General features: G+C 42.1%; 4 protein-coding genes and 1 long non-coding RNA gene across 5 annotated transcripts; 2 read left to right on the top strand and 3 right to left on the bottom strand.

Moving 5' to 3' along the window:
- Window positions 1-17210: 17210 nt before the first annotated feature.
- SMAD5 (SMAD family member 5) lies at window positions 17211-42056 on the top strand (the record flags this gene model as incomplete). The annotated part of the gene is made up of 6 exons (XM_079703427.1): window positions 17211-17613; window positions 23361-23612; window positions 26989-27108; window positions 38196-38417; window positions 40202-40458; window positions 41913-42056. 6 exons carry the CDS (start codon window positions 17211-17213, stop codon window positions 42054-42056), a joined length of 1398 nt encoding a protein of 465 aa, XP_079559553.1.
- A 1729-nt stretch (window positions 42057-43785) lies between these two features.
- On the top strand, window positions 43786-51570 carry LOC307051873. Its single transcript, XR_013810842.1, has 4 exons — window positions 43786-43890; window positions 44221-44259; window positions 50059-50170; window positions 51318-51570. It is a non-coding gene; the product is annotated as an uncharacterized lncRNA (long non-coding RNA).
- Window positions 51571-55858: 4288 nt separating this feature from the next.
- Window positions 55859-56170, bottom strand: SMIM32 (small integral membrane protein 32; the record flags this gene model as incomplete). Its single annotated transcript, XM_079703302.1, has 1 exon — window positions 55859-56170. One exon carries the CDS (start codon window positions 56168-56170, stop codon window positions 55859-55861), a length of 312 nt encoding a protein of 103 aa, XP_079559428.1.
- A 20204-nt stretch (window positions 56171-76374) lies between these two features.
- On the bottom strand, window positions 76375-206414 carry TRPC7 (transient receptor potential cation channel subfamily C member 7; the record flags this gene model as incomplete). The annotated part of the gene is made up of 11 exons (XM_079701773.1): window positions 76375-76544; window positions 78523-78598; window positions 85582-85662; window positions 86303-86524; window positions 91914-92109; window positions 107959-108223; window positions 113497-113730; window positions 128533-128749; window positions 134055-134219; window positions 166976-167158; window positions 205662-206414. 11 exons carry the CDS (start codon window positions 206412-206414, stop codon window positions 76375-76377), a joined length of 2562 nt encoding a protein of 853 aa, XP_079557899.1.
- An 11173-nt stretch (window positions 206415-217587) lies between these two features.
- On the bottom strand, window positions 217588-218136 carry LOC307052557 (neuronal vesicle trafficking-associated protein 1-like; the record flags this gene model as incomplete). Its single annotated transcript, XM_079703523.1, has 1 exon — window positions 217588-218136. The coding sequence occupies exon 1, from the start codon at window positions 218062-218064 to the stop codon at window positions 217588-217590; it is 477 nt and encodes a 158-aa protein (XP_079559649.1). The 5' UTR covers window positions 218065-218136.
- Window positions 218137-288358: the final 70222 nt, after the last annotated feature.

Below are 288358 nucleotides of genomic sequence, written 5' to 3'. Positions count from 1 at the left end.
CCTTTTTGTTTATGACTTACCAGTGTTTATTATTAACCAGATGTATATGTTGATTCAGGCAGTGAGCCACACATTTGGGTGAATTTCATAGCTGACTTGAGTACTCTTTAGGATATAGCTGCCTTTATTCCCCTGGTTTATCAGTATTCCCTGTTCGCTTTACTTCTAGAGGGTCTATGTTCTTTGTCTCTCTTTTTTTGTGCTTCATACTAAGCACAAAAAAGAGACTGAAATAGTTTCTTTTCTTCAAATGTTACAGGTGCCGTATACCCTGTGGGTTTGCCAGTGTATTGATAAGGTCAAAGACATTGGAGAAGATTTCCTTTTGTTAGGGACAGTCTTATAAAAGGAAATCTTATAAACAGCCTGGGGGATGATTCTTATTTCTACCGGTCTGGATATTTTGGAGAAAAGAATATCTGGGAGGATAGGACCCAAGAAGACTGCACAGAGATAGTACGCATTCTCCACCAAAGATGATGATGAATGACCTCACAAAGTCTCTCCATGTTTTTTTTACACCTTGTTTTTCTACTTCCAAAGTTAATAGAATAAAAGTAATTGAAATTCTTAGTGCTGGATTATCCAGTTCATTGCCATTACCTAGACCTCTGAATCTGAGAGGTGCATTTACTACTTGGAAGGTTAAGATATAAAATTCTCTTTGAAGAATTGTTAAAAACTAGATTGTTGTTAGGACCAGCTAGTTTTTCAGTCTCATATTCTAACAGCTTTTATTGTTTCACAACTTTGAAAAGATGGCGTAAATACAGAGTTACTAGGTTTTTCATAAATAATCAGCTAGTTCTAGGCTTTGTAGTTTTGATACTTTTTTTGCCTTGGGCACCTAGGTGGGGAGATTTTTGTTCCTTTTCTAGTAGAGAGGTGGTTTTAGTGACTTTTCTTACTGTATCCCTAACTTGGTTATGATAGTATTTTAGAAGAAGAAATTCTTTATTAGATGGTTCTGTATGTGCAATACTATAATTGTAATTCACTATTGGAAGACGGTTGTTAAAGTACATTTTGTAAATAGGGTTTGCTCTTGAATTCTTTGGTACACCAGTCTCTGCTTATTTTATATATATATATATATATATATATATATATATATATATATATATATATAAAATTTACAGACTGGTATACTTTGGAAATTTGAAAATGGCCTTATCTGTTGTGAGATTTAACTGGATTTTTCTTTTTGGTTTCTGTGTATGTTGTTTTGTTATTACTGAAAATAATAGTAAGAAAAAAACTAGTGTCACCTTCCCACCTTTCTTTGAGCATAGCAGCTGGAGTCCTGTGAACAGTCTTACACTTTTCACATTTAATTATGATCTCAGAATATGGCTGGTACTTTCAAGGCAAGTTTTGTTCTGTTCACTTCTGTTTTCATGATGTGTTAGGATTTGCCTGGCATCCTATCTGGTAGGCTGTATAACTTGAGATCTAGTTATTCTGGTTTGTGTATTTCCAGGAAAAAGGGGGGTGCTGCAGAACTTTTTCAAAGCTAGTCTTTTGTTTTCTTTCCCCTTCTTCACATCATTCTGCCCACTTAGGTGAGTAGGTGACTTGACCTCTGGGGTACACATGAGGTATCTGGAAAACATCTTCATAAAGCATTGGAATATATGTTGTGTACCTGTTAGCTCTTTGTACTCCAGAGACACATTTTATAACGTAATGATTTGGTATCTGCCCTTGATGATTTTATAATTTAAAGGAAAGCACTATAAAGATTGACCAGCTCTGTGTCTATTCCTGTGCCTACAAGCCTCTGCAGGTATACTCAGACACATCTGGCAGCAATGTCAGAAATCTTGCAGGCTCTGGCGGTGAGTGATACGTCTAGATCAGGCTCTGCTTAATTAGAGGACTTAGAGGAGCAGGCGAGGTTTAAAGAGTGATTAAAAACTGCGAAACAAAAGTCTGGATGTAGGAGATAAAAAAGTAGAGACTTGTGTGGTCACAGAGAGAGACTAGGCGAGAGTATTATGGTGTGAGAAGTGTCAGGGATCATGAGTTCAGCTCCTGAATGGCTTTGAAATCCACTGTGAGAACTTTGGATGTCTTTGGAAATTGGGAAAAGTGCTGATTTAAGTGTTTCTCTAGGAAAATGATTTTGATTTTACGATTGTGATTGTATTTCCTCCTTTTTGTAGATGTTCCAATAAAGAACAGGATTTCTGAATCTAGGAGAGTTTTGGAGCCAACGTGCCCTTGGTTTCTTTCTGTTACTTGAGTGTAGTCATGGATGTGGCTTACGTGCTTTATAGTAATTGTATACCTAGATCTAGGATTGGTTTGACAGTGGTGGTGGGGTGTCTACTTTTGCTGATACTTGGTGACTAAGGATGTTAGAACCACAGGATGTTAGAACCACAGGGGTAAGACATTTTTAAAGCTTTACCCCCACCAACCACAAAATGTTATCTTTGAATGTATATAGGCAAGTGACTTTCTCCCATTGCAGATGGTCCTAAGGGCCTTGGTTCTCAAACCTACTGCAGAACCTGGGATGCTTATTAAAAATATGGGAGGTAGGGCCCTACTCTCAAACCTAATGAATCTGAATTTTGTGGAATGGTTATGAGGAATTTGTTTCTTTAAAACCCCCACCTGTAATTCTTCTGTGTAGGTTTGCCTGAGACGATGGTGGCTTGTGACCCATACGCACATTTATTTGCATGGATTGATGTGCTCAGGAGATTTGCCTTTTGGCTAACAGTGTTGGGTGAAATTTTTGGATTGGTTTGCTTGCCTTTTATTTTGGATTGAAGCAATTAGAGAGATGTCGGAGCAGAAAGTGAAGGAGCTGTTTCTATGAATTTACCTCTGAAGTCTGGGCATGAGCAGTGTGTGTGTCTATGTGTCTGCCTGTCTGTTTGGGGGAGACTGTTGAGGGAAGTTTGTGTGTGTGTTTATGGCAGGTCGGAGGTTCTACTCAGGTAGTTTGAAGTAAGAACAAGACTTTTGGTTTCTTGACATTAATAAAAATTCATTTGAATGGAAGCCTGGTAAAGTTTAACAACATTTTATTCATACACTTAATGTATGTAAAATGTAACTCCAGATCATCCTTTAGCTTCCCTATCAGCCTTTCCCAAATCATTTGATGACAAATCCTATTCTTTGGGTAGCCCAGGCTGACAGCTTGGCATCATTATTGACTCCTCTGTTCTCACATTCCCCGTTCTCTTCCATCAGGAAACCTTTTGTCTCCCAAAACATGTGAAATTGTCCATTTCTTACCACCCCACTGCTGTCACCCTGTTCTGAGCCATGATCATCTCTTACCTAAATTGCTTCAACTCTGAACTGATCTCCCTGCTTTTTATCCCTGCTGCCCACCCCCGCCTCCATTATTCTTAACATGTGGGCCAGAGTGATTCTTTAAAATAAAAAAAGTCTGAAAATATCATGTCTTCACTCAGAGTTCTCAAATGGGTCCACATTTCACTTACCATAAAAGCCAAAGCTCTTATCACATCCAGCATGGCTCTCTTACCTATTTGACCCCATTCCTTGTTTTCCCCTTCTTGTTTACTTATTCTCAGGCTTCATGGTCTTGCAGTTAACTTGAGTGTGCCACGCATGCTCCCTCCTTGGGATTTTCACATTGCCTCTTGCCTTTGCCTGTACTAGTTTTCCCCTAGATATCTGCCTGGCTTACTTATTTCCTTAAAGTATTGACTCAGTTGGTGCCTTCTCAGAGAGGCTCAGCCCAGCCACCTTAAAATTACACCTCTCCCACAGTGCTCCCCATCCACCTTCCTCTGCTTTATTTTTCTCCATACCATTTTTCACCTAACAAACTATACTGTATCACTTATTTATTGTCTTTTGTCTGTCTCCCTCCACTGGAATGTAAGCTACATGAGAACAAGGATTTTGGCCCCCTTTATTCACTTGTGTATTCCCAGCTCCTAGAATTCTACTTCAATAAATAGACTTTTGAATGAATAACTTGAATCAATTTGACAAGTTCTCTGAATATGCTTAGTACTGTTTTTTAGAAATTACATTCTACTGGGAGAGACAAAAATCAAGTAAACCAACGAATAATTACAAATTGGTAGTACAGTGAAGGAAATGAATATAGTATTGGATTAGAGATTAGGGAAAACCTACTTTATATAGAGTTAGATGATCAGGGAAGGTCTCTAGGACGATAGCTAAAGCTGAAGCCTCAGTGATGAGAGAGCTAGAAATCAGTGGTTGGAGCTTGAGGAAAGTGGTCCAGGCAGAGAATGGCATTTGTAAAATCTGTGAGGAATCTGTATGGTACAAATGCCATACAGATTCCAGTACAGGAAGATAAATGCTTTTGAAAAATGAATTCTTACTATTATTTATTGGAAGCAGAAAGTATTTGCCCCTAGTTTTTGATTGACTCTTCTTAAATTTCAGTCTCCAAATTTGTGTAACCCTAAATACACTGGAGAGAATTCTTTTGAAATAAGAATGACTCTTATAAATCCTCTCTTTAGTAAGAATTTTAGTATAGTTGAGGTACATCTGCACTTTGGTTTTAAAGTAGGTTTTTTCCCCCTAACTATACAAGAAATTCATGTTTATTTTAAGATGTACAGAATTGCATGAAGCAGAAAGTAAAAAGTACCCTGAACCCCACCCTACCCCCATGGCTAATATCTTTTCAAATGCTTTGTATTCACATTCTCTTTCATTCATTAGACAAATATTTATTGAGCATATGTATCACTAGGCTTACAGTGATGAGTGAAACAGATATGGCTCTTCTCATTTACATTTTTGCCAGGTTGTATAGGTAAATGTAAAAACAGATATGTTAAGTGCTACGAAATAGAGGTAGGTGAAGGAGTAAGTGTGTATAATAGGGGAATTTCACCTAGGCAAGGTAGTCTGGGAAGGCTTCCCTGAAGAAGGGATGCTTGAGCTGAAATAGAAGTAAAGTGTGTGTGTGTGTGTGTGTGTGAGTGTGAGTGTGTATGTTTTGTAATGTGATAGATTCTTTTGTAAAGCATGATATCTCTTAATTTTATAAGATTTTCATTTATGGTTGAGGTGCCACTCTTTTTCTTTGGATTTCCAAGGTACTGCTCTGTATTGTTATTGTCCAGTTGATAGTTGCAGTTTTTCAGAAGAATTTCAGGGAACCTAATACACACAGGGATTTCTGAAGCTCATAATTAAATCCCAGTTTTCTTTCTAGCTGTCTGAAATGACAAAACCCATTAGTGAAAGAGTCATCTAGTTAGGTCTTCGTAAACCAGAGGTGAACTATAAAAAGCCAAGGTATACTTCCCTGGTGGCGCAGTGGTTGAGAGTCCGCCTGCCGATGCAGGGAACACGGGTTTGTGCCCCGGTCCGGGAGGATCCCACATGCTGCGGAGCGGCTGGGCCCGTGAGCCATGGCCGCTGAGCCTGCGCGTCCAGAGCCTGTGCTCCACAACGGGAGAGGCCACAACAGTGAGAGGCCCGTGTACCGCAAAAAAAAAAAAAAGCCAAGGTAATAGCAGATAATTACCTTGTGTTCACAGTTTTCTTAAGTCCCTCCAAGTTCTGATGTACGAAGTAGCACACATTCCTATCTACTCAGTTACTGGCCTTCTGTGCTTGCTGTATATATTTTTTACTCTGTTTTAATACCCCATCTCTGTTGAGTATCATATGGAAATCTTTAGAAACGAAATGATGTGCTAAACAGCATATGAAGCTCTTCATAACATCTTCTCTTTTTCCCATTATTCTTTATGATCATTGAGATTACAGATAGTATCTTTTAAACCTCAGTTCCTAGCACAGAGTATTCCTGGCTTACTAGGCACCCAATAAATTTGAATAAATCAAATTCACCTCTTCTCTTTGTATCATTCTCCAAATTTTTATATTCATTCCTCCTGTCTTGAGCTTTAAATGTCATATCTGCTTGGACTTGGATCAGTACTTGCTTCCTTATACCCCTCCACCATCACCTTTTTGCTTCATCTTGGCAATAACTAGAATTCCCCTTTTTGGGTGAGCGGTGTCTAATTCTTTCAGCTTTTAAACCTTTACTTGCTTTTTTTTTTGGTTGTGTATGTGGAGTCTTAGTTCCCCCACCAGGGATCGAATCCGCACCCCCTACATTGGAAGCGCAAAGTCTTACCGCTGGACTGCCAGGAAAGTCCTCAACCTTTACCTTTCTTGACTGCCTCGTTTCTCTTCTTGGTGGTCAGCAAGTCCTATGGATTGTTTATCTGTACTGTCCCTCATAACTCTTCCTTTTCTGTCTCTACTACTGTCACTACCTCGTCTGCGTACCACCACCCTGGTGTGGCTTCCTCTCATAGTTGGATTACATGTTTTCCATTTACCCTCTCTGCCCCTTTTGGGTAAGTCTTTACTTGGCTATGTGCTATTGCCATTTTTGTCTTCTCAAAATGGCTCTTTGAACATGTCTTTCTGCTTAAATAGAACTCTGTACTGCATATAAGATTACTTCTAGCAGCCTGACTCCTTTGCCTTATATTCAGTCTTTCTTTGTTTGGCTCTCATTCTGTGGTGGTATCTTTCCCTTTAGCTTCACGATCTAGCTGATTGTCTCCTCCTAGTCTTTCTTGCCTCATTTGGCTTAATGATACTTGGTTTTCCTTATTCTTGTCCTTTATTACCAACTGGATTATGAATTATAGATTGTCATATTCCTTTTTGGATCTTATGATAGTCATTCCTAAAGTCTGTGCTAATATCATGAGCAGTTATCCACACCTAATCATTAAGGCTTTTATTCACTTAAGTGCTGTGTGTGTGTGTGTGTGTGTGTGTGTGTGTGTGTGTGTGTGTTTGGGTGGGGGGAACAGGGAGCCTGTCAGAGCTAGGTTATTGTACATTTGCTGAGCCCTCCACTTCTTGCTGTCACCAGCCATTTGAAGCACAGTTAATTCCTTCTTAAGCAATCGTATTCATAAGTGTGTAATCTTTTCACCTTTTCCTCCCCTGTTTTCCAGTTATATTGGCATAATTCCTCTTCCTTTCTGTTCTTTTTGTGGTTCCCCTAAATAGATAGAAGTTTGAAAGTGTTTGATCACTAGATATCATTATATTCACTCAAACTGCAATAATGATGAGAATTGACTTACTTTACACAGATTATCCTGTGTATTTCCTAATGGGATATTAGATTTTGGGGGATTCTCTGGGTTTTAAGCTAGAAATAGAAATTCCCTGAAAGATATCTTGGGCATTGTTCATTTCGTTTGTGAGATTTGTTTGTTTGTTTTATTGACTTCTTTATTAGCCTCCTATGCATTGTTTTAAGAAGACTTGGCTTTTAAGAAGGCTCAGTGAATATTTAGCATTCAGAAAGGTTGGGTTAGTATGACTCCAGAAGAGCAAAAAGAAAACAGAATTTGTCTTCTGTCCCCAATTATGCTATTGAAATATGGCTTTAACATTTATAAATAATAACTATTTTGAAAGAGCTTCTCATGGAGGTTTATTGCAAAAGAAAATAATTCCATGATTTAAGTTCCTTGAAGCCTACTGATATTTTGGTTTTTGTAGGAACTAAATAAGTCACCTTTAAAGAGTAATAACAAATATTTTATTCCCAATGGTGTACTTTAGGAAAGCTTCAATGTATTAGGTGACCTAGGATGAGGATGACAGAGGCACAAATAGAATTTGCTCAGAAGCCAGGTTTTCATGTAGGGTATTGTCTTACATATCTGGGCTGTCAAATGCATCTTCTCTTCTACTTAGAAGAAAACTCAGAGGTAAGCAAGCCCTGGAGCACTTGAAAGTACCAGAGGTACAAAATACTTACTCTGTGCTAAGTAGGTCCTTTTGGAGTTAGAAGAAAAGTTCATTTTCCTTAGGTAGTTTATACATCATTAGGTAGTAGCCAAGCTTCTCCAAAATCAACACTCAGGAATGTGGGAGAAGCTGTGAGGAATGGAGAAAGGGGAGGCAAGAAAGGAGAATGAGAACAAGAAAGAAGGGAGAGCAGTAGATACTGGTGGGAAGTGATGGGGAACATCAGAAAAGACTTTGGGACAGGAGGAAAGAAACAGCTGCCTTATTTCTTCTAAGATACGCATTTTTTCCACCTCATAACATCTCTGAAATTGGTATGTGTCTTATAGCCGATGGCATCTGAATATTAGTTTTGGCTAGGTGGCAGTTTTGATGTTGTCATTGCACGTGCATGATCTCTGCCTTTGCTGTTTTCATTGCTGTTGTTTCTTTCATTTACACCCTCTGGGAAGATAAAGGAAGCAGCAGTATCAAAACTTGCAGGATGGGTGTCAGTGGCTTGAACAACAATCCTAGAGTAATATTGGAACACTCTTCAGACCTACAGTCTTGATGGCAGAAGGATGATATTATGAAGAAAAAAATCTAAGCGATGAGAAAGCATGGTGTGATAGTTTAATTTGCAGCCTTTTCTTCCTTCAAGGTTCATAAAATAATGGAACCTCTTAAGTAGATGGCTTTGTATATTTGATGAAATAAAGTAGCCCAGCTGTGTATTTAAAATCCTGAGCCTGATGTCAAAAAATTTCATGACTGGGCTTCCCTGGTGGCGCAGTGGTTGAGAGTCCGCCTGCCGATGCAGGGGACGCGGGTTCGTGCCCCGGTCCGGGAAGATCCCACATGCCGCGGAGCAGCTGGGCCTGTGAGCCATGGCCGCTGAGCCTGCGCGTCCGGAGCCTGTGCTCCACAACGGAAGAGGCCACAGCAGTGAGAGGCCCGCGTAGCGCAAAAAAAAAAAAAAAAAATTTCATGATTATTGCAATAATAATGACTGCAGTTTCCCTTTGCTCAATATGTACTATGCCAGGCATTAAGTGTGTATCTCATTTAATTCTCAGAACTGATACTCATTATACAAAATAGGAAAAGTGGATATTTAGGTGTGTTAGATTCAGAATTTGAACCCTAGTTCATTAGACTTCAAATCTGGTGTTTTTGTGTGTTACAATACGTATATTAATATCCCTGTGTAGATTAGCCTTATTGTACATATCTAGTCAGTTTTCTTGTTCTACCACCTATGTTCCAGCAAACTGAACTGTAGTATTTCCCCATACTGGTAGATAAAAACTCTGATTTTATGTCTTTATCAGAATAGCATTTATGCCTAAGATATAGCTACTTCATGCTTTTTGTCTCCCTCCACTCCCTTCCCACAAGGGCCATCCCCTGAATTTCTTTTAGCATCCTATACACCCTAGGGGATCTGCCATTCTCCATGGTGTATTGCAGATAGGAATGGGCACATCTTAGTTGATTATTAATTTGTAATTCTTACGGTTAAGGTCTGGACCTATTTATCTTTTAACCCTTTAGCATCTAGTTTAGTGGCTTGCCCTTTTTATGTACACTCAGGAAGTATGTGTTGTATAAATAAGCGTATAAGTCTCCTATTGAGTTTAGCATGGGTGGTATATATTTGTGCCTCAGTAGACCCTGAAAGCATTGTAGAAAGGGAGTACAGAGGACCAAATTTAACTACCCAGCAATCTGTAACCTCTGAAGGCTGAAGTTAATGAATATAGCCTTTTTGGACTTTTCTCTATTACTGGGATAAGTTTAGAGATAATATAGAAGAGTATTGTTGTTGGTTGTGAACACAATCAGCTGTTTGAATTGAGGATGGGTGTTCTCAGTGTTTCTAAATTTATTTTATTTAGTGAAAGGCGAAGGGGGTGTGAAAAATTGAACCAACTTTTCAATAAGAGATTTTAAATTAAACCTTTTGGGTACTAGAAAACCTAATCATACTCTTATTTTCAAAGGTATTGCAGGTTCACTTGGGACTCATATTGCATATGCTAGTATTTGCAAATCAAAAAAATTATTATTTTACTCTATTTTTTGTATACGTAATGAAAAAATTCTATCGTAATGGAGGACTTTTGTGAGGGTAGTAAAATAAATCTATCGCGCTATCCCAAGCACTCTGATACTTTTATTTCAATTTGTGGACCAATGTCTGATTTTAAATATATATTTTACAGAAAAGATGACAGGAGAAAATTGATCTATCACATGGGTACCATAAAACAGTTTTACCGGGACTTCCCTGGTGGCACAATGGTTAAAAATCCGCCTGCCAATGCAGGGTACACGGGTTCGAGCCCTGGTCCGGGAAGATCCCACATGCCGCGGAGCAAGTAAGCCCGTGTGCCACAACTACTGAGCCTGCGCTCTAGAGCCTGTGAGCCACAACTACTGAGCCTGCGTGCCACAACTGCTGAAGTCCATGCACCTAGAGTCCGTGCTCCACAACAAGAGAAGCCACCACAGTGAGAAGCCCGCACATTGCAGCGAAGAGCAGCCCCCGCTTGCCACTAGAGAAAGCCCATGCGTAGCAACGAAGACCCAATGCAGCCATAAATAAACAAACAAACAAATAAATAAATAAAATTTAAAATTAAAAAAAAAAGAAAAGCTTATGCTATATTTAGGCCTTCATGAGCCAGTGATAATTGGTTCAGGAAAATACCCATTCAAAATGAAACCACTTAAAATGCAGACCAGTATTTCATACTGAATTGTGAATAAAAAGTCTGATTGGGACTTTATCTTAAAAACTTAAAATTTTGGAAAATCATTAGGTTATAATTGTAAACATGCATTAAGTTTTATAATGAACAAAGACTGAATTGAGTATGGATAGGCTTAATTTTTCTCACAAAACAATTTAGCATGATATGACATCCTTCATGTTTGGCATTTGTGGTACTAATATTAAGAGCATTTTTATTTTTGTGAGAATATTCATAAAAATATGTATGGATTTTCCCATGGACTTCTGTTAATCTGTTGACAGTGAAGTTATTATTGGTTACTGATAACTATAAAAGTGGTGAATTTCCCAAACTCACTGTTCATCATAAGTACAAACCACTGCAGGAGTACCATCTATCTGGGTCATATTGCATTATTCCTGTGGGTCTCAGAGGCAAAGGGAACCACACATCTGATGCTTACATTGCTTGATGGGCCATGATTAATAAAGTCCTTTGTCTCTGACTCAGGAGCCTCATGTTCTTTGACAGTATGCATGAAAGAACAATAGACTTATTTGTTTATAGGATAATAAGGTAGAATTAAATCCCAGACCTTGCATCTTTTGCTCTCATTTTAATAAACTTTATGAAATGTTACAATTTTTGCAGAATTTGCAGTTTCACTTGTGGTTTAGAAGCTGTTGTAGTAAGGGAGATGCTAGTGAACAAGAACTAATTATAAGTGAACAGTACACTAGTAAATTTTTAAAAGATTTTAAAAATTGAAGTATATCTTAAAGTGCACAAATCTTATGTGTATAGCTCAGTGAACTTTTATGTATGTGTACATCTATACCACCATCACCCAGATCAAGATATAGAAATTTTGTAGCTCCCCAGAAGGCTGTCTTGTCCCCTCTTAGTAATATTCTTGCCTCTGATGCCATAGGTTAGTTTTGCCTGTTTTTGAATGTCATGTAGTTGGAATGATAAAATGTGTAATCTTTTGTATCTGACTTCTTCAGTATATCAGTGAGATTCATGCATGTTTTACATGTGTGTGTTCTTTTTCATTGCTGTAAAGTATTCTGTTGTATGAATTTATTACTATGATTTATCTACCCACTCTACTGTTGATGAATATTTGGGTTATTTCCAATTTGGGACTATTACCAATAAAGTTGTTATGAACATGTACTTGCCTTTGGGTTGACATAGCACTTGTTTCTGTTGGATATATACCTAGGAATGGAATTGCTGGGTCATAGGACCTATGTTTAGCATTAGTAGATGTTGTCAAACAATTTTCCAAAGTGGTTGAGCTAGTTTATATTTTTGCTAGCAATATGTAAGAATTGTTCTGATTGTCATGAACACCTTCTCTCTCTCTCTTTTTTTTTTAAGTCTAGCTATTCTGGTAGATGTGGTGTGATATTTCACTGTCTTTGTTTGTTTTTTAAATTTCTTTGATAACTAATGCTGTTGAGTCCATTTTACCATCTAATGGCAATTTTGATATCTTTTGTGAAGTGCCTGACCAGGTCTTTTACTTATTCACTAGTGAATTTTTATAATCAATTTTGCTCCCTTTTTTACCTTTAGATAACAAGTACTTGGATTACTTGCACATACCAGTTATGCAGTTTGGAAAGTTATAAAACATTTTTAGAAAGAATTCAATTAACATGTTTAAAATTTTTAATCATTCCATATTTAAAGAGGTGAGTGCAAAGTTTGTCCCTTCCCCTTTCCCAGTGCTAGAAATTCATGTGTGAATAGCATGTTTGAGTTTATAAAACATCTATTACATGTATGTATATGTGCGGTTTCAGTACTTCAGGCACACATTATTTTATTACTTCATCATTTTAATGACTTAGGAACCATCATCCCTATTTTATAGAAAAATTAATAGGCTTAGAAAGAGTGATACCTGGTCATGGTCATATACCTAGTAAAGGACAGGATCTGATCCTCTTCTGTTTTCATTACATTGATAATACTTTAAAAAATTAAAAATAGTGCATTTTTGAGTTATAAAATATTTAAATGTAGAAAAGTAGAGAAAATAATATATGTGATGATTTGTCAGATTTTCTTCAAATCTAGTTTTAAAAGAAACACAGCTAGGGCTTCCCTGGTGGCGCAGTGGTTGAGAGTCCGCCTGCCAATGCAGGGGACACGGGTTCGTGCCCCGGTCTGGGAAGATCCCACATGCTGCGGAGCGGCTAGGCCCATGAGCCATGGCCGCTGGGCCTGCGCGTCCGGAGCCTGTGCTCCGCAATGGGAGAGGCCACAACAGTGAGAGGCCTGCATACTGAAAAGAAAAAAAAAAAAAAAAAAAAAAGAAACACAGCTAAAGCTTTTCCATTTGTTCTTCCACCTTCTTTCTTCTTTCACCAGAGGTAGTCAGTATTCAGTATCCTGAGGTTGGTATGTATCATTTCCATGCATACTTTTGTTCTCTTACTATATCTGTGCATGTCCATAAAGAACTCCTTTTTTTTTGTTTTAAATTTTATACAGTTGCTCTTATAAAGGTATGTATGTTTTTACAAATTGCTTTTTTTCAACTCTCTACTCACTTATTTAATAAATAAGCGCTATTCTAGGTCCAAGGGAATATGATGATGGATAAAGAAGACAAGGCTACCTGCCTTCTAACATTTCTGTGGGGAAGGCATGTAGTTAATAAATAAAATTGATATGATATCAGATTATTATAAATGTCATGAAAGAAAATTGAGCAGGACCAGGGGATAGAGAATGATGCAGGAGTGGGATGTATGCTATTTTAGATAAAGTGGTCAGGGAAGTCCTTTTTCAGAAGGTGACTTTTGAGCAGCTGAATTAATTGAGAGAGAAAGCCATGTTAAGATCTGGGAGAGGAGAATTCCATGGGAGGGAGCATCAAGTGCAAAGGCCTTGAGGTAGAAATGACTTTGGAGCATTTGAGAAATGGGAAGCCTTCAAGTGTAGTTACTAGCAGTTAGCTAGGAGAATGCTAAAAATGAGTTTGGAGGAGAAGCCAAAGGCTGGATCATGTAGGTCCTATAAAGTAATGTTAAAGAATTTTGTTAAAGAATTTGGATATTGAGTGTAATGGGAAACCGCTGGATGATTTTTGAGCAGAGAAATGACATAGTTTGATATACTTTTAAGATTACTTTTACACTGGAATTCTGTGTATTAGAAAAGAGTATGGAAGCTCTTTCTATATAGGTATGGAAAGATCTTGAAGATACATTGTTTATACATTTTTCTGTATTTCTTTTTTTCTTTTCAATATACCACTATTTGTGTAAAAAAAGGTTATGATTATTTATATATCTGTATTTGTGTAAAATTTCTCTGGAAAGACATAAAAGACAATACAAGAGGGATTGCCTGTGAGAAGGGGACCTGAAGATGGGCAAAAAATTGGAAGGAAGCTAACCACTCTGCACTTTACATAGCAGGATAATATTTTAAAATTGTTAACAGAAAGTGTATACATCTTCAGTATTCAGCCAGCCAAATTTTCACAAAGTGACTCTCTCATAAAATCACCCAGAGCAAGATGACATAAAATCATCCAGAGCAAGATGAACTTTACCAGGATGGCAGAAATCCTCAAGCTCCCTTCCAGTCAATACCCCCACCCTTCCCTTTAAAGGGTAACCACCATCCTGAGTTCTAGTAGCATGCATGAGTTTCACCTGTTTTTTTGTACTAGCACTCTTAACTCCATTCTGTTCTATAGTAGATAATAGATTATCTCCTATTTTATTTATTTATTTAATTTATTTGGCTGCATCGGGTCTTAGCTGTGGCACTTGGGATATTTGTTGCGGCACGTGGGATCTTTCCCTGCAGGGCACAGGCTCTCTAGTTGTGGCACGTGGGCTCCAGAGCACGCAGGCTCAGTAGTTGTGGCTCACGGGTTCTAGAGCGTGTGGTCTTAGTTGCCCCGCAGCATGTGGGATCTTAGTTCCCTGACCAGGGATCAAACCCGCGTCCCCTGCATTGGACGGCGGATTCTTAACCACTGGACCACCAGGGAAGTCCTTCTACTATTTTTATCTTAGCATTATGCCTTTGTTAAAAGGTTAAAAAAATACAGAAGCATATAGAACAAATCATGCAGGACCCCTTTCTGTTTTGTCTTCCATTCCATGCCTCTCCCCAGAGGTAACTGAAATGAATAATTTAGTATGTAGCCTTTTAGTCCTTGTTTTGGGTTTATATACACAAATAACTTTCCCCTTTTTTCTTGTTAGTACATAATATGGTTAGTATTTAATAGTAAGAGTGATACTAGATTAGTAGTTAACATTTATTAAGCACTTTCTGGTGGTTAACTACTAATCTAATATCTGGTCTTCAAGCTCCTCTGCTTTTGTCTCTCCATTCTTCAACATATCATTGCTCATAATGCTCTCTCTCATACACATGCACTACTCTGTTTAGCCTCTGTTATATTCTAGTATTACAGAATAAGGTCTCAGTCAGCCAGGCCTATCTGCTCTCTATCCTAGGAAATGCTCTCTTCATATCTGCCTATGGATTTTTTTGTTTGTGGCCCTTTTACTTTGAAATTTTCCTTCTCATCTCAGACAACCAAATCATGCCTTTACTTTCGGACCCAGATGGCTTAACCTATATCCTTAATGTTGCTACAACTGAAGTAAGCCTTTCTTACAGTTTGTTTAACTCATAACACTTTATACTCTGTGACCTGTTACTGAAAAACGTGCTTTCATCTTTTTGTTGTATTTCTTTGGTTTAATGTAGGCAGTTTTGCTTACCTGATGAAAATTATCCTGTGTAGCATTGGGAAAGATGTCCTGCATAGGGTTAGGCATATCCATCCATACATAAGGAGTATACCTTCACTTCCCTGCACCCTTCCTCCCATGGTTCCAGTATGGCAGTCTGGATAGCCACTACTGAGCATCTGAGCACATCTGTGACTTCCCAGTGGCAGCAGGTTGAGTGGAATTTGAGTTATATTGAGGTGTAAGTTGTTCTCTGCACTCTGTATAGTCTGGCCTTGCAAGTAGGGAGAAGTCAGTCTAATTGAAGATTGTGCAGTTCCTAGTGACAGGTGCCAAGAGGTTATGATACAGGTTTCTTGGGTGTGGTGTACAGTGTGAATAAATGCTTGCAGCTCTTAGCCCTTTTTTGATCAATTAAGCACTTTTTAAAGGAGGAACCATAATGTTCCATAGCTCTACATGTAACCCTTTTCTCCTAAAGAGGAGTCAGTCAGTGCTCCTGTATTTTTCCTTTTCTGAATCAGCTCCTAGAACAGTGCCTGGCACTTAGTAGGCTCTTACTAAGCACATATTGAAAGAATGAATCAGTTGGCTCTTAAGATGAAATTATTTGGTATATGACTTCTTTTTTTTTTTTTAAAGTACCATCATGGCTGTTCACAGTACATGGTGACAAGCAATCAATACTTATTTGTTGAATTTAACTCTATTTTATTTTACTTTATGTTTACCTGAGTTTTAACTGAGCACATGTATTCTTTTCTGGGAAGATGCACCCCAATCCAGAATAGGCTTGATGCTAGAATTTGCTAGTATTGTCAAAGACAGAAGAGCTTCAGCATTATTTGGCAATTTTAGGCATAAGAAAGGAAGCATCTTTTGTTACTGACATCCTTTTTCCAAACATTACTCCTGCTATTTCACTAGCTACTCATTGTCTGTGGTTGGCTGTGTAGTGACCACAGGGGATTGTACCACTCTTATCGGTGGAGTACCACTGCATATTGCTTCCTCTTGTCACCATCACCAAGGGCTTCTTCAGGGTGTAGAATGGTGGTCTGTCTGGAGCAGGTTCATTAACTTAACATGCTTAAAATATCAGAGAAGGCAATAGGAATTATGAAATGATAAACTATCTTTTTTTGGGATTAAACTTTGAATTTATTCTCTTTAAATCTAGCGTTCTTCATTTTAAAAGTAGATACCTCCCATTTTTCTGGCAGTTAAGTATGTTATAATTTATTTGAGGGTTTGGTACATCTTATGACAACTTCTAATAAAATTTGCATCTATAATAATAATGTGACTTGGGTACTACTGTGACTTTTGCCCAAATCTTACAAGTCTGTGAAACATTTTAAAGAGAATAATGACCCTAGGGAAGAGCTAGATTTCTCTTAAGACTTTTGTTCAAATCAGGATAATATCATGTTCAAAACTGACACAGCACATAACCTGGATTTCAATGAAGAAAAGTACATTAGAATCGAACCTTAGATTTGGGGGCTTCTGACCGAAAGAAATAAAGGTCTAGGGGCTGTTTTGGTTTTTTTTTGGTGGGGGGATAATACGTAGAAAGTAGAGCACCCCACTTTGCTTTTGGTTATCATTTGGCATCGCCAGTGAATTATTTGTTCATATTATGAAGAAAGAAGTGAGTGGTCACAGGACTAAGAAAATTTCTCTTTCTAGACGTAGGTTTTTGTTTTACTTTGTAATCTTTTTCTGCTGTTACTTAAAAGTAATATGCTTTTAAATTATATTGATTTAAATGTATGTTAATTGCATTCATTTAACTTTTCCCCCTTTCTCTTTCAGGACTTGAACCAATGAAAGAAGCTTATGGCACTTATGAAGATAAATGTCACTCCTCCCTTGTTAATTGGAACTTTTGTTTAGGACTTGTATATGACTTTTCACTTGTGATCTGACTTTGAGTTGCAGGAAGGTTTCTGAAGATTTAAATCAAATGACGTCAATGGCCAGCTTGTTTTCTTTTACTAGTCCAGCAGTAAAGCGATTGTTGGGCTGGAAGCAAGGTGATGAAGAGGAGAAATGGGCAGAAAAGGCAGTCGATGCTTTGGTGAAAAAGCTAAAAAAGAAAAAGGGTGCCATGGAGGAACTGGAGAAAGCCTTGAGCAGTCCAGGACAGCCAAGCAAATGTGTCACTATTCCCAGATCTTTAGATGGACGCCTGCAGGTTTCTCACAGAAAAGGCTTGCCCCATGTTATATATTGTCGTGTTTGGCGCTGGCCTGATTTGCAGAGTCATCATGAGCTAAAGCCATTGGATATTTGTGAATTTCCTTTTGGATCTAAGCAAAAGGAAGTTTGTATCAACCCATACCACTATAAGAGAGTGGAGAGTCCAGGTAGGTTTTAACTCCTCTGGGAAAAATTATAAAAACTTTTCTCTTTCTGATTTGCATTTGACTGAATTTAGTAATTAAAAAGGTTATTTTAGCTTTATGTTTCCTTCTTAAAGATTTTAATCTTGGGAGGAATACTGGATTTTGAATTAGCTTAATATATGGATGCTACAGCTCCCAAGTGTCTTGTTCTAATTCATTGTTCGCTGTAAGCAGCCAGTCGTATATGCACTCTGCCATTCCTCTATTTTATCTAAAGTCTAAGTTCCATGTGTGTACTACATCCCACTCCTTTTTGTTTATTTTTTATTTATTCCAGCATTGTATTTTCCCTCTCTGCTAGACTTTTTCTGAAAGCATACAAGCATGCCATGATACAGCCCAACTTCAAATAAAAGTTAAGAAAGAATTTCTGTCTTGACCTCAAGAATATGCCCCCACCTTCAGTCTACCTTTTATAGCAGTCTCCATGTTTATTATCTCCACATTACTTTCTTCCTGTTCTTTCTTGATACTTCTCTAGTTAGTCTTTCTTCCCTACCATTTGACTTGTCAAATTCACTAATGACTGCCTTCTTACAGATAGAGGGGTCATTCATTCTCAGTCCTCATCTTACTTGCCCTCTCAACATCATTTGATACAGTTGCTCTTTTTCCCTCCCACTCAAAACTTCTTTATGTTGGCTTCTGAAACACTACTGCTCTCCTAGTTCTCCTACCTCACTGGCTGTTTTTGCTTAGTCTCTTTGTTGGCTGTTTTCCTGTTTTCACAGGAGTCAGTCCCTGGACTTTTTCTCCATCTATATTTTTCCTCTGTGTACTCTTATGTTATCCCATGTCCTAAAACTATCTATAAGCTCATGCGCACATTTTAAACTCCAGTTTTGACTCTGTATCCAGCTGCCTACTTAACATCTCCACCCGAATGTCTAATAAACATCAGATTTAATATGTCTAGATAGGACTTTGGATTTGTTTTTCCCACCAAGTCTTTTATTTCCTCCAGTTTTCCCAGTTGAAGTACATGGCACTAGCATTCATGTAATTGCTTCCTAGAAGTCATCTTTTATTTCTCTCTTAGGTTCTGTGTTTGAGCTATGAGCAAATGCTGTTTGCTGTACCTTCAAAATATATCTTGATCATATCACCTCACCATCTCTAACACCACTACTCTAGTACAGACCATCATCATCTTTCACCTTAAGTAGTCTCCTAATTGGTCTCTCTGTCTTTTTTCTTTCCCCCAACCCATTCTGTTTTCTATTATAGCATCCAGAGTGATCTTTAGAAAATACATATCAAATCATGTCAGTCCCTGCCCAAAACACTTTAAAGGCTTTCTGTCACACTTAGAACAGATTTCTACAAGGGCCTACATGACCTATCCTCAAACTTCCTCTGTTCCTTGGACTTGCCATATTCCTGCATCCAGGCTTTTTTCCAATGCTGTTTCCTCTACTCAGAGTACTCTTACCCCAGGATCTTTTCATGTCACATTTTCTCATTTCATTTAGTCCTTGCTCAAATGCCCCCATCACTACTTGACTCTATTAGGTATTTTTTTTTTTTTTATTGACTGATGTGAGAAGGATCTTCCTCTGGCTCATTCTGTACTGCATTCCCAGTGCCTAGAATAGCATTATTAACTTGAACTTAGTAGGGAGTGCTCAGTAAATATTTTTTTGTATTGAATGAATTATATAAGCTGAGTTACTAGCTGGGTACATTAGTTATCTATTGCTGCATAACAAAGCACCACAAGGTAAGTGGCTTAATACACGTTAGTTATCTCACAGTTTCTGTCAGTCAGGAGTCCAGGCATGGCTTAACTGGGTCCTTTGCAAGGCTGTACTCTAGGTATTGGTCAGGGCTTGGGTCTTACCTGAGGCTCAACTGAGAAAGGATCTCCTTCCCAGCTCATGTGATTCTTATCAGGATTCAGTTCCTTGCAGGCTGTTGGATTCTGTCTGGTTGTTGACTGGAGGCTGCCTTCATTTGCTTGCCATGGGACCTTCTTTATAGGTAGCTCACATTCATGGCCACTTACTTCTTCAAAGCCAGTAAGAAAGGGTCTTCTTGCTAGAAGGAACATTGTATTCTTGTGGAATGTTATCGCCTACATCCTGTCACTTTTGGCATATGCTATTGGTTAGAAGCAAGTCACAGATAATATACTCAGAGGGAGGGGGATTACTCCAGGGGTAAATACCCAGAGGCAGGAATCATGGTAGCCACCTTAGTCTGTGGGCCTTGATGGATTTCACTGAAGATAATATAAGAGCCCAGTATGGTAAAAAAAGCTATAAAAATAACATTGATTGTGGAGACTAGCAAAAAAAAAAAAAAAATAGTAGTAATGGTACTGTCAGGGAAAGTTCATTTTAAGGGCTTTAGAGCTGCCAGGTGGTATTTGAGGTGATTCTCAATTTCTTGTTGAATCCAAGGAGAGCTGTAGCCTGAGGAATTGATGAGGAAAGGAAGATGTGAGGATTTAATAGAGAAGTGTAGTTTGAAAAATTCCCAGGCTTGATATTTGTTAGAAGTTGTTGGAAAGAAAGTCAAGGAATTTAGTGTATTCCCCCATAGCTAGGGTGTGTCCAATAATCAGTCGATAGAAATGTCTTATTTTTGTAATCTGTTTTTCTCAGCTGTGATTCAGTCTGTAGAAAAGACTGGGGCTTAGGCCTGGTATGCTTAAGCAAGTTAAGCAGCTGTGGCACAAGATGGATAACTATAGTACCAGTATTAATAAAGTCATAATAATAGTAATAGTAATAGTAATGAACATTTATTGAGCACTTAAGGACTAGACACTTCCCTAATTCTATGAGGTTATTCCTTCATAGGGTTAGAAAATGGTACTAACATTTTACAGCACTCTAAGTTTACCAGTAAGTTTACAGATAAGGAAACCAAAACTTAATAGGGAAGTACCTTATATAAGATCACATAGTTACTTATAGGGAAGTAACTTATATAAGATCACATATAGCGGAGCCAGAAAGTATTGCAGAATGGTAAAAAAAAAAAAGGATGGAAAATAGTTGGAAAGTGATAAAAGAAAAATAGAGGGCCAACCCAGGTGATCCAGTGTTTAATAGGCAGTATTGTCTACTGGTTAAGACTATGTTCTGGAACCAGACTTTCTGGATTTGAATCCTGACTTTACCAATGCTATCAGTGTGACCACAGGCAAATTAATTAACCTTTCTGTGACTTTGTTTCCTCATCTGTAAAATGGGAATAAGAATACGTACTTCAGGTTAGTTACGAGAATTAGATGAGTTAATGCATGAAAAGTGCTTAGATAAAACATTAACTGGCTCAGAATAAGTTTCAAATTACATATTCCAATAAAATAATACATTCTAGAAATCAAGCATTGGGGAAAATGGGAAGGAGAAAATTATCAAAGAAATCATACTAGAACAGTTCCCAGAACTGAAAATTGAAAGGGCCCAGTGACTGAGTAACCAGAACAAGGGGCAGAAAAAAGACTCACACATGAAATTTTAGCATATCATGGATAAAAAGAAGATTTTGAAAGTTCTCAGAGAGAAAAGTCAGGGCACATAGAAAAGACTGGGAATGAGAATACTGGATTTCTCAATGCAGTTTTAGATTCTAGAAGAAAATGAAGCAGTGCCCCCCAAATTCAGAGAGAAAAAGTTATCTATTCTGGAATCTGTCTGCAGATAAACATAAGATATTTTCATGTAGGCGAGGGCTCAAAATTTCTCTTCCTTACATCCTTCCATAGGAAGCTAATAGAGAATGAGGTCCAGGAAATGGGATCTAACAGGAGAGAAGAGAAAGGGAAGTCCAAGGACCTCAGATTTGTAGGAGACTTAAGTAGCAGCCAGTCTAGATTGTAGCAAAGGATGGAGGATCAGGGGAGAAAATGGAATCAATAGATTATTTGTTTATTTGTGGGATCTGGAAAATAATATTGATGGGAATTTGATAGATCTGTTGGACTTCTGGAAATTAGTGGTACAGACTTGAGATTAAGCAAATGAAGGACCAAGGCAATAATTAACTTTAATAAAAACATTGTTCAAGGAAAAATATAATCATAATGTATACTTGGCTCAGCAGTGAATTGTATTTATATAATTTGTATAACATATAAAATATAAACCCTGGATATTGATTTAACCAAAATTTTTTATGTGACTTTATTGTGGGGAAGGGGAAGGGGAGTGGGATAGAATGGTTTAAGAAAGCTACTTCATTTGCCATAAAAGCAAGTCTACAAATAATGTCTTGACCAACCAATAACAACAGTATAAGCATATTACTTAGTAGTGCACAAAGTGAATGTTAGAAGAAATGGCTAAGAGTTTAAATTTGTTGTCTCTGGAAGCAGTATGGGAGGAGGCTTAGAAATTATTCTTTTTGTTTATAATCTCTTGTAGCATCTATTTTTTAAAACTATCCATGTATTATTTTTGAATGAAAATAAAATAATTTCTAAAAAAAAATGATGTGTATAGATAATATACAAGTAAGAGAGAAATCAGTGATTTTAGTTCTGCCTCAAAAAAAAAAGTAAAGAAATCCTTACTGGATTGAACTCCTAAGTAGTTATTTCACTAAGTCTTTCAGATTACTAGCCAGCTACACATAGACATTCTTACTGTCTCATGCCCTACTGTCCAGTGGCATCTGTCCCATCATTTTGTAAGGGGAACAGCAGTTAAGTAATACACTGTAGAACAAAGCGATTGTAATCAGATGTTAACTACATAATCACAACACTAATTCAGTAAAATGAAAAGAGATTAAAAAACAGTACAAATTACAGAGCTTCTGATTCCTCAGGTTCATTCTTCCTTCAGGGAGGGGAAGTGTGACCCAGTTAACTTAAAAACAGATTGATTTTGTTGCTGCTGACTGATGTCAGAGTCAAAGTGAGATTTTCAGAAGTGAAATTACACTGACAAATACAGGAAAGTTGTCTTTTCCATGGTATTTTGTTTGATTCCTTGCTAGCTGGGAATACTCACCTCTGTTCAACTCTCAGTGCATTAAATTCTCTGTCTTATGGTTGTTTTTATCTGTTTTTTAATTTAAAAATTTTTTAAAGTTATATTAATCCATTATTTTATTTCAAATTAATATTAGCTTCTTATTTCATTAAAAACATACACAGTCTTGAATGGTAAAGAGCAAACATGCAAACCAGTAATGTCATGGAAATAGCTACCTTGGTTGCAAAACTAAGGGATGATACTTTTGTGCACATGGTTTAGGATGTGTTCCCTGTTGCACGTACATAAAGCAAGACCAACAGCAGTAACATCTAAGGAGATGATGACATATTTACTTTTTTTTTTTAGGTATAGTTGATGTACAGTATTATATAAGTTTCAGGTGTACAACATGGTGATTCACAATTTTTAAAGGTTATACTCCATTTATAGTTTTTATAAAATATTGGCTATATTCCCCATGTTGTAATTATGGTTGTTCTTAAATGTGCTTGATCTCTTATAGAATAGGAGTGATATCTTCTCTGCTTTGGATGTTCTGTCTTCTAGAGTATATTATATAGGCTGAGTGCTTAGAGAATTTTTGGTTTAGTTATTTTGTAAATATACGTTCAAGGTTCTACAAAGCAGCCCTTCCTAAAAATAAATTGTTTTAATAGGTTTACAGTCTTCCCTGAATACTTTCTTTCCCTTCATGTGTATGAGATATTTGTTTTAGTCGTTGCTGACAGATGACTTTTGATTTTTGTCTTTCAGTCTTACCTCCAGTATTAGTGCCTCGTCATAATGAATTCAACCCACAACACAGCCTTCTGGTTCAGTTTAGAAACTTAAGCCACAATGAACCTCACATGCCACAAAATGCAACGTTTCCAGATTCTTTCCATCAGCCCAACAGCACTCCTTTTCCCTTATCTCCAAATAGTCCCTACCCTCCTTCCCCTGCTAGCAGCACATATCCCAACTCCCCAGCAAGTTCTGGACCAGGAAGTCCATTTCAGCTCCCAGGTAAGAATTTATTTTATTGATACAAAAAAATAATTCCTAAGAGTTAGCAGTTGTTCTAATACTGCTGATCCTCTGGGTGAACTGTTAATATGCCAAGAGCCAACTATTTTTGACTATTCTTTGGTAATTGTTTGATTTCCAGAAGAGTTTGGGATTTTATTTTGCCAAGTACCATAAGTTTAAAAAAATGTAAGTAGACATATTTTTCACAAAATATAGAAACAATCCTGAAATTTGTATAGAACCATAAAAGACCCCGAATAGCCAAAGCAGTTTTCAGAAAGAAGGACAAAGCAGAAGGCATCACACTCCCTGATTTCAAACTGTATTGCAAAGCTGTAATAATCAAAATAATATAATATTGGCATAAAAACAGACACATAGATCATTGGAACAGAATAGAGAGTCCAGAAATAAACTCATGCAAAAATGGTCAATTATTGGGTGGGCCAAAAGGTTCGTTCATTTTTTTCTGTAAGATGGCTCTAGTAGCACTTAGTTGTCTTTAACTTCAGTTGGAACAGTTTTGTTAGATTGTATTTGACAGCCGTCATATCAGCGTGCATTTAAAAAAAGACTTATCAAAATTGGTCAATTTTTGTGCAGTCATTTTAATATTGAAGATGGATGGAAAAAAGCAACATTTTCAGCATATTATGCTTTATTATTTCGAGACAGGTAGAAATGCAACTGCAATGGGTTAGAAGTAACAAGTGTTGGTGAGGATCTGGAGATATGGGACCTCTTGTGCACTGTTGGTGGGAATGTAAATTAGTACAGCCACTTTTGAAAACACTATGGAGTTTCCTCAAAAAATAAAAAATAGAACTACCATGTGATTCTGCAGTTCTACTTCTGGATATTTATCCAAAGAAAACAAAAACACTGAGTCAGAAAGATATTTACCCCCCCACCATGTTCATTGCAGCATTATTTACAGTAGACATGATTTGGAAGCAGCCTAAGTGTTCGCTGATAGATGAATGGATAAAGAAGATATGATAACACACACACACATATACACACAGTGGAATATTATCCAGCCATAAAAAAAGAATGAAATCTTGCCATTTGTGACAACATGGATGAACCTTGACAGCATTATGCTAGATGAAATAAGACTGAGAAAGACAAATACTATATGGTCTCTCTCAAATAAGATATGTGGAATCTTAAAAAATAAATAAGAAACTAAGCTCACAGATACAGAGGACAGATTGGTGGTTGCCAGAGGTGGTGGGGGAAGTGGATGAACTGTTTTATTTTTTTTAGTTTAAATAAATTGAATTTTTTAAAAAAGCAAACACAATTTGGGGGAGATCAGAGATTACCCTTTAAGAATAATGACAGTAAAATAAGATAGAATTTAAAAATTGCAATCCCTCCTCCCAACCCCCCTTCCCTCTCTCATTGCTTGATCTTTCTCTATAGCATGTATTACAATCCAGTATAGTATATATTGTCTTTATTTACAGTCTGCCTTTCCCCAGCCTCCCCCGTCTTGACTATAAACTCCATGAAAACAGGGATTTTATAGCATCTTTTGTTTATTGCTACATACCCAGTACCTATATCAGAATCTAGTATGCAGTAGATCCTCAATAAATATTTGTTAAATGAATAGACAAAATTATAGCAACACATAAATACATTTACTGCTAACTGTAGATATACCCATATGTCAAGTGGTTGCCAGTGCAGCTTGAGAGATTGAAGCCAAATGGTGTTAATTTGAAAGGTTTCATAGAGAGGAGTCCTATATACAGTAAAGGCAGCGTGTAGTAAAAGCTTATCAAAAACATAAAGACAAAATGACTGTTTGATGAATGTGAAGTAAAGTAGCTAATCTGGAAACAAAATGTTAGATATCAATTGACCATTTATTGGACCAAATTACTAAATCCATATATACCATCAGGCATTAAAATTAAGTTCTACCAAAACAACAGCAGCAACAAAGGAAGTAGCTATATTTGACGTAAAGTTAAATATTTTCGTATAATTTATAATACCAAGTACCATTTATCAAGTGCCTTTTATGTAACTAATGCTGTGATGAAAGATACCACATTAAATTTAATCTTCAGAAGAACCAAGTGAGATAGATGTTTTTCTTGTTTTATGGATGGAAAACGAAACTGGTATTAACCCCAAGAGCTTAAATACCTTGCGTAAGGTCGTACAGCTAGTTAAGTGGGGGTTCAGGCCCAGGTTTCTCTGACTCTAAAGTGTGTGCTTTTTTAACTTTGCTACATTGCTTGTCAAATCATTTTGTACTTCGGTAGGTTAAAATGAGCCCCAGTTATCTTTAATTAGGTAATTGATGCACTGATTTGCCTGAAGAAGGATCATAAGTGGATTTTTAAAGTTGCTAAATTTTGTTAATGGCATGCCTGTTTTATGTGAGTAAATCGTGAGGTCACTGTGTCAAGAAATATTGGGATGCCTACTGTTGTAAGTAGGGTCATATGTAAATACATACTTTGTAGTTTCTTTACTGCAGTGAAGTAGCAATTGATGAAGTTGTATTTTGTTGTGTTGTGTTTCTTTGAAGAGGATTTCAGTTCCAACTGTTTAACTTGCTGTTAGGTGTTTGTTCAAAAACTAATTTTCATCCTTTGTCCTTGATTCAGTGCTGATTGTAGCTCTGTCTCAAAATACATCTTATACAAACTTTGAGGTGAAAGACAAGTTATATTCAGTATTTACAGTTATGAGACAAATAAGTATAGCTGTAGCTTTTATAAAGGTTTTCAACCACAAATGTTGGAACTCAAACGATATTCTAGTTAACTTTCAGTTTCCTAAGAGCCACTTAATAGGATTTAGCCATTAAATAGGACAGAGCAACCATTTTAAGACATTGCAGAAGAATTAGACAGCTGCTGTTAGTGTTGGCAAATTTTGAAAGAGCATAGTTTTATTTTCCAGTTTTAAATAACCATACAGTATGTGATGATCTTGATAATTCAGAAATGTCTCTGTAGATATCTATCTAAACAAGGATAATCTGTGGCCTTCAGATTGACCTGCAGTAGTTGCAGTTTCTCTGAGCATATGATTCTAAGCAAATGGAGGCAAAATTCTTGACCTTGAATTCTATTTTAGTGAGTTTTAGCACTGATCTTACTATCCTGGATTGGAACAAATTCATGTGGACCTGCAGTAGGTTTCTGGTAGCTAATGGGTGTGCTGTGTTTTCTCCTTTTCCCTTGCCCTAAGGTAGCATCCTACGTTTTTGTGTGTCTCTGATGTTCAGTAATGAATCCTGCTGGTAATCTTAAGAATTTTCAGATGCGTTTAGATTAACTTTGAGCAGGATGAAGATTTTAACTGTTCTTTTGGGACTTAACTTGTCTCATTTTCCTCCTCTTAGCTGATACTCCTCCTCCTGCATATATGCCACCAGATGATCAGATGGGTCAAGATAATTCCCAGCCCATGGATACAAGCAATAATTTGATTCCTCAGATTATGCCCAGTATATCCAGCAGAGGTAAGAGAAATATAATACTTACTTTGTTGTTGCTCTTTTTTTTTTTTAACTTCTTAGCCACTTTTAACAACCAGCTTTATTGAGGTACAGTAATTTATTTTTTTAATTTAATTTTATTTTTTATACAGCAGGTTCTTATAAGTTATCTGTTTTATACATATTAGTGTATACATGTCAATCCCAATCTCCCAGTTCATCCCACCACCCCCACCCCCCTGCTGCTTTCTCCACTTGGTGTCCATACGTTTGTTCTCTATATCTCTGTCTCAATTTCTACCCTGCAAACAGGTTCATCTGTACCATTTTTCTAGGTTCCACATACATACGATAATATACGATATTTGTTTTTCTCTTTCTGACTTACTTCACTCTGTATGACAGTCTCTAGATCCATCCACGTCTCTACAAATTACCCAATTTCGTTCCATTTTATGGCTGAGTAATATTCCATAGTGTATATGTACCACATCTTCTTTATCCATTCGTCTGTTGATGGGGATTTAGGTTGCTTCCATGACCTGGCTATTGTAAATAGTGCTGCATTGAACATTGGGGTTCATGTGTCTTTTTGAATTATGGTTTGCTCTGGGTATGTGCCCAGTAATGGGATTGCTGGGTCATATGGTAATTCTATTTTTAGTTTTTTAAGGAATCTCCATACTGTTCTCCATAGTGACTCTACCAATTTACATTCCCACCAACAGTGCAGAAGGGTTCCATTTTCTCCACACCCTCTCCAGCATTTGTTGTTTGTAGATTTTCTGATGATGCCCGTTCTAACTGGTGTGAGGTGATACCTCACTGTAGTTTTGATTTGCATTTCTCTAATAATTAGTGATGTTGAGCAGCTTTTCATGTGCTTCTTGGCCACCTGTATGTCTTCTTTTTTTTTCTTTTATTTAAAAAATTTTTAACATCCTTATTGCAGTATAATTGCTTTACAATGGTGTGTTAGTTTCTGCTTTATAACAAAGTGTATCAGCTATGCATATACATATATCCCCATATCCCCTCCTCTTGTGTCTCCCTGCCTCCCTCCCTCCCTATCCCACCCCTCTAGGTGGTCACAAAGCACCGAGCTGATCTCTCTGTGCTATGTGGCTGCTTCCCACTAGCTGTCTATTTTACATTTGGTAGTGTATATAAGTCCATGCCACTCTCTCACTCTGTCCCAGCTTACCCTTCCCCCTCCCCGTGTCCTCAGGTCCATTCTTTACGTCTGTGTCTTAATTCCTGTCCTGTCCCTAGGTTCTTCAGAACGATTTTTTTTTATATTCCATATATATGTGTTAGCATACTATATTTGTTTTTCTCTTTCTGACTTACTTCACTCTGTATGACAGACTCTAGGTCCATCCACCTCACTACAAATAATTCAATTTCGTTTCTTTTTATGGCTGAGTAATATTCCATTGTATATATGTGCCACATCTTCTTTATCCATTTATCTGTCGATAGACACTTCCATGTCCTGGCTGTTGTAAATAGAGCTGCAGTGAACGTTGTGGTACATGACTCTTTGAATTATGGTTTCCTCAGTGTATATGCCCAGTAGTGGGATTGCTGGGTCGTATGGTAGTTGTATTTTTAGTTTCTTAAGGAACCTCCATACTGTTCTCCATAGTGGCTGTATCAGTTTACATTCCCACCAACAGTGCAGGAGGGTTCCCTTTTCTCCACACCCTCCCCAGCATTTACTGTTTGTAGATTTTCTGATGATGGCCATTCTGACTGGTGTGAGGTGATACCTCATTGTAGTTTTGATTTGCATTTCTCTAATAATTAGTGATGTTGAACATTCTTTCATGTGTTTGTTGGCAGTCTGTGTATCTTCTTTGGAGAAATGTCTATTTAGGTCTTCTGCCCATTTTTCGATTGGGTTGTTTGTTTTTTTGATACTGAGCTGCATGAGCTGCTTGTAAATTTTGGAGATTAATCCTTTGTCAGTTGCTTCATTTGCAAATATTTTCTCCCATTCTGAGGGTTGTCTTTTCATCTTGTTTATGGTTTCCTTTGCTGTGCAAAACCTTTTAAGTTTCATTAGGTCCCATTGTTTATTTTTGTTTTTATTTCCATTTCTCCAGGAGGGGAGTCAAAAAGGATCTTGCTGTGATTTATGTCATAGAGTGTTCTGCCAATGTTTTCCTCTAAGAGTTTTAGTGTCTGGCCTTACATTTAGGTCTTTAATCCATTTTGAGTTTATTTTTGTGTATGGTGTTAGGGAATATTCTAATTTCATTCTTTTACATGTAGCTGTCCAGTTTTCCCAGCACCACTTATTAAAGAGGCTGTCTTTTCTCCATTGTATATTCTTGCCTCCTTTATCAGAAATAAGGTGACCATATGTATGTGGGTTTATCTCTGGGCTTTCTATCCTGTTCCATTGATCTATATTTCTGTTTTTGTGCCAGTACCATACTCTCTTGATTACTGTGGCTTTGTAGTATAGGTGGAAGTCAGGGAGCCTGATTCCTCTGGCTCCTTTTTTCTTTCTCAAGATTGCTTTGGCTATTTGGGGTCTTTTATGTTTCCATACAAATTTTGAAATTTTTTGTTCTAGTTCTGTGAAAAATGCCATTGGTATTTTGATAGGGATTGCATTGAATCTGTAGATTGCTTTGGGTGGTAGAGTCATTTTCACAATGTTGATTCTTCCAATCCAAGAACATGGTATATCTTTCCATCTGTTTATATCATCTTTAATATCTTTCATCAGTGTCTTATTGATTCCTTCTAGTGTATTTTTCATTTCAGTTATTGTATTGTTCATCTGTGTTTGTTTGTTCTTTAATTCTTCTAGATCTTTGTTAAACGTTTCTTGCATCTTCTCGATCTTTGCCTCCATTCTTTTTCCGAGGTCCTGGATCATCTTCACTATCATTATTCTGAATTCTTTCTCTGGAAGGTTGCCTATCTGCACTTCATTTAGTTGTTTTACTGGGGTTTTATCTTGTTCCTTCATCTGGTACAAAGTCTTTGCCTTTTCATTTTGTCTGTCTTTCTGTGAATGTGGTTTTCCTTCCACAGGCTGCAGAATTGTAGTTCTTCTTGCTTCTGCTGTCTGCCTTCTGGTGGATGAGGCTATCTAAGAGGCTTGTGGAAGCTTCCTGATGGGAGGGACTGGTGGTGGGTAGAGCTGAGTGTTGCTCTGGTGGGCAGAGCTCAGTAACACTTTAATCTGCTTGTCTACCGATGGGTGGGGCTGGGTTCCCTCCCTGTTGGTTTTTTGGCCTGAGGTGACCCAGCACTGGAGCCTATCTGGGTCTTTGGTGGGGCTAATGGCGGACTCTGGGAGGGCTCACGCCAACGAGTACTTCCCAGAACTTCTGCTGCCAGTGTCCTTGTCCCCACGGTGAACCACAGCCACCCCCCTGCCTCTGCAGGAGACCCTCCAACATTAGCAGGTAGGTCTGGTTCAGTCTCCTATGGGGTTGCTGCTCTTTCCCCTGCGTCCCGATGCGCACACTACTTTGTGTGTGCCCTCCAAGAGTGGAATCTCTGTTTCCCCCAGTCCGGTCGAAGTCCTGCAATCAAATCCCACTAGCCATCAAAGTCTGATTCTCTACGAATTCCTCCTCCCTTTGCCTGACCCCCAGGTTGGGAAGCCTGGCGTGGGGCTCAGAACCTTCACTCCAGTGGGTGGACTTCTGTGGTATGAGTGTTCTCCAGTTTGTGAGTCACCCACCCAGCAGTTATGGGATTTGATTTTATTGTGATTGCACCCCTCCTACCATCTCATTGTGGCTTCTCCTTTGTCTTTGGATGTGAGGTATCTTTTTTGGTGAGTTCCAGTGTCTTCCTGTCAATGATTGATCAGCAGTTAGTTGTGATTGCGGTGCTCTCGCAAGAGGGAGTGAGCACATGTCCTTCTACTCTGCCATCTTGAACCAGTAATAATTTATATACCATAAAATTTATCCATTTTAAGTGTATGATTCGATGATTTTTAGTAAATGTGTAAAGTTTTACACCGTCACCACAATCTAGTTTTGGAACATTTTCATAACCCTTTAAAAATATCTCTTGTGCCTATTTGCAATCTATCCCCTCCTATCCCCAGCTCCAGGAACCTTCTAATCTGTTTTCTGTACCTGTAGATTTGCCTTTTCCGAACTTTTCATATAAATAGAATCACAAAATGCGTTGTTTTCAGGATTCATCCATGTTGCACCATGTATCAATAATGTTCTTTTTTATTGCTGAACAGTATTTTATTGTATGGATATACCACATCTTGTTTACCCATTTATCTGTTGATGGACATTTGAATTGTTTCTGGTTTTTGGCTAGCATGAACAATGCTGTAATCAACACTTGCAGATAGGTCTTTGTTTTTATTTTTCTGCATCACAGGGTAAATTTAAGTATTTAAGAGAAACTGCCAAATTACTGTAAAGTGAGAGCACCATTTTACATTTTTACCAGTACCATATGAGGGTTCTGGTTTCTCCATATCCTCCTAACACTGTGGTACGCGGGCCTCTCACTGTTGTGGCCTCTCCCGTTGTGGAGCACAGGCTCCGGACGCACAGGCCCTCGGCCTTGGCTCACGGGCCTAGCCGCTCCGCGGCATGTGGGATCTTCCTGGACCGGGGCACGAACCCATGTCCCCTGCATCGGCAGGCAGACTCCCAACCACTGCACCACCAGGGAAGCCCCATTTATCTTTTTGATTATAGTTATTCTGATGGGTGTGAAGTGGTGTCTCATTTGTTTTAATTTGTATTTCCCTAATGAGTAATGATTTTGAACATTTTTAATGTACCTAGACATTCATGTATCTCCTTTGTCTTATTTAAATCTTTTGCCTTATTTTTTTAAGTGGGTTGTTTGTCTTATTGTTGAGTTATAAGAGTGCTGTATATATTTTGGATAGAGTCCTTTGTTTGTCTTATTATTGAGTTTTAAGCGCTCTGTATATATTTTGAATAGAAGTCCTTTATCAGATATGTGATTTGCAAATATTTTCTCTCAATCTGTGGATTATCTTTTCATTTTCTTAATGGTGTCTTTTGAAGCACAAAAGTTTTTAATTTTGATGAAGTTATCAATTTTTTTGTGGATTATGCTTTTGGTGTTACATCTAAAAAATCTATGTCTATCCCAAGGTCATAAAAATTATTCTCCTGTGTTTTCTCCTAGAAGTTCTTTAGGTCTATGATTCATTTTGAGTTAAGGTTTTTGTATGTTAACGGTCTAAATTCATCTTTGTGCAAGTAGATATCCAGTTGGTTCTAGCACTGTTTGTTGAAAAGAGTATCATTTCTCCACTGAATTGTCTTGGCATCTTTTTCAGAAATCAGTTGACTATAAATTTAAGAGTTTATTTCAGGACTCTCAATTTTGTTCATTGATCTGTATGTCTATACTCACCATCTTGATTACTAAAGTTTTATAGTAAGTGTTGAAAACAAGAAGTGTTAGTCCTCCAACTTTGTTCTTCTTTTTAAAAATTGTTTGGCAATTCTGCATTCTTTGCATATTTTCATATCATTTCAGTATCAGTTTGTCAATTTCTGTCCCCCACCAAAACTCTTCCTTGGACTTTGATAGAGTTCACATTGAATCTTTAAATCAACTTGGGGAGATTTGCTGTCCTCTTCTAGTACACAGACATGGAATGTCTCCCTTTTCTTTTCTTTTTAAATTTATTGCTAAGTGAGTGGAAGAGTTTTTAATTTCGAGTTTGGATTCTTCATTGGTAGATAGAAATAAAATTGATTGGATGAAGGCAGTCAAAAGGCACATACTTCCAGTTATAAGATAAATAAGTACTAGGGATATAACGTACAACATGATAAATGTAGTTAACACTGCTGTATGTTATATACGAAGCTGTTAAGAGAGTAAATCCTAAGAGTTCTCATCACAAGGAAAAAGTTTTTTTCTGTTTTTTTAATTTTGTGTCTATATGAGATGATGGGTGTTCACTAAATTTACTGTGATAATCGTTTCATGATGTATTTAAGACAGATCATTATGCTGTATACCTTAAACTTATATAGTGCCATATATCAATTGTATCTCAGTAAAACTGTATGAAAAAGACTTAAAAAAAGACTTGCGTCGCCTGCATCTTTAATTGCTTTGCCAGTTTGAGCTGTAATTTTAGACATAATTTTTGCTACAAAGATTTAAAATATAAGAGCATTTTAACCACTCTAAAATTTAGAAATAGGAACTTGAGACAAATTAGATTTTTCTAATAGAAATGTTCTGAGCCTAAAGCCCTAAAGGAGAGTAAGGAAACCAATTAACTTTAATTTAAATAATCATGTCTTAAGTAGTGAATGAACCAAGTTCTATTGTTAAAGAACAACTGTATTAAATCCCTGAAAGGTTAGTTTCAAAATGGCATTAATGCAGTGGTTTCAGGTCTAACTAATGAAATAAATTTCTATTGGTCACTATACAAAAATTATTTTTTAATTAAAAACATACAGTTGATTTTTGTATATTAATCTTGTAACCTGAAACCTTGCTGAATTCATTTATTAGTTCTAGTGGTAGGCTTTTTGTGTGTGCATATGTGGATTCCTTAAGGTCTTTTAAATATAGGAGCATGTCATCCATGAATAAAGAATAGTATTTTTTTTCCTATCCAATCTGAATGCGTTTAACTTCTCCTTCTCTCTTATTATTAAAGGGCATATATGAAAAACCTATAGCTATCATAATTAATGACAAAAAACTGAATTACTTTCCACCTATAATTGGGAGTAAGACAATGATGTCAGCATTTATTACTTCTGTTCAGTATTGTTCTAGAGAGTCTAGCCAGCAAACTGTTAGTTCTCTTCTATTCCTAGATTGAGAATTTTTATCATGAATGAATGTTGGATTTTGTCAAAAGCTTTTTCTGCATCTACTGAGATGATCATGTGAGTTTTTTGTTCTTTTTTTTCTAGTAATAAGATGTATTACATGAATTGATTTTCTGATGTTAAACAACCTCGTATTCCTAGGATAAAACCCATGTGGTCATGGTGTATAATCCTTTTTTATATATTGCTTGGTTAGGTTTACTAATATTTTGTTGAGTATTTTTGCTTGTATATTCATGAGGGATATTGGTCTGTAATTTTCTTGTGATGTCTTTGTTTGGTATTGCTGTCAGGTAATAATGGCCTCATGGAATGAGTTGGGAAGTGTTCCCTCCTATTTTTGGAAGAGTTTTTGAAATATTAGTATTATTTCTTCTTTAAATATGTGGTAGAATTTACCAGTGAAGCCATTTCGGCTTGGACTTCTATTTGTGGGAAGATTTTAAATAATCGATTCAGTTTCTTTAGTTATTATATTGGTCTATTCAGAGTTTGTTTTTTCTTGAGTCAATTTTGGTAATTTGTGTCTTTCTGGGAATTTGTCCATTTCATCTAAATTATCTAATTTGGCATAAAGTTTTTTGTAGTATCCTTTATAATCTCTAATTTCTGTAGGAGTTGGTAGTGATGTATTAATTCCTGATTTTGGTAGTTTGTGTCATGTTCTTTTTTTCTTGTTGGTTTAGTTAAGGGATTGTCAATTTTGTTTATCTTTTGAATGACAACTTTTCCCTCTTCCATTGAATTCCACTCTAATCTTTATTTCCTTCATTTTTTTTTTGCTTTGAAGAATGCAAGTTTACTTTTAGTTTACTTTTCTTTTTATAGTTTCTGAATATTACATTATTAATTTGAGTTGTTTCTTTTCTAATATGTGTGTTAAAAACTATTTCTTTCCCTCTAATCACACCTTTAATTGCATCCCATAAATTTTTATTTTTGTTTGTCTTTATTTTTATTCAGTTGAAAATATTTTAAAATTTCCGTTGTGGTTTCTTCTTTGACCCATGGATTATTTAGTAGCATGTTATCCAATTTCCAAATATTTCAAGATTTCCCAAATTTCTTTTTGTTGTTGATTCCTAATTTAATTCTGTTGTGTGCTTTGAACATATTTGGTATGATTTCAGTTCTTTAAATTTGTTGAGACTTGTTTTATGCTTGTTTTTGTATAGCCTGTGACCTAAGAATAGTTTCTAGATTATTAAAGAATTGTTAAGAAGAAGAAGAATACATGACAGATAGTATGTGGCCTGCAAAACCTAAGGTATTTGTATTCCACTTGGTCATGGTGTATAATCCTTTTCATATGTTGCTGGATTTGCCCATTTGGGTGGGCAGAAAAGGTTTGCCAACCCTTGGCAAAACATATAGTCTCTTTTAGACAATACTCCATGTGCCTTTGAAAAAATTGCATATTCTGATGTCGTAGGGTGTCATAGGATCTCTGGATTTCAGTTAGATGAAGCTGGTCAGTAGTGTTCAGATCTTCTGTATCCTTGCTTATTTTCTTTCTAATTGTTCTATCAGTTATTGAGAGTGGGAGATTGAAGTTCCCAACTACTACTGTTGAATTATGTATTTCCACTTCTAGTTCTGTTCGTTTTTGCTTCTTGTACTTTGGGGGCTCTGTTGTGTACAATTCAGTAGCATTGAGTACATCCACATTATTCAGCAAACCATCACTCCTATCCATTTTCAGAACTTTTTCATCATTTCAAATAGAACTCTGTACCTATTAAATAATGACTCCCCATTCTCCCTCACCTTACCCCCTTGGTAACTACCATTCTATAATTTACATTAGGATTCATTTTTTGTATTAACATTCTTTGGGTTGTAACAAATGAATAATGACATGTAGCCATAATTATAGTATCATATAGAATAGTTTCACTGCCCTAAAAATCCTCTGTGCTCTGACTGTTCATCCCTCCCTCTCTCCTAACCCCTGGCAACCACTGATCCTTTTATTGTCTCCATAGTTTTGCTTTTTCCAGATGTCTTGTAATTGGAATCTTACAGTATGTAGCCTTTTCAGATTGGCTTCTTCACTTAGTAATATACATTTAAGTCCCCCACCAACCATGTCTTTTCATGGCTTGATAGCTCATTTCTTTTTAGTGTTGAATTATTCCGTTGTCTGGTGTACCACAGTTTATTTATCCATTCACCTATTGAAGGATATCTTGGTTGCTTTCAAGTTTTAGCAGTTATGAATAAAGCTTCTATAAACATCTCTCTGCAGTTTTTGTGTGGACATAAGTTTTTGACTCCTTTAGGTAAATACCAAGGAACACATTTGCTGGACTGTATGGTAAAAGTTTGTTTAGTTTTGTAAGAGGTCAACAGACTGTCTTCCAAAGTGGCTGTACCATTTTACATTCTCACCAGCAGTGAATGAGAGTTTCTGTTGCTCCTCATCTTCACCAGCATTTGGTGTTGTCAGTGCTTTGGATTTTGGTCATTCTAATGGTTGTGTAGTAGTGCCTCTTTGCAATTTTAATTTGCATTTTCCTGATGACATGTAATGTGGAGCATCTTTTTATATGTTTATTTGCCATGTGTATATCTTCTTCAGTGAGGTGTCTGTTCATGTCTTTGACCAGTTTTTCTCATTACCTTGTTCATTTTCTTGTTGAGTTTTAAGAGTTCTTTGTATATTTTGTGTTAACAGTCCTTACCAAATGTGTCTTTTGCAAATATATTCTCCCATTCTGTGGCTTATCTTCTCATTCTTTTGATGGTGCCTTGGTGTTGTATCTAAAAAGCCATCACCATATTCAAGGTCATCTAGATATTCTCCTCTGCTATCTTCTAGAGTTTTATAGTTTTGTATCATAGTTCTGCAATCCATTTTTGAGGTAATTTTCATGAATAGTGTAAGATATTGTGTCTAGATTCATTTTTTTGCCTGTGAATGTCAGTTGTTCTTATACCATTTGTTGGAAATACTATCTTTTATCTATTATTGGAGAAGTAACCAAGATCCTTCATCAAAGATCAGTTAACTATATTTATGTGGATCTATTTCTGGGCTCTCTGTTCTGTTCCTTTGATCTCTGTTCTTTTGCCAGTACCACACTGTCTTGATTCCTATAGCTTTATAGTGAGTCTTTAAGTTGGATAGTGTTAGTCTTCCAGTTTTGTTTTTCAATATTGTGTTGGCTGTTCTGGGTCTTTTCCCTCCTCATGTAAACTTTAGGATCAGTTTATCAATATCCACAAGATGATGTGTTGGGATTTTTATTGGGATTTCATTGACTCTGTAGATCATGTTGGGAAGAACTGACATCTTGAGAATATAGAGGCTTCCTATACATGAACATGGACTGTATCTCTATTTAGTTTTTCTTTGAATTCTTTCTTTAGAGTTTCATAGTTTCGTCATATAGATTTTATATCTATTTTGTTTAGTTTTTACCTAAATATTCCATTTTTTGAGTGCTGATATAAATGGTAATGAATTTTTAATTTCAAATTCTACTTGTTCATTGCTGGTATAGGAAAGTGATTGACTTTAGTATATTAACCTTACATCTTGCAGCCTTGCTATAAGTGCTTATCAGTTCTGGGAGTGTTTCTGTCAGTCATTTCAGATTTTCTGCATAGACAATCTTGTCGTTTGTGAACAGACAGTTTTATGTCTTCCTTCTCAATCTGTATACCTTTTATTTCCTTTTCTTGTCTTAGTGCCTTAGCTAGGATTTCCAGTGTGTTGTTGTAAAGGAGTGGTGAGCACATCCTTGCCTTGTTACTGATCTTAGCAGAAAAGCTTCTAGTTTTTCACCATTAAGTATGATGTCAGCTGTAAGTTTTTTGTAAATGTTCTTTATCTCAAGTTGAAGAAGTTTCCCTCTATTCCTAGTTTGCTAAGAGCCTTACTTAGTTTTTTAGTTCAAATTTTTATTTAAAATAATTTTACAGATACTGGTATAGTTAAGTCTTTCAGTTTGCTGAAACAGAGGTTTGTCATCTCAAATTTAAACCTGGATTAGATTCTGCTAGAAAAATAACTTAAAATGTGATATTGCCTATCCGTGTATATGTATAATTTTGTAAATTGTTATGATCAAGGCATCTCTGATGTTTGTTTTTTGGAAACAAACATACAAACAGACTGAAAGTCAGGAAGGACAGTGAGACTTAAGTGAAATATCTGAAAATTTTCTTTTTCATATAGTGCTTGGGTTGGGTTAAAGGAAACACAGAGTGGAGTTTCTGATAATCATTAAACATTTTTTCTGTCTGGTTTGTTCACAGATGTTCAGCCTGTTGCCTATGAAGAGCCCAAACATTGGTGTTCAATTGTCTACTATGAATTAAACAATCGTGTTGGGGAAGCTTTTCATGCATCTTCTACTAGTGTGTTAGTAGATGGATTCACAGATCCTTCAAATAACAAAAGTAGATTCTGCTTGGGATTGTTGTCAAATGTTAATCGTAATTCAACAATTGAAAACACTAGGCGACATATTGGAAAAGGTAATTTTGTCATTTTCCTACATTCAGTTGAATTCAGTCATTTGTTGTGCTTGCTATGTAGTCTGCATTGTGTAAGGTTCTGGGGCATACAAAGAAGCTTAAGGCATGGTCCTGCCCTCAAGTTGGAGATGTTGAAGAATGTATCAAGTAAAGACAGACTTCTTTTCTTTATCCTACCTATTTTTTCTTCATAGTACTTAGGGTCTGAAATCATACTATTCTGTGTTTATTTTTTTAATTTTCAGTCTTTTTGACTGAAATACAAGCTATACAGAAATTTGCATTGTTCACAACAATATCTTCAGCAACTAGAACGCTGCCTGGCTCATAGTACATACACAAGAAATATTTGTAGAATATATGAATGCTAGTGAAGGATTAAAATTTTTAAATTATGATATTTATGGAATATTTTGGGTTGATGACTTGAAAGAATTTCCATTATGTTGGAGGAGCGAGCAGGGTTACTGGTAGGAAATCCAGTTTGAATGACGTAAGTCTTCAATGGCTTCACTGCCACTTCTCCCACCTTTTAAATTCAGGTAACAGAGTTTTATTTATAATTCATCCTACAAGATAGTTGCCACAGCAAACAAGGAACTTTTCACATTGCAGTGAAATGTCTCATGCATCAAGTGGTCAGAAAGGAAACCTATCCCAGGTAGAGCTGTTTGCCTCTCTTTTAAGAAGTTTTGTTTTTACCACTTGCTACTTTTTGCTTCTTTGACTTGAGAAAGTCTTGGTCCAAATTAGGAACAAAAGGTAAGGTAAATAACTTTAATTGTAATATGATTTCTTATAGAAGAGATTCAGAAAAGTACTATGTCCAAAAATAAGTTGGAAAGAAAGTTTCCATTCTTTTTTGACTGAACTGTCAATTTGCCATGATTTTTTTAGGTAAAATGCCTCACTTCTATGCATTGATTTTTCATTCTGCAGTAGAATAATTTAAGAGAAATCTACTTGGTGAATTCTTAAATTCTAGAATCGTTTTCCTCTTTTTTCCCAGTATACAGTTCTAGGATCCTTTCTCCCACAGCTCATTTTTATTTGCCCAGAAGCAAAACATAGTTTTTAATGTCATAGCCTGAAACCAGTCTGTTACTCACATGTGTGTACTACGATGGTCTTTTTAGTACTATTTGCAGTACAGAAAAGTTGGTAACAACTTCAGCTCTAGCTATATAATTTGAATTTTTAAATATTGAACATTCATATATTATTTATATATTTTTTAAATACCCAAAACATTTTTTTTAAAGGAAAGTAAGATACATCTGCCATTTAAAGGGTCTTCCTATGACCTGAAATTACATAAGTGACTTAGCTTTTTTTTTTTTTAAATGCTGCAGACCTTTCCATTAGCAAAAAGAGTGCAAAACTTTTTGCCAAACAACTATTCATGATAGTTGATAACACTAAGAATTCCTTTGAAAGGACTCATCATAAGGTGCTTTTTGGGGATTTTTTTTTTTTTTTGCCATTGCTTTCTTTCATAGAGATGATAAATGATTGTTGGAAAAGGAAAAAAAAAAAAACCCTGAGAACTGATAACCTAATATGCTGCCAACTTGAGGCTTAAGTCTTAGTTATTTGAGGATCATTTTAGATTTAGGCACATTAACCTCTTGATTATCTTTGGCAGCATAAGGCCATCTAGTGGTAGCTTCTGTCTGAAGACTTGCTATAGTGTAGTAGTTATTCTTGGTTGCACCTCATACAACTTCCTCGATTTCATTATACTGCTTTGTTAAGTTTACTCTTGTAATGCCTGTCTTTTTAAGGTGTTCATCTGTACTATGTTGGTGGAGAGGTGTATGCAGAGTGCCTCAGTGACAGCAGCATATTTGTACAGAGTAGGAACTGCAACTTTCATCATGGCTTTCATCCTACCACTGTCTGTAAGATTCCCAGCAGCTGCAGCCTCAAAATTTTTAACAATCAGGAGTTTGCCCAGCTTCTGGCTCAGTCTGTCAACCATGGATTTGAGGCAGTATATGAGCTCACCAAAATGTGTACCATTCGAATGAGTTTTGTCAAGGTGAGTGGGTTGTGACCTGTAGCTTAATTTGAGTCACTGTAAATATGTATATTATATGTCTGTAGGTTATAATTTTAAAAAGTCTTTGTTAAATGAAAGGTAGTAACTATTTTTTACCTGATTTAATAGGTTTTTAAATAAAATTCTTGAATTTATAACTTAAACCACATGATTGGTCTAAGATTTTATTTTATAATCCAGACATTATAAAGTGCTCAATATTGATATTGATATTGAATAGGGGCTGAGTTTATAAAAGAATTTCAGTTAAAGGCTAAATTGCTAGAAAGCACTTAATATTAAAATTGCTTTTTAAGTTCCTTAGCTTCAGTAGTTTCAATTATTATTAGATCCCATTAGGTTGATGTAAAGAATTCTTTACCATACTAATTATTTTCCTTGTTTTAAGCTTTGTTATTAAGCATTTGAAAAGTTGAAAGAACTTTTCAAATTTATCATTTGCTCTTGGCCTAATTTTATTGGTATTCCAAATGATGGTGCATAAGCAAAATTTAGAAAGAATTTTTGTGTTATAGTTCAGCAGCCTGTCCTGTACCTGCTTGTTCCTTAAGGATTTAGCCAAAGAAGAACAATTGTCAAATGCTCTGTGTAGGTTTTTTTTCTTTTTGGCCCACAGCCACACAGCCCAGTATTTTCTTGCTATAGGCTTTGTTATAGGCCTGTTTATGCAGCAGTTTATCAATAGCCCTGAAGGCATTTCCCTTGCCTTCTATAGAAACATGGCTTTTGCATATTCAATTTAGTCTCCCAATCCACCCTCATCACAGCTGCTTACTTTTCCTGGGCCAGGACTACTGTAAGCAGTAAAGCAGAGAACTAGTTAAATTCAGGCAAATAGAAGTGAAAAAATTCTGTTTTACTCTTTGGAGTTTTAGGCTAAAGTGGTCCAGCTCAGTTCAACCCAGTAATTTCTCATCTTAAAGGATAATGATATGTGACTGCCACTTTAATTACATTTGTATGCATTGATCAGATTTACAACGCCTTATCTGATGTTTAAAAAAAACCCCGAAAATCAGAAACATTTTATTTACAAAATCTGATGTGAACTTACATGAGGCTATATTTGAGTTTTATTTATCCCATTAAGAGAGAATATAGCTCACTGCAGAAATATTAATATTTTAATTATGAGGTATTGTACCATTATTAACTTCCTAAAAGTAAAAAAAAAAAAAAGAATTCTGAAACATATCTTCATATCTTGCTCCAAGGGTTTCTATTAAGGGGTTATATGTTATTATAATGATGCAGCTATTGTGTTGCTTTTAATTTCATGGTGAATGCTGAGATTGGTTTTGTGATAGTTTTTCCTTTAGGTATATCTGTATATCTCTACTGTTAAAGTTTATTTTTGTTAGTGTGTTGAAATCGGTTTCGACTGGTTGACAATTTAAAAAGTGGCTTGCCATGTTATCTGTTCATTTTCATAGGGCTGGGGAGCAGAATATCACCGGCAAGATGTTACCAGCACCCCATGTTGGATTGAGATTCATCTTCATGGGCCTCTTCAGTGGCTGGATAAAGTCCTCACTCAGATGGGCTCCCCTCTAAACCCCATTTCTTCTGTTTCATAGTGTAGAAGTATTCTTTTTCAGTTATATTATTAGTGGACTTGTTTTAATTTTAGGGAAAATTTCAGTACAGATACTGTGAGCTTACATGGAAAACACATATTACAGCTTATTTTTTTTCTACATAATTGTGACCAATACATTTGTTTTTGTGATGAATCAACATATGTTTGTATTCATGTTCATGTGATTAACTCTCAAAAGTGTTGTGAAAGATGCAGAGTGAGTATTGTGCCCCAGTTCAGAAGTTTGGCATTGATCTTAAACTGGAACATACTTTTGCCTTATTGTCCCAGCAATTTTTTTATTTGTTAAATTTTTTTGGAAAAGTAATACATCACATGATGAAAATTATAACAGTATAAGAAGGTGTTCAATGACAGTCTTCCGTTCTATTCTTGATTCTCCAGAAGCTGTATTTTTACCAGTTTCTTAGTCCTACCAACTTTAAAAAAGTGTAATTCATTGTTTTATAAAAGCATATGGTAGGGGCTTAAAAGAAACTATAAAAAAAAAAGTCTTTTATTTGAAGGAACACTGTGCACTGCTCTAACAGGTAGTGTTCAGTAAAAGCCAAGTGATAGTTTTCTAAGTGACATAAAATTTACATTCAATACAGCTAAATGTTTGTCAGTGTATTGTGACTTCACTCAATATTATCTTTTGTAAAATATTTCCTTTTTTAAAAAAAACTTACTGCAAACAATGGATCTCCAGTATATGTCATTTAGTCAGATCTGTCATAAGTACTACTTTATAGCTAGTGACAGTGCATGCACGGCCTTGTTCAGTTATGTTTGCTGCTTTTGGCCAATGTTGCAAGAACTCTACTTTTGACATGCATTAATCTTTTATTTTGCACTTTGATGGGTGACAGTTTTTAGAGTAACGTTTTGTGAAACACACTCAAGTGACTTGGACTTACATGTTCATCCTTGCTTCCTTGGTACCCCTTTTGTATTAAACACTGCAATTTATAGATTACAGTTATAGGAAGTTATGCTTTTTCTAGCTTTTGTTGTATTTTCAACCTAGATTATAAGACTGTTATTCTGCAGCTCCAATTGAAGGTGCCTTTTTAATTCCCTGCGGGATGATATTAATGTTGGAAAATCATGTACTTCATCCCATTGCTCTTACTTGCGTCTGTTTCCCCATGCAAGGACCTGTGTCCTGTAGCCATAGGAGCCTCTTCAGTCTGGCCCCAAGGATGAGGCCACCTGTCTGATGCTTAAATGAATTGAGCTAGCTGATTTGAAAACATTCACATATCAAAGAACACAGACTATTCTCTCAGTTACCATGGGTGCTCTTTTTCCATTTTTTTTTAGCACCTATGTGGATACCAGACTCCACAATCCTCAGAGAGGAAAGACATGAAAACTCTAAAATATTCATTTAATCAGTCATGCTTAAGGCCTTTGAGTAAAGGACTCTTAACCTCTTTTTCTAGGGAGCAGTCAGATGGACACTTAGTTATGGCATGAAGAACAAATACATTATTTTGGGAAAAAAAATCACCTAACTTACCTATTAGAAGAAGCTTATTTTCCAGTGCCTTTTAAAAATATGTGGAGCCATGTCAGTCTTCTGTTTAAAATGTTAGTTTCATTTGACTTTCTACTTTGCCCTTTCTGCTCTTATGAGGAAAAAAAATGCATTTTTTGAGGAAAGGAGAATGCAGTTCCTTTTGTTTTCCATAACATTATTTATTGCTTTTATAAAGTGCAGCCAATGGATGGTTTTAGTTCTCTCAGATGAAGTGCCATACGTGTTTCAGCTCACAGTCCTTTGCTAAGTAAAAGGAAACTTTCTGACAGTCACCTGAGCCTTAAACGTAAGTTTTACATGACATGCATTCTCAATCTTCCAGAATTGTGTCAGCCACACAAAAGAGGTTTATTTGCTTAGTGATAGAACTTAGCTATTTACATCATTCTTCTTAGCAGGCTCATGGCACAATCTTTGGAACAAATTTGTAGAATAACTACCTAGGTTGACTGGCAGATACATGTAATCAACTTCAGTGAGCTTGAACTGGTGGAAACTATTGAATTGTTTTATTGATGCTTACAGCTGAGTTAATTAAAAATTGTTTTTATTCATGTAACAGCCTTTAGAGTTAGCAAGATTTTATGTGATTGGCTTTTTCTGTGTTTTCTCTAAGGAGCTGTGTCTCGAATGACAGTACTGAAGCTATTAACTGGTAAGAGTTTCATGTAGAAGTATAATTAAGCCTGTTGTATTTCCTAAAGGTTGTTAACTCCACATCCCTGGGTTTTATATGAAAACTTCATTCAATCCAGCTGGTCCTATAATTCCTGAGGATGCTCAGTACAGGAATGGATGGGAAATAAAAATTAGCCAGTGAGATTAAAAAAACTAAGTAAAATTCTACCAATGAAAAAAGCACCTCTGAAAGAAACCATTTCATAAAATTACAGTTTTAAGCTTTTATTTAATCTCCAGAATGGTTTATAGTCAAATTTATGAAAAATCATCAAAACCAGAATAATCACATTTTATAGCATGTACAACATTTAAATAAATATATGCCAGCTGAAAAGACAGAGTCTGGGAATAATAAAATTACAACCAGTTTGGTAAATGCAAAAAGAGGAATAGAATCAAAATTAATCTCAGTAATGTATTAAAGCAACAAAAAGATACTGACTGGAAAAAAATAATTTAAGAGGTGCATTTGACTAATATCTCTACATAATTACCTGGCTTATGTTATGGAATATAAACTAGTAGGCATGTTACTGATCTACTGAAGTGAACGTTTTTTCTTTAGAGAAAATTTAAGGAAGACATCAATCTAAATGTCAAATATAAATATCAGACTATAAATCACTTTTTACATTTTCTTGTTATATAAGTAAACTATCAATATGATAATAGAATTGTCTGGGTTTCTGAGGTGAAATCCACAGTAAGATTACTGTCAATAGGTAGTTCAATAAGTTATACTTAATAGTATGGAAAGAGGGTGTAGCTATTTTATACTTTTCATAACATTTGAGAGTAAGACATTCTTTTAGGATGTAAAATGATCAGTAAGTATTCAGATCTGAAATCTATTGTTAAGATAAGGACTGGGGCTCACATTATATAACCTTCAGTATTATCTTAGAGTACCTGTGGGAAACAGTTCCCCTGTAATAGTGTTCTTTTAAAGGAGAAAGTTTATACAAAAATGAAATCATGCCAGTAGCAGAGAAACTCTAAATTCAAGTTTGATAGTACCTGTTTAAGTGTTGTATTTCTATTACAGAGAGCATCTAATATACCATTTTAGTTCCATTTCTTTATACTTTTTCTGGTTGCTTGCTTAATATTACTTTGGATCATTATCATTCTCCTACTTAAAATATATTAATATCTTTTATACTTTCTGAAGAAGGAAAAATCTTTTGGTAATTATTAAATTCAGCTTCCAATGATGATTTAAATTTTGGACCTATTAACTTTTAAGAGGCTCAGAGCTCTTCCTTGTCTTATTAGTTAAATCCTCACTTAATCTCTCTGGTAGGAATTATGAATGTGTGTCCTCATTATACCCATCAGCTAGATAAGCAAGAATCTTTTAAGATAGTAGATAGCCTGCTGGTTTTAGAAGTGTTTGGTGATTTTTATTGGCAGGAGTTTTCCTAAGTATTGGTTTATGGGCATCTCCTCAGATATTCAGTAGCGCAGCTTTCTGGATGGTAATCTCAGGTTGGATGCCTGTTTCAACCCCTGGAGAGTAGCATTTTCCTCATTAAAAGAGGTGGGACTGGGGAGGTTTACTTCTCACAGAAGATGTATGTATGGAGAGAGAATTTGAGGCATTTCTTCTATGTAAACAATTCTATTCAATACCTGCTAAACAGAAATTTAGCTAGTTCTTTGTAATTCACTGGATTGAAGTTTAGCATGTCCTAATTACAAGAGGTAAGAGTATTTGTCAAGCCTTTGTTATATTGGATTTTTCATAATAGAAACTTCTCTTCTAAAATGCAGTTATTATGATTGAGGTGTTACCCTAAAATTGGATGATTTACAAAAACCAATGAGAAGGATTTTGCATAGCAAATTTTTTTAAAAATAAGAGCTTATGCTGTAATATTTGCTGGTAGCAATTGCTGTAAAACACGTGGTGAGTTGTTTTGTTGAAAAGATCTAGTCTCAGAGCAGGATTCTTCTGTTATTTATGACAGAGTGAAAAAGGTCTGTGTGGTTCTCGTCCAAATAATTCAGTTCTTAAAATTCCTAAATTTGTCATAAACCATTGTCCTTTAAGGATTTATTTGAAGATAACTGTTTTTTAAAAGTTTGAAATTTTGTGTAGAGGTAGATTTTTTTTTTTTTACTGCATTGATAGGTAGTGCCTTCTTAATACTAGCTGGTGTTAGCTATAACAAAACTCCAGTGAGGCCAAACAATCCCAAGTAAAGAAGAAATCTTTTAGAGTCAGATTTTCCCTTCTAATACCATTGGAGATGATGTTGCTTTGATTTATTCATTAAGTATTTTAACTGTAGGGACTCTTGGAGATAATAGTTGGGCAAGTGCTTTTTTTTCAACGTGGTTGGTTAAAGTTGCATTTTGAAAATCACCTATGTTAAAATTGGGTAGGACTGTAATCATGAAAACTGGGTATTTGTATGTAATCCTGCCCATGTTCTCTTAAAAAGATATTTCATATGCAGATGATAAAGACCAAATCACTGGCTGCACTCTAGGTCTGCTTCTTACTTGTACTTGTTCTCCTTCTGTTTATGTTGTAGAAAATGAAATTCTAGCAACATGCTTCAATTCTGTTATCTTTTTGATACTTATAAAAATGTATTAGGTTTTACTATATTGTGCTTTTCAAAGCCATAACTCTTAAGAACTTTGTTTTTGGATATTGTTTGCTAATACTTTATTTTAATAAATCTCAAAATCTGGTTAATGTGTGTTTTTGTTTGTTTTGGGGGCTATTCTTTTTTGATTTAACATGTTCCGTTGAGTGAATTTATAAAAAAGGGTGAGATTATCAGTTGCTGTGACCGGCTGTGTTATCTGTTTGTGCACTAGCGATAGAAATTGAATATACTAGGCCTTTCCACCAGCATGAGGTTTACTCAGAAGGATCAGTATGTTTCTATTCTGTTTATAAGAGAGTTGATGTGTTTTTCTTTGTTAGTTTAGTTTTGTTTTGAAAAAGGATTTGAATCTAGAGTCTGGGATTTTTTAGTTTAACCACTAATTTCCCTTCCCTAGCTCTTTCTAAAATTAGAGGTCTTGACCAGATGATTGAGAGATAGAATAGTTGCTGGCAGAGCTGACTTTGGAGTCCGCTTGCCTGCATTTGAGTCCTGGACCTCAGAGCTTCCTTAACTCTGTGCCCTTAGGCTTAACCACTCTGTGCCTCAGTTTCCTGATCTGTAAAGTAAAAGTCTACTTGTAGGATTTGGGGGAAGATTAAATAAAGTAATACAAATATAGTACTTAGTGCCTGCCACATCAGAACTCTTTTGTTATTATTATTATCATAACCATCATCTCTTACATTTCTGCTACTTCTTTGAATCAGAGGAATTATTTCTGATGCTACTTGACCTTAGTAGATTAATCCTTGATTACCCACTTTGCGAATTAGCCTTGTTTTTCTTAATTTTCTCCTTTTAAAAGAAGTTCAAAATCACAGATTAGTTTTGTCATCCCCACCAAGTGCCTGCCTACTTTTACCACCTTCTGTGTTGTATATACAAGAAATACAAACTTATTCTAATTAGAAGGGGATGGTGAAAATCCATGTGTCCCCACTAGAAAAACCCAAACTAAATATTTTAACCTGAAAGAATAAATATAGAAGCTCTTATTATTCTCTTTAGAAAAAAGGCGTCATCAAAAGAATCCGTATCTGCAAATCAGTTTCTTCTTATGCTTTTTTTTTTTTTTTTATTTCAAGTGTAAGGCGTTTAGTAGCAACTTCACTGTTTTAGAAGCATACTTTAAAAACATTTGTTCTGGCAAAAGATATCAGTGAACAGTGAGAGGTGGTGTTGGCTTCTCTCAGATTTAAGATAATTAGTTTTCAAATTGCCATAGTCAAAACAGTTCAGGTGACAGGGATCAATTGTGACATCTGCTTCAATTTTCTTTTAGACATGAGAACTCAATGGCTAATGCTATTCCATATTACAGCAGTTTTGATGCAATTCATATTTTATAAATATTTATAAGAAGGCTATCAGTGGGCTGTAAGAAAGTATTTCCCCCCCATTTAACATTTTAAATATTACTGTGTTTTTTGTTGTTGAATTTGTAAGCCTATTTTAATAAACTGACTTTTGTAAAAAAAAAAAAAAAAAAGTCCTGTGTTCTTTTGGTCTAAATCACTTTTTGTGGTTGTATTTTAAAGGGGCTATAGGGAAAATATAAAGAAGAGTTTTTGGCACCTTGCTTAACTATCTCCATCTTAAAGTATGTTGCATGGGGGTGGAAGGAGGATTTAGGTTGGTGGTTAAGATTATTATCAATATTGTTTCAAGTGGATGTGTGTATAGTTGCTGTGAGGGGTGTTTCGTGAGGCAGTTTTTTGATGTTTGGGATGGATTTTGAAAGCCTTATACTTTTTCTTAATCTCTTACCCCTTTCCTGTCACCTTTTATTTCATTTTAAATAATAGTTTTATCTGAGATAAATGCTGAGAATTTTAATAGTACAGAAAAGTATGAACTAAAAATCCCAAACCAATAGTGAACCACTAAACATCTGTGCATGTATCCTTCTAAACTATTCAGGTAGTCATTCTACATCAGTCCTTTCCTTTCTTTGACAAGAATTTAGCTGATTATGGGTGAAACTATAGCTCCTTTTTTGAAAGGGTTCTAAGAGAAATTGGTTTGGTTCCAAAGTGTTTCTTGAATTCTGTATCCCCAAGAGAACATTGTCCTGTGAGCTGTCTCTTATTTTGTTGAATGGCAGACCTTTCCCAAACATATTACATCAAGCTTAGCTCTCCAGATATTTTAATGAGACTGCTGAAGTGACAGAAGAAGCCAATTGGGATTAATCTGGGAAGGCTTTCAGAAAGAAGGAAAGTAAGACTTTGGAAAAGAAGGAGAAAGAAAAAAAAGTTTTTCATTCTCCATAGCATTTATCACCATCCAACATCCTGCCTGTCTTATTTCTTTACCCTGTTTATAGACTGTGTCATCTCATGAGAATGTAAGCTCTGGCCAGATATGTGTTCCCACTGCCAAAACAGTTTTTGATATATTGTAAGCAGTCGAATATTTGTTGAATGAATGAGAGTACTAAAACCAGATATGATTTTTTATACTAGAATTTAGCTTTAAATTATTTAATAAGACAATACTTAATTGAATGGATTGGAGCTCAGTACTTTATTAGATCTCTTTATTACCCACTTCATAGGAGAAGAAAGGGGGAAACTCAACTAAGAACATTCATATTTATTCTTTCTCTTTGAGCTTTTGGACCTTTGCCCCAAAGTTATCAGGCTCCTGGATTGTTGCTTAGAGAACCTACAAAATTAACAGGCAACTTGGAGCTTTAACCTGTTGACATTTAATATTTTCCCAGAGAATCGAAAGGGCACAGTTTCCTTGATGTATTTGACAAGAGAAAATAACAACAACAAAAAAAAAAGTGTGCTTTTTAGTTCATAGCTTACAGGGTCAGGGGCGGCAGTGTTAAGAACCCTGTAGTTTGATTTTAGTGCCCTGGTTTAGATTCCATAATATCACCCCCAACTGTTGTGCCTGAGGGTCAGGCCTTTAATTGCATTCAGGTGGGGCACCCTACGCAGTGCCTTTGAGAAACAGAACAGTGACCTGTGTTTGTACTTCAGAATAAAAGCTTAATTTTGCTGAAGAGAGTGCGTGTGTGATTGTGGGGGGAGAAAAAGCAGAGGAGGGTTTGAAGGGCTATGCAGACATTAGTTAAGATTAATGGTAAACATCCCTTGGTTGTCTTTTCTTTACATAAAATTCTGTGAATTTTACAGAATTTGTTCAGGCCAAGTTAGTGATGGCAGTGAAGGTGAAGATGATGAATGCAAGCACAAACTCGTTACGTATGGACAGGGAGCCTGCAAAGATCTTCATATGAAAAGAAAGGTGCTGTCCTTTTACTGTCTGTTTAATAAACTGCTAGACGTTTACCATACCCATTTTCTCTCCTTAATCGTTGAACACCTCTGTCCAGCTGCATACCACATTTCCCAGCCTCCCTTTCAGCTGTGGCCGGTCATGCGACTAAGCTTTGACCATTGGCATAATAGCAGAAATGATACCTGTCATTTTGGCATAATGCTCCACAGAGGAACCCTCTTGCTTTTTTCCCCTTCCCTGTGGCTAGAATGCAGATAGGATGGCAGGAACTAGAGTAGCCACCTCAAAGTGGATACGGGAGCCAAGGGACGAGGGTGACAGAGTTGTGCTACTCTTGGAAGGTTATGTGGAAAAGGAACTTGGAGGTGGGGAGTGCTCTTTGTTGTAACAGTCAGGCTGTAACCTGGTGAGTCCTTACTTGCTTCTTCACTTACTCTCACCAGACCTTTCTTGCGTGCTTACTGCAAGTCAGGCTTCAGGCTCGGCAGCAGAGCTGTCGCAGGGGGTCATTCCTGTCCTCATGAAAAGCGAAGCTGTAACAGTTTAGTGGTTTCAGTCTCTATCTAGTTAGGGTTAGTTGATCAGTTTTGGAGGGTGGAGGAGGGGCAGAAATGGAGAATCAAGGAGACTTTAAAAAACAGGCTCTACTCCTGTTTTTCCGAATATCTGGATTTTTTTCTGGTCCTACGTGAGCAGTATCAGGTTGTTTGTTCATTTGTTTAACTAATATTTGAGGGCCTATTAGATGTCAGACTGAGGATAAACTTAATAAAACAAAAATACTTTCTCTCAAGCATCTCCATTCTGGTTGATGGAGACACAAAATAAGACAAAAATACATAGGGTAATGGTAAGTTCTAAGGAGAAAAAGTAGGAAAGGAAGATTTGAGATGTCAGGGATGGGAGGAGGGAGGTGGCTGAAGGTTTAGATCCAGAAACCAGAGATGGTCTCATTGAGAAGGAAATCTCTGATCAAAGTCCAAGAAGCGGTGAGGGAGTCAGTGTGTGAAGTAGTGATTTAGTTGATTCTTAGTCAAGGCAATTCAGAAAGCATATGAATGACATGGTAAAGAACTCAGCTTCCATGCAGGAAAAGGAGTAATTCAAGCAGAAATAGCTAAAGGTACAGACTTTTAAATTGCACGTTCTTTAGTCTCTGCAGGATACAACAATAACTGAAGTGTTACATAGGTGGAGACAAGAAATGTCAGTTGCTAACAACTTTGTGGATTACCACCTCCTGGAAACAGGCCAGTTGGAGGCCCGATCAATGAGGAGCGTTCAACTCAATATTTCATCTGATGCAAGTTTAGTTTAAGGCAGCAAATCAAAGGTGAAGTGTTCGGATGAAGAACCCACAGGCAAGAGTTTACCTTAACCTCTGGCTGTCTTTCCATTATATTCTAGTCAACAAATACTTATTCAGTGTCTGTTTTGTGCTTAACGCTATGCTGGGCCTTAGGAAAGTAGCAGTGAGCAGAGCAGGCACATGCTGTCCCTGACCTCATACAGCTTACACGGTAGTAGAGGGGAGACATTAAGCCACGAACTACAACGCAGTTACTTGATGGCTGCGGTAAGGGACCTGATCGGGGGCTGTGAGTGAATGTAACTGACCTCCTCTGAGAACTCAGGCAGATCCATTTTGAGGAAGAGATATTGAGACCTGAGGGATGAGGAGGCATTAGCTGGATGAAGGAGGGGAGGCAAGCAGCTTAGGCAGAGAGGCTTTAGGGATCAACAGGCTACTGTGTCTCGAGCCTGGAGTGCAAGAGAGTGTGAGGGGATGAGGCTGGAGAGGTTGGTGGGGGCCAGAGGATGCCGCATCTTGTAGGCCAAGGTTAGAGTTTTGTTTTAAATCCTGAGAACAAGGAGAAGCCACTGGAATGTAAGCTGGGGCTGGAGGCAGATACTGGGATCGGACGCGTGCTTTGGAGAGAGGCAGAAGTGAATGCTGGGCTTTGAATTCAGGTCACGTTGGTGGAGATGGAGGGGAGTAGATGGAGCAGAGTGGTGTCTAGGATGGACTGCACATGGGAAGATGAAGAAGAGTTCGGGGTCAGGATGACCACCATGTGCTTTTTACTTTGGGCAACCAGATGATGGCTCAGTTTACTGAGATGGAGAAGACTGGAGGAAGGTCTGATTTGTATGGAAAGGTGATGAATTTTAGTCACTGAGGGAAAGCAGTTGCTATTTTTGCTGCTGCAAACACTTCTGAAATGGTCATCCTGATGGTGAATAATAATGATAGCTCACATTCGAGCACTTACCACATGTCAAACATGAGCTGAACGCTTTACCTCCAATGTCTCCCACAATGTTGAAAATCCCATGAGCCAGGTACTGTTATTGTCTCCATTTTACAGATGAGGAAGCAGGTTTTCGGAAATCCAGAAGCATGAGCATGGCATGGAGTGGATGGCCAAGGTCAGGTTACCGGGCTCCAGGACTCTGGCTCTTGGTCTCTACATTATGCTGCTTCTCCTGGTTCCTGGCATCTTTAACCACTTCCCTAATTTCTACCCTACCCACCCTCTTACCCCCCATCAGAAACGTGTTCTCAACCCTCTCGCCTGCCCCAGTGACCCATTATGGAAGAGCAGCCCAAACACCTATGTCATGGGTCCTATTCCTCAATTTAGCTTGCAGGCCCAGCCCTTCCAAGGTAATTCCAAGACATCATGGGCTTGATGGAAGAACAAAGGGCAGGAGGATGTGTGTGCATAGATCGACCTTCCTGATATCCATCTAAATGTCCAGTTAGCACATTATAGTCCACTTACCCTGCATATCAGCAGAAGACAGACATGAACTCAGCCACATCCTTTCCAGGGGAGAATCTGGGTCTAGGTCCCAAATGACAAAGGACCCATTACTGCTCAACTAATCTAACACTAGCTGAGAGATGAGAATGAAATTATTTAGGGTCACAGTCCTGGCAAAAAGCAGGAATCTAGTCCAGTTCCTCATAGTGACCCTGCTTGGTTTCTAGATTCCAGATCTACATGGCGCAATTACTTAGGAATTTCTTCCAGAAGTATCTGTTCATTTGAAGTGGCCAAACCTTTGGCTTAGGTGGCTAAGACCACTGAAACCCTGTAGAGACATCAGAAAGATGGTTTCCAAGTTATCTCCATCTTAGCATTTTTTAGCTTTAACCTCTTGATGCCTTGGGACAGTATTGTATTAAGGGATCCCAAGAGCCTCCTGGATCACTCTGGCTTCAACTGGTTCTGGTCCAGGAACTTCAGGTGACCTCTAAGCCAGAAGTCCACTGATAATCACCCCCCCTCGCATTTTTTTGTGGTTACAATAGAGCTGTGGTGAGAGCACATCCTGTTTGTGGGTCAGCTTCTCCTTTCGGCAGTGCTGCCTCAAGCCTAAGGCTCAGTTACAATAGCAGCTAATGTTTGAGCGCTAGCATGTTACACTGATTATGTCATTTGACATTCAACCCTGTAGAGCTAGGTGATATAATAATACTCATTTCACAGATAAGGAAATAGCCTGGGATAGATTAAGTAATTTGCACAGGGTCACACAACCAGTGAGCAGTGGAGCTGGGGTTTAAAGCCAGACAGACTCCAGAGCTTGTGCTTCTGACCACTCTGCATCCTGCCTTGAGATCTATCCATGGGGAGATGTGGAGGAGGAATACGCTGTCTCTACATTAGTCTCTTACCCCTCACAGACCCCAGGCTAAAGCTGGAGGGTCCCACATATCAGCAGTGTGTGATTTCATTATGCCAGCCAGGGCTCTCATACCTCCTTAAAATTTATTCCATTTCGTCTTCTCTGCAACCAAGGGTCACATGGATTAGCTGAGTTACCATTACTATAGGCTAGAAATGTTTGGCTACATTTCCAAAAACCAAAGTGTTCTGTGAGGTTATCATAGAATTAGCTCCATTAGGGCTTGGTTGGTGTTAGCTCTCCAAGACATGGGTAATCAAGCCCAAGATGAACTGTCAGCTGCTCATCTCTGCTGCTTCATGGGATAGGAGCAGGAGGGGGTCTTGGGCACTGGCTGAGAAGTGGTGGTGAGGAGCCCTAGCCTGAGACTGGAGCCGTAGCAAGTCTTTTCCCAGCCTCAGCTGGGGTCCTTAGATGGGTTTCAGTGTCAACCCTCACAAAAAGTTTGTAGAATTGTGTGCCTGTATGCATTTTGCCAGACAGGCGTCCTTAGTATTCTTCAGATTCTCAAAATCTGCGTGACCCCTCAATGGTTTAAAACTACTCGATTAGATAATCTACCAAATCTCCTTTTAGTCAAACATTCTCTAAGCTCCGGTGTCCTAATGAGCCAGGTGACTCCTGAAACTTTTAAACCACCATAAAGAATTCTCCCTAGAATTAGATTAACTTTGAAAATGGTCAAGGTTATCACAATTCTTTCTATTCCCTCTCAGGTTCTTTGAAATCTGCTCCTCCAAGCTGGGCTTATTCATCCATTGCTTTCCCGCTGTGTTTTCCAGAGCTGGCCTCCCTGTCTACCTTGGGCAGAAGTGCAGAGCAGCTGCCCCCATCGCCTGACCCTCAGGCCCTTCCTTCACCAGGTGGTTCTGGTCTAGAAAAGGGTTCTGGAAGGGCTCAGGCCCAGAGAGGCTCTGAGAGCGACGGAGTGGATGCCAGGTCGGAGGAACCACCCCACAGGGAAGGTCTCCATGGATCCCTATTAGAGGGATTTTTTTTTCCAGCAGATGAGGCAGCAATTCCTCTTTGAGACCCACTCGGAAGACACTTGCCAGAGCAAGTAACTGACTGACCCTGGGGAAAGGTGGAGCTGGAGAGGAGCAAGCATCATTAAAACTGACCTGGGCCACAGCGAGGTGGGAGGCGCGGTGCACTTGGGTCTCAGCCTGCTCAGGATCGCCCTGCCCTTTATCCCCCTTTCCCAAGTGGCGCAACCAATGATCAGAGCGTCGTCAGCACTGGGTCTAATTCGGTGAGGTTTTATTGTAGAAATGCGGCCCCTGGAGATGGAGGACACTATTTCCTGACCACAGGGTGCTGCAGGTGGGACCCTGCGCCTCTAGACCGGCTTCTCCTTTGCGCGTGCGGGCAGAGAAACTGGGTCCTCAGACCCGGGCGGCACCCATTGAAACTCGAGTCCCCTCCTTCCCCAGGGGACGAAGCTTCCGAGAGCCATCATTCCCAAGTCCAGCTGAGTTCACACTCAGATCCTAGTGGGACCCTCGGTGCCAAAGAGTGGGAGAGGTGGTAACAGCCGCAGGAAGACGGCTGCAGGGCCGGGGACTCCGGACAGGCAGCTCCCGGCTGGCTGCGCGCTCGGGTAGTTGCGCGCTCACAGCGCCTGCCCCTTGGGTGTGAAAAGTAGGGAAGTCAGCGGACGGCGAGAAAGGCTCCCTTGTCCGGGTGGGAGCGCCGTCTTGCAGGAAGGCCCCCCCCCCGCCCCCCCGAGCTGGGCCCGCTGTCCAGGGAAGAGAGTCCTCCAGGGAAGCAGAACCTTAGTTCCCTGCGGCCACGAGGATCGGGACCTTCTACAGCCTCCTAACGCCTCCTCCTACTCCCTTGATGCCCAGGGTGCTGCTCGAGGGCGGGAAGGGTGTTGGGGTCGGGGCGCAGTGTTCCCAGGGGCGTCAGGTGCACCCTGCCTGGCTCACACCGACTGCTGGTGGCGAGACCGGCGAGACCGGCACCGGGCGCCTGCCGGCGTGGCTGGCTCCGCCGCTACACCGGCCGCATCTTCCAGGGCGCGCGGGCGTCCCGCAGCGAGCGGTCGTGGGGCAGCGCGGCGAAGGCCGAGTGGCGCAGCTGGCAGCCGATGAAGAGGACGACGAGCGCCACGGAGAGCAGCAGCAGGAAGAAGAGCAGCAGGTAGGTAGGCAGGTCGGGCTTGGCGGCCGCGCCGTCCCGCATCCCGCGCGCGGTAGCTAGCTCCAGCGGCAAAGCGCCCTCCGCCTTGACCGTGGTTGCCAGGGCCAGCGCGCCGCCTACCGCCGCTTCGGGGCCGCCCGTGGCGTTGAACACGTCGCCGTACATGGCCCGCGGGGCCGCCGACCCCGGCCCGGCCGCCTCACTTCGCTTTGCGCCGCCCGGCGCCGCCCCGCGCCTCCATGGCGTGCCCTGCTCTTCCCGCTACGGGTGACTGACCGCGAGCCAGATGCCTGCGGGGTCGCCGGAACCGCGGAGCCCCGGGGCCGCCGCCGCTCCGTAGCCAGCCGCGCTCAGCTGCCCTCCCCGCGGGGTGGTGAACCCCACGGCTCGGAGCTGGACGGCTCGGCGCCCGCGACCCCCGGACTTTTCGGGTTTCTCTCCGTCGCTACCCGCGGTCCCGAATCAGCGACCCGGGTTTACGGCCGCCCTCTCAGCTCGGACCCCAGCTCCGGTGAGCTCCGGGCTCCGGGGCGCCCCTGGGCTACGGCGGCGGCGAAAGCTGAGTGGTGAGTGTGGCCGCAGCTCGGGATCCCTGCTGGGCGCCGCCAGAAGCCGAATGCACGGAGGGCGCAGGCAGAGTCCTCCGCGTCCTCCCGCGCTGCCGCCGCTGAGTCTCGGAGCAATTCTGCAGCCTCGAGTCCCTGTTGAGATGCCGGGTGTGCGGAGAACCTGTCCCCGCTGGCTTCGGCTGCTGCGCTCCTGTCTCGAGCTGGAGACGGAGCTCTGAGGCGCCCCGCGCGCTCAGGTCCAGGGCGGGGTGGGGGTGGGGGGGTGGGGGTTGGAGGGGGGCGGGACTGGAGGCGGCTGTCCCCGGGGGCTGCGAACCAATGAGAGCGAGAGAGGACAGGTATGCACCCCCCCCACCCCCCCGCCTGGCCTCACATCACTCTGGACAGAAGGACACACAGAGAGGGAGGGAGGAAAAACACAGGGTCATGGAAAGACAGACGGACAAAGAGACGATTACAGACCTGTGAACAGAGACACACGCAAAATAGAGACAATATGGACAGCCAACCGGTTCAGAGACCAGGCTCAGACAGGCATGGATACCTGTTTTTGTTCTCGTGGACATTCTCCCTCTAGGCACAGCCTGGTTGGCTCCGAGTCCCAAGACTGGGTAGTTTGGAGAGGGCAGGGAGGCCCTGGGCAAGGGCAGAGGGCTCCCAGACAAGCTGGGGCTGGTTCCGTGGGCCCAGGCTCCTCTCTAGCTGAGGGCACACGTGCTTCCCCACCATGAGCTCACTTTCTCAGCGCCCTTGGACTTTTCTGCTCAGGCACAGAGGGCAAGAGGAAGACGTGATGCTGGCAATGGCCCACCTGCCCTTGGCAGCCCTGGCAAAGGCTTGGTGGCCAGGACAGGGGTGAGCAGTCAGCAGAACCAAGGGGTGTCTCCTTTCCAGGAGTCCACACTCTTCACTTCCTTTGCGAAGTTTTCCAAGCCCCCCAGATTAGAATGGGAACCAGTGGCCTGGCCACCGCAGCCCCTGCACTCTTCAAGAAGCACTGACTGCCCTGGACTGTCATGGTCTGGCACGAAGCTAAAGGAGGCAATTGCCCTCAAGGTTCTTCAAGTGTAGGGTCAGGAGGGAGTGTGCCTCCTTCCATTTTGCACCCTGGACACCTCAGTCCTCACCCTAGTCCCAGCTCTGAGACACCTACAGGGTCAGCCAAGGTCATAGCCTTGTCTCCCTCCCCCACACCTCCTTCCCCCATCAAGGGGTACAGGATGTGGGAGAGCTTGGTGAGCACCGGCCGCAGGAACCTGTGGGAAGATGAGTTCGTTATTCACCTCTTCCCCACCGCACCTCGCACCTGCCCACAGGCTTAACAAGAGCAAGCAAGGTGTGCAAGGCCATCCTTGGCCAGAGCGCATTCCCACAAAGCCCAGCTCAGCCCAGGAGAAACACCTCTGCAAGCTTTTTGTATAACACTGAATTGTGGGCCTGTCCTGACCCTACAGAGAGTTTGACTGCTTGCTAAGTGAGGTGCAGAAATGCTCCAGAGACCCTCCTCAGTGTTTTCCTGCAGTTCCATGGACAGGCCTGTGGGGAGCCCCCCTGAGCATGGGGGTAGGTGTGGGTGTGAGGTGGAGAGCGGGACCTGGCAGGCCTTAGCACGACCCCATCTGCCCACCTTGGTCCTGGGGCACTGCCCAGTGTGCTCCAAGGGCATAGGGCCCTGAGCCCCTGTGCCCGGCTGCTGCTTAGGCCAACTCCTCATTTTCCAGATGGGAAAGCTGGCTCCGAGAGGGGCAAGGCTTATCCATGTTAGCACAGGACAGCCTCCACGTAACAGTGATGCAGCAGCCGTGGATGTGGGCTGCTCAGGCAAGGAGCAGAGTCCCTTCCTCAGAAGGCCTGAGCTATTTGGGATAGCATTTTACTCAGCCAGCAGGATCCCAGGGACATTATGTGAAACCGGAAGAAGCTTCCTCAGGGACACTGTCAGCCAAGGGGAGAGGCAGCATGTGGACTGGATGGAGGGGATTTTATCCAGGTGAAGCCCCTGCTGTCAGTAACTCTCTGGGTCTTGGGTCTTTTGTTTGTTTTTTAAGGTACAACAAAATTAAATTTTTCTTTTTCATTAGATTGTGCCCATCTGCAATATATACAATGAAGAAAAACATCAAAATGTTTTTGGTTTGTAGCTTAGTTTGTGGTTTGGCCTGGAACTTCCTCCATATGTTTGTGTGGGGAGTCATGGTGGCCCTGCCGACTCCTGCTTCCTCTCCACCCTGCTCATGAGGTCAGGTAAGACACCAGGCAGTGGCAGGAAGGCTAGGTGCCTCAGTTGAGAGGTCCTAAGTGGAATCTGGGCCAGGCCTCAGCCTTTTGGGCTATAAAGTAAGGGTTTATGGTAAGTGATTTTGGGTTCCAAAATTGTACTGTGATCATCCAGGAAGTGGGCAAAGAGTAGGGAGTGTCTGCAGAGGGCTTGGTGTGGATGGAGGGTCACTGCAGCTCCATTGCTCCTGATGGGGCAGGGAAATCTCTGCACCTGGGGTCCCTGGCAATGCGCATTCCTTCCTCAGAGCTGCTGCTTTTCATCAGCATTTTGCATTTTGCAGGCCTTGCAGCCTGTGAATGGAGGAACTGGGACTTGAACCTGGTCATTGGGTTCCAGAGTCCACACTGAACCACTACCGTGGGCCACCTCCAATTTAGAGCAGTTCTAGTAGCCACGGTTCACACCTCTTTCCATGGGCCAAGCACTTGCTGCTCACAAAAACCTGTGAGACAGACACGCTAGCACCTCCATTTTCCCAAGGAGGAAGCTGCAATCCCGAGAAGTGGTGTCACCTGCTAAGGTCACATGGCTGGGTCAGGGTGCCAGGGAGCCTCAGACTTGGCAGTCTGTTCTCATCTACTCAGTCTTAAGCTGCTTTTTCTAGTGAGAAACTTAATGGAGAGTGTGGTCAAACTGCCTTTCCTTTTGGTAAAGTTGGAGAAGGTATGTTGCCCTTTTTAGGGGGTCCTTTGGTCCCAAAGTGGGAGGGCACTGTTTCTTTTCCAAAAGATGTTCAGAGAGGATGGTCACGTTCCCTGAACATCCCCAGGCAGGAAATTAAACAAGGTTGGTGCTGAGTAAATGCAGAGATGAGGTTTACACAGCTTTTTACACAAGCCAGAGCGACCTTCCATTAGGAAGCTTTGTGTACCCATACATTTAAGTCTCGGGAAAGATTATAAAGGGGCTTGGAGGTTGGCTTTGACAGACAGAGGTCACAGGGCTGGGATCCCTGTGGGACCTCTTCCCCATTACGTGGTCACTGAGTGACACACGCTCCCTCCCTGCTGGCCTGTCTGCGGAGAGACCAAGAGAGGCGAGACAAGGGTGCCTTTCCTGCTGCGATGGGGCCATTTGTTAGCTGTTAAATGGAAACTTGGGAGACTGCAGGCATTACAGCCCCAGGATTTCATAAACTGCTGCACCGGCCTTTGGTGCCTGGTAAAGCTATTTTTCTTCTGCTCACTAGGGGAATTATTAAAGCACTCAGCATCACCAAGAGGCTGGGGTGAAGATCAAGGGTGAAGTGTTGCTGTCTGAGGTTGGAGTTCACTGCTGCTGGTGTGGGTTTCCCTGTGTACTGTGAGTATTCGACCACTGTGGAGTGGTCTCCGCATCCTCTGTGAATGCTGGTGATGCCCTTGCTTGCAGACTTTTATTTTAACCATCACCCTTGGCAATGTTTTTGTTTTGTTTTGTTTGGGTCTGTGTGTGTTTTTTGTTTTGTGTTGTTTGTTTTTGTTTTTGTTTGGTACAGATGGCTTTGGCAACCATAGTGATTTCTGACTGAAGTTTGCATTTTAGAATGTCCATTTTAAGAACTGAATAGCAAGTAGGCCAAGCCCAGGCTCTGAAATGAAGTGATTTTCCAAATGGAAGCAGACAGCAGTGGGTTTGGAGAATGGTCATGCCAGGGCTTTCGAGGGGTTGCAGTCTGGTTTGTGAAGCAGGAAAACTGGAGAAAGGATAGGGTATGAGGGAGAGACGGTTCTGGAAGGAAAGAGCTCACAAAAGGTCTCCAATCCCAGAAAGGGCGTCTCCACCTCTGTCCTCTGATCCCACGGGCCTGTGGGTCTCTTAAGGTCAGGGGGTGAGATGGAGAGTCAGTGACATGATTCACGGGCTGCCTGGGACCTGGATGTGCAGGCTGTGGCTGCTGGCTCTGACTCTGGTGATGGGGTGACTCTGGACATTTTTTGGACAAAGTCTCACTGGTTAGTGCCTCAACATCCTTCTCTTTGGTTTCAGTGACATGTGACCTCGCCTGCCTTTCTGAGTCCCTCTAGCTGTGTGGCCTCCAGCCAAGTGGGTTCCAGTGACACAAGGCTTGCAGGCTGCTGAGACATATTGCCACCCCCGGGCGCCATCACCTAGCCTCCTGTGGGAAGGACAGGGGTTTGCATGAAGGTGAACCTACACTCCTGCTGCTGCCTGGGCCTGACCGGGTGTTGGGTGGAGTCACGAGTAGGGTCATTGCACACTAAGCCACAGGCCACTGCTCTGGCCAAGAGTGGGAAGTAGGCTGAAGCTGGGATGGAGCCAGCATATGCCAAAAGGAACAGGACTGTTGTTTGAGATTAGTAGCCAGGCTCAGGGGTACCTGGCCTTCTGGCTGGTGCCCTCTGGTCCCTGTATCAAGGCAGGGGGTACCTGGCCTGTGAGGTTACACTTGGAGGGACACTGAGAGCCAGAGGGGATGCCTGGGGCCCAGAAGTGGTGACCGGCAGCAAGGCAGGGTGGGGGTATGTTCAGTCAATTAAGAGGCCCCCCAACCCACCCCATCTGTGGCATGTTGGAGAACTACTTCATGCAAAGGTCTGGGACTTGGTGGTGAGGCCAGGGCAAAGGAACTCACTCAGGAAGAGCTGGCTCTTTTTGGATTGAATTGCCTAAGGTTTGGTATGCATACATCAAGTGGGATGCAAGATTATTTTAGATGGCATGTGGGTACGGCGTTAAACATCATCGAATTACACAATGAGAAAGTTAATGTCTTCTAATCAGCTTTAATTATTCTGATGATGGCAAGAGGAAAAATCCAGTGTGGTCCTGTGTCAGTTTGGATCCTCTGAGAAGCACATGCAAGAGATTTACTGGTAGAAATGCCTGTTGAGGGTAAAAGGTGTGGGAGCTGGAGTACGCTGGGAGAGCCTCCAGGTAACAGTGCGGGTCTGACACCTCTAAGAGGAGAGGGGTAGGAAGGACTTGGTAGGAAGCACCACAAGCTAAAAATGTCTCGTGCAGACCAGTGGGTGGCCTGTCAGAAGAGCCCTGTCAGGCAGGATGTATGCAGCTGTGCGGAGTTGGGCTCAGAGGGTGGTCAAGAGTAGCACCATCTGTCCCCTGCTGGGGCTGGTGACCTTTCACAAGGGGCTCTTGAGGCCTGAAGGAAGGGACAGCTGCCAGGGGTTGAAATCCTAGCCAGACTCACCCCTCCTCAGAAGCCCCCCTCCTCGCCCCCAGCCCCTGGTAACCTTTCCTCTCTGGCCTCGCCGCCCCCCCCGCCACAGTCTCCAGCTATTTACTGATGGCTTTGACTGGGTGCCTCAGATTCAGAGTCTTCCAAGGGTGAGAGTTGCACCCTTGGGTTCTGAGTATGGGCTAAGGTCAGAGCCCTGGGTCTCAGCCAGACCCCCTCAAAGCCAGTGCTTTGTTTTTGTGGTCAGTGGTATAAAGTTCACGTGTGTCCTCTCATCGCCGTCGGCATTGCCGCGGGGGCTGCTACAGCCCAGGTGCTGAGCCCCTTGACCTGCCCTGTGCTCTGTGGTCCATCCTTAGGGGCAGATGCAGGTTTTGTGGAGCCTGCAGGTTTTGTGGCGCCTGCAGCTCCTGCATCTCAGGGGCCCTCTCTGAGAACAACAGCACAAAATTAGGTTTTAAAGTAAATAATTATTTAGAATGAGAAAGAATCAAAATAAATGACAAATTTTAAAAAGCTGACCAAGATCCAAAGTACAGGAAAACAATCCAGACTGGCTTCTGGGGCCATACGATTCAAACCATAGTTCCCTTCCATCATCACATTCCTTGGTACCCGGTGTTTGGTGACAACTCCATATCTGGTCCCCACTCTGACCCTGCACCTTCGTTTCCTGACACCTGTGAGCTGAAGTGGTGGGAGTTCTCCTGGGATCCCCAGTGGAGGGCTGGCGGTACCTTACCTCTAAAGTAACTGGAAACCACTTAGTTACATGCACTAACACTTGGAGAAAATGTATCTCCAACTTGGCCTCCTCTCAGCTGGATTGCCCGAGTTTCCACGGTCCCTTCAGTGCCACCCAACCTGAGGAAAAGTGTGATGGGGGAATTTGTAGTGGAAAAAAATAGTCTTAGCTGTTGCTTTTGCAAATTTTATAAACACATGACAGGTCAATGTGAGCTGGGGGGGCCTGAAGCTTAAGCTTCATTGCCTCACCGTAAACCCAGCTGGATCCATCCTGAACACGTTCCTCTGCCAGAGGGAACCTGTTATCCTTAGGTCACTGTCCGAGTCAGTGACCTACAGTGGCTCCCACTGACCTTTCTAAAATGAAACTCATTCCCCTTGATTTTTATTCTGGTTGTAAAAGTAGTACTTCGTCATTACTAAGAAAATATAAACAAGGGTAAAGGAGACAATGAACGTCATCCTGGAGCAAACCCTGCAGGCAAGCAGTGACAATTTAGTTTCAGTCTTCTTCCATCCTCTGCTAAGGGTTTGACAGGACATTGAGACAGACAGGTTGGAATGTCCAGACGTCAGCACGTGGGCTCGCGTTGTGCTCCCCCTTTCAGTCTGGCTGGTTATTCTAGAACATTCCTGATTGCCAGCCTCCATTATTGTTCCCACCCAAAGCCCTTTAAGGCTCAAATGAGGGCCTGACCAGAAGATGTGACACAACTGTGGGTCTTGATAAGCGAGATACCTGTTTTGGCTCCAGCCTGTTTGAGATGGTGGGAAAAGGTCTTTCCTTGTCTGCTGACCCAGATCTGGGAGCTGAGGGTTCCCAAGGACAGACAAGCCGAGGGCTGGTCCTGCTTCCAACTCTGTCTGGGATGCTTGATATGGGGGGTGGGGAACAGTAAGGGCAGGGGACCTGCCACAAAGGAAGGACTGGGCTCAGCCTTCTTAGGGTTCAGGTATGGCTGAACCTTTACCTGGGAGGTATAATGGATGGCTCAGGCAACCTGTAACCTACCCCCATGGCCGGAGGACAGCACCAGCTAGAAAGACTTGGTCTGAATCAGCAGGAAACTCTAGGATTGGGGACCTGCATGGAGGCGTGTCACCAGCTCTTGTCGTCAATACATCCTTCTGCTGGCCACCCCCAGAGGGTGCCCCTGGGCAGCCTGTGGGGAGGCTGGACCAGGATGGGGAGCTGCAGCTCTGCTTCCAGATTCTGCTCCAGAGCTGGGGTCCTGGGTGGGCATTTAGAGGCCTGACTCCCCTCTCAGGGGTTGAGTCCAGGCTCTGCATGGGCAGGCGGCATGCCTCCCTACTCGCCTCCCATCCTCAGGACCAGGCCAAGCCTGCAAACCTGGTCCTCTGGAGAAGACTCTTCCTTTGTGATGGGCCCCCTGGCAGCTGGTCTGGGCTTTCTGCAGACCCTGTCTTCATGGGCACAAGTCCCAAAGTCACTTCCCAAGTTAACAGGAGGTGGGAGAGGAGAGACATCCTCTGACAACACCCTTCCTATCCCACCCCCCTGCCCACGTATACTTACCATGTAGGGGAGGATTTCCATCCTTGAAAGAGGAGGAAAATCCAAGTTTACATAATTTTGGAGCATATTCTTTCAGGAATAATTAGAAAATTATTCCTAAAAGATTATTCCTAATTTCCATAAAGGAAAATTATGTTTTCTTTTTCTTCCAAAGTTTAAACAGAACAAAACAAAAAACAACTTGGTTTCTCTCTCATAAAACTCTGAGGGATCCCATTATCCTAATTTTGGATAAGTCCCTCCCTGCAGCCAGTCAGCCCTGCTCCACACCTCCTCGGGCAGGATCTGGGTGTCACGGGGGACAGCTCTCATTTCTTCCCTGTTCTTCCTGTGCCTCTGCCTCTGGATGGTGTCATCTTCTCCCATGAGGAGTGACAGGGTCCGGATCCTGGTCAGAGGCTACGAGCAGAAGGGACCATGGATGTGGGGACAGGGCAGAGAAAGGCCCCCTGACTGAAGAAGCAGCACATTGGTGCTAAAGAACGTTCTGATTCACATAAAGAAACCTGAGAGAATGTCCTTTTTGCTCTGTCAGTTCTTCACAGGGAGGGAGGGACAAATATGCCCATGGCCTGATTCATGAGGAAATGTGATTATTTAAAAAAAAATTTTAAGTGAGAGAACTGAATCTGTCCTTTAAGTGGCATTTTAAAACCTAAATTAGAAACTACATTAGCATTGCCATTTGATGCTGAGGCACAAGAAATTTGACCCGTTCCTCCCCTGGGGCTCAGGCTCCCAGGTCAGAAGTTAGGGGGTCTCCATCTGAGAAGGTTTCTTCTGGAGAGTCATGCGTGGTCCCTGCACCTCAGTACTGCTGGGGAAGGGGCTTTCCCCACCACTCCCTACGGAGGCAGCCTGCAGGCTCTCTCTGCTGGATGGAAGAAGTGGGCTGGATGACTGGGAATCATCTGTCCCTTCTTTGAGAAAGCCTTTAAAATGACACTCCCCCAGATACAGCATTGAGTGGATTTTCTCAACATCGCAACTACAACCAAAGAGGGAAAACAGGAAGATGCATGGGGGTGTTAAGGGCATTTGAGAAATGACAGTCCCCCATCCAGCCCGGTGGAGTCCTGAGTTCACCGGCCCGGGCAAGTAAGGGAGTGTCCTGCACTGCCCCACAAGGGTTGCTGAGCCGTGGGGTAGTGTTCTCCAGGGACTGGGTCTGTTTCCCCTTATGCTACCCATTCTCCCCAAACCCCTTCACAATCACCTGGGAGCTTTTAAAATGCAGGTTCTGTCTCAACCCCAAAGATTTGAATCTAGCATTTGGAGCTGGGAGTGCACGTGCGTGTTTGAAACAAGACATGATGAGTAAGGGCAGGGACGTGGCTGGCACATACGGCACCTGTGGGTGAATTGTGAGAAGGTGCCTTTCTGCTTGCCAGGGCAAGGGCAGATTTTAGCCTCTGGTTGTGCCCTACCCGACAGCAGGCCACATTTGTGCAGTGCACACACTGCTCAACCTTATGTGGTAGCCCTTAGAAGAGATCTCCCTGATTTGGGGGCAGGGTCAGGAGGGAGGTGAGGAGAGGAGAGCTGGTGGGAAGACGAGGTGACCTTAGTTGCTGGTGGGTCCCTGAGAGGGAGCACAGGGGCTCTCTGCCTTGGAACAGAGAATAGAAACACAGAGGGTTTGGGGGAACAGGGTGCAGAGGGAGATAATAAATAGCTTTCTTGGGTAGAGCCCTAGGGAGGCAGAAGCCCCCAGAGTGTGGATGGCTCCCCCAGCCCCACCGGGTGCGAGGCGGTAGAATAACTCCTGCAAGCTCACCTTAGCATATGTGGAAGTGCCGGGGGAGGGGGCACAGCTAGCTTCCTCCGGCTCTACAGTGGTTGGGAGACAGAGGAGGGCTTCTGTGCCAGTGCTCCAAGGAGGCCATGAGAGTGGCAGGACGTGCCTGAGGACGTCTGTTGGATGGGAATGAGGGTCTGTGTAGCAGGGACCTGCAGGGCTGACCTTTCAGAAGCAGAGCGAACAGCGGTGGTGGACGCCGGCGCAGGGAGGACCACCCACCTGCAGTCCGCAGAATTTAGCTCAGGGCCAGGAGAGTAGGTGTGGGGACTCGGAACTGAGATTTCTACCACTTCAGAGGCAGGATCCTCGCAGAAATCGACTCATGGAAAAGCAACGGGACATTTCTTGCCCACTTGAGGTTGTGGATTAAGACTGATACAATATGCAAAGAAACCCAAAAGTAAATACCTCCTAATAATGATCTCTGCATGGTAGGATTAAGGGCAATTTTCTTTTTCTTCTTTTTGAGTGCTGAGGTTTTTGAAATTTTTTCCAGTGACCATGTTTGCTTATTTAAATGAGAATAATAATATTTTAAAAACTGTAATTTGCTTTTTTATCTCTCTCCCCTCTCTGGGGTCCTCGTTCCTTAAGTACGTCATCCATCACGCTTCCTTCAGCCCCTCAGAGCCCCCTCCCTGCCCCGACCTGGCAGGCACTGGCTGAAGGTGGGGCTGGAGCCCAGGAAGGTAGCGGCCCTAGTCAGGAGTCCTGGAGTCACGATGACACCGTCACCAAGGACACCTTCCCGTCCTCTCTGCACCCACTTGAGAGGACAGCCAGGATGGAAGGGATACTCTCATCATTTTTGGCGTTGGGGAGATTATCTCTCCTCCCCCCAGGTAGGATGGTCTAGGCTGGGCTCTGCTGAGCCAGAGGGTGAGTGGGCTGGGCCTTTCCACTGTCCAAACTGCCAAATGACACCCTTTCTGCTCCTCGGGCCCCTCAGAGCCCTTGCTCGAAAAGGCCCATGTGGGCCAGTCAGGCCATTTGGAGAGAAAGGGAGAAGATGACAAGCCAGTGGGCCCCTTTAAGGCATCCCCGCCTGGGAGTGGGGCAGGGATGAAAATAGAGGATGGCAGGAGCGGGGCTTAGTGAGCTGGAGGGAGAAACATGCTGATTATTAAAGAGCGAATTACCTGAGTCTAATTACAAACACACTTAAGCAGCACATTTCTTCCTGATACACAACGGAAGTGGCTCAGATTCTATCACAAAGAGTCGGAAAGGGTGATAAAAGTAAAAGATGGATCTCAGCCATGTATCTTTCCCTTCTCCCCCCGCCAATTAGTTGTGGTGGGAAGAGAAGTGGACCTCCCCCCGACCCCCAACCAACTTGGTCAGCCTGGTGGGAGCTTGGAGCATTCTCCCTGCCATTTCTGTTGGCAGAACCCGCCTGCATGGGGATGGAGGAGATGGAGGGATGAGGGGTCCCTCCCAGGTGATCCAACGCCAGGACACCCAGAAAGCTTGCTGTCCTCACTGGGGCAGGTTGTCTGCTCAGGGCTCTGCTCTCTGACTCCAGGTGAGCCCTAAGATCCCAGGACAGAGGGATCTCTCTGCCTGTGCCCCCACGCAGGCATGACATTTCCTCACCTCCAAGAAACAGGACACCAAATCCAAACAAGGCCATCCCTGGAGAATGTTATTACCCCAGCCCCTGTTAGTGTTTCCGGTCCCTTTACTGTGTTTTCACTTCATAATGATGCTGTTTGATAATGGTTATGCAACACAGGGTAGAGTGGGGTTGAACTGCCCCACTTTTTCTTAGTGCCTCCAATTCTTTATGCCCCATCTTTTCTACGTGTCCAAATGTTACACATCCTTCCCAAACTTCACCTTGGTGAAGACGAGAGCTAGCAAGAGCACTAGACCACGAGTGCCCATCAGTCAAGCAACCTGATAACTATACTGCTTGGCAAGGGGGCTTCTGTAGCAATGGCGTCCAAATACAGTCGACCCTCAGGAGCATCTTAAAATATAGATTCCTAGGCTCACTCCCTGTCTGGCAATCTACAGTATCAGCAAGTGTCCCCAGGGATTCTGAGGCAGGGAGTCCTAGGACTGCACTGAGAAGTGCCCTGAAAGGCTTGTCCCTCCTTCCCCAGGCTGCCTCCCAGGACAGGGCTTCTACACATGTTGTCCAGCCGGAGGGCACCCCTTCCATTCACCTGTGTTCATGGGCACCCACCCTGCACCCAGTCCCGTTCACCAGGCTCAGGGGCCTCCGGGGGTTGAACTTCCACTCAATGGGACCCTTGCATTGCATAAGCTCTTTCTATGCAAAGAGGATAACAAATCCTGCCCTGCCCACCTGGCTGGGTTGTTGTTTTAATTAAGTGAGATAAGGGATGTGAAAGTGTTCTGAGAGCTGTAAGGCTGGGAATCGAAGGGAGGGTTATCTGTGCCTGCTAGGCAATGATTCACTGACTGTCTTGTGACATCACCTCTGTACTGTCCACCAGGCTTATTAAAACATCTCACAAATCTACTTAACCACTCCCAGCTGAGGGCTTGGCTTCGTTGACTGGCTGCACTCAGCTTGTTCAGCAAAGCCTGCCTCCTTCCACAAGATGGTCAGAGCGGTTTTGTTGGTTTCTGTTGGTGGACAGAAACAGGATTTCTTCCCAGGTGGAGCAAAGCTGACCTGGGTAGATGGGAACCCACACTGTGGCTTCATTAACACTTGCTGACTTGCGTTCTTGGGCTGTTGATTGAGGCCTCAGGAGTAAGTCATTCTCTTGGGGTGAACGGGTAAGATTCCTCTCCTCTGGTGGGAGGACCATGCTTCGGTTCCTTTGTTTGAGTTACCTACCGCTTGGGTGAGACGCCACCTCCAAACTTAAAGTCTTAAAACAACACTCTATTGTTTCCTGTGATTCTGTGGTTGACAGGCTTCAGCTGGGCGGTTTTGCTCCCCGTGGCTGATCCTCGTACGAGCCTGCTCTCAGTTGGGAGCTTGGCTCCACTGGAAAGGACCGGAGGCTTCTCACCCTCCCAGGTTTCTCTCCACACGGCGTCTGCACAGTGAGTTGTGCAGCCGAGCTTCTCCACGACGTAGCAGCCGCCTACCACGAGGACGAGCCCATGCTTACGGAGCCACTGCTGGTGCTCAGCTGGACCCACCAAGTCACGGGACCAAGCCTAGCGTCCACGTGGGAGGGGAAGAAGCAAAGGCAGGCGACCCCAGAGGCATGCGTCCTGGGGGCCCTTGATGTGCTAATTCCCCACAACCTCGCTTTCTTTCTTGGGAAGTCACCTCCGTACATCATAGAAGAGGGCAGCAGCCAGGCTTGTGTTTACCTGCTCTCTCTCCACTGGCACCAGTGTTGCTGGGCTTGGAGGCCTGGGGTGTGACTTGGGGAAGTTCCAGAGACCCCCGCTCCTATGCTCTGTGCCAACGGTGGCTTCTGTCCCTGGGTGACCACAGCCTGTACGGAGGAGACTCAGAGGCCTGGCAGGTAAGCAGTTTCTCTGTTACTTTCTGCAGTAGCACAGCTGCACACGCATGCTGCCTCTTGCACGTCAGTTCTGGCCTTCTCTTTCTGGGGGTGGCCTCCGGAGAGGCCTGTGGGAGCCCCTGCACAGGCTCCCAGGCTGCATGAAGATGGCGCCACAGACCCTGTCACTCTTCACATTTGCTTGGGTTGCCTCAGGTCTCTGCCGCCAGGGGACCCTTGTGACAGTGTGTGGGGGGCCCTGCCTCCTCTGGCTGGAGAGTGCTGGGAGCCAGATCCCATTCTCACCTCCAAACCCCTCTCCTCATGTCTCTGACCAAGTGGTGGGCACCGGGGGTGACCAGCGGGGTCTTGGCGTGCCTTGGGTCTCTTCAGAGTTGCGGGCACCTGGCCCAGGACCCTGTGGGTAGATGTGCACCTGGGCTGTGTGGGGAGTGACAGTTCCCTTGGTTTCCTCACACATCTGGGCTTTTGTCTCAAACCTTCAGCTCTGTTTTCTGGAAGAGGTCCCTTCTGTTTCACCTCAGGCTGAATCTTTCATGTCATATGTATGTATGCAGGGAGAGGACAGACTGGAGGGTCTTTAAGAATCAGCAAAATGGTATTTCTACCCTTTGGGAGAAAAATTGAGGATGTGTCCAGAGTGACTAGAATACGGATGTGTACCAGCCTCTCGCTACAGCCTCAGCACAATGGGAATCGCTCACCTCTGAGTCGCTGCCGTTCACTTGCAGGCTCGGAAGTCCCAGGGCGCAGGAACACGTCTGTGTGTCTTTGGAGGGGGACATTGTGAGACACTCTGGCCCCCCCAGCCCCGTGGCCTTTGCTGAGGCTCAGAATACACATTCTGTTCATGCTGCTTATGACAGACAGTGATGATGCTGTGAGCATCTTTACGTGAAGACGTGTCTGAAAAAGCAGCTAGGCTCTCAGATCATTCACCTTCAGCTGGGCTCCGCAGGCCTTGGGGGCTTCTAATTTAGTTCTTCAGGCTGGGGAGCCACCAGAGGCTGTGGTTTGCTGGGGTGTCTGTCTTGTGATTGATTAGAGCTGAGAGTGAAACCCTGGGGCTCTGTTCTGTTGTATCCTTGAAGTGATCAGGGGTTACTTCCTCCCTCGAGGAGACTGACCCAGCTCCGGTCTGGGGTGGTCACTGCTCCCCCAGCACCACCAGTCTGAAAACCCTATGAGTCACTGGTACAGCTGCTGGGATTCATGCTACTCTCAACGACCTGAGCTCACCGAAAGCAGCACAAGTCCCCCAAATCCAATATTGAGTTGTATTGTTATTTATGTAACTTGAATAGTCCACTTCACCAGCCTGCATCTACAAGTAAGGCTACATTTCCTATTTAGAGCAGGAACCTCATCAGCCAGAAATTGGTTATCCTCAAACTCTTTGCTGGTTATTTTGGGGGGTTTTTGAGTGGTTAGCCCCCAAACAAGGGGAATAACTGTAGTCACTGTGCCCGCTGCCTTGTCCCGCTTTCTGCTTTGGCCCCCCTTGGTCTCCCCACTACTAACTGCTGGCAGGGCTGTTGAGAGGTGCCTCACTGGGGCCACTGTCCATCACAGAAGTGCCCAGGGTGCCAATTCTGGGTCCTTTCAGAACTGGAGCCTGGGCGGATCAGGGAGAAGAGTCCTCTCCCGGTCCTGAGCTGCACCCATCACCTGGGCCCCAGAGCAGCCAGTATGTCCAGCGTCTTGTGGATTCACTCTTGAACAGTTTAACCAGCTTGATACCATCACCCACCGTGTCTTCTTTAGAGTCTCAAGAAGAATAACCCTGACAGTTTCTGGCCCTTGCTCCTCTAACTACAGAAATGTAAAACAACTCCAGGGGGAGGATGGGGCAAATAAGTCCTGGAGTCATTTCTGTGTTCATCAGGATTCTGAGGATGTAAATGACATCCAGAAACCCAGTGGAAACTAGCATCAACAAACATGAGACTTTATTTGGCAGCAAAGCTGAGAAGGCTTCTGGAACAGTTCCTCAGGTGTAGGAAGAGCTTCAGGAAGAAGGGCATCAGGGGTGAGAACGTGGCACAGCTCCCCTCTCCACCTTTCCTCTCTTCCCTCTCCCTCTTTTTTTCTCCTCTCCCCACTCCCCTCCGACCTTTACTTCTTCCCTCTCCTTAATTTCTCATCTGTGACCTCATTTGCAGCCAGCCTGTCTGTGTGGCAGGGAGGGGTCTACTGGTGTCCCAGATTCACATTCCCCTGTGCAGCAACCCTACTGGAAAAAAAGATCTCTCTTTCTCAGTGTGCACATAGATATCAATCTCAGGGCAGGCATGGGATCGCCCGGCTTGGGGCTGTGTTGGTTTCAGGGGCACGGGGTACTCTGGTAGGTTGTGCTGCGGTTCGGGTGAGATCTGTTTCCAGCCAAAGAGGGGTCACAGCCAGTACAAAGCCTGCACGCCCATGCCCTCCCCCGCCCCACTCCCGCCTGCCCTGCCTTCCTCTGCTTTATCCACAAGCACACAGGGCCCTGGAGGTGGTTGGGTGGAAGCGGTACAGTTAGCAGTGCTATCTACCCTGTGAGTGTTGAGTCTGCACTCAGACACCTGAACGAGTCCTGGCACGCTTTTATTTGCATACACGAGGCCTTCTCTGGCCTTCTGCTTCCCCAGCGCACTGCTGGGACTGCAGGCCGCTGGGAGCGTGTGGGGTCAGTGCCACGGGACCCGCGACCTCGTCTGTCAGTGGGCACAGCTGATGGGCTCGTTGGACCCAGTTATTCCTGATGCAGACACTCCGGGGACGTGGAATCCGCCCTTTTTAATCGTACTGTAATGAAAGTGCCCTCCACGCCTGTCCCGCTTGCTCCAGGGAGCCCCATCCTTCCCCCTCCTCCTCCTGCCTCCCTGGATGCCTACAGAGGGCGGCTGGGTGAGGACCTGGCCTTCCAGCTGTGGTCTTATCTCTATGGCCCTGAGCACTTTTCCTCCACAGGCAGGACCAGGCTGCCTTGGCCTCTCAGCTCTCAGGCCCTCCGCTCCATCCCTCTCCCGCCCCCTCTGAGGGAAGCAGGGCTGGGTAGGGAAGAGCCGTAGCTCCTCAAACACCGCTTCTCTCAAACGTTTTGATTCTTTCCTCAATCCTCTCTCTTCTTTAAAGACTCAGGTCTTTGGGAACCCAAGACCTAGACACCTTTCTTTTTTCCCTGCGTCTCTGTCATTTTTTCCCTGAAGTAAAGGGCTTGGGACATCCCTGTGGCTTGACCGTGGTGGGAAAGCAGAGGGAGAAACCCAGCTGATTTACCTAGGAAGAGCCAGCCAGGCGGCCTCTGCTCCGAGGCTGGGGAACCTCGGAAGCTTGCTGTGTCTGCAGAGAGGGCGGAAGGGGGTTTGCTGCCTGGTTAACCAGCCTGGGTTGATTGACGTCCGCATGCTCGCTAGTAGATCACCCCTCAAGGGATAAGAGGAAGGGATGGGATAAACATAGAATGGGGCGTGGCCTGCCTGCCACAGCAGGATCAAAACTCCTAATTCCTGTCAGCCCCCCAGAGCCTCAGGCTCTACCCTTTACAGAAGCATTAATGAGTGCTTTCAGGAGTGACAGGCCGTGAGGCCGCTTATTTTTAACCAGACAACGGAGGCTGAGCTCCTGAGTGGGACAAGGTGTCTCAGCCTCCCTGAAGCAAGCAGACCTGGAGGTGCCTGTCTGGGCTTCCCAGGCCTGCGGCCGCTGGGAGGAACATTTGCAGAGTTGCACCCAGGTTAGGGAATCTGCTTTGGCCAGTGTTTTGTCTCCTGGGCCTCCTTGGGATGGAAGGAGGTGCTCTGTGATGGGCAGAGGAGGCCGGCTGTGCTTCTCAAGTGTGTGAGCTCTCCTCCTTCAGAGATAGCTTTGGGTACTAATTGGAGGTTTTTGCCCAGGAAGTGTTACTAGGATCTGTCAGGTCCTACTAGGAGCCATTGGAAGGTGACAAGTCGCTGGAGACCTTGATGCTTAACCACTGGTTACCCAGAAACCTGGACAGGGCCGCCTCTCTGGAGCTCCACAGCACTGGGAGACAGGTTACAAGCATACACTAAAGTTACAGACTAAATAATGACTGTTGTGTAGAGGGCTGTGAGGGGACGGATTGGATGCTTTGGGAAGTGTGAGTCTGGGGGAGCCTGGGCCCTTTCTCCTCCCCCTCTCTGTACTTGTGCCTTTCCCAGACTCCATTCCTCTGTCTCCTGTTTCGTCTCTCCAAGAACTGCTTCTCCTGCCTGGCTAATTCCACAGGAGCCAAGGAAATGGGGGAAAGTGAGGGAGGTTGTCAGTGCCTGGAAAACCACTAAGCGCCTGCCCCCGGCTCCAGGCTGACAGCTCTGCCAGCCCTCAGTCCCAAGGCCTCTCCAACAGCTTTCTATGAAAGAGACGTACCTCCCCGCCTCCACATCCCTCTGGCAGCCATGAATCCATTCCTGGACTACCGTCACCCCCCTAGATGTGGCAGCCAGAGCCTAATGGGTGCTGCTAGTTTTCATTCCCAGTTTTTAGTTACTTAGTGAGACTTGTTTTCCTTTATCTCCTTAAGGGGCAAATTGGAGACTTGGGTTTGATAGGAAAAGGGCACCCCAGGATTTGAAAAATAGGGCTGCCAGCTGCCTCTGGTAGAAGGCAGATAGGGAAATTGAATAATGCATCTTAGAAATGTTTATTAGCATTCTGATGATGGTAAGTGAGGGATCTGAAAGGAAATCTTCCACAAGTGTTGGTCATTTGTCCCCTGGTTAGGGAGGCTGATGTGCTTTGTGGGAAGAGTAGTTGATTTATCCCCCACTGGACACATATGTGTCTCATCCCTGATACTTAGCAAGGGACTCGGGAAATTCTGCTGAAGGGATTCAGTCATCATCTGCAGGCTTTTGAGGGGGGTGGGTGTGGAGCATGGATGAGCATTTGAGAAAAGCTGCAGGTATTCTCTCCATAACAACGCAACCTCACAAAGACAAGCTCACAATTTGATGGGCACTTAAGGATTTGCAGCTTCTTTGAAATCCATCCATGGACCCTCACATAGACCCCAGAGTTTACATCTGTAAGGCCCCCTGCGCATACACGTGCCCCCGATTCCTGCCAGACGCCTCTGCTTCCTTCTTGCTGAGCACTGGGTGCTGGTGCCAGGAAGGCCTGGGTTGGAGTCACATTTCAGGGCAACTTCTGTCACCCATCTTGGCTGCCAAGGCCCAACAAATGTGGGCTTTTTTCCCCCTAGAAATGGGGAAGATTTGGCAAAACTGGGCCTGCATTCCTTATGGCAACAATTAGCTGGGCTTGGTGTCTATGCCCGCTTTAGGTAGGGCGTGGCTGTCTGGGTTGTCATGGCCTCTTCCCGCCACCTCAGTGCTGGGACCAATTCAGTTCTGTTTATCACCCCAGTTGATCTGCACTTTTCTTAGAGCAGAGTTAAGTAAACAATTTTATCTCTGAAGATATACTGCATATCACAAAACACAAGTCTCCTCATACATATGCATATAGAAAACACTCATATACGCACATGTACATGCACATACCTGTTTGGCCCATCCAGGTTGTCTGCAAGGCATCTGAATTTGTGACCTGATCCTCTTCCTCCTCATAGGGTTGCTGTGAAGGTTCAGTGGACTGATGCATGCAGAGCCCTCAGCACAGTGCCTGGTACACAGCCAAGTGCTCACTCAGCACATCCAGCTGGTGTTACTAGTAAGTGATCCTTGGGGCCCAGTGGCATCTCCTCTAGTCCGCTCAGGATGGGCGTTGCTCGGGACTGGGGCGCCCTCTGGTGGCTACTCTTCCTACTCACACCTAGGCCCCACCGGAAAGATTTTAGGCTCCTTTCATCAGGCTCCCCTTCCCCCGCCACTCAGGGGGAGAGCCGGAGAGGTGGGATGGGAGAAAATGTTCCGCTTCCCTCACCATTTCCTTTGCCTCCTTCCTGACCTTGGGGAGGTTGGGGTCACTAGGTCTGGGGACAGGAGGAGACGCTTGGAGGTGGGGGTCCTGGCTGCGTGACTCCCATGGGTGGTACCTGCCCCCTCCCACTTGCTCATTCTCCTCCCAGAGCAGCAGATGCCCAAGGCCACCTCCAGAGAGGACGCAGGACAACAGGAGGGCAGCGCATCCACAGAGGCTCCCCAGGCTATTATGAGGTAATTTTATTTCTTTCCATTTCAGGTAAAAATAGTAAATACAAGATAATTTTAATAAAGGTAAAAATACATCATTTGGATTTTGTCGTTGTTCTCTGAACAGTGCTACCTACAGTACAATTTTTGATTTAGGATTTTTAAACCTTTTTTTTATATAAACAAATAGAGCGATTTTGCTATTAGGCTATCTGTGTTCTCATCTGGCACTTAAGAATAGATCACAGGTCACCTCCCAGTTCCTTTGGATGTATGTGGGTGGTGGGGAGGGAGTGAGCAGGGCTGCATGGGATGAGGCATGATGGCCTCATGGGCCATGAGCCATCCAGGATGGCTTCCTGGATGCAGACAGCGCTGCAGTCCGTGTGCAGTGGGAGGGCACGAGTGTGCATCCGAGATGGCCTTTTCCTGCGCTGGTCACAGGGACATATGTCACTGTGACTGGACTGAAGGTGTTACATGCATCGGGGGGGCACTTCCTCCCCTCCTCCTGTGGTCTAGTTTCTCACCCAACAGCCTAGATTCACAACAGTTCTGGGTCCAGGCAGGCCACTGGGCTGCAGATGTCAGCAAAGCTGGTCAGGACAGAGCCAGTTGGTCCCCTTAGAGTCCTAGAGGAGTGGTCCAGGCCCCTCCCGACCAGGGCTGGTGGCCAGGGCATTCCACCTGGCCTTGGAATGCTGGTAGAAGTCACAGGTGCTGATGCAGGCTGTTAAATGTCTTTGCCCTTGTTCACCCTCAGGTGGTCTTTGTTTAAGTTCTTTCCAAACTTCTCACTGAGCTGTTGGATGAGGTCCGCCAGCTCGCCGGTAGCTTGAGATTTCTCTTCAAGAAGCTCATAGCGCAGGCTGGAGATATCTTGCTTGATTTCCTTCAGTTCGCCTGCAAGGACAGATGAGATTTTGGTGAGATGAGCCCGCTGAAGGGGCTCATCCCAAGGGGCTCATCCCATAGGCATCTGGGGCGTGCATCCTTCCCACAGAATGTCAGGCTACTGGTCCAGCCCACCAAGGGTGGATGTGAGGGGACGGGAGTTCCGTTTTGACCTAAATCCCACTCAGCTTCTACCGACGAAGGACCATTCATCTGCTTAAGACCCCTCTCCCATTCCTGGTCATGCTCTCCATTAGGGGTTTGAGGTAGATGGAAGGATCAAGATCAGGGTTGTGAACTGCTAACACCTATTTTATCGTGGTTGTTAGAATGCTGGTTTTGGAGCCATTAGAAGCAGATTTCAAGACTCTAAGCAACACCCTTGTTAACTGAAACATTTTTTTCTCATTGTGCTCCATGTTTTGTTCCGTCGTCTCAGGGAGGAGAAACTCCCAAGTGTCTGAGGGGATCAGCTCAGCACAGTGGCTGCGGCTGTGGAGCCAGGCCTCCTCGCAGGGGCAGGGTCTGTCCACACCACGCAGGCAGCATCCCTCACCGGTGCACCACGGCAGGCCTGCCTTCTCCTCTTTCTTTAGCAAGGGACCACAGGCAGGGTCTTCCACTTCTTTCCACAGCAAACCATGTGGTTAGAAATCCACATGGGCCTGGGCTGTGGGAATCTTCTTATTAACCACAAAGGGGAATCGAAAGGTTCTCTCCTGGTTTGAGAGATACTGGACTTGGCTCAAGTGGGAGTCCACTGCCTGGGGTCACATTAGCCATACCTGTTTTTTAAGTATGCCTTATACACAGAAGATGCAGAGGTCTTAAAGGTACAGTTTGGCCAGTTTTGACAAAGGCATACATCCCCTATTTTCTTTCCATGGGGGCTTCGCCGGGCCCCAGTCTCATGGTGTGATTCTAGTGGCGTGAACCTGGGCAGCCCCTCCTATAATCAGGTACATTCCTGTCAATCACGTTACACGCTGTGGGGAGCTGGCTGCCATGACACCTGGCAGTTTTGTATTTGAGACTCAACGGTAGGGGTGGGTAGGTGGGCTGCCGCTCGGCTCCTAGACAGTGTCAGCCCCGGGACCATTCGGTCATTGCTGACCTGGAGGCCACACTGTGGATGTCCCAGGATGAAGCAGAGGGTCACTAAATGACTAGGCTCCTTCGGGAGGCCCCTGGGGCCCTGGCAAGGGAGAGACTTCATACCTTCACTCTTGGAGGAGGCTCTTTCTAGGTAGCAAATACTTGCCCCAGGTGTCTCGTGAAGATTAATTACCTGGTGTATGGTAATTTGCTTTTCATTTAAGAGTAACTGCTTAAAATAGACTGGAAAATAACCCACGCAGGGAAAATAATGTAGTTTGCAAACTTCAGTGTGCATCAGGATGACCTGGCACCCTTATCACGATGTAGACCCCCATGCCATGCTGATTCATTAGGTCTCGGTGGGCTCTAGATCCGCATTTTTATCAAGTGCTTCTGAGGTGGGGGATTCTTTGAGAAACTGCTGGCTGGTAGCTTCTGAGAGCCAGGAAGTTAGACAGGACAGAGCTAGCTAGAACCAGGACCGCCGCAGAATCTGAAAGAGGTGTACAGTGTGCTCAGGGGATGAAGAATTCGGGGCCATCCTGAGCTCCAGGGACATGAGGCCGACTCACGGCAGCCGTGACTGCACAAGGCAGAACAACTGTGTGAGCGGGGCTCCACGCCCTGTTGCTGGTGCTGAGATGGAGGCGCTACACACAAAGACTGGGGGGAGGCTTTAAGTCAGAGCTAAGGGCAGCCCCAGCTGATGGTCAGCCAGGGGACAGAGACCCCAGTCCTACAACTCCGTGGGCCTGAATTCTGCCAACAGCCCAATGAGCCTCCCCAGGGCCTCCAGACAGGGACGTAGCCCCACCGCCAACACCTTGACTTTAGCCTGGTGAGACCACCTCTGGCTTCCACCCTACAGCAAATGGATCCAATCGCTTACCTTCATTGACTTCGTCATTTTCTCTATCCACCTGGGCCTTCAGGACATATCTTTTTATGAGCCGTTTCATGATTTTCTGAAATGTGAACATAAGGAAGGGATCAAACCAGCCCAGCTCGTGTGCTGTAGGTGCGAGTGCCTTCCCTCCTGCAGAGCACCTGTCAGCACTGGGCATCCTCCCTTGTCTGAAGCCTCACTTTCGAGGGGTGCCCTGCCTAGTGGGGAAGGTTCCAGTATCTCTGGATTCAATACCACCTGAGCCCGGGATGTGAAAACAGGGTACTCTCAGTGGCAGAAGGCCCAGCCACGGAGAGAGACAGAATCACCTGAGATCCACGGGCACTGCTTGAGGGCCCTAGGCCTGCCTCTACCCTGGCCTTTGTGACCTTAGCCCATCATGCCCTCTTCTCGGGGCCTGAGCTCTGAAACACTTTCTTGTATTTCAACAACTGGTGCAATCACGGGGCAGTAAGGAAATCTTAGCAGGCCAGCCCTGTTGGAGCTGCCTCCGTCAAGCTGCTGGGCAGGAGAGAAGGTTCGCTTAGCCCACAGTCAGGACCAGGCACAGAGGACCAGTCCACTGTACTTTGGAAAATTCCTACCAGAGGTAGAGACAGATACAGCCTTGGGAGGGTTGGCCAAGATACCGCTTCCCTGACGTCTCACCACACGCCCCACAGTGTCACACTGTCAGTCACGCTGGAGGTCCCACTTATTATGCAGATTCTATAAGCCAAGGAGGCAGGAACAAACAGTTAAGAGCCACCAAGAATAGAGCCAAGTGTAAGAAAGACCGCAGGCGGTGAACTTTGGATTTTGCCGGCTAGTCATTCCAGGGTTACTGTGATATCGCAGGATTTAAAAATGTTCTGGTGGCCGAGCCTTCTGAATCTGTAGGAGCCAAGCAGCACCGTGAAGGGGGGGCTTCCCTGCTCCTCAGCATCCCTTCTGGTGACCGACTTGCCTGCTCACTCTGAGGACCGAGGGGACAGAGGTGGCATTTGCTAGGTTGAAGGGCCCCGAATTCTGTCCCCAGCTTTGCTGTGTGAGGTCAAGCAGGTGGCTAAGTTCTCTCTGACTCCCTGGGCTCAGGAAAAGCTTCTTGCAAGTAGAAGAGAAGTGAGCTGCCGGGATGCAGAGAGCTGGAGGATTGATCTCATTATTACCACCAACTGGTGGTCCCCTCAGGGCCTTTAATGGTGACAGCCTTGCCAAGGAGGCGTCTCCAGCCCTGTGATTCCATGACTCAGTGTCCCGGGACACTGAGCTCTGAGCCGGCTCATGTGGGCCACTTCTGCCTCTCCTCAGCCCCTGCTGGTGGTCCGCTTGGCTCTGTGGTTTGTGTCATGCTCAAATTTCAGGCTGAACGGTTCATTAGCGAGTTGCCTTCATGCTGCTCCTTCTCTGAGAGGCTTGGGTCTTGTCCTGTTGGTGGTTAAACTGCAATGCTAGATTTCTCACCAATGTTCTCGTAGTCAATAAGGCAGGTTACCTAAGTTTTAAGAATCTGTGCCTTTTGTGGGACTCAGTGATGTTCTTTTCACTTTGAATTGGAAAAACAAAACAAAATAAACTTTGTCCTGAACCAGTTCTCATGGGGGAAAACCCCCAACAAACCAGATACCCAAGTATCTGACATTCTTACTGAATAAGAAATTTGGAAGTATTCTACTGCAAACTTTCAGGCCAACATAAGACAAAGGGATCTAGTTAAAAGTTTGTTGCCTTTTTAAAGGAAAATGTCAAGAATTAGAGGTCCTTCCATTTCTGGATCCATCATTTAAACAGACTGTATATTTACGACGTAAAATTATAAGCCAGAGAATGGAAGTGGAGTGCTCCCTTTTCTGTGATGGAGCTGAGCAGAATCCTTTCATAGCTACGGCAGAAGCTGTCATCCTCCTGGCTTCATGTGCACATTGTGTTTTAGTGCAACATGATTAAACTGATGACTTTAAAAGATTTCATAGTATGTGGTTATTATTAAGACACATTTGTTGAGTACTTCCTGCAGCCCAGGAGTTGTGTTATCCTCCTTGACAAAATGACCTCATGGAATCCTCCCAGAAACCAAGTGAGATGGGGGTTGTCGTCTCCATTTACAGATGAGGTCACTGAGGATCAGAGAGCGAGGTGACTTCTCCAGGATCACACAGCCAGAAAGTGGCAGATCTGGGATTTAACCAAAATGGAAACCAAAGCTGGCACTTCGTCCAAGCTTCAGAAAAAGGTTAAGTGCACGATGGTCTTGGAGATGAGATGCAAGAAACTGGCTCCTGTTGGTCACAGGGGCCTTGGACCGCTTCTGGGTACCAATCTGTCCTTTACAAAGCACAAAGTCTTTTATGCAAGAAGAAGCCTCAGCTAGATTTCAGAGGATGGATTGTTAGCCTGCAGAAGAGGGTCACTGGTATGTCATTGTCCTAAATGCCCGAGGCTTGCTCTTGAACCCTGGCATGCTTGATCTGAGCTGTGGTTTCTGCAGACCTGCAGCTCCAAGGGGGGGAGCAGCAAGGGTTTGCTTTTAAGCATCTCGCCACAGATTAGGATTTTAGAGGTTTAATAGGGAAGCAGAATCACGTGAGCACGGCAGACATGCAGGGACCCTCTAACCTTCCTCCGTACCCCAGGAGTGACATGTACCTTAAGCGAGAACAGTGTGACCACCTGTTGGTTGCTTAGAGACTTGATGCTCTGATGAGGACCTAGCCTCCCCTCTGGCCTATGCATGTTAGACCACTTGGGATCTGGGGGAGCAAGATACCAGTCTCGCCCCCAGCAATTCTGAAATGGTTAGAAAATGACCAGAGTTCTCTTAACGTGGATGCTACAGAGGATCTCTGTTTGCAGAAAAGATGGACGTCAAAAGCCTCCCCTACTTCACTATGTGGAGGAAAAGCATGGTCCTTTGTGATGAGTTTGCGACCCTTCCTGGCCATCTTCCATAGAGTTTTCACTTCATGGAGATACTAAACTTTCCCCAAATTAACATGCCCTTGTCAGTGCCAACTTGGCCCACTTTGCCCTGAGGCATTTAGCAAGTACTGGAGATGAGTATATTCAGTGATCTTACTCAGGAAAAATAACTAATACTGAGGTGCCCGATGGGTAAGAATGGTTGTGACACCGAGACCCACATCCAGGGAGGGAGGCACACAGTTCCCCTGCCCAGACTCCAAGAGCCAGGTGGCCTCTGGCTGCTGCTGGTGAGGAGGGAATGGAAGGGACCGCTCTGTGCAGCCAGGGCAGCTGAGACAAGGAAGAGAATACACGTGTTGAACATGGCAAACCAAGTAGCATCCAGAGGAAAGCAATGCTGCCACCTAGGAGCAGAGAAATTGAGGAACATTTGGAAAAGAATGGACAAAATGGATCACAGGACAAGTCATTTGTTAAACTGGGGTTTATCAGACCCCAGAATGGAAGAAATGATTGTTGGCAAGCTGTCTATCCTGTTGGCTTTAATTTCTACAGAAAAGGCAAAAAAGAGGACTCCCCACTGGGCTTTGGGGAAGGGATTGCATCATAAAAGTTGGGGCTTTTTTCAGTGATGGACTGTGCCTACATTCTACGATTCGTTTGTGATGCAGCTTGTCTGCTTTGCCCATGAATGAAATGTATCCTTAGAGACTGAGTATATGAAGTCTGTACACATCCCAACAGGTGGACATGCCAGATCTTGGAACAGGTCAAGGGTAGCTTTAATAGGAAGCACACTTTGGCCATTTTGCTGGTATCATGGTTTTGTTCCATTGTTTGGTCTCATGTCCACAGAGCCCAGATTGGAAAAAAAAATTTACAAAAGCAAGGAAGAAATTTTGTGAAAAATGACAATTCAGACCCCTAGAAGCCTAAGAAAAGCAAAGCACAGAGAGCCTCTGAAGTTTGGAGGAACTGCCTTCCCTTATAACAGAGAGCCCTAAAAAGTTGAAGGAATGACAAGCTTAAAATAAACATCCAACGTGCTAAGTTTGAGCAATCAAGCAGATCCACTAGAGACGCAAAGGAAACAAGCTTAACAACTACACACCTATCAGTGTCGGGGCTTTTATCTTATCGGGATCGCTCTAGAATGTCTCAGAACCTCGACAGTGAGAGGCTGACAGCATACATGCTCCGAGAGATTAAGGCTGTGGGTGCAGCCTGGATGGTAAGAAAGAGGGCGTGAACTGGGTTCCTCACATTCTTGGCACTTTGGGAAGTTGCTTTGAGAGGAAAGCAATACAGCGTGGAAGGCCACCAGTGGGCCCAAGAAATTGGCTGAGCCATTTTTAGATCCCTGCCCAAATCCTTCGTTCTGTACTGGTTGCTGCCCCGTGATAGCAAAAGCACCTTCCGTTCCTAGCTTCCCCACAGGCTCAGATAGAGCTCTTCCCAGTAGCTGTCAGACACAGACAGGGCAGGTTCCGACGCTGTGAAAAGGAGTAAGGGGCCAGTGCCCTGGCAGCATGATGGGGTGCAAGAGGGGTGCCCTTCTGAGTCAGACAGATCTCACTTCAACCATCCGTGTGACCTTTGCCACGAAGCCTGAATTCCCTCAGCTGTTCAGTGGGGATTACAGATCCTGCCTCTCTCACATGCCCTAGTGTCTAGTCTGCTCCAGCTGCCTGTCTGTGTCAACTCAATGTTTACTCCTATTTGACCAGATGATAGCTCAGGAAGATGCCCAGACTTGACCTTGAAGGACTGAGCAAGGTGCGAATGTACAAATGCAAGATGCTTTCTGCTCCATCCACTGTCCTCTCAGCCTCCTCCCTCTGACGCCCACTGGCCCAGTTTTTCTGTCTTCTTGTGGCAACGATTTGAATAAGTTGCCCCAGGCTTTTCTTGCTGGATTCACAAAATACAGGGTGAGACTGCTTTCCCAGGCCATCAGTAGCCTGAAGCTGCAAACCGGCTAATCTGTGTAATCATAGCAGGAAGCTCTCTGGGAGACTGAGGGCTGCAGGGACTCAGCCAGTAATGATGAAAGACAGAAATGGGATTGCTCAAGACTGCTCTGGAACATGCCCTTGTTCATAAAGGATTCATCCTGGGTATAGACATTCACCACATCAGCTGCCTTCCTTGATGTCAGCTGCTGATTCTGCTCAAAACCCAGGAGAGATCTGGCCCTAATCTATTAGGGTTTTCTTTTCTTTTTTAATAATTTATTTCATTTTATTTTTGGCTACATTGGGTCTTCATTGCTGCACGTGGGCTTTCTCTAGTTGCGGCGTGCAGTCTTCTCATTGCGGTGGCTTCTCTTGTTGGGGAGCACAGGCTCTAGGTGCGTGGGCTTCCATAGTTGTGGCACATGGGCTCAGTAGTTGTGGCACATGGGCTCAGTAGTTGTGGCTCGTGGGCTCTAGAGCACAGGTTCAGTAGTTGTGGCACAAGGGCTTAGTTGCTCCGCGGCATGTGGGATCTTCCCGGGCCAGGGCTCAAACCTGTGTCCCCTGCATTGGCAGGCAGATTCTTAACCACTGCACCACAAGGGAAGCCCCTGTTAGGGTTTTCTATCTTTTCTGTGGCACAGATAATCTCTACTTCTCTCTGAGAAGCTAAGAAATAAAAATCCTTCCCCTGACCAAAGGATTTGTCCTGTAAAATAAATCAAAGCAGATCAAACTGGTCAGGTCCAATTTTGTGCACAATTAAAGACAAGACTTGCCCTTTGCCAATTTTTAGCCCATGTCATCTGATAAAACTATAAGTACTACAAGGGGTGAGCTGTTTCTTAATTGTACACTTAACTCCTCCTAACTGCACAGCTAGCTTCTGAAATGTGGATGGAGATTCTATTAGAGACCTGTGTCTGGAAGATGCTAAGTCTGTAATGGCTCTCTTGGGGATGGTGGCACCAGGGTCATATCACCTTGGCCTGAAGGAACACTCAGGACAGCTTCAGATTTACATCTGATAGGAAATGGTCAGCATGGGTAAAGCTGATGGTCATTGGGAGTGGGAAAGCAAGAAAAGTATGGCCTGCACTTTTATAATCAGTAACCTGTAATAACCATTTATCACTGGCTGATGCAAACGGATACAGAGATTTTTGTATTAATTTCCAAAAGCAAAGCAAGATCTGTAAGCATATAAGTTCTCCTAATTTTTATAACAACAGACTTTGCCTGCTGGCAGTCTAAGTTCAGGTGCTTACCGAAGACATCAATATCCACCTGGTTGCTTAAGACAGATCCCTGGGAGCCATCCTGCGTGCCTGCTTCTCCCTACCCTGCGCCCGCTGGTTTGCATCACGTCCCTTTGGCAATGCATCCCAAACGTATATTGAGTCAGTTTTTCTCCCTCACCCTTCTCACACTCCAAGTCGCCATTCCTTGTACCTGGATGACTGTCACATCCTCCTCACTGGTCTCCCTGCTTCCACTCTTGTCCTCACCGGTCTCTTCTCATTATAGCAGTTAGGTAGTCTTCTTAAAGCATAAATAAAATTTTATCATCTTCTCCCTCCCCCAAGTTAAACTCCTCCCACTGCCTTTCTAGGTCCATCAGAGTAAAATCCACCTCCCGACCTTGCTCCAGTCCCTTGATGTCGACTCTGACCTCATCGCCCTCCCCTCTCCCCTACTCAGAGCTCTAGCTGCTCTGGACCCACCAAGCTTCTCCCCTCTGGCTTTTGCTGATGCCCTTCCTCTGCCTGAAAGGCCCCACGTGGCTGCCTCCTTCTCATCTCTGAGGTTTTAGCTAACTGTCCTCTCCTTGAAGATACATCCACTGACAGCCATATCTAAGCAGGGGCTCCCTATTTTTCTCCATTTTAACATCTGATTGTTTTCTTCTTGGCACTTTTATCAATTTGAAGTTACATATTTATTTGTGTGTTTACTTGCTCATTGTGTCTCCCCCTCTATGGACTGGAAGTACCAGTAAGATAGGAACCACGTCTGTATCCCCAGGAAGCAGCATGGTGCCTGGCATACAGTAGGCACTCAATAAATATTTGTCGAATGAAGGAAGGAATGAAGCTGTGTTCTGGGGGGAGTGACAGAGCCATGTGACTAAATCGGTGTCTTAACGGAGTCCACTTCTGCCCATACCTGGGAAAGGGGTGGTTACCTGATATCTGGTGGGCTTGCTGTAAGTGTTATTTGCTGTCAGGTTTTCAGAATTCCTCATGCCAGCCTGGTAGCGAGTCTTCTGGGAAAAAATAGAAAATACATAATATATAATATATAATACATGATACATGATTGTACATACATACATGCTAGGACTTGAACAGGACCTGCATACGGGGCTGTCTCTAAAATGAGGACCCTCAGGAGGTCACTATACCCACTGCTGCTTGGCTTTCTAGAACATGTTCCTGGGGCCTCTAGTTCTGTAGGATGTCAGTGGGTTACAAATGACTGATTGGTCAGCTTTGTTTGGAAAGCACTCAGTTAAAGTGATGTGGGTGTCCTTCCTCCAAGACTCCCCAGAGATTTTAATATGCTAATAATTGAGAATCTCCAGGAGGGGGAGATAATGGGCAGGGAACCTTTCTTCCCAGAATCATAATCCAGATACTTTCTGGGAAGAGCTAATCTGCTTCCGAGTCCACTAAGGAGTCCCTCAGTGGGGTCCCGGCTCAGCCCGCAGGAGGAGGGGCACTACGGCCGGCCGGCCGCCCATGCTGGTGCTGCAGCTTTGCTGATGTGCTGGCTGATTCTGGAAAGCACGGGGTCCCTCCGGGCTCCTGACTTCCCTTGTATCAGGGGCACCATCTGAATCAAACACACAGCTCCCCCTCCCCCTCCTGCTGCCTCTCTAGCCCCATAAGTCCCACGCTACCTACCCTGAATTTAGAATTCAGCATGCCCATTTCAAGGTCATTTTCACAGCTTTTGGCCTTAGATTTGCAGAGTTTTATGAGGCACATCTTGATTCTCATTATGAGATAATAAAATGATTTAGGACTTGGCACTAGATTAAAAGGAGCAGGTAGAGTTCTTCCTTCATCAAAATAAGACAGCCAGAGCTTTGCTCGGGCAAACTTCCACTCCACATCTGCATCCTCCTGTGAGGCAAGGAAAATAACAGCACACCATCAGAGGCAGTGCTATCCAACAGACACATAACGTCAGCCACGAAGGAGAACCACACAAGGGCATTTACATTTTCTAAGAGCCACATTATAAAAAGTAAAATGAAACAAGTGAAATTAATATCAGTGATGTTTTTTATTTAATCTGATAGATCCAAAATGTTATCATTTCAACATGTAATCATTATAAAAATTATTTATGAGATAGCTCAGATTTTCTTGGCATACCGAGTCCTCGAAATTGGCATGTATTCTATACTCAGCACATCTCAATTTGGACTGGCCACATTTTGAGTGCTCAGTACATGTGGTTCATGGCTACTATATCAGACACCATCATGTGTTTCCTATTAGAAAGTGCATTTCTCATTGGTCAGAATGCTGTCAAATGATGTTAAGAGGTCTAGTGTATGTAATTCAAGGGGAACAACCCTGATGAGCTGGCAGGAGGTAGTCTGGCCATGCCCTCTTCCCTAGTGGTGGTGGTGGTAGATTTAAAGCCCAGATCTGTTACCTCTGGGTTGGTGGCAATGCCAGAAACACTGAGTGGGCCCCCCTGAGAGGTAGCAGGTGTGTGTTTTCTGTAGGGAGGCTCCTTGGGCCCCTGTCCTAGGAGGGCAGTCTGAAGCCAGGAAAGAGGTGTGGGGTTTGGAATCAGCTAGACCCTTACTAGCTGTGTGATGTAGGCAGTGGTCTTGGGCTTGCTCCTCTGCTCATGGTGATAGCTTGCTTCCCGTAGCCCTGAGGTCAGCACTGAATATGTGCTCTGTGAGCAGTGGGCTTTTCTCCCCACAGGCCCGAGCTACACTTCAAGGGGCTGTGAGCCCAGCAGGGGCCCACATGAGGCTGCTGGGATGTGCCAGGAGAGTATAAAGTCATTACCAGCAGGCTTGCTTTTACTGAGACCCCATCAGCACCTGGCCTGCTCTATGCGGACATGCTATACAGGTCGTTTAGACTGGAAGCTTTGTGAGGGCAGGGGTCGTTCCTGGTCTCAGCTGTACAGCAGAGAGGTGTGGGAGGGACTGCCAACCTGAGAGGAAGGGTGATGCAGTGGAGAGAGCACAGGCTCTGAAGCCTGGCTGGGTTCAAACCCTGCCTCTGTTCCTTACTAGCTGTGTAACCATGGCAGGTGACTTAGCTGCTCTGGGCCTCAGTTTCCTCATCTGTAAAATGAGGTCAATAATACCTACCTCATAGGCTCTTGTGGGAGTTAAAGAAGTTAATGCAGGAAAAACAATGTCAGATACTTAGTAAACCCTCAGTAAGTATTATTTGTATCTCCATAGCCTAATACATTGCCTGATGTTCAACCTTCAGTCACTCAGCAAACCTCCTACTATGTGCCCACCTAGCGCTCACCTACTGTGTGCCTGGCCTGTGCTAGGTAGGTACTGGGGATGGCAATCCTGCTCTCTTGGGACTCGCAGCCTGGCCAATGACACGAGTATGTTAACTCATCAGCTCTTTGTATCTAGAGCTGGGCTAAAAGCTGGGGGAGGCACTGGGTGCTGGGGGTCCTGCCCCTGGGGGTCAGGGAAGGCTGCCCCGAGGGCTAGCATTTGAGCTGAGATCCAAGGGGTGAGTAGTTCTCAACCAGGTCAAGTGTGGGTGGGCTGGGGTGGAGAAGAGTAGCAGTAAATTAGTGGAGAGGCAGTGAGAAGTGTAAACAACTCTTCTTAGGCAGTAAAGAGCAGGAGACAAAGAGGTTCAGAGCTGGAAAGTGAAATGGAGGGAGGATTGTTTGTAGTTACTTTTTTTTTTTTTCTTTTTTTTGTGGTACGCGGGCCTCTCACTGTTGTGGCCTCTCCCATTGCGGAGCACAGGCTCCAGACGTGCAAGCTCAGCAGCCATGGCTCACGGGCCCAGCTGCTCCGCGGCATGTGGGATCTTCCTGGTCCGAGGCATGAACCTGTGTCCCCTGCATTGGCAGGCGGACTCTCAACCACTGCGTCACCAAGGAAGCCCTTTTTTTTTTTAAAGATCAAGAGATGGGACTTCCCTGGTGGCACAGTGGTCAAGAATCCACCTGCCAACGCAGGGGACTCTGGTTTGAGCCCTGGCCCGGGAAGACCCCACATGCCGCGGAGCAACTGAGCCCGTGCGCCACAACTACTGAGCCTGTGCTCTAGGGCCCGTGAGCCACAACTACTGAGCCCCCGTGCCATAACTACTGAAGCCCCCGCACCTAGAGCCCGTGCTCCACAACAAGAGAAGCCATTGCAATGAGAAGCCTGAGCACTGCAACAGAGTAGTCCCTGCTCGCCTCAACTAGAGAAAGCCCATGCACAGCAACGAAGACCCAATGCAGCCAAAAATAAATAAATAAATTTATTTAAAAAAAAGATCAAGAGATGCATTTAAATGCTGAGAGGCAGGATTAGCTAGAGAGGGGGAGAGGGTGAGGATGTAGGTGGGGAGGGCTAATGTGCAGTGGCTGGTCCCGAGGAGGGGGGAGGGCAAGGGGGCCAGGGCGCATGGCTGGGGCTGCTCAGGGGCAGAAGGCCTGTCTGCCCACAGGAGGGCAATGGCAGGGCGGGGGGCGGGGGCGGGGGCGGGGCGGGGCAGGCACAGAGGCAGGCAGGTCCATGGATTCGGACGTAGGTGCTCAAGATCTGTTGAATAAATAAGTGTTTTCCTGTAAGAACTTACAAATACGTACTTCATTAAGGTTCATTGTGGCCGTGAACACTAGGCACGTCCCGGCAGCCGATCTCAGGGTCCTTGTACACGAATCACCAGTAAGACAGTGGGGACATTTTCTCTCACCAGACAAGGAGAAGCCCAGCGCCCAGTGGGCTGCAGTGGGCTCTCTCTGTCTCCTGGCACCGCCCTGTGGTGGATAACTTGACGTCATAAGCCGTGGGCTTGCTCACTCCTGCCCCAAACTAGTGGGCATCACTCATGCTAATCATGTGACTTCCCACGTTACGTTCATTTGGACCAACGCACAATGTGCTCGATAGGATGGGGCAGAACACCTGGGGCGAGTGCTCCAGAGACCCATGTATTCCAGGGACCATCTGCTTTCTCTTACATGTGGGGAAGCTGAGGCCCAGGAGGGCAGGGAGGGTGAGTTAGCAACAGCTCATTATCCACATAGGTGACCAAGTCTGTAAAACACTTAAATATATATATATGTATATATATATATATATATATGTTGTTTGTCTGCTGACACAGTGCTGTGTTTTCCTGTAGGTGGCGGGGTGGCAGGGTGTTGAGGCTGGGGGCTAAGACTAAGGCTTCACACTGGCTCACCTCTTCCTCTCTCCTCTTACCTCTTTTTCTTGCTCAGTCTACACTCTTGCAGTGCAGTGCTGAGTATACCACATTGTTGTATCCCTCCCTGCCTTGGCACATGCTGTTCCTACAGTTTAGAATACTCTTTTTTGGAGGGATTTTATGGACCAAAGCTTTCCCCTAAAATTCATATGTTGAAGCCCTGACCACAAGTATCTTAGAGTGTGATTATATTTGGAGAGAGGGCCTTTAAAGAAGTAATTAAGGTTAAATGAGGCTGTAAGGGTGGGGCCCTAATCCAATATGACTGGTGTCATCATAAGGACAGGAAGAGATACACAGAGGAAAGGCCCTGTGAGGACACAGCAAGAAGGCAGTCATAGGCAAGCCAAGGAGAGAGGCCTCAGAAGAAACCAGTCCTGCCAGTACCTTGATCTTGGACTTCTACCCTCCAGAACTGTGAGAAAATAACTTTTTGTTATTTAAGCCACCCAGTCTGTGATATTTTGTTGTGGGAGCCCCAGCAAACAAATACATGGAAGTCTTAATTTTTTCCTATACACAGGTAATTGCTTCTTATAAAAGACTTAAGTACAGAGGTATACCAAGCAAACGCGAAAGTCCTTTCAAATCTCCTTTCTTGTTTCACTCCCTTCCCCAGAGGATACCCTTTTTCTACCTTTGCTTTCTGTATCTGCACATTTGTATTATTATGTACATGAGATTTGCCTATGGATATTTTTCTACAGCTTGCATTTTTTCACTTAACAATATCATAGAGATTTGCTCTGTCAGCACAAAAAGGTCTTTCTCATTGTTTATAAACAGTATTTTAAAGTCTGTGCTATATCAGTTTATTTAAATATTCCTATATTGATGGGCTATTTCCAAGTTTTTCTTTTAATGAACATCTATGTAAAATCATATTTCTGCACAGATTTGCTGAGTCAAAGGGCCAGTGCATTTTATTTTGTTTTAATGTTGCATTTATTTATTTGACTTTTAATAGGTAGAACAATGGCATGATTTCTAAGCATAAGAGCATATAAAGAGAAAGCCTGTACACCCACCGTGACCTCTAACCCCTACCTCTCAACAGGCGCCCCTTGCTGTGCTCTTCTTGTGCACCCTTTCAGGTTATTTTTCTTTTTCAAATGATTATATGATCAAAAAGGAATATGTGTTCCTTTTTCTTCCTCTCTACATAGAGTACAATATATACATTGTTCTGCAACTTGCCTTTTTTCTACTTACCATTATAATTGGAGGTCTTTCCACATCAGAATATAGAGAAAGTCATCATCCTTTTTAAAAGCTGCACAGTTTCCCACTGTTCAGATCCATCATAATCTATTTAACTAGATTCCTAGTAATGCTCATTTAGTTTGTTTTTCATTTCTTGCTGTTCCAAACAAGGCTGCAATCAATAGTTCACGGTTTGTGCATTTTAGATTTTGATAAATTGCCTCCTGATATACTGTCTTGACTCCTTTGTCTGTCTAGCAAAATCAGTCTTTGAACGGCCTTCAAGTATCACCTCTGCAAGCCTCGGCGCCCCCATCGTCATGCACTCTCTCTATTCTGCACCTCCTACACCTTCTAGGACTTCTCTGGGTGCGCTGGCCCCATTGCACCGTAATTTGTTGATTGATGTATCTGTTTTCTCTCACTGAACTGAGTGAGAATCTCTTCAAGGGCAGAAATCGTGTCTTGGTCATCTCTGTTTCGCCAGTGCCTAGCACGGGCTTGGCATACAGTAGGTACTAAATAAATAACTCGGGAGAGGCAGAAGTGAATGTAGGGTGGAAGAAACAGTCATTCCCATTTGCCATGGGTCACCTGCATGCTGTCCTGAGGGGACACATGTAAAAGAGGAAAGATTCGTGACCCTGTTTCTTTCTGCCCTCATTGGGCCATTGCATGCATGGTGCCTGCCGTGTGTCATGGCGGGTTGACTGGAAGTGCTTCTTGGAGCGATCCAAGGAAAATGTCTGTTGTTTGCTGTTCTGCCTTCACATTTAATAACACATGAGCTTCTGACGTCATTACCCTCATTGCTGAAAACAGCAACGCAAATTAAACCCAGGAAGAGAGAGCATTTTCAATTAACTGGTCTTACCTCAATTTCCTGATACGAGTTGTTGATCATGGCTATTAGCATGTTGAGCAGCACGACCACCATGGTGACATTATAAACACCGTAGAGAACATAGCCAATGTTCTCGATGAATTTGTGGTCATATTTCAGCACCACCGAGATCACTTCAGACAAGCCAAAGATGGACCAAAATAAGGTTTTGAAGCTTTCTTCAACCCTACAAGGAAACGGACAGTCCTCTCAGGTGGTTTGCATCTGCTGACACTTCTCACAGGAGAGATGCCACTACCCAGACATCAGTGGTTACCCTGGAGTAGGGCTGGGGCTGCTAGCTGGTATCTGTACTCTGAAGTCATGAGATATTCAGGTTTCTAAGAAGACTTTGAAAGAACATGGTAAAGGGTAGACTCTTTCTTTTCCATTCAACCCTTTTATTGGGACTCTTGGCTGCAGCATCAGTTTTTATCTTGTTGCAATTACTTAAACATTTAAAATTAACCACCAGGGCAAATGTTTGCCCTTGTAGGTTATTAGCTTCAGAAAGCACACTCTTCCTTCAATAGTCTGTTGAGTGTCTCTTCTCAGACTACCCAGCCCCACAGGAGAGGGAAGAGGATGGTGTTCGCTAATGGAGCCAGCATCATTGGCGACTGGGGCTTGCTGGGCATTTGACACAGGGCAGCGCACTTAAGCCCCATGACCACCTCTGTGGTAGGCTGGCTTATTCCCTCCATTTGACAGATGGAAGTACTGATGCTCAGAGCCTTCCACGCCTTTCCCAGGAGCACTCAGCTGGCAAGTGGGTGCAAATCCAGGCATGTCAGAGGTTTTCAAAAGTAGGTCCTTCTAACCACTATGCTTTACCACCATCCTGGCTCTGGGTAGTGAGGCCAGCCACATATATTGGGTGCTCTAAACTGGGGATGAATTTTCAGGAATCAGAGTGATGAGTCTGATGTGTCCATGTTGATCCAATTCACCATGTAACTGCCCAAACCTCACCCTGCAGCTCACTCAAGGTAGACACTGCATGTACTGTAAGGGCTGCCCAGGGAAGAGCTGGCTTTTAGGACACTGCTTTTTGACACTTGAGATTATCAACTTACCAAATACACTGGTTTTAAGAGTAAGGTCCAAGCACGTTTCACAGTCTATACTTTGTGGCTCTGACCCTATATCAGGTTTGTGACACAGAATTCAATTAGAAAGCTGGATTTTGGTTGGGTGGTTTAGAACATGCCTGTGTGTGATAATATCTGAATGGTTAAGTGCAGGTCTTTTAGTTTGCATCCAGAGTCTGGGTCCTATTATGAGAAAGCACTTTCTTTTTTCTCTTTAACATTTCAGATTTTTAGCACTTACCACAAATGGCCAGGATTAGCTAGATCTCGGGAAAAAAAAATCAGCGTTTTTTAAGGATTGGCATTTATTTGACAAGATGTACAAAAATACTAGTACTTGTCACTTTGGCTAAAAGTCCAACACTGACTTGCATGAATTTTCAGCTCTCCTGTGTGAGAGAGTACGTGTGTGTGTGTGTGTGTGTATGTGTGTCTAGCCAGCTGTTTGCTCATTCCCTGTGCATCTCAGAGTCTGAAAACTGAACATTGAACTGAGTTTTTGTTGTCATTATTTGTTTTTGTTTTCTTTTAATCTGTGAGTTGGGAATATTTAATTTATCTTAGTTTTAGTAAGAAGGAATTTAGTTAGGGGTTTAGAAATAAAGACTGGGTATCAAGCTATTATTTTAGAGCTCTAGCTCCTGATGCTATTCTGAGAAAGGAGGAAACTTGTTTCCTCACTTGAGAAGCAGCATCCATTTTGTGTGAAAAAGATGCCGCTCAATGTGTGGGCATGATTCACTGCAGGTATTACCTTCCATTAAGAAGCAATCTTTTGTTTATCACCCTAGTGGAAGGGAACAGTGGCAGAGAGGATCTAAAACCACTGAATGAGCCCCAAATCAAAACTGAAAGGAGATGGCAGGACATGATTTCTCTGACACTTGGTCCCTTCCTAGCAGGGTCAGGTGAAAACCAGAGGACACGCTGTCCAAGGGAGGGGCTGGGCAGACAGGTACTGGTCCAGGATAATGTACCTACCAGGAACAACTTAAGAAGTGGATAATACATCCAACTGAGGGACATTTAACAGAAATTCATTTTCCCTTTCTTAACTTGGAAAACCCCCCAAACCTTTGGCTGACATAAATGAAGCAAGCAGTTCTAAGCAATTCTAGAACACATCTAGGGAATACCTTCTGCATTTTGATGAGGGAAAATGGCCTAGATTCAGCATACGTTTTGTTCTCATTTGATTCTTGCTATGAATTTTGTTACTAAGCTGTGATTTATCCCTGGTGCCTTCCCTTAGGCATTCTGTGTTAATAATCTGGAGGGGACAGAGCCAGCCCACTAAGCAGTATGTGTTCCAGTAAAAGAAGAATATTTACAGATCCCTAAACCTATGCCTTTGCCCCTCCTCTAACACCCCACCTCCACCCCCAAGGCTTGGAATGCTGATCTGTTCAGTTTGTTGTCTGGGTGTCAGACAATCTTCACACCTGTTTCATTTCTATTCTATAGCTTCAGGATTCACCTCTGGACTTGAATTTGGTCATGACCTCTGGGAGAATCTAATTACAAGTGGCCCAGACTCACTGGGATTGCCTGAGTGGAAGTAACCCCCCTCCAAAGCAATAATCCTCTGCATCAGGCTGGGCAGGAAGGGATCTTAGCCAAACTATGCCTTTTTAACAAACTCTTCTAAGTTCTTTAGGGAGTGTCTATAGCCCTTGCTTCCTCTTATCATGGGGTGAAATGAGTTGCAGTAACAAAGACTTCCTTTAAGGAAAAGCTAGGTTCATTGTCTTGGATCATCCATAATGGCTAGATTCACTATTGGGGTCTCTGGGGACTTTCATTTGTACTCATGCCCCGTGACATGAACTTTCAGTGGACTAACTGAATAGACTACTTTTGCTGTTGTTGTTGTTTCTCAGAGGGGACATTATGGGCTGAGTTTATGTCCAGTTAGCTGGGCTAAATGGTAAGCAACACACTATTTTATCCATAGCTCAAACCATCTAACTAAATAAATTCTAAATGGAATTGAAGCATTTAATGCTTAAAAATTATATAGTCAAAGCCAGAATAAAATATTAGTAGTTATATAATCTTGGCCTGGGAGATGTTTCAAAACTACAGAGGGAAAGTTTGAAAGATATGCTCACGTAAAACTTTACTTGTAGATATTGAAAACATATTAAGTAAAAATATAAGGCAAAAAACTGAGGAAAGGATTTGTATTTGCAACACATATGACAATGGATGATGTCTTTCTTATATAAAGAGCTCTTATAAATCAATATGAAATGACAGACATCCTTGTTGAAAAATAAAAGGAGGACAAAATCTTTCAGGAAAACGATGCTTTTTGTGGTGACAAGAGCTCCACAAGTAACTTGATAGGTCAGGTTAGTGGTGTCTTCTGGTTTAATATGTAGTGGGAAATAAGTGAAACGTGTCCTCACTGCGTTGTGTTACATTGACCTTGGAAACCTATAATAATATATGCTTAGAGAGAACGCTGGCCTTGGAGAGGAGTGAGTAGTACATTCCTCCTCCCAAGAGCTTGGGCACTGGAGCAAGCCCCAATGTCTTGTGAGGTAATGATGCTCTCTGAGTCATGTACCAGTCATCGCCCATAATTTTCAGGAGCTATGGGATACAGGGCATGGTGCAGAAGACCAGTCACTGCAGGGGTCTGGGACTGTCTTTCAAGAAGAAAGTATCTTGCAGTTGACGTAGATGATATTCACCATGAAGCCACTTGTCTCACAAAAAGTCCCCGTTGTCAGATAGCTGGTCTCTAGGCTAAATTTGAGATTCTTTACTGATAGGGATGGTGGCTGCTGGTTCCATATCCTCCTCCCACCCACTCTGGCTCTCTACCAAGTTTGCCACAGATTCCTCCAATTGTGTCAGTCACAGGAACCTTCACAGAGATAGCCGGAGGAGTAAGAAAGCAAAGGTGCATACCTGGTTCAAATCCCAGCCCCATCATGTACCGGCTGTGTGAGCTTGGGCATGTTACAAAACCTGCTTGAGCCTCAGTTTGCTTATCTATGAAAGGTATAATAGTACCTTATTATTAAGTTGCTGTGAAGATTAAATGGAGCAACCCATTTAAAGTGTATAGTAAGAGTCCAATAAATGGTACCTATTATTTTTATTCATGTGTTTATTTGCCAAACATTCACGGAACTCCAACTATGTGCCAGGCACCATACAGAGCAGGACGCAGGGGCCATAGAACTTGTTTGTCTCTGTGGAGGTCCCAGTCTAAAGCAAGCCCACTGGTGTGAGCCAGTGCTATAAGGCTGTGGGCAAGGATGCTCCGGTCGCTTTGCCCTACCCAGGAACACATACAACCCCATCAACCTTCAGGTGCCTCCACACAGGGCTGAATGGAATTAACAATTCAGCTGCGTACTGACTTTTCTGAACAAGGCCCGTTTTCCTTCCTATCTGCAAGGATCATCACCAACCCTTGATTTCATGCAAATCCTCTTTCTGATTTCTCCAGCCTGTGCTGTCTTTGATTGTTTGACTTCTGGCTTGCAGTGGAAGGGGCTACGGTTTCATCAATAGGCCACCCTAGCATAAGAACTACTCCTAATGAAGTCAAAGGGGAAAAGTGCCTGAGAGTGATGTTGAATAGACCGTGATTCACCCTCCTCTTACCGGGCGGGGGTGTGTGTGTGTGGGAAGGTTGGGGCTGACATATCATGCAGAAGGCAGGAACGAGGTAATCCGTTCCGTTCTCTACCAGGTCTGTCTCGCCTGGATAACAGGACTTTAATAACAGGTTGTCTGAAGAGGCAGTTGTGTATGGGCCTCAGAGAACAAACGGATTAACAGGGCGAGGGTTTGGGGAAATTGTTATGGAAATTGCTGCTGCTTCAGGATGCCATGAGGCCCTCCCCTCAGCGTTATGGAACTCTGCCCCCCACCCCAAACAGTTCAGTTCAGGGTTACCTACCCAAATCTGCAAGTAGCAGCCTCAAATTAAGCAGGAGGAATCAGCTCCTGAAAGGCTGTTTTCTCAAGTTCGAAGACAGTAGCTGGCCTTGAGCTAGAGTTCTGCTGAAGCAGAAACAATGCTCACTTGCCATCCCAGTGGGGACTGCTAGAAGGTGCTTGGAATCTAGAAAGACCCCTGCACCAGGGCTGTGCTTCTCTAATGCCCAGACGTGGAGACTGAGAGCAGTTGGGCCAGCCTTGAGGGCAGTCAGGGCAAGAGCATCCAATGCCTGAGGAAGTCTGGACCTCACCCCCGCCATGGTCCTCTGAATCACCTCTTGGTTTATCCTGGGCCCTAAATGAGGCGTGATTTAGACGGTCCAGAAGTAGAAGAGTCTGGCCCCAGAATCAGGGCCAAGGAACTGGGATGCACAAAGCCCGGATTTATTCGTACTGAGGGTCCAACTCTCCCACTGATAGCCCAGTTGCTCCTTTAGGGGAGAGCTATATTTTCTTCCCCCTTGAAACCCCAAACCTAGTGCAGAGCCTGGCACACTGAAGGTGCTAAATAAATTCACTGTCCTTTGAATGAATGAGTCCCCATTGCATATTTTGACTCCCTGTTCCTGATCCCAGTGTTGAGGTGAGGCTGTTGTAAAGCAGAGTACAGTTTCTGGGTTTAACTGTGAGCTTTTTGCTAAATAACTTTGTCTCACTGTGCCTCTTTTTTTCTAGCTGCAGAATGGGAAAACAATAATCTCTACTTCACAGGGTTGTTGTAAATAAGTTAATAGAATGTTTGTGAGGGGTGCATAAAACACTGCCTGGCACAGTGCCTGAAAGACTCTTATACCCTACAATCAATTCTCAGAATAATCCTTTAAAAATATGAATCAGATCCTGCCTCTCTCCTTTAGCAGCTTTCCATAGGCTAACAGTCAAACCTAGTCACCCAGCCAAGGCTCCCCTGACCTCACTCAGGCTCGCCCCTCACTCGGGGTGCTGTGCCCCTGACTTTAAACTTAATTGTCACGTGGTCAGGTCAACCTTCTCTGACCACGTCTGAAGGAGGTCCGTTTCTAATTATTCTTTTGCATGACACTTTTATTTCCTTCCTAGCTGTCAGCACTTAAACGAAGATGTTCTTATTTGTCTATTTGTTTATCATCATCATCATCATTATTATTATTTTGTCTCTTTTCCCTCTTTTCCCATTCACAGACCATTGTGACCTCCACAAGGTCATGACTTGCTCATGGCTCCGCCATCAGTGCCCAGAACAATGTGTGGCCCACAGTGGGGGCTCAGGAAACATCTTTTGTCAATGAATGGTTGAAACTGGGAAACTGAGGCACGGGGTGATGTGGTCTTAGCTTGCCTCAGACCCACTTAACAGCTGTTTTTCTGTTAATATTCTAGAGCGAACCCTGGACAGTCCAGTTTCCTGTCACTGTCACTTTGAAGAATGACAGTTTAAACCTTATTCCCATCCTAGAATTGAATTTTAGTGAATAAAAGGTCAGAATTTCCCCGTTTAAGATGCTACACTCAGTCTGAGAATAAGATAGAGGACTTGAGTCCCTTAAGGATAAGATAGAGGGGAGTGCCTGCAAATACGCTGTGAAGGCCTCATCCAAAAGAGCACATTTTCTATGTACCATCAGGTCTTTTTCCTCAAAACTTTGTGGGCTTTCAGCCTGTTTCAGAAGCGCAAAGGTACCAGGCTTTTAAAATTCATGTCATGAATAAACAAGAGGAGAGGGTATAAATAAACATTATATGATAGTAGAATGTCTGCTATAATAGGTATAATCATTCTAAAGTAGCTCAGGGAAAGATCTATATTTTTATCACTTATTGGAGAATTATGTGAAGATAAGAATTTACATTAGACCCAAACTATCTTTTTGACACATAAAGGTCATTTCCAGATGCCCAGCCTGTATGAGCCTGACCTGGGCCACAGCATTGACCACTGCCATCTCCTCCACATCAAGTCTTAGACCTCTCTGTGCTAGTTTCTCCACATGAAAATGTGCATGAAGAGTTCTCTCATTCCCCCCAAACCCTTATGCCTAACTTGAATTCATAAGATGAAAGGTGAGATTATAACTTTCAAATATGCTAAAGTATGATGATAATGCTTCTGTGTCAAGGATGCCCATATTTCAACACGGACCCAGGATCCTGGGAAAATCTCTCCTCATTAAAGCCCAGGAGGCTGACTCCATTCCACATTCGCACCTGCAAACACAGTCAGCATGCTCAGCACAGAGCACATGGCAGAGGCCACGGTCCCATGATGCTGTGCTGATTTCTCTTAACTGGCCATTGGTTATAGTGAGTTTTATGAGGGCAGACAGTATAATCCAGCCTTGGCTGCCCTAGTGGAACCTCCTCTGCAGGTGAATCCTTGTTGGGGCTGTGGCCCTTTGCTGTCAGAAGGCCCCTCTGGCTCATCACTCCCTTCTGGATGTTTCTGGGCCTGTATGGCTCACCTGACCATCTCCCTTTTCTCCCTTCCTTGGGCCAGGGAAGTTTCAGGCTCTTCTGTTTGTAAAACACAACATGGCATTTTTAGCTTAAGGGCCCCATTCACCCCTTCAGCAAGTCTCTGCTTGTCCCTTGGTGCTGAGGATGGGCCCTCTTTAGGGCCCCACTGCTCCTGCAGTCCTTTAGGATATGGACCACTTCACCCATGCTTCTGGGAGGTAGATCTGAGTGTTTGACTTCAGCTCTGCTGGGTATGGGTCCTGGGGAAGGTCAAAGCCCCTATATCTTTCCTGAATCACTGGGACATTGCCCTCTTCCCCATCATGCTCTCCTTGATTCCCTCCCCACAGCCTTTTAGGGCCTTACCGATGTCAAAGCCTGGAGACCATCCTCCTTCTCCCCACCTCTCCACCCCCCCCACGACGTGCAGACAGTCACCGTGGTTCATCCACTCTAACCTCAGCCTCCTTCTCCATCCCCTGTCCACAGCCTCTTCATGGATCTATCAGCTCCCTTTGGAGCTGCATTTCCTTCACAACATTTGCTCAGTTGTAAATGAGCCCTCATTCCTGTGACTCTTTGATTAATATCTGTCTTCCCAACCAGTCTGCAAGTTCCATGAGGGGAGGAATCCCGACTGCTTCTGCTCATCATAAAACACCCAGCACCAAGCTCGGGCATCCCCTCCCATCCTCTCCCATCCCTTCCAACCCATCCTTTGCACTGTTGCCACAGTGCTCTTGCTGAGGGCAGATCTGACCATGCTTCCTCTTTTTAAAAAGGCCTCATTGGAGACTCTAGCACCCTATTGGGACTTACTTAAAAGACCTTCACAATTTGGCTCCTGCTGGATTATCTGATTGAATTTTCTGCCATTTCCCTAAACTCTCACCTAGTTGCCTTTTTTTTTCTTCTTTTTACAAAAGTTTATTCTTTTTTATTTTTTATTTTTATTTTTATTTTTTTTTTGCGTTATGTGGGCCTCTCACTGTTGTGGCCTCTCCCGTTGTGGAGCACAGGCTCCGGACGCACAGGCCCAGCGGCCATGGCTCACGGGCCCAGCCGCTCCGTGGCATGTGGGATCCTCCCAGACCGGGGCACGAACCCGTGTCCCCTGCATCGGCAGGCGGACTCTCAACCACTGCGCCACCAGGGAAGCCCTATTCTTTTTTTAAATTAATTAATTTATTAATTTATTTATCTTTGGCTGTGTTGGGTCTTCCTTGCTGCACACGGGCTTTCTCTAATTGCAGTGAGTGGGGGCTACTCCTTGTTGCGGTGCGTGGGCTTCTCATTGCGGTGGCTTCTCTTGCTGCGGAGCACAGGCTCTAGGCACGCAGGCTCAGTAGTTGTGGCACATGGGCTTAAGTTGCTCCGCGGCATGTGGGATCTTCCCGGACCGGGGCTCGAACCCGTGTCCCCTGCGTCGGCAGGCGGACTCTCAACCTCTGTGCCACCAGGGAAGTCCCCAAAAGTTTATTCTTAAATGTACCATAAGCTCTAAGACAACACTTCATTCCAGCTGTGGGTGGCAACAGATGTTATGGCAGGGAATCCAGATGTTTAAACAGGAAAGGAATAAGGATCACCATTGCCTCAGGCACACGGAAGAGCTTACTTCTGGGCAGATTTCTTACTCGCACCTTGACCGTGGGGCTTTCCCATCAGCCTTTGCTTTTAGCTCCTAGAGTTTCTTCTGCTCCTCTTTCGGTTTCTGCATGAATATCTTATCCCATCCATCTTCTTGGTCTGTTTCTTGGGCTGCTTTAGGGGCTTCTTCTTGCCACCTTTGTGGCCAGACATGGTGTTTGTTGGCCCTTCCCCAGACCCTGCCACTGGAAGCGGCTTAATTTTCATATATTAGTCATTGAAACATCTGAACAAATCCATATCTGGGCAGTGAGGGAGCTGCTTTCTCCTTCACTTAAAAATGCCCTGCTCCTTTACCTTAAACAGGCTGGAATGCCCTCCTCATCCTCCTCCAAGACCCTCCATTTAGGGTCACCCCCTCCATGAAGCCTTCCCTGACCCTGCCAGGCAGAGTTCAGTGCTTCCTCCTCACCGTGCTGCCCAAGTACCCTTTGATGATGATCACATGGTGTAAAATAACTGATGTACCGCCCCCCCCCCCTTTTTCTGGAATTCCCTACTTGTCTATGCATTCCTCAGGGATGGGAAGATTGTTTTATTAGTCTCTGTGACTCCAGGGCCAAAACAGAACTTGGCATGGAGTAGCTGCTTCATAACGTTTGTCAAATGAATGAGCGCACTTTGGAAAAGAAGCCTGCTTTACCCAGGGGACAATCACAGGCTGATGATTGAGAGTTGAGATGTAGAATCATCAGGTTCTCAACGATAATCAAAATCTGAATTTAGTATGCTATTCTTTAGAATTTAGTGTCACAGGAAAGTGACCCAACTTTTAAAGGCACTCAGCTTCTACCTTAGAGCAGAGGCCCTGGTATGGGAGTGGGGGAATTTCAGGTAAAAAGGTGGAGGACAGGCTTGGAGCCATGCAGATCTGGGTTCAAATCCTCTTTTGGCTCTGTGGTCTTGGGCAAGTCCAATAGCTCATGGAGCTTCAGGTTCTTGGTAGTAGTATCTATGTCATTCCGTTGTTGTGTGGATTAAACAAGAGGGCAGGTCACGTGTCTGTCATGAGTTGTTCAACAGCAGGGTGGTGCGGTGGTCCTGGGGTGGTGTATGTGTGGGCAGAGTCTCAAGGAGCCTCTGCCTCAGCCCCAGTGCCCATCTCCAGGTCCACTGGAAGGAGGAACTGGCTTTCCTGCAGCCCCACTGAGGTGGGTGGAGCTGAGTCAGTGCCTTCTGCCCCTGGTGTGCATATGAGTCTCTCTGTAAGGTATGGAAATTTTCCATGACTGTCATGGAAAATAGAAGCTTCTAATTTTGCCTAGCACTGCTGAAGTTCCTTCCATTAAAATGATCCCTGGGGAACGGAATAACCTTAAGAGAGGTATTTTTTGATTAGCACTGTCTCAACCCGGCTATGCTATGAAGCTGATTCCACAACAGCCTGTAGAAAAGATTGGCTGGGATCATCTTTTGAGGGTCAGGGCCTACATTTTTTTTTTTTTTTTTTTGGCTGGGTAGGGTCTTCGTTGCTGCACGCCGGCTTTCTCTAATTGCGACGAGCGTTGCAGTGCACAGGCTTCTCATTATGGTGGCTTCTCGTTGCGGAGCACGGGCTCTAGGTGCGCAGGCTTCAGTAGCTGTAGCATGCGGGCTCAGTAGTTGTGGCTTGCAGGCTCTAGAGCACAGGCTGAGTAGTTGTGGCGCATGGGCTTAGTTGCTCCGCAGCATGTGGGATCTTCCTGGACCAGGGCTTGAACCCGTGTCCCCTTCATTGGCAGGCGGATTCTTAACCACTGAGCCACCAGGGAAGCCCAGGGCCTACATTTAATCTCCATGCAAAATTAAGTGGGGGAGGCCAAGTTCACCAAAAGAGAAGACCAGGAGCCCATCCTGGGTTATGTTAGAGAGCCCTTCACTTCCCTGCTCTGGGTCCCCTCATCGTCCCCAGCCCCTCCGTTTCTTCTTTGTGTACCTGTCCTGTTATGGTCACCAGTCTGAGTATAGGGAAGGCCACCCTTTTCCTACACATTCTCACCCAGCTGTATTTCATTAGTGAGCCAAGGATTTTTGTCTCTGTTTTTCCAACACTGAAACTAGAGTGCTGGACCCCAAGGTTTCCATATGATCTCTAAGCAGAAAGCCTTTGCCTATGGAATATGTGCATTCCAGGAAAGGTGGCTGCAAAACAAAACTGCAAAAAGCAAATCCTATTTGTCTACTGACTTCCATGATAAAAATCAAAGGTATGTTCCCAATAAGACCAAAATTTCTAACAGTTGGAACTGAGAACTTTAAGACTCTTTGAAAGAAAACGCATTTTCAGGCAATTTCACCTCCACTTCCTTACCCCCATCTCAGGACACTTAGATTTTATACTCTGGGAGCATAAAACTGGTCTGCACACCTTCTCCTCCTCACCTCTGGTCATTTGCAGTTTCTAATAGAAGTGACTTAGAGACAATGAGCTGCCAGCTGGTGCCCATCTGTCATGCGCAGGCAGGCCCAGCTCACCACCCAATAACCCGTGTGCACACGTGCCCCTTTTCCTGCTCCTCCCTTCACACCAGCCCCCGACACTGAAGCAGCTGTGAAACATAACCAGACCTTTGGTTCTGAAGGCAGAGGAGGCTGGAAAGTTGCCTCCTAACTGCTCCTAGGATTTGACTGCAGACCATGCTCTCCGCTGGAATCTGGCTACGTATTCTGACTGCACAGAGCTTGAAATCCTATCAATAATGCACTCACTTAGGTTAACAAGCTCTTTTTGTTTTTCAATGCGCAGAGCTGAGCGTGGTCTGTCTCCCCATCTGAGTAATGATGAGGTAGAATCAGATCAGCATTTCTCACTGTGTGGTCCTAAGACCACCTATAGCAGAATCCCCCAGTGGATTGTTTGTGCTGACTTCTAGGCCTACCTGGAAAGGTGGTAACTAGGCTCTCTAAGGGGTGGGGTCCGGGAAGACTCAGGTTTAGCCATCTCCCCGGATGATTCTGGTGTGGTCTGAGAAACACTGGTCTCAATGAAGACTGTTCATACTGTGTGTTTATTCATACCTTGGGCAGAATTAGTTCAGTCTGTCTGTTTACCTCTACCTCCCCTCACTGAGGTCTGCTAGATGGACGGGATGGGAATTTGGGGGTGGGGAGGGAGGTACAGTGATTCTGGAACTGGAACACACTGGAGGTTAGGGCAGGGCTTGGCTGAGGGTTGTGGGTCTGTTGCTGGTGGAGAAACCTTTCTTCTTCTCTTTCCTTTTGTCCCAGGTTGTCTCTCCCCCTTCCATTTGGGACAGGACTATAACTCAGTTGGATTCGGGTGGGACTGGCTTTTGTGAGCTGGCCTCGGCCCACACCCCTAGGTGAACAGGGCTCTTGTGAGACAGCTGTCTGTTGGTTCCTAACAGCTGACTTTCAAAGTGGACTTCCTTAGGGACCCAAGCTGTCCTTGAACATGGCTGGGGTGGGGTTGAGGGGGGCAAAGATAGGGGAAGAGTACCCGCAGTGTGCTCCAGCCCAAATTTCCTTTCTGTAGCATTGAGCCTTCTGACTCTATAGAAGCAGATGAGAGGACCATCTTACCCTAAAGCTCTAAATTCCACACACAGACAGAGGGCGCCCTGGGTGTGGGCCAAAGGGCTGATCCTGAGCTGGGCAGGGTGGCCCGGGTGTGGGCTGTTAGGAAGGATTCACCAAGCGAGTCACTGGACTTCATCATCAGCATTGCTGGCACTCAGAATAGCTCTGAGTCCCCCTCAAGCACGAGAATCCTTTATCCTCATGTGGCTTTTTGCTTATCAAAGAAGATCTCTGGGGGGGGCGATACACTGCAGAGAGCAGTCAAAAGGTAAGAGATGACATTTACAAAAATCCATTCTTTCCTCTCCACTTCAGCGCTCTGTTGACTGTTTTCCTGTTCAATCAAATCCTATTCACAGCTTCACATCCCATTTTAGGAGTTGCCAAGGCGATAAATACCCTGTCCTTTCTTTACTGTGCTTGCTTTCGTCTTTTTCTCTCCCTTGCCCATCCTGGAGAGCCTGAATCCTCTTTGGTTGGGTTTCTCACGTCTAGAAAGCTCCATTCAGTTCCCAGCAATGGCACAAGCCAATTGCTTTGGCCCTTCCTCCTGCTGTTACCTTTCCCCATGACTTTTCCTGATCCCAGAGACTCCCTTTATAGATTGGCTGTGCTGTGTCCAGCTGAGAACTGTGGCCTGGACAGCCCTGCTCTTAAGTCATGACCTTTTTCATTTTTCATGTGTCGTGCTGCCAACTTTCAGAGGGACTGTGGGCTGACAGTACAGGCTCCTTGTAGGGGGAGCGAAGGGGATGCACAGAACAGGGCAGGAGAAATGGGACAGAGGTCCTCATGGTCAGCTTCCTAGTCAACTGCTTATCCTACTGCCTCGAATCTGGCCTCCTTTCTCCTGTTGATTCCCTCATTCTTGTTTACAAAGCATTTAGTGAGCAATGCTACGTACAAGACATCGTGCTAGACTGGAAACACAGGAGGGACATCAGAGCTTACCACAGAGGGTGAGAGTCTTTGTGTATTGACTGACAACTTGACATCAATAAACAATGCATCCCACACTGAGTGTGTACAGTTAGCTTTGCCTCTAGCAGATCCAGAGCAAATTTGCTTTTGGGTGATTCAAGCTTATTTCATTCCTTCAACAGTTAATCACTGAGTGTTGGAGTGCTATAAAGTAGTCCAACTGATCCACTAATGCACTTGGCCTGATCTGGTGGACAGTTGGTAGGCTAGGCCCCTGTCCAGAAAGGTTCTGTAGAGCCAGTTGGTCCCCAGGTGTCCTTTCTTACAGCTCATCCTGCCCCCTCCTCCTTATTACTCATCATTTCCATTATGATCACTATTATTCATTGAAGGCTCATTATATGCCAAGCACTATATTCAATCTGATTTCTTCTTTTTGGATCCTTACAACAATCCTGTGAAGCTGGCCATCTTGGTATTCTCACTTCAGAGCTGGGGACATGAATGCCCAGGGGGGTTAAGCACTTGCCCAAGGTCACACAGCCAGTAAGAGGAGAGCTCAGACTGAAACCTAGTCTGTCTGAGCCAGGGGTGTGTGGTGTGCTGCGACACAGAGCCAGGCACCCCTCGGGTGCATTTCTCAGCGCTGGCCAGGCACCTGTTCTCTGTGAACACAAACTACTTCTTTGCCTCAGAGAGTAACAGCTTTTGTGCTTTAGCAGCACCAGAGGCCCACCCTTCTGGGCAATTCTACTCGGGCAGGGCAGTGCTGTCCACGATTTTGAGCTGAGGGGCACAGCGTCCATCGCACTTGGTCTGGGTTCTTCGAGTCATGGACCGTCTCTTGAAGGGTGATTCCTCCGGAAGAAGGGTCAAGGGGAGGCCCCTTGCAAGGTGGGACCTGCTCAAGGAGCCTGCACGGTGCGGCTCGGCCACTGTCACTGGCTGGAAAATAAATTCCAGGCCACTCACGGGTTCTTGGGGACCAGTGTCCACAAGTGCTTAGCCCTGTGGGTTCCAGCTGCCATGCTTGTGGCTGGAGACCTGACTGTCCTTCCCTCAAGACTCGGGGCGGGAGCCTGATGAAGGCAGGGAGCAGTTCTGGGACCAGGTGAGCCTGGGGCAGGACCTGGACTGGAAACGCTTCTGAGTTTCAGGCACTTTACAGAATCGCTTCGTTTATTTGTGAAGGTATTTGTGAACAAGGGTGGGAAGTCTTATTTCCATCTTGCCGGTGAGGACACGGAGGCTCAGATCAATCAAGTGACTTGGCTTAAGGTCATTAGCTACGAAATGCCTATGCCAGTGTAAACTCAGATTTTCCAGATTCTCCTACTAGACGACTGCTCAGTGCTACTGATGGCCCTCCAGGAGACCCCCTGGCATCCCCCAGAGGGGAGGAGCTCTGGGTCTTTGTGGACATAGGCTCAGTGAGCTCCGACACCACCCCGTGGGGGAGGCCTTGGCCTTGCTTGCTCTGCCTGCAGCAGCTCCTTCTGGACCCTGGAGTCAGTCGGCCTGACAGCGCCTTGTCTCTCGGTCACACCGCGTGCCTCTTGCCTCCCTCGCCTGGGCCTTCCCTGTTGCTTCTGAGGCACGTGGTGCTGCAGGACTTGCTCGGTGCCCGTGCACAGCACGGGTTTGCCCAGCCAGGCACGGAGTGCTGCTGACCTGTGCCCACGGGCAGACCTACCTCCCATGCTGTGCAGATATGGCTTCCCCGGGGGCCGACCTAGAAGTATAGGTACACTAATGTCCTGTGGAGTGAATTTGATTAATAAAAGACAAAAGACAGCAGATGGAAAAGGTCTGGCTGATAAATTATCTAATTCTATCCTGATGGGCTATTCTGAGATGTAGTATTATATGTCTCACTGTAGAGGTCTGTGATGACCAAGTTGCATGCCTTGGTAGACAGTGGCCAGGTCAGCAACATGTATGTGCTTTCCCTCCCCCACACGCCATTTTCTTTTTTCCTTTGATCTTATTTCATTTGGATTACAACTCCCTCTCTCCAGTGAAATATTGGCATGCAAGACCTGCCCAGGGCTTTGTTTTCTAGGTAACATAGCTAAGCCAATCATAATAGTAATAATTCCTTCCATTTATTTAATTTACTGTGTGGCAGCTAAATCAGCTCATTGAATCCTCACACTGTCCCTATTAAGCAGGTATTATTAGTTGCCTCATTTTAAAGATGAGGAAACTAAGACTCAGAGAAGTTAAGGAACATGCTCATGGCCACACAGCATGTAAGTGGCAAAGTGAGGATTAAACCCAGCTCTTCTGCTTTTCCAACTCCAGAACCTGAACTCGAAACCACCCTTGAATAAAGTTGCCTTTAAGCTTTAGAAATGCCAAGGAAACCTGAGTCTCTGTGAGGAGACACTTGCAAGAGGCTGCTAAGGATCCCTGGGAAGCCCAGAGAGCCCCTCAGGAGAGAGCAAAGGGGTACTCACGTTGTAAACGCTGGGTTGTACTTTGCACCTCGGTAGTAGGAGTACAGATTGAACATCCCAATCATGAAGGCCACAAATACCATGATGAAAATGACCATGAACTTGAAGATATCTTTCACAGTTCTCCCCAGGGAGATCTGCAGGGGCCCAAAACTCTCATTGGCTGGCAGGATGTACGCGATTCGAGAGAAGCTCAGCACGACAGCTATCGCATACAGCCCTTCCGATATGATCTGAGGGTCTGAAGGCCACCACTTGTCCCTGGCTAAAAGAAAACAATCTGGGTTACTCACTGGGCAACAGGATCTCCTCTGGAAGAGAAACCAGTTAGGCATCTTTTGAGGCCTCTAACCTCATCCCTTGCCATTCCTGCCCTTGTCTTTAAATTAATCCTAATACATTGAAGGTGCCACCCTCCCTCTTGGAACATGCTGGCCCATCTGCCTGGAACACTCTCCCCTCACTTCAATCCCAGTCACCCTTCAAGACTCTGCTCAGGTGTCATCTCTTTCAGGAAGCCTTCTGTGACCCCCACAGGCTGCAGTGGCCTCCCTGTACCCGTTGCTGCTCCCACAGTATCCCGTGTGCCCTCCTGTCATGCACTCGCCATGCTGCTTGCTATCCTATCTTCCTTCCCAGTGTTTGAGCTTCACAAGCAGGGGCTGTCCCATTCACAAGGAGGTGGTGGGGAGGCGCACAGATTTAGAGTCAGACAGACCTGAGGTCGAAAGTGGCCTTTCTACGCAGTGGCTGTATGTAAAATATGACTCTCGGCAAGTCAATTAACTTTTTTGTTTTGCTTTTAAAATCTTTTATTGTCATTTAAATTTTTTTAAATATTTTAATTTTATTGGAGTATCATTGATTTACAGTGTTGTGTTAGTTTCAGGTATATAGCCAAGTGATTCATGTAGTTATACATATACAGATACTCATTCTGTTTTAGGTTCTTTTCTCATATAGGTTATCACGGGGTAGAGTACCCTGTGCTATACTGTAGGTCCCCGTCAGTCATCTATTTTATAAATAGTAGTATGTGTATGTTCATCCCAAGCTCCTGATTTATCCCTCCCCTCCACATTTCCCCTTTGGAAACTATAAGTTTGTTTTTGATATCTATAAGTCTGCTTCTGTTTTGTACATAAGTTCATTTGTATCGTTTTTAAAAATTAGATTCCACATATAAGTGTTATATGATATTTCTTTCTCTGTCTGACTTACTTCACTTAGTATGATAATCTCTAGGTCCATCCATGTTGCTACAAATGGCATTATTACATTCTTTTTTATTGCTGTGTAATATTCCATTGTGTGTGTGTGTGTGTGTGTGTGTATATATATATATATATATATACCACAATTTCTTTATCCATTCCTCTGTTGATGGACTTTTAGGTTGCTTCCATGTCTTGGCTATTGTAAATAGTGCTGCAATGAACATTTGGGTGCATATATCATTTCAAATTATGGTTTTCTCTGGACATATTTTGGATTGGGATTGCTGAATCATATAGTAGTTCTATTTTAAGTTTTTTAAGGAAACTCCATACTGTTCTCCATAGTGGCTGTATCAGTTTACATTCCCACCAACAGGAAGGTTCCTTTTTCTCCATACTCTCTCCAGCATTTATTATTTGTAGACTTTTTGATAATAGCCATTCTGACCTGTGTGAGGTGATACCTCATTGTAGTTTTGATTTGCATTTCTCTTATAATTAGTGATGTTGAGCATCTTTCCATGTACTTTTTGGCCATCTGTGTGTCTTTTTTGGAGAACTGTCTATTTAGATCTTCTGCCCATTTTTTGATTGGGTTGTTTGTTTTTTTGATATTGAGCTGCATGAGCTGTTTGTATTATATATTTTGGAGATTAATCCCTCGTTGGTTGCATCATTTGCAAATATTTTCTCCCATTCTGTGGGTTGTCTTTTTGTTTTGTTGATGGTTTCCTTTGCTGTGCAGAAGCTTTTAAGTTTCATTAGGTCCAATTTGTTTATTTTTGTTTTTATTTTCATTGCTCTAGGAGGTGTATCAAAAAAGATTACTGCGATTTATGTCAAAGAGTGTTCTGCCTATGTTTTCCTCTGAGAGTTTTATAGTGTCTGGCCTTACATTTTGGTCTTTAATCCATTTTGAGTTTATTTTTGTGTATGGTGTCAGAGAATGTTCTAATTTCATCCTTTTACATATAGCTGTCCAGTTTTCCCAGCACCACTTATTGAAGAGGCTGTCCAATTAACTTTTTAAGCCTCATTTTCCCCATCTGTAAATTGGGGATAATATCATCAATGTGGTGAGGATGAAATGAAATCACTTATGTAAAGTGCTCAGTTGGAAAACAAATTGCAGGCCACTCAGGGGTTCCTGGGGACAAGGGTCTGGCACACAGCAGGTGCTGATAAATGTTTGTTAAATGGCTGAATGAAATCCTAACCACAAGTTTAGCCATAAATCAGAACAAATGAGCTCACACGGGGGCCAGGAATCTGAAGGTTCTTGCCTGAGAAAATGCTCTTGCGTTTGGTTCCTCAGGCAGTGTGTGTCTGCGAGTTGCTCCCTGACTGAGCTAAGGCCCCAAAACTGGTGACGAGTCATCCAGGTTTGCTATGACATCCCTGTTCCAAGTGGCAAGAGTCCTGGGACCTGTCTCGTGCTGGGGAGATTCTGCTTGTGGTCACTGGTGAGGGTCTGAGCTGATCTGGGTATATTCCTTCAGCAGAGCAAACCTGTAAAGTGTTTCTGTTGTAGTTCTAATGGTGCAAGGAGCAGCAGCTTTCTTTAATAAGCTGCCTTCTATGTGTCAAGACATACAGTGATTTTCAAGTGAGGGTAGAACCTTCCTCCTGGGGCAGAGTGTGTGTGGGCATCTGTGGTTGTCACAATGACTGGGTAGGAGTCTTATTGGGATGCTAATATCCTGCAATGCTCCAGACACACCTGTTCCATGAGAACTGCCCTGCTGAACAAGTCAATTGTGCCCCTGTTGAGAAATACTAAGTGAAACTTAAATTGAGAAACATAGAGAAACCTAAATTAGCCCTTACACTTATATTAGCTGTAATTTTCACAACAGCCCTGTAGAGGAGGTATTATTACTGCCATTCTAAAGACTGGATTTGGGGTATGGGGTCCTTTTCAGAGCCAGGTAAATGCAGATAGCAAGGATATTACATAGTGATTCTTGGCACCCCAAGGGAGATGGAAGAGAAGAATTTTGTTCTTTATTTGCAAAGCTAGACTCTGTTAAACAATTATAATCATAAAGAGCAGTAAGAGATCTTTAGTAAGGGGAGCCAGGCCTCCATTTGACACAGACTTTCATGTAGTGAATTCTAAATTATATGCGGAAATATATAAAGTTATAGACTTTATGTTCTCATCAAGGTCATAAAACTCAGAAAGACAAGTAAGGGGAACAAATGTATTTTTCCAATATATCTGTTGCCCTCCATGGATAAATAACACATTTGGATAACATGAAATAGGACTCAGATTCTTCAAAAAGACGCCAAAAGGAATTCCTTTTTTCTCTCCCCTATAATTTATCATCTTAAACCTCAGTCGTAATAATAAAAGCCATTCATATAATCTATTAAGATAGATTTAGCTGTTGTCAGACCCTGGTGACCCGGTCAGGACTTTTAGTGAAAAGTACTCTACTTTGACCGGCTTGTAAGAATTTTGATGGGTGTAAAAGCAAACAGCACTTTGATGATTCAGACAAAGGGATTTTCTTCCCCTTGGAGCTGTTTCTAGGAGAAAAATTGCCCTATTGTAACCTGAAAAACACCTGCCTACTTGGTGCTGTAGAGGTTGGAAGGGACCATTGCCTAGCTGACCACTAGAGGGCGCTCTGCCTCCATAACTGGGGCACAAGCCAACCCTTTGAGATGCAAACGATTTCAAGGGTGAACCACAATGCAAGGGCAATAAAGTGCAAAGCTTTGGGTTGGGTGAGACTTTAATACAATCCAGAAAAGGAATAGAAGTCACAAGTGAACAATACTGTGGCTTGAATCACAGCCCTAAGAAAAGTATTCGATGCAGTATCAAGATTCCCTCATCTTTCCTTAATGAACCCTGAGCAGCATAGAGGGGAAAATATGCAAACCCATGCTTTTAAAATATCTGGATTTGCTAAACCAACAAATGAAGAGTGGATGATTTGTAATACTACAATACTCTCCATTTCTTAGTGTGTGTGTGGGGGTTCCCTACCACATTTACATGTAACATAATCTGTGTAACACAATCTACATTGAATATGGGCAGCAACTCAAGTTTTGTGTTGTGGCCAACCTTCTGGAGATCATTGCTGTACCTGATCATGAAGATTCTGTGGTCATACACACCACGTGGCTTCCATCTAACAGGGACATTTGACATTCAAACCTTTCATGCCACTAGTGAGTGCCTATTAAATGTCCAGGTAATTTACCAGTAACAACAAATATCTATTGTTTCTTCTCCCCACTCATCTTTCTTTTAGTACAGAAGCTACAGTGATTGAGCCAGAAAATGACCCCAGAGGTAGTAGTGATAATAACTTGTTACTATTAGTGAGCATTTAATATTTCAGAACACAGTGGAAAATTCTTCATGTGCACTATCTTATTTAACCCTCGAAACAAACTTTCTGACATGTATTATCCCAGTTTTACATATGGGAAAATAGAGGGTCAGAAAAATTTAGTAAACAAGTCCTTACAGTAAGCTACAGAAATAGGATTTGAATCCAGGTCTCTTTAACTTCAAAGCCTGCGAACATAAACACTATGCCATTCTGCATTGTTTTCATTTCATGTTGGACCAGGATCCCTTGCTATCCAAGGCAATACCGTATTTCTGGGAACATTGTAAGCCATGCCATGAAAACCTGTTTCTTCCTCTATAAAATAGGAACAACAACAACAAAATCCTTTCTGTGGGGCTGTTGCAATGATTGGGGTTTATGGTGTAAGATGTCTATACAGTTCCTGACACCTAGAGGGTCCTTGATAAATGGATGCTTTAACTCTTATTACTAAAAATTCAATCTAGCATCTCACACTGTTTGGCCTGTGGTTTGAAAGAATTAAGGCATATTCTAAGAACCTATCTTGTCATGAGAAAACAATTTTTGAACTGGGAAAGCAAGACTTATTTTTGCAGAAAATACAGGGATCCAATATGTAAGGAAAAGTTCCTGGATCCACATCAGAAATGAGATTTCTTTAAAAAAGAAAAAAATAAATAAAAGGATCCCCCGGAAACGCTCCAAGAACCTTCTCAAAACAAATCCATCCTTTCCAACACAAAACGATTCATTTCTCGTAGTCACTAATTACACGTTCTATTCAGCTGGTTGTATTGCAGGGACTTGGGCTTTCTTGGAGGGTGGCGGGGCGGTGTCTGCTTTAACAGTAGAAACCACCAAAGTTAGGCACAGCCATGTTACAAACCACCAGCTGCGGGACAAGCCACGCTCATCGCCCCTGGCCACGCCCCGGAAGTGCGCGGAGCGGAAGGCGTAGCCGAACACCCGCCGACTCGACTCACCGTAGGTGAAGTAGGCCACTTCTGGTGGAAGTGAGACGTTGTGGAGCGTGTCGTCCTGCACGTGCTGGTCCACGTACACCTGGGCCTCGCTGGCCTTCAGGAAGGCCATGAATCTTGCGGTGAAGGAGGCCACGAAGATGGACAGCATTCCGAAATCCAGCAGGTTCCACAGCTGCAGCACGTACTCCCGCGGCCCCTCCTCCCAGATTTCCTTGCATTCGGACCAAATCATTCCTGCGGGAGAGTGAGAAGGTCAGGCTTATTTTGCATTTCCGGGCGTGTGGGACCGTAGGGGGCACGGAGGGAACCAGGGTACAGATGTAAATGTAGGTTCTTTGGAGCTGGGAACGTTGAGAGCCAGCAGCAACCGAAAACATGCCTTCAAAAGCAGATTTATAGTCAGGAAATCCACAGCCGGCCAGAATTCGTGTCACCTGTCTCTCTGCTTGCAGATAAACCGTCTCCAGGTGTGAGGAGAGAGTTCTCATCCATTGATAGATTCTTAGAGGAAATACAGGATAAATGTAATGGCTGACATTTATATATTTTAAGAACTGGGAGGTTATAAGGAATCATCCAGTTCTAAACTAAGTATAACGAAACCGAGGTCCAGGAATGGGAAAGGGTTTTCTGAAGGTCCCACATATGTCCTAGAACCCAGTTCTCTTAACTCCCTGATTAGAATGCTTTCCTTTATATTTCTACAAATGTTTCAGTGAACATTAGTTTTGGGTTATTAGTTTTTCTTTTCCTTACTCTTTTATAACGTATTGGATTTTAAAGACATATGGCTTCACTGTTACATGTTGATGTAGAAGTCAACGAGATGTTGCTACTTCCCCTATCCCACCTCTAAGCCAGTCTCCTGAGGTAGCTGAGACTAACAACTGGGTGTGTATCCTTATATACCTGTACTATCCAGTATCGTAGCCACTAGTCACATGTGGATACTGAGCAATTGAAATGTGGCCAGTTAAATTAAGGGATGCCATATAAGTAGAATACACACCAGATTTCAAAGACCTTTTACAAAAAATGTAAAATATCCCAACATTTTAAAATCTGAAATGATATTTTAGATATACTGAGTTAAATGAAATCTCTTATTACTAATTTCATCTCTTTCTTTTTATAATATGGCTATTAGAAAATTTTAAGTTAAATGTGTGGCTTGCCTTATATTTCTATTGAATATTGCTATTCTCTACCTTTATCTTCATTGATTATTAAATTAGTTTAGATAATTAAAAATTATTTGGTAACATTTTGAGCACCTACTATGCGTACATATTATATCTGTTATAATATATACTACACATTATGTACATGTATGTGTACATATTAACTCCCTCAAATCTTTGCAGTAACCCTATGAAGTACATTCTCTTATTATCCCAGTTTTACAGCTAATATTTCCTTAGACATAGTGAATTGTAACGTGCCCAGATAGGAGGCAGGAGATCTGAAATTTGAGTCCAGAAGGTCTCCCCCTAGAGTCCCATGCTCTTGACCACTATGCTCTTTTCTTCTCCAGGAAATAGGATTGAGTTGAAAGCAGATAATGAAGAAAAAACACTCTTGAATGTTTTCTAATTAACATCAGAGAGTTTACAGCTACTCAGACGTAGGAAAGATTTGATGCAGAACTAGCCCATTCTGTGTTACACCGTGCTACACTTCACCTGCATACTTAGAAGGTTAATATGGTAAAAAAATCAGTAACTGATTGGTTAGTGAAACAATTCCAGCTCATTGACCACATATCCCCTAAAGGTTAACACTGCCAGCCCCTCGGCCCTCCCCTGGCTCTCGTGCATCAGACATGATGGCCTGCCTTCCCAGGTTCTTCCTGCCTCTTCCACAGCTGTTTAGAGAAGTTGTGGCTTTGTGTGATGAAAAAGATTCTAAGGTCTGCATGTCTATCAAATTGGAGGGGGACAGCAGGAAGTGTCCCCAAACATTGCAGGTCTGTTTATAAGACTCACCCCACCACACACACCTTGCTCCCCCCTTTTTTTCTTTAACAAAGCCATACTTCCCAAGCTCACACTTTGAAAATTTTTGTGGTAATTCAGTGAAGTAAAATTTCCTTAACAATGAAATGTACTTTCATCTGTGCCTGCTCAAATAGATATTTAAAATATGTTATTGGAAAAACCATTACAGGCTGGAAAAAATGTTTGTTGCTTTCCTCTATGCCCCTGCCCCCCAATTTAAAATTCCTAATGTCTTAGTGGAACTGCTTTTTGCTGAGCACTAGGAGAATTACAGGCTATCAATTATTTTAATTCAGGAAGCCCTGGGTTCAGTTTTACCTTGCCACTCTTACTGGGTATGTGACCTTCGATAAGTCCCTTGATTTTCTTGAGGCTTTGGGGTAATTTCCAGCACTAAAAGCTCTATGAATCTGAAATGCAAATTATTTACAGTAAACTGACTTTTCTGACCAATACAGAGGCTCCTCATTGGGCATTGCAAATCACTTCCTCCATGGTCCAATGCCCACATCAGTCTTCCTAGACTTACATATTAACTTACCCAGACTAATTTAAATTATTCCAAGTCCATGAGTAAAAGTAGCATGGGCCCAAGGGTTTGAGCAGCAGGAATGCTTAATTAAAAAAGAAATGTGTGAAATTAAGTACTTCAGTGAGTGAAATTAGGTCCCCTGCTTCCAGGGTGCTGAGGGTAGTTCAGCATTTTATATCCAACCTGAGCCCCCTGGACTTTTGCCTCTAGCATGTCAATCAGACGAGTATATAGAGCCCAGGGGCTTAGAGAGTAAGGATGTTGGGCAGTGGAGCCTCCTTTAGGCAAACTCCCCTTCACTGCGGGATGCCTGGAGCGCAGAGAGCATGGTCACTGGTAATTAATGAGGATGACTAGCAGAGGAGCAGGTTGGGAAATGCTGGGAGGCCTTAAGGGAAATGAGTAGCTTTATTTAGGCAGCCTCTAAGTAGCGGTATGCAGGCTGCTGAGATGGGGCTTGACAGTTCAGAAGGTGGTTCATTCCCATCCCTGCCTCAGATGCTATTCAGAAGGGATCCCCCTTCAAAGTCCTGTGAGACTTAACTGTGTGCATTCCTTAAATGGTCATAGCCCCTTCCTCTACATAGGGCTTCTCTACACTGTCCCAACGCCCCCTAACCACATCTTGGGAGGCTTGTCTGTTGTTTTGGGTCAACTTCTGATCATTGGGTCAGGATATAGGTGTTCTGTTAACTCACAGGTGGGAGACTATCCCTAGAAGCCCTCAATCCTCAGGCCCTAACATCCAAACACCATCTCAGTGGCAGGTCCTTTGCAACACATCTGGACCTCACACACATTCAGGGTTCATTTGTTTTCCAGGCAAGGAGATGATATTAATAGATGCAAAAATTTTCTAAGAAAGCTCATCCCCATCTCTAATTTTAGTAGCTAACCATTGTTGAGTACCTGCTAGGTGCCAGGCCCTGTGCTAAACACTTTTCCAACACTAAAGCTTCCTTACAGCTTGATAGGTACTGACTATAATTATCTCTACTTTACAGATGAACAGACTCGTGTATGAAGATGGCAAGTAAATTATCCAAAGTCACACAGGCAGTTCAGGACCTTCTTTCCACTGTGCTGTCGCTCACCATGCCCTCTACTAGGCACAGACTTACTCTCCCTGGTCAGGAACTCATTTACCACTTAACGGACAGTGTTGAGCTCTGACTTTGTGCCAGGCACCATTCTGGGGATACCACAACCAAGAAGATGCTATCCCTTCCCCAGCAAGCTCGGTCTAGTGCTGGAGACGGATGTGTCCACAAACAGTAGTGCTATAGGGTGACAGATGCTGTAATAAAAATGTCCAGGGACTGTTTGTGGATACACAGTGATAAGAGCAGTCAGTATTATAATCATGAGACCCAGCAGAGTGCCTGGCATAACATATATCTGTTGACTGAAGGAGGAGACACCTGGCATGAGGAACCAGGAGGTAGCAGGGGCTGAGAGGTGTTCCACATGGTGGCTGTGCATGTGAGGGAGAACAGGCCATTGTAGGGGACTGCAAGAGGCTTAGTATGGCTTCGGGTTTGTGGGGGTTCGGGTTGGGGCTGGAGGTCGGCAGCAGGGAGGCTTAGTGAAGGCCCCGTAGATCCTGAAAGGCCCTCCTTCAGGCCATGAGGAGGAGGCTGGGTGTCCCCCTAAGCTAGTTAGCTCCTAGAGGTGATAAGTGGAGCAGCAACGTGGTCTGACTTGCTGGGAGAAATTTTGGCAGGTCGGCTGCAGTAGTCTACTTGGAAATCTTACCTAGATAAATGAGGAGACCATCAAAAGAATGATTTAGGTGAGGAACACAGCCCATTTGATTTTGCAGTTTTATTCTTGGTCAAACCTAGATGTGTGATTCTGGAGCTAAGACTTAGCACTGCCCTCGAAGAGTTTGTAATCCTTGGTGGGTCACGTGAGCGACCAGCTTGATCCTCACATTTTACACATGTGAAAGCTGAAATTCAGAGAGGCAGAGCCACCGAGGAAGAAGGGACACAATCAGGACTGGGCTTCTTGATAACCAGTCCCAATCTCTTTCCTTCTCTCCCTCTCTTTAAGTGTATTTTTCTACTGTGCTAGGCATTTACATCTCACTCCATCAATTGAGCTTTCAACTGGGGCATCTGTTTAAGAAAACACTGCCAGGTTCTCTGTAAGAATTGGGTTGAGAGAGTTTTCATGACATAATTCTCTTCCTAGATGGAGAAATGACATGCTTGGTGAAGAGGCTTCCTGCCCTCCAAGCTCCATGGCTTTGTGCGAACCACTAATGTTGTCTTAGTCCTCTGGTGAGCGTCTGTATAGACACACTCTCCAAGTCACAAGCTGTATTATAAGCTCTTTCCTCTACCCCAGAGTGGCTGCTCATGATACAGGCAAGAAAGATATATTCCTATGGTATGAACTGATGTTGGAGATTCTCCAGGCAGAAGGATCTGTGATCTCTGGTTCATTTGGTCCTCCCCAAAGCAAGTTGTCTTACAGCTCTGGAGGACACACACGTCTGCTAGCAAATTCACCCCTCCTTCCTCAGTCAGGCTCTTCTCTTGGCTTCCTTTTTTTTTTTTTTTAAGTTTTTAAAAAATTAATTAATTAATTAATTTAAAAAATTTATTTGTTTGCACCATAGTTGCGGCACGTGGACTCCTTAGTTGTGGCAGGCAGGCTCCTTAGTTGTGGTTCATTGGCTCCTTGGTTCTGGCACGCAAACTTAGTTGCGGCATGCATGTGGGATCCAGTTCCCTGACCAGGGATCCAACCCGGGCCCCCTGCATTGGGAGCATGGAGTCTTAACCACTGTGCCACTGAGGAAGTGCCTCTTGGCTTCCTTCATACTGTGTCCTGGTTTTTCTTCTACCTTTGCATGTGGTCTTAGGCTCCTTGTGGCTTCCACCTCCTCTGTCCCTGCTTTAAATCTCCTGCATTTACAATCTAGAAGTTTCTCAAAATTCTGCTAGTAATCAAGTAAAGCATCTGGAGTTCAGGAAGAATATATTTCTGATTGGGTTTGACCCTTCCACAGAATGGTACAGCAGAAGAGGAACAACCTACATATCCAGTAGGGGTTTGGGGAAGTAATAGAGTATTGTCACACTATGTGGCCATTGAGAGAGGGCCTTGGGAAAACCAGATACCTACATGGAGCAAGAGCTACCAGAAGATGAAAAGAATCAACTACAATTTGCATGATTAGAGAAATATTAATATTAATTGAGACAGGCTGGAAACAAAGGAAAGTGTGTAGTATTTATTGTCAGAGATGTTAACTGTTAGGAAGAAAAAGAGAAGGGAGAATAAGAGGGCAGTGAGGGTGGACAAACTTGCAATTTTAAACAGATTGGTTAAAAAAGTCTTCACTTTGAGAAGGAGACGTTTTTCTTTTTTTTTCATTCTCAGTTTCTTCTTTTTTTAAAATTTATTTATTTAACATCTTTATTGGAGTATAATTGCTTTATAATGTTGTGTTAGTTTCTGCTGTATAACAAAGTGAATCAGCTATACATATACATATATCCCCATATCTACTCTCCCTCCCACCCTCCCTCCCTATCCCATCCCTCTAGGTGGTCGCAAAGCACCGAGCTGATCTCCCTGTGCTATGCGGCTGCTTCCCACTAGCTATCTATTTTACGTTTGGTAGTGTATATATGTCCATGCCACTCTCTCACCCAGCTTACCCTTCCCCCTCCCCATGTCCTCAGGTCCATTCTCTATGACTGCATCTTTATTCTTGTCCTGTCCCTAGGTTCTTCAGAACCATTTTTTTTTTAGATTTCATATATATGTGTTAGCATATGGTATTTGTTTTTCTCTTTCTGACTTACTTCACTCTGTATGACAGACTCTAGGTCCATCCACCTCACTACAAATAACTAAATTTTGTTTCCTTTTATGGCTGAGTAATATTCCATTGTATATATGTGCCACATCTTCTTTAGCCACTCATCTGTTGATGGACACTTAGGTTGCTTCCATGTCCTGGCTATTGTAAATAGTGCTGCAGTGAACATTGTGGTACATGACTCTTTTTTTTGCATTAAAAAATATATATATTTATTTATTATTGACTGTGTTGGGTCTTCGTTGCTGCACATGGGCTTTCTCTAGTTGCGGTGAACGGGGGCCTCTCTTTGTTGCAGTATGTGGGCTTCTCATTATGGTGGCTTCTCTCGTTGAGGAGCATGGGCTCTAGGTGCACGGGCTTCAATAGTTGTGGCACGCGGGCTCAGTAGTTGTGGCGCATGGGCTTAGTTGCTCCGTGGCATGTGTGATCTTCCCAGACCAGGGCTCAAACCCATGTCCCCTACATTGGCAGGTGGATTCTTAACCACTGCTCCACCAGGGAAGCCTGTGGTACATGACTCTTTTTGAATTATGGTTTTCTCAGGGTATATACCCAGTAGTGGGATTGCTGGGTCATATGGTAGTTCTATTTTTAGTTTTTTAAGGAACTTCCGTACTGTTCTCCATAGTGGCTGTATCAATTTACATTCCCACCAACAATGCAAGAGGGTTCCCTTTCCTCCACACCCTTCCCAGCGTTTGTTGTTTGTAGATTTTCTGATGATGCCCATTCTAACTGGTGTGAGGTGATACCTCATTGTAGTTTTGATTTGCATTTCTCTAATGATTAATGATGTTGAGCATTCTTTTATGTGTTTGTTGGCAATCTGTGTATCTTCTTTGGAGAAATGTCTGTTTAGGTCTTCTGCCCATTTTTGGATTGGGTTATTTGTTTTTTGGATATTGAGCTGCATGAGCTGCTTGTATAATTTGGAAATTAATCCTTTGTCAGTTGCTTCATTTGCAAATATTTTCTCCCATTCTGAGGGTTGTCTTTTGGTCTTGTTTATGGTTTCCTTTGCTGGGCAAAAGCTTTGACGTTTCATTAGGTCCCATTTGTTTATTTTTGTTTTTATTTCCATTTCTCTAGGAGGTGGGTCCAAAAGGATCTTGCTGTGATTTATGTCATAGAGTGTTCTGCCTATGTTTTCCTCTAAGAGTTTGATAGTGTCTGGCCTTACATTTAGGTCTTTAATCCATTTTGAGTTTATTTTTGTGTATGGTGTTAGGGAGTGTTCTAATTTCATTCTTTTACATGTACCTGTCCAGTTTTCCCAGCACCACTTATTCAAGAGGCTGTCTTTTCTCCATTGTATATTCTTGCGTCCTTTATCAGAAATAAGGTGACCATATGTGCATGGTTTTATCTCTGGGCTTTCTATCCTGTTCCATTGATATATATATCTGTTTTTGTGCCAGTAGCATACTGTCTTGATTACTGTGGCTTTGTAGTACAGTCTGAAGTCAGGGAGCCTGATTCCTCCAGCTCCATTTTTCTTTCTCAAGATTGCTTTAGCTATTTGGAGTCTTTTGTGCTTCCAAACAAATTGTGAAATTTTTGGTTCTAGTTCTGTGAAAAATGCCATTGGTATTTTGATAGGGATTGCATTGACTCTGTAGAGTGCTTTGGGTAGTAGAGTCATTTTCACAATGTTAATTCTTCCAATCCAAGAACATGGTATATCTCTCCATCTATTTGTATCATCTTTAATTTCTTTCATCAGTGTCTTATAGTTTTCTGCATACACGTCTTTTGTCTCCTTAGGTAGGTTTATTCCTAGGTATTTTATTCTTTTTGTTGCAATGGTAAATGGGAGTTTTTCCTTGATTTCTCTTTCAGATATATTGTCATTAGTATATAGGAATGCAAGAGATTTCTGTGCATTAATTTTGTATCCTGCTACTTTACCAAATTCATTGATTAGCTCTAGTAGTTTTCTGGGAGCATCTATAGGATTCTCTATGTATAGTATCATGTCATCTGCAAACAGTGACAGTTTTGCTTCTTTTCCAATTTGGATTCTTTTTATTTCTTTTTCTTCTCTGATTGCTATGGCTAAAACTTCCAGAGCTGTGTTGAATAATAGTGGTGAGAGTGGGCAACCTTGTCTTGTTCCTGATCTTAGTGGAAATGGTTTCAGTTTTTCACCATCGAGAACGATGTTGGCTGTGGGTTTGTCCTATATGGCCTTTATTATTTTGAGGTAAGTTCCCTCTGTGCCTACTTTCTGGAGGATTTTTATCATAAATGTGTGTTGAATTTTGTCGAAAGCTTTTTCTGCATCTATTGAGATGATCATATGTTTTTATCCTTCAATTTGTTAATATGGTATATCACATGATTGGTTTGCATATTTTGAAGAATCCTTGCATTCCTGGGATAAACCCCACTTGATTGTGGTTTGGGATCCTTTTAATGTGCTGTTGGATTTGTTTGCTAGTATTTTGTTGAGGTTTTTTGCATCTTGGTTCATCAGTGATATTGGCCTGTAGTTTACTTTCTTTGTGACATCTTTGTCTGGTTTTGGTATCAGGGTGATGGTGGCCTCGTAGAATGAGTTTGGGAGTGTTCCTCCCTCTGCTGTGTTTTGGAAGAGTTTGAGAAGGTTAGGTGTTAGCTCTTCTTTAAATGTTTGATAGAATTCGCCTGTGAAGCCATCTGGTCCTGGACTTTTGTTTGTTGGAAGATTTGTAATCACAGTTTCAATTTCAGTGCTTGTGATTGGTAGAAGGAGACTTTTGAACATAGACCTGATCAAGTGAGGGAGTGAGCCATGGTGCTGCCCATGGGAAGAAATCTTAGGCAGAGGGGACAGCCTAAGCTAAGTTTCTGAGGCAGAAACCATTTGAAGCAAGGAAGCCAGTGGGACTGAAAGAGAGTGAATGAGGTGGGAGGTGATGGGAGATGAGGGCATAGAGGTGGGGTAGAGAGGTGGAGGGCTTTGTAGGCCTTTATAGTGACATTGACTGTCATGCTGAGGGAGAATGTGATATCACTGAAGAGTTTTGAGGCAAAGAGTGACAAAACCTGATTACATTTTTAATGGATCTCTAGCTCCTATGCTGAGCATCTACTGAGGCACAGGGTGGGAAGGGCAGAAGCAAGGACACCTGGACAAGGCCATTCATCTCTTAATGGTCAACCTCTCTGTCCATCACGACCAGTTTGAACTTGTTAGAGTCCTAAAGTCCTGCTCAGCTCTAGGGCTGCTCCTGGTGACAAGGGAGTCATGGTTTGTGTAGCCAGTCTGTCCAAAGGACTGCATTTATGAGTCATGGGGAAGAGAACTGTGTGTTGTGTTTCTAGCTGCTCCAAGGCCTTCCTGGCAGTGCCTGGGAGTAGCATGTGAGGACTCCTTCAGTAAGGGCCTGATACTATTTCAAGCCTCTCTGTGTCTGAGCAGAGTATATCAGGTTGTGGACCTTAGGGTGTGCCAGCACAAAGAACACAGTGAACACAGTGCTCAATGTCTTCCTCTTAAAAGTTGTTATTATTAGCAGTATTTTATAATTAAAGAGCTCCAGAAAATAGAGACAGGATAATATTAGTCTTATTTTATAGCTGCTTCCCCAGTATCTGGCACAGTGCCTGGTACATAACACAATGCTTAATAACTACAAAATATGGAGAAAAAAATTGAGAAAGTAGAAACAGCACTATCAGAAAACTTGCACGTTGTACTCAGCACTGCATTTACCAAGCTACCTGCTCTGTGCCCTCAACTCCACCTTCCTCCTGTTAGAGTAGGTGAAGTGTCCACACTCCTGCTAAGGGCAAGTCCTCTGCTTGCCTGCTGGATCCCATCCCCTCTTGCTGCTCAGGAACTTTGCATCCAAAGTCAGTGGTCAAGTCTCAGGCAGCATGTTACTTGATCTGTCAGCAGCACTCGACATAAGTGATCACTGCCTGGATCTTGACACAGTGACTTTGGTTGGCTTCTGGGACACCACTCTCTTAGTCTCCTTTGCTGGGTAAGATACTTCTCATTTTCCCATCCTTGAAATATTGCTGTGCCCGAGGGCTTGGTCCTCGGTTCATCTGTCCACATTCACAGTTGAGGTATTGCATATAGTTTACTTTAAGTAGACTGACATGTCCAAATTTATGTTTCCAGCCCCAGCCTCTCTGACCTTCAGCATCTGTATCCAGTTGCTACTTGACGTTTCCACTTGGAGACCTAATAGATAATCTCAAACCGAACTCTTGATTTCCATATCTACTCTCTCTCCAAACTGCTCCTCCCCTGGTCTTTCCTGCCTTAGAGGAACTCTCTATTATACCATTACTTGGAATCTTCCTTGACTGCTCTCTTTCTTTCACACCCCACAGGCAATCCAGTAGTAAATATTATTGATTTTACCTCCAAAATATAATAACCGTCTACTACCTCCTCAAAACCAGCTATTTCCTGTCTGAATTACTGCAGTGGCCTCCTAACTGGTCTCCCTGCTTCTGCTCTTGTCCTAGAATCGTCTGTTCCCTACACAGCAGCCAATGATCCATTAGAAAATGAGGTTGTACGATGTCACTTCTGTGCTCAGAACTGTCCAGTGGTTTTCAGTCATACTCAGAGTAAAATCTAAACTCTGTACCATGGCCTCCAATGCCTTGCATGATTGACTCTGCCTATCCTGTGACCTCATCTCTGCCATCTCCCCCTTATTTATTCTGCTGCAGCCACACATTTCTTTGCTGTTCCTCAAACTTGTCCAGCTTGCTCCTGAATACAGGCCTTTAACACATACTGATCTGTCTTTCTGGAATGCTTTTCACCAGGATGTCTGCAAAGCTTGCTTTCTCTTTTCCTTTAGGTCTCTGTTTACATTTCACCTTATCAGGAGGGAGGTAAGAGAGCTTGCTCTTACCTGCTCAACTACTCTGATAAGGTAAAATGTGAACAGAGACCTTAAGGAAGAGAGAAAGCAAGCTAGGCAGATATTTATTCAACTTGTCTTCTCAGTTAAAGAAACTTGAATACTGACTGGGTATTTGAAAAGAAATTATTAATCTTCTTTTATGTTTGTAATTCTGTTTTAGAAAAAGAATCCTGATTTCTATTACCAGTCATGATGGAGCAGTAAACTGGAAAAAAAAAAGAAACTATTTTCAGACGTTGGAAATAGCAGAGCACTCTGATCCTTAAGAGAAGCAAGCAGGTAAGCCACATGATAGCCCTGGCTTTTAGATTTTTCTGGAAGCACGTTTCAGTCTTCAGGGTGTGGAGAAGGACTCCAGAAGCACAGAAGGCAGTCCCAGTGAGTTGAAGACACAGAGATTAGAATTCAGGAAGGCTGAAGTGATTAGATGTTACATGGCAGAGTTCCAGAGAGAAAGGCAGTATACAGAACCAAAACCCCAAACCAAACACAAACAAAAATAGTCCAGAAGTTTACATAGGTGTCCTTTTGAATGTTCCCTGAATGCTAAGTCATGAATACATAGAGTAAAACTCTACAGACAACAGCAAGAGAGCTGCAAGCTGAACAGTTTCTAGAGCTCACCCAGAGTGGAAAGATGTTTGAGCTCTGACCATCCACAGTTGAAAATCCTTGTTGATTACCCTGGGCATTTAGTAGAGACCCAGATGTGTGTCTCTATAGTACAAGGATAATCAATCCTTATGGTAAAGCTTTTCTAGGTCCACTCTAAGAAAGTTTGAAAAGGACCAAACTCATCTGTAAGAATTTAACAGCCTGTCAGAATAAAGCAAAAAAACTCTTTAAAGGAAGACAACAAAATCTAGATGCTCACCAATATGACATGTAATGTGCCCATCATTCAATCAAAAATAACTAACACACCAAGATATAGGAGAATATGATCCATGTCAGGAGAAAGTTTAGTCAGTAACCCAGAAATGATAGAGATGATGAAATTAGGAGTTAAGGACCTTATAACAGTTCTTACTATAAATATGTACATTATGTTCAAGGATTTAAAGGAAAATACAAACATCACGAGGAAGGAAATGAAAGATATAAAAGAGAACCAAGTGGAACTTAAAGGGTTGAAAAATATAATATTTGAAATGAAAAATTCAGTGATTGGGGATTAAAGTCACAGATAATGGAGAAAAAATGTCAGTGAACTTGCAGCACAGAAAGATTAGAGAAAAGTAAAAGGAAAATTATCTTTTAGGATACACACAAAAATGTTTGTAGATGAAATTTTATGATATCTGGGATTGGATTCAAAATTCTACAGGGTTGAGAGAAGGGAAGTAGGATGAAACAAAAATTAGCTTTGATTTGCTAATTGTTGAAGATGAGCGATTGGTCCAAAGGGCTCAGTATAATCTTCTTTCGAAATTTGCAGTTCTTAAAATTATTCATGATAAAAGTTTGAAAAATACAATCTAGTAAGAAAAAGTAGTTAGAATCTTTCTTCTGTCTAAAATGTAGCAGGAAGTAGGTCAATGAAAAATAAGTCTTCCCCTTTACAATACTTCTTATGTAATAGTCTTGAAAACTCAGCTTTGCTTTGATGGGTAGAAGCTGGTACCAGACTACAAAAGCTGGGACCTCTGTAGCTAGAGATGCTTCCCTCTTATTGGGATAATGCTCTGACACCCAGGAAGAGAAATATGAGGATGCAGGAAGAAGTCGTGGCTCAGTAGGAGTACCATGGTTAACATATATGGTAGCACCCACTGAATGGGTAGTATGCTTGGACTCACCTGTCTTCTATTTGCAGCCCAGGTGGGGAAATGTGATGGGTGAGTGATTGGTGCCATAAATACTTTGTTTTATCCATAAACCCAACATGTGAGTTTTTTTTTTTTTTTTTAACCATGTCTTAGTTTGAGTTGCTATAGCAAAGTTACACAGATTGAGTGGTTTATACACAACAGAAATTTGTTTCTCATAGTTCTGGAGGCTATAAGTCTAAGATCAGGGTGCCAGCATGTTTGGGTTCTGGTGTGAGCCCTCTTTCAGGTTGCAGACTGCTTGTTGTGTTCTCACATGGCACAGAGAGGGTGAGAGAGCTCTTTGGGATATCTTTTAAAGGGCACTAATCCTATTCATGAGGGCTCCACCCTCATGACCTAAGCACCTCCCAGAGGCCCCACTTCTAATACCATGACATTGGAACTAGGGTCTTAACATATGAATTTTGGGGGATATAAACATTCAGTCCATTGTAAAGTGCCTAGTGTTAAAGTGCTTAATTTAGTTAAATTGGAGGTGGGGCCGGTATACTAGGGAGAATTGGGATAGACTCAACTGTGAAAATGAAGCCACAGAACTTACTCTGCAACAGGCTTTAATGTTCCTTTCCAACTTGAGTACCAGTGACTCTACAAAATGAACCTTTGGCTACAGACTTGCCGGTTGATTAAAAGCACCTGGGAAGCATGGTGTGCTTTTCTGTCTTTGCCGTTTGGGTCAAACCATTCTTCTCCTCATTACCTTCTGCTTATTGAGAGATCCAGCTTAGAGACCACACTCCCAGTTGTTCTCAGTTTGGGCATCTATGGGATATTCTCCAGTGGTTCAACTCTTGTGGCTCTCTTAGGCAATATCATTTAATTAGCACAGGGCACGTACTGGGCTGTCTTTTCAGGTATTTTTTCTTTTGTGAATTTTTTGATTGAAAGTACAGACACTTTGACCCTGAATACGTTTTGACTCAATGTTTGTGAACATAAACATAATGAATGTTATGCCAATATTGAATTTTTGTTAAGAAAAGCAATTGGGGGCAAATACCATTAGGACAATTTAATTAATTGATAAAATCTTGATACTGCATACATTTTTTGCCTTTTTTATTTTCGGTTTTGTTTTACTCAAAACATTCCCATCAAATTCAGATCTTTTTGATGTAAATCTTATAATTTATTGATCAAGTTTTTGTTATTTACAATATCACTGATTATAGTTTTTTCAGTTTTTTATTGTTTCCTACCAAATCTGATTTTTTTACCAATAAATTTTGCAGTTTTCAGTGTTAGAAAAATCTGTGGCACCGTTGGCCATGTACAATTATAGCCATTGCCAGTTTTATCTTATCTTGCTTATTTCTACTAGTAATAGTTCTTGTGAGTTAGGCAAAAGAGAGATAGTCTTTCTTGACTAGTCAGTGAGGCAATTTGGAAGGATTTCCTTGGCAATTCCAGTGGCAGACCTTGGCAGCACAAAATAGCACCACAGAGAGGAATTCCACAGCTTCATTACGTTCACCAACACAAATAATGAGAACATGTTACTCCCCTAACTTTTTAGATTTGTATTATTACTATTCTACTATGTATCAGTATTCAGTGGTAACAAAAAATATCTTTGAAGCTATGCAATCTTATACTTTTTTTCAGAGGCAGAACTTGATTTCCTAAGGCTTCTAGTAGACTATATTTAAATGAGCAAAACCATATGTCCCCCCCACACACATACACTTTACAGTCACTTTCAATACGCACATAAGGAAAGGTACAGCATGAATCTCCCCCAAACACCTCCTTTCAAAATTGGGATTTATATTACAGGTCTGTGCATCTTTTACACCAGCACATACAGAAGTTGACTTTGGCTTCCTTGCTGGTCATCTCCTCACCATTTTGTCTGCCAAGAGTGCATTCAAGAGGAGAGGAAGAGCTTCTGAAGTCAGGGTTTAATAATGTCCTGTTATAATTAGGGGAGGAGACATTAAAAGAGTGACTTGCTTACCCAAGACCCACTTCATGATGAGCATTTCTGTCCAGGAGAATTGTGTAGTTTTCACTCTGAAGATCTGTTTTGGGTAGTCTGTGAAGGTTTCATTGGGCAGGGTTTTAACACCTTCGAAGCGGTCTGATGCGTTCACAACTAACAATCCCAAGAAGATTGTAAAAGAAACTGCATGTGCTACAAATTTCATGAAAGGGCTCCTCAGGGTTCGTCCTAGCTGGAAACAAAATATATACAAGACCTGTTAATCTGGCAGCTCCAGGCAAGTTCAGGGCTCTCTTTAAAAGGCTTTTGCTGAAAGTTGAACTAGAGAATCCTCAATTTTGGACAGAAGCTGCTAATTGAACCTAGACATTTTCTCTAGAGCTTTTATGTGAGGGGCTGCTTGACCAAATCCATTTTTCTACTCACTTTAATTTTTTCTGTTTAGAAGACTTAATGGGAGTGGTAAGAGAAAGGAGTAGAACACACTAATATAACATCATTTTACAACATCAATTTATAATCTGACTGCACAGCTACCCCCAACCATGTGGATGTGAATTTTATGCTTTATGAATCTAGAAAAAAAAATCTGTTTCAATAGAGTTCAGAATTTTTTTAAAAAACACTTTGGATATGCTCTGTTGCTCTTTTGTCTATTTTCTTGAGTTTTAGCTTAGATGACTTATTTTCCACATTTCTTATATCTTGGTAAATTTACTTAAAGCTATGCATTTCCCACTAGGTACTGCTTTAGCTATGTTCCTATAAATTTTGACATGTAGCATTTTCCTTGATACTCAGTTATAAATATTTTTACAATTTCCCATTTGATTTCATTTTTAACTCAGAGGTTATTTAGTTTCCAGATATATAGGACTTTCCCCCCCTTGCTTTAAAAAATCCTGTTTTTATTGCAGCATGTGTTCAGATCATAGCCTCTGTGATACTACCCTAAAACTATTGAGATTTTCTTTGTGGCCTAGTACATGATTAACTTGTGCAATTGTTCCATGTGAGCCTGAAGTGATCCAAAAGATGCCCTTTTACGGAGTAGGTATTGGTCATATCTTCTTATCCCTGGCTTGCCATCCAAAGGCCACTTGGATCTTTGAGGACTAAATTGGGGGCTGCACAGTCAGTCTTTGCTGACCCCTGTAAATGAATTCACTTGGGTCTCTTCCAGGTCACTGCTGTCACCCTCACCTAAACACCAACTCTAACCCCTCACCAGGTATACTGATAAGACAAGAGCAAAGAGGGGAGTCTTTTCTGGATCTCAGTTCCTTCTCCAGGGCAAGTGTTCAGTTATAGCCAGTGACTAGTTAATTGATGTTCATGTTCTGCCTCATTCAGGAGTCCTAGAGTGAAATGTCACCCAGCATGTAGAGTATTGGTTCAGCCAAAGATCAGCTATAGGAGTTTCTCCTGGTAAAATTTCCCTAACTATCATTATGTTCAACATAACATTTATAAATCAGATGGCTTGATAATGTTCTTTCAGTAGGCTTCAGTATGCTAATCATCCACGTTAATGGTGCCAGTAATTACTGTAACGTTCTAATGTCATAGAACCCATCTGTTGAAATTTAAAAAGATAATTTTAATCATTTTTAAAAAAAGACTGCGTTTCAAGTCTGAACATTGGAAATCCCTATTTGTGCTGGAAAGAACTTGTTCGGATTCACCTGCATTGTCAAATTGTCATATGGCACTAGAATAACTTCAGAAGTGTTTGAAAAGGTGTTTACCTGAAAACTAGGGGGCCCACAAACATCTTACAAATGACATTTCTTAGTAATGTTTAACGTTACTATTTACAAAATAGGGACTGTAGATTATTTTTAGCCATAGGTAGATGTACTAAATTCAGAATGTAGAGATTAAATATAAGGACAAATAAAATACCTTACATAAATTCAGTAAAAAAAACAAAAACAAAAACGGAATCAAACGACGTCTCATATTGACCTATGTGATGTCAAATACATACTTTGAATTTTTCCACATTTTATCTGACTGTGTTGGCATCTTGGAGCCCCAGTTCCCAACCAAGATGCTGGGATACTTTGATGTATACAGGTGACATTCTTAGATAGTCATTGCATTGTTTCCTGTCACTGTGTCCTAGCTGAGGTAGTGGTGAGAGGCGAGGTAGGTTGGAGAATGACTGCAGAGTGGGGAGAGGAAAGGTTGAGGAGAGGGCAAGGGATACCAGATCTCTGTGTCCCAGCAGGGTCCCAGAAATGTCAGAAAAAGGTGGAGAACACGGAGGTAGACACAGCTCTTAAGGGATTGATGGCCAAGTTTCCCCAATCCTTTATCAGTGGGCTCTATGTAACATCTTCCATTGACTACCTGGATGAGGACCTGGGGACACTTCTCCATCTTCTCATCTAGGCAAGGCACCTGATGTCAGGAATCTGCATGCAGGTGCACCCATGCTGGCCCTGGGATTCCCCATAAGAGCTGCTTTGAGGAATTTAATGTTCTCTTTGTTCCCTCCTTCAAGTTGTTATCTTCCGGCAGAAGATGCATATGTAAAAATTATTGTATTTATTGCAGACGATAAGAAAAAACCCTGATAAGGCCCTGCAGTGGTATAGAAGGTTACCCTGGGCTCAGTCCCACTTGATTTAAGCCATAGGGAGGAAAAACGAGGTTAGGAATTGATGCATGTTTCCTATTTTTCTTCTGGGCTTGAAAGCATCTTTTTAACTGGTAAAACTTTGATAAAAGTCAGATGAGATCAAATCATTTAAGGGATTTCCTTTTTCTTTTTCTTTTGTGACATTCCATATTTATCTCAATGTTTTGAAGCAAATTGTGCTTGGGGTAAACTTCCTCCTTTCACAAGGCCACCAGGTGAACCAAAAGAAAGGAAAAAGTCAACCAATATATACCAGCAGCTCTTAGCTGGGGAATCATTAACGCTGAGTCAGGTAGCAGCATTAGGTATAAAAAGAGATGGTAGAGCTTTGGGAGACATAGTTCTTGTCCTCTTCTGCCTGAAGAGCAAAACTGGTGAGTCTGAAACATGGGCTAAAGCAACTCTGTCATTACTTGGCCCTTATGAGCTGAGAACATATCAGGAAATCCAGGCTTGCTGTACTCAGTCTCTGGCTCAAGCCCAGACTTCCTGGGTACTATTCTTTTACTCTGGGAAATAGGTGAATGTGAGAATAACTGAGTAGTGCTCCTGAATTAGCTCCAAATGAACTGCATTCTCAAGCCCTCAGGGTGGACACCTGCTTTTACTTGTTCACACACCTCTGTGTTCTATGGCACTGGGCTCTTAGCCCACAAGTGTAAGCACCTAACTGGGACGTGGTAGCCAGTTGCCCACAAGGTAGGCTATGACTGCAGTAGAGCACCCAGAGAGTTTCCAGCATCTCTCCCCAGTCTGAACTTCCAGTCTTCTTCATCAAATGCCACCCTCTCTTGCCGCCAGCTGCCAGTGGCCACAAGCAAGAGCTTAGTGTACAAGTTGTTTCTTTGTCTTACTGGACATTCCAGGGACACAAAATGTCAGTCAGATAAGTCTCTGAACAGAGGAGAGGAAGCTGCAGCCATGGAGCCAAACTTTCCTGCAATCATTACTTCTAGAATATTCCAGAAGACACCATAGGTCTCACCCCTACATTCCATGGTGGCATCAGTCTCTTGAATTTACCTGGGTCCCCAGAAAGTCTGGGATTCCTACCCCGTCCACACGTCCTTTTTTTTTGCATCACATCTGCATGATATTGGCCAAGATTGTTCTCAGACCTACTGAAAGTCTAAAAAATTTAGTCAGCAACTGGCATATCATCTCTTTCTGAATGTTTCCCCAGGCAGGTAGAGGCAAACCAATTTGCCGGTGTTGCTTAGTTCCAGTTCCCTGGAAGCTGTCGCATTTAGTTTTACAGCAAATGTGAGGATTGGCAGTGTTTGGCTGTTATTTTAACGATTGATGTCCTAGAATTAGTTTGTGGCTTAGAGAGTGTGGAGGCAGCATCCCTGTCCATCTCTGGATGAAGGCAATGATCTAACTTGCAGTACAGACTAGATAATACTACCATGGAAACAAGTGCCTAAAACCAATGACCAGCACTAATCCAGTTTTCAATCTGGTTAGTCTTTTTTCACTCACTGTGCTTTTTCCAGCTCATGATAAGGGACAGAAAAAAATAGCCTTACCCTACATATGTATCATTTGGGGAATACTGATTTAGAAATCTGTGTCATGGTAGAGTGCCATAGAAACAAAATCCTCAATAGATAGGAGGTTGAACACCACAAATATTCAGTATGGGGACTTTTATTTTTAACACTATCCTACAGAAGAAGGAGTTTGAGTCCTAATTTCTTTCTCTGACACCCCTCCTACTCTAAGCCAGTCAGTTCCTTGCCTTCCTGGTTAGGTGGCCTCATTAGCAGATCTGAAGTCTTGGGCCCATCGTCCTGGCATGAGTTCTGTCTCGGTGGAGTTGACAAGAGGATCCATTCATTGATGACACTTTTATTAACTGCCTTAGCTGATCAGATTCCCTGTGGAACTAATCTCCCTGTAGTCATATTTCTTCTACTGAATGTTGATTACCTAAGCTTAATTGCTTTTTTTTTTTTTTTTTTTTTTTTTTACTATATCACAAAGTAAATGCAGCTTTGGAAACTTTAATGACCACTTAACTTACGAAACATATTTCAGAGTTTCGACATGATTTGTTTTTATAGGCGCTAGCTCTTGCCTGAAGCTGGAGTGACTGCTGATGCCTGTTGTGGCTTTGGGTCCAATGGGCTGTAGGGAGGGTGGAACAGGAGGTGCGGCAGCTTGGCTCTTGCAGGTTCCACTCCTTCCGTTACAGGCGGGCACCAGACACTCCCCCTTCCTGCGAGAAAAGAACCCAGCTTTGCGCCTTTCCGGCTCAGCTCCTTTTTCCTTTGTCTTTTTTCCTTCTAGTGACCTAATTAGCTGCCCATGTGGGCCAGAACCCAGACGAGGAAGCCAGGAAACCAGGAAGATGTTGAGATGGGTCTTCAGTGCCCCAGTATGAGAAGGCTTTGACTCTCAGCTCCTAGTTGTTTCTCTTTTCTGAAACTGCTTATAAGTGTGTGCATCATAATGTACTTGAGAGAGTGAAATGAGGTGTTGCATGAAAAGGGCTTAGCAGAAAGAAAGTACTCAGTAAATGTTGGCTATTCCTATTATCATTATTATAATTATTATTTCTATGGGTTTGGAGGCCGTGTTTAGGACATTGCATAGTTAGAAAAGGAAAAGTGCCTTTATTCCCCCTTTATTCTGTTGATCAGATTATGCCTTGTGTATATAAAAGTTTCCATTTTATCACTCCTCTGTCTTTTAAGAAAATGATTTAAAAAAACAAATCTTAGCATTTTCCCTCTTAAGTGGTTTTCTACTTTTGTTGGGTCTCTCAGGGCTATTTTCTTTAAATGTGGGAAATGGTCAGCTGCATATTTGGACAAAATGGACTTTAGGTTATGCTAAGTAGAGAGAAGAAATAACCACAAAGACATGCACCTTAAGCAGTCTGTACCTTGCTGCACGGAGCAATCCAATAGGCTATGGCGAGAAAAGGGAGGCCTAGGGAGACTCCAAAGACAGCCAGGAATTTCACAGCGATAGACTGTTGACGTAAGCCTGAGAGATTTTCATACCACATGGTAAGCAATTGCTGTTGACAGTTAGGATGAGCAACGAACTGTAAAAACAAAACAAAAACAAAAACAAAATGCAAACAGGAAAATGGCATCAGTAGCACTTGAACAGTATATGACCTATGAGTAGCTCAGTGCTGACATGTTCCCCTGGGGAGGGTGGCCTGGGTGTTCGAGCCAGAGCAGCTAGGTCAGGTACCTGCTGGGCCCTTCTGACTTGGGCATGCTGGGGGCCTCTGTGCTATGAGCCCTCATAGGACTGGCCTTCATAGGACTGGCTGCATCAGGGCTTGGTAAACTGAGGGCCTTGAGAAGTCTAAGGCACAGAAAATGACAGCTTCTGGGTAGATGCTTGTCTCCAATCCAAGGAGACTTACCTCTGGGCAGAGTTCATATGGGAGTCAACGTATTGGAATGGATGGAGCATGAATGGGATTTTAGAGTCGACATGCGTTTGAATTTTGCTCTACCATTTACTAGCCAGGTGGCCTTGGGCCAGCTACTTCACCTCTCTGAGCCTCAATATTGTCGTCTGCAAAACAGAGCCTGTCACATTGTCTTGTAGGGTTAAATGAGATATTGTAGAAAAGTTCCTCTCTCTTTTCCTATGTTGTCTAAGAAAAAGTTCTTGCAGTGGAGTTTCCAGAGGACATGTTAAAACTCCTCAGTATTTCCCCACTGGATTTCAGTGGTATTTGCCTTGGATCCCTGTTGCTTATTGTAGCATGCTGGAGAGCTGACACATTGTATCCCCATGCAGTAGCTTCTCACTGCCACCTCCCTCTCTTGGATCTGCCTTGCCCTCATGCCAGGTTACAAGGTGGGCCTTTTGTGGACATTTTGTATTGTTGACCTCACCCTTCTTGATATATGTTGGACTAGGGTTGAAACCCAGACTTAAACTGGGTCCATTAGGTTTTCTCAGCTAGCTATTTTTTTTTTATTCCTCTTTTTATTTATTTTTATACATCTTTATTGGAGTGTAATTGCTTCACAATGTTGTGTTAGTTTCTGTTGTACAACAAAGTAAATCAGCCATGTGCATACATATATCCCCATATCCCCTCCCTCTTGAGCCTCCCTCCCACCCTCCCTATCCCACCCCTCTAGGTTGTCCCAAAGCACCAAGCTGATCTCCCTGTGCTATGCAGCTGTCGTCCACTAGCTATCTATTTTACATTTGGTAGTGTATATATGTCAGTGCTACTCTCACTTCGCCCCAGCTTCCCCCTCCCTGCCATGTCCTTAAGTCCATTCTCTATGTCTGCATCTTTATTCCTGCCCTGCCACTAGGTTCATCAGTACCATTTTTTTTTAGATTCCATATATATGCATTAGCATATGGTATTTGTTTTTTTCTCTTTCTTACTTCACCCTGTATGACAGACTCTAGGTCCATCCACCTCACTACAAATAACTCAATTTTGTTTCTTTTTATGGCTGAGTAATATTCCATTGTATATACGTGCCACATCTTCTTTAGCCATTCATCTGTTGATGGACATTTAGGTTGCTTCCATGTCCTGGCTATTGTAAATAGTGCTGCAATGAGCATTGTGGTACATGTCTCCACATAATTTTGAATTATGGTTTTCTCAGGGTATATTCCCAGGCTACTTGAGACTGTGATTGAGAGAGGCAGTCTTTTAATTTACTGAGGAGTTAACATGTAACCTTCAGGAATCTGGGCAGCTACCTTCCACTGTGTAGACTAAGTAGCAAAACAAGCCAGTTAAAAAGAGAGAAAGAAAATGAAGTTGTATAGAAAGAGGTTCTATAGTGTCCTACCCTCTCTGAGGTCCAGCGCCACTCTGCACACATGGTCCACGAGACACCCCTAGATTCATATACAGCATCTTCCTTTTTCTGATTGATTCAGCAGGTTGACTTGAGTTGCTGTAACCAAACATCCTTTTTCTGCAAATATTTGGTGCTACTTGGCCATTTATTTTTAGTTGATTCTGAGTCTTGGCCAGTAGAAACTGGTAATAGGCAATATGTAAGTAACATTTATGGGAATAAAGTTTACACTTGAGAAAATTATGCTCATTAGTTTATTTCCTCCCTGTGACAAAGGGAAGCCATTATTTGCTTTAGGCAGCCTGCTCTTTGGCCCTGTCAGGATAGCCATATGCCGTAGGAGCTGGGACGCCTGGACTAGAGCAGATAGACTGGGGATTCTTCAAAGAGACTGCATTTTTCAGTGGATTACCCTGGATCATAATGTCCCAATTTTCATCCCATTTGCCTCATTGGGTATTAAGAGGATATATGCAGCAATTTCTGGGAAATGCAAAACATTCCCTTTTCATTATAAGAACAATATAAATAGAGCTATTTAAAAAATTCTCAACGCAGATGGCAACATCTTCTTGTTTCCAGTTTCTGGGAACTCACAGAAGCCACCAAATGATTTGCGAGGATGCTATCAAAGCTTTATTTGGCCCTGCAGCAGCCCCTGGTGATACTGTTACTCAATCATTAGCTGCAAATGAGGCTTTTTTGGGGTAGCATTATTGGATTCATGTCAACCATTGTGGTTTTTCCCTTCAAGAACAAGAGCATCAGATTCTCCTCAACCCAGGTAGGAACCCTCAGGCCATCATATGCTTTCCTGTGCCCTTTCTGGCTCACAACAAAGTGGAGCAAACAACAGAACATCATGCACATGTTTCAGTAATTCTCAGAGCCTGATCACAGCAAGTCGTCCCATTGCAGGTCAACTTGCAGGCATGGGGGGGCAGTTGGTTTTGGTTTTCAACAGTTAGCCTTCCCTCGGTGCTGAAATGGTCCTGCTCTGGAGAAACACACAGTCTCATGAAGTAGCGGAAGACCACTTGGCTTGCCCTGTGGCTCCCTGCACTGTAGCTGCTCTGGAAGGACTCCTGACCCCTGCCTTTGGCCCTGCTGTAGCTGCTCTGGAAGGACTGCTCTGGAAGGACTCCTGACCCCTGACTCCTGACCCCTGCCTTTGGCCTCTTTGTCTTTATCTGGGGAGAGCCCCTCCATGCTGCTTCTGCTGCCTCCTGCGGACAAATCAGCAAAACAAATTGGGCAGCAGAGCAGGAGGGGAAGAATTCTGAGAGAGAACACAGTGGGAACAATTCCCACTCGCCCTTACCTGCCTCAGAGGACAGTGGTCCCGACTAAAACAGGGGGGTCTCTCTTGAGACTCTGTCCTCTGATTAGACCTTTGTTAATTTCCACAGTGGTCTTTCTTCCTCTGTAATAAAGCAACCTAGCTCCAAACATGCTATTTATTTGTAGACAGACTTTATAATATAATACTCCCAGTAAGCTGATGGCAACTGATAGCTGAAGCCCAGATTGTTATTTATCTTTATGTGGGCACTTTTCTGTATTGGTAGCAGGACTTCGAAGATAACTTCATGACGCACAGTTCAATGTGTATCAGAGGATTTTTCTCCACTGTGCTTTTGAAGCACAGAGAAACATCATTCCTGACCCAAGGAAGATGAGAGTAATGTGAGGCACACCATCAAGACACAAAGAACACCGTAACCAGAAGGGCACTCAGTCAGGGCAGGGGCAGGGGGAGGATTTTTAAAAGCAGGGTCAGAGAGGAACAGAGGAAGGAAAGCCCACAGCCAGATAGAACAGAATGGGAACTCAGAAAATCAGTGTTGTCTTGGGCCAGATTTCTTTGGCATCTGGCTCACAAAAGGATGGAATTATCTGGATCCTAACAAGGGGATTGTCCAGGCCATTCCTGCCCCTAAGCCATTCTGGACTGAGAGCATGGTACACATTTATGAAAGTTCTGCAAGGGAAGAACTGGTTTGACCACCTCAGCTTTCCCATGATTCTCTCTTCCTAGTAGGGAGTAATGGCCTGGAGCTGAGACTGTTAAGGTAGGCTTGCATGGAGCAGAGCAGCCTCTCAAGAGAACACACGTCAGACCATACCCACAGCTGGGATGGACTGTTCCAGAGGACTGGGTTGGGGTGGGGAGCTAAGAAGTTAAATTGTGAAGAGGGATAGGAGGGAGCTCTGAGACAGACTTCCCTATAGTATGGAGGAGACTGGAAAACAGGACCTGAGAGTCAGGAGGGCCTAGAATTCATGTGGCTGCTGGTTCTTGAGTCCCTCTCAAGCCAGGTATTCTGGTGGCATGTTTGACCAGCCTTCATGTTTAGTATAACAACATTTGTACCCAAAGCTGGTTTTCTGTTAATATCTCACCTAAACTTCCTATTCCTCCCAGACCCTGGTGACTTAGTGAGAATATAATGCTGGCATATGGGAACTTTTGGGCATATTGGCCAAATCTTGGCTCTTACTTTGCTTTCCGTTGGTCCATGTGCTACTATTTTTCTTTTATAGCCTGAAGGAAAATTATCCCCTTCACTCTTTTCCCTGCTTTATATTCATTTATAAGGAAATATCTGATATTTTAAGAATAGATAGTTGTTGAAGAGCTATCAACATTCCTTAACTACTGAGTATTTTTAGGGCTGTTTCATGGAATATTAACACCCTTGGGCCATATATTCATATTACAACAGGGCTAAGACTTTCCTGATGGGGGGTGTTTAAGCGTGTGGACTGGTACGTGGCTGCTTGGGTTCAAGTCCGGGCCCTGCCACACGCTGGCCATATGCTCTTCGATCATTGACTCCTTCCATGCTTAACTTCCTTTTTCTGTAAAATGAGGCTAATAACGAAGATTGAGTGAGTAAGTATTTGTAAAGTGCTTAGGACAGTACCTGGCAAATAGTAAGCGCTGTATTAGTATTTGATACATAAAAATAAGCCCGTGACTCTCCTTTCCTTTCCTATTTTTTCCTTTCCCTCTTCCTCTTGTTTCTCTGTCCTCCTCCCCACTTCCCTGAGGTTCTACTCCACCCTCCTTATCTTTATTCTGACCTCCATGTTGTTTTGGCAGATTTTCTTGAAGTGTTGTTGCCTTTGGAAAGGTTCATGTAGCCTGACAGGTGCGTGAGGCCACTCCCTCTCTACCCAATACCTCCCTCCTTATCCTCCAATGAAAGTGTTTTATCCAGGCAATTAGGTAAAAATGGGCTGGTCTCTGCTAGGGCAGTCAGGGTCACCATCCAGTCCGTTCAGCTCCATGTTGATGCTCCACCTCCACTCTGGAGCCCTCCATCAGTGAGGCGCAGTACAGGTTCCTGAACCTGCAGAAGTACTTCTCCTCCGTCCTCGATGCCCCTCCCCTCCTCCACCTTAAAAGCTGTTAAATCCTGCATTTCCCGTTTAGTGGGGAAGGGAAGAGGGCTACATCTGAGCTGAGGCTTTGAGGCTGCATGATTTCCATAATCCTTAAACACAGATTTTTTTCTCTGACACTGGGCCTCATTTACAGAATAATGAGATGTGGCAATGCATGATTTGATAAGCTGAAGAATAAATTAGCTGGAGAAAAATTTATGAAATCCAATGCTTATAGAGAAAATGACTTATTTTATACAGATAAACCATCAAAGGCTGATGTCCAATGTGACTGTGGTCAAGATTTTCCACTTAGCTCATCACTAGCCTTTCCGTGTAGATATCTTTTTTTCCTCCCTCTGGAAACTATCTACATAGGCAAAAAGAGACAGATACTGTACCCGTTGTCAAGTGGCTGTTCTTAGTGTGGACAGTCAGACTGAATTAGTATAGTTCTGTGGTGCCACTTCCTGTCTGGTGCATCTCATAGGATTTGGTTCAATGGTGCTAATGTTCTTCCCTCCCGTTTTGTCTTGGCAAAGCTCTCAAGTCATGGAAGTTGACGAGGGAAGAAGAGGAATGGAAATGTCAGTTGTTGACTAGTTTAGTTTGTTGGTTTGTCCATTCATTCATACATTCATTCATTCAACATGTTTTCCCTCACTGCTGCCCCTTACCAGGCACTGTGCTCAGCACTGGAAATACAGAGAAGTTGCAATCCTTGTCCACAGGGAGCTCTCAGCTTGAGTCTGTGCATGGAATAGGACTGAGCAGTAACACCCTCCAGTTTACGGAGTAAGCCTTCCATGAATGAATGAACACCAAATGCTCATCCCATTAGTGTGCTTTCTCCTGGGTCCCTCCCTCTTGTGAGACCTACTATTGAGAGCCCCACATCCTTGGCACAGCTAGTTGCTTTGTCTACACTGATAACTTAACCTTCAGACTCTTCTTCTCTGTGCAAGCAGTTAGCGGAGTGGTTACATGCACAGGCTCTGAGGCTGGACCATCCTGGTTCAAACCCCAGATACGACATTTTCTAGCTGTGTGACCCTGGGCAAACCACTTCACTGCTCCTAGCTTCGTGATCTACAAGAGAGGAAAACATGTGTTGGGTGCTCAGTACATGGCCTGGTACTTACAATTTAAGGTGGGCATTGGTGTTACTGCTGCTGCCGTTCCTACTACCACTTCTGCTCCCCCTCCAGGGCTTAAAATAGTTCTCTTTGCTCTTCCCTTTGCTGAGTTTATCCATCAGCAGAGTGTTGAGTGACCATGTGATTTTAGAGTTAAACATTCTGAAGAACTTAGTATGCTTAATTACAGTAAAAAAGAAAGCAGAAGTTGCCATTGTTTTATTAAGTTTTAAATCAATGGAGCATTCTAGTATGGAACCAACATTGCCACCACGCTCACTGAACCTATTTATTTAGCCATGCAGCTCCTGAGCGGCCAGTACAAGAGTATAATCCGTGATAGTTCTGGGTAAATGGTGGTGGAGAATGAGAAGGAAAAGGTGTGGGGCTTGGAGCTTTGAGTGGGTAGCCCCACAATTCATACCTCTTTCAAGTAGCCTCTAAGCATGGGCAGTAGACAAAGTAAAATGTTTTAAAATCACAGCTTGAGTGTTTTTTTTACTGTTTATAATTTAGGACCTAGTATATGAAGGAACTTTGGTTATGTTATCTGTAATCTTCACAATAACCCTCCCCAAAATGGATGTATTATCTACATCCTCATATACAAATGAGGATGTATTATCAACCCCGTCTTGCAGTTGAGGAAACTGAGGCTGGGTCAATTTAAGTCCCACAGCTAGAGAATGGTGTAGTCAGGGTTCCAGCTCAGGTCTGAGGTCTTTTCATGTGTAAGCTCCCTCTGAAATTCTCTTGATTTGGTTGGCTTGGACTCTAGCCCTTCCCGGTCTTAGTTCTTTGCCATAAATAAAACAGTAAAAGCAAACACTTATTGAGCACTCATATGGATCAGGCTCTGTGCTGAGCACATTATAAACATTGTCTCATTTAATCCATTATGCCCATTATAGACCTGATGGCACTGTGACTGTCAGAACCAAAGTGGACATTTCTTAACCACTTCCTTATACTGCCTCTCTCAACTGACGTTTCCTGTGTCTTTTCTGGATCAGGTCTCTGGCATATTCTATCAGCCAGCAGGAGGGCCTCTCTGTGAGCCTACAGATTTCACATGTGCTGCAGAGATGCTCATACCCCCCAGCCAGAGTTTTAGTTGTCTCCTTTCACCCTGTGGCAGTGGGCTGTGTCCTCTTGGAGAGGACAGTTGATCTCTGACTTCCTTCTCCACAGCAGTAGATGTTTTATGATAATCCCACATCCACTCCATTTGCACTGTTTGGGTTGGATGGGAGGATGGAGGGTTAGGGTTAGATGGAGGGGATTTTGGTTGGGGAGAAAGAAAGCAAGTGAAAGGGAGGGAAAGGAAGGAAACAGAAGAACAGAGCAAAGGAAGGGAGAGTAAGAGATAGAGTTTAAAACCTGACTTCCAGCTGCTGTTCCAGCTTCTGCTCATTTCCTCCCCATCCCTAGTCTCTGGCCAAACTCCAGCAAAGCTGTTCCCAGAGCCTTCCCAAGCTTGACCATCTCTGGTCAAGGTATTGCTGCAACCTGGAGTGCTTTCCTTCTCATCCCCCCATAGCCAAGTTTTGTCCAGCTCGATAACTGTCTCTTCCGTGAAAGTTTACCCTGCCCATGCAGGTGAGAATCTTTCTTTCTCTCCTCTCAAGTCATTTGTAGTCTCTCCCGTTAATCATAGTTATAATGCCTGTATAACCCTCTACTGGAGAGAAAACCCCTCTGGAGGGCTCTTGTGGTCCTTAGGGTGGTGCTCAATGCATGGGTACTCAGGCAGTGTCGTCTGAACTAGTGAATGGTGCAGCAAGAAGTTCTCCGAGTTCAGACTGCAAACCTGGTGCCATCTAGAGGACCAGAGTGGCCTTCCAAACATGGTCCCTGTGGTGTGGCAGAGTCCAGCACTTGTGGCCATGTGACCACATCTGGAAGATGCACATGGGTACAAGAGGCTGAAAGTTTACTTGCTCTCCAGGAGACATGATGAGCAGATAGATGACTGAATTCATGTCTCCACTGAAGTTATTCTCACTGCAGAAGTGCCAGGAGATTGGAAAACGACGACAACAGTAGCAACAACAACAACTTCTTCATTTCCAGAGGTAACTGAGCTAGGAGTTCAAAGATCTTACCAGGAAAAAATTCACACCATCATCTGCAGGAGGTGCCCAAGAGTGGAGCCAGGGAGGCAGGCAAGGATTGGAGCTCAGCTCTTGGGGAGTTCTGCTGCTGTGTTTCACGTGCCTTGCCTCCACACCTGCCTCCCTCTCCTCACCTGTTCTGCAGCGCTGTCTTCAGAATCCCCCATTTGCTAACTGAGTGTGCTTTAAACACTCCCCTCTTTGCTGGGAGATTCCATTTGGATGCCTGCACAGATGGCTCTCACTCGGTTCCAGCTTCCCCTTCCTTCTCTTCCACTTGTGCATCTGCTAGCCCAGCCACCCCGGGTGTGTTCTTGGTTATTTACATAGCAGAGGGTCCTGCCAGGTAGCTGCTGATTGAGTCATTCTGGAAGTCTACAGGGCAGCAAGAAGAGATGGGCACTTCTGAAGACTCTTCGCGCCCACAGAGACAGATTTGATATCGTCTTTTCAGTTGAGTAGTTTGCTTGTTGTTCCCAAAGATAACTCTCTGTTCCTGTTTCCCAGGGACAGCAGGATGTGAAAAATTCCTCGACCTCAAATTAATCAAACCTTGAATTTTCCGGATCAATAGGGATTACTTACACAAATGCCCCAAATTGGTAGGTTCTGAGGACTGTATCTGTGACTCAGCAGCATCTCTCTTGCCAGGGAAAGAATGATTTTCTCATGAAGCAGCCTGTGCTTCAGTCTTTGGGGTGCAGTGACCCAAACAAATGGTTCTGAGCTTCTCCCAGAGCTATGAGCGAGCCATTTCCTGAGTGCAGACACAGTGGCAGCGGGCCTTGGCTTGCCCTCCTGGAGGCGAATGCTGACTGTGTGATTTTCCAGTGCTCCCAGGAGTCCTCCCACAGCACTGAGCCCTGAGGGTGCTGGTGAAGTGACTTGGTTTCCAGTCTGGCTGTGTTGTCATGGCCAGAGTCACACTGCGTGGACGCAGAGTGAGCTTCCAGCTGGCTCCAGATGACTGCCTCTGCTCTTTCACAGTGTCACAAAGAGGCCACTCTCCATACCTGGGCAGTGCCTGTCTCCACCCCACTCAGCGCTATGCCCTAGCCTGAAGCTAAAGGAGAAATGGAAGCAGCTTCTAGCAAACCTTCTTGGATTATCTTTAACTACTCACATTCCTGATCCCTCCCTTTCACCCAAACTGCTCTACATACTGTTCCTAAACATGGCCTGTGTAGTAGCCCTCATGCCTGTTTCAAGGAAGGTCCATCTTGCTTCTCTCTGATTCAGTTCCTAATCAACCTTCAACATCCAAGTTTCTCTTTACTTTCAAGTCCTACCAAGTCCTTCAGCCCCCTGAGATACCTTGTACTCTTCTGGGTCTTGTTGTACAGCCAACTCACTTGACAGTCATGGTCATGGGTCAAGCTGTGAATAGCTGTATTATTGTGTTTACATCTGATCTCTTCTGCTATTTTTAAGCTCTTTGAGGGGACCAACTGTCTTTGTATCCCCAGGAGTGTGCAGCCTTATGTTTTGCACATAGTAGGTACTCAGTAAACATATTTTGAGTGATAAATTGTACTCTTCCGAAGCCTCTAAGATCTGCTCCATCATTTTGTCTGTGACTCATATTCCCAGAATGATTTCTAAATATAACACATCCTCTCTTACTCTCAGGATCTGATGAACATTTAACTGTCTTCATGTCTTTAGTAGAGGGCAGACAGGGAGAGATGATGAAAACTAAACCAGGCTCTTGTTTTCTTGTGCAGGAGAAGGTTGAAATGGGAGGCTGAAATAGGGTTTGAGGATTCTCTTTTGGATTGAATGAGGGTTGTTTAATTTCTTTGTATGGCATTACCAAACTGACATCAATCTGGAAAATATTTATATAATAAAAATAGTAATAACTATTATCATTATAAAGAGTAGCTAATGTTTATTGATTATCTATTCTGTGTCAGGCTCTTTGCTTAACAATCACTGGTATTTAACCCTCATATCAATTCCTTGAGATAGATATTGTTATATCCCTATTTTAAATATGGGAGCATGAGACAGAGAAATTAAGTAACTTGCCTATAAACACGAAGGTGATATAACGGTATGGACTTGAAGCCAAAGACAATGTTTTGAACTATTATCCTGTATTTCCACAAGGTAGATTTTAAATCAGGCAGACACACCAAAGCATGAGGAACCACAGTGATTTCTCCAAGCTTACAGAGGCCAGGGGACCTCCTGATTCAAGTTGTTGTTAGAACTCTGATCTCTCTGTGCTTCTGCCTGTGGGCCAGCCAAGGCCCAGTAGAGATAAAAATCAGGAATACGCAAGGGGAAAGGCTTGAAGCCAGTTTCCTCGACAACCTCATCTTCCTAAAAGGAGCAAGTCATCATGCTAAAGATGAAATCCTGGGCTCTCTCTCCTGCATACAGACAAGAGTTGCAACAACCGATTCAGCCGTGGCTCACCTGCCTGGTCAGCACTTTGCTAGGAACCAGGTTAATGTGGAGGTCACCTAAGCCCTGATTTACAGCCTTGAAACATACAGACTCTGGCCAAAAACCCGCTTTGCTAAAGGATCTTTTTAGGATCTCCAGCCTCTTGCCAAATCCCACCTGATGCTGACATTTTACTAGGAAGAGCTGTAGTTTCAGATAATTCTTTGAGCCTGAGAACTTGATAATATTCCCAAGTTGGATCCAAAACTCTTGTCCCTTAGGTGCAAGGTTGTAGAACATGCCCAGGGTCTGGAGTCAGCCCACCTGGCTGCCAGTCTTGGCTTTACCACTGACTGTTAAGGGACAGGGTAGCTTAAGTTTTCAGGCCTTAATTTCTCCATTTATAAAATGACCATAAGCATGACTAACTCAAAGGAGGTTTCAAGGGTTCAGAAAATGCACTTCCAGTTTTTGGTTTATGGTTCAGTTTTCAAGTGCCACAATACTGTTTTGTTGTTGTTGTCAATACAATATTTTACTTCTGTAATAAAAGTCAGAAATGTAAATCATTTTTATCTTAAGCCCTGTCCAAAGAGTTATGTCACACATTAAAATTTTTAGTCATTCAAAAGTATGTCACTTACAGAGTATTCATCTATATATTTTTTGTGATTCTTAAGTAGAGAAAGAAATTTGATTATCAATAACAGCAAAGTTTTCTTGCAAGAATAATTCTAACTCAAGTTCAAAGACTTCATCAACTAGGAGAACATACATCCAAAGGTATTGATATTGATACAGGAAATCAACATTTATATACTTAATTAAACAAAAGAAGACAAAGACCAGAAATGTTTTTTTGAACTATAAAACACAGCTTCCAGCCAATAAAAAATTGTAGTCCTAGGTTAATGGAGCTAGTGCTAAGTAGTAGGGTGAAATAGTCATACATTTTTCCAGAAGATTTTCTCCAATTATGGAATGAAATATTAGATCAGTTGCAGATGAAAGAATCAAAGGGAACTGTCTTGAGTTTACCTATAACTTTCTATTATGATTCCCAAATTTCCGGGTTTCTCTTGCAGAGTAATGTGCATATAACTCAGCAATGATTTACTTCATACACTTTACTTTTAAAAATCACACTTTACATTTTACTCTTATGTAATTATTTAAAAATAACACTTAAAATTAATTTCTCTCCTACAAATATATTGTTGATGTATGTGTAACATGTATTTTGCCCATGTTTTCGTTTTACTTGATGCTTTTATTTCTATATAGTTTTAAATTTGAAACATGCTTAGGATTTTGTGTCACTTTTTTAAATTTAAAATTTTGAATTCTCAACACTTAAAGAATGTTAGTATTACCAGTATTTTGATGATAGTGAGAAATGCTGAAATAATGGCATAACCATTGGTTCGAGAATTAGAAATAGCATGTTTGTGCCCCAGATGTTCCAGATATTGGCAGCTGGTGAGCACAGACCTAGCCCCATTGGTAGGCATGCTTGCATCCATCCACCAGACAGATAGTAAGTGCCAGTTGATACTGTGCACCAAGCATTTTCAGACACAGAGGACACAGCAGTGAGCAAGATGGTCAAGGCCTCTACCTTTGGGAAGCTTGTTAATTCCCAGATCTTGATGGTTCATAGCCCTTTCAAGCTAGATGGCAGGGATTTTTTTTATGATTGCCTCTTCCTATATATTTCTGCTTGATTCCAGTATCCTACACAAGTCACTTTACCCATCACTAAATGTTTTCTGAACTGTTCCTCGGCGGCTGGTCCAGTGCACAGGCACAGCTGTTCCTGGGCCTCTGTAGCCCTGCTCTGGCTGCCCCACCATCAGCTCTCTGATCTCCTGTTCTGTTTGCATTGAAGCCTCCTGGCTGGTCCACGCCTCTGAAGAGTGTGTCTATCCTTCTGCTCTCTGCTCTGCTCTCAGGGGCTGACTTTCTCCTGTAGTTCTGCCTCTGGGCTGGTGGGCTCCCACCTGGTGGTGGGTGCTGAATTCCTCAGGACTTTGAATGTCTCCTTGGCAGATGGGACATCTGCTTCCTTGGCAGAGACGACCACTTGCTCTCCATCATGCCTGTCTCCAGATCTCCATCTGTTTACCCTAGAAATGGCTGTCTCCTCTCACGCTCATCTTTTCTAGAGGGCAGCACCCCAACAGAGTCTCTGGAAGTGATGCCTAGGGTGAAGTAATACCTTCCATTGTCCCGCAGTTTCTCCTTCTCAGGGTTCAGGCCTGCCTGATTCTGCTTCTGGGATCCTAAGTGGAGGATCACTTGTCATATTTCATTTCACCTCCATTTGGCTATATGAGTTAGCCTCCCGAAAGCTGGATGGAGAGAGGTGTTAGTCCTGAGCCAGTACCCTTAGCTCCCTACACACAGCTCATCTTGGCTTGTGGGGAGGCCAGGGACGATCTGAGGACCACCGTCTGCTGAGCCCAGAACCCCTGCTTATCCCTCACACTCAGGTCTTGGCCAGACTTCTCCTCTCTTCTAGGAATTTTTCTCTCAGACCTTCCTTAAAAATTAACCTTATTTCCTGCTCTTCCACCTTCTGGCACCGACCTGACCAACAAAGTTAAGTCCCGTGTAGACAGTTCAAGTGCTCTTCCATGTGGCTCTGGGCCCTGTGCAGACAGTAGGGTGTGTCTGTTATGAGCACCCCTCCCCAACAACCACCGTAATTGTTCCCATCTAGAGCACACAGAGAACTTTTAAAGAGTGTCTCCTAATCCCATATGTCATACTGCTTCTTTCTGTCCTCTGGTACTTTAAAGGACATTGGTACGTAGACAAAAAGCCGGGCACATACCTTAGCTAGATAATTAGTAAATGTTGGTTTCTTTTCTCTTGGTGCCTGCTGTCACCCAAGGCTTCCAGCCTGAACATCGTCAGTTGGTCCTTTCACTTCTCTTGGAAATGTGGAAATCCATCACACCCCAAACACTGGGCAACATGCAGCGTTTATTTCTGGTGAAGGCACATTCTGATCAGGCAGGTGACCGCGGCTCTGTGTTCTTAGATGTCAGATGAGGGGTATGAATATTCAGCAACCAATGCAAAGGTCCCCTTGACAATGTATTTGGTATTTGAAGAGACAGTCATCTCCTTTGTCATTCAGGGGCTAGTGATATATATATATATATATATATATATATATATAAAATTTCTTGATAGGTTGAGTTAATTTTGGTCATACTTTGAATGCTGGTTTTTATCAGCCTCTGGCAAATAAAATTTCTCTTTAAGCATGTTCATATTCTTTAGAAGTGGAAACTGAGTCTCATAAGTTATCATGATATATTTAAGGTTACACCTATGTATACATAAATTTATGTTCATCCATCCATCCATCCATCCATCCATCCAGAAAATACCTACTGAGCCAGATAGCAGGAACACAAAGTTTGCAAATAATGTCTCCCAGTATTGCTCTTATGACCCTCAAAGTCTACTTAGGGAAACAGACAGGTAAGCAGGCAAATTCAGTGTAGCTCAATCAGTGCCATAACGGGGGTTAGCCATGCATGCCATGCTATAGCAGAGAAGAGGCACCCAGCCCAAGAGGGGATATGGAGGGATAGTGAGAAAAGGCTTCCTGGAGGAAAGATTCTCGAGCTGAGCCATGAAGGCTATAACCAGGCCACTGAGAGTGTCAGGAAGGGCATGTTGAAGAGAAGCAGTTGCAAAGAGTTTGGGCTCGGGAGTTAGATAGATCTTGATTTAAATCTCACCTCTGCCTCTGAGCTGAATCTGTTTCATCTGTAAATGGGGATGGCAGTACTGATGGTTTACATGGAATGAATGCATTCAAAACACTTCACATGGTGAAGGGGACAGATTAAGCACTTAATGAATTATTGTTGTTGTTATTATTAGTGATGCCTTGGAGCCTGGTGTGTCAGGAGAGGTGTAGGTATCTCAGGGTGAATGGACCATCGGGGAGTGATGGGAAATGGGAGCCCCTGAAGGGGTCTTGCCTCATGTTAAGATGGAAACTAAATATGACTTGGAAAAGCAGGTACCTGGGGAACTAGAGAGAGTTGCAATAGACTTTCATTTTTAGATATACGGGCCAGATGCCCATAGTGTAGATTGTATGTACACACACATTTGCCCCCACTTAACGCCCCTGCCGTCCTCTCATTTACCAAAGAGCAAAACAACGTCATTTAAATTACATCGTCAGACAGTCTCAAAAGGCTCCAGGGCCACCTGATTCATGGAACCTGCCTAGTAGACAATGATAATTTATTGCAATGTCCAGGATTCATTTTGCAACCTCTCTAAATGTTAATGATCAATAATGGGGAAAGTTCCTGGGCCAGTTGTGGGTTTAATTCAATTTACAAAGCCATCTGGAGCTATGCAGAATACTTTTTATATTTTTTTCCATACCAAATTTGGATAGCTTCTAGTCACTGTAATGTCAAATGTATAGCAAAGACACTACCCTAAGGTCTGAGAATCTAGAATGGAAGCCAGGTGACCTGGGTAAAAGGACAGGAAGGGACAGAGTGGTAAGCAGAGGGAAGACCTCTGTTTGGTCAGGGTGGTCAAGGAAGGCTTTGCTGTGTTTCAGGAAGAATGAGGCTGCCAGTGGGCTGGATCAAAATGAACAAAGAGGAGAGCGGCAGGATGTGAAGTCGGCAAGAACTAGATTATCAGAAGTCTGATAGACATGGGAAGAAATGGGATGTTTGTCTAAGCGTAGTGGGCACTATTGGTCTGGCCTCTTGTCCAGCTGAAGGAGGCTCAGTTCCTAGCAGAAATCCATCCTTCCTAGCCAGATAATTTCTCTTCCTTGTTCTTGGGGAGATGGGGGAGGGGAGGTTACAGAATCCACCCTCATTCTTGCACCCTCATCCTCAGGTCCCTGAGCGTTGGACAAGCAGTCTCTCCTCGGTCCTCACCTCTTCTCTGCCTTGATGCTCATCCTCTCTGCTCCTCTCCCTTCTCTGAGGAAGAAGCGTCTCTCCTAATCACAGCTGTGCTCTCACCTGTGTTCCTGACCTTCCCTGTGGCTCCCTGACTATCTGAAGCCTGGCTCCTGAACCCTGCTGCAATGGATTTCTCAAAATTTCTTCTGATTGTCAGATCTACGAGTCTGTTCTGTGTCTTCCTTCCCTCTGACAGCTCTGTAGTCCAGGCGTAGCCTACCACCTGCTGAATCATAAATGCCTTCTCGCTTGACCCCCTCTGTATCACTGGGTGTCTATATAACCTGCCTGGGAGAATCGAGCCTGTCTTGTTTTCTTGGCTGAAGGCTCATCATGGGAGAATGAGTGGCGTTTTGCCTTCTACCTCCAGAGGAGGTGGCCGGGAGGGCTCTAGTGAGCCAAGTGGTCCTAGCTCAGGAGGAAATTCACAGTTTCTGGGGGCTTTAGGGATGGCTTTGAAGACCATATGCTGGCCTTTTTTTCGGATCAAGGCCCAGTGAAGGGGAAGGGCTAGAGGGGAGGAGGGTACCTGGTGGTGGAGAGATACTTCCTGAGACTAGGAGAGGGGAGTGGGCTTTGGGAGTTCTCTGTGGGGTGTAGGCATCAGATTCTATTTGAACTGTCTGCCCTGGAGGTAGAAGGACCCCCAATAGGGGTAATTTCAGAGTGCTAGTATTGACAGTGGCCAAGAGGCTTCTTTTTTTTTTTTTTGCGGTACGCAGGCCTCTCACTGTTGTGGCCTCTCCCGTTGCGGAGCACAGGTTCTGGATGCACAGGCTCAGCGGCCATGGCTCACGGGGCCCAGCCACTCCGCGGCATGTGGGATCTTCCTGGACCAGGGCACGAACCCGTGTCCCCTGCATCGGCAGATGGACCCTCAACCACTGCGCCACCAGGGAAGCCCCCAAGAGGCTTTTTTAATGGAAGTTCAGGAGAGGGTCCTGGCATCAGTCCGACCTAGAGATCTTGCTTCACAGGCAGCTCCATGAGGGCAGGGATTGTTGTCTGTTTTGTTTTTAGTATTATATTCCCAGCACCTGCTATAGTATCTGGGATACAGTGCTCAGAAAACAAACTGTTGAATGAATAAGATGGAGCCACAGCTTGTGGACAGATGGAGGTGATCAGTGCGTCTTAGGGGTATCAGGTGTCCACAAAGAGAAGGGCACAGGCTAAGAGCCCTCATAGGGTATACAGGTGAGTCTTCAGGACTGTGATATGACACAGAGGAGGATGCCCTAGACTGACTGAGGCAGGATTTCCTGGCAGCCTGGGTGTAGGAGACACTGGGTTATATCTGACATGATTTAGAAAAATTTAAAAATGGTAAGAGCCAACATATATTGAGCATTTATGATGCACCAGACATTTTTTAAGTGATTAATTTAATCCTCACAATAATCCTATGACATAGATACGATGATTAACTTTCTTTTTTTTTTTCAAATGAGGAAACTGAGGCATAGACAGGCTAAGTGACTTGTCTAAGATCACACAGTCAGGATGTGAACCACCCAGGAACTCTCACTCCAGAGTTTCTTCTATACCAAGTAGCAGTTAAGATGTGAGATTTCTTACCGCTGAGAGTCATGAAGCAAATTCATGCTGGTTATACTTGTTTCTTCACTAATTACATAACTTAATATTGTATATACATGTATAATACTATATGTAAAATTTTAGTAATATAATAAAATAATTCTGACAGAACAGATTATGGTTAGAAATAGATAATTTGTTTTCTAGTAATAGAGTATAACAACTTGGAGTGAGCTGTGCCTTGTCTGCCAACCAGGTAATACGTAGCCAGCTCCCTAATTACTAGTACCTGCTACAGATCAGAATAACTCCTGAAAGATAACATTCGTTATGTGCTACTAGTCCACATTTATACAGTACTTACTATGTACTGGAACTTTATAAGGCAAGTATTATTACGCCTACTTTAGAGATGAAGGAAAAGCAAGGTTAAGTGATTTGCCAGGGTGACCCCAGCCTGTCTCGCTCCACAGCTCATGATTCTAACCACTGTGCCACACAGAATGTTTTTTTCCGCATCATGTGGAAAGATCTGTTTTTCAGTAGAAACATTCATTCTTTGATTATCTGGAAGGGAGTCAATTATTTCAGGAAGAAGTCTTTAACAACCACGTAAAGAACCTTTAGGATATGTGTACGCTGTTTACGAATATACAATTGCAATAGAACACTGCATATACGTATATGTATATGTAATGTGTATGTCTCCCACCCTGTCGGTTTTCACTGGGCAGTGGTCTGTTACCAGCTAAGGATCTGTAACTAGTGCTAATGGATTTGGTTGTTGGAATGTTGTTTTTATAAATCCTCCCTAATGGGTCTTAATTTTACTAAATGCCAGCCTGATGGTCACTGAAAGCAGCTTCCAAATTAGCAAACATTAAAACATTTCTTTTAATGTTTAAGAGTGCTCCCCACTCTTCCCCTTTGGGGATCCCACTGGTAACCTCCTAGGCAGAGAGAGCCGGTCTTAGCCCTGTCGGTCTCAGCACAGTGTGGTAGTTAAGAACAGAGGCTTTGGGACCAGGCATGTAAGTTGAAGTCCCTGCCTGCTTCTTACCAGCTGCCTAATTTTCAGTGACTTACTCTCCCTCCCTGGGCCTTGGTTCCTTCATCCTTTAAATGGGGAAAACATGACTGAGGCTTCTATGAATATGCAGCATGCAAATGACGAGTGGGAACAGGACTGGCAGTCAATGCGAGAGAGCTACTCTGCGTGCCTTCTTTCTGAGCATCTTCTCTCCTTGTCTTTTGGGTCCTGATTCTTTTTTCCCTGTCCTCTGCCCAGTCCTTCCCCCCATCCATGTGGGCCCAGGGCTCTGAGGTACCCCATCCTACTGCAGAGTCCTCCAGGCTCCTAAATAGCCTCCAATTTCATCCCTCACCTAAATGAAATCTCTGTTAGGGCAACTTAGAATCTGAGTAAAGCAATTTATCCTATGGTACGCCAGACTCCCACAGAAGCTTCTGAGTTGAACTTGTGCCCTGGGTTACAAAGTCCTGTTTTTTACCTCCAAAAGAGCAGTTACACAGGTTCCTTCCTTTCTTGGTCATAGGTACCACCTTACTTTATTTAGGCCCTCATCACCTCCCCCTGGATCCTCTAAAAGCATCTTAGGTAGTCCCTGTCTCGTATATACCATCACACCATGCTACCTAGTCCTGACATACCATTGACTTGGCCATACATGTGTAAAAGTTTCTGTATTGCACAAGAGCCATACACGTCAACACGGAAAAGATGAAGGGTCCAGTATGGAAATGCTAAAGGATATTGGTGGTGTGGTATAGTGAGTGGCTGTGGGCAGGGGGAATTCACATAGGAAATGCTTATCTGCCTAGTGACCAGGGGAATGAATTTAAAAATTTGCATAGGGTAGTATTTTACATCTCTTAAATTAGAAGAAAAAATCCTAATAATACTTCATGCTTGCAAAGTATTGATGAAACCAGTTTAGTTGTATAATGCTGTTGACGTTGAGAAATAGTGTAGCCCTTTAGGAACATAATTTTGCAGTGTTTCACAAATATTTATGTCCTTTGACCCGGTAGCCTCACTGTCAGAAATCCAATTTTAGGAAATAACAGAAAAGAAGGAAAGAAAGTGACATGTATGGAGATGATAGTAAAATATAAATAATAAAAAGTGAATGTATAGCTAGTGGGAAGTAGCCGCATAGCACAGGGAGATCAGCTCGGTGCTTTGTGGTCACCTAGAGGGGTGGGATAGGGAGGGTGGGAGGGAGATGCAAGAGGGAGGAGATATGGGGATATATGTATATGTATAGCTGATTCACTTTGTTATAAAGCAGAAACTAACACACCATTGTAAAGCAATTACACTCCAATAAAGATGTTAAATAAAAAAGTGAATGTTTACCAGTAGAGAAGATATAAATAATGGTACATCAATGTTATGCTGACATAAACATGATAATTTTAGGACACTGTTTACTTTCTAATGCTTGGTAAATCCAACCACAAAATTATTTACCCTATAAGTATGTATTAGAAATACATGCCTACTATGGGAAAGAATGGGAAGAATGTTAAACAAATGAAAGCAACTGACATATGGGGCATATGAATGTAGTCTGTTCCTTTCCTTTTAAACATTTTTCTTATTATTAAAATGCTATTTGTACAATAAGTAAAATTATCAAGGTAAACTGCAAAGACAACTCAAGGATTCCCTTTCTGTTACGGAATGAAGGCGCAACACTTCAGCATGATTTCTTCACAGCCCATCAGAGCTGGCCCTGCTTCCCCAGCAGGTTGTATTTCCTTCAAGCCCAGTCTCCTAAACAACGCCCCCCGCCCCCCTGCTCATTTTTGTCCCCTTCACCCCAGCCTTTCTTCCCATGTGTCCTTACCCTGACCACCTCTGATTCTCCAAACATTATCACAGCTTTGTGCTTTGCCCCACTGTTTTCTCCATCTGGAATCCCCTTTTCTTTGGCGCTCTGACCCACCTTTCAAGGTCTGATTCAGAAGCTACCTATTCTATCTCCCTGAGGGTTTCCAACATCATTTTTTGTCTAAATTAATCTTTCCTTTCCTTGTTAGACAGAGGGCTGGAGTCAGAAGTGTGTAGCCCTTTAGGATGTAAGCTTCTGATGGCAGGGACTAGGTCTTTTATTTTATTTATTTATTAAAAATTTTTTTTATAGCAGGTTCTTATTAGTTATCCATTTTATACGTATTAGTGTATATATGTCAGTCTGAATCTCCCAATTCATCACCACCCCCCCCGCCACTTTCGCCGCTTGGTGTCCATATGTTTGTTCTCTACATCTGTGTCTATTTCTGCCCTGCAAACCAGTTCATCTGTACCATTTTTCTAAGTTCCACATATATGCGTTAATATACGATATTTGTTTTTCTCTTTTTATGACTTACTTCACTCTATGACAGTCTCTAGATCCATCCACATCTCTACAAATGACCCAATTTCGTTCCTTCTTATGGCTGAGTAATATTGCATTGTATATATGTACCACATCTTCTATGGGCTAGGTCTTTTAATATCTACAGATTTAGCTGATAATAGGTGTCACATGATTATTCCCTCCTTCAAGCTTGCAAGTCTGCCTGTTCAGGAAGAGCTAACACCTATCAGGGGAAGCAAGCAAAGCAGTCAGATGATGATATGTCCAATGGTTTTATTATGGAGTAATACATATAAAAAGATTAATTGATTTGTAATTTCTTCAGGATGCAACTTGCTGGCCAAATTGCTACTGATTTTATTAATCAAACAATGGTATTTTGTATTTAAATGACCTTTCTTTTTATTTTTAAATAAAATAAGGCTATTAGTCATGATCTGAGTTCCCATGGACTCTGTACCAGTAGTTGTAGGACTTTAAGAACGAGACAAACAATGCCTAATGTCTAGTAGCTCATCCTGGACTCATTTCCTATTTATCTCATTTTGTTTTTCAAGAGAACCCTGAGTTTCCTCAACAGCTTTTAGGAATACATCTCACCTTGAACATGGGATTTTGTTGTATTTGAGAAAAATGAAAACTGGAGGAAAACTCAGGTATGGTACAGTCATTCACTCAGTCATTCATTTATTCAGTAAATATTTTTGAGTATCTTCTGCTTGCCTGGGTCTGCTCTAGGCTAGGAATACAGTGGTGAGCTGCCACCACAGAGCTTACTGTGTTGAGGGAAGTAGACAATAAACAAGTAGACAAATGACAAATGATATTTGCTACAGAAGAGGGCACTGGGATAGAGAGTGGCTGATGAGGCAGGGAGTCACAGGGCAACACGTCTGCAGTGCTACTCAGTGGGACTTCACTGAAACCCCGCCTTAGCTTAGCTTCTCCTGCCTCGTCCTGCTTCTGCCCCTTCGTTGCAGGCTTCTCACTCACTTGCATAAGGACCCTTGTCTCCAGCTCTGCTTCTGGAAGTGATGGTCGTTAGACTCAGAACTCCCTGGCGTCAGGGACTGTGCCTTTCTTGTTCACTTTTAGATGGAAGATTTAAGTGGGAGGCTGATGTGATCTATTTCAAAAAGTTGTCTGACTGTTGCTTGTGCGTGTTGGTGAGGAGGAGGGGAGGGTGGGGTCAGAGGCAGATGGATCAGTTGGAGGCTACTGTAGTAATCCAGGCAAGACAGGACTATGGCTTGGATTATATAAATTAAAGCATCTCTATTAAGCAAAGATTTTCATCCACAATTATACTTACAAGACTCCCCTTCCATCAAGAAATTTGTAGGTGACCTTAGGCAGATGAATGTTAATAAAAGAATAGTGCATTATGGTACATAATGGAAGGAATATATAAAAGATTAAATGCTCGTTAAGACTCTGAATCCATATATGAGCATTTAATACAGAAATAATGAGATGGAAATGTGTAGTTGGTCTTTAGCTTAATTGCTGGAGTTAGTTACAGGTCCTTGGGCTGGGGGGACTATAATTTCTAAGATCTGTTTGACTGGGATAAAAATGACAATTTGAAAATGACTCTTGTTCTTTCCACTTTGGGCTAGTAAATGCATTTGGTTTGCATCTATTTCTTGGAGGCAGTGTTTATGTTCCTTCCTTGAATGCTCGTCAAATTCCTCTCTTCTTGTTAGTCCCTAACTCAGAATGTAATAATAATCAGCCTCTGAATACCTTAACAAATGCAGCACATGATGGATATAAGGATAGGTAAGCTAAGGCTACACAGCTTAGGAAGCATCATAACCGAGAAGAAGAAAAATGCTTTAAAGGATTATCCTTCCATGCAAATACTTATATATTCAAAGAGCTGAACAGAAGGCAGCAGAATAACCAAAAGGGCAGTAGTTGTTTTGTCTGGTTGTGCGGACTTTGAGGAAGTGAAATCTCTTTTGCAAATGTGCAGTAGTATTTGCTCTTTAGAGAAAATTGTGTCAGATGATTCAACAGCAGGCCTGAGGAAGGGCAGAGAGGAGGCATCAGGCGCTCTGCTTTTCCCTCTTAAAGCTGAGCCAGGCGGGGGGTGGTGGGGGGGCAGGTCAGCAACTCAGGCCAGTGAGTGGAGGAGCACTCCTGAGACCCACTGTGGAACACTCAGTGAGCTGAGCTCCCCTGTGGAGGACAGAGGCCCCACTGCCTCTCCCTGCCGTGCGGGGCCACCCTGAGAGCCACCTGCTGCTCTCCTCCATCCCTAAGACTGCCAGGCCAGAACCACTGGTACGGCATCTCTGCATAGTAAGAGCTCTTTTCCAGAGATACAAACACAAAAAGGACACAGGTCAGCAATGGAGGGCATGGAGATGATGGCCCCATACTCCAGGCCAGCCTGGAACATCATCTGAATTCTGTTGTATGGATTTTTGATCATGAGGGGAATTACAGATGTTTGAAGTACATTAAAGCCTATGGCTTCACATTTTATACCCATCTGTCTATTCATTTGCTCACCATGGAGACTGCACATGATGTGTAGGGTGAGTACTGTTTCTCAGTCTTCAGAGACCAAGATGAATGAGGAGAGGTCCCACCTGCCAGGAACTCAGTCTTTACAAAATTTAGAATCATTAGAGAGCCTTTTAAAAACACAGTCCCTGGGCTCCCACCCAGGAGAATTGGATTAGAAGCTCTGTGGGTAGGGTACTGACTTTTTTTTTTTTTTTTTTTAACAAAGCTCCCAAGTGGTTTCCTTTATGCAGCTAAGTATGAGAACTTAATTTGTTCTAGAGAGATACATTGAGTTTGATTTCGATCTAACCTTGGGTTTGGTCTAGACAGATGGAATGCATCCTTGGGGAACTACAATCCCTGTCCTCAGTGGTTTACAGTTAAGGGGTTATAGCCTAGATCCTGAAAACTATCCCAGAGATTCTCAACAGGGAATGATTTTGTTTCCACGTCTTCCTGTGGAGACATTAGAGACCATGTCTTGGAGACATTTTTGGTCGACAAAACTTGTGAGCAGGGTGCTACTGACACCTAGTAGGTAGAGGCCGGGGATGTTGCTAAATATCCTCTAATGCACAGGACAGTGCCCACAGCAAAGAATTACCTGGCCCCAAATGTCAATAGTGCTGAGGTTGAAAAAGGCTGGTTTTGTCTTAAGGGTAGTTTCTGCTTGTGAAACCAACATGGCATATAGTTTCCATTAGCTAGCATTATGCACTAACTGTGTTCTAGCTACATTATGTGTTAATAAACATTAATTGTCATTTATTAGGTACTATTGCTTGTCCCCACCGTACACATAAGAAAACTGAGCCCCAGAGATGAAATAACTTATGTAAAGCCACCTATCTAGTAAATGAAGGACTTGGGATTTGCACATGTGTAGTCAGGTTTCCAGCCATAACAGTATATGCTGCTGCCCAACAGGGTTTAGTTTTCTTCTCCTGAGAGTTTTTCCAGGCAGAAAAGGAGTACATACATACTTGTGTTAGTTCTTCTTAGGATTGTTGCTTGAGAAAAACAAGACTACTTTTCCTAGGCAAAAGATAGCCGCTCTGGGGCTTCCCTGGTAGCGCAGTGGTTGAGAGCCCACCTGCCGATGCAGGGGACATGGGTTCGTGCCCCGGTCCGGGAAGATCCCACATGCCGCGGAGCGGCTGGACCCGTGAGCCATGGCCGCTGAGCCTGTGCGTCCGGAGCCTGTGCTCCGCAATGGGAGAGGCCACAACAGTGAGAGGCCCGTGTATGGCCGAAAAAAAAAAAAAAAAAAAGATAGCCGCTCTGAGCCAAGAGATTAATGGGCATTGGTCATTTTTGTGCCAGCTAGGGCCACGAGAGTGCTGAGAGGAATCCCCAAAGAGGACACTGATGGATGCTTTCGATACCGATGGACTCCAGCAGCGTTTGGCAGCTCCTGGGCATCCTGCAGCACAGTTTGGGGTAGTGCCTGACCAGCCAGACTGTGTTTGTGACAGCTCTGGTCTTCTTAACTCTGAGCATCTGTTGAAATGATGCCTCAGCAGGAAAACACAGTGGGAGAATGTCTGCTTAGAGCATGTGAGCGTCTGATTGGCCTCTCAGGCGTCCTCTAGAAAGCCCCAGTGTCCCCACATTCCTTTTGCTCGCTGGCCCTGTGCTCTCTGCAGACGGAGGAAATGAAACAGAACCCCAGTAGAGGTCAGGTGCTGTCTCCAGTGTCCCTACCTGTGGTCACCACACTAGGGTGAGGGGTTTCAGCCAGTTGTGCATCTACTGCTGAGCCTCATTGTCTCTCTTAGCACAGATTTAGGCCAGGAGGCTTTTGAGGGTTGGAGTAGCATCTGCCTTATCCAAGGGGCTCCTGCAGGCCAGCAGATTAAGTAACTTGAGACAGGTTACTAAAGCCACATATTTAGTAAGCGGAGAGCGTGAGCTGGCACGCTCCTGGCCATGACACTATAAATTGCCACACAACACGTTCTGTTTTCTTCTTATGGGAGTTTTTCCAGGTAGAAAAATGGGCCACCTTATGGCATGACTGTAAAATGTGCACAAGATGGTGATTTTTGGAGGAAAGAACAAACAGACTTCTGCTGTTGTTAGAGGCCCTGGCCCAGCATTAGACAGGGTGGTGATGCCGGTGGAATGTTCCCCCCACACCCCTCCCCTCTGAGGTTGCCCCTCCCTCCTTGGTATTCTCCTCTGTGGACACATTTTGTGCACTTCTGGGCTCCATCTCTATGAAGGAATCTTGAAATGAAGTTCACAGCAGGGAATTGAGGTTCATGGAGGACACTGACTTGGTATGTTACCATTTTTTGTAGGTATTTTCCATTTTTGTTAAGAACACAGGCTGTTGCAAAGAATTTACAGACTCTAGTATTGGCTGGGCTAGTGGGTCTACTGTTCAGCTCTCTCTCCCATCTCCCACAGAATTTTCCCCAAAACTTAAAAAAAAATCTTTTTTCAGGCTGCCTTCTACCTCAGAGGGTGATTCTGCTTCCTATTTATAGAGACGTTGACGCTTTTAATATGAATTTCCTCAACTTTTTTTTCCTGTTGGTGGTCATTAGTGCTGTCTACCAAATAGCTCCATTTTTTTTTCTCCTTTCAAACACATGGCAGGATTATTCAGCACTTCCCGGCCCCTTTTGTGGTGGGGTGGGTGATGTGACTAATTGTTGACAGTGAGTTGTAAGCAGAAACAATGTGTGTCACTTCCAGGTGAAAGCATTTAATTGCTGGTGTGAGACTCTCCAGGGCTGGATTTCCCTTTGGCAGGGTGGAAACATTTGAGATGGTGGCATTTCTATCAGCCTGGGTTCCTGAGTGCATTCCTCTGAATTCTGTTGCAAGATGGAAATAGGATGAGCAATATATAAACGTGGTTGTTGTTTTTTTTTGTTAAAAGCCAATGCAGCTTTGGTTTTGCTTGTTAACGCAGCGTAACTTTACCTGCCTTGATTAATAGTCTGTCCCTTTTGCTCAACAATTAACGCTGCATCCATACCCACCTTTTTTGCCTTTCAGCCTTTCTCAGAGGCTTTCTATCCTGAGAAAACCACCCCTGATTAAATTCATCTGATGGCTTCCTATTGTTCCTTAAAAAAGAACAAAAACAAAATCCTTTAGCATGGTCCACAAGCCTCTGGTTCCTGCGTGGTCTGGTTCCTGTGTGCCTCTTTAGACTCATCCCACACCCCACTCTTCCTCATGCCTTCTGACTCTGCCACATTCACATTCTTTCAGTTCCTCTTATAGGCTGTATTTCTTCTCACCACAGGGCCTTTGTACAGCTTTGAACATGTTTTTTCCTGTCAGAAATGTCCTCCCCACCTCTGGTTAACTTTTCTCAGAGCAAGCGTGAGTTCTTCTGAGAAGCCTTTATTGACCTCCCCAATTAGGTCATATCTGCCTTTAGAAGTTGTAATACCATGTTTCTCTGCTTCATAACACTGACTTCAGTTGGAACATTACAGTTTATTGGTGTGATGTTCTGATTAATATCCATCTACCCCACCATGGTTCATATCACATCATTTTTATTCACTACCACATCCCCAGTGATTAGCACAGCATACTTTGTAGTCACTCAGAGAAAGCTTGTTAAATGCATGAATGAGGATATACAGTCATACTGTCCAGTTTAGTAACCACTGGCCACATGTGCCTATTGAAATTTTAATTAATTAAGAAATTAAGAATTCAGATTCATAATTACATTAACCGCATTTCAAGTGTGAATTAACCATATGAGGCTAGTGGCTACCATATTAGACGGTAGAAAACAGAACATTTCCATCATCATAGAAAATTCTATTGGATAGTGCTGGCAGGATAAAGTCCAAGTTCCTCGTGCATGGCATATGATACCCTCAAGGATCTGCTGCTGACAAACTTTCCAGTTTGTTTCTTTCCCACAATAGTACAGCCTCAGCCACATCCCCCTCTAAACATGTTCCTTTCATAAACGTGCCACTCTTCCTAAGATATCTGTGGCTTTTTAACTTTAACCTCTCTCTACCTAAATTGCCATCCCTTCCAGAACCTCTCATCCTTTAAGCCCCACCTCAAGTATTTCCACTTCTGGGAAGCATTTCCACTTCTGGGAAGCATTTCCTGAGGTCTAGACTGAGCGGGTCAGTGCTTCCTCTGACCCCCATGCTGCCCCCTTCCCATTCCTGTTTGCCTTGCTCAGACAGGATTGTGACCCTTTGTTCACACATCTCTCTCCAGTGCTACATGAACCCCCCTCAAGGACAAGGCCTGGGTCTTCTCAGTCTCTCCAGCGCTGAACACAGAGCTGGTGATGTAGTAGACATCAGTGAATGTTAGTTAAATGATGACTCAGCCAGTGAATGAAAATCACAGAGGATATTATTTCCTGAGCACAGCAGTGTGAAGAAAAAGGGAACTGTGTTACTAAGTAGGGCTAGTGAGGGTTCTGCCTGCATCCTTCCCCCTCCCATGGTCTTGTCCCAGGTCTTTATTTCATGTGATACTAGCTTTCTGGTCCAGGAATCACCCAGGAGCTTGGCAGAGTCAGGAAAGGGCACCTCTGAAATTCTGGGATCTGGAAGGCTCTGCTGAGTGGCGCTGCTTCTTGAGGAGAGTGGGTGGGTCTCATCAGCTGGAAGGAAAGATGGCTGGTACCATGATTGCATCCTCCAAATCAAGCCACACGTCAAGACGCTAGAACTGGGGGCCACCTGGGGTCTGAAAGAGGCAACTGCTATGAACTCTAGTTTGCTCAGCTAGCAAAGTGCAGAGGCTGTTGCTGCTGTGGTCAGAGCCTGTCTGTCTGCACCTTACCCACCACACTGATGGCTCTCTGAGGGCAAGACTGTGTCTTACTTTCCTCAGGATCCCCCGCAGGCTGATCAGTGACTGTAGGGCTTACAGGCCGTGGCTAAAACAACTTGTCAGATTAAACTAACCACCCTTATTGGTGATATTGCCTAATAATAGACATGCTTTCTGCAATGACAGTGATATAATTTTGGGCAAAATATTCATGTGTTCCCATGTTTTTTGGTAGCAGACCTTGGCTTAATTATGTCCAGAGGGGCCTCCATCTCCTCTACAGGTGGAGTTAAGGCTTCTATTGTAGAAAATAGGACCTCCCAGGTCTCCTGTCTCACTCTCCTTTGGCGCTTTGAACCTGGAGGACACATGCCCACAAAGTTCTTTCAGTGAATGGAGGTGCACCTGGTCCTCATTAAGGCAGACCTGAAGTCAGGAAGGAGGAAGAGGTGACATAGGGGAAAGAAAGGAAAATAGCCTCCCTGTAAGCCTAGAAATGAAGAAGCGATAAAGAGGAGACAGAGGAAGGGATGAGAGTGAAGGGCCCCGATGTGAGTCTTCAGTTAGACAAGCTGAAAAGAGCACTAAGCATCTTGTCTCTGTACCAGTCAGTCAGCAATGACAATGTGCCAGACACTGCACTGATCTTTCTTTATGGGTGCAGACTGGGCCAGCTGAACCTGAATGAATCACAGACTGGTTAGGTCTTTGCTGTTGGTGTGACTCAGAGTCCCTAAGCATTTATTTAGAGTTGATATTGCAGGGGGAGGGGAGAGCCTTTAAGAAGGATATTTTTGCATGTTCCCTGGAGACAGAGCTAGAAGTGGAGGAGTCAGCAAGATGTCTGTCATTCAGGTTGGCCCTGGGGGAGAAGACCAAGGCCTGTATATATACTGGGGCTGTAGGCCAAAGCTGGAGGGATTGTTTTCTTTATCTGTGAAGCAAAGGTAGAATTGCTTCTGGGCTTAGCTGTGACTCAGTATGGGGAAGAAGCGTCCTTGCTTCTTCATGAGGCATGCTTGGCTTCTGAAGGGACTGTGGCCTGTAAAGGCTGGGGGGGACTGAGATGGATAACAGAAATGTCTTAAGTAATGTGAACACTGACTCTAAGCCAAGTGCAATGTGTGTATTAATACTGCCTCATTTATACCCACAGGCTGGTGAGGCCTGGGGCTATTTGAGGCACACATGCTTTATTCCATTTGATTCTTATAACAATTCAATAAAGTAGGCATTATTAACCAAGCTTTATAGATGAGGGAAGTGAGACACAGAGAGGCTAAGTGACTTGCTTAAGTGACCCCATTAATAAGTGGTTGGACTGTGATTAACCTGTAAGGGTACCTTCTTAGCCACTTCTCCAACACTGCCTTCCAAACACAGTGGGAAGGCTGAGTCACCCTATTAAGGCAGAAGCCATGGAGAACAGCCATATCCTCATAAGGCCTTTTGGTCTTTGGGGGAGGAGTTATAGGCTATAGGGATGATGTCCTTACCCAGGGGGACATTTCTAGCATTCTCTGGGAAGATAACAAAGGACAAGCTAGGGAATGTCTCTGGGGATAAAAGGACCCCTCTAGTCCCAAGGAAGGGGGAGCATAGCATCACTGAATGACAGTGATGATGCTTCCCTGTGGAGCTGTAGAGACCTTTTCAGTTTCCAAAGCATTTACCCTCATATCCGTTCATTTGAAAGTTCACAGAAACCCTGTGAAGCAAAAGCGTATATGCCTATTTTTCAGAAGGGGAATGAGGCCCAGAGAGCTTCAAAGACTTATCCAAAACCATGTGGTCATTAAATATAAGAATCATGCTAGAAATCTCCTGACACCCTCTTCATCATTCCTTCCTCTTTACCAGGTGGTCCCTTGTGCCATGGTGGGGTAATTGTCTTTATGTAACGGAGGCTGACATTATGGCTGAGTCAGCCAGAGGACCAGACATGAGGGTGATGTCCGAAGAGAGGCAAACATTCAAATGAAGGGCATGATCTGGGGTGCAGTACGAGCCACAGAGTGGCACCCATTTCACTCAGATCTATGCATTTCATAAATATAAAGGCTGATTCTGTATTAGAGTTTCCCAAATATTGTTACATGGAAAACTAGTTTCACCAGATGCTCCATGAGTAGGGGAGTTCTGTGGTCAAGTAATACACATTGTACCCTTCTTCTTTTAGAGTAGCAATGCATGATCAAGGTTCTATAATGTCTTTAAGCAAAGAAATCTTTTTGACTCTGCTTATTAACTCAAGGTCTCTAAATTTATTTGAACACAAAAACTTTTTTTAAGGTCACCTATTAGCAGCTCGTGGAACTGCCAAGAACAGCTAGTTTGTTTTAATCACTGAATTAATGGTTTGATTTGATATGTGGCAGAGCCTTAGGAATTTTTTTATGGTTTTATATTCCAGCCTTATGACACATATATATGTCAGGTGTAAATAAGCCTTGGTGCTAGTTGTTTCATAATTAAAAGACCCAGGGTTAGATTGTGCCCATGCAAGCATTCTAAAGTTCATAAATTAAAAATGAAATCTCATTATAATATCAATAAGATTTTAAAATATTATGTATTTTTGCTGGTAATTCATGATAGAATAAATGTCAAGGAAAACTGTGAGTCTGCTCTTGTATGATGGCATATGTGGTTTGAGAGAATTACCTATTGGAGATTTTTGAAATGAGCAAGGCTGACATTTTATGCAGGTCATTTATCATCTTCCTATCTATGGATTGCAGCAGACACTTGACATTCATGATGAGTATTTCTTGAGACCTTTATGATTCTCCTAATTAGCAAATACCACTAGAGGAAATAATTTCCCTCACAAAACCTTTTTATTCTGACCGAAACTGTCATGTTCATAGAGTGTTTTCACTTTTTCTTCTCATTCATTACCAGGGCTGTTTTGTACTTGGTAGTTGACAATAAGAAGGAACATATAGGCTCTGAAGTGGTAGCCAGACTCTGGACTTGCTCAGTGATTTACCCTCAGTGACTGTGTTGCTAAGTTGGATTTATGTTTCAGAAAAATGGTGAATGCTTGCATTTTCATGGGCTGTTGGAATTGCTTGTGAATAGCCAAAACTGTGAACGTAAATCTGCAAATGCCAAACATCATCTTTTCTTTGGGGTGTCAAATACATCTTCACCTTTCACCCTGTGTTGGGAAGCAGGAGAATACTGTGGCTTGGGGAAGGAAGGACATGCTAGAAACTCAGGCTTGTTACCACTCACTACCAAGCAGTCTCTTCCGCAGGGTTTCTTTGAACCCCAAGATCATGGATATCTCAGCACATTTAGGAAGGGATTGCTGTGCTTTGCTGAAGTGCCTCAGTGAGCTCTTGAGATAAGCTAAAAAGTGAGTTTCCCTACACTAAGTAAATAGGATTGTACATACTTGAAACTGCAGCCTGACTCCTCCCCTCCTGTAATTCTATGCTTTTGAATATTAATCTAAGGCCACCTTTCCCATGATTTATCAATTTTATCTTCAGGACTCAGAGTCTTTGAAAAAAGCTATTTTTCCTAGAATTTTTGATTATTGTTAAAATTAAAAGGACAGGAAGATTTTTTTTTTTTTTTTTTGCGGTATGCGGGCCTCTCACTGTTGTGGCCTCTCCTGTTGCAGAGCACAGGCTCCGGACGTGCAGGCTCAGTGGCCATGGCTCACGGGACCAGCCGCTCCGCGGCATGTGGGATCTTCCCAGACCAGGGCATGAACCCGTGTCCCCTGCATCGGCAGGCGGACTCTCAACCACTGTGCCACCAGGGAAGCCCAGGACAGGAAGATTTTTATCAAACTTGGAAGCTCTCTCTAGATGAATACCACAGATATATGTGGTTTGTTGAAAGATGGTTCATCCGACACAAATTAAGATAATCAGACAAGAGGAGAAATGCCCAGAGGCCAATTTGGGGGCATTGGAAATCCCCCCAGTAGTCACCCTGTAAAAGAGCTGGAAAAAAACCCACAAACCCTTAAAGACTGATCAGCCATCTTGCTTATGTGGAAAGCACATTGGTATTTAAGCATATGGATCTTTGGAGCTCTGCAGTTTTCATCAGGATGAATGATGTCATCTAACATAAGACCAGATTCTGAAGAATCCAGAGTATATCCAAAGTGGAACCATAATTGAATTTTGCTCCTTAGGGACTCAATCTGACCAGACACTGTGGGTGTGAGGGCTACTGGGTGCTGGTGGCCATTAAAGACACCTTGAGGTTGATTGAGGAGGGGGGACTTACTCTTTTGAAAGTCTATCATGCTTCCTATTAAAGCTTTTCATAAGCCTTAAGAGTGAAATTCCTCTGAGCCTCCCAGAACCATGGATTCCACAAATCCTCTACACTAAGACATTTTCTACACAAGTCCCCAGGCACACAGGGAAAGCTCAATAAATGCTGTTCACAGAGCTGAGTAATATGTTTTTCATGAAAACTTGGGAATTGGCCTGCTAGCTGATGGGAGCGTTCACTGTAATCTTGTCCTTGCTAGTGGCTCGGAGGTTGAAAATCTGCTCTTTTGTTCTCCAGGCTTGAAGCCTGTTCATGGAGTAACTGTCATGATTCATCTCTCTCTCCTGGTGGGCTGGGGGTGAAGGAAGGAGCTCTGAGCAGTCCTGCAAGTCTGGAAGTTCCCTGTCTAGAGGCAAGTCGGGTAATCAGTGTTGTTACCATCCCCTTGTGGGAACAGAAAATAAGCATGAACAGAAAGGTAGGCCAGCAACCCTGGAGTTGGGAAGGCCAGGAGCAGTGGGGAAGCTTACCTTCTTGACTTCATATTTAATGGCGAGTTTGATCCGGCTCAGACTTGGACGGTGGTGGTCGGACCAGACTTGCAAGTTCACATCACCATTTAAAATCGCTTCCACCTCTTCTGTGTCTCGGCATAGGTCCAGCACGCCCACCACAAAATCCTTGCATTGCATAGATAACTTCCTGTAATCGTTCTAACAGAATAAAGAGAAATCAGGGGTGTGTCACACTGAGCCCCACAGATGGGCTTGCCTAACATAGTAGTGTCGATCAGCAAAGCTGTCCACCAAGTGTGAGCTTACAGAGTGCGTTGGAACCAGAGGATATGCTGGATCCAGAAGGCAGGGCAACTTCTCTTGACACAACAATCTAGAGGGCATCTTCTCTAAGCCAAGATTTGTCAAGGTGTGCTCCTCAGCCACCTGTATCAGAGTTACCTTGGGTGCATGCTATAACTATGATTCCCAGGCCCTGTTGCAGACTTACTGACTCAGAATTCCTGGGGATGAGGCCCAGGAATCTTTTAACCTCGTTCTCTAAGTAATTCTGATGCCTGCCAAAGCCCACCCTGAACTCTTTGAAAGCAGCAGTTCTCCTTGCCTAATTTTGAGCCAGATCTGAGGGAGGAGTGATAAGGAAATGCACTTTTAAGGCTGATGGAAATATCACTTAACTCATTTACTACCAATCTGTAATGGCAACTGCTCTACACAGGAAGTTTACTAGAAAGATACGGCTGATATGCTAAATTTGGGGAAAAAAATGTACACAGGTGTGCTTTCTTTTAACGTGCTGGAAAATCTGCTTGTGAATTATAAATTTAAAAATCAAATGTAATTTAAATCTAACAGAATCCTTTCCTACCACAGATCCTTTTGTACAGCAAATCATGACACCTTAAATTACTTGCCTGTTGAATAATCATTTTCAGACCTTGACCTCTTATTTGTTTTGTTTTGTTTTGTTTAATGAGTTGCCTCTGGGTTTCTCTCATCTCCTCCCTAGGCATATGTTTCTAAATTATCTTTCAGAGGCTGACTGCCTTTCCTAGTGACATGCCAACTTCTCTCTCCCCTAAAACACACTGCTTCAATTCCAGATAATGATCCAAAATGTTGGACAAAAGGATGTTTCATGTCACCTTCAAACCACTACGCCCCAAAAATATTTTCCCCTAAAGGCTTCCTTATTGGTTTCTTAGTTGAAACAAGTCTATTCAGAAGCAACACAAGAACCAAATGTCACTTTCAGTGTTAATCAATGTCGAAAGCCCTGAGAGTGGTAAATAGTAGTTGGTAGATAGGAGTGCAGTTTTGCTTTTCCAGAACCTGGATTCCTCAGGAAATAGATGGGAGGCTGAAAAACTGCAGAAGCTCAACAATTTTTCTAAATTAATGATTCATTTCTCCTTGCAGCACTGCTGCTTCAAAATGTCCCTTTACGTTAGAGAAAGAAGTAAGTGTTGATAAGTGTTTGTTTGCTAAGAAAAGGAAAAGGGTTAAGAAAATGTTTTCAGACAAGAGTGGCTACCCTTCATTTCTATATATAATTAGGGATAAGCAGGGTGTTTTGGAAATGCTGGGTAGAAAAATGACACTCAGCTCAGGCAGACTGTCATGGGCAAGTCAGACTGTGCCGTCCCAGAGCCTCTGCCCATTTCTGGGTTCAGTGCAGTTCAGAACAGAAGGTATCACTTCATTAGAGACTTTCACTTCGCTGGGCTCTTTCAGCTAGCCGGGCCATAAAAAAGGGAGACACACCAGAGCAGCCAAAATGGCTGGTTTGCTTTTTGCCTTCTGTATTAGACGCTCAGTTTGGAAGGCAACATGCCTGGTGTCTGCAGATGGCTGGAGGAGGCAGACCTGGGCCTGCCAGGAAGACAGAGATGACATGGACATGGGTATGGATAGATACAGACGGGAGGGTCATGCCAGGCCCAGGCCTCTCAGAGAGATCCATGGGCGCACATCTCTGCGGAGCTGTGATGATTAGGAGAAATGGGTCAACCCTGAGCTCAGCGAGCCTTTGAGCCACACTCCTCAACTTTAGTTGGAAAGATGAGACATATACCTAAGACTTCACAGGTGCCCTTTTACAAATAATTCCATATTCCTGCACACTGAAGTCTGCCGGGCCCAGTGGGTGACAGCCGTTCTACCTCCATCATCTTACTTAATCCTTATAAAAACCTCATGTTAGAAGGACTGTCAGCATTTCCAGCTCACAAGCAAGAAAACTGAGACTCAGAGAGATAAACTAACAGGCTGAATCCACTTTTCCTTACATTGGTCACTTACTCATCTCTGGTTACTCTCTCACCTTCACTGAAGATTTTAGCTTCTGTCTTACTGTCGCTCTCCCAACGTTAACTGCTGTTGTTATTGGTGGTTTCAGTATCCAAGAAGATGTTCCTTCCATTACCCTGCCCTCTCATTTCCTTGACACCATCTTTTCCAGTGACCTTATCCTCAACTCCAACTCAACCATTCATTCTCTTAGTTATCCCCAGTAACTGCAGCTCCTCCATGACCCTAACTTTAGCTCTCCCTCTCTCTGACCACTACCTCCTATATGTCCAGCTTTCTTCATCTGGAACCCCAATTCTAGCAGTCCTTTGATTCCACCCAACCTACAAGCCATTGACCACACCACCTTTTCACTGGTTTTCATCCCCCTCAGGTCCCTGTCTCCCTCCTTGCAGAGCTTCTCTCTCATGGGTAGTCTTTATCATCATCCTTGCACACATCAACTCTCTTACCCTCCCCTTATTTTGTCCTCCTCACTGGATGAAAGCCTGACCTTGGTTGCGTCTAGCTCTCCACTACTCTGCTCCCGCCTCTGCACAGTTAGCACGGCTGGAGAGCACACACCTGCACCGAGCAGGCGTGCTGTAAACTCACTACCTCCAACCTCAAGCAGTCCGCGGCGCTCCTGGGCAACTTACCCTCCTCCCTGTCCCAGACAAGCATTTCCTATCTCTTGAGTCTCAGTTTTCTAACGCTTCATCCCCCTCCTAGTTTCCTATTTTACTTGGAAAATAGAGCTCGTCGGAAGAGAAGCTTCACACGGTCGCGCCATCCACGTAGTCTACTTCCATCTGTGCTCATGGACTCTCTTCCCTCTTCTCACTCTTGCTGCTCCTGTCTAAGGCCAGCTCCTCCACTTGTGTGTTGGATATCAGTCCCTTACGGCACTCAAGGACATGGCTCCTGTGCTCTTCCTTTCTCTCCCCTGCCCTGTTAATTTCTCCCTTTCTCTGTTGGCTTAGTATACAAACATGTTGCTATTGTCTTGTCTTAAGAAGGAACTCCTCTTGACTCCACTTCCCTCTCCAATTACTACTCTAGTTTTCTGTTCCATTTTATAGAAAAACTCCTCATTAGACTTGTTTGCACTCATAGTTGACAGTTGTCCTCCTTACACTCTTTCTTATTCCATTCAGTAAGGCTTTCACACTCTGCCCATTGCCTCCACTGAGACTGTCCTTTCAAGGTCACAAGTGACTTTCATATGCTAAATCCAGTGGTTGGTTCTCAGTCCTCATCTTACATGACCTGTTAGGTGCTTTGACATAGCTGATCACTTCCTCCTCCTTGATACACATTTTTCACTTGGCTTCTAGCATAACATACTTTTCTGTGGTTTTTCTTCCTGAATGAGTACTTTTGCATCTTTGTTGATTAATTCTTGTGTCCCTGATGTCTTAGTTTTAGAATGCCCCAAAGATGTGCCCAGTCCTTTGAATTCTCCTGTCTGTTTACACTCGTTGCCTTAGTGATCCTATCTAAGATCATTAGATACCATCCATATGCTGATGACTTCGAATTTTATGTCTTTAGCTCAGCCTTCTCTCCTGAACTTGAGTCAAATATATCCAGTTGCCATCTTGGTATTTCCACTTGGATGCCAAATAGGCATTTCAAACTTAATGAAACTAACTCTGGACCTGATCTTCTCCACCTTGTTAGTATTCCCCAACTTTTCAGTTGTCCAGGACAAAAAATCTTGGATTTATCCTTGATTCCTCTCTTCCTCTCAAAACCGACATATAATTTAGTAGCAGATCCTACCAGCTCTACCTTCTTTAAAAAAAAAATATATATATATATATATATATATATATATATCTATATATATATATATACACATATATATAAAAGATCTGACCTCTTTTCACCAATTCTACTATTTCTGCCTTGGTCTAAGCCATCATCATCTCTTGCTTGGACTAACCAAGAGACTCTTAACTGGCCTCCCTTATTCTATGATTCTGTCCTGGTCTTCTATAGTCTATTCTCCATACATCAGTCAGACATTTAGGAAAAGCAGTCAGGTCATGGCACTGGTCTGCTCAAACCCTCCAGTGGCTCCCCATCCACTCAGAGTAAAAGTGGAGTCATTATACTGTCCTATAAGGACATACATTATCTAGCCTCTCCATTCTCTCACTGATTTCATTTCCTGTGGTTTTCTCCCTCCCTCAGTCCACTCCAGCCACTCTGACCCCCCTGCTATTCTTCAAACACACTTGGCATGGACTAGACCTTTATACTAGTTATTCTCTTTACTTGGAATGCTCTTTCCCCAGGTCTCTACATGAACAACTTTTTTAACTCCTTCAAGTCTTTGCTCAAATGTCACTTTCTCAGAAGCCTTCCTTGACTGTCTTTAAAAAATTGTAACCCTTCTCCATTTGCAATCACCCTTTCCTGCTTTTTTTTTCATAGTACTTATGACTATATGACATCCATACATGTTATTTATTATAATTATTGTCCCTATCTTTCACTAGAATGTAAGCTTCTCGAGGGCAGGAATCATTGCTGTTTTGTTCACAAATGTATCATTAGAGCCTAGAATATTTCCTGGAACATGATAGGCACTCAATAAATGCTTGTTGAATCTATTGGAGCAGTGTACTTGTCTAAGATGACATAGTGACTAAGTGGTAGAGCCAAGATTCAAGACAGGTCGGTCTGACCCAAATCCTGTGCTCTTCCCTCTCACCATGTTTCCTCTTGGTGAGCAGCATGTTCCCTTCTACTTAACACACTTAAAACTAGAGACTTAATTGGGGCTGACCCTCAACTAACTTGGAGAAATAAAGGGTGGGCTGGGATATGGATATTTGAATACCCAGCAGATTCTATAGTGTAGTAGATGAGTGCACAGGTTTTGAAGTCAGAAAGACCTGGAGTTTGAACTTCTTTTTTACTACTTGTCAGTTGCGGGAAATAGAACAAGGCATGTAACTCTTCTGCATCTCAGTTTTTAATCTGTAATACTATACATACCATATAATGTTTGGGAGAATCAATACCAAAACAATGTAAAATGCTTAGTGTAGTTAACAGGAAATAACACAAATAACAAAATAAATAAAAACCTAAATAAATAAAAATTGACAATAAAAATAAAGCTTGTAAATGGTAATTTTAATTAGTTACCACCTTATTTTGACCACTGATTTCAAACTCTAGACTTCTTGCTTTTTGTGGTTTTTAGTTACTGGACTGGGAGCAAGACTGGCCCTTGGAGAGGAGAATACAAAATGCTGGAGAAACCCTTGATTCTTCTCTCTCTCTCACTCATGTCTAATCCCTATATTAAAAATATACTCTGAATTTGTTCACTTCTCTTCATCTCTGGTGATCACATCAGCCCTTCCCAGGGTAGCACCTCCAGTTACCACACGCAGGTTCTCAGTATTGAGCTTGATTAAATCTGTAATCTTGCCCGTCCCCAAATCAGTCTGAATGATGTTGTTCACCTTGATGAGATCAGAGTAGTGGATAGTGTCAGCATCACGGCTTACCAAATGAGATATCTTTTTTTGTACCCACAAAGATCTTTCTCATTTTGCACAACTTACACTTGGCCTCTTTAGGAGTAATACAGTGAACAACAAAGTGACCCTTGGTGTGATAGTCAGATGGAAATTTTCTCTAGTCTTGTCAATACTGATGATACCCAGAAAACCAGCAGTGTAGGTTATATCAGTGTGGACCTTGCCATCCATCTCAGTGAACTGCTGTATGCACATCTCCTTTACTTAATCTCCTGTTAGGGCATACTCAAGTCTCTTCTTAAAGAAAGTGACAAGGGACCACCATTCTTAGCTTGTGGGGACTGCTGGATGGACACAGAGTTAGCAGACAAGTCAAGTTTGTCCAGATTCAGGGCTTTGAAGCTGCTACATGCTGCAGTGCTTCTTGGGACCGTGAGCTGTAGCTGTGCTGGGCATGGAACAAAGAGGCACTAGAGTTTTGCCTTTTCCAGAATGCCATATAAGTGGAATCATATAGTATATAATGTTTTGAGACTGGCTTCTTTCACTCAGTATAATTCCTTTGAGATTCATCCATATTGTTGAATGTGTTAATAGTTCATTTCTTTTTATTTCACATCTACTGCATGCACGTATCAGTTTGTTTATACGTTCACTCATTGAAGGATTTGGTTATTCCCAGTTTTTGACAATTATGACTAAAGTTTCTATAAACATTCATGTACAGGTTCTTGTGTGAAGATAAGTTTTTAGTTCTCCAGGGTAAATATCTAAGTGTGGGATTGCTGAGTATTTAGTAAGTATATGTTTAATTTTATAAGAGCTGCCAATTACCACCAACAAATTATGAGAGTTCTGACTGCTCCATGTTCTCTCCATGGTCAATTTATTTTCTGTGTTGTGGTATCTCATTATGGTTTTGATTTGCATCCCCTAATGGCTAATGATATTGAGCATCTTTTTATGTGCTTATTTGCCATCTTTGTATCTTTTTGATGAAGTGTCTGTTCAAATCCTTTGTTAGTTTTTTTAAAAAACTGAGTTTCTTATTATTGAGTTTTGAGAGTTCTTATATATATTCTGGATATAATTCCTTTGTAAGAGATAGGGTTTGTAAATATTTTCTCTCAATCTGTGGCTTATCTTTTCATTCTCTTAACAGTATCATTCAAAAAACAGAAGTTTTAAATTTTGGTGATGTCCAAATTTATCACTTTTTCTTTTATGATTATGCTTTTGGTGTCATAAGCTAAGAAATCTTTTTTAACACAGGGTCTCAGATGTGTCCTCCTGTGTTGTCCTCTAGAAGTTTTATAGTTTACATTTTGTATTTAGGTTTATGAACCATTTTATGTTAACTTTTACATAAGGTGTAAGGTACAGGTCAGGGTTCCTTTTATAGCACATGGATATTTATTTGTTCCAGCCTCATTTGTTGAATTATTATTCTTACTCCATCAAGTTGTTTTTGCACAGTTGTCAGAAATTGTTGAACATATTTGTATGGGTTTAATTTTGTGCTTTCTATTCTTTTTCCTTGTTCTGTATATCTGTTTTTTCACTAACACCCACTATCTTTATTTTTATAGCTTTGTTAAGTCTTAAAATGAGGTACTTTGAGTCCTCCAACTTTACCATTCTTAAAAAAGTAGTTATGGCTTTCCTCATTCCTTTCTTTTTCATATTCATTTTTGGATAAGCTTGTTCATATCTACAAGAAATTCTGCTTTGAATTTTATTGGAATTATGTTAAATCTATAGATAGTTTGGGGAGAACTGACATCCTAACTGTGTTGAATCTTCCAAACCATGAACATGGTGTATCTCTCCGTTATTTAGGTCTTCTTTGATTGCTTGCATTAGTGTTTTATAGCTTTCAGCATCTAGAGTCTACATATGTTTTCTAAGACTTGTATAAATATTTCACTTTTTAACTATTGGAAATATTTTAAAAATGTTTGGTGTCTAATTATTCATTACTGTATATAGAAATATGATTCATTTTTGTATGTTAACCTTATATCCTATGACCTGGCTAAACTCACTTACCTGTGCTTTGTAGATTCTTTGGAATTTTCTACAGAGGTAAGCATTTTGTTTGCACATATGGATTATTTACTCTTGAACACTTAAGCTTAGAAGCATTTATTAATATGACTAATAAGATGGTCAGTTAGATGCTTTTACATTGGCTTGAAGATTTACAAAGTATTATTTCTAGGAACAAAATGTTGCTAACAAATTTTTGCTGGCTTTCAACCCAAAATTGTTTGCTCAGAGTGTTTTATTTGGTCAGTGTATTGAACAGTTTTTAGAATATTCATCCACCATTTATTCCTTGTGCTCTGCTCAACACAGATATTAACAGAGATTCTTTGATTTTTGATTGGCCCAGAATTTCTTCCCTTTCCTTTTGGTCCATAAATTTCACAAACTCACTTATTATTGAGATGAATCTCTGGCTTTAACACAGAAGACAAACCAAAATGATCTAACATGTTATTTTGATACCTTGAATTTTTGGTGCTGAAGCTATTATTTTGACAACACCAATTTTAGGAAATTATTAGTTTGTTTGATTTTGGTTAAAAACCCCAATTCTCAAACTTTTTCAAAGCTACTGACAAACTTAAATCAGAAGAGAGAGAGAGAAGCTCGTTATTCTGATTGGTCAAAAGTTAAATGAATTTCTCAGACTGATGCTGTGGAGACACCCACACAATACAGGATAATTAACACTTATTCCTCCATGGAGACCTTAGAAATTAGATTGAAAAAGAGTGTGGGCCTCAAATCCACACCCGCCTCTCTTCCCTTCAGAGACCCAGTTAGGGGGAAGGAGTGTTTATTGAAAGCTCCAACTGAAATACAAACGGAGATAAATCAACATACATGTGCATGCTGTAAACCTAGGAGGTTTTCTGTTTTTGACATTTAGGCTGAGTTTTTAAGAAATGATTACAATAAAAGTTTTCTAAACATTGTAGTATTTCATTAAATGGTCACAGTTACCTTATAAAGCTGATAGTATAATATTATTCCCAAATAAGAGGGGGACAGAGAATTGATCATTGGATATAGCAACTTGGAGGTCATTGGTCACCTTGATGGGAGCAGTTTTGAGTGGAGGGTGTGACTGGTGAGGATTAAAGAATGGGAAGAGAGAGAAGAATTGAAGCCAGTAATACAGACAGCCCTTTTTAGGAGTTTTATTAAACAGGAGGGCAGAGAAATGGATAAGTAGCTGGTGTGAGAAGTGGAGTCAAGAGAAGCTTTCTCTTTTCTTCTCTCTCACTCTTCCTCCCTTCCCCCCTCCCTGCCTGCCTGCCTTCCTTCTTTCCTTCCTTCCTTCTTTCCCTCCTTCTCCTTAGGGAAGAAACCATAATATTTTTTATGTTGATGGGAATTTTCCAGTAGATAATTATGCTGGTCATTGTATATGATATCAGTATATCATTGTATGCATCCAGTAATTCAACAGTGTATATGACAGAAGATTATGTATAGTGTATAAATAGAGGAATGAATTTGGATAGAATCACATACTGTTTATCTGTAGTGGGAGGGAAGGTCAAGTATGTGAGTGAGGCTGCTAGTAGATGGATGCATTGGTGGTAGGACTCTGTAGACATTTTCTTTCTATTGTTTCAATTTTTTTTCTAGTGAAATAGGAAGAAAAATTATCAGCTGAGAGTAAGAATTGGGGAGAAGGTGATGGAAGTTTGAGGAGAAGAGGTCTGAAATAGATTTTAGGGAGATTTAAGAGTAAATTGATTAAGGAGACAGGATATTATTGCTGAAGAACAGTAAGAGCCCATTTGAAGTTCATGGTTAGAAATTTAAAATGAGACCAGCTGATGTGGCTGATTCTCTGTAACCACATTCACCTCCCTGGGTGCCAGCAGACAATTAGATTTTACCAGGATTGTATTTTTTTGCCAAAAGATAGAAGAAATCAAGAGAGAGGCAGAGGAACTGAGATGTATGTGGGGGAGATTGTAATGATAGTCCACGGAACTGAGGCTGGTATGAAGGGAGACAGGACTTCCAGGGGAGAAGGAATGTGGAAAGACCCAACTATATGTTGTCTACAGGAAACCCACTTTAAACATAAAGTTGGTGGTTTCCTACAAAATGAAATATACTTTTACCATATGATCCAACAATCATGCTCCTTGGTATTTACCCAAAGGAGTTGAAAACTATGTCTACGCAAAACCGTGCATATGGATGTTTATAGCAGCTTTATTCATAATTGCCAAAATTTAGAAGCAAGCAAGATGTCCTTCAGTAGGTGAATGGATAAATAAACTGTGGTACACCCAGACAGTGGAATATTACTCAGTGCTAAAAAGAAGTGAACTATCAAGCCATTAAAAGACATGGGGGAGCCTTAAATGCATATAACTAAGTGAAAGAAGCCAATTTAAAAGGCTAAAAAATACTGTGTGATTCCAACTATATGACATTCTGGAAAAGGCCAAACTATGGAGACAGTAAAAAGATCACAGTGGCCAGGGGTTGGGGAATGGGAAGGATGAATAGGTGGAGCATAGAGGGTTTTTAAGGCAGTGAAACTACTCTGCATACCACAATGGTAGATATATGTCATTATACATTTGCCCACATTCACAGAATGTATAAAACCTGGAGTGAACCTTAATATAAAGTATGGACTTTGGCTGCTAATGATGTGTCAGTGTAGGTTCATCAGTTGTAACAAGTGTTCCACTCTGATGGGGGATGCTGATCACGGGGGAGGCTCTGCGTGTGTGAGGGCAGGGAGTATATAGTAAAACACTCTGTACCTTCTACTCCATATTGCTGTGAACCTAAAACTGCTCTAAAATATAAGGTCTATGGATAAAAAGATGGTTAGATTAGTGAGTTGGAAGTCTTGGGGGCAGGCAAAAGATTGACAGAGTTGGGATATTAGAGGGAGATATAAATATTTGAGCTCATAGTCAGAGATTATGGAGAGTTTGCATTTATTGATCATGACAGGTATAGGCTCAGGTAGGCTCATCGTGACTAAAGTAAGACCACTGGAGGAGATGAGCTCCTAAAACTGAGTCAGGGCGTTAAAAGGATGGTCTATGTATATATTAAAGTATCAAGAATTTAAATAGCAGGAATTAAAACCATGGAGAAATGACAGGGATTGACCCATTGTTGCAGATTCCAATGATATGGAATAATGGGTGACAGAGTCGGATGAAATATGGTTCAGAACTCAGTGTTCTCAGGGAGGAGAGAAGGAGAGAGGTCTGGAAGTCATAAGGAACAGCAAGAGAGATATGTGCTCCCTCCCCCCACTTCTCTAGGCCCAGTGGTATGAGGACTGTGAGAGGAAAGCCAGCCCCCTGCCTGGGAGGACTGCAGGGGAAGTGTGTCCTTAGGGGAGCCTGTCTGCAGAAAGAGCAAGAAGGTGACGCATCTCTAAGAGGAGGGGGCAATGACACGGGGGGTTTTGCTGAGGGAAGACTATGCCTTTTGGAGGGTGAAGTAGGAGTGTATCTGGAGATGAAGAAGCGGGGTGTGAGGACAGAGCAGGGCATACGAGGAGCCTTGTGGAGAATCAGGTGCACGTTCTGAGGGGTTACCTGGGAGGCAGCGATGACATAAGAGAGTTTAAAACAATTACTGAAATTATACTGTGAGGATTTAGTGAGGTAAAGCAGGTGGAGCACACAGCATGCGTTGGGCACATAGGTCTGGATCAGTACCGTTTAGCTAAGAAAGGACTTGAGAGCCTCATCCTGCCCTCGAGCCCTCCCTTCTGCACATCTCCCACTCAGCTGATGGATGAGAAAACTGAATGTTAAGATTTAACACACATGGCTGAATCCTTATTAATTGTAACTGGAGTCACTGAAATAATTAATGGATGTGAAATGCGGGGTAAGAACCTGAGCCTAGTGCTCATTATTGCAGATGAAAATTGAAGAGTTTCAATCCATGTTTTAGCTTTCATGCATACACTTGATTGTTTCATTAACCTTCACCATATAAATAAGCCCGGGCTCCGGAGGATCATAAAAGGCAAATATCCTTCAGCATTTAATTTCCATTTAGGAACTCAGATCCAAGAAAGGTGGTTCAAGTCCAGCACATGAATCAGCTAGCCAGCATTTCTTGCCTTGGCTTTCCCAGGGGGATTTACACAGCCCTTAGGTGTTCAGAATCCAGGGTTCTGACCCCAGGGTGGGGTGGGTAGGGCTGGCTCCTTGCTCCAGTGACCCTCTCAAAGGCGTGACTCTCAAACTGTAACACTGGTTACTCACTCCCTCCTTGACTTTATTATCTGTTCTCTGCAGGAGGCCTTCCCTTATTCATCCTAGACTTAACTCCCTGCATTTCCTAATGGGTTCTCTGTGTCCTAAGTGTTTCAGAATTTGGGAAGGATGATTGTATATGAGCCATTGGTGACCTTAGAATTTCTTGGGACGGGGCTGATCAGCCTTTGCATGAGAGAGATGACTGGGTGATTAGTGTTTGGTTGGGCTCTAGAATCAGAGTGTCCGAGTTCAAATCCCAGCTCTGCTGCGTACTGTCTTTGTGTTTGCATGTATAACTTAAGCTTCCTCTGTGTTCTAGCTTAATCTGTATAATGGGGATGATACTGTTTTCTGCCTCATGGAGTCGTTGTAAACTAAATAAGAAAAATCCATATAAGTTGCTTAACACAATATGTGACAAGTATCTGCCAATATTAAGATACATGTGGCTTGTAGGTTAGCAGAGAGTGTAAACTTGGAAAATTTGTCTCTTTCAGGGTGTTGGTCTTCAAGTGCCATTTCTAACAAAGCAGACACACCCATTGTTGGATTTAATTTCGCAGCTTCACCTGTGTCAGGCTCAGGTGGAAGGTGCAGGTAGCAGGACAGAAGCTTGGAGCAGGGCATTGGAAGGTGCAGGCCCCTGGGTGCTGAGCTGAATCTGCAGGTGACTGCACCGCCTTTCTTAGCCAGGCAGTGTTGACAGTGTCTCTGTTGATACTTTGGCTTCCATCCTGACTTTTGGTTTACTTAATTGGCAGCTACCGACATCGTTAAGGGGCTCCTTAAGCCATCACCATGACGTTGTGAAGTCCCAGAAGTAATGGATTGCTCTGCTTGTTGGTTTTATAACAAGTCCCCTCTGATGGATTCAGAGGCTTGCCTAAGGAGAATAGAGGCTGTCTTTCAAGGAAACAGATGAACAACTCGAGTATTTTATTCTAATTCAGCAGGTATATTTGAGCACCCACTGTGTGCCAGGCACTGGGGATAGAGACCTAAATAAAATACAATCCTTGCCTCTGAGGAACTCAGGGTCTTGCTAGAGAGAATGACAAGTGACTAGGTAAGGACCACAGGGTGACGTAAGTGTCTTGGGATATACCACCCAGCTACAAATATGGGGAACTTCCAAGAGGAGGCAGAGTGTGAGCCCTGAGGATGGGTAGAGGCTAACAGGGGCGAGGCAGGTGTGGGGAGGAGAGTAACAGGGAATGGACATTCCAGGAAGAGGGGCTGGCAAGTGCAAAGGCCCAGAGGGCAGAGAACATTCACAAACAGGTGGACTGTGATGGGTATCAGCTACTTTAACCACAGATGGTTACGCATAGGTTATGCACATTATCCAGCGCTTTATGTAACTTCTCATAATTAAATAAACACGAACACGCTCATGTATCCAGAGAGGAATTCACATACACTCTCTGCACATCCTTATCCAGATTAAAGATGCTGCTTGGTTCTCATTTGCTGAGCTCCCAGAAGAGCCCTTCCTCAGCTTTCTGCTTTTTCTGCTGGAACCACAGGGAACAGACACAGGAAGGCAGGTCTGCCTGTGTGAACCTTGCCCCACCCCAGCACTTCACAGCTCCAGGCCTCCCTGGAGGCTCCAGGGCTCTCTTCTCTCGCTCTGCACACTCTCTGTCTTTGTCTCTCTATCTCCTTCTCCTTTCCCTTTCTCTCTCTTTCTCACACATCACTCTGTCAACCACAGGTCAGTGCTCCATGGTAGAGGGATTGCTCAAAGCTGTGACTCAGGAAATTAGTCAGGAGGTGTGAGTTGAAAGAGACGGAGGGACCCTCAGGAAGCCCCATGGTTCGCTTACATAGAAGCAGCCCCACCTTTCCCCTGCCTTCCTGTCCTGCCCCCGCATGGGGTCGACCTAAGCATGTTTGGTTGGTCTCTGTACCCATTAGAATGGGAGACAGTATTAAAGCATATGACTCTTACAGTTTTTGCTACTGCGGTATTATTTATTGAATGCTTACTATGTGCCAGACCCTGGGCTGAATGCTTTACATATTTAGCTCATTGAATTCTCATGACAAACCTAGGAAGTAGATACAATTATCATTCCTCTTTATAGAAAGGGGAACTGAGGCCCAGAGACTTCAGTGGCAGCTGGGATTTGAACTTGAGTATGGCTGACTCCAAATTCCATAATGCTAACACTGGGAAGTGCTCATCTGATAAAAATACCAACTGCTCTGGCACGTGCTCTAAAACCCTGAGCGCGACCCTGAAGGGGCAGGTTCAGGGTCCTTCCTGGTGAAGAGGAAGAGAGAGATGAGGGCCTGTTGGTAAGAGTCAAAGGTGCTGAAACCCTGTGAGGCAATACCCTGTGTATCCACACCCAGGGGCAGGCCAGGGGTAAGACTGGCTGAGCCCAGAGAGCTGAGTTTGCCCCACGCTCTAAGTTACCAGCAGGTGCGTTGGCATCAGAATATTGGGGGAAGTCATCCCTAATGGGATGTGCCATTCCTATTGCTCCCAAGGCCCTAAGCCTCTTATTTAAGTGCCAGTCTGTCCACTCCCCCCACATCCTTTTCAGTCTTATGACTTTCACCAAGGGGCCATCCACCTCTATTCTGTAACAAGTCCCCCTCCCCCATGCAGGATCACTGTCTTCATGGTGGGAAGTTATGGGAATGGGTGGGAAGCACAGGGTCTGCAGAATTTCCCCCTGCAGTGGCTGGGACACCTTGCAGCTCACTCCTCAGATACACAGATAAACTGAGAGTGGTGGGATGAGGCTGCATTGCTTTTGCCATCTGAATTCCAAAGGGAGCAGCACGGTGACTGCTGTTCATGGTGCACTGGCTTTTAGCAAGAATGACTTTTGGGTCTGTTTGCTATGTTGGAGCTGAGGCATACTGTATAGCTGCAGAGTGATGCTGAGTTAACAACTCTCTGTTCCTGGATCCTTCCAAAGCTTTTGTCCACAGGCACACCTAAGCCACTTTGGTCCGTGGATTGGCTCATAGAAGAACTCATGTATTCATTTATTTATTCATTTAATCAACAAAAATGAATAGCGCATTTACCCCATGCCGAGCACTGTGCTAGCACCCTGGAGATAAATGAGGAGTAAGGCAGGCATGGTCTCTGCCCACAGGGAGCCGACAGAGCAGAGGGTAAGATAGACAGTGAAGATCCTGGAGCTAAGTGGGATGAGGATCTCCCCTTTTTGTGCAGATTAGACCTGCGTTTCTTTACATTCAGCCTCATAGTAATTCCTGGGAAAACATTACCTTCCAAATAAACCCACTTGGCAATCAGTAGAAAGAGTAAGAGTCTGTTAGATGGAAAGCTTGAGTGCTTTCCAGTAATCCATCCTTACAAAATGTTCCAGCCAGTTCAGCCTGTGCTTTCTGTGTTCTAGAAGCTGTGCCCAGCACTGGAGATGCAAGGAGGAGTGAGATGCAGTCACTGCCTACCCATGGTGAGACTAGACGTAACCCAGTTGTTCTAATATTATATGGCAGTGCTGGTCACTCATTCAACAAATAGTCATTGAGTTCCTACCCTGTTCCAGGCACTGTTCTCAATCTTTGAATACAGCCATAAGCAAAACAGACTCCCTGCCCTCGTGGAGCTTATGTTTTACTGGGGGCCTGGGGACTTCAGGTTTCTGTTTTACATTGGTGGTTAGGCAGGAACTCCCTGGAGAGGTGATTTTGTACGGAGAGTTGGTGAAGGAGGGAGCTATCTATGTAGATATATATGAGGAAGGAGCGCTCCAGACAGAGGGTCACTGGTACAAAGAGGGAGAAGAGTGCAAAGCAGAAGAGGGAGAACATCTGGTGTTTCTGAGGACCAGCAAGGAGGCCAACTACTGGGGCAGAGTGGGTGAGGAGGAGAACGAGGGAAGAGGTGAGGCCAGAGGAACTGCAGGGGACAGATGGCCAAAGCCCTAAGAGGCACTTGTAGCACTGTGGCTTTTTCTCTGGTGAGATAGGGAGTCATTGGAGGGTTTCAAGAAGCGGCGTTAGCAGGATCTGGTGTGTGCTTGAAGGGGATCACCCTGGCTGTTGGGATGGGATGAATTGTAAGGGGCAAGAGCAGAAGCCTGAAGACCCAGTAAGAGGTTGTTGCAGTTATCCAAGGGAGAGATGAAGGTGGCCTGGACCAGAAAAGTAAGTGCGCAAGGGGGAGAGAAGTATACAATTCTAGATGTCTTCGAAGGATAGACCCAAGAGGATTTATTGATGGATTGGACATCAAGAAAAAGGAAGAGAAGAGTTAAGGATGAATGAGGTTTTGGGACCAAGCAACTGGAAAGATCGTTACCATTTATGACATGAGCACTGTCTTAGATGAGCTCCTTGTTTAGCAGATGTTTCACCCCTCCTTCCCCATCTCCTTGAGACGAGCACACTTCCTTCCCCACTGGTAGGAAACTTGGTCATGGACTTGCTTTAGTTCATGAAATTACAGTGTGTGACCTTTAAACTTAGGGCTTAAGAGGCATCATGTATTTTCCCTTGTCTCTGTGGGAGTTCTGACCTCTGCCCTTGGAGTGCCCTTGGTTTCCACTGTCCATCCAGCCTGGATCCCAGAATAAGACATGTAGAGCAGCCTCCTCCTCTGACCCAAAGACTTGTGAACATGACAATAAATGTTGACACGTAGACTGCTGCGTTTTGGGGTGGTTTGTTACACAACGTCATTGTGGCAATAACTGAATGATAAAGGGACAGAAGTAGGCTGAGTGCTTTGGGACATCATCATCAAAGATGGGCTCTTAGCCCTGCCTGGGTGTTCAGGGAAGTTGCCCTGGAGAAAAAAAGTTGTGACTGGATCTTGAAGGATAAATCAGAGTTACCGAGTTCAAGAAGTGGAGGAAGCATATTCCAAGTTGAGGACATAGCATAAACAAAAGCACAAAAAACATGCTATATGAATATACAGGAAACTATGCAAGTAGAGGCACAGGGCAGCAGAAGATGAGTCTGGGGAAGTAGACAGGACCATGGAGGGCCATAGAAGGTTTTGTCTTCCATGATAATAAGCTTGAACTTCATTCCACAGGCAGTGGGGAGGCACCAAAGCTTTTTAAGTGGGAGAAAGGCCCGGTCTGATTTGCACTTCAGTGGGATCCTTCTGGCCCTATGTGGAGGACAGCTTCACCTATGTGGTGGAAGCTCTTGTGATCATCTGATCAAGAAGAGTGGTGGTAAGGATGCAGGGATGAAAATGGCTTGGGGATACATTTAAGTTTTAGTACCAGCAGGATTTAAGGTACAGAAGGAAAGCCAGAACTCAGTATGTGGTGTGCTTTGGACGTCAAACGCTGGAAGGAACTTAGTATCTGATGGGATTATAGGTGAATTTTCTTTTTCTTATAAAGTTTCATTTTCTACATTAATTGCACATTTACCAACGTAAGCAAAAAAATTCGAGTGAGTTATAATGTTTAAACCTGGCTGTTTTCCTTTGGGTGAATTTGCTAAACCCTTAAATCTCAGTGTTGGAGAGGAGTATTCACCCTTGGTGCTGTCTTGGCCAGGACTGCAGTCTTGTCTACTTGATATCTAATAACCTTGTTGTTTTTAAACATCAAATTAAAAGGAGATCCACAATGAGATTCAGAGCACATATGACCTATGCATCTTATTTGTACTTACAGTATATTGTGAAAACATTTCAGAGAAACACTAATTTAGAATTGGCATTAGCAGATAACATACCCTTCCAGAGGATTATGTCATGATTCACCTGATTATAGATTCAGGATAGTAAATGTTCAGGAAACTTTTTTTAAAGAGTAATTATAGCACAGCATATGTATAGAAGTAATTTAAAAAAATTTACTTGTGATTGCTGAAAAATGCTATTGATTAAGAGGGGCTAATGACTAGATGGCAAGGTAGGAATTAAAAAAATGTAGAGCCCTGCTAATTATAAAACAAAACCCCAAAACCAAATTAGGCAAATCAGTACTTATGATTTCTCTGATCAAAAGAGCATACACCGTTCTTTTCACCTCAGTGCCTTTGTCCATTGTGTTCCCAAGTCTGGACTGATGCTCCTCTTTACTTCCTCTAAGAACCTCTACTCTTCTTAAGACCAGGCGGAAGGTAACTCCAGGATGGCTTTCCTGATATCCCTGGGGAAATCCACTGTTTCATGCTTGGGCACCCACTGCATTTTATTCTTAGGGTCCAGTAGACCTGTCAAAGTGCTCTCTGTATTTTTGATACGTTCATACTTGACTAATTAACTTCATTCATTTGTATATCTCAGCCCAGGGCATGCCACATTATAGGACTTGATAAATGTTGCATAAAATGACCATACATATACTCTGATTCAAGAATTTTATTTATGGGAAGCTGAGGCACAAGTAAGTGCTGGTGTGTGGCTACCAGGGAACAGATCTAGGAGGTGTGAATGGGGGTCTATTCTTGGCTCTCAGAGATGGTCTTGGAGCCAAACTTGCCTGTTAAAGGCTCATTTTCTTGTGCATAGCAAACTGCACTGACTTTCTAAAAGTCCTGGAAGACACGGGTAAAAGATGAGTAAGTGATTGCATTTAAATAAGTTCAAATCTAATCAGGAAAATAAGATTCTAGTTTTTTGACTGATTTATCCAAAGAATGACTTAATAACACTTGGAAGTAGGACTTAAAGCTGTTTTGTAAAAATAAAAAAAGAGAGAGACCAAGGCTTTGATATGCTTTCATTTCTCTCTACAGCTTCCATTGTTACCTATGTGCTGATGACTCCCAGGTTTTTACCTCCAACCCCAACCTGTATTCTAAGGAGCGGATTTCAATATCCAACTGCCAAGTGGTCATCTACACTGGTAAGTCCTGCAGACACTTCAAACTCTGCATGCCCCAAGCTGAACACATGGGTCTTCCAAACATCCAAACCCGATGTTCTGCTTTCTGCTTCAGGAAATAGAGTCCGCATCCACTGAGCCTCCTGAGCTAGAAGTCCTGGGTTCATCTTTGTCTTTGCCAATTAGTTACCAAGATCTATGGATCCTGATCTAAAGAATCTCTACTGTCTGAGCCCTACTGCCCACACTCACAGTCGTGATCTTAATTCAAGTCCTTATAATTTAGTGTCTGGACTTTTGAATTAACCTCCTGATTGGACTGTTTACCGACAATAGTTCCTTCTACCCGGATGCCAAACCACTATCCCCTTGGTTAAAAAGCTACAGGATAAAATCCATGCATCTTTATTACCATATTTCAATACACCTCCCTAAGATTAGCCCCCTTCCCTTAAACCCATCCAGCTGCGCCTGTCCACCAAGAACACTGGGCCGTTCATGCCCTTGCACATGGTATTCGTCTGCCTTTATGTCTTTCTTTCCCTTCTCCATTTGCCAAACTCATCCTTCAAGAACCACTTCAGAATATCATCTTTTTCAGGAATCCTTATCTCACATCACCAGGCAGTTTGCTGCGCTCTTCTTTGTGTTCTCATAGCATATTGCTCCTACTCTACTATGTTGTATTTATCCCTCAACACTCCAGTCTCCCCCATTGCTTTGAGGACAGGGTACAGGTCTCTTCCACACTTGTAGACCTAGTACCTAGTACAGTATCTGGCACACAGAAAGAAGACCACCATTTGCTGAAAACCATTTAACCATTCTCAGGCCGTTTCCTCAACTGTAACATGGGAATAATCATCTCTTCTTAAATCCCAACTTAGATGTTGTTTATGAAAATGCCCTGTAGAAATGAGAAGCAGAAAGGCCTAGAGAAGTGGGGACTCAACAAGGGATTGTTAGTAAAAGTCCCTGGTTTTATGCATGAGGAAGATGAGCTGCAGAGAAGTAAAGTGACTGAGCCAGGGTCACAAGTCAGTTCCTGGTGGAGCCCCGGGTCTCCTCACTCAGTGCCCCCCATGCTGGCATTGCCCCCGAGGATCGTCTCTTATGGTGGCAAATCACATGTGTGACATATGGTGTGCCCTGGGCAGAGTGTGACCACAAGGCTCCAAGCTATTTGATTCCCTCAAAAGTAATCTCTGAAATCTGACTACCGTGAGCACACTCCTCACATATTTGCTTTAGGTAAAGAAAAGATCCAGCCTTGTGTTTAAAATCTGCTTTCTACTTTTGTAATCTTAGAGGGAATACCATTTGGGGAAATAAACTCTTGCTCCTAGTTTTTTTTAAGCCAAATTAAAACATTTTTTCCACATTTCCTGGCTCTCATCTCCATGCTTACATTAAAATATCAGGTTTAAGCACATAAAAAATAAAGTTTCTGATGTGCTGCAGGAAGGTATTAGGTGAATTCTTTGGAGTATAAACTTTAAGCAAAATTAATAATCATCAGTAAAGAGAACTTGTCATCAGAAAGATTCTTGAGCTACTGCTTTCAAAGTATATGTAGGAGAAGCTGGAGAGAGCTATTAACTCAACAGGCAAAGCCCTGGTCTTCAACATGTATCAGTAAAAGGCGTGCTGTCCTTCCCCAAGGTGCAAACATGAGTTCTGATGCCCCAGGTCCAAGCACCTGTATTACTGGTAAATGGAAGTGTATTGTATTTCCAGGATGTGTGGGGGGGGGTGAAGAGAGGAAGAGAGAGAGAAGCTTAGCATCTCAGCATGGCCCTTCTTAATGTGCAAAGCACTTATCCATCAGTAATTAGTAAACCTGCTCTGCAGCCCAGAAAAACAGGTCATTATTATTAATTTCACACTGTAGGTATGGGAGATGGAAATAACATAATAATATGAAAGATAATCATGCTACCAAGCATTTGGGAAGTGCTTTTCTGTTTGAGAATTGATAGTATTTAGAAAATTTTAGCCTCAGTCATTCTTACATCACTGTAATTTTAGGACTAGGTACACAAGATTAGTTTCCTTATTTTTCCTGGGCCTTATACCATTCTGCACCTGCAGTGACCAGAGCCTGTACTCCAACTCCTCCAGGCTCCTGGGGTCAGCAAGAGTGCAGACGGTACCATACCACCTGATCTATCTTACTGAGAGCTGATGGAAATGTACATGGCCTCCTAGTGCTAGGGTAATACATGTTTTGAAAGGAAACCTGTGCCAGGATATTAAAAGAGTGTTTATTATCCCTACACTGTGTTTGAGTGTATAACACTTACGGTAGGTACTGATCACATAGTTTATAAATGAGAAAGAAAGAGAGAGAGAGAGACACTAGTTCATCAAGGCCTAGCGAGATTTCTGAATGATGGAAACTTTTTTCCCTTTGCAATCAAATGCAGTTCTCTCAGTTTTCCTAATTGGTACTAAATGGAACTCTACCTGGAATCCAAGAGCTGCTATGGTATTTTCCAGCTTCTTACAATTCATGGGCTTGAAGGGTAGCAGAATCTGCCACCCTAAAATGTGCCACTTTGTCATAAGGATTCTTTTGAGCTAAAGGCAATTAAGAAGAAGCAGATAGAAGAAAAGTTCTCTGCCCTCTCCTATTTGGCTAAAAGCAGAACATAAATTTGTAAAGGGTGTCCCTCCTCCGCTCTCTACCAAGGAAAGCAGATGTTAATCACCAGAGACAACTCTAGACCCTTACCAGCCCAGAGACAGCACCAGAGGTATCTACGCAACAACCTTGTTAAGACTAGCTCTCATCTACTATTAGTTTCCCCATATATTTACCTTCCCACAATTTGATGCCCCTAGAAGCTCAGAGTTCTTTTCTGTTGTCTTGTCATGTATCTAAAAATTTATCCTTTTGTTACGATGTTATATAAGCCCAAGTTCTAACCACCCCTTTGAGTTACTCATCTCTCAGTTCTCTCATCTGTTTGCACGATACACTTAAAAAAACAGCAAATGCAGAGAGAGGCTTTCTCTGAATGCCCCTTTTCTGCCTCAAGACAGATCCTCCAAAAGGAACTTGATGGCCAAAAATCCCTTCCCTGGGAGCTTCTTGAACCAGGGAAGATGGGCTCTTATCACGGGAGAGGAGGTACTATACCCAGACAGACTTTGTCACAAACTATCATACCTCCCATCTATTCTTCTACACGCCCATTCGTGTTTCCTAAAATTCATTTACTCTCCCCTAAAAGGCCTGCACCCCTGCCCCCATCCTCCGTACCTTTCCCTATTAGATGGTATTTAATCCTGAATTCTAAACTGCTTCAGAGAGTTACTCATTTTCCCCTGGGTATTTGTCATGTATACACAAGGTATATGTGCTTCTGTACTTGTGTTTGTTTTTCTTTTGTTAATCTTTATCACAGGGGTCTCAGCTATGCACTCAGAAGGGTGGAGGGAAAATTCCTCCCCTACACAGGCAAATCTGTCTCTCCCTGGGCACGACTCGGACACCCTTCTTCACATGGCCCTTGCTTAGTCCCTGGGGCCCAGCTTCACCTCATACTGGTCCACAGGAGTTCTGTGATGGGGCTCAGAGGTTTCGTTTTCATGAGTATGTGCAGGCACTCTCAAAATCATCAAAATGACATGAAGATTATTTTAAGTTAAAAACATCTGAACAAACAGTAACTAAACTTCTTTTGCTAACTTGAGGAGAGCCTCCCAAAAATACAGTTGCCATAAATCCCCTCTGTGGTGGGGCTGCGGGCATGGTTTACAGCCAGAAAGGAGACTGACCACCTGGATGAGAACAAACTGCAGGAACTCTCAAGCCTTCCCTTTGTTTCCCTAAAAGCCCATGTGTTTCCTAAACATCCTGTTTTTCCTTAAACCCTTTTCTCCTCTTCCTTACTCTGCTAGGTTGGTATATAAACCCCTGTCCTTAGCTGTTTAGGGAGCTGCTTCTTTTATGCACTTCTGTGTGCATGTGAATAAACTCTGTCTTTTCTCCCCTTAATCTGTCTTTTGTTAGTTAATTCACAGGCCCCCAACCATTGCAACCTAAGATGGTAGTGGAAAAGTTTTCCTCAGGACACATGACACTAAAATTTTCTAGGAACTGTTATTTGTAATGTGTTGATATCACATGGGGGAATGCCACAATATTCGGTGTAAATACATTAAATATATTGAAGTGGGTGCTTTTTTGGGGGCTGAGGGAGAGTAGGGGATAAAGTATGAAGGGAAACAAAAATATGATAGTAATGATCCATCAAGTAGTTATAGTATTAATTCAATTTTTGTACCTGGGGTTAGAGGGAGCACCAGGAGCAAGCACAGCAAAGCATAAATTACTCTTAGGTGGCAGGGCTAGTGCTGGCCTTTTTGTTCCCTCTACTTTTCTATATTCTCTAAAAGTTTTCTAATCCGTGTGTTTTATTTTCATTATCCCCAAACCCAACACTTGAAAATGTTTTTCTCCTACTGGATAGGGGTCGTGGCCCATTACTGTCTCCCCCATTGCTTCTGTCAGCTACCTCCCACTTCTTAGCCACCCTGCCTCTCCTAGACACACATATGCACACACACACACGGACACACACGGACATGCACACACACGTACACACATGCACACACGCACACACAACCTACACCACACGCACACACACACAAACGTACACGCGCATACACATGCACACACGTACATGCACACGTACACAGACACACACACACGTACACACATACACAGAGGCTTTTACAGAATTAGCCTGTCTCTGTCTCAGCTTGTGCCTTGGTCAGTAGAAAGAATCAATAGTCTCTGTCCTTTCCTCCAGAATGACCTCCTAGTTTTAGGACTGTCTTTGGTTCCCAGAATAACTGACCTTTGCGCTTTTATCCTGCCCTGCTCTGTAGGTCTGCCTAGATTCCTGGTGTCAGCCTTCCTCAGTTTCTCAACCTGCTGCTACCTATTGTATAGGGTTGAGTAGTGTCCCCGCCGAATTCACATCCTTCCTAGAACTCCAGAATGGTACCTTATTTGGAAATAGGTTTCGCAGGTATAATTAGTTAAAACAAAGTCCTACTGGGATAGGGTGAGCCCTTAATCCAAAATGACTGGTCCTTCTAAGAATGTCCTTACAAGAAGACGGCAAGAGACAAACACACAGGGAGATCACTATGTGACAACAAAGGCAGAGATTGGAGTGACGAATCTATAGGCAAAGGATTGCCAAGGAAGCACGTATCCTACCCTGGAGCCTTCAGAGCCAGCATGGCCCTGGTAACACCTTGATTTTGGACTTCTGGCCTCCAGCACTGTGAAAAAATAAATTTCTGTTTTTTTTTTTCCATATGTTTATCATTTTTTTAAATTTATTTTTTTAATTTATTTTTTATTTTTTATTAGTTTCTGCTTTATAACAAAGTGAATCAGTCATACATACACATCTCTTCCCACATCCCTTCCCTGTTGCGTCTCCCTCCCTCCCACCCTCCCTATCCCACCCCTCCAGGCGGTCACAAAGCACCGAGCTGATCTCCCTGTGCTCTGCGGCTGCTTCCCACTATCTATCTACCTTACGTTTGGTAGTGTATATATGTCCATGCCTCTCTTTCGCTTTGTCACAGCTTACCCTTCACCCTCCCCATATCCTCAAGTCCGTTCTCAAGTAGGTCTGTGTCTTTATTCCCGTTTTACCCCTAGGTTCTTCATGACATTTTTTTTTTTTTAATTCCATATATATGTGCTAGCATACGGTATTTGTCTTTCTCTTTCTGACTTACTTCACTCTGTATGACAGACTCTAGGTCTATCCACCTCATTACAAATAGCTCAGTTTCGTTCCTTTTTATGGCTGAGTAATATTCCATTGTATATATGTGCCACATCTTCTTTATCCATTCATCCGATGATGGACACTTAGGTTGTTTCCATCTCCGGGCTATTGTGAATAGAGCTGCAATGAACATTTTGGTACATGTCTCTTTTTGAATTATGGTTTTCTCAGGGTATATGCCTAGTAGTGGGATTGCTGGGTCATATGGTAGTTCTATTTTTAGTTTTTTAAGGAACCTCCATACTGTTCTCCATAGTGGCTGTACCAATTCACATTCCCACCAGCAGTGCAAGAGTGTTCCCTTTTCTCCACACCCTCTCCAGCATTTATTGTTTCTAGATTTCTTGATGATGGCCATTCTGACTGGTGTGAGATGATATCTCATTGTAGTTTTGATTTGCATTTCTCTAATGATTAATGATGTTGAGCATCCTTTCATGTGTTTGTTGGCAGTCTGTATATCTTCTTTGGAGAAATGCCTATTTAAGTCTTCTGCCCATTTTTGGATTGGGTTGTTTGTTTTTTTGCTATTGAGCTGCATGAGCTGTTTATAAATTTTGGAGATTAATCCTTTGTCCATTGCTTCATTTGCAAATATTTTCTCCCATTCTGAGGGTTGTCTTTTGGTCTTGTTTATGGTTTCCTTTGCTGTGCAAAAGCTTTGAAGTTTCATTAGGTCCCATTTGTTTATCTTTGTTTTTAGTTCCATTTCTCTAGGAGGTGGGTCCAAAAGGATCTTGCTGTGATTTATGTCATAGAGTGTTCTACCTATGTTTTCCTCTAAGAGTTTGATAGTGCCTGGCCTTACATTTAGGTCTTTAATCCATTTTGAGCTTATTTTTGTGTATGGTGTTAGGGAATGATCTAATCTCATACTTTTACATGTCCCTGTCCAGTTTTCCCAGCACCACTTATTGAAGAGGCTGTCCTTTCTCCACTGTACATTCCTGCCTCCTTTATCAAAGATAAGTTGGCCATATGTGCGTGGGTTTATCTCTGGGCTTTCTATCCTGATCCACTGATCTATCTTTCTGTTTTTATGCCAGTACCACACTGTCTTAATTACTGTAGCTTTGTAGTATAGTCTGAAGTCAGGGAGCCTGATTCCTCCAGCTCCGTTTTTCGTTCTCAAGATTGCTTTGGCTATTCGGGGTCTTTTGTTTTTCCAAACAAATTTTGAAATTTTTTGTTCTAGTTCTGTGAAAAATGCCAGTGGTAGTTTGATAGGGATTGCATTGAATCTGTAGATTGCTTTGGGTAGTAGAGTCATTTTCACAATATTGATTCTTCCAATCCAGGAGCATGGTATATCTCTCCATCTATTTGTCTCCTCTTTAATTTCTTTCATCAGTGTCTTATAATTTTCTGCATACAGGTCTTAGGTCTCCTTAGGTAGGTTTATTCCTAGATATTTTATTCTTTTTGTTGCAATGGTAAATGGGAGTGTTTTCTTGATTTCACTTTCAGATTTTTCATCATTGGTGTACAGGAATGCCAGAGATTTCTGTGCATTAATTTTGTATCCTGCTACTTTACCAAATTCATTGATTAGCTCTAGTAGTTTTTTGGTAGCATCTTTAGGATTCTCTATGTATAGTATCATGTCATCTGCAAACAGTGACAGCTTTACTTCTTCTTTTCCAATTTGGATTCCTTTTATTTCCTTTTCTTCTCTGATTGCTGTGGCTAAAACTTCCAAAACTATGTTGAATAAGAGTGGTGAGAGTGGGCAGCCTTGTCTTGTTCCTGATCTTAGTGGAAATGGTTTCAGTTTTTCACCATTGAGGACAATGTTGGCTGTGGGTTTTTCATATATGGCCTTTATTATGTTGAGGAAAGTTCCCTCTCTGCCTACTTTCTGCAGGGTTTTTATCATAAATGGGTGTTGAATTTTGTCGAAAGCTTTCTCCGCATCTATTGAGATGATCATATGGGTTTTCTCCTTCAATTTGTTAATATGGTGTATCACATTGATTGATTTGCGTATATTGAAGAATCCTTGCATTCCTGGAATAAACCCCACTTGATCATGGTGTATGATCCTTTTAATGTGCTGTTGGATTCTGTTTGCTAGTATGTTGTTGAGGATTTTTGCATCTATGTTCATCAGTGATATTGGCCTGTAGTTTTCTTTCTTTGTGACATCCTTGCCTGGTTTTGGTATCAAGGTGATGGTGGCCTCGTAGAATGAGTTTGGGAGTGTTCCTTCCTCTGATATTGTTTGGAAGAGTTTGAGAAGGATGGGTGTTAGCTCTTCTCTAAATGTTTGATAGAATTCGCCTGTGAAGCCATCTGGTCCTGGGCTTTTGTTTGATGGAAGATTTTTAATCACAGTTTCAATTTCAGTGCTTGTGATTGGTCTATTCATATTTTCTATTTCTTCCTGAGTCAGTCTTGGTAGGTTGTGCATTTCTAAGAATTTGTCCATTTCTTCCAGGTTGTCCATTTTATTGGCATAGAGTTGCTTATAGTAATCTCTCATGATCTTTTGTATTTCTGCAGTGTCAGTTGTTACTTCTCCTTTTTCATTTCTAATTCTATTGATTTGAGTCTTCTCCCTTCTTTTCTTGATGAGTCTGGCTAATGGTTTGTCAATTTTGTTTATCTTCTCAAAGAACCAGCTTTTAGTTTTATTGATCTTTGCTATTGTTTCCTTCATTTCTTTTTCATTTATTTCTGATCTGATCTTTATGATTTCTTTCCTTCTGCTAACTTTGGGGGTTTTTTGTTCTTCTTTCTCTAATTGCTTTAGGTGCAGGGTCAGGTTGTTTACTCGAAATGTTTCCTGTTTCTTAAGGTGGGATTGTATTGCTATAAACTTCCCCCTTAGAACTGCTTTTGCTGCGTCCCATAGGTTTTGGGTCGTCGTGTCTCCATTGTCATTTGTTTCTAGGTATTTTTTAATTTCCTCTTTGATTTCTTCAGTGATCACTTCGTTATTGAGTAGTGTATTGTTTAGCCTCCATGTGTTTGTATTTTTTACAGATCTTTTCCTGTAATTGATGTCTAGTCTCATAGCATTGTGGTCGGAAAAGATACTTGATACAATTTCAATTTTCTTAAATTTACCAAGGCTTGATTTGTGACCCAAGATATGATCTATCCTGGAGAATGTTCCATGAGCACTTGAGAAAAATGTGTATTCTGTTGTTTTTGGATGGAATGTCCTATAAATATCAACTAAGTCCATCTTGTTTAATGTATCATTTAAAGCTTGTGTTTCCTTATTTATTTTCATTTTGGATGATCTGTCCATTGGTGAAAGTGGGGTGTTAAAGTCCCCTACTATGATTGTGTTACTGTCGATTTCCCCTTTTATGGCTGTTAGTATTTGCCTTATGTATTGAGGTGCTCCTATGTTGGGTGCATAAATATTTACAATTGTTATATCTTCTTCTTGGATCGATCCCTTTATCGTTATGTAGTGTCCTTCTTAGTCTCTTCTAATAGTCTTTATTTTAAAGTCTATTTTGTCTGATATAAGAATTGCTACTCCAGCTTTCTTTTGATTTCCATTTGCATGGAATATCTTTTTCCATCCCCTTACTTTCAATCTGTATGTGTCTCTAGGTCTGAAGTGGGTCTCTTGTAGACAGCATATATATGGGTCTTGTTTTTGTATCCATTCAGCCACTCTGTGTCTTTTGGTGGGAGCATTTAGTCCATTTACATTTAAGGTAATTATTGATATGTATGTTTCTATTCCCATTTCCTTAATTGCTTTGGGTTCGTTATTGTAGGTATATTCCTTCTGTTGTGTTTCTTGCCTAGAGAAGTTCCTTTAGCATTTGTTGTAAAGCTGGTTTGGTGGTGCTGAACTCTCTCAGCTTTTGCTTGTCTGTAAACGTTTTAATTTCTCCATCAAATCTGAATGAGATCCTTGCTGGGTAGAGTAGTCTTGGTTGCAGGTTTTTCTCCTTCATCACTTTAATTATGTCCTGCCACTCCCTTCTGGCTTGTAGAGTTTCTGCTGAGAGATCAGCTGTTATCCTGATGGGGATTCCCTTGTGTGTTATTTGTTGTTTTTCCCTTGCTGCTTTTAATATGATTTCTTTGTGTTTAATTTTTGACAGTTTGATTAATATGTGTCTTGGCGTATTTCTCCTTGGATTTATTCTGTATGGGACTCTGTGCCTCCTGGACTTGATTAACTATTTCCTTTCCCATATTAGGGAAGTTTTCAACTATAATCTCTTCAAATATTTTCTCAGTCCCTTTCTTTTTCTCTTCTTCTTCTGGAACCCCTATAATTCGAATGTTGGTGCGTTTAATGTTGTCCCAGAGGTCTCTGAGACTGTCCTCTATTCTTTTCATTCTTTTTTCTTTATTTTGCTCTGCATCAGTTATTTCCACTATTTTATCTTCCACCTCACTTATCCGTTCTTCTGCCTCAGTTATTCTGCTATTGATCCCATCTAGAGTATTTTTCATTTCATTTATTGTGTTTTTAATCGATGCTTGATTCCTCTTTAGTTCTTCTAGGTCCTTGTTAACTGTTTCTTGCATTTTGTCTATCCTATTTCCAAGATTTTGGATCATCTTTACTATCACTATTCTGAATTCTTTTTCAGGTAGACTGCCTATTACCTCTTCATTTGTTAGGTCTGGTAGGTTTTTATCTTGCTCCTTCACCTGCTGTGTGTTTTTCTGTCTTCTCATTTTGCTTATGTTACTGTGTTTGGGGTCTCCTTTTTGCAGGCTGCAGATTCGTAGTTCCCGTTGTTTTTGGTATCTGTCCCCCGTGGCTAAGGTTGTTTCAGTAGGTTGTGTAGGCTTCCTGGTGGGGGGGACTAATGCCTGTGTTCTGGTGGTTGAGGCTCGATCTTGTCTTTCTGGTGGACAGGTCCACGTCTGGTGGTGTGTTTTGGGGTGCCTGTGGCCTTATTATGTTTTTAGGTAGCCTCTCTGCTAATGGGTGGGGTTGTGTTCCTGCCTTGCTAGTTGCTTGGCATAGGGTGACCAGCACTCTAGCTTGCTGGTCGTTGACTGAAGCTGGGTGCTGGTGTTGAGATGGAGATCCCTGGGAGATTTTCGCTGCTTGATATTATGTGGAGCTGGGAGGTCTCTTGTGGACCCGTGTCCTGAGGTTGGCTCTCCCACTTCAGAGGCACAGCACTGACTCCTGGCTGCAGCACCAAGAGCCTTTCATCCAACCGGCTCCAGGTATGTGGGGAGTTTCTTGCCTTTTGGGGGGTCTGAGGTCTTCTGTCAGCGTTCAGTAGGTGTTCTGTTGAAGTTGTTCCACGTGTAGATGAATTTCTGATGTATCTGTGGGGAGGAAGGTGATCTCCGCGTCTTACTCTTCCGCCATCTTCCTCCGGCTGTCTGTTGTTTTAAGTCACCACATTTGTGGTACTTTGTTTCAGCAGCCCTAGGAAATTAATATATCCACCTAAACTCAACTGGGATTTCACCCAGGAGGATTCTGGGTACCCAGAAGAGCCTCATCTGCCTGCAGTATCCTCCTGGTCTGGTATTCTCAACATCCAGAGTCTTGGAGGAAGATGAGGGAGCAGTCTCCTCTGTGCCTTTATTTATGCTAAAATGAGCTCCAGTTGAACACAAATCAGAGATGAGATTAGATATTTTCCTCTACTTTAATGTAAACTTTACTTGGGCCATGCAGCAAACACAGGGAGAAAGATGTCTTGAGAATCTGGACAAGCACAGTGGAAAGATTGAAATCTAGTGGAAAACTTTTTATACTGGGGTTATCACTTCTGAACCCACTTTCCGATACCGTTGTGCTGGCAGTGCTGTGCCGTGAATAGTTTGGCCAAGCCTGGGGCACGCCCTTCTGTACCTCCAAAGTTCAAGGTAGAAAGTCAGAATCCTCATCACTGTCCTGCCCTCCTGCTACTCCACTGGGCTTCCACCTTGGAGAAGAAATAAAGAGCTGGCTCTGTTCTCCCTCCCCTCCCTGTGTCTCTCTGGAGAGCACTGAGAGGCCCTAGGGACAGAAGAAGTTCCTGGGAACTCCTAGATAAGACAGCTGTCCTGGAAACAGCCAGGAGCCGTCACCTTCTCTGACTGTGCTGTCACTCCAGCTGCAGTGAGTCACCTGCTGGTTGAGACATGCTGGTCCTTCTGCCACTCCCCCCCCTTCGTGGGAGGACTGCCCCTTCCTACAGCAGTTGTCCAACTCCTGCCAGTCTTGTCCCCTCCAAGCCACTTTGTACACTAGGCAGAGTGGATCTTTCCAAGCGGAGTCACTCACTCACCTGCTGAAACCTTCAGATAGCTCCCCATTCACCCTACGGTGAATTCCAACTTCTTACCGAGGCTGCCAAGTGGTAAGGCCATGGCTGAGTGGTTCTTTAGCACCTCTGTCACCTGTCACCTCTTCTGTTTACTCCCTATGATAGGGAGCTAGTCACAATTCTCTGCACAGGCCTCTCTTTTCCCTCTCTTCACTAGGCTTTTTCATGTGCACTTGCTGTGCCTGGAACCATCTTTCCCATTCCCTGCTGTCTATCTCTCTCATACCCTCCATTTTCATTTAAATATTGTCATCTCTGAGAAATCTTTAAACACATGCACACACTCACACAGAGTCAGCTGTCCCAGTAACTCAATGCTTTTAAAATTGCTCTTTTACTGCTTAGCACTCAGCATGATTTGTAAAGCTATTTGTGTGATTATATGAAGAGCACCTATCTCCTCCACTAGACTGTAAGGTCCTGAGGGCAGGAACTTACCTTTTCATCATTTCATCCCAGCACCCAACCCAGAGCCTGGCTCATACTAGAGGCTTAATTAAGTATTTTTTGCACGAATGCTGAATTTTCAGATAGCTCTGTAACTAGGGTCCATCCAGTTCTGATATTCTACAGGTATACAGACCATATTTCCATCCACCCACCTGACATATATTTTCCACATTTAATCTGCATGTGAATTTGCTGCTAGTAAAACACATGCCTCCCTGTTGTTGGTATATTATGATTAATTTATATATAGAATTGTAACTTTTTTTTCAGAGAAAAACTCTACATTTTCGTCATTTCCTTTTGATGTAATTTGTGCTACTACTCATTGACTGATAGCCTCTAAGAACTGCCTTCATTTTCTCCATATCTCTGATATTTCAGACTGATAGTTGCACTTGTATAGGAAATGATTTTTTCCCAGTTTTTTTGTGTGTAGTGATGAATCTTTAACACAGAGATATTTTTCAAAAAATAATCTCCGTCTGTACTTGGCAGGAGCTCTGCTTGCCCATTTTCTCCCTCCCCCTCTTTGCAGCCTCTGTCTTTCCTGCCCATGTTGCTTCTTTTCACAGCAATATTTTAGCAGCACGCCAGGCTTCTTCAGTTTCAGTGGTCTGCATTTTTCCAATTGGAAAATACTCCCTTGACCTATTGTTAATCATGGAGCTCACACGTACAGCCTGTACTTTTTCTTATTCTGGAAATATCTTTGGGATTGGGGAGGGAAGCTTAGCAGAAATCGGGAAGACCCTCTGAACAGAGGAGGTGTTGAAATTTAAGTTGTGTTTATTGGGAAGAAAAGTGGTGGTGCTGAAAATCCAGTGGGCTTTGGGGAACAAAAAGGGATCCCCACTGCGATCTCTGGGGAAAATTATGTACTTACTATGGGTCAGGTCCTCTTCAAAGAGTTTTATATTCTTCATCTCATTTAATCCTCACCAACACCCTTGGAGGTCATTATTCATTAATTCACTCACTGACTCATTTATTTACTGAACTAATATTTACTGCATATCTAATATGTGCCAGGACATTCTGGAGGTTGAATGGGATGAGGCATTGAAAGCTCATAACAGTGGGGTGCATCCAGATGTCATTTACAGAGATTAGGGTAAGGGCAAATGTTTGGGTGGGGAAAGCAAACATTCCATTTCTGTTGCAATTCTTTCCTAACACCTGTTCCCTCCCCCATCTCCATTTTTCAAATAAGAAAACAAACTTCCAATAGATGCCCAAGATTGTATGGTTGCTAGGAGAAGACTCTGAACTGGAACCCAGGTCATTCTGATTCCGGAGCCAAGCTCTGTGCTTTCGACTCCATAGCCTTGAGAAAATGAAGCATGGCTGCACTGGGTGCTCGCCCAAAGCCTCTCCCCTGTCCTTGTCCTCATCTAGCATAGTGGCCTCCTTTTTCCCATCTGAATACCTGTCACCCAACTTACACTGTCTCCCTGTATTTTAGAGGCGGATACTCTTGGCATAAAGAGTAGAAGAGGAAAAATCATTTAAGGCATTAGTTGTGACCCAATGAAAAACTGTCATTAAGGGACACATTAATTAGCTCATTTTCCTGTGATGACTCATTAATGAATGCTCTGGTGAAAGTGCTCCTCCAGACACTTAAGTAGAAAAATAGAAAAAGACAAAGCTAACGTGGGCAGAATCACCTCTGTCTCTTCTCCTGGGATAAGCCAGTCCCTGAATCTTTCTCTCAGGTATGGAGACCAGCGCACATGCTCTGGCCGCATTTTACCTGTGCGTGCTTAGTTGGGGGGGCTGTCCCATTATAGCTCATCACCTGACATCTGTGATCTATCTCTTCTGTGCTTACATTCTGCATCCTCAGATGCTCAAGCAGAGGGATTGGGTGACACAGATCCCTGAGGGTCTTTTGGATGGTATATACATGAGTGCTTTGAGGAGGTTTCTGCCTGATTCTCTTAAACAACAGCAACAACAGCTTGCTTTTAAGACCTGTAGCCGTCACAGCTTAAAAATGTTTTCCCAAAGGAAAAGGAAACAATTTTCAAGTCATTTCCTGCATATTAAGCAGGCATTTGTTTACACTACTAGCCAAGCTTTCAGATTTCAAGGAAGTGTATTTTCCCAGGATGTTGGTCTATAAAATTTAAAAATACTAAAAATATTCAAAGCATATGAGAAACAGGTGCAAACACAGACTCCTCTGGAGGCTGGGGGCAATGGGCTTGTTCAGCTTTTGGTACTGCCCCAGGCCCAGAGAGGGCTTTACTCAAGCTTCGTGGCTCCAGGCCCCAGGGTTCACATGTGTTCCACAATACGAAGTCACTCCTTCCCCTTCTCCCCTCCTCTTCCCTTTTCCATTTTGATAAGTTTGCAAGCAAATTGCAAACTGTCATCTCAACATCTTTACCTTCACAATGGGATCTCACTAGAGATCGTAGCAGGTGGCAAATTGGTCCGATTTATCATTATTTGCATTTTTAATTTGTGGTATTTTAGGCCCAGAGAGTTTTTTATGGGTCTTAAAATGGCAACAGAAACATTGATACATAATTCATTATCTGTTTTTCGTAATGCATGTAGTTAACAACCCATCGACAAACAGAAAAATCATCAGCACTTCAAGCAAGATGAAGTTATAGCTTTAGCTTTCTTTCCCCCCTACTCTTCCCCTCTGTGGTCTCTAAGAATAAATTGCTTGTATCTGAAGCACAGTCTGCAGCCGCCATGCTGATGTTTTGTCAACAGGAAAAGCCTTCTTAGTTGCAGCTTATTATTCAGAATGACCAAATCTTAAATAACTAAGGTAAAGTGTTTGTTGGGCTTCCACAGTTTCTTGACTTGGGAACACTGGGTACGTTTTCAATTTGAGCAAAAGGTGAGAAAGCAAGAGGAATACCTCCAATCCTGATCCTGCTTTCTCTTTCCTTCCAAACCCCTAAACCGCCCTCTACAGTATTCCTTTGTCATACTTTCCTTCCCCATCCCCTCCCCACCCCCACCAGACATTGCTGTTGGCATAACTCTAAGTTGGAAGAAAGAGAAATCCTTTTGAAACAAATCTGTAATCCTTTTGAAATAACAACTCCACAGATAAACAATACACCTAGACAGGATGCCCAGGAATTTGACTGAGAAGATACCAGCAAAATAAAGGGGACCTTGAGCAATTTTATCAGAAGGATGATCAGTGAAGGAAACCGTGCAGGCTAATTCAAGAGAAATGTAAAGACCTTATTGTGTTCATGGTGGCAGAGCTGTAACTCAACTGAGATAGGCAGATTTCTTATTTTTCCAGGCTACTCCAGGCACCTCTACACAGAAAGCCCGTTCCATCAGGATGAAACACCTCTGAAAAGTCTATCCGATAGAGTTTCCCTTTCTTTGTCTCCTACTGTGTAGATAAATCAGTTAACCAAAATGCCATTTGTGGGCAGTGCTCCAAGATGACACATGTTCTGTTCAGTGTGGGCAAGACCAGGAAAACACTCTGCCCTCCAGGAGTTGAGTGGTCATTGACACCAGACGGTGCAGCATATGATCGGTCTTCAGTTATTAACGTGTGTTAGTTTTCAACCACCTTGTAATCTTTAGAGCTTCCTCATTTCACCAGGTCCATCAAATACCTCTATTAAATCCATAGTTGTTGGAAGAGTTTAAATCATAGATAAAAGTAATCACTTGCTTCATCAGTGATACGATTATCCTTTCAGGATTTCCTTTATTCAAGGATTTATGGAGTGCTTACTAGATTACTGGGCACCATTCATGGCATTAGGGAGACCTCACTGCCACATCAAGTTTTAATGTCTTTCTAGACCCAAGAAGATTAGAGAGACGTAAGAAAATATGTGCATAATTTCCACACTACAAATAATGGCTTGCTAGCAGGCATCTGACTCCAGCCAGAATTTACTGGAGACCTTGACATTGGCTCTATTTATTGCTAATGACTAAACTTTCTTCTGGTGATAAATTAAAAAGACTCTAAAAACAATAGCTTGGGGCTTCCCTGGTGTCACAGTGGTTGAGAATCTGCCTGCTAATGCAGGGGACACGGGTTCGAGCCCTGGTCCGGGAGGATCCCACATGCTGCGGAGCAACTAGGCCCGTGAGCCACAAGTACTGAGCCTGCACGTCTGGAGCCTGTGCTCTGCAACAAGAGAGGCCGCGATAGTGGGAGGCCCGCGCACCGCGATGAGGAGTGGCCCCCGCTTGCCACAACTAGAGATAGCACTCGCACAGAAACAAAGACCCAACAGAGCAAAGATAAATAAATAAATTAATAAACTCCTACCCCCAACATCATCTTTAAAAACAAACAAACAAACAAACAAAAACCAATAGCTTGGGCAACTGAATCCAGGTTTTCCTGCATGATATTTTCTAGTCAGGAAGAGTCACTCCCAGAATGAGTGTTTTAGAGGATCTGGAGGATGACTTATGACACCTCCAGTGAGAACCTGATAGCTTTTTTATACAGTTGATGGCATTGGGTCATCTCCATAACACATGGCTGCACTCATCAATGTGTAGTCCCTCTAAAGCAGAATAGACTCCTGAAGAGTACATTTCAGAACACATCACTTGCTCTTTATTCTTTTATTGCAGTTTGACTTCCCTCTTGCTAATAAGCTGCTCTCTTCTCTGAGAAGATTTATAATGTCAGGAATGCACATGCAAGGACAGTTTAATAAAAAAGTTCTAAAGGAAGACTTATGTTAATTTATAATGCACCATTTGTCGACAATCTGAAAGACAGTATTTCAAACAAAGGTAACTAGGGGGATGTTAATAGCCAGCAAATGTATTTATGCTAACTCTTATTCATTGCATTATAGAAAAGATTTGTCATTATGTTAGTCGTGTTCTTAATTGTACGTAATTTTCATAATTTACTTTTTAAATCAAAATATCATAGTAGATGCTTTCAGCAGACTTCCAGTTTTAGATTATTATATATACTAAAATATGCCAGACTTTGGGTTTTAGTAAAGAAAACAAATGGCTCAGATGTACTTCCAAATGTTAGTGTAGCATCATTTTATTTAGTAAGGCTGGCATGCTCCCAGATTCCAGATAAATAGAGAATTGGGCAATTATCCAGATAATCTGATCCAAAAAACATTTTTTTGCTTGAATTGTTTTTTTCTTGGGCAGAAATATCTAAGTTAATTGGCTTAGCCATTTCTTTTATATGCTTGTGCATATTCAGTCTGAAGCCTAGGGAACAAGCAAAATTCCACTAAGCTTCCTTGGGACATCACTGGACTTATTGCTGGTAGGTGGAGTTTATTGTACAGAAACAAGGAAATGAGAAGCAATAGCCACATTCCTTGGGAGCTTCTTTGGTTAATCTCTACATCTACACCCACCAATTTTTCTAGATGAGGCTATGAATGTTACAGGGTTTATGGAAGTGGCTCCAGTTCAGTAGATGGATCCAAGATAAGGGGACAGATGGAGTAAAATTAGTTTAATTACAGGATTTTTCATCTATTCATAATTTGCAGTGCCCTGCAGCTTCCTGTAAGCCTGGTTCTTCAGTGCCTGGCTGTGGGTGATCCCATTCCTACAGAGAGGCTTCAATGGCCTCATGCATGCACAACTAAATTGTCCCCCTCTTCAGTCTCAGTGTCTCACACTCCAAATCCTCTAATTCATGTTACCTACCAGTCAAGTAAATTTCCAAAACCCTAGCTTTCCTTTTAGTCTCCTAATCACAAACTTTCAGAGGCTCTCCATTTCTAAGAGGATAATATCCAAACTGCTTAGCTTGACATGCAGGGCCCTCTGAGGCCTGCCCACTCATCTCTTCAGCTTTCCTTCTGGTGCCCCTACAGGAAGTCTTTATTGTAGTCACATGGAGTATCTCATCAGTCCCCTGTCTGCTGTGGGCCATTCTGGACCTCACCTTCACTGGCCTCCTCTGAATGCCTACGTCTCTCTTCCCACTGATTCAATTCCTTTGCTCATTAAAGCCTAGCCCAATTCTGTTTCCTCCTTTGAAATCTTCCTGAACAGGATGGTCCATGAGGCCTCCTTTGCTGTGAGTTGGTACCAATCCTTCGCCACCTAATTGTGTCCCATGCAGGGGCATCTCTTGCCCTGACATCTTATTTGGACAATGAACTCCTTTCCTGCCAGTGACATCTTGTGTCAGCCCAACATGTGAAACCTTTTTGCATGCTTCATGGCATCATAGGCTCTGACTGAATGGCAGGATGAGAAATTATGAGCCCAGTTGTATTTTCTACTCTTTCAGCCACACCTTCTGTGGTGGAAGGTATCTTTCAGATAGAGGCAAGTGAAACTCTGAGAAGCCCAATGTATGAACAAGGCCTCTGACTCACAACTTCCCAGAATGGCTAAGAGCTGGCTCTGGGGTCTGAGTGCCTAGATTAAAACAATGGTTTTACTACTTACTGGCTACATGATACCTCTCCACCTCTGTGCCTTCATATAAAATGGGCACAATAATGGTACCCATACCAATGGTTGTTGAGGGGATTAAACAACATCATATAGGTAAGGAACTTAGTGCTTGGTACACAGTAAGTGCCCACTAAATATTTGCTTTTAATTTATTACTAAACTGTCAAAAGAATTAGGTCCCAGTTTTCTCTTTCGGGGGAGTGACAGTTGACAGTAAAAGCACAGGACCACTATTGAATAATGGACTTTGGAGATGGGTCTCCATCTCCTGGACTAACCTGGTAGTTCCAAGTATTCTCAGGGGGTGTCTCCTTGGGCCCATCTACTGGGATGACAAGCCCAACTCTACAGAGAGAGTTTTATTTTTATTTTGGTGTACCTCCTCCTCAGCTCTTTGACATAACTGCAAGCCTTTCTCAATTCAGCAAGCTATTGCTATTGAATCTAGGATCAACACAGTAGTCTAGGATGGGTTAGAGCTATGAACAAAACAAATGTGAAAACTGTACAGGTGAGACAATCAAGAAGTCCAAGACCTGGACTAGGAAACAACCAGAAGTATCCTAGACATTCCTGAGCTGCCTGGGGCAGAGCTGAGACATTTATACTAGAACCATAGTATAATCTTGCCTGTGTGCTGCATGTCTTTTACTGTATGGATTTGCATTTAAGTCACCTCTTTACCACATTTATGCGGTTTCAAATATTTCACCTAATGGGCTGCTTTTCCTTCAGGCCTACATCTGCCACATCTTGAGGAAGTTCCCTTCCTCCCTGTGAGCCTGAATAGGCAAGACCCAGTGTTAGACCAGAAGACAACCCATTTGGCTCCTGGACACACCCGGAAGAGCCCACAGAGCAATCAGCCTGCAGAGTGGTAAGTGGGAGAGTTACCTTGAATTCAGTCTCAATGTTGGCTAGTCTGGCTAGCTCATTGCTTAGCTCCAGCGCGGTGAGGACAGGGTCTTCGCTGGACAGGGACAAGTAGGCAGCACTTGCCAGTCCCTTGTAGGCATTCATGCGGGAGCGTGAGTGGCTGAAGGAGTCCTTCCGCTGCTTCTCGGTGCACTCATTGCACTTGCAGAAGTAGTCGTGGGGCCGCTCGATGCGGGCGCCCTTGAGCAGGAGGATGTGCACGATCTCATACTCCTGGCAGTGGGCCGCCAGGATGATGGGCGTGATGTCGTGGGAGAAGCGCGTGCCGTCCTCGTCGTAGGCGTAGAAATCGTCGTCGCGCAGCTCCTGCTCCAGCGGGCTGAGTGTCAGGCGCTGGCCCTGCGCGAAGGCCGGGTGGCTGAGGATGGCCTCCACGATGCGCACGTAGCCCTTGCTGATGGCCAGCAGCAGTGCGTCCCCCACCCGTGCCAGGTTCTCCTTCTTGAGCAACAGCTCCGTGACCTCCAGGTGCTCGTTGCCCACTGCCAGCTGCAGCGCGTTCTGCCCCATGTAGTCCACGCAGTTGAAGTTGAGGGTCTTGGACTCCTCCAGCATTTTCCTGACCACCGGGATGTTGCCATACTCAGCTGAGTCCAGAAAGCGCTCCTCTTCGGGGGTCAGGCTAGTGCCCTTCTCGTTGAACATGTAGGCGGGACCCCGGATGGCCTGACGGCGGCCCTTGTCCCTCAGTGTCGTGTGCCGGCGCTGCATGTTTCTGAAGGTGCTGCTCCCCAACCTGTGGGGTGATAAGGCAGAGATACTAGTGACTCTCCCAGGATCCTGCAGGTTCCCCAGGGGCAGAGCAAACAAAAATTGTTGAGATGAAAAAGAATATCGTGATTGGAATATTTTGAGAAGTTATGAAATCTTGTTAGAAATTATTGTCCTATCACTGAGATTAAGACAAATTTCATAACCTGAACTATTCTTATACTAATGGAAGAATATTGGTTAAGTTACACAGCAATCTATCCGCCTTGGGTGGAGGAGTGTCCGAAAAGCTGAAATGTGGGTTTAGGCCAAGCTAATGGTGGAGGTGGAGAGTGTGAGGTCATGATGTGGTGGAAACAGGCCAAGGGCTGTCTGTTTTATTTCCATTTGTGCAAAGTTGAGAATGTCACTTAACTTCTTTGTGCTTTAGTACAATGCTTTTCTGTGCTTTTACCACTACAATGTGGATAACTTTTGTGTGCCATAGAGTCCGTAGGAGGATTAAATGAGGTAATGTGCATGTAGAAAGTACTCAGTCCACGTTAGTTTTATTGTCCCCTCCTGCCTGTTGATGTGCCTAGTTCTTCAGGGGTTCTGCCACAGAAATGGCCACCATGGATACTGCTGCCTTTGCTTCAGGTGTATTACCCCCACTGAGCTCCCACACTATGACAAAACTGCAGCAACATGCAGGCATGGCCACACACCTCTGTTTCAGTGCTATTACTATAGCGGGACTGTGCTTTAGTGCTCGTCCCCATGCAGACTGAGCACCTACTAAAGGGCAAGGTGTTGCACGGAGCAGGCCTAGACTCATTGCTGCTTACTGGTGGCCACTGAAACAGCCTTCCTGAGGAAATTCAGCCACAGTTTCTTAAGATCAAACCTAGATTTTTATGTGGATGGAAAAACAGGTTAATTTATATGCTGGGTTCATTTCTTTTTTTTTTTTAATTTAATTAAATTTAATTTTTTTATACAGCAGGTTCTTATTAGTTATCAGTTTTATACATATTGGTGTGTATATGTCAATCCCAATCTCCCAGTTCATCTCACCACCACCATCCCCCCCCCGCAACGCCCCACTTCCCCCCTTGGTGTCCATATGTTTGTTCTCTACATCTGTGTCTCTATTTCTGCCCTGCAAACCGGTTCATCTGTACCATTTTTCTAGATTCCACATATATGCATTAATATACGATATTTGTTTTTCTCTTTCTGACTTAATTCACTCTGTATGACAGTCTCTAGGTCCATCCACATCTCTACAGATGGTTCATTTCTAACACGTTGTTCTTTCCCATTTTGGCATAGTGTAGACATTAATACTAATACTATTAGTAGTAGTCAACATATATTAAGCACTTCTGATATGCCAGGAACTATACTAAGAGGTTAATATACTTCATATGTATTGCCTGTGGAATTCTTGCATAAACCCTATGACGTAGATACTATTATTATCCTTATCTCAGATGAAGATATTTTTTTGGGGGGGGGGTCCTGTGTTCTTTATTTGCACAGAGTGAAAATGTCAAAAGTTACATGTGAATGAACTTACAGTCAATAAAATACATGTCTACTAGAAAATACAAATAGGGTTGCCTTGGCACTGCATTGACATGGGCTGGAATTTGCTGATAGATGATATCTCTACACAGAAGAAGTTTTAGCATGTAGTTATTGCTCTTATGTGTCGCCACAGCTTCACAACGTCCATGACTCTACGCCCACCCACTGCTCCGAGGTCATGGTCGTTGTTTCCAAACACCCTTGATAATAAAACACTGTATGTTTTGGAAGCACATTTCAGGAAACAGTAATGGAGTTGGCCATGACCACCATGGTTGTTCGCAACAGATCTTGCACTATTTGTCATTTATTTTTGATCTAAAAAAACAGTGAAACTTTTGACATGTCCACCAGAAACGACACATTTAAATAACATGGAAAAAAATGTCCATGAATGTCTTTTTTCTGTTTAATCATCTTACACACTTAGTTTATCTAACTGGCAATTTCGTAAACATATACTTTACTGTCAAGATTCAGGTTGAAACATAATTGTCTTAAAAAGATTGTGAATGAAAATGTCATAATTGGACTTGCAAGGGTGCAACGCCAGCCATCCTCCTAGCCTTTCCTGCCTGTTTCTTTTTTTATTATTTTTTTATTTTTTATTAGTTTCTGCTTTATAACAAAGTGAATCAGTCATACATATACATCTGTTCCCACATCCCTTCTCTCTTGCGTCTCCCTCCCTCCCACCCTCCCTATCCCACCCCTCCAGGCAGTCACAAAGCACCGAGCTGATCTCCCTGTGCTCTGCGGCTGCTTCCCACTATCTATCTACCTTACGTTTGGTACTGTATATATGTCCATGCCTCTCTTTCGCTTTGTCACAGCTTACCCTTCCCCCTCCCCATGTCCTCAAGTCCATTCTCAAGTAGGTCTGTGTCTTTATTCCTGTTTTACCCCTAGGTTCTTCATGACATTTTTTTTTCTTAAATTCCATATATATGTGTTAGCATACGGTATTTGTCTTTCTCTTTCTGACTTACTTCACTCTGTATGACAGACTCTAGGTCTATCCACCTCATTACAGATAGCTCAGTTTCGTTTCTTTTTATGGCTGAGTAATATTCCATTGTATATATGTGCCACATCTTCTTTATCCATTCATCCGATGATGGACACTTAGGTTGTTTCCATCTCCGGGCTATTGTGAATAGAGCTGCAATGAACATTTTGGTACATGTCTCTTTTTGAATTATGGTTTTCTCAGGGTATATGCCTAGTAGTGGTATTGCTGGGTCATATGGTAGTTCTATTTTTAGTTTTTTAAGGAACCTCCATACTGTTCTCCATAGTGGCTGTACCAATTCACATTCTCACCAGCAGTGCAAGAGTGTTCCCTTTTCTCCACACCCTCTCCAGCATTCCTGCCTGTTTCTTTTTTTTTTCTTTTTAACATTTTTATTGGAGTATAATTGCTTTACAATGGTGTGTTAGTTTCTGCTTTATAACAAAGTGAATCGGTTATACATATACATATGTTCCCATATCTCTTCCCTATTGCGTCTTCCTCCCTCCCACCCTCCCTATCCCACCCCTCTAGGTGGTCACAAAGCACCGAGCTGATCTCCCTGTGCCATGTGGCTGCTTCCCACTAGCTATCCATTTTACATTTGGTAGTGTATATATGTCGATGCCACTATCTCACTTTGTCACAGCTTACCCTTCTCCCTCCCTATATCCTCAAGGCCATTCACTAGTAGGTCTGTGTCTTTATTCCTGTCTTACCCCTAGGTTCTTCATGAGCTTTTTTTTTTTTCCTTGGATTCCATATATATGTGTTAGCATACGGTATTTGTCTTTCTCTTTCAGACTTACTTCACTCTGCATGACAGACTCTAGGTCCATCCACCTCACTACAAATAACTCAAATCCGTCCTTTTATGGCCGAGTAATATTCCATTGAATATATGTGCCACACTTCTTTATCCATTCATCCGATGATGGACACTAAGGTTGCTTCCATCTCCTGGCTATTGTATATAGAGCTGCAATGAACATTTTGGTACATGACTCTTTTTGAATTATGGTTTTCTCAGGGTATATGCCCAGTAGTGGGATAGCTGGGTCATATGGTAGTTATATTTGTAGTTTTTTAAGGAAACTCCATACTGTTTTCCATAGTGGCTGTATCAATTTACATTCCAACCAGCAGTGCAAGAGGGTTCCCTTTTCTCCACACTCTCTCCAGCATTTATTGTTTCTAGATTTTTTGATGATGGCCATTCTGACTGGTGTGAGATGATATCTCATTGTAGTTTTGATTTGTATTTCTCTAATGATTAATGATGTTGAGCATTCTCTCATGTGTTTGTTGGCAATGTGTATATCTTCTTTGGAGAAATGTCTATTTAGGTCTTCTGCCCATTTTTGGGTTAGGTTGTTTGTTATTGAGCTGCGTGAGCTGCTTGTAAATTTTGGAGATTAATCCTTTGTCAGTTGCTTCATTTGCAAATATTTTCTCCCATTCTGAGGGTTGTCTTTTGGTCTTGTTTATGGTTTCCTTTGCTGTTCAAAAGCTTTGAAGTTTCAGTAGATCCCATTTGTTTATTTTTGTTTTTATTTCCATTTATCTAGGAGGTGGGTCAAAAAAGATCTTGCTGTGATTTATGCCATAGAGTGTTCTGCCTATGTTTTCCTCTAAGAGTTTGATAGTTTCTGGCCTTACATTTAGATCTTTAATCCATTTTGAGCTTATTTTTGTGTATGGTGTTAGGGAGTGTTCTAATCTCATACTTTTACATGTAGCTGTCCAGTTTTCCCAGCACCACTTATTCAAGAGGCTGTCTTCTCTCCACTGTATATTCTTGCCTCCTTTATGAAAGATAAGGTGACCATATGTGCGAGGGTTTATCTCTGGGCTTTCTATCCTTTTCCATTGATCTATATTTCTGTTTTTGTGCCAGGACCATACTGTCTTTGTTACTGTAGATTTGTAGTATAGTCTGAAGTCAGGGAGTCTGATTCCTCCAGTTGCATTTTTCGTTCTCAAGATTGCTTTGGCTGTTCGGGGTCTTTTGTGTTTCCATACAACTTGTGAAATTTTTTGTTCTAGCTCTGTGAAAAATGCCAGTGGTAGTTTGATAGGGATTGCATTGATTCTGTAGATTGCATTGGGTAGTAAGAGTCATTTTCACAATGTTGATTCTTCCAATCCAAGAACATGGTATATCTCTCCATCTATTTGTATCATCTTTAATTTCTTTCATCAGTGTCTTATAATTTTCTGCATACAGGTCTTAGGTCTCCTTAGGTAGGTTTATTCCTAGATATTTTATTCTTTTTGTTGCAGTGGTAAATGGGAGTGTTTTCTTAATTTCATCTTCAGATTTTTCATCATTAGTGTATAGGAATGCAGGAGATTTCTATGCATTAATTTTGTATCCTGCTACTTTACCAAATTCATTGATTAGCTCTAGTAGTTTTCTGGTAGCATCTTTAGGATTCTCTATGTAGAGTATCATGTCATCTGCAAACAGTGACAGCTTTACTTCTTCTTTTCTGATTTGGATTCCTTTTATTTCTTTTTCTTCTCTGATTGCTGTGGCTAAAACTTCCAAAACTATGTTGAATAAGAGTGGTGAGAGTGGGCAACCTTGTCTTGTTCCTGATCTTAGTGGAAATGGTTTCAGTTTTTCACCATTGAGGATGATGTTGGCTGTGGGTTTGTCATATATGGCCATTATTATGTTGAGGAAAGTTCCCTCTGTGCCTACTTTCTGCAGGGTTTTTATATTAAATGGGTGTTGAATTTGGTCGAAAGCTTTCTCTGCATCTATGGAGATGACCATATGGTTTTCCTCCTTCAATTTGTTAGTATGGTGTATCACATTGATTGATTTGCGTATATTGAAGAATCCTTGAATTCCTGGAATAAACCCCACTTGATCATGGTGTGTGATCCTTTTAATGTGCTGTTGGATTCTGTTTGCTAGTATTTTGTTGAGGATTTTTGCATCTATGTTCATCAGTGATATTGGCCTGTAGTTTTCTTTCTTTGTGACATCTTTGTCTGGTTTTGGTATCAGGGCAATGGTGGCCTCGTAGAATGAGTTTGGGAGTGTTCCTTCCTCTGCTATATTTTGGAAGAGTTTGAGGAGGATAGGTGTTAGTTCTTCTCTAAATGTTTGATAGAATTCACCTGTGAGGCCATCTGGTCCTGGGCTTTTGTTTGTTGGACGATTTTTAATCACAATCTCAATTTCAGTGCTTGTGATTAGTCTGTTCATATTTTCTATTTTTTTCCTGTTTCAGTCTCGGTAGGTTGTACATTTCTAAGAATTTGTCCATTTCTTCCAGGTTGTCCATTTTATTGGCATAGAGTTGCTTATAGTAATCTCTCATGATCTTTTGTATTTCTGCAGTGTCAGTTGTTACTTCTCCTTTTTCATTTCTAATTCTATCGATTTGAGTCTTTTCCCTTTTTTGCTTGATGAGTCTGGCTTATGGTTTATCAATTTTGTTTATCTTCTCAAAGAACCAGCTTTTAGTTTTATTGATCTTGGCTATCATTTCCTTCATTTCTTTTTCATTTATTTCTGATCTGATCTTTATGATTTCTGTCCTTCTGCTAACTTTGGGTTTTTTTTTTCTGCTTTCTCTAATTGCTTTAGATGCAAGGTTAAGTTGTTTATTTGAGATGTTTCCTGTTTCTTAAGGTAGGATTGTATTGCTATAAACTTCACTCTTAGAACTGCCTTTGCTGCATCCCATAGGTTTTGGGTTGTTGTGTCTCCATTGGCATTTGTTTCTAGATATTTTTTGATTTCCCCTTTGATTTCTACAGTGATTACTTCATTATTAAGTGTATTGTTTAGCCTCCATGTGTTGTTTTTTTTTTTTTTTTTTGCGGTACATGGGCGTCTCACAGCTGTGGCCTCTCCTGTTGCGGAGCACAGGCTCCAGACGCACAGGCTCAGCGGCCATGGCTCACAGGACCAGCCGCTCCGTGACATGTGGGATCTTCCCGGACCAAGGCACGAACCTGCGTCCTCTGCATCGGCAGGTGGACTCTCAACTACTGCACCACCAGGGAAGCCCTCTCCATGTGTTTGTATTTTTTACAGATCTTTTCCTGTAATTGACATCTTGCCTCATAGCATTGTGGTCAGAAAAGATACTTGATACAATTTCAATTTTCTTAAATTTACCAAGCCTTGATTTGTGACCCAAGATATGATCTGTCCTGGAGAATGTTCCATGAGCACTTGAGAAAAATGTGTATTCTGTTGGTTTTGGATGGAATGTCCAATAAATATCAATTAAGTCCATCTTGTTTAATGTATCATTTAAAGCTTGTGTTTCCTTATTTATTTTCATTTTGGATGATCTCTCCATTGGTGAAAGTGGGGTGTCAAAGTTCCCTACTATGAATGTGTTACTGTCGATTTCCCCTTTTATGGCTGTTAGTATTTGCCTTATGTATTGAGGTGCTCCTATGTTGGGTGCATAAATATTTACAATTGTTATATCTTCTTCTTGGATCAATCCCTTGATCATTATGTAGTGTCCTTCTTTGTCTCTTTTAGTAGTCTTTAAAGTCTATTTTGTCTGATATGGGATTTGCTACTCCAGCTTTCTTTTGATTTCCATTTGCATGAAATATCTTTTTCCATCCCCTCACTTTCTGTCTGTATGTGTCCCTAGGTCTGAAGTGGTTCTCTTGTAGACAGCATAAATATGGGTCTTGTTTTTGCATCCATTCAGCCACTCTGTGTCTTTTGGTGGAAGCATTTAATCCATTTACATTTAAGGTAATTATCGATATGTATGTTCCTATTCCCATTTTCTTAATTGTTTTGGGTTTGTTATTGTAGGTCTTTTCCCTCTTTTGTGTTTCTTGCCTGGAGAAGTTCCTTTAGCATTTGTTGTTAAGCTGGTTTTGTGGTGCTGAACTCTCTCAGGTTTGCTTGTCTGTGAAGGTTTTAATTTCTCCATCAAATCTGAATGAGATCCTTGCTGGGTAGAGTAATCTTGGTTGTAGGTTTTTCTCCTTCATCACTTTTAATATGTCCTGCCAGTGCCTTCTGGCTTGCAGAGTTTCGGCTGAATTATCAGCTGTTAACCTTATGGGGATTCCCTCATGTGTTATTTGTTGTTTTTCCCTTGCTGCTTTTAATATGTTTTCTTTGTGTTTAATTTTTGACAGTTGATTAATATGTGTCTTGGCTTGTTTCTCCTTGGATTTATTCTGTATGGGACTCTCTGTGCTTCCTGGAATTGATTAAATATTTCCTTTCCCATATTAGGGAAGTTTTCAACTATAATCTCTTCAATTATTTTCTCAGTCCCTTTCTTTTTCTCTTCTTGTTCTGGGACCCCTATAATTCGAATGTTGGTGCATTTAATCTTGTCCCAGACGTCTCTGAGACTGTCCTCAGTTCTTTTCATTCTTTTTTCTTTATTCTGCTCTGCAGTAATTATTTCCACTATTTTATCTTCCAGGTCACTTATCCATTTCTCTGCCTCAGTTTTTCTGCTATTGATCCCTTCTAGAGTATTTTTAATTTTATTTATTGTGTTGTTCATTGTTGCTTGTTTCCTCTTTAGTTCTTCTAGGTCCTTGTTAAATGTTTCTTGCATTTTCTCTATTCTATTTCCAAGATTTTGGATCATCTTTACTATCATTGTTCTGAATTCTTTTTCAGGTAGACTGCCTATTTCCTCTTCATTTGTTAGGTCTGGTGGGTTTTTATCTTGCTACTTCATCTGCTGTGTGTTTTTCTGTCTTCTCATTTTGCTTATCTTACTGTGTTTGGGGTCTCCTTTTGCAGGCTGCAGGTTCGTAGTTCCTGTTGTTTTTGGTGTCTGTCCCCAGTGGCTAAGGTTGGTTGAGTGGGATGTGTAGGATTCCTGGTGGAGGGGACTAGTGCCTGTTTTCTGGTGGATGAGGCTGGATCTTGTCTTTCTGGTGGGCAGGTCCACATCTGGTGGTGTGTTTTCGGGTGTCTGTGGCCTTATTATGATTTTAGGCAGCCTCTCTGCTAATGGGTGGTGTTGTGTTCCTGTCTTGCTAGTTGCTTGGCATAGGGTGTCCAGCCCTGTAGCTTGCTGGTCGATGAGTGAAGCTGGGTGTTGCTTTTGAGATGGAGATCTCTGGGAGAGTTTCGCCGTTTGAAATTACATGGAGCTGGGAGGTCTCTTGTGGACCAGTGTCCTGAAGTTGGCTTTCCCACCTCAGAGGCACAGCACTGGCTCCTGGGTGTAGCACCAAGAGCCTCTCATCCACACGGCTCAGAATAAAAGGGAGAAAAAGTAGAAAGAAAGAGGATAAAATAAAATAAAATAGAATAAAGTTATTAAAATAAAAAATAATTATTAAGAAAAAAAAGAAAAAACGGACGGACAGAACCCTAGGACAAATGGTGAAAGCAAAGCTATACAGACAGAATCTCACACAGAAGCATACACATACACACTCACAAAAAGAGGAAAAGGGGAAAAAATAATATATTGTTGTTCCCAAAGTCTACCTCCTCAATTTGGGATGATTCGTTGTCTATTCAGGTATTCCGCAGACGCAGGGTGCATCCAGTTGTCTGTGGAGATTTAATCCGCTGCTCCTGAGGCTGCTGGGAGAAATTTTCCTTTCTCTTCTTTGTTTGCACAGCTCCCGGGGTTCAGCTTTGGATTTGGCCCTGCCGCTGCATGTAGGTCACCTGAGGGTGTCTGTTCTTCCCTCAGACAGGACGGGGTTAAAGGAGCCGCTGATTCGGGGGCTCTGGCTCACTCAGGCCCGTGCGAGGGAGGCGTACGGATGCAGGGCAAGCCTGCGGCGGCAGAGGCTGGTGGGACGTTGCACCAGCCTGAATTGTGCTGTGTGTTCTCCCGGGGAAGTTGTCCCTGGATCCCGGGACCCTGGCAGTGGCGGGCTGCACAGGCTCCCCGGAAGGGGGGTGTGGATAGTGACCTGTGCGCACACACAGGCTTCTTGGTGGTGCAGCAGCAGCCTTAGCGTCCCATGCCCGTCTCTGGGGTCCGCACTGTTAGCTGCGGCTCACGCCCATCTCTGGAGCTACTTTAAGCAGCGCTCTTAATCCCCTCTCCTCGCGCACCAGGAAACAAAGAGGGAAGAAAAAGTCTCTGTCTCTTCGGCAGCTCCAGACTTTTTCCCGGACCCCAGTCCTCTCCCTGGGATCCAACCTCCGAAGCCCGAGCCTCAGCTCCCAGCCCCCGCCCACCCCGGCGTGTGAGCAGACTCTCGGGCTGGTGAGTGCCGGTTGGCACCGATCCTCTGTGCGGGAATCTCTCCGCTTTGCCCTGCGCACCCCTGTTGCTGCGCTCTCCTCTGTGTCTCTGAAGCTTCCCCCTCCGCCACCTGCAGTCTCCGCCCACGAAGGGCCTTCCTAGTGTGTGGAAACCTTTCCTCCTTCACGGCTCCCTCCCACTGGTGCAGGTCCCGTCCCTATCCTTTTGTCTCTGTTTATTCTTTTTTCTTTTGCCCTATCCATGTACATGGGGAGCTTCTTGCCTTTTGGGAGGTCTGAGGTCTTCTGCCAGCGTTCAGTGGGTGTTCTGTAGGAGTTGCTCCATGTGTAGATGTATTTCTGATGTATCTGTGGGGAGGAAGGTGATCTCTGCGTCTTACTCTTCCGCCATCTTCCCCCTCTTCCTGCCTGTTTCTTACATCAAAGGAGTTACATCTGTCCCACAAAATAAAAATTAAAGTAGCCTTGGCTTACCAGCAATTACACTTTAACTTTCCTCACCCAGCTAATTGTTTTAAAACTAAGTAGCTAATACGGCTGTTGGTGCAAACTTATTCATAATAGATGTGAACAAACGGGCCAGTAGATTTCATTCCTACTCAGCCCATCACAGAGCAGATGGACTAGCTACAGGGAAATGGGTTCTGCAGCCTGTGGCCCCGGGTCCCCTCTTCCCAGAGTCCCCACCTCACATGCTCTGACCCAGTCCACATGCACTGAGGGAAACATGGCTCCCCTGCCCAGTGGGCGTCCTGTGTACTGAGAGGCAACCTTCTGCCCACAGCAGTGACCCCGGCCTGAGCCGACCTGCTGCAGCACCTGTGCACTCAGCAGTGAGCACAGGGTAGGCAAGGGCACAACTGTGACCTGATGGCATCTTTCCTTCCTTCACTCTGCCGCTCACTATGCTGCGTCTTGACCATTTGCAGTATTGCCATTGGCTGGAGGTGGGAAGAAACGTGCAGTACATCTTGCTCTTAGCAAAGCAAGGGGTCACTCTAGATATGGCTATGGAGTAAGGTTTGCAAACGGCAAGGTGGTTTAAAAAAATCAATCCCACAAAATGCATATTTATCTGAAGTCGAATCCCTTGCATATCCAGTGTAAATTTATTTTTTGACAGCATCCAATAAATCCCAGTTAAGTCGCTAAATTAAGATTCTTTAACATGGAAAGGGGTGTCGGAGCTCTTTAAGCAATGCTGATATGCACTTGATTTTATGCCCATGGTGGTCTGCAGCAAGCTGTATTTGCAAAGCAGCATTAGCAAACAGAAGCAGTTGCACCATACATGAGTAACCTCTAAATTATCAGTAATTATATTTAATGAAATGTCCCTCAGAGTCCCTTTGTTACCTTCCAGTGACACTGTAAGGAACCTGCCCACCTCACTAAGCAGATTTCTCAGCAGCCTCAGTCTCCTGCTCTGAGAGCTTCTCTTCCGACAGAACTGACATCCACGGCGACACCGAGTGGGTGATGCTTTGCTTGGCCAGGTTGTAGTGGTTGATGACGGTGTAAAATTTCTCCCGGGCGTTGGAGTCTTGCTCCGCATAGTAGCTCTCCAAGCCTCCTGGGGTGCACTGGGTGTTCTTGAGGGTGAAGCCATCAGGACAGGCACAGTCATAGTTGTACACCTTGTAGACGACCAGGAAGATGACACAGGTGAGGAAGACCAGGGCAAACAAGACCAGCACAGACACCTTGAACTTCTCGGTAACACCCTCAGTGATGCTGACAGTGAACTCGGCTATCTTGGGAGGACGTGCTTTGCCTTTCTTTTGGTCAGGTTCATTTTCAGTCTTAGTTTTCATGACCACCTTATCCGGGGGCGGGAACTGCAGCTGATTGACATCAAGGGGCGTCATCAGGGGGATGGTGTTGAAGCCATCCTCCAGCAGCGGCTGCTTGGTGCCCTTCTCCACGAAATTGTTTCCCAACTTCACCAAGGTTCTGGGAGACCCAAGGCTGCCACCCCACGCCCCGCTCCGGCAGGTCTGGGCTCCGACCGTGCTCTGAGCTTCCGTGTTGCCTGCTCCTGCTCACAGCAATCTCAGATGAAGATCTTGAGACAAGTGGGGCTGAGAGACAGGCTTTCAAGTTAAAAGGTCTAGAGTTGGAATCCTGGCTCCACCTTTTGCCAGCCTTGTGACTCTGGAAAAGTTACTGAACCTTTTAGTTTGTCTGGGTTTTAAAATGGCAGACTGGAGATAATAATAGCTGTCGTGTAATTTGAGCTTGAGCTGGATATCCCATGTCTAGCTCATCTGGACTCTTGAGCAGGTTCCCAGTTCAAGATGCTTTAACTGTAAAATAGAGAGTCTGGACCAGGTCCCTAAGTCTCTACAAACTTGAACCTCTCAAACTTTTTTATTCTCCAATTGGCCCTACCCACATTTTCTAGCCTCTTTTTCTAGTCTACCCACACTCATATTATTCAGATAATATTAGAATGGCATACATTTCAATAAGAAAGTATCTGTTCTAAAGAGTAAGCACTTGGGGGTTGGTTTTGAACTATTTTTCCATCTTCCCAGTTGCCTTTTTGTTACTGGTCATGTCTCCATGCGTTGAGTACTTCACTGAAGTCATTTGTAAAAGATAAACAAAAGTAATCACAGAGGAAGGCTTTTAAATTATACCTAGTATTTTGAGATTAAAAAAAAAAGTATTGTTGTTCAGTCTTGTGATTTTTAAAAATTTGGGCTCTATTTAGTTTTCTGCTCATTTTACCTTCTGACGTGCTCAAACCCTTCTGGTGTTAGCTCCTTTTGGGGCCCCAATCTGGTAAAAAGCAGAGATTTGGAGGTCAGACTTTGTACTCTGATCCTGCTTAGGCCTGAGTCACACTTCTTGGGAGAAGCTGCTAAACTATTCAGTGGAACAGCTTCTTCATCTGTAAAAAAGTAAAAGGAATAATGATGGGCAACTCCTTCAAAAGGCAACTGTGGGTGATAAATCCTGATAGAGTGCTCCTTTCTTCTTTAGGAAGAGCTTCTGAACCGCCATCCACTTTTCTAAAGTGTATGTTGATAAAAAATTGCTAGGGAAGATTCCCAGAATTCAAGTTTATGAGCCCCTCCTGAGCCCATTTCTCTCAACAATACCATCATTCCAGGGAGGGAGGGTGCTCATTGATGCCAACGCAAACCATAGATTGGGATTCCAAAAGAGATCTTTACAGGAGAGGGAAAGACTCACAAATTGGGCACAGTGTTTATTATTATAAGTTCTTTTAGAAGGAGAGGAGGTAACTGAGTTGAAAGCTAAGCAGTCACCTCATTTGTGTCCCCAAAGGGCCTTGTTTCAGAAGAGGATGTGAACTCAGTTTCAAGGTCTGTTATCTGGGGACACACACTCAAGGTGGGAATTAAGCCCACAAAAGACTAAAACTCTTTCTCATGGAATTTCTCATCATGTCCTATGATGAGGCTTCTCCCTTCTCAGGAGCACCTCTCTGGACTTGCCGTCACAACTCAACCTGAGAAAAGACTCGAGCACCTGAGCAGTGTGTCAGAGATTTAACAGTAACTGTCCTAGCAGGAGCCGGAGCTTGAGCTTGATTCCACATCACTTTTCCACTGGAGGTCTGCTCAGGAGGGAGAATAGGTCAGGTGCCAAGGTCAAGAGTACACAACTATTACACAGCAGTGAGCCATGGAGAGATTAATTCAAAGGAAATATAATAACTATTGAACCAAGTCAGAGCAGAGAAAAATTTCTCAAGGAACACATAAGTACCCAATCTAAATTCAGAGTCCATATGGATGTCATAGACGCTGTAGCTTACAAACTTAAAGGATGTTAAAGCATCGTTTGTTAATTCCCTTCATTAAATAAACAAACAAACATAAAAATCAAGGTATTAACATTCTTATTTTCAGGTGGAGAAACTGAGGTAGATGAAGCAAAATGACTAAGCCTCAGGGCAGATAATTTCTGTGCAAGAGTTGCACATCATATAAATCTTGATGTTTCTGTAATAATCATGTTTTGTCAAAGAAAAAAATGTGTGTGGCTAGTATTTGTCAGAAGTTAAAATGTCTTTATTACTTCCCATGCGTTTTCCTGAATGACCTTGAAAGCAGACACTCAGATATAGTAAGAAATAAACAAGCCTTTCTTTCCCATCCTTAAATACCTCAGATTTGACTTACATTTGGATGCTCACAGAATTGTCAGTTCAGCTCCTTTCCTTACAGAATCTGGTGTTGATGAAACGTTATGGGCCTTCAAATCATGTATGCATACAAGAGTATACTGGGACATTTCTAATCCATGAGATTACTCTTAACATAAGGGGTTTCACAGCAAACCCTGGAGCTACGTGAATTGATTCAGACATTGATGGAGGCCTTTTAACCTCACTGGGAGTCTTATTAGCTCTGATTCCTATTCTAATGATACTTTCAAAACATTTGTTTTATTTTTTGAGCTTTGTTAAGGTGTAATTGACAAAATTATAAAATATTTAAAGTACACATTGTGGTGATTTGATATATATTTATATGTTTTGGTTAGAACATTTAAGTTCTACTCTCTTAGCAGATTTCAATTATATAATACAGTGTTATCAACTATAGTTACCATGTTTTACATTAGATCTTCAGACCTTATTCATCTTATAGCTGAAAGTTTGCACCCTTTTACCAACCTGTCCCTATTTCCCCCATTTAAACATTTATCTGCCTATGAAAATATTTAGCCACCATATCCTTGCCATTTAATTTTGACATAATAGATAATCAGGCTTTAGCCATACTTTTCATATGGGTTGGAAAGACTCCACAAAAGATGATATGTCAGAAAGATAGTCATTTGGTCCACAATAGCTGGTGGACAAAGCTCACACTCATGAATCAGATGTGTTTCTCTGTTGGAGTCTGGGGATCCTGTCAGTTTTACTGCCAATAATGAGCAAAATGATTCTCCCTAAAATGCAGTTAGCATTTAATTGCCCCTTCTTTAATTTTTTTCTTAAAAATGAACTTTGAATGCAAATGCCTTTTTATTTGCATATATTATTGAGATAACAAGTGATCAAACTCATCAAACACCTCAATTAAGATACTGTGTGTCTTTTCCATTTTCCATAAATGCATACATTGACATTTGATGTCATTGAGAAGAAGGGTTTCAGTGGAAACAAAACCATATTTGAGAGGAGGACTGATTATTAAACTCCCTCTTGATCCCTTGGTTGCTATTTTTATCAAGCTGCTCTTACAGATGCATCAGCCAGTCTGAAGGAAGCCAGATGTCAGTGATCCATAAAAAGTATGAATTCTACACCCTAAGTCCCGCTGCAAAAGCGCATGACCACAGCGCCTTTTGGAGACAGGGACTGTAGTTAATTACTGATGAAGCAAAGGCCACACTTAATCACAATGTCTTTTTAGTGATATTTGTTGTAGTTTTTATAAAATTGCTACATGCACCATAGGTCTTTGTAGAAATTATCCAAGCCTGAAACCAATTTAGTCTGTAACATTCCACAACTAAACTTAGAACCAAATAAAATCCAGGAGTCAGGTCAGTCATCCAGGAAAACCTAGCTCTGGTCTGTACATCCTCTTTCAAGTGTACATATTGTGAGTTTTAGTTCAGAGCAACAGTGATGAAATAGTCAAGTGATTTCGAGTTTTCTCCTAAACCTCAGTTCTCTTGCCAGTAGAAAGGAAGTGTTAAAATCCACCCTCCGTGGGCCTCAAGACTACAGTCAAGATGAAATAATGTGTATCAAATGCCCTGGATACTGTAAAGCCTTGTACAAATGTCCATGACAATAATGATGAACACCTTACATATCAGTACATTTAAGTAAATGATTATAAATTGGCTTACATTTTACTCTACACTGATATATAAAGCTTAGCTATTTTTCTAAATAATAGCTGGAGGTAACATATATTACACATTTGCCATGTGCCACATACTGTGCTAACTGCTTTATATGAATTGTTTTAAATTCACACAAATCGTATGATAAGCTTGGCTATTGTCCTTAATGACTAATCATAACAATTAACACTTATTACACATTAACCGCATTGCAGGCACCATGCTGAGTACTTTACATGCATTATCACTTTAAATCCTCAAAACTATATGATATATTTGCTATTGTCATTCCCATTTAACAGGTGATAAAGTGAAGCTCAGGTAAATTAACCACTTTTGCCTATACAACTTGTGAGGCTGAATAATTTGTGAGTGGTAGACCTACTGTTAAGAGTCTAATCTGTCTGATTTCAAAGGCTGTGCTTTTAGCTGGTATGCCACTGCCATCCATCTTCCTCATGCATCTTTTCTAAGTTTCCTTAGACTGTAAATTTTCCCTCTAGAGTGCAGGATCCTTGAGGGCAGGGGAATTACTTGTTTGTATGGTATATGTACCTGGCACCCCATGCTTGGCATACGGTGCATGGTCAAATAACTTAATTCTTAAATACTTGAATTTGGGTTGGTTATTAAAGAAGGCCAATAAAACAGAGGTATTCATGTTTACTAGTGTCCTCTTTCTTACAAATAACAGGAGCCATGTAATCCTGTAAATACTGTTTCCTATTTGTAACTGACAACTTTTAAAATAAGGTATGAGTTGCAAAGGAAAATTAGTTTCCAGTTAGCTCCACTATAAATAATGGCCCATAAGTTGCTAGGTGAGACTGCTAATATCAGAGGGTGTATTAAGTCTTGTGGGTGACTTGGGCAGATGACTGAAGCAGGCGTTCCCACTGCTTCAGAATACTCCTAAATGTTTTTTAATGTATTTCTAAAGGCATCCAACTTATTTCTAAAGTATCGTCTTCCTTATTTTGTCAAAGCTGAGGTGAGATAGTACATATAAATTACAGTGTTTAGTAAGTGCTCTAGTAATAATTAGATAATATTAGCTATTTTAGTTTAATACATTTATAATAACTGTGGATTCAAAACATTCAAGTTCCCACCTAAGCTAGTGAAAATAATTTGCTTGTGCAACACATATACTTTGAGTAAAAAAGATATTCACTTATTTACTCCATGAATATACATGAGTTCATATTCCTTGCCAGTCAGGTCCTACAGGAAAGAAGCAAAGTATCCTTCTGCTACTCATTACAATGCATTATATTGAGACATGCTTTCCAAACACTTCTGCTAATGTGGGATTTTTTTTTTTGCCATTGCATCTTGGATTGAAAAACATTATCTAGTGTTCCTGAATGTTAATAAATGATTTTATCATCCATTTATCTTTCACCAAATAACATCATTTAGAGAAGAGGTTATTCTCAGTATTTTCAAACTACCCTATGTATTAGCCATGCAAGTATAACTAGTGCTTTGTGTGTGCTTCTTTTATTTCATTTTTCTTTTTAAATCCTCAGTGGTCTATTTGGAACTAGGGAGTTGTGAAACTGAATATCTATATCTCATTGTGTATAGCTCCAGGTAGAGCTGAAACAGTAAGTTCTGATAGTTACATTTTTTTTTCCTCCAAAGATTTGTCTTGGAATACAGTAGATATGTATAACCTTTTGATTGTTTATTGACCTCTGTGACAAAAGAGTCTGAAATAAACATCTAGTACCAAAAAAGTAAGAGAGGCTCTTAAATCATGAAATGCAATACTGAGAAAACTAACATGCTGAATATTTATCTGGGGGTGGCGGGCAGTGTTGATTGCTTTTCCTAAGCAAGAGATCCTCTCATCCAGGCTACCACATGCATGTGTAATTAGCCTCAATGAGGCTTCACATAGTTTTGAATTTTTTCTGGGTTAATTACTGCCTAAAGGAGTTAGCTCAAGTGTTTTTAGAAATAATTGTTTTGAACTTATAATTGTGACATAGAACTTTAGTAAATTGTTAAATAATTGAGCCAATGTCATTGTTTAAAAGATCTTAGAGAGTGAGTTTGAATCATATCCATAATGAATATTCTGGATTTAATGTGAATTCATTCATAAATCTGATGTGTGCCCAGTGCTTCAGAAATAGGACCCACCAGCAGGTGGCATTCTGAGGCAAAAATTCACTGAGTGCCACCAGACAGGGTCATTCATTATTGCCTCTTTCAAATCTACCCTAAATCCATTAAGGCTTTAAGTCGCAATTAATGGCAGTAGCATCTTGGTTATGTCTACCCAATTATACTTAAGTGAGTTTACAACTTCAAAGTTAAAGAGGGAGGTTCTGTGTTCCAGAGTTTCAAAGCTTGTGTCAAAGCCCTGACAGATTACATCTCTTTTATTAAAAGCATATTTGTTATGCTGAAATGGTTGTCTAAAGGACATGCTTTCAACAACAAAAAGGAACAAAAGGTAATAGTCTCCTTCCCACCTGTAGTTCTTTAGTGGTGGCAATTTATTAGGATATAGCTTTTTCCTCCTCCTACCCCTGTATTTATATTAAGCTAAATACAACCACAAAAAAATCAAATTAAAAAGCTCTCAGTAGTGAAGTAGGAGAAGAGACAACATGCATACTCTCTTATAGGAATAAAACTACACTCTAGCACAAAACAGCTGGGCTACCAGGATGAGTTGCCTATTTCTAAAAGGCTTCGTAAACTTAGACTTTCAATGAAAAAGTAAACAAAAAAATTCTCTACCAACCCAGCAACTAAGAGACTTTAGATCCAGATTTACATCTAAAAATCTAAGCAATGCACAAGAGGGAGAGGGCTAATTAAAGTTTAATTCCATGTTTCAGCGAGAAAACAAGCTGTACTGGAAAAATCATTATGAAAGAATCATCATAGCGGCTTACATTGAGGGTGAGATACGCAGGCTTGTCCTTCTCTAGATGACCGGAATCCGGTGTTGAGTCGTGGGAATCTGGCTCCCCATGGGTGGTAGCCGAATAGATGCCACTCTCCGTGGTGCTGAAGTATGAAGCCGGTCGAGTGAGTGGAGTTGCGAGGATCTGAAAGCGCACTCCAGTGTCCTTTGTGTTGTAATAGTAAAAACTCGCCTTCCGTGGCAGACCCGCTTTACTGTTCTTTTCCTAATCTGGGGGAGATTTCCCAGGGAACATGACGGAGAGGGATCCGTGTGTGAGACTGGCACGCGGTGTGGTGATGGGTTCTTATAGTCCCCACCCCCTCTCCAGTAGCTTTGAAAGGGAGGTAGCAACTCTGCCTTCCTACCACAGCTCCTAAGGATTTCTCCCGGCCCCCACTCAAGCCCCAGAACGGTGTATAACACACACACACACGCACACACGCACACACACACACACACACACACCTCAATTATATAAGGTAGCAGGTTCTGGCTCCCAAAGCAGAATACTCATCTGTTAAATGAAAACTGAGGAATGAACTGGTTTTCTACCTGTTGTATCTGTGTGTGTTTACAGAGGGAAGGAGTTGAGAAGAAAACTAAAACGTTTCATGATCTTTTAGCATTGTCTAGGGTCAGGAAGAGGTTAGTGATGTAGAGCAAGTCTGATACTAGTAAAAAGACTTTAAAAGGGTTAGCTTTCATTTGTAACTTTCCACTTTTTGAAAGGAAATTCCTAATGCAAAAACCCATTTCCCCACATTCCCCCCTCTCACCAGTTGCTTTGTTAACAAATGATCTATGATTTTTAAAACCAAGGTATTTTGATGGCCTCATTGGAGAGAAACCTCCTTAATTGAAATATTACCTGTGTGAGAGAAACCAGGATTACTCCCAGGATCTATCTGGGTCACTGAACAATAAATCAGAAGGCTTATTCTTTGAAACCAACTCATGGTTAACAACTGACAGTCTGTATACTTAGGATTAAATAGTTGGCTTCAATATATCCTGCACAATGTCATTCTAGGTTTATATGCAAATCAGATTACATTGGTTCATTAACATGCTACTAGCATTTTCTCTGCATATAACATGGTATGTGGGAAAAGACCCTGGAATTTTGATTCACTTATTAACTGTGTCACCTTGAGCATAATAACCTTACTGAATCTCAGTCTTCTTGTATGTAAATGCTGGGTGAAAATGGGTAACAATGTTTTTTTTCCAAATGCGTGTATTTAAGAGATGCATAATAAGTTTGACTGTTCTTCCTCCCCTCCTTGTTCAAGAGAAGTTAATTATCTAGTGAAAACTCTAAAAAGCTTGACAACAAACTAATTTGGTTCCTATAAGCCTCTACACAAGCTCTCCAATGTTAATGATTGTGGTTTATTGGACAAAATACTATTTTAAAAAGAAATTTCCTTAACATGAAGACTTTTTCTTTAAAAATTTTGCAGTCTTGAGGACAAGGGAATGTTATTTTTAATTAGAATCATCAACAAATACATTTAACTCATTTTGAATAAAATGTTAATAAATTAAGAGCTATTTAGTATTACATTTTTTTGTAGAAAAAAAAGTGAAGCCAACAGAAGTGTCTTACACAATCCCAGAGTTAGAAGATTAGCTATGACACTGATAATACTCCTTTGATTGGGATCCTCATCATCATGATCAGTGAAGCAATACAGAGTAAGATACTCTTAATTATAAAATACTTTCTGAAGACTACTAGGTTGTGGCTTTTAGTTGATAATGATGGAGATGAATTCTTATTATATTTGTTTTGAATACATAACCAAGATAAATTGTGACATGAACTATGTACTTGTTTCCACTTATGATGAGCTCATAAAAAAACCCCCATATTTTAAAAAGTGCACTAATGACAGTACAACAGTCATATATATGGAGGAAATGAACTAATTATTTTATAGATATATAATTGAAGATAGGTCAGAATCATCTCTTCAAAAATGATGGGATAAGATGATGTTTTATGAAGAATCCAACCTGCAGTGTACACATTATTAGAGAGCTTTATCACTTCTGGAGGATATTATACACGACATTTGGTTCAATGGATAAAAACTTGTAATCTGAAGAAAGTTATGTACATATCAAAATATTTTCAATATGTAAAATGCAGAAGTAATTAGGTTCTTACTATCAACAGTGAAAGTTCAGAAAATGATAGATGTCTAAGGTTCCTGTGTAAGGTCTTGAGCTTTGTTTTTTTCCTAGGCTCATAGCAGAGTACATAGCACTTCTAGTCAAACTTCTTGTGTTTTAATTCCAAATATTCCATTCCCCAATGTATCACTTAGTTTTATCACCTATAAAATGAAGGTAATAACAGTCCCTCACTTGTAGAGTTACAATGAAGATAAAAATGAGAGAACTCACATAAAGTGCTTATAGCAGTGCCTGGCACAAAGTCAGAGCTCAGCATGTGTCAGCTTTCATTCTTTTTTTAAAACAAGATTTTTTTTGAGTTATAATTAACATACAATATTAGAGTAGTTTCATTGTACAACATAGTGATTCGATATTTTTATATAAATCCTCACCACGGTAAGTCTGGTGACCATTCATTGCCATACAAAGTTGATACACTGTTCTTGACTATTTTCCCTATGCTGTACATCCCTGTGACTTATTTTTTTATAACTCTTAATTCTCTTCACTTATTTCACCCATTCCTCTATCCCATCCTCTCTGACAACCACCAGTTCTCTGCATCTATGAGTCTGTTTCTGTTTTGTTTGTTTATTTTGTTTTTTAGATTCCACATAAGTGAAATCATATGATATTTCTCTTTCTCTTTCTGACTTATTTCACCTACATAATACACTGTAGGTTTCTCCATGTTGTTACAAATGTCAAGTTTTCATTTTTTATGACTGAGTAATAGTCAGTTGTGTGTGTGTGCGTGTGTGTGTATATGCGTACCACATCTTCTTTATCCATTTATTTATTGATGGACACTTAGATTACTTCCATATCTTGGATATTGTATACAGTGCTGCAGTGAACATAGGGGTACATATATCTTTTCAAAGTAGTGTTTTTCTTTTCTTTGGATAAATACCCAGGAATGGACTCACTGCACCATATGGTAGTTTATTTTTAGTTTTTTTTAGTAAACTCTATACTGTTTTCCATAGTGGCTGCACCAGTTTACATTCTGACCAACAGTGCATGACATCTTCACTAAAACTTGCTGTTTCTTTTCTTTTTGATAATAGCCATTCTAGCAGGTATGAGGTGGTTTTGATTTGCATTTCTCTGGTGATAAGTGATGTTGAGCACCTTATCATGTGCCTGTTGTCTATTTGTATGTCTCCTTTGGAAAAATGTCTGTTCAGGTTCTCTGCCCATTTTTTAATCAGGTTGTTTACTTTTATGATAGTTGAGTTTTATGAGTTCTTTATATATTTTGGAATTCAGCCCCTTAGCAGACATGTAATTTGCAAATATCTTTTTCAGTTCAGTAGGTTGCCTTTTCATTTTGTTGGTGGTTTCTTTCACTGTGTAAATACTTTTTAGTTTGATGTACTTCTATTTGTTTATTTTTACTTTTGTTGCCCTTGTCTGAGGAGACATATCCAAAAAATATTGCTAGGACTGATGTCAGAGAGGTTACTGCCTATGTTTTGTTCTAGCAGTTTTGTGGTTTCAGGCCTTATTTTTAAGCTTTTAATCCATTTTGAGTTCACTTTTGTATGTGATGTAAGAAAGTGGTCTAGTTTCATTCATTTGGAAGTTGCTGTCCAGTTTTCCAACACCATTTATTGAAGATACTGTCTTTTCCCCATTGTATATTCTTGCCTCCACTGTTGTAGATTAATTGACCATATGAGCATGGGTTTATTTCTGGGGTCTTTATTCTACTCCATTGATCTTTGTTTTTGTGAGTACCATACTGTTTTGGTTACTGTAGCTTTGTAGTATAATTTCAAGTCTGGGGGCATGATACTTCCACCCTTGTTGTTCTTTCTCAAGATTGCTTTGGCTATTTGGGGTCTCTTGTGGTTCCATACACATTTTAGGATTATTTGTTCTAGTTCTGTGAAAAATGCCATTGGTGTTTTGATAGAGATTGTATTGTATCTGTAGATTGCTTTGGGTGGTATGGGCATTTTAATGATATTGATTCTTCCAATCCATGAATATGGCATATTTTTCAATTTAATTGTCTCATCAATTTCCTTCCTTAGTGTCTTATAGTTTTCAGAGTAAAGGCCTTTCACCTCCTTGGTTGAATTTATTCCTAGGTATTTTATTCTTTCTGATGCAGTTATAAATGGGATTGTTTTCTTCATTTCTCTTTGTAATATTTCATTATTAGTATATAGAAATGCAACAGATTTCTGTGTATTAATTTTGTATCCTGCAACTTTACTGAATTCATTTATTAGTTCTAATAGTTTTTTGGTGGAGTCTTTGGAGTTTTCTATATACAGTATCGTGTTATCTGCAAATGACAGTTTTACTTCTTCCTTTCCAATTTGATGCCTATTTCTTTCTTTCTTTTTCTTTTTTTTTTGCCTAACTGCTGTGGCTAGGACTTCCAATAATTTGTTGAATAAAAGTAGTGAGAGTGGACATCCTTGTCTTGTTCCTGATCTTGGGGAAAAAACTTTCAGCTTTTCACCATTGAGTATGATGTTAGCTATGGGTTTGCCGTTTATTGCCTTTATTATGTTAAGGTATTTCCCTCTATACCCACATTGTTGAGAGTTTTTATCAAACAGAAGTGTTGAATTTTGTCAGGTGCTTTTTCTGCATCTATTGAGATGATCATATGATTTTTATCCTTTGTTAATGTGGTATGTTACACTGATTGATTTATGGGTGTTAAACTATCCTTATAACCCTGGAATGAATTCCACTTGATCATGGTTTATGATTATTTTAATGTACTGTTGAGTTTGGTTTGCTAATACTTTTTTGACAATTTTTGCATTTATTTTCATCAGGGATATTGACCTGTAATTTTCTTTGTTTGTGGTGTCTTTGTCTGGTTTTGTTATCAGGGTAATGCTGGCCTTGGAGGTCTTCCTCCCTCTTCAGTTTTTTTTTGGGAATAATTTGAGGGGAGGTATAAACTCCTCTATAAATGTTTGGTATATACACCCGTGAAGCCATCTGGACCTGGATTTTTTGGGAGTTTTTGATTACTGATTCAATTTTGTTGCTAGTAATTCATCTATTCAAATTTCTATTTCTTCATGATTCAGTCTTAGAAAATTATATATTTCTAGGAATTTATATTTTTCTTCTAGGTTGTATAATTTGTTGGCATATAATTGTTCATAGTATTCTATTGTGATTTTTTTTTGTATTTTTGTAGTGTCAGTTGTAATTCCTCTTTCATTTCTGATATTATTTATTTAGGTTCTCTCTTAATTCTTGATAAGCCTGGCTAATGGTTTGTCAATTTTGTTTATCTTTTCAAAGAATCAACTCTTACTTTCATTGATCTTTGCTATTGGTTTTTTGTCTCTATGTCATTTATTTCTGCTCTGATCTTTATTATTTCTTTCTTTCTACTAGTTTTAATGTTTGCTTGTTCTTTTTCTAGTTTCTTTAAACGTACAGTTCGGTTGTTTATTTGAGTTTTTTCTTATTTCTTGAGGTAGGCCTTTAGTACTGTGAACTTCCCTCCTAGAACTGCTTTTCCTGCATCCCATAGATTTTGGAAAGTTGTGTTTTCATTTTTATTTGTCTCAAGGTTTTTTTTGATTTCCTCTTTGATTTCTTCCTTGATCCATTGATTGTTTAATAGCATGTTGTTTAGTCTTCACATGTTTGTGTTTTTTCCAGTTTTCTTCTTATATTTGATTTCTAGTTTCATACTGCTGTGGTCAGAAAATATGCTTCATGTGATCTCAGTCTTCTTAAATTTATCAAGACTCATTTTTTGGCTTAACATGTGAAAGATCCTGGTGAAACTTCCATGTGCACTTGAAAAAAATGTATACCCTGCTGCTTTAGGATGGAATGTTCTATATATATATCTGTTAAGTCCATCTGATCTAATGTGCCATTTAAAGCCAATGTTTCCTTGTTGATTTTCTGTCTGAATGATCTGTTCAATGATGTAAGAGGGGTATTAAAGTTCCCTACAATTATTGTATTGCTTTCTCTTTCTCCCTGTATTTCTGTTAATATTTGCTTTATATTTTTAGATGTTTCTCCTCTGGGCTCGTAAATGTTTACAAATGTTATATCCTCTTGTTGGATTGACCTCTTTATCATAATATAATGCCCTTCTTTGTCTTTTGTTACAGTCTTTGTTTTAGAGTCTATTTTGTCTGATATGAGTATTGCTAGCTTTCTTTTCTTTTCCATTTGTATAGAGTATCTTTTTCATTCCTTCACTTTTAGTCTGTGTTTTTAGAGCTGAGGTGTCTCTTGTAGGTAGCATATAGATGGGTCTTATTTTTTTTGTTCCTTCAGCTACTCTCTGTCTTTCAATTGGAGGAGTTAGTCCATTTACATTTAGAGTTATTATCGACAGGTATCTACTTATAGCCATTTTGTTAACTGTTTTCTGGTTGTCTTTGTCATTCTTCTTTGTTCCTGTCTTCTTGGTTTCTTCCTTTGTTGTCTGATGGATTCCTTTAATGTTGTGTTTGGATGCCTTTCTCTTTATTTTTTCTGTACCCATTATAGGTTTTTGGTTTGTTTCATACGTATAGACCTGTATAGGTAGCTATCTATTTTAAGCTGGTAGTCACTTAAGTTTGAAGGCATTCTAAAAGCACTACATTTTTACTCCCTTCCCTTTGTTTTTGATGTAATATTGTATACCTTTTTATTTTGTCAATCCTTTACTTATTGTAGTTAGAGTTGATTGTTCTATTTTTGCCTTTTTACCTTCAATCTAGCTTTTTAAGTGGTGGATCCACTGCCTTTACTATATATTTGCCTTTACCAGTGAGATTTTTTTCTTATATATATTCTAATTTCTAGCTGTGGCCTTTTCCACTCCAAGAAGACCCTTTAACATTTCTTGTAATGCTGGTTTAGTGGTGATAAACTCCTTTAGGTTTTGCTTGTCTGGGAAAGTCCTTATCTCTCCTTCAATTCTGAATGATAATCTTACTGGATAGAGTATTTTAGGGGCCAGGGCCAGGGGCAGTTGCTGGGGAGTGCTGCACCTAAGACCACCTTGATGGGATGGATGGAGCTGGAGTGGGCACAGGCTGGGGGGAGTCGCAGGGGCACTCAAACAATGGTGCTTACTGGTGCCTCTGGCCCTGGAGAGGGTTTTAGCAGTTCCCTGCCTGTTTGGCAGAAGCTCTGGGGTTAGTGAATGGATTACCTTCCAGGAAGTCTAGGTGCCTTTTAAACCGCTATTCTTTTTTCCTGTGTTCCAGGGTGAGTGAGTCTGCGCTCAGGCCCCTCAGCAATATTCCTCCCTACTGCAGGTTGCCTCCTTTAGGGATGGGGTTCCTTTGGATACCATGCCTCCATCTTTCCTACCCATTTCTATGTGGTTCTTCTGTGTGCAGTAGCTGTTCAGTCAGCCCTCAATTCTTCAGGAAGAATTGCTCTATATGTAGGTGTAGATTTGGTGTGTCTGTGGGAGGAGGTGAACTCAGGGTCTTCCTACAGCTCCATCTTGGACCCCTCCTGTCAGCTTTCATTGTTGCTTAACAGCTCAGTCTATAACTGAGCAGTGAATGTACTGTTGATCTGTGGTTGTCAGACTTTGTGTGCTCCAGCCTGTTAAAAATATAAAAACACAAATGTCTGGTGCTCCTTCCCCAGAGAATTTGCATTTTTCCCCAAGATCCTCTGGTGATTCTGATGCAGGTGATTCATAAATCATACTTTGAGGAAACACTGCTCTTGTCTGTTGGAAGACTAAGCTGTTTCAGAAACCACAGCCATGAATATGAAAGTCTATTTCAAATGATTGAATTCTTTGAGACACACATTGTCTCTTTTTTCCCCCTTTCAGAATGTTCCTTAATAGTGCGTGCTACTTTGTTTGGTTGCTGGACAGACCTGGCTATTTATCCTTGATAGGAACAGCAATATACTGTTATATAATATAAGCATACTTCTTATACTTTTGATTTAAGAAAGTGATGCAAATCAGTCTCATAGAAAAAAAATTCTGGTTGAAATTCCAGAAGTCACTATGTTAAGCTCATATTCAAAAAGAACAGGGGATCTCTTTCTTGTTTTGGTTGATGGCAGTATCACTACAAAACTTCTGTAGAGTGAGCACAAGATCTAGTCAAAATCCTATGCTCTAGACTGTTCTCAAGTCATGAAAATTGTGTCTTTATTTGCAAGCAGGTGGGAAGTGACTAGAAATGACACAATATCTCAAAGTGATGATAAGAATAATGCTAATCTAACCCTATTCATTTATGCATTTTATGGAAAATTACTGACCTTCCAGTTTGAGCTGTAACTTTTTGATTTCAGTGGTTGTACCTTTACAGGATTTATATCAGCAATAATCGACCAGTAGCCTATGAAAGTTTTCTTTAAAAACCAAACAGAAACTAGTATGAAATGATTATTAACACATGGGAATACTCTTTTAAGGAAGGACTTGCGTGGAGATAGCAGTCAGCTGATAGAGTCCAGCTGTCAGTTCCTTCAGGGTCTGCCTCAGCTGCAAAGAGCCATCTTATTTGAGGCCACATTTTCTTCAGCAGCCTTTATCTGGTGACTGAGTGAGGTGGGAGTATACAGGCCATTTTAGGGACACTCTTCTGAGCAATACTTATTCCATAGCTCACTGGTATATTGGCCAAATTATCATAGTTTGATTTCTTCCTCTGCCCAGTCATTCTTCCTCTCTCTTCCTTTCATAAGTGTTGATCTCTAATAAGTATCTTTTACCTCAAATTCTATCTCAGTGTCCAGAGAATACAACCTGCACTAATTGGTACCAACTGTGGTTTAAGAAAGTAGGTGATAAAATGGATTTTGAAGCTGTATCACCACTATCCAGATGGCATTGTGGACCCCATCATGGGTCACACGTGAAGCACATACAACTCCTGGAACAAGGTAATGGTCCTAAACTTCACTTGTGCTGAATTGGGAGGTTGTACTGGTAGAAGAGAATACATTAACAGGTGTGATGTATAATGTATTTGAAACTTACAGGAGAAATAATAATGACAAGCGCCGTGGTATTGGATGGCTGTTAATAAATGCCACTGATGCCCAGCAAAAAGATAATGAGTGGATGAGGGTGTATAATAGGCAATTGAAATCCAGGTGTAAAAGCCAGAGGACCTCTTGGTTGCATACAAAGAAGCTCTTATCAAATCTAGTGGGAGGGTAGAGAAAGTCAAGGTCTGAGCCTAGCAGTTAATACTTAGAGGACTGAGTCTGAGAGATGATTAAATGCCCAACCAAATTAGGTCTGTCATGCTGAGGTTAGCACCTTGGTTGGGAAAATCCAGGACTCTGATGGGATAAAGATGTCTGCATAGATTTCTTTGAAGATTGTGACTTCTCATACACCTCTGAACCCTCTGAGACTACAGACATGGCCCACTCATCCCTTTTAAGAGCAAGTACCCACCATCTCACACTGGAAGGCATATATAGGCCTCACCCCTGAGGGTACCATATGCCTGCCTCAGGACTCACACCACCTTCCCTATTGCTCACAAGGCCTATAACTAGGGTTAAGTTATACACAGGATCTGAGTTGACATTAATTGTAGAGACCCATAATATAGCAGAGGATGTTCTGAGATAGATAAGGCAGGAAAGGGATGATGCTCCAAAGGAGGTACAAGAACTAGCCAACATATACTGGAAGGGGTCAGGGGAGTACGTGTGGGACTGCATTCTGAGGGTGCTTGATCAAGGGGGCCTGAAATAAAAATTGGATAGTAAAGAGTTTATTGACTCTTGAATTACAGGATTTAACATTCTGGCAAGGATCCCAGGAGATGGCATGAAGTTACTACTAGGCTGGTCCCTGGAAACATGAAAAAAGCAATGGCTCACAATACACAAAGTTGAAATGACAGAATTTCCATGTCAGAGGTTGGAGGAAGGGAATAAGAAGCTTGTAGATGTGGGGATGCCTTAACTATTGTTTGGATAGAAAGCCCATGATATGATTATGTTCATGGGACCTAGAGGACACATCTTTTACTAAGGGCATAAGAAATGCATTTGTTAGAAAGGCACCAGTATCACTAAAATTTTCAGTGTGGTTCTTTTCTGTAGACCAAGGCTGGTAGTAGGATAGTTACAGAACTTGGCTCGCTGATAGCAGTGGGCTTAATAGAACCCTGAAACAATGGAGTCAGGTGTACTTAAACATCCCAAGCCAGGCTGTTGCAATATTGTAATGACCAGCAAGACTGGAGGGTCAGTCGAGTATAACCTATAGAGTTATAGAAATTGTTAATAGAAAACAGTACCTGTAAGGACAAAATAGATGGGTAGCTGACTAAGATACTATTCAGTTTGTGCCTGTAGAACAATCAAGAAAGGATAACTGGTAGGCTGAGAGTGTTACTTTAATAAAAAGTCATGATCCTAAATGTGTATTACTTAGTGAAAGGAGCCAGTCTGAGAAGGCTACATACTATATGATTCTAACAATATGATCTTCTTTAAAACACGAAGCTATATAGACAGTAAAAGGATCGGTGATTTCCAGGGGTTAGCAGGGAGGGAGGGATGAATAGCCAAAGCACAGACGATTTTTAGGGCAGTAAAACTATTCTTCATGATACTGTAATGGTGGATACTTGTCTTTATACATTTGTCAAAACGCATAGAATATATGACACCAAGAGTGAACCCTAACGTAAGCCGTAGACTTTGGGTGATAATGATGTGCCAGTGTAGGTTCATCAGTGGTAGCAAATATACCACTCTAGTGGGGCATGGTGATGGTTGGGGAAGCGGTACATGTGTGGGGGGCAGAGCATATACAAGAACACGGTACTTTCTGCTCAGTTTTGCTGTGAACCTAAAACTGCTTTAGAAAATATAATTTTTAAAAAAACAAGGTCAAGATTCCTTACCCAGTTTCTGGATCTGATCCAATTTTCAGGCCTGGAACCCACTGATTAAAGAGATGAGAAAGAACACCTAGGATCTTTACATGGTAATGATTCCTCTAGTCCTTCCTGAAAGGGTCCTATGGTCATTTACCTGAACAGCTTTGCACTAGGGAAAAGAGAAATGGGAATGAATGCCCAGGCATTTTGAGATCTGTTGGATGCAGTGTCTGAGTTGACATTGACACCCAGGGACCCAAAGCCTCATCATGGCCCCCTTGTTAGAGAGTTGGTATATAATGACCAGGCGATAAATGGAGTACTGACCAACACTGAGCTTGCAGGAGATCCACTGGGTCTATGAACCCACCTGATGGCCATTTCCCTGGTCCCAGGATATTAAGTGAGTTTGGCATACTTGGCAGATGTAACCTCCACATTAGGCTGTAGTCATGTGGGGTAAGAACTATCACAGCAGAGAAAATCAAGTGGAAGGCTCTTGAAGCTATCCCCCATACCTCTTACACAGATAGTAAAGTAAAAAGCAATAGGGCATCCTGGAGAAGAAAAATAGTGAGGATTAATAGCACACCTTAGGATTTAAAAAACAGAGGTGTTAGCCCTCAAGGTACCTCCATTTAATTGGTCAATCTAGCACCTGAAGAAGCCCATGGTCCCAGGGTGACAACTGTAGGCTACTGCAAGTTCAAGCAAGTAGTAGTCCCAATCACAGCCTCTGTACTAGATGTGGTATCTTTATTGGGGTAGATTAATAGGCCTCAGATATGTTGCCATTGTTTTGGAAAATACATTATTTTCTATCCCAAATCATGAAAGAGGATCAGATATTCACATAGAAGAGACAACAGTATATATTTATAGTTTTGCTTGAGCACTTATATTAACTTTCCTGCTCTCTGTCATAACGTAGAACAAAGTAATCTGGACTCCCTAAGCACACTGCATAACATCATACTGATTTATTGGATTGGAGATATTATGTTTACTGGTTCAGATGAGCCACAGGTGGTCAGCATGCTGGAGGTCCTGGTAAGACACATGTACTCCAGAAGGTAGAAGATGAAAACTGTGAAGATTTATGGGTTTCCATGTATATAACATATTTAGGGGTCCCAGAATCAGGAGCATGCTGGTACATTCCTTCTCAAGTAAAAACAAATTACTGTGTCTTGCGATCTTCTATCCAAAGAAAGAAGCACATTGATGGGTAAGCCACTTTGGGTTCTGGAGGCAGCAAGTTCCACATCTGAGGATTCTGCTATAACGTTTTTAGTTTCTGCTTTATAACAAAGTGAATCAGTTATACATATACATATGTTCCCATATCTCTTCCCTCTTGCGACGCCCTCCCACCCTCCCTGTCCCACCCCTCTAGGTGGTCACAAACCACCTACCTGATCTCCCTGTGCTATGTGGCTGCTTCCCACTAGCTATCTATTTTACATTTGGTAGTGTATATATATCCATGCCAGTCTCTCACTTTGTCCCAGCTTACCCTTCCCCCTCCCCATTTCCTCAAGTCCATTCTCTAGTAGGTCTGTGTCTTTATTCCCGTCTTGCCCCTAGGTTCTTCATGACATTTTTTTTTCTTAGATTCCATATATATGTGTTAGCATACGGTATTTGTTTTTCTCTTTCTGACTTACTTCACTCTGTATGACAGACTCTAGGTCTATCCACCTCATTACAAATAACTCAATTTCGTTTCTTTTTATGGCTGAGTAATATTCCATTGTATATATATGCCACATCTTCTTTATCCATTCATCCGATCATTGACAGTTAGGTTGCTTCCATCTCCTGAGTGTTGTAAATAGAGCTGCAATGAACATTTTGGTACATGACTCTTTGAATTACGGTTTTCTCAGGGTATATGCCCAGTAGTGGGATTGCTGGGTCATATGGTAGTTCTATTTTTAGTTTTTTAAGGAACCTCCATACTGTTCTCCATAGTGGCTGTATCAATTTACATTCCCACCAACAGTGCAAGAGAGCTCCCTTTTCTTCACACCTTCTCCAGCATTTATCATTTCTAGATTTTTTGATGATGGCCATTCTGACCAGTGTGAGATGATATCTCATTGTAGTTTTGATTTGCATTTCTCTAATGATTAACGATGTTGAGCATTCTTTCATGTGTTTGTTGGCAATGTGTATATCTTCTTTGGAGAAATGTCTATTTAGGTCTTCTGCCCATTTTTGGATTGGGTTGTTTGTTTTTTTGATATTGATCTGCATGAGCTGCTTGTGTATTTTGGAGATTAATCCTTTGTCAGTTGCTTCATTTGCAAATATTTTCTCCCATTCTGAGGGTTGTCTTTTGGTCTTGTTTATGGTTTCCTTTGCTGTTCAAAAGCTTTTAAGTTTCATTAGGTCCCATTTGTTTATTTTTGTTTTTATTTCCATTTCTCTAGGAGGTGGGTCAAAAAGGATCTTGCTGTGATTTATGTCATAGAGTGTTCTGCCTATGTTTTCCACTAAGAGTTTGATAGTGTCTGGCCTTACATTTAGGTCTTTAATCCATTTTGAGTTTATTTTTGTGTATGGTGTTAAGGAGTGTTCTAATTTCATACTTTTACATGTACCTGTCCAGTTTTCCCAGCACCACTTATTGAAGAGGCTGTCTTTTATCCACTGTGTATTCTTGCCTCCTTTATGAAAGATAAGGTGACCATATGTGTGTGGGTTTATCTCTGGGCTTTCTGTCCTGGTCCATTGATCTATATTTCTGCTTTTGTGCCAGGACCATACTGTCTTTGTTACTGTAGCTTTGTAGTATAGTCTGAAGTCAGGGAGCCTGATTCCTCCAGCTCCATTTTTCATTCTCAAGATTGCTTTGGCTATTCGGGGTCTTTTGTGTTTCCATAAAAATTGTGAAATTTTTGGTTCTAGTTCTGTGAAAAATGCCATTGGTAGTTTGATAGGGATTGCATTGAATCTGCTGATTGCTTTGGGTAGTATAGTCATTTTCACAATGTTGATTCTTCCAGTCCAAGAACATGGTACACCTCTCCATCTATTTGTATCATCTTTAATTTCTTTCATCAGTGTCTTATAATTTTCTGCATACAGGTCTTTTGTCTCCTTAGGTAGGTTTATTCCTAGATATTTTATTCTTTTTGTTGCAGTGGTAAATGGAGTAATGGGAGTGTAAATGGTAAATGGTAATGGGAGTGTTTTCTTAATTTCATCTTCAGATTTTTCATCATTAGTGTATAGGAATGCCAGAGATTTCTGTGCATTAATTTTGTATCCTGCAACTTTACCAAATTCATTGATGAGCTCTAGTAGTTTTCTGGTAGCATCTTTAGGATTCTCTATATATAGTATCATGTCACCTGCAAACAGTGACAGCTTTACTTCTTCTTTTCTGATTTGGATTCCTTTCATTTCTTTTTCTTCTCTGATTGCTGTGGCTAAAACTTCCAAAACTATGTTGAATAAGAGTGGTGAGAGTGGGCAACCTTGTCTTGTTCCTGATCTTAGTGGAAATGGTTTCAGTTTTTCACCAATGAGGACGATGTTGGCTGTGGGTTTGTCATATATGGCCTTTATTATGTTGAGGAAAGTTCCCTCTATGCCTGCTTTCTGCAGGATTTTTTTTTTTTATCATAAATGGGTGTTGAATTTTGTCAAAAGCTTTCTCTGCATCTATTGAGATGATCATATGGTTTTTCTCCTTCAATGTGTTAATATGGTGTATCACGTTGATTGATTTGCATATATTGAAGAATCCTTGCATTCCTGGAATAAACCCCACTTGATCATGGTGTGTGATCCTTTTAATGTGCTGTTGGATTCTGTTTGCTAGTATTTTCTTGAGCATTTTTGCATCTATGTTCATCAGTGATATTGGCCTGTAGTTTTCTTTCTTTGTGACATCTTTGTCTGGTTTTGGTATCAGGGCGATGGTGGCCTCGTAGAATGAGTTTGGGAGTGTTCCTCCCTCTGCTATATTTTGGAAGAGTTTGAGAAGGATAGGTGTTAGCTCTTCTCTAAATGTTTGATAGAATTCGCCTGTGAAGCCGTCTGGTCCTGGGGTTTTGTTTGTTGGAAGATTTTTAATCACAGTTTCAATTTCAGTGCTTGTGATTGGTCTGTTCATATTTTCTGTTTCTTCCTGGTTCAGTCTCACAGGTTGTGCATTTCTAAGAATTTGTCCATTTCTTCCTGGTTGTCCATTTTATTGGCATAGAGTTGCTTGTAGGATGATGTTGTGTATGTGGTGGGATTGGAAGGGAGTCCTCCTTCCAGAAAACCTGACAATTAATTCCAACAAGTACTGCCTCCAGTTCGATCACCTGAAAGCAGCACTCGATGAAGAGCATCCAGAATTAGTCAATAGAAAACACATAATCTTCCATCAGGATTACGCAAGACTGCATGTTTCTTTGATGACCAGGCAAAAACTGTTATAGCTTGGCTGGGAAGTTGTGATTCATCCACCATATTCACCAGACATTGCACCTTCAGATTTCCATATATTTAGGTCTTTTCGAAATTCTCCTAATGGAAAAAATTTCAATTCCCTGGAAGACTGTAAAAGGCACCTGGAATAGTCCTCTGCTCTAAAAGATAAAAAGTTTTAGGAAGACGGAATTATGAAGTTGCCTGGAAAATGTCAGAAGGTAGTGGAACAAAAGGATGAATACATCATTCAATAAAGTTCTTGGTGAAAATGAAAAATGTGTCTTTTATTTTTACTTAAAAACCAAAGGGACTTTTTTGCTAACCCAGTATATTCCAGGATGCATGAAACATTTCCAGCTTTGAGTGCATCCCAGAGCAGGAAAAGTCTACAGTAGGACCAGGTTGTAGTGCAAGTAGCCCCACTCTTGGGCCACACACTCTGGCAGACCAAATATTAGTAGGTGTTATCATTGATGGGAAAATATGTCATATATAGTTTGTGTTAAGCCCCAGTGAGAGAATCATAATGTAAACCTTTCGGGTTCTGGAGCATGGCCTTGCCATTTGCAGTGGAAAATTTTATACCATTTGAAAAACAACTTCTGGCATGCTACTGGGTCCTGGCAGTGATGTGTCATTTGGATCCATTAGTTTGGATCATGGCCAAACTAATTGACTTTATGTCCAGAACTGTCCATCATGAACTGTGTCCTATCAGATCCACAAATCATAAGGTCAGATGGACCCAGGAACAATTCATTGAAAAATGAAAGTGGTCTATCTAGGACTGAGTAATATCAGGACCAGAAGACACAAGCAAAATACATGAGCATGAGCAGTAGCTCAGATCCCCATGGCATCCACCAGTGTGGCACAAGTGATCCTTCCTCACCTTATACCAATGGCTATATGGAGAATTTAATATACCCATTGAAAGAAGAGGAGAAAACCTGAATTCAGTATACAGATTCGTATATGGGTATAAGTCAAAAATGGTAGCTACACCAGAATCTCATTCAAAGATGGCCTTGAAAGATAAGGGAAGTCCTCTCAGTGCACAGAGGATTGGTGGACCTGGTTACCCCTTTTGCGTGGAAAGAGAACTAACCTGAGGTTAAATGTATGCAAACTCATGGACAGTAAGGAGCGGCTTGGCCAGCTGATCAGGGGCCTGGAAGGAGAAAGAATGGAAGATTGATGACAAGAAAGCCTGGGTTAGAGGGGTATGAATGGACGTATGAGAGTGAGTATGAATTGTGAAGATCATCGTACCACATGTTGATGTCCACCAGATAGTATTTACCATGGCAGTGATACTAAACAACCAAGTAAACAAAATGACCTGTCCAGCTGATAGCAGCCAGCCTCTGTCATCAGCCATCTCAGTGCTGACACAATGGACACATAAATGATGGTAACAAAGGATATGTAAGGCCTCAACAGCCTGGACTCCCATTTACCAAGGCTTGTCTAGCTATGGCTACTGCTTAATATCCAGTATGCCAACAACAGGGAATAATATTAAAATGACACCATTAATCAAGAAGACCAATGATCCTGTAGCTGGCAGGTAGACTATGTTGAACTCATTTTATTCTGGAAGGATTCGTTGTTTATTTTCACGTCTCACAGGAATGGACATGTATTTTGGGTATGAGTTTGCCTTTCCTGTCCGTATGGTCTCACCCAGCACTACTGTCCAAGGGCTTATAGGGAGTTTGATTCATTGGCATGGGATCCTGTGTAACATAGCCTTAGACCAAAGGACCCCCCTTTTTAGCAAAGGAGGTTCATGAATGGGTCTGACTGTGAGATTCACTGGCCATATCACATTCTACTCCACTCATAAACTGCTAGCCTGATAGATCATTGGAAGCTCAGAGGCAATGCTCTACAGGAGTGAGATGCCATCTTTTAGAATGCTTTGAATTAATGACCTTTATATGGTGTTGTGTCCAGTAGGAAGAATACATGAACACAGGAATCAAGGGGTGGAAACAGTAGTGACCCCATTTACCATCACTCTCAGTGAGCTACTGAGGGTCATTGTGTTTCTTTTCCCCACAATTCTGGGTTCTGCTGGGTTAGAGCTCCTGCTTCCCAAAGGGAGCACACTTTCTCAAGGGCACACAGAAAGAACCCCATTGAATTATAAGCTTTAGTTTTCACCTGGACACTTTGACTTCCTTCTGTTTAGGGACCAAAAGCAAGAAGAGGAGTCCTGATCTTGGTGGGGTAATTGACTGATAATTTGGAGGAGATAGGGCTGGTATTACACAAAGGAGGAAGGGAGGAGTATGGGTGGAACTGAATTGGTCCACTTGAACCTATATTAGTGCTCCCTTGCCTAGTGTGGCTGTAAGTGAGCTGGTACAGTGACCCCAGCCAAAGGGCATGGTGACCGTAGGTTCAGGTCTTTATGGCTGAAGGTCTGAAGCACATTAATAGGTGAGCAGAGGTGGTGGTTGATGGTTAATAGAATCTAAAAAGGATAGTGGAAGGAGAAAATAATGAGTATCTCTTGGGACTCTGAGACCCACTTCTACTTCAGGCACTGTAGTTATCACATTAATATCTCTCTTCTAAGATTCTTTTAGGAGGAGAGGCACCCCAGACCCCTGGAGAAGCTTCTCTTCCATCCTGTGTGCAGTAGGGGATTGGAGTAGAAAAAGGTGAGGATGGCAGCTTCCCCAAGGAAGGACTTGCTGCCGGCTGAGGGTGTTAGAATCAGCAGTCTCCACATTTCAGCTCCATCAGAGTCTCCCTCAGCTCTAGAGGCCCACCTTGCCTGAGCTCCCGTCCTTGTGGGGGGCGGAGGGGACCTATTTCTGGTGACTGACTAGGGGGGAGTATACCAGCCATTATGGGTTGGCACAGGACTGTACCCACTTCACCACTTCACAGAGCCCTGCTAGGCTGGCAAAAGTTTGATCAGGCCTGCATTTTCCCTCTGCCCAGTGCTACTTCCTCCTTCGTCTCATCACAAGTATTTATTACAAATAAACATCTTGGACCCCAAACGCTATCTCTGATCTGTTTCTAGAGAGCCTGCAACAGATGATTTACAGGGATAAATAAATCACGAATCAAAATCAGAGATAGTCGAGAAACAATAGGGCATAATAAGGATAGGACATAAACTGCTTGATTTAAGGTGACATGCAGATATCTCTCTAAGTCCTATTCACAGGCTATAGACAGGCTCCAGGTCTTCTAGAAGCCAGAGTGAAATAAAAAGCCAAGTAGCCAGGGGAAACCATGCAATCAGATGAAGGGCAACAATTCCTCATCCTAAGAGTAGAAAGTTTTTTTTTTTTTTTTTTTCTTGAGAAAGGACACAGCGTAATGAAATGAACAACCTTAACAATTACAGTTGTGCTGCATGGTTAACTAGGTGGCGCATCACCATTTGTTACATTTATCTTAAATGGAATTACAATCAATCACATTATCCTAAGCAGGTTTATTGTTTGTCACTCACGCTCCTCAGGCTCTGGATCAGTGGGCATGTATTAGTCATTGGGACCAATTATCCAAGGGTGTTTGATTAAGATGGTTTTATTGGAGATAGAGTGTGCAGAACCACGATGACTAATGGTGCCTCATGTACTATTATTTATTTCATCCTCCTATGCACCAGAATGTTTTTGCTTGAGCTGACTTATTTACCCTTTTGATTCTCCTTCCCCCAAATGGTGATGCTACTCAGTGCAGAGGAGGACACAGGCAAGTAGGAGAAGGGAGGAAAGAAGAGGAGAAAAAGGAGAAGAAACAAGTGGAACATTGAGAGGCCCAGAGAATCCTACAGCTGGAGGATTCTTTCTTGAGTACCTGAATCACAAGTCAGCAAAGCATTTGATTTTGAGCCCTTGATTTTCTATTGAACAGAGATACATTGCTGGTTTCCTTACAAGAAAGTGATCTTATCTCATTGGACTAATTCTGAGAATAAATCATTCCTTCAAAAAAACCAAAGTATTTCTTTTATGGCAACTAACAAACCTTCAAAACTGGGGTTATATTTGGATTTTGCTAGATTAGGTGTATAAATAGTGTAATGGGTTTCTTGAGGTATAAAATAGATCATTAGATTTATTAAAGTTCATATTTCTAAAAACATTACATTAAAATGCAGCACCTAGAGAAATTTTAAATGATTAAAAAGAAGTTCTTGCCTCTGAGTATCTAAACTCCTGCATTCATTGTATATGGCTTATAATTTTTCTTTTTTAAATTCAGTTTTAATTCTTTTAAAATGAAAAGTAAATCTTTTTTTATTCAGTTGTTTCCAGTTATTACTTTTTTATCTCATCTTCAGTTTCTTGGATGCTTCCGATTTCTGCAGAGCTAATTCTATTTTTTAAATCTTTCTAGTTCCATCCCTACACTCTTGATTTTCCCAATCCTTCTTTATCCAAAACATATACAGTTGTCCCTCGGTATCCATAGGGGATTTGTTCTAGAACTCCCAGGGTTACCAAAATCCACATATGCTCAAGTCCCTCATATGAAATGGCGTAATATTTGCATATAATTTACGTAAATCTTCCCATGTACTTTACATCATCTCCAGATTACTTATAATACCTAATACAATGTAAATGCTAGGTTAATAGTTGTAAGTACAATATAAATCCTTGTAAATAGTTACCTGCATGCAACAAATTCATGTTTTGCTTTTTGGATCTTTCTGGAATTTTTCTGTTGAGTATTTTCTATCCTTGGTTGGTTGAATCTGCGATTGTGGTACCCGAGGATATGGAGGGCCAATTATACATAATAAAAATCTCACTGATTCAGATTAATTTCAGGAGCGATGGTTCGAACTAAGAAGATTGTATTACAATCTGTCTTCAAACCCATGTATGCCTTTACATTTATTTACTTTACATATTGCTGGAATGTTAATAAATTACATAATATCTTCTGGGAATTTATTTTAATGAAAAGATAAAGAATTCTTATATTTTTCACTGAGTATTATGCTGGCACTTTGTCCTCAGAGCAGTTCTTCCCCCTTTTCCATCTCTGTTTTATTTTGCAAGGGATTTAATCTCTGCAGGATGCATTTCTTAGGCTCCCATTAGCTGGCTTCCATCTGGGTGTGGCCAATCAGAATCATTGGTGGGAGATTTGAGGGCAGGAGTAAAGGGACATTTCATTTCTATGCTTGTCTCTATGCTTAGGCAGCAAGTGCAGCTCTTGGAAGGCTTCAGGTCTCATTGGACAGACTGCTATGGTTTCTGTGTTTGCTTGGTGGCCCTAAACCCTGGGTTTCAGGAACATTTTCTTTTCCCTTTGATGCTTTAACCCAGAGCTGATGATGGTTTCCTGTGGTTACCAATCTCTGAGCTGTTTCATTGCCCCCTGTTTGACTTCTCAGCTCATCCATCACTCATAAAACTAATTCTCAAATTCCCTCTGTTTTGGAAAATATGGACTTCTAAAATAAATGGTTTGGGGACAACTGAAGTGTCATTTGGAAAAAAAAATAGCCTATATCTCATACCAATTGCCAAAACAAATTCCAAATGGATCAGAGATCTAAATGTAAAATATGAATCCATATAATAATAGAAGAAAACAAGGGTGATTTATCTCTTGAACTGGGCATGAAGAAACTTTCAAACTATAATCCCAAATCTAGAAACAATAAAAGAAAAGATCGATAATATCCATTAATTAATAAATAATAAATAAATAATAAATTTTTACATGGCAAAATACCACATGCAAAGTCAAAAGACAAATAAAAAATCAAAAGTTTTATGGTCAAAGGGCTGATTTCTCTAATAATAAAGAATTCTTAAAAATCAATAAAAAATCACAAAATATGATACAAAGTGGACAAAAACCCCCAAACAGTTCACAAAAAATATAAAATGGCCCTTAAATACAAGAAAAGATATTCAACATTACTCATAATAAAATGCAAATTAGAACTTTATTGAGGGACCATTTCTCATCTATCAGAATGGTAGAACATTTCAAAATCTAGATAACACATTTGTCAAGGCTGTGGAAATTCAGATACTTTCATACATTTCTTGTGGGAATGCAAAATGACAACAACCCCTCTAGAGGGGGTTTGATGATATTTAACAAAATTATATATGCATTTACCTTTTGAACTAGAAATCCCAGCTCTGGAAATTTGTCCTGAAGAAACACCTCCACAAATATGAAACAGTATATGTGTAAGGTTTGCATTCAGGAATGAGTTGTAATAGCAAAACATTCCAGTTAATCTAAATGACCACTCAAAGGAAAGTAATCGAATTAAATACAGTGCTCCAGACAATGGTATACGATATAGCCAAAGAGGAAGAATAAGGAAGCTGTCTATGAATCCAGGATATAATGGAGTGCATATCATAGGCTACCTGTCATGTAAGAAAGAAGGGGAAATTTTTCATTCTTCCAAAATGAAACAGGGTATATCAACCAGATATCAATGAAAATATTTACTTACAGGGTATGTTGGGTTGGTGTGGAGAGAGTAGAGGGCTGAATGTGAGATTTCTCCTGGTAGACCATTTTTATGTGGTTTTAATTTTGAACATGTGAATATTGTAAATATTAAAAAATCTAACAAAACATGAAAAGGCAGACATTAGATTTGAATAAGTGAGAAATAACCTACTTTGTCAAATTGATAACAGTCACACAGAGAAAAGAATTAAGTAACCTGAACACAAGACTTTGACTGTATACCCTAAACAGAATGTATTGTAAAGTAAAAAAGAACTATCGATACAAAGAACTGTTGACATTTGCTTCGCAGCTTTGTTCTTGATGGTAGTATTTGATGGTGTAATTCTGAAATTATTTTGTGTGTATAATAGGATAAAGCAATTGAGTAAATGTATTGATGTTTTGGGGAAACAGAGTTTTTACTTTCATAAGTGAGGACAAATAATATAGTGTTGGATTTCAATAAGAGATACCAATATGAGCTCATTATTTATATTTTTGGGTTGGCCAAAAAGTTCATTCAGGTTTTTCAGTAACATCTTAGAAATGAATGAACTTTTTGGCCAACAAAATGTATTGTATTATAGTATAGTATAGTATAGTATAATATAGTATATATTTTGAGAGATAACGGACAAATGTGTACACTTCCTAGTTCTGTTTGCTGAAAGGAATTTAAGTGAATCTGCTTCAGTAGCAATGTGTACAGCTGGCACCTAGATCTGGATTTCTAAATACCAGTCACCACTAAAGTGTTTCCTAGAGAAATGGGTATTTCCAGGCCCAGAGCAGGGAATTTACAAGGTAAAACTGAAAAGTCTCATATCAAAAAGCAAGTAAGTGCACAAAGACTAATAGGTTCATTACAAAGAAAAGTACAAAAGCTGGCTTGAGACAAGTAACACATCAAAAAGAATGATGATAATTGATTGTAACATGTTGAGTAAACTGAATTCATGAGTTCCTCATGTTGAGAAGAGAGAAAGAGAGAGATATAAAGAGAGACTGAGAGAGAAGAAAAGCTCTTTTTATAAAAGAATGCTAGCTAATAAATGTAGGTGGGATAACACTATTAGGAAATAAGTGTTTTCACTCCAATGTAATAAATTAGTTGTTATCAATTAATTATTAGTTATTCAAACTAGGATGATCAGTGAATGCTGAAACTATTGGGTTAGAGATTGTTGAAGGATAGGATATTTATGTGGTCTAAAAGTACATCCCAGAGGTTATTTGGGGTAAAAGGAAAAATATACTTTTATAATGGACATATCTGATGTTTCACACCTTAACCAAGTAATCAAACCTGGCATCTCTAAAAATGAAATAAGCTAACATGATGTGCCTCCTGAAGTAATAAACTGAGATGTATAAAACAGCATCTAGGTAGTATATTTGCTAAAAATATTTAATCTAAATCTTAGGTCAGTTTTGGTAAGTTGCATTTTTTGAGAGATTTGTCCATTTCATCTAAGTGGTCAAATTTATTGTCATAAAGTTATAATATTCTCATCCTTTTAACATCGGTAGATTTTTCAGTGATATATAACACTTCTTATTAATAATATTGGTAATTTGTGTTCTCTTTTTTTCTTGATCAGTCTTAGTAAATGTTTATCAATTTTATTTTTTTTTCAAGTAATTTTTAACTATTAATTTTCTCTCTTTCAGTTTTATCAGTTTCTATGCATATTTATTATTTCATCCTTTCTGGTTACTTTGGGTTTGACTTTACCTTAGGTTACTAACCTAAGACCTTTCTTATTTTCTAACATAACTATTCAAAGTTATAAATTTCCCTTTAAGCAGTGCTTAGCTGTATCCCACAAATTTTGAGATGTGTTTTCAATGTTATTCAGTTTATTTTCTATTTTATCTTAGAATTTTGTCTTTGACCTATGGATTGTTTAGGTGTATTGCTTAATTTTCAAATATTTGAGAAATTTAAAAATATCTTTTTGATATTAATTTCTAATTTAATACCAGTGTGGTCAGAGGACATCCTGGGTAAGATTTCAATCCTTTGACATTCTCGAGAGTTGTTTTATGGCCCCCACATATGACTTACCTTGGCAAATGTTCCATGTGTACTTGAAAAGAATGTGTATTCTGCAGCTGTTGAGAAACTTAAATCTAAAATGAGGAAAATAATAGGCATATTTAGAATCTGGTTTATTCTACAGACTAACTGGTCTGGAGTCTTTTCAAAAGTTAATGGTGTAAAAAAACAGTTAATACACAAAAACATTCAGACTTGTCTAGATTTAAAAAGACTAAAGAGCCAAAACAGTAAAGTATATGAACTTTAAGTGGATCCTGGATCAGAAAGTAGAAAAACAATGAAAGTATAGAGTAACGTATGAACCTTGAGTGGATCCTGGATCAGAAAGTAGAAAAACAATGAAAGACATTTTGGGAACAGTTGAAGAAACTTAAATATGGAGTGAATAACAGATGATGTTATTGAATCTTTTTAGGTATGATAATGCATTTCAGTTATAGTTATAAGAGAATATCCTTATTCTCTGGAGATGGATGCTGAAGTATTTAGGGGTGAAGTATTTAGGCATGATGTCTGCAACTTATTTTCAAATGGCAAAGAGAGAGAGAGAGAGAGAGAGAAAGAGAGAGAGAGAGATGCCAAGTATAAACATTGGTGAATCTAGGTAAAGAGAATGTGGTTATTTATTGTACCATTCTTTAACTTTTCCTTAGGTTTGAAATATTTCAGAATGAAAAGTTGGGGGAAAAAACCTCCCCCTGTGTAAATAATTAGGGTAATTTTCATTATTCCTAGTTAGACCCTACTCATAAAAGCGTCAGGTACATTGATTTTGTTCTCAGCATGACCAGTACTATTGTTGTCATCACTGTTTTGCTGTGCCATAGAGAAAAATAAGGTTAAAGAATGTTTCCAGCATTGCAAGAGTAGTAAGAGTAGTTAGAGGAGGATCAGGGGCTCAGACTTGAGTCTGATGAGCTCCAAAGCCTGAGCTCTAAACCTCTACCCCATCTTTCTCTCACTTTGACATCCCAAGTGCTTGAATTCCTCATTTTTTTGGTTGATACTGTTATCTTCCTTTGCATAATAAATGTTTTCCCCATTAGGTAGACTAAAGTTAAACTTTTGCCCATTCCATATCGGGCTTATGACTGTCAGAGCAAAAATTAAACAGGTAAGAGAGACTTTATTCAAGGTTACTGCAGTAAGAAATAGAGACTAGAACCCAATGAGTTCTACTCCACTGAAACAAAGGGCTGGAAAGTTTTTAAGAGCTGGGATGGTGGGTGGGGAGGGTCGTAGGCCATCCATGTTTGCTAATTGACCTTACCCAAAGGAAAGGTAAACTTTCTGTATCTTCATGGCAGAAAGTAGTTCTACAACTTGGAACAGAGTGTCCATGGGAAGTTAGACTCCATCCTAGAAACTAGGAGATAAGGGAGCTGTCTCCCCTGATGTTTATATTTCAAAGGGATGGCTCCCAGGTCCTTGAGAAAGATAGTACAGGCTTGTAAAATTGGTTAAGAAGCTTTTTAAAAGATTTACATCTCAAAGAAGCAGAGAAAGGGTTTGCAATTATAAGTTTTCAAAAGTAAATGCTCTAGGAAAAGGGAAGCCTGTCTGAAGTTTAGTTAAGCTGGAGGAATTATAAGGCCATTTTGGTCATGACAATGCAGATTTACAGGGGTCTGACTGAGAGCTGTGCAACTTGTGTTCTCACCCCAGCCCTCACTCAAATTCCCAACTTTCCCTTGGTCTGCTCATGACTCCACACAAATCCTTCTTTTCCTTTTGAAAATGCAGAAGTGCTTCTCTTCCTCTGCTCATACATCTTTCTTCTTCCCACCTTAGTTCTGCCTGAGGATATTCCATTTACAAGCCCGGGATTGTCTTCTCTTACTTTCTTCCTGAACTTTTAATCCTCTTCTTTCCTCTTCCCCTTCATTCTTTCTGGGGGTAGGCCATCTCTTGGCTCCCTTCCAGTTCTAAGTCTCTATGGGTCTCTGACTCTCTCTCAGGGTCCACTCAGGAAAAAGGAAGTAGGGCTATACCAATGCAATAAAGAGTCTAGCTCTTCTCAGATGTTCAGAAAAGGCGGTGATTAAAAAGATTTTCTCCAGCTTATGCCACAGGAGTAGCAGAGTGAATTGGTGATGGGCAGGAGTTATGGCATTTGCAACATACTGTGTAGCTTTGAGTAAGCTTGATAATTTCTCTGAGCCTCATTGCATTTGTTTCCAAAACAGGACTAATATATATAATATTAACCATAAGAGTTAACTAAGGTAATGGATATAAATCCACAGTGTCAAGTATTGATATTTACTAACTTATCACTGTTTCTTTGAAAAGAAAAAACAAGTCTTTCCCTACAGAATGCTAGTAACTGTGTTGAGAAGATCGAAGGTGACATTTTCTCAGGTGAAATATCTGATGACTCCCTTCTTGTGCTAGATCTGCCCTCAAAAGTAAGTGTGGTAGTTTTGTATTGTGTCAATTTAGATAAAACTAAAGTTCCAGAATTCCTTTCACTGTATAATTCTAAATCATTTGGGCCGTGTGAGGCATTTCACAGGAGGTGTGGTGGGTGGAAGTGAAGCAGCAGCCATGTTCTTTATGCCTAGAAGGTCAGTGCAGGACATGGTACTGGTATAGCCCACTGCATCTTCTCACATGCTGTAGCTTTTCTCCTGGTTCACCTCCAGCTCCTACTGCATTTCTGCCTTCATGCTTCTCTAACTCCTGGACCCAGACATGTGATTAGTTCTTTGATGAAGGGTGCCAGCTTCCCCTGCAGGATACCTCCATCATCAGAGTAGGAGCTTGGAGGCAGTGAGAGACTGCAGTGGGTACCAGTCCTTTCTGCTCATCCTCATAGGTTCCAACTTTTCCTTGCTTCCCCCATTTTCCATCTGTCTTCTCTTTCTGATGGTATTGTCTGAAGATTTACCAGAAGAAGGTAGAATAGTTTCACATAGACTCTTTAACGTGCTCCACCAATTATGTAAAGTCAAATCCCTGATTCATCTTTTAATGTATCTGATCTGTCATAGTAGTTTTGCTTCTCTAATAGAACCTTGTCAGATATATCAGGTAATGAGTTTCATCAGAGCTGCATAGATCAGGCTTGATATCTCTCAGTTACTAGGACAATTCAGTAAAAGATGACCATTTCCTGGGGTGTAAGAAATGAGTCTCTGTCCCTGGGCCTTTAAGATCTCCTTCCTTGTGTAGTATGTGGAAATATATCTATTTTCAATTCTAAATCCTTTGAATCAGACTGATTCTAAGATGGTGTTTTTGCTCCATCAGTGATTACAAGCTATAATGATAGGCTTTCCTAATGTGGTGACAAAATATCACAAAACTTTGCAGATGTTACTTTGGTAATTTCTAATACAGATATCAAATGATTTATACAATCTGTGTGTCAAAGTGCCAATTTTCACATTTTGAACATAACATGTAAAAATAGTACCTTTTACAAGTTAAGATATGCAGTATAAAATATAATAAAAGAAATAATTTGTCCATATGTTTGGTAAAAGGTAGTCAAATCTGAATGATCTCTTTAGCTGTTTTAAATAGGGAAATTGGAGAGAGAGTTTCCTTGGGAGCCATGAATTGCCAGAGAAACCAAGTGGGAGAAACTAGAAGCTATTACTTTGGTTGGCCTGTTCTACTGTAGTGCTGTGTTTGAACTTTAATCAGTGGTTCAGATTTGAAAAAGGGTGCCTATGCCAGGACAGAAAGCATAAGAGAAATTCACTTTGTGATGCTGAGAAGCAAATGTTCCTAAATTAATAATACCAATAGTAATAACTAAACAAAATTAAATAAAACCTAAAAACACCCCAAACATTAGATATTTCTTTGTAGTCTTTATGCATAGTACTGTGTATTATCGTATTTAATCCTCATACAACCCTATGAGAAAGGCACTTTCCCTTCTAACTATGAGGAAATAGGAGCACAGAAAGACTGTTTGACTTGCTCGAGGTCACAGGCTGGTATAATGAGTTAGAATCCCCATTAGGGTCTGGTTGAGTCCATAGTCTACATTGTTAGGTGACTTTTCTTTACTGTCATGGGAGAGGCCATTCACTGGCTGTCTTTCCAAGAGCTTGGCAAGCTGTGAAAAACCTGTGAGAGCTGTACATATGGACTTTGAAAAGTTGTCCTTTTGCTATTGATTTTTAATGTTATCGCCTTGTAATTAGAGAATTCACTGTTCTGTATTGATAGCTTGGTAGAAACTTCTTTTGTGGTCCAGAACATGGTCAATTTTTATGAATTATCCATATGTACTTGAAAATAATGCATCTACTTTATTTGTAGGTATGTCTGCCGGATCAATATGATTTATTTTGCTGTTCAAATCTTTTATCACCTTATTTATTTATTTTTGCCTGCTTGATCTATCAGTTTCCAAGAGAGATGAGGTAAAATATCCCATGATGATTCTTTGATCAGTTTCTCATCATGAGTCTACTTATTTTTCTTATAAAAAATAAGTGACTGTGTGGTTCATTTATACTGGATCAGGATTGTCATATCTTCCTGATGAATTTTAAATTTCATCATTAAGTAAGATCCTGTTTTATCCCGAAAGATGCATTTTGCCTTAGTATAATTTGATAGCAGTATTATTATATCATGTTTCTGTTAATATTTTCTTGCTTTATCTTTCTTTACCAAACTTTAAAAAATATTATAAAAACAGGTCTCTGTGTGTGTGTGTGTGTGTGTGTGTGTGTGGTGGGGTGCTTTGCTTGGTTTTGGGAATTAAGTTAATTCTGAAATTTATGCAGAGCAGCAAAAGCAATGATAGCTAAAACATCCCAAAGGAGGGGATTGGCCTAGCAGATATCAAGATTTATTTTAAAGTAATAAAAAGTAATTTAGTGAGTTATTAGTATATGGATAGAAAAATAGGCCAATGAATCTGAATAGAAAATACAGAAATAGACTTTGTTTTCAGACAGACTGGAATTGCAGATCAGTGGGGGAAAGGATACGTTTTTCAATAAATGGTACTGGGCTCATTTACATATTGATTTCCTTCCTAAAATATGACAATAAGTGAAGATGAAAGTTCAAACCGTATAACTTTAGGAGACAATATTGGAGAATATATTAAGACTTTGGGGTAGGAAATGACTTCTTAAAATGGTGGCAAAAATTCCAAACTAAAAAGGAAAGATTGTTACATTTGACTACAATAAATTATAAATTTTTGTTCATCAAAACCTGCTATAAACAAAATTAGGATATTTGCAATACAGTACTTGACAAAGAATTAATGTCTAGAATATATAAATAACTGCTCAAAAACTCAGTAGAAAAATGGACAAAAGATAAACTGATATATCACAGCAGAGGAACCTTAAGTGGCCAATAAGCATATGAAATGATGATCAGTCTTATTAGTAATCAAACAATTGCAAATTAATACCACAGTGAATACCATTTTATATCCATCAGTTAGTAAAAATTAAAACATCTGAAAACATCACATTTTGTAAACAACTTACAATACCTTATGACCCAGCAATTCCACTCCTAAGCATATGTATATATACCCTAAAAAATGCTTGTTTTTGTGCACCACGAGACTTGTATAAGGCTTTTCAGAGCAGCAATGTCTGTATTCATAAAGACCAGAAATAACCCAAATGTCTATCAATTGAGAATGAACAAATAAATTTTGGTGTAATTATACAATGGAATACTAGGTAGCAGGGATTTTATATCCCTGTGACAGCTCTGTTCCATGGAATACTGTATCCCTATAATATGGGGCTGTGTCCCCCTCAGGAACCCTGGGTTCCTGAGGGGATCTTAACACCGCAACTCCCAGTCCCTAAAGCCTATGTATGGTCCTACACTCCCTTAATCCACCATGACAGTTCCTTCCCCTTACTGCTTTGCTTATTCATTTCTGACCCTTGGGGATTTCTTTTTGTGTCTTTTTTTTTTTTGCAGTACACGGGCCTCTCACTGCTGCAGTCTCTCCCGTCGTGGAGCACAGGCTCCGGACACGCAGGCCCAGTGGCCACGGCCCACGGGCCCAGCCGCTCCGCGGCATGCAGGATCCTCCCAGACCGGGGCACAAACCCACGTCCCCCGCATCAGCAGGGGGACTCCCAACCACTGCGCCACCAGGGGAGCCCCTTTTGTGTCTTTGACATTGGTCTTTGTGAAAGAATTTTACATTTTGAATTCTACATTTTATGAAGAATGTTTTATCAAGCATTTCTATGATTTTATAGAAGAAGGAGGCTTTTCTGCATCAACAGTGTCACAGGAAGCCACTGCCACCCATCTGTATTGACTTTGCCTATTCTAGGATTCAGTGCTTTGCTATAAAATTATGTTGCTTTGCCCAGGTTCGGCTGTTCAGTCTGCCAGCAGACAGGAATGTGTTCTTCATGAAATCCTTTTAGAGGTCTCTTCTATTTATAAGTTTGTTCCTCTTACTCAAAAAGACGTACAAAGTTTACAGTTTAGAAATATAATTATTTCCCCTCTCTTTTAGACCTAGCTCTGTTACTTCCACACCAGCCTGTATGATGACTTATGATGATAAAGCCATTTTCAAAAGGCTTTTCTTATATCAGGTATCTTGGTGAATGTGAAGAATTATTTTCAGCTCTTCTAGAGGGCTGAATGTAGAGTTGTGAAAGGAGACCAGGAATGACAGCAGAGGTATTCTTAAATTACATCTGCAAACCAAGATTTTAGAATGCAGTTATAAGCTTGAACATTTGCCCTCCCCTCCCCTTCCCTTTATACTCCTCTTTCACCTCCTTCTCCTCTTCTTTTTGCATTAAGATTTTTTAGTGCACTCTAAAATCTAAAACTCTTAGAAAAGTATAGACCACAGAACACATCCACCTGAGAATTATGTAAATTTAGTCATTGTGGGGAAGCATTTTTGAGACATCTTTGATATAATATATTTGTTTCCATTTGAAATTCCATTCCAAATTTGGTGTGTCAAATGCTGAAACTCCCTCATTTCCTTATACCCAGTCTCTATTTTTTTCTCCACTCTTTCCTTTTCATAAAGCACAAGAATCTGCCTGGAGTATCTCCCATTAATAGAAAGCCTTATGATACTTGAATGACCCCAGAAAAAGAGGTTTGAGACACTTTCTCCACAAAGTCTATTTGTCAGATACCATCCCTGATTCTAGCCTTTGATCCAGGACAGATAAAAAAGAAAAATTTTCAGATTAGCTGTTGGTATATTAAAAGTTGCCTTATCTTTAAGACCTTTTGGGTCATGCAAACTACTACTTCATTTTAAACTCCAGATTAGATGTTCCTCATCTGATATCACAAATCCAAGAAAATAAATGAGCTGCAAGCACAAGAAATATAAATAAAATTACCACACAACACATAATCAGTTTTCTCAGAATCATTAATAAAAAGTTAAAAGCAGTCAGAGGAAAATGAGACCTTGTGTACAGAGAAATAAAGACACCAGAAAATTTCTCATCAGGAATGATGAAAGTGAGAAAAAAGTGGAAAAGCATCTTTAAAGAACTGAAAGAAAAATACTGTCAACCTAGAATTCTACACCCAGCAAAAGTATCTTTCAAAAATGAAGACAAAATAGGGACTTCCCTGGCGGTGCAGTGGTTAGGACACCGTGCTTCCACTGCAAGGGGTGCAGGTTCAATCCCTGGTTGGTGAACTAAGATCCCACATGCTGTGTGGCATGGCCAGAAAAAAAAAAAAAAAGACATGAATAAATAAATAAATCCCATGGAGAATATCAATATTTAAGGAAAAAAATGAAGGCAAAATAAAGATGTTTTCAGGCATACAGAAGCTGAAAGAATTCACCATGAGCAGACCTCCAATACAAGAGATATTAAAAGAAGTCCTTCAGACAGAAGGACAATGATACCAGATAGAATGTATATACAGGGGAAAAGCCCACAACAAATGGTAATTACATAGGTAGATATATATGATTTTTATTATTTAAATCTCTTTACAAGATAATTGATGACATAAGCAAAAACAATAATGAATTGGGGAGTTTATAATACATACACACATATGCAAATATATGACAAAAATAGCATAGAAACCTAGCGGTGAGAAATGAAAGTGTGCTTTTGTTAAGTTCTTATACTCTGTATGAAGGGGTATAATATCACTTGAAGATAAAATATGATAAGTTAAAGATATGTACTATAAACTCCAAAGAAACCACTAAAACAGCAAAGCAAGAGTAACAGCTAATCAGCCAACAAAGGAGATAAAACTACATTATAAAAAAAATACTCAATCCAGGGGGCTTCCCTGGTGGCGCAGTGGTTGAGAGTCCACCTGCCGATACAGGGGACACGGGTTCGTGCCCCAGTCTGGGAGGATCCCACATGCCACGGAGCAGCTGGGCCCGTGAGCCATGGCCGCTGAGCCTGCGTGTCCGGAGCCTGTGCTCCGCAACGGGAGAGGCCACAACAGTGAGAGGCCTGTGTACCACAAAAAAAAAAAAAAAAAAAAAAAAACCTCAATCCAAAAAGATGCAGAAAAAGAAGAAAAGCAAACAAAGGACAAAGGGGACAAATAGGAATCAAAAAGCAAGATGAAAAACTTAAACCTAATAGTTCATATTAATGTAACTACTCCAGTAAAGCAGAGGTTATGATATTGGATAAAAAAGCAAGACCCAGTAATATGCTCTTTACAAGAAATGTAAAGGCACAAATAGGTTAAAAGTAAAAGAATGGGAAAATGTATATCTTGGAACAGTAGTCAAAAGGAAGCTGGAATGGCAATATTAATATCAGACACAGTATATTTCAGAGTGAAGACTATTACCAGGGATAGAAGACAAAGAAGGTAATTTCGTAATGATAAGTAGGTCAATACATCAAGAGGATATAACAGTCCTAAATGTTTACATGCCTAACAACACAGCTTCAGAACACATGGCAAAAACTGATAAAACTTCAGGAAGAATGAACAAAAGCACAATTATTGTCAGAGATTTTAATACCCCCACACAAACACACAGGCAAAAATTCCTCAAGGACATAGTAGTCTTGAACTGCATTATCAACCAACCTAACTTGATTGGTATTTATATGGCTCTCTCAGTATCAATAGAATACACATTATTTTCAAATTCACACAGAGCATTTACCAAGATGGACTACTGGGCCATAAAATAAGTCTCAATAAATTTAGAAGCATTACAATATGATATCTGATCATAATAGAATTAAATTATAAATCAGTAACAGAAAGATCTATGGAAAATCCCCAAATGTTTGAAAACTGAATAACATACTTCTAAATAACGCATGGATCAAGGAAGGAATTAAAAGAGAAATTTGAAAGTATTTTGAAATGAATTAAAGTGAAAAAAAAAACTCTATGTGAGAATTTGTGGGATGCTGCTAAACAGTATTTTATTTAGTGCTATTTATAACACTAAACATCTATATTAGGAAAAAAACCACAAATCAGTGATCTCACAAATCAGTGATATCCACCTTAAAAACAAAAGCAGAAAAAGAAGAGCAAATTAAACTAAAGTAAGGAGAAGAAAGGAAATAATAAAGTTTAAAGCAGAAATCAGTGAAAGAAAACAAAAAAAGAGAAAAATCAAAATAAAATATAATACTACATGTATTTGAGAATATCAATAAAATTAAGCCTGTAACCAGACTAATCAGAGGAAAAGAAGACATGTGTTAACCAGTATCAAGAATGAGAGAAATTACATCACTATAGATTCTACAGCTATTAAAAAGATAATATGGGGGCTTCCCTGGTGGCGCAGTGGTTAAGAATCTGCCTGCCAATGCAGGGGACACTGGTTTGAGCCCTGGTCTGGGAAGATCCCGCATCCCGCGGAGCAACTAAGCCCGTGTGCCACAACTACTGAGCCTGTGCTGTAGAGCCCGCGTGCCAAAACTACTGAAGCCTGTGTGCCACAACTACTGAAGCCTGTGCGCCACAACTACTGAAGCCTGTGCACCTAGAGCCCGTGCTCTGCAACAAGAGAAGCTACCATGATGAGAAGCCCATGCCCCGCAACGAAGAGTGACCCCCACTCCCCGCAACTAGAGAAAGCCACGCATAGCAACGAAGACCCAGTGCAGCTAAAAATAAATAAAATAAAATAAATTAAAAAAAGGATAATATGGAAATGTTATTAACAGCTTTATGCGTATAAACCTGACAACATAGTTGAAATGGACAAATTTCTTGAAAGACTCAAAATACCAACATTCACTTAATAAGAAGCAAATAAACTTGAATAATCCTACTTAAAATACTGAATTTTTACTTAAAAACTTACCCATAAAGAAAAATTAGTGTTCAGATGGCTTTCTGGTGAATTCTACTAAACATTCAAGGAAAAAGTTGTACTAATATTATATGAACTCTTTCAGAAAATTGATGAGGAGGAAACACTTCCCAACTACTTCTTTGAGGCTAGCCTTAACTTGTTAGCAAAACAAGTTCTCTTGTTAGAGAAAGTCATTACAAGAAAAGAAAACTACAGACCAATATCCCTTATAAGAGCATTTTAAACAAAATTTTAGCAAATTGTATTCAACAATATATAAAAAGAGACCAAGTTGGCTTTATCCTAGGAATTCAAAGTTGGTTCAATGTTTAAAAATTGGCGCAGTGGTTGAGAGTCCGCCTGCCATTGCAGGGGACACGGGTTCATGCCCTGGTTCAGGAGGATCCCACATGCTGCGGAGTGGCTGGGCCAGTGGGCCGTGGCCGCTGGACCTGCGCATCCGGAGCCTGTGCTCCGCAACGGGAGAGGCCATGACAGTGAAAGGCCCGCGTACCGCAAAAAAAAAAAAAAAAAAAAATCAATTTAATTCATCGTATTAATATCTTAAAACTGAAAAGCCATATGATCAACTCAATATACGAGAAAAAGCATTTGACAGAATCCCAAATCTATTCCTGATAAAAACTTTTATCAAAGTAGAAATGGAATACAACTTCTTCAACTGAAAATATATCTACAAAAATACCTACAAAAGACAAATACTTAATGATGAAAGGCTGAAAGCTTTCCCCTTAACAACAGAAGCAAGACAAGGATGTTTGCTCTTATCGTGTCTTCTCAGCATTGTACAAGATGTTCTAGCCAGTGCAAACAGGCAAGAAAAAAAAAGGCATCTGTATTGAAATGTAAAGCTGTCTTTATTCACAGATAACATTTTTGTCTTTGTAGAAAATGCAGTGGAATATACAAAAAGCTTCTAGAACTAGCAAGTAAGCTTAGCAAGGTTACAAATACAAAATCAATATGCAAAAGTCAATTCTTTTTCTATATTAGCAGAAACCAATTGGCAATTGAAGTAAAAATTTTTGTTTGCAATAGCATCAAAAAATGGAAAATACTTAGGGAGAAGTCTGACAAAAGAGGTGAAAAATTGGTACATCAGGAAAAGCTAAAGGAATCTTAAGAATGTTGAGAGGTATACTGTATTTATGGGTTAGGCAACTAAATATAATACCATTGTTAATATAATACCATTGGTCATCAGCTGTTGTTAAATAACTATTCTGCCAAATTATTTCATAGACTTAATCCCCAATAAAAATCCTAGCAGGCTTTTTTTTTGTTTTGTTTTATATCGTAGATGTTGACAAACTGATTCTAAAATGTTAAAGGAATTTCAAAGGACCTAAATAGGCAAAACAAGTTTGAAAAGAAGAACAAAAGTGGTGAACTCAGACTTATTATAAAGCCACTGTAATTAATATACTATGGTATCACTGCAAAGATAGACAAAGAGAAAAATGGAACAGAGTAGAGAATCCAAAAATATACTCACACATATATGAGGAACTGATTTTTAATAAAAGTGCAAAGGCAATTCAGTGGAGAAACAGTAGTCTTTTCAACAAATGGTGCTGGAACAATTGGGCATCCATATGCAAAATAAAACTAAACAAACAAAAAAAGGACTTTGATCCTGCCTCACACCATATGAAAAATTAATTCAAAATAGATCATAGATCTAAATGTAAAACCTAAATCTATAAAACTTCTAGGAGAAAATATAGAAGAAAACCTTTGTAACCTTGAAGTAAGCAAAGATGTCTTAGATATGACGCCAAAAAGATGATCCATAATAGGAAAAAATTGAGAAATTGGACTTTATCAAAATTAAAACTTCTGCTCTTTGAATAGCACTGTAGGAGACTGAGAGCACAAGCTAGAGTCTAAGAAACTGTTTGCAAAACCGATATCAGATAAAAGTCTTCTATGAAGAATAGGTGAAGGACTCTGAAAATGCAAAAATAAGAAAACAACCCAATAAAAACATGGGCAGAAGATTTAATCATACACCCCAATGAAGAAGATGCATTGATGGCAAATAAGCACTTGAAAAACTGAACAACATAACTAGTCGTTAGGGAAATGCAAGTGAGGATCACAATAAAGTATTTCTACACACTGATTATAATGGCTAATATTAGATTGACCATATCAAACGTTGGTGAGGATGTGGAGGAACTGGAATTCTCATACACTGCTTGTAGGAATGTAAAATGGTAAAAGCACCTTGGAAAACAGTTTTTTAGTTTCTTCAAAAGTTAAACATTACCTATAATGTATGACCCAACCATTCAGCTCTTAGGAGTGGAATTTACCTGAGAGGAATGAAAGCATATGTCCATACAAAGACCTGTATACAAATGTTCCACACAACTTTATTTGGAATAGTCTAAAAATGAAAACAACCCACATATCTGTCAACAAACAAAAGGATAAACATACTATGCTATATCCATCCAATGGAATACTACTCAGTAATAAAAATAATGAACTACAGATTCACACTATTATGACTCTCAAAATAGTTATGCTAAGTGAAAAAAGTCACACAAAAATAGAGTACATACTGTATGATTGCATTTATCTAAAATTCTAGGAAATTCAACCTAATGTAGAATGATAGAAATAAAACCAATGGTTGGTTGCCTGAATTCATAGGTGGGGGTAGAATGGGAAGGGGGAAGAGAGAGGGATTACAGAGATGTATAAGGCAACATTTGAGGGTGAATACGTGTTCATTACCTTGATTGTGGTGATGGTTTCGCAGATGTATAGATATGTCAAAAATTATGAAATTCCCTGAACCAAGATGGTGGAGTAGAAGGACGTGCTCTCACTCCCTCTTGTGAGAACACCAGAATCACAACCAGCTGCTGGACAGTCATCAACAGGAAGACACTGGAACTCACCAAAAAAGATAGCGCACATGCAAAGACAAAGGAGAAGCCACAATGAGATGGTAGGAGGGGCACAATCACAGCAAAATCAAATCCCGTACTGCTGGGTGGGTGATTAACAGACTGGAGAACACTTATATCACAGAAGTCTACCCACTGGAGTGAAGGTTCTGAGCCCCACGTCAGGCTTCCCAACCTGGGAGTCCGGCAACGGGAGGAGGAATTCCTAGAGAATCAGACTTTGAAGGCTAGCAGGATTTGATTGCGGGAATTTGACAGGATTGGGGGAAACAGAGACTCCACTCTTGGAGAGCACACACAAAGTAGTGTGCGCGTCAGGACCCAGGGGAAGGAGCAGTGACCCCATATGAGACTGAACCAGACCTACCTGCTAGTGTTGGAGGGTCTCCTGCAGAGGCGGGGGGGGGGTAGCTGTGGATCACGGTGAGGACAAGGACACTGGCAGCAGAAGTTCTGGAAAGTACTCCTTGGTGTGAGCCCTCCCAGAGTCTGCCATAAGCCCCAGCAAAGAGCCCAGGTAGGCTCCAGTGTTGGGTCGCCTCAGGCCAAACAACCAACAGGGAGGGAACCCAGCCCCACCCATCAGCAGTCAAGTGGATTAAAGTGTTACTGAGCTCTGCCCACCAGAGCAACACCCAGCTCTACCCACCACCAGTCCCTCCCATCAGGAAACTTGCACAGGCCTCTTAGATAGCCTCATCCACCAGAGGACAGAGAGCAGAAGCAAGAAGAACTACAGTCCTGCAGCCTGTGGAACAAAAACCACATTCACAGAAAGATAGACAAGATGAAAAGGCAGAGGGCTATGTACCAGATGAAGGAACAAGATAAAACCCCAGAAAAACAACTAAATGAAGTGGAGATAGGCAACCTTCCAGAAAAAGAATTCAGAATAATGATAGTGAAGATGATCCATGACCTCCCAGAAAAAGAATTCAGAATAATGATAGTGAAGATGATCCAGGACCTCAGAAAAACAGTGGAGGCAAAGATCGAGAAGATGCAAGAAATGTTTAACAAAGACCTAGAAGAATTAAACAACAGACAAACAGAGATGAACAAACAATAAGTGAAATGAAAACTACACTAGAAGGAATCAATAGCAGAATAACTGAGGCAGAAGAACGGATAACTGACTTGAAAGACAGAATGGTGGAATTCACTGTTGCTGAACAGAATAAAGAAAAAAGAATGAAAAGAAATGAAGACAGCCTAAGAGACCTCTGGGACAACATTAAACGCAACAACATTCGCATTATAGGGGTCCCAGAAGGAGAAGAGAGAGAGAAAGGACCCGAGAAAATATTTGAGGAGATTATAGTCGAAAACTTCCTTAACATGGGAAAGGAAATAGCCTCCCACGTACAGGAAGCTCAGCGAGTCCCATACAGGATAAACCCAAGGAGAAACATGCTGAGACACATAGTAATCAAATTGGCAAAAATTAAAGACAAAGAAAAATTATTGAAAGCAGCAAGGGAAAAATGACAAATAACATACAAGGGAACTCCCATAAGGTCAACAGCTGATTTCTCAGCAGAAACTCTACAAGTCAGAAGGGAGTGGCATGATATACTTAAAGTGATGAAAGGGAAGAACCTACAACCAAGATTACTCTACCCAGCAAGGATCTCATTCAGATTCGATGGAGAAATCAAAAGCTTTACAGACAAGCACAAGCTAAGAGAATTCAGCACCACCAGACCAGCTCTACAACAAATGCTAAAGGAACTTCTCTAAGTGGGAAACACAAGAGATGAAAAGGACCTACACAAACAAACCCAAAACACTTAAGAAAATGATAATAGGAACAAACATATCAATAATTACCTTAAATGTGAATGGATTAAATGCTCCAACAAAAAGACACAGGCTTGCTGAATGGATACAAAAACAAGACCCATATATATGCTGTCTACAAGAGATCCACTTCAGACCCAGGGACACATACAGACTGAAAGTGAGGGGATGGAAAGAGGTATTCCATGCAAATGGAAATCAAAAGAAAGCTGGAGTAGCAATACTCATATCAGATAAAATAGACTTTAAAATAAAGAATGTTACAAGAGACAAGGAAGGACACCACATAATGATCAAGGGATCAATCCAAGAAGAAGATATAACAATTATAAATATATATGCACCCAACACAGGAGCACTTCGATACATAAGGCAACTGCTAACAGCTATAAAAGAGGAAATTGACAGTAACACAATAATAGTGGGGGACTTTAATACCTCACTTACACCAATGGACAGATCATCCAAACAGAAAATTAATAAGGAAACACAAGCTTTAAATGGCACAATAAACCAGATATATTTACTTGATAGTTATGGGACAGTCCATCCAAAAACAGCAGATTACACTTCCTTCTCAAGTGCACACAGAACATTCTCCAGGATAGATCACATCTTGGGTCACAAATCAAGCCTCAGTAATTTTAAGAAAATTAAAATCATATCAAGCATCTTTTCTGATCACAACATTGTGAGATTAGAAATCAATTACAGGGAAAAAAATTAAAAAAACACAAACACATGGGGGCTAAACAATATGTTACTAAATAACCAAGAGCTCACTGAAGAAATCAAAGAGGAAACCAAAAAACACCTAGAGACAAATGACAATGAAAACACAACAATCCAAAACCTATGGGATGCAGCAAAAGCAGTTCTAAGAGGGAAGTTTATAGCTATACAAGGCTACCTCAAGAAACAAGAAAAATCTCAAATAAATAATCTAACCTTACACCTAAAGGACCTAGAGAAAGAAGAACAAACAAAATCCAAAGTTAGTGGAAGGAAAGAAATCATAAAGATCAGAGGAGAAATAAATGAAATAGAAACAAAGAAAACATTTGCAAAGATCAATAAAACTAAAAGCTGGTTCTTTGAGATGAGAAGATAAACAAAATGGAAAAACCATTAACCAGACTCCTCAAGAAAAAGGGAGAGGACTCAAATCAATAAAATTAGAAATGAAAAAGGAGAAGTTATGACAGACACCGCAGAAATACAAAGCATCCTAAGAGACTACTACAAGCAACTCTATGCCAATAAAATGGATGACCTGGAAGAAATGGAAAAATTCTTAGAAAGGTATAACCTCCAAGACTGAACCAGGAAGAAATAGAAAATATGAACAGACCAGTCACAAGTAATGAAATTGAAACTGTGATTAAAAATCTTCCAGCAAACATAAGTCCAGGACCAGATGGCTTCACAGGTGAATTCTATCAAACAAATAGAGAAGAGCTAACACCCATCCTTCTCAAATTCTTCAAAAAAATTGCAAAGGAAGGAACACTCCCAAACTCATTCTATGAGGCCACTATCACCCTGATACCGGAACCAGACAAAGATACTACAAAAAAAAAAATGATAGACCAATATCACTGGTGAACATGAATGCAAAAATCCTCAAAAAAATACTAGCGAACAAATTCCAACAACACATTAAAAGGATCATACACCATGATCAAGTGGGATTTATCCTAGAGATGCAAGGATTCTTCAACATATGCAAATCGATCAATGTGATATATCGTATTAACAAACTGAAGAATAAAAACCATATGATCATCTCAATAGATGCAGAAAAAGCTTTTGACAAAATTCAACACCGATTTATGATAAAAACTCTCCAGAAAGTGGGCATAGAGGGAATGTACCTCAACATAATAAAGGCCATATGTGACAAACCCACAGCAAACATCATTCTCAAAGGTGAAAAACTGAAAGCATTTCCTCTAAGATCAGGAACAAGACAAGGATGTCCACTCTCAGCACTATTATTCAACATAGTTTTGGAAGTCCTAGCCATGGCAATCAGAGAAGAAAAAGAAATAAAAGGAATCCAAATGGGAAAAGAAGAAGTAAAACTGTCACCGTTTGCAGATGACATGATACTATACATAGAGAATCCTAAAGATGCCACCAAAACACTACTAGAGCTAATCAATGAATGTGGTAAAGTTGCAGTATACAAAATCAATGCACAGAAATCTCCTGCATTCCTGTACACTAATGATGAAATGTCTGAAAGAGAAATTAAGGAAACACTCCCATTTACCATTGCAACAAAAATAATAAAATACCTAGGAATAAACCTACCTAAGGAGACAAAAGACGTGTATGCAGAAAACTATAAGACACTGATGAAAGAAATTAAAGATGATACCAACAGATGGAGAGATATACCATGTTGTTGGATTGGAAGAATCAACATTGTGAAAATGACTGTACTACCCAAAGCAATCTACAGATTCAGTGCAATCCCTATCAAATTACCAATGGCATTTTTTTACAGAACTAGAAGAGAAAATCTTAAAATTTGTATGGAGACACGAAATACCCCAAATAGCCAAAGCAGTCTTGAGGTTAAAAAACAGAGATGGAGGAATCAGACTCCCTGACTTTGGACTATACTACAAAGCTACAGTAATCAAGACAATATGGTACTGGCACAAAAACAGAAACATAGATCAATGGAACAAGATAGAAAGCCCAGAGATAAACCCACACACCTGTGGTCAACTAATCTATGACAGGAGGCAAGGATATACAATGGAGAAAAGACAGTCTCTTCAATAAGTGGTTCTGGGAAAAGTGGACAGCTACATGTAAAAGAATGAAATTAGAACACTCCCTAACACCATACACAAAAATAAACTCAAAATGGATTCGAGACCTAAATGTGAGACCAGACACTATAAAACTTTTAGAGGATAACATAGGAAGAACACTCTTTGACTTAAATCACAGCAAGGTCTTTTATGATCCACCTCCTAGTGTAATGGAAATAAAAACAAAAATAAACAAATGGGACCTAATGAAAGTTAAAAGCTTTTGCACAGCAAAGGAAACTATAAACAAGATGAAAAGACCACCCTCAGAATGGGAGAAAATATTTGCAAACGATTCAATGGACAAAGGATTAATCTCCAAAATATATAAACAACTCATGCAGCTCAATATTAAAAAAACAAACAACCCCATCCAAAAATGGGCAGAAGACCTAAATAGACATTTCTCCAAAGAAGACATACAGGTGGCCATACAGAAGCACATGAAAAGCTGCTCAACATCACTAATTATTAGAGAAATGCAAATCAAAACTACCATGAGGTATCACCTCAGACCAGTTAGAATGGGCTTCATCAGAAAATTTACAAACAACAAATGCTAGAGAGGGTGTGGAGAAAAGGGAACCCTATTGCACTGTTGGTGGGAATGTAAATTGATATGGCCACTATGGAGAACAGTATGGAGGTTCCTTAAAAACCAAAAAATAGAATTACCATATGACCCAGCAGTCCCACTACTGGGCATATACCCAGAGAAAACCACAATTCAAAAAGACACCTGCACCCCAATGTTCATTGCAGCACTATTTACAATAGCCAGGTCATGGAAGCAACCTAAATGCCCATCGACAGATGAATGGATAAAGAAGATGTGGTACATATATACAATGGAATATTACTCAGCCACAAATAGGAACGAAATTGGGTCATTTGTTGAGACGTGGATGGATCTAGAGACTGTCATACAGAGTGAAGTAAGTCAGAAAGAGAAAAACAAATATCGTATATTAACGCATATATGTGGAACCTAGAAAAATGATACAGATGAACCGGTTTTCAGGGCAGAAATTGATATACAGATGTAGAGAACAAACGTATGGACACCAAGGGTGATAGTGAGGGGGTGAGGCGTGGTTGTGGGATGAATTGGGAGATTGGGATTGACACGTATACACTGATGTGTATAAAATTGATGAGTAATAATAACCTGCTGTATAAAAAAATTTTTATGAAATTATACACTTGAAGTAAATGTAGTTTAGTAGACATGATCTCCAAGTCCTTACATTTTAAAAAGAAAGAGTCACCACCACTAAGCCTTGAGAATTCACACCTAAAAAAATGCCTTTGGCTTTAGGCATAGAAGCATGTTTGAATCCTCCCCAATACATGATGAATGTTTGTGTGTGTGCATGGCACAGTATTTGATATTCCTGATATTGTGAGCAATTTCCCATAGCCTAACTGCACCCCCAGCCTTTCCTTGGCATTCAGGAATGCATTTTAGAAGTGGGTCAGTGAGAGTGAGGCCTTGTTCATTTAACTTTTTAAAAGCAAATAATGTATAAACTTCACTAATTAAAAGTAACAGCTAACATTTGTTGAATGACGGCCACTGTCTGAGCACTTTATATATATTGTCCTACTTATCCTCAGAATGCCTAAGAGGCAGGTATTAATACTATATATTTTTTGAAATGAAGAAACTCAGGAAGTCCCTGGCGGTCCAGTGGTTAGGCCTCTGCGCTTTCACTTCTGAGGGCCCCGGGTTCAACCCCTGGTCGGAGAACTAAGATCTAAGATGCCTCAAGCCAAAACAAAAAAGAGGAAACTGAAGCTCAAGGAGGTTAAGTCACTTTCCCAAGGTCCTGCAGCAAATCTGTGGGGAAGCCTGGGATAATAATTACTTGAATTCCAGAATGTGCTTATCATCTGTGCTAAACTGCCTTGTAGTGTTTTAACTCTTACTTAAACTATTTCCTCTAAGTGATTTGAAACATCCGTGACAATAGATCATGGCAACCCATGGTGTTTGATCTCTGTGACTGAAAGAACTCTGGGCAGCCCACAAATCCCAACAGTCCTCAAATGGGACTCTGCAAACCTGGCAACATACTGCAGGCTCCTCAGGAGAAGGAGATCTAGAATACCAGTTTGATCAAGAAGAGCTAGCTCAGCCAGGGGAGGTGGAACATCAGTGACCCCTTTGGGATCACTGATTTTATCAGTGTTAGGATGGATTTGGAGAGCAGAGCAGATGAACATCATCTGTGTTAGAAAGCTTAGAAAATGGTATCAACACCTTTCCTGTCTTCGGTGCACACTCCTCTGAAGTGTTTGAGTCCAGTTCCTCAAACTGGAGAAAGGCAAGGAATAGCTGGACTGCTTCTGTCAGAATGACAGAATGCCTAGCTTCAGCTCCCTGCTGCTTCTGGAACTGAACTCAATTTCTAGAACATTAAAAAAAAAACCCACCACAATTAATAATTAATATGTGGTCAACACATATTGAAAGTATAGGAAAACAACGCCCGAGATTTTTTTAGAACATTAAAGGTTTATTACCAGATGTATGATAGGAAGCAGTCTTATTCAGACTTGTGTTTTATTTTGCTTTCAGCAGTGGGACCCATTTTCAAACAAGATCACATACATTTTAAGATGGATAAAATCTTTTTATTAATACAGATTGATTTTATGTTTACACCATTCATTTATACATTTATACAGTCAATCGGTGTGGCCACTTTGAGGAGAATAAATATTTGAAATGGGGCATTATGGTGGTGCTCCCAGGCTCACATTTACTTCAGCATCTTATTACTAAACTAGAAGGAAACCTTGGTGGGATTTTGGCAACACTGATGCAGAATGTTTTGTGAGATAGTTTGGAAGCTACAGGTATTGACCAAAAGGGCTGAATGATCCTAATAGGGGAGCAATTGCTATGACTGGAAAATCCAGAAAAAAACCCAGAAGGAGTTGGTATTGGAATGCGTCTCAGAGGTGGGGAAGGAATTGTTGGTGAAAGGTATGGGTACGGAGTGGGGTCCACAGGGACCATCTGACTCCTCTGCGCCCTCCTGTATGTTTGGCGCCTGATGTAGGTGGGTTCTGGCACTTGGTACTGGCTGAGCAAGAGTCATCTACTATTCCCTGTGGTCCCTTAGCCCCTTCAGGCCAGGCTCTGTGACTCGTTCATCTTGGCCCTGTGTCATCTTCCATACTTTGCCAGATGCTCAGTACATTCTTACTTAATGAGTAGGGTCCCAGGTAAGGGAGGGGGTCACAATGTATGAAGCAAGAGTTCATTTCTCCCCAGTTTCAAAAGGAGTATTAAGTTAGGCCCAAGGCTCCCCTCTTCCCTTGGCTAGCACACAGTTTCTCGGAACTGCATTGTGAGTTCCCAGGGGCTCGCTGGGACTCTGAGTTTCATTTGGGAGCAGCCTGGAAATGAGCAACACATAGGCATGTGTAGACACCTGTTTAGACTCTGTCCACACAAAGCCCCTGAAGTAGATAATTTTGATCAATTGAAGTGCTGATTCTCTTTTTTGCACGTTTCTTTATAATCATCCCAGAACCTTCCATAGGCTCTTTGCTCTTAACTCTTCAAGTCACTGCCATGTCTCATCTCATTCTCCGGATGAATATACCTAGCTCCTCCTAGGAACCAGATCCTGGACTAGGTGCTTCAGGGACATCCAAAGGTTGGGAGTGTGCGAGGACACAGGCGGTAGGAAGGTACAAAGACAGCTCAGCGCCCTCGGCTTACCCACAGTAGAGAGGCAAAGCACAGAATAATTAACTGCCAAGTGAATTATGCTGACGGCTGATGCTCTGGGGGTTCAAAAGAGGAAGGCAAAAGTTGTAAGGGAATTTACAGAGGATGCAGGAACTGAAGAGGAATTTGGGGCATGGGAAAGCTTTGACCGTTGGAGGTGCACTAGCCAGGCCGATGAGAAACTTGGGAGGGCAGTGCACACTCAGTGTTCAGCAGGCAATGGGCAAACTGGTCTAATAGGAAAGGAAATATTTTTTTTGATTGGACATCAAACATCATCATCAACAACAACAAAGCAGTGACAATGAACACTTCCTGAACATATAATTCTTGTCAAACACTGAGCTAAATAAACACACAATAGTTTTAATCTCAGTTCATTCCCACAAAACCTTATGAGGAAATCAGGGTTCTGCTAGCCTATGTGGTAGTTCTGGGGAATGAGGAAATGGCAGACGCCTCATGGGAACGTGACTTGGAGCGACTGGATAACTTTGTGCAGTGCCCAGCTGCTGAAGTGTACGTGGTGGTAGAAAGAATAATCACATTTATCAGTGAAGACCAGGCTCTGTGTTGAATGCTTCACACATATGATAACTTTCTGACTCCTCATAACTACCCTGTGAAGGATGTGCTATTCATTTCCCCATCCCATGCAGTTCCACTTAGGGGGACTTAATGCTGGTACAGTAAGTTGGAGCCAGTTATGGAGGGTCTTGACTGTAGGCTTGGGAAGTAGGACCTTATTCGGCTGGCTTAGGAGACTTTTACCCGAGCCACTTGGTGAATCCCTCTTGAGGCCGTCCCAGTTGCCCAGGCCTCCAGGGTCTAGCCAGGGCAGGCTCCGTCACCCACTTACCATAGTCTTGCTGAGAGCATGTCCATCTGTGTCCTCCATCCTGTGCCCACTCCCTCTGGAGTCCCCCCTTCAGCCTCCTGCTTGTCATCATCACAATCGCCAGCCTTCCCGGGTGCCCCCACCTCCGGCTGGGGCAGTGAGATCTCTGGTCATGGTGCACACAGGCCCCGCAAGGGCAGGCACAGTCTCGCTGTCTCAGCACCCACAGCACTAAGCGCAGACCTTTGGACTAACAGCAGTTGTGTGGATATTTCCCGTGGAACCCGCTTCTCCTTGCGTTTACTCAGTTTAAAGAGCGCCACCTCTTTGGTTGACCTGGCTTAATGATACTTGTAGATGCAGACCTTGTGTTCCTGCCTTCCTAGTGTCTACTTGTATTAGAGCTTTCACACACTCCTTACCTGCCCCCTCTGATGTTCAGCATCACGTGCTGTTTCCTGGCTGCTGTCTAGCTTCCAGCACTGGCTGCCAGGCCACTGGATGTAAGTGGGACTCCAACAGATTTGCAGAATTGTACTTTTGTTCCCTGTTTTGAATCACTGCTGAGTATCAGTTGCTTTTTAAACCCCAGTCCTTCAGGTAGGAAGGGTGAGATTTTGGCTCCTCTTTTCCAGGCTGGCTGTACTAATCAAATTACCTGCAGAAAAGGGGCCTTGGCACTTCTTGTCCTAGATGAGGCTGTTGTTTTAGCTGGTCGACACCCGTGTGTCCATCCTTGGGGTTATAACATTGAAATCTTTCTGTATTTACTGGTAAATAGCCACTGCTCCAAGCCCTTCATGGGCTTCCCTGCCACCCTGCTTGCCCTGTCCTGTCCCCTGGGATCTCTTAAATCTCTCCTAATCCAGCAACCAAAGGGTTAATGCTCAGCACCAGCAGAGCCCTAAGACTGGCTTCAGTTCTGAATGGCTAGTCCAGGGCCACACAGGTTGTTCAGGGTTTTGAATCTCACTCTTGTTTCCTGGCCAAGGAAAGCCCAACTTGCCTTCTTCCCTGGAGATAGGAGGGGCATTTTCATGAGAAGAAAAAGCTTCCATTCCAGGTGAAATGGGAGCTATTGTTTATTTATTAAGCACTCACTCTTTATCAGGCTCTGTGCTAAGCACTTCATCTGAAACACTTTATTTAATTCTCACAAACGTCTTTGGGAGGCCCCTAATAATATTATGCCTGTTTTGTGCTTGAGAGAAAAAGGATCATAGAGGTCGAGAACTTGCCAGGACTGGCAAATGGCAAAACTGGGATTTGAACCCATGTCTGTTAGGCTACCCAGTCCATACACTGGGCTTTGAATAGTAGTCCTCATTTCATCCACTAGACTCAGGGTGGACCTCAAGGAGGACCTTCTTCAGTCACATCACTCGTCCTTGTTGACTGCTTTGATTCTGGTGGGCGTACTTGGGCTCAGTGAAACACTCCAGGTCACCCCCTCACTGGGATTTGGCAGAAAGAGTCCTTCTTACTGTCATCTGAGTGATATCATTCTGCCTCTTTGGCGAGCCTACATGTAATGGATTCTTTAAGATAACATGCAGTGAGTTATGCCTTCTTGTGTCTCTACCCCTTTGCAATGTGACTTGCTGTCTCACCTATCAAGAGGTGGAGTCTGTTTCTCTACCCCTTGACTCTGGATAGACCCTGTGGCTTGCTTTGTCCAAGAGGAATATAGTAGAAGTGTTGTTCTGGAATTTTGCAGCCCAGACCTTAATAGGCCTTGTAGCTTCTGCTGGTGCTCTCAAAACCCAACCACTGTGTAAAGAAATCTAGACCGTTTTGCTCCAGAGAGCCCACTTGGAGAGGGAGGTCACCTGGAGGGGAACTGGGGCACCCCAGCTCACTGCTGGCAAGCAAGCACCAAGCTCCCAGATGTGTGGATGAGGCTTTTTTGGATTTCTATTGCTAGCTGAGTCATCCCAGCTGACTCCACGTGGAACAAACACAAGCCATCCACTCTGAGCCTAGCCAGCCCACATTGTGAGCCTCAACATGGTTGCTGTTTTAAACCACTGAGTCTTGGAGTGGTGTGTGATACAGCAGTGGATAAGTGATGCAGTATATAAAGGGAGAGGAAAATTCTATTAAAAGTCAAGGCCTAAAACACTAATTTATATTTGTTCGTAACTCTTTATAAGTAAAGGCTGACTTCACAACAATTCCACTCTTCATTCTTGGCTGAGAATTAAACAATTTATTACACAGAGAAATGTCATAAATACCAAGGAAATCAAAGAGGACCTTAATCTATGGAAATTATTAAAACTAACCATTTGGTACCTAAAATCTCCCCAAAGTCAACAGCTAAGCCAGAATAAAAGTTGTCCTTGAGAAAATCTACAAATGATTTTCTTTACTTAGACATTTCCTTTTAAATTACCCAATTTGTTACTCTCTTAATGCAGTTGCAAGATGAAAACGTAAATGTTAGCACCTACAAAGTAAGGTGGATATACCTCTCCATTGTCTTCCTTGAAACAGGCACTTGGACATGTCATGGATCATCATACATATGTATATCATACCTCTATACACCTTTAATTCAATTCAGCAAGTGCTTATTGAACACTTACTATAAGTAAAGGTAGAATCATATCTGTATAAGCAGAGAGAGTCTGAATGAGATCTGTGCAAATTCCCAAAAGACTTCCAAAAGATGTATTGAATCTCCACCTTCTTCAGAACTACTAAACAGTTCTAATATTTTGTTACCCCAGCTTCTAGAGTACCAGTTATTTAATAGAATCTAAATACTTGTTGAACGAATGAATTAATAAATGACTAGAGAAGTTGAAAAAAGGGGGCCTAAATGAAGGAGAATGAGAAGAATAATCCAGGAGCAGAATAATCTAAAAAAGTAATAATCTATCTCCGGGTGATGGGAGTTGGCTGAGTGTTCCTCAGTCAGGAAGGTTGTTCTCTGCAGAAAGAGTTTCCATATCTTAGGATTTTCAAACACCAGGCTGGAGGGAAGCTGAGCTCAGACAGATATAGCAGCATGTGAAAATTAAGCATGATTTTTAGCTGTGCTTTAGTGTTGGGGGTGTGGTCCTGGCTATAGGAAATGCCAGTCCTGGCCTCTGCCCTGGACAGACCGCCCTTGTGGTTAAAGTCCCAATCACAGACAGCCCCTTTCTAGGGGAGAAAATCAGGAATACAGAAATGGGCAGTGAGCATCTGGAAAATTCCTAGGACTGTCCCATGGGATAAAGGATTGAAGAGCCATTTAGTTTTTAGAAAAGACTTGTGGTAGATTTGAGGATTGTCTTCAGTATTTGAACTGCTTCCATGTGGAATGGGTTCACCTTGCTCTGCATGAGCTCAGAGGGCAGAGGGAGGACTGGAAAGCAGAAGTTACATCTCTGTAGGACACACAAATATAGTACTAAGTGGGGAAGGAGCACCAGATCCCAAGGCAGACTCTTTTCTGGAGAGATGTACTTCTTTTAGCTGTTTTTTGGCCCAAAGAAGTATGGCTTTACAGTAGGATCAAAGGATGAAGATATCTGAGGGGAGGCTTGAAGGTGGACTGAAAGACATCCTTACCAAGGGTATTAATAGCAGAGATTCTAGAGCCAGATGGCCTTCCTTAGAATCCCAGCTTTACAGCTTGCTCTCCTGGGCCAGTGATTTAGCTTCTCCTTGACTCTGTTTCTTTATCTATAAATGGGAACATTAGTAGAACCTACCACATTGGGTTTTTGAGGACTAAATGAGTTAATTTTCACAATCACTTAGAACAGTCCCTGTACATTGGTGAGCACTACAGGGGTGCCAGCTGTTATTTCTATAAGAGGGACAGGAAGCGTAAGCTTGTTAGCCAGGTTACCTTCTCTCCTTTCATAAGGGCATAATGTTTACAAAGCTCTTTCACACGTAACAACTAATTTGGTCCTTACAGTAACCGTATGCTATAGATAGTGTCGATATTAGTATTCCCAGAAGATGAGAAAACAGGGTCAGCGTCGTAAGTGACTTAGCAAGTGAAGAAAGAGAGTCCTGGCTCGAGCTCAAGCCTTTTGTCTAAGTCTAGCAGTCATTCCCCTGCACCAGATTGCCTCCTTCCTAATTTCCACTGTGGCAGTACAGCTGGGCAGCAGTAGCTTTAGGATGAATCTGAATAAACGGCCCATTTGATTTTAGAGAGCATAGTCATCTCCACACTCCAGCCAGACACTGAGGAACAATGCACCTGTGATTTATGCTGCAGTGTTTTCCCTTTAAAGGTAAATAATTAACCCATAAAGGAGGTTGCCTCTTGGCACACACATTTTCCTTTTGTTATAAAATTTTCATGCCGCATATTTCAGCCTCATTGATTGAAAGTCAAATTATGAGCCTCAAGGCAAAGGCAATATGAGGTTTCCAAGAGCCTTCCTGAAATTATTACCAGTTTCCCCATATTAACGTCCATGAATTTATCTCAGTGCAAGGGTTGATAATACAGAACATGAAATGCTAAATATGTTCCCTGGTTTCTTGCAGAGCCACAGATGCCAGGAAAGATGCTCATTTTCTGTAACTTCCCATGTTCCCCATCTCACTATGCCTGTACTGATAAGCCTTTGTGCTTGGTGGCTATTCTGTGGGAGAAGAGACCCCTTCTATTTTCTAGTGAAAAAACTGAGCCCCAACCACTAGGACTTATCGCCTAAAAGATTCCACATTCTCATTTCTATGAGAGAGTTGAGTGAGATAATGTATGTAAAATATTTAACAGTGTTTGATCATGTAACTGCTTAGTAAATGCTGAAAAAAAGAAGTCCTGTGGAAGAGTCAAGAGATCCATTCTGTTGGCTTTACCATTCTGCTACAGGGAGCTTTGCTCCCTCTGCATCACTTTTCCACAGGCTAGTTGATAGTCCAGTATGTTGTTTATTTCTTGAAATTCCAAACACTGTGAACAGAAATAGACATATTATTTATTCAACTAAAATTTATTGAGCACGTGGTAGGTATTAGTGAAAGAAATGAAATAATTGCTTTCAGAGAGCTCAGTCTGGTGAACAATCAGGCAATTTAAGGGGAGTGAGATACTGTTTTGGTGTATTTACTACTGTGTCTGGTTAGTGGGGTTTTTTTTTTTTTGGTCCTATGGCACATTTCCTATTCAAACTAGACCTTGAGGCATTCTTTGCCTCAGGAAAGGATTTTTTTTTTTTTTTTTTTGGTCCTACTGCACATTCCCTATTCAAATTAGACCTTGAGGCATTCTTTGCCTCAGGGAAGGGTTTTTACAGCAGAACACAGAAAGATAGGAGTCAAGTCTTGGCTTTTGAGTTTCAAAATTTGTTTGAAAACTCAAGGCACAGACAGTAGTTTCAAAGGAAACTTCCAAAAGTTTCAAAGGGTCTTTCAAAAGCTTAGGAATTTAGGGTTCCAAAAATCTTCGCCTTGAAGAGTCTCAGAGGCTAGAAGATATAAAACCAATCAGAGTTTAGGATTTTTTTTCCCATCCTCCATAGAAGATAAAGATTTTATGGTCTAAAAGAGGAAAATTGGAGGGAATGCAGTAGAAATGAACACTGGTGCTGTTCCCTCAGATAGGGCCCAAGACTCTCAGGGCTGAGTTCTAGGGAGGATGGGTGAGAAAACTGACAGTATATCCAGGTTGGTTTGGGGACAACCTGGCAGGGAGGGTATCTGCACTTAATTTTCTTGGTGGAACCTGGGAGGATGACAATACTCCTGCGTTGTTCCTTAGCACTCAAGGTCACAGGGGCAGTGGAGATGGGTATATTCAGTGTCTGGGGCAGGTGGCCTTGAGACAGCCTCTTAGAGCTCATCATTGCATGGAGAACAGGAAAGTGATTCCCATGTACCCAAAGAAACACAGAAGGAACTAGATAATACCGGACATGGAAAGACAGATCATGGGGCAGAGCTAAGACCTTTGTAGACTGGTAACAGAGGATCAGAGGCGGATTGGGCTTCATCTCAGCAGATGTCAACATGAGTTAATGATGGCAACTGAGGAACAGATGCCCCATCCATCTCTCTCCCTACCCTGCCCATGCTTCCGCACTCTATGAGGCTCTCAGAGCCCATACTCAAGCTGGGGAAATGTGAGGATTGGGAGAGGGGCCAAATTGGCTGAGAAAATCTTAAATTAACTAATATTACCTGAAGTGACTGAGATTATGATTTGGGAGCTTGAAAGGAAATTAAGTTCAATTGTCAAGCAACAGAGGAAAGGTGCTTTTTTTGTGCACAGTTTAGATTGTAGACTGAGATACTTTTCTGCCACACAGGCCATTCTGATTCAGTGTGATACTGGCAATGATGGGAGAAGGACAGGGCACTATGGAAGCTCATAAGAGGTCACCTGACCCAGCTTGGGGTGGGAGGGAGGGCGTGTCAGGAAGGCTTTCAGAGAGTGATGCTTGAATGGAAAGCAGTAGGAGTGAGTTAGCCCTAGAAACTAGGCAGCGGTATTCCAGGAAGAGGAAGAAGCCACACAAAGGTACAGAGGCATGAAACATACTATTTTCTTTCTGGAAAAATGTAACTTGTCCTGTGAAGTGAGAGTTAAAGCTGTGTATGTCCAGGACGGGAATGGATGAGGTGGTGAAGGTCTTATGTGTCACACTAATTTGGGGAGAAGAGGAGGGTTCTTTTGTGGATATTTTGAAACTGAGATACCTGTACCCTCACACAGGGAGGCCCAGGAGGCAGTGAGTAATGAAAATACAGACTTCTAAGTCACCAGCCTATATGAGGAGGTTGGTACCTTGAGAAGTTACCAACCAACATGGAATGGACAGACACCAGTTTTTGAGTGCTAACTCTGTTCCAGCCTTGTCCTGATTTCTCTGTGTGCATTAAATCATTCAACCATTGTAGCAACTCTTTGAGGTAGGGTTTATTATTACCTCTGTTTTATAAGTGAAGAAGCTGAGGTCTAGAGAAGCTAAGCAAAGCAACTTGTTTGAGGTCACAGTCAGCACATGGCCTCGCTGGAATCAGAACTTAACTTTATCTGGTTTCAAAGCCTTTGTTCCTAACCATAAGCCACCCAACCTTGGGGCATACCAGGAGAGTAAGCAAGGAGTTGGGGTGTTGGCTCCAGGGGAGAGGAAGAGGCCCAATAGTGGTTCTATCTTCTGAGAAACTGCTTCTGAGGACTTACTCCCTTACCTAGTGGACTCCTTCTTGTTTTGGAGGAATGATCTGGCCTATCATAGACAGCAGTTCATGGCCACCACCAAGGGGCTGGACCATCCAGTTCTAAACATACCAGGCAGGGGGTGCCAGTGTCAGGGATGCTCATGCTGCAGAGTGCCTCAGTACCCCCAGGAAAGCCTTGGGTAGAAACCTCTCAGTGTGGACCAGCAAAAGAAGAGCAAAGGTATCTAAGGCATAGGCCAAGGCAGTGTGAGAGAAAGCAGAGAGTGCAAGCCATCCTAGGGACATGCCTCTCAGCCCAGGACCGCAGCAAGGTGCAGATGCCCTGATGAGGCCCATTTGGGTGATAGTCAGAAGCACTTAGAAAGAGAGGCAGTTATAGAGCAGCAGGATCCTACCTGATTGCTGAGCTTGCAAAGCTGGCCTGATGTTCCCCAGGGGAAGCTTTGATACCGTTTCTCACTTTGGAACATTTATTTAACTAAATTATCCTGAAACATTATTTGCTCTGGGCACTCCATACTTTAGTCTGATGTGCTCTGAAGAATTCTTTGGCACTTGCAACTTGTCCAGGAAGACATGGGGCAGGAGCGGGACAGAGAAACGAAACATACGGCTTAGAAGTTAGATCCACAGAGTTATGGGAAAAATGGCCAGGTGGTACCTCAACTTGGCCAGGTCTTGTGGAGAAGGGGAAAGAGACTGACACACTCTGGAATCAGATGACCTGGGTGCTTTGCCACTCACTAGCTGTGGGGCCTTGGGCAAGTAACTTCCTGTTTCTGGGTCTGAGTTTCACATTTGTAAGATGGGTATATGACAGATGTTTTAGGGTTATTGTGAGGAGTATATGAGATGATGTGTGTCATAAGTTGTTCAGAACAGCTCCCTGCACACAGTAGCTCCTTCAGTTAGCTCCCTTTTCCATGTGTAATAACCACTACATTCGTTGTTACATTTACTATTCTTACTGTTGATCTGTGGACACAGCTGTGGCGTTAGGTTGGGGAATCACCTTGTCCTCTGTCCTGCCTGACCCTCTCTGAGTTGCCTCCAGAGTCAAAGGTGGCACTCCTCCCCTGAGGAAGGAGGACTGGCCAGAGGAGAGCAGGCTCCGGGGAGCTAAGGTTTTCTTTGAGTCACTTGGCCCTGAAGATGCGAGGGCTTCCCGGAGAGGCACTCTCCTGAGCAACCGGTGGGGAGGCTGGAGGGGAGCAGATTGTTCCAGCAGAAGTGACGGTGGTGCTGGGTCCCACACGGGTGCTGGGGGCGTGTGCTGATTGTTAGGCCATGGAGTCCTGCCTGAGACCCCACCTGCCTGGAACCAGGTGGAGGCTGTCCAGCCCCATGTCTCTGCCTCTCCTTGGACAAACTGTAGCTCCCAGAGGTTCTTCCAAGTCCATCCCCAGACTTCTGAGGGACTGTGGTGGGGAGGCAGGTCTTAGACAAACTCTTGGAGGGATGGTTCTCCAAAACTTGATTTGGGGAGTTAGGATGGCAAAAGAGCCCAGAGCATGGGCTTCAAAGCCAGGCAGACATGCAGTTAGCTTCTGATTTTGCCATTTATCAACCATGTGATCTGGGTGAGTTACTTTCCTTTCAGAGCCTCAGTTTCCTCAGCTGTAAACAAGAGATAATTTTAAACTGCCTGCCTTTTGGAGAGAATAGTTGTGAGAATAGTGCTTGGCACGCAGTGAGTACCAATTAAATGGTTCTAAAAATGATAGTCATTTAACAAATACTCATGTGATGCTTACTATGTACCAGGCACTGTTCTAAGTACTTTGCAGATATTATCTTGTTTAATATTCTTATGAGGTAGGTAATATAATTGTCTTTGTTTTCCATAGGTAGAAACAGAGGCACTGAGAGGTGAAATAACTTGTTCAGGATCCCACAAATAGTCAGTGGATTTAAACTCAGGCAGTTTGGCTCCATATCAGTCTGTGCAGCCTCATGGTTATGATGATATTCCATAAAGGACAATGGCAAAGGGCCTTGAAGGTATAAATATGAACTATAATGAAAAAGCCCCCTCCCCCGAAACAATATGTTGCTAGAACTCAATGTAGTGAGGCTCTATTCCTTTAAGGACAGAATTAATCCACATTTCTAGTGACCGAATAGATGATCCCTGACAGACCTAGCTACCCCCTATCCCTAACTCCCCTCTAAGAAGCTCTTTTTCTTAAGTGATTTGGAAAATAGAGGACCATGGGCTTGGTTTGTGCATTTCACTTTGTTTTCAACTTTGCTTGTGGGTTGGATGGATGCAGCCTTAAAGCCTCATCTCCACCCACCACCCCCACCCCCACACACACACAGTTAGTTCCTCTGGGTCTGGAACAGTGAGAAAGCCCCAATCTGTAGGACAAAGCCTGATTTGGTTCCAACGACCAAGTTTCTGCTTTGTTCTTGAGCTCAGTGCCCACCTCTGTGGCCGCACACCTCCCTGTACACACATTACCCTCATCGCGGCCCTTTCCAGAGCAGTTGGAAATGATCTGCTTATATGAGAGAAGTGAGGTGGAGAATTTCTTGCAAGAGAAAGCAACCACATGAGGAAACACTGCTCTGCTCCTTTCTGGGCCGAGGGGAAGACTGCGGCTATGGAGTCACTGGGTCTCTGGCCTTTCCGGAATGACCCAGAAAGAGTCCCAGCAGCCACTTCTGGTTGGGAAATAGTGTTACATGTTTAGGGGAGGGAGAAGGAAGAAGGTCCCTGTAATTAGGATGCCAGGGAAACCTCGGGGAGGGAGCTGAGTGTGAGGAAGGCCCCAGAGGCTCAGGCACATTGAGGTTTAAAGAGATTTGGCGATGAGATGAGAGAAAGGGGGATTAAAAAAGAAGAGGAATGTGGGAGAGGAACTGGCTCTCCTGTGATATTCTTTGTGAGAGATATGAATAGAAATTAGAAATGTGGTTTTTTTTGTTTTTGTTTTTGTTTTTTTTTGCGGTACGCGGGCCTCTCACCGTTGTGGCCTCTCCTGTTGCGGAGCACAGGCTCCGGACGCGCAGGCTCAGCGGCCATGGCTCACGCGCCCAGCCGCTCCGCGGCATGTGGGATCTTCCCGGACCGGGGCATGAACCCGTGTCCCCTGCATTGGCAGGCGGACTCTCAACCACTGCGCCACCAGGGAAGCCCTAGAATTGTGTTTTAATTAATTTTAGTTGTTGGGCTTGTTTCTTTGAATTCACCACTTAATCAAACAGGGGTACATGGTGGGCCCAGGACTTACTTTGGTTACATGTTTGTTTTTCCCTTATGCTGTGAAATTCTTGAAGGCAGGAACTGTGTCTTATCTATCTCCATATTTTTAGCACCTAGGAGCCCAGCACAGAGTAGGTGCACTTGTAGTGGGTTGAACTAGGGTGACCAACTTGTCCTGGTTCATCCAGCACCCTCCTGGCACCCACCTTCCCATGTTCTGAAGTCCTGGAAGTCCTGAGTCCCAGGCAAACTAGAATGGTTGACACCTTAGGCTGAATCAGTAAAAACTGAACCCTAATACTGATTCTCTGTCTTGTCCTTGGCTATCAGGAAATTGAGAGAGTAAGTGGAATGCCCAGTGGAAATTCAGTCCCACCTCTGGTCAGACCCTCCATTAGGGAGTCTCTTGGTGGCTGTATCAGAGGGAATGCTGTCTTCTTCCTGCATGATTCATTCTCATTGGGTGGTAAATGTACAGTGAGTCCAGCCCAGCTGCCAGGCCCAGCCTGACGGGTCTATTTTAAGGCCCTTGCTATGTTTCCCACAAACCCCAGCAGCTGTTGAGTGCTCATCACTGCTTTCTCAGCTGTGAACTAGAGGTCTACAAAAGTGATTCTTCTACTCTGAAAAAAACTGGCTCCATCTCAGTGTGGCATAACAACTTCTTTTTGGTATCAGGGTATTAAGGAAAAAGGATTATTGAAGGTCCACCAATCCCAGAAACTCATAGACTTGTTTATTTTATTTTCTCAAACCCACTCTGCTTCTCTTACCTCTGGGCCTTGGAATATGCTATTTCCTTTGCCTGGCTTTTATCCTTTTCTTCACCTGCTGAACTGCTCCTCAACGTGACTCCCTCCAGGCAGCTCTCCCTAACTCCCTCTTCCACTGAGATCAGCCCTCCTACCACGTGCTCCCCAGAATCATGGTTTTATCAGTTTGTGGCCTGTGCTCTCCCCTGTACTCTGAGTCCCTGAGGACCTGGGCTATGTCCAAGGTGCTCTTCTACGAGCCACATCAGCCAAGCGGGTGGTAAAGGGAGCCCACAGGACAACTTTGGAATATGTCACCTCTCAGAAATCTGTTGAATCACCTGCAAATGAGTTTGTCAAAGATGATTATGATTTGAACAGAAGCCTTGGCTGAGCAGGTGCTACAAATGGATCATGGAGATGTGAAAAGAGAATAGCCAGTTTATCAGAGGGGGCTTAGAGTCCAGAAATCTGATTACTAGCAGGTATGAGATTAAAAGCTCCCCTCACATCTATTTTCGGCTGTTCTGCTATTATTCTTTCATTTTCTGGGGATAGAAGAAGCAAGTGATACTTACGGGGTCTCTGCTTGTTACATAAACATAAAAGGTGTTTTTACACTTTTCCTTCTCTGAGGACAAGCTAGAAAGGCGTCATGCTGTTCACCAGCTGCCCAGCCAAGCCCTAGAGGATAGAAAGCTGTCACACAGAAGGTCTTCATGCAGAAAAGAACACTGCAGAAAGAGCCAGAAGCCTGGGTTGTACACCTGGCTTTGTACCATCCCATCTTATGACCTTGAGTAATTTTGTTTCTTTTGTGTTAATAATATTCATTGTGTGTGCTAGTCAGCTCATATTTTATCTCATTTGTTAAAAAAAAGAAAATGTCTTGAGAAGTAAATCTACCGCCCCCGCTCCCTCCGCCCCGGCCCCTGCCAGTAGATGATGAACTTGTGATAAAGTGACTCTCTAACCAGGGTTTGTGCCCATTATTACACAAGTAGTATGAGAAGATGGGTTCAAACCCAAGTCCTTTTGACTCTACAGCTGAGCCCTTAGCCATGACACTGTTTCTTTTGGTCTCTTTTGAGGTCTCTTCTATTTATGTCATTCTCAGATACATGATGACAAAGAGGCCGTCCATATTTTTAGCCATACTCACAAATGGAAGCCCTGTCAGAAAAGAAAATACCACACAGGTGTCTTCTGACTTGGATGTTTCATGGAAAAAGTCTTAAGATAGCATCTTTTTATCTTCCTCTAAGCACACCAAATATTTAATTTTTGTTCATGTCATTACTTTGCCTGCTGGAAACAGGAGTCAGCTGCATATTTCTGACATGTCTTAATGAAGTCACTGGAAAAGGCACTTTGCAAATGAAAAGGCAATGTGTGTGGGGAAATAGAGTGAAATCCTTCATAGATGATGAAAGATGACCCCCCTCCCCGAAAAGGACTGGTCTTTTGGATGAAAAAACTACTCCTCTAGTGTGCACTGGGGATTTCCGAGGCTACATCAGTGCCAGGAGTGTTCCCAGGAACACTCAGGTTTTTGATGGTATTCGAAATACCTGAAAGAATTACTCTCAAAGCCCAGTGTGATGATTAAAGCAGGAATGATGGAGTCTGATAGCTGATAGAAAGGGGTTCAGATTTCAGATTCTGTGTGTTGATAGGAATCAGCCCTGTCCTTCTAGGCCAAGGGTAATTAACGTTGCTGCACCCCAAACCGTTTATCATCTGGTGAAGCCCATGAACCTCTTTTCTTTTCTTTCCTTTTTTTCTTTTTGGCTGTGCCGCTCGGTTTATGGGATCTCAGTTCCCCCACCAGGGACTGAACCCGGGCCCTCGGCAGTGAGAGAGCGGAATCCTAACCACTGGACCGCCAGGGAATTCCCCCATGAACTTCTTTTCACATTTTTATTTTTAAATGATTAAAATAGAAAACATAAGATTCATAGGAAACCAATGATATTGGCTATGAAAATACATAATATAATAAATTTTGATATAGTAATATATATACTTCTTCATTAATGCTTTAAATAATGAGATCTAGTGATGGACTTAATAGCCACTAATTTTTATGTGTGATGCATTCTTGAAATATATCGACTCTAAGTGATGTAAAGATGCCTGTACCTTCTATAGGTAAATATGTTACAGTACTATCAGTTCTTCTGTGGATAGTTACCTATGCTCACAATTGAAAGATATGTTAAGTTTCAGTAAGAAGTTAGTATAAAGGGTGATGTAATTATTTTCTCTCATCCAGGTTCATGGGCCCCATGAATTCTATTCCTAGGAACATTTGGTCCTCTTTTCCATAGGGGCTAAAAGTCTATAAGATACATTTTCCAGTGAAGATCTCCTTTATGTTCTTCCAGTGGGAGAATGCTTGGGCACTTAGGTGCAGACAGGGAGAAATGGACTTCTTCATCTAGCCCTGGTGGAAGTGGCATCAGCCAATGACTGAGGAGGTCCATGAGCTCCTGAGGCAGCTGTACTGGCAGCTCAAGGAGTAAGGGCCATGGATCAGAAAAGGGCAGGCTCTCAGGTGGGGCAGTTACTCCCTATAGTTTATTTTTGGGTCACAGTGAGAATCCCCTTTTGCTCCTCCAGCCGTCCCAACAATGTTGTAACTTAATTCTCTGTATTTAATCCCTACACTTAAAATGTCTAGAGGGGTGTCTGCTTTTATATTGAATTATGTATTAAAAAAATCCCAACTCTTATCTCTTACCAGTTCTGGTCCTCTGGTAAGTTAATGGACCTATCTGTGCCTCAACAGTGTAATACCTAGCTCAAAGGTTTGTTGTGAAAACCCAGTGGTGCACATGGGAAGATCTCTTCCAGTATTAGCCGGCAACCTTTGACCTAATCAGCAGTATATATGTTAGGATGACATTTCAGAGAAAGTGGATTCATTGCCTGTAATTGATATGGAAATCAGATCTGGCTTGAAGTATCCCTTGAACATAGTTAAGTAGGATCATGTATTTGTTTATAAGGACAGTTTTAAAAATTAATGAAAAATAATATTAGAAAAAATAATGAAAACTATCATCACTGCTATTGTTCAGTCGCTTTTGCTAATCTCAAATGTGGCCCCTTGGGCAGTTAGGCTATAATGTCCATGATCAGCTTAGGCAAGCTGAAACTCTTGCAGGGTTATATATAATAATGACTGTAATTTCAAGTCACCTTAGACTTGTTGATGATCTCCTTCTTTCAATTTAAATGAAATAACAAAAATAGCTAACAATATTAAGCATCAAGGGCAAATTGCCTTCATCAAACTCAGAAAAGAGAATATTTTGTCAAACTACTGGAAACATATGAAGTATCTAAACTGAATTATTGGGTAATTCTACAGATTTTCAAAATTTTTTTGTGGGTGAAAGATCTGTCAGAAAGATAGTAAATTCATGGGACTTCCCTGGTTGTCCAATGGTTAAGACTTCGCTTTCCAATGCGGGGGGTTCAGGTTCGATCCCTGGTCGGGGAGCTAAGATCCCACATGCCTCGTGCCCAAAAAATCAAAACATAAAACAGAAACAATATTGTTAACAAATTCATTAAAGACCTTAAAAATGGCCCACATCAAAAAAAGTCTTCAAAAAAAAAAAAAAAAGAATGAAAGATAGTAAATTCTTGGTGGCTATAGTGCCCACCACAAACTAGGAAGTGAAGGACGTAAGAGAACCCCCTGGAGAGGTACAAGTTACAGTTAATGCATGCTGGTCATAGCAGAGATAGATAGAGACCTGAAGGAGAAACATGGGTTCTCCATTCAGAAACACTGTCTAGAATGTTTGACTTACTAAAAAGGATAGAGAAAGGCAGAGGAGAGCTGTAAAAGGGTGCATAAGCAGTGTCCACCTGACCAGAGTAGAGGGAGCTTTAAGCAACAAACTTGGAATACTCTGACCTCACTGATAAAACCTTCCCTATGTAATGGAGAAAGGGGGTAGGTACCATGCATCTTGGCTGATGCCGGTCAACATTGGATTCATCCTCATGTGCAAACCCCTTGCTCACCAAGCAACACTATGCTTATGATGTGGCTTCACCAGGTGGATTTGCTTACAGAGACAGAATGGGATGATAAAAGTAACATCAACAACAATAGCTAATATTTGTTTTAGTGCTTCCTATGTGCCAGGAATTGTTCTGTGTGGTTTGATATTAAATAATATCTTCTCAATAATCTGATGAGGAAGATTTTATTTTATTTTTAATTTATGTATTTATTTTTGGCTGCATTGGGTCTTCGTTGCTGCATGTGGGCTTCTCATTGTGGTGACTTCTCTTGTTGTGGAGCATGGGCTCTAGGCACACGGGCCCCAGTAGTTGTGGCACGAGGGCTCAGTAGTTGTGGCTCTCGGGCTCTAGAGCACAGGTTCAGTAGTTGTGGCACACGGGCTTAGTTGCTGTGCAGCATGTGGGATCTTCCTGGACCAGGGCTCGAACCCGTGTCCCCTGCACTGGAAGGTGGATTCTTAACCACTGCGCCACCAGGGAAGTCCAGAAAGACTTTATTAATATTTTATGAATATCTACATTTTACAGGTGATGAAACAAAACTGAAGTCCCACAGCTAGATCCTAGAGTTTATGACAGTTGGGACAGCGAAAGGTGTTGCAGTTGTTTCTTTCTTTCATGCACCTGTTTTCAGGTTTTGATCTCAAATTATTTTATTCTTTTTTGTGCTTTAGCGTGTGTGGAAACACTAAATCACCAAATTTAAGTGATGAAAGCTGATTTTGCTTTCTTGAAATACAGATTACATTTCTAGTTGGCTGCTTCAGAAATCCATTTAGTCAGTGGAATTGGTGAATGGAAGCCCATACAGCCTATATTTTGAAATTCCCTTATCTGTAATTTCAAAAGCAAATCCAACAGGCTTAGTTTCGTCTCTAATTAAGGTTTGCTTTTATCCACTTCACACGACCTCCTCTAGCCATGTCTTACTTTAGGTGATGTCACCTCTTTTATAGGACAGCCTTCCGTTTCGGTAGCCCAGGACCTGGTTTCTGTCACACTGCAGAGGCTTAACTTTGCAGCCAGACAGTGTTCTCAGCGCAGCCCTATTATGAGAAGAGGCTTAAGCCTAGTGGTTTCAAGGATGGGCAGATCCTTAACAGCAGCTCCTACCTGGTGTCCTGGATTCCTAAAGATGCACATAACTATTAGCTGTTCACTCAGGGGCAGGCAGTGCTGGGGAATTTAATGGAGCAAGGATGAGGAATGATGGTACCCAAACCAAAGCTATTTGCAATAGGCTATTTGTGAAATAGCTAGAAAGCTCAACTTGATTTTCTTGTCCATTTCCAAAGGTTAGAAATGATATTGTTCCAAGGCAATTTTAAGCATGCCACAAACAAGCAAAGGATAATGACTTGGTTTCACAGTGATAGACCTGTTACAAGTACTGAAACCTGTCCCCAACTCTTCTGAAAAGACTGGAGTGGTTTAACACCCAGACAAGGGAGTGTGACACCGGAATGGGACAAGAGGAGCAAAGGGGATGAGAGAGAAAATACCATGTACGTCCACCTAAGTGACCTAAAGAACGTGCATTTTGTCTTACCATAGTCATGGTCCTGTGGTAAAAACCTTTGAATTCCCAACAGAGTTTCTAAGTCCACTTACATTAGAGCAACTTCTATTCAGTAGAATGCCAAAAACCCAGAGACTTTCCATGTTCACAGCTGTAGGATTTTTTTTTTTTTTGCAGTATGCGGGCCTCTCACTGTTGTGGCCTCTCCCATTGTGGAGCACAGGCTCCGGACGTGCAGGCTCAGTGGCCATGGCTCACCGGCCCAGCTGCTCCATGGCATGTGGGATCTTCCCGGACCGGGGCAAGAACCCGTGTCCCCTGCAT

The sequence above is a fragment of the Hyperoodon ampullatus genome, assembly GCF_949752795.1.
Source record: "Hyperoodon ampullatus genome assembly, chromosome: 4".
Taxonomy (NCBI): domain Eukaryota; kingdom Metazoa; phylum Chordata; class Mammalia; order Artiodactyla; family Ziphiidae; genus Hyperoodon; species Hyperoodon ampullatus.
This window is presented reverse-complemented; position numbering and strand designations above follow the sequence as displayed.